Source organism: Ciconia boyciana, chromosome 16 (assembly GCF_034638445.1).
Source record: "Ciconia boyciana chromosome 16, ASM3463844v1, whole genome shotgun sequence".
Taxonomy (NCBI): Eukaryota; Metazoa; Chordata; class Aves; order Ciconiiformes; family Ciconiidae; genus Ciconia; species Ciconia boyciana.
Window position 1 is genome coordinate 3,428,580 of NC_132949.1, and position 252,394 is coordinate 3,680,973.

Sequence of the window (252,394 nt, forward strand, 5' to 3'; positions counted from 1 at the left end):
GGAAACAAGAGCTTTGGAAAAGGCACAAACCTTTTGCTCCAAGCTCTGCCAGGCTGCCGCAACCATCTGCAAATACTTTGAAGGGGTGGAGAGTTTGTGCTGGACTCCTTGCTGTTCATATTTTAGGGCTGGATGAGACCTTGAGGGGTCGGCTGGGCTCCCTCGCAGGGACGACGCTGAGGCTGCAGCGCGTCTCCGGGAAGCAGCTCTGCAAGCGGGGGGAAAGGGAAGAGCTGAGGCGGGAGCATCCCGGCCATGCATCCCGTTTATCCTTTGACTTTTGAAGGATTTTGTGGGAATGAGAGCTCGCTTTGAGCCGGCACAGCAGAAGGTGAGAAGAAGGGGAAGGCGAGGAGAGCTGCCACACGGGTGGGAGCGGGGAGCTGGGAGTGCTGCGACTGCAGATGAGGAGGCAGCGCTGGCGACGTGCATTCGGAATGACGAGGCGGTTGTTTCAAAGCAGGATGAACTGTAGGGTTCAGAGATGTTCCAGACTCCTGCAGGGCCCAAGACAAATGTTGAAAGCCAGAATTCCCAGAGGGTCTTTCTGTTTTCTTTTTCAAAAATAATAATAATAAAAAAGATCTACCTGTCAAATCTTATCAAGTGAAGCGCTGAATTAAGGCAGGCAAGACTTAATGGGCTTTCTTCCCTAAAAATAGATCTTCTCATGAAAGAGATGAAGGGCATTGCCCAGGGAGGTCAGCCAAAATTGTCTGAAATTATGCTATCACCTAGATCTGATGTCCAAAATTAGCCTCCTCTCTCGCTATGTGGGTTCGATGCTCCCTGAAGATTAAACGCATCACAACACTCATTTAATTTAAAAGAGAGGCTAAAACATATGGTTTAAATGTTAGAAAAATTCAGCTTGGGACTCTTCATTATGATTAGTAATATGCTAATGAAGGCAAGGGGGAAAGGAGTGTGTGTGCAAGGCTGGGCAAGGCTGCGGGCAGGAATCAGGGATGTTGCTGGGAAGAATGGAAAGAACCTGAATCAGAGCTGCTTTCACCATCCAGAACTATTCTGATCTTTTTTCAGAAGGGGAAGGAAGATGATTTGCCTTAAATAATTCTCCAGCCTCCTCTGTGTGGGTGTTTTCTGGGCTCTGTGATTAAGAGAGAGCATTTGAAAGCAATGGGATAGGAACCTCGTTTAAAGACCAAGTGTTCCTTTCTTTTTTCCTTTTTAATTAATCTGAGGTTGCTACTGGAGTGGAGTAGTTGGATGAAGGTGTTTGAGGAATATGAGGTTAATGGAAGGTGAAAGAGGAAGGGAATAAAATTGCCGATGTGAGCCAAGCAGAGTGTGAACCAGCAGATGCTCCAGCCCAGCCGGCGCACGACTGACTCATGGGTTTAGAGGGAATAAACTCCTTAGGCGGAGGGGAGAAAACAACCTCAGGGAGACCTGGGAAAGGCTGGGGGGAACCGGCAGCACTGCTGATCCCAGCACCGGGGAAAAGGAGGGCGTTTTCATGGGACTTCACCAACGCAAAGCACCCTCCCCCGTACTGGCACCATTAAAAATAACACATAGTCTATAGTCTATGTTTATGAAGGGAGGGGGGATTTTGTCACTGTTTTGGGGTCTTTGTTTTACTGTCTGAGAAATGGGTTTGCAGAAGAGCACTGGAAGGGTATGGACAGAGTTGACGCGCCTTGGGATGCTATAAATGGTGTGTTGTGAAGGATGGGAGCCTCCCGTCCGCTCTGATGGTGCAGAGGGGCTGCGGGATGGTGGCAGGCCACCTAGTCTGTGCATTGGTTTCCTGGAGAAAGGATCCCCAAATTATTGCTGCCTGGCCTCTGTACCCACTGCCTGTCCCCAGTGCTGCGGGAGGCGGACAGCATCCCTCCTCCACCCCTCGCTTCCAGCGGGACTGCCAGGAATTTTGGAGGTTTGAGTTGGTTTTACCAACCGAGACCACCGTTGGATGTAGGCTCACGTACCAGGGACGTGTGTCCGCCCTGCCGTGGGGCTGGGGCAGCTCTTCCCAAGGCACAAACCTCTTCCAGGTGCCCCACGAGCACATGCCGGCGCGTGCAAGTCAGTGCCCTCAGTCACCAGCACTGACACCGCAATTGCCTCCTGCTCCCGCACCAAACGCCGGGAACTGAAAAATCAGAGGTGGAAATCATGACTTGAGGGGGCTGGTAATATTATTTCAGTTTTATTCTAAGCTTATGATTTTGGCGGCAGCCTCATGCATTTTTTGGACGCTGACTCAGACGTTTTGCACCCTTTGAACCAGGCAATGCCAAACAAGCAGGGTAGAGAGAGAACAAAATATGTCACTTGTATCCGCTGTGACCTACCCGCCAGCGCAGGGCCGGTGGAGAGGCCTGTGACCAAGGGCTGGGATGCTTTTTGCATCTAAATGCACCCTATTTTTTGCTGAGGGAAGCAAAATGTATGTTTCCAGGGTCCTTGTCCCCACTCATCCCAGGGAGGAGAACTGACCCCATGGCTGCTCCCTCCCCAGCACAGCCCAGCCCCACTCCCCACCGCTTTCAAGCCTTTATTTGGGACCGACCAAGACCATTGCTCATTGCCACATGCCCCCAACAAATCCCAGCTGTGAAACACTTGGGAAAGTGAGTTTTACCCCCCCCCCCCCAAAAAGCCTCTCAGCGATGTATGTCCACGATTCCTGGCCCGCTGCTCCCTCTGGGCTCCGTGGCCCAAACGCTCCCGAGGACCGTTAAAGGTCCATCAACGCGTTTTAATTGTGCCGTAACCAGGGCCGGTGTTTTTGTTGGACCGTGACCCAGCCTGCAGAGCAGACACACAGCTTTGAAGCTCGCCCGGCCACCGCTTGCCCCGTCCACGCCGCCAATTATCCACCGCGCAACCGTCTAACGCGGGCGGGTTTACCTACCTCTGTGGGTGTTGTGGGGCTTAATGAATGTTTCCAGCATGCTTTGAAGATGAAAAATGCTCTAAGTGTTAAGTATTAGTGTGATTTAAGCATGTGGAGCGGTTAGGTCTTGCTCATGCCGTCCTTCCTGCAGCACTCGAGCCCTGCTCGGGTTTGCTTTTGCAGAGCTGCCCTTCTACTGATGTCCCTCCTCTGGAAGGACCCAAACCGGGACATTTTGGGTCCCTCCTCTGGAAGGACCCAAACCGGGACATTTCGGCAGGCACCATAACGCTGCAAGTGACTCTGTGGGCGCTTTTCTTTTCCAGCATGAGTTTACATAGCTTTCAGTAAACCTGATAAACTTAAGCTAAACTAAAAAAAAACCAAAACACTTGGGTCAAAATAAGGTTCTTGCTCCCTCCCCATCTTCTGTACCATTTAAAAAAAAAAATTGGTTGGATGTTACACTTTTTAAGCTGTAACAGTAGAACTTTCCCACGCTGCCTCTCCATTTAGCAGCTGACAAGCCAGACCTGTAATCACAATCTTTATCCTGAGACAAGCTAAAAAACAAAATGTTTCTGCAACGCTGAAGGTAGGTGAACATTTTCAGTGTCACATATTAAGGTGGTGTCTAACGAGCTCCATGTCCCACTTATAATTGAAACAGAAGAGAGTATTCACTTTTCATTCATTTTTAAAAGACTATTCAAATACCCTTTCATCTCCGCTAAACAGCCTGCCATGTATTTGAAGCCATTTTATATTTTGTTTCTACAGACATCCAAAAAACAGAGGTGAGTATTTTGGAACATTGATAGAAAGATGCAAAGGCTTGTGAGGCACTGAATGGCTTCAAGCTGCCTCAAACACATTCATCTTCCCAAGAAGAATTAGGCACAGTGTGATTCATTTTAATAGCAGAAGAAAAATAATACTACGATGTAGTGCTAAGTTCCCAACCTTTGATGGTAGACTAAAAAAAGAGAGAGAGGGGGAAAAAAAAAAACCTTTCTTCCCTTATGTTGTTGAAGTCTCCCTACACCCATCCGTTATGTCCAGCTTATCAATTAAGATGAACCCCATGAACTTCAGATGGTTTTTTTTAAAACAAGGCACTATCCATTTAAATGTGTAAAACTGCCTGCAGCTCCCTTGAACTGCAGGATTCAGTCCTGAGCTCTGTGTACTCGGTGTGAAGTTGAGCCCTTTGATAGAAGTTTTACTGATGTTTTAAATGAAGTCTTCTCATACACACAAAATAACCCAGATAATTTAAAACCTCATAGAAAAAATAGGGTGGAGAGAGGGAAAAAAAAAAAATAGTCGGTGCCATTGGTCTAGCAAAAGAAAAGAGGCTGGCTTTGGTTACCAACAGGACAGACCAAAAGCATTTCCACAATTGCTTTCCCAGGGTTACTTGCTTGAGCCGGAGAAGGTCTGGACGACAGCTGGGAGACAAATCCATCCCTGGTACGGGCAGCTTCCCTCAGGAACAAATTAAGCTTGTTCAGCTATAAAATAGGTTTTGTACCATAAATACCGGTGAGAGGGAAGGTGCGCAGGTAGGAGCTCCCCGGTGTTTGTCCTGCTCAGCCGCTTCCATCAAATCTCTCCCCAGTTCATCTTGGCCAAGGCAGCCACATTAGCCAGGACTTTACAAAGCTGGGTTTTGCTCGGGCAGGTGATGCAGGTGAGCAGTCCCAGCAAAATCGCACCTGGGTAAGACTGTGACCACCCTCCATTGCCTAAGGATGAAGCCCTCTGATGTGCCATGGCCCTGCAGAAGAGCTCCAGCACCGGGACCGCCACGTCCCTTTGAACATCACACCCTGGCTTCGTTATCCCACTTACGGAGCAAGAGAAAGTCCCCGCTCCTCTATCAGCCCGGCCTCCCCCCATCAGGTGGGCTTGGCGGTGCAGTCAGACTACGCTAAGTTTGGAGCTGTTACCTGAACGAGCAGTAAATGATTTAATCCTTGCACTGAAGTGCAGCCCCAGCCTTTGCCTTGCCTACTTGAGCTACAACCGCTTCCCGGCAGGAATAGCTCCTGCCAAGGCTCAGCTACTGTTTCCAGCTACCACCATAGATGAGAAGAAACCTTTCAAGGCATTAAGGGTGAAAAAAAAGTCAGACAATATTAATTTGAAAAATATAAAATTTTAATAAAGGCTACATCTCTTAATTACAATAATTATTGTACCAAGTAATTTTTTTTTAAATGAAACTCTTTATAATGCATAATTTACAGTATAAGTAGAACAAAATGCCATGGCAAAAGTCATGAGTACAGGACTTGTAATAAAAGGCATAAAATATATTTATACATAAACCCCTTAAACAAACAAGGGAAAGCTTGAACCCTGAATATAGGGCGACGCATGGTCTCGTAACACCATGCAGGCACAGGTACTGTACTGATTAAATTTTAAAAACACTAGAGATAGTGTATTAATATTTTCACCATACATTTTCTACAATATATACAGACTTACACAAAGTAGCAATGGCAAACAGAATGCACAGATTAACTTAATCAACACAAAACCCAACTGTAGAAATGCAAGGTCTTTCTCAGGAAAGGGTCGCTCTGTCCCAACACCCACGCACACGCACACACGAAGCTCTGCCAAGGGTTGCAGAGAGCCTTCGCCCACATCTCCCACGGGCTCACATGGGTGTTGTGAAGGTAAGGCCAAAAAAAACCCCACAAACCCCAACCAAAAACCACGACACAACAAATCACGCGCTCCACACCAATCTGAAAACATGCCCCATCATAGTTACATGTCGTTGAAATACAAGTTGTGCTAACACGGAAGTAGAATGGCTAAAAAAATTAGCTAGCTACATGGAATACATATGGGTTTTTTAATCTGGCTTTTGCAACGTGTCCTTTTGGTGTGCTAAGTATGGAAACGGGAACTGGATGGCTGCTTCTACAGCTCTCCCAGGCTCAGGGTTTTGCTTTACCTTGCCTTAACCGAGAGGGGCACTGGGCACCGCATGGTACCCTCACCGCTGACAGCAGCAAAGCAAAAACCTCACACCGCAGAAATCCATGGACAAAATAACAAGTTGCTGTTGTTATATTGCATCTAACATACTTAACGCTTAAGACCTTTATTTCAAATTAGAGCAGCATAGATTAAAATGCACCAGTCTCTAGATGAATGGTAGGACAGTATTTTTATTTTGGTTATTATTATTATTTCTTTAGAAAAGTTTTATCTTCACTTGGAGAAATACTGGGCACAACATCACTCCTCCCCCTTCAAAAAAAAAAAAAAATCATGAATGTGCTCATAGCCAAACTCCTAAATTTTAGATAGTGGGAATAATATAAAAAAATAAAATAATCCTTCCTCCCATCACCCCAGTTCCCAGCCCCTCTCTTCTCCATTGTTAAAGCAGCATATCCAAAAACTGGACTTAAGGGAAAACAGACTGTTCAATAAATATCAATAAGGATTACTGTTAAGGTAAGCTATACACAGTTTCTCTTAGTCCATAGATTTCAGATCCCCAGGAAATCATATATTATGTATGGAAGTCTCTCAAACATGGTCTGCATCTCCAATAGCCAACAGTGGTCATGTTTTTAATAAATAGTTCAGGGTTTTTATCATCTCAGTACCCAACTCATGAATAATAAATGCCATTTTTTTCCTCTAAGGCTAATTCAGCAAAGTCTTCATAGACTTCACTTTTTTTCTTCATTGGTTCAAAACTTTCCTTCAGAGTTTTTTTTTCCTCCTTGTCATCACTACTGTTGTGTGTCCAAAGACTTTTCTAGCTTAACTTTTCTTAAGAAACACAGATGCCATCAATCGATCCTTTCTACTTTCCCAAGAATCCTTCCTTCGTACATCGGCAGGATGGTTTCATCTTCCCAAATCTCTTCAAACACCGCACCGCAGTCAAACTCATCGCTTGCTTTTTTGAAGTAGTATCTGTGGTAAGGAGAATTAAAACACAGTTAAAAATCAAAAGGTAAAGCAAAGGATGCTTTGGCAGTTCTTTTAACCACAACATTTCCAATCTCTCCCTCCTAGGATGCTCCTCCAGCGCCCAGCGTGGCCAGGAAAACCTCAGGGCTGCTCAGGTCCAGCAACATGAAAGCATCCCCGGGGCTGCAGGGATGGCGATGGGACAGAGAGAGCAGGGCTGTGCACGCTCCTCAGTGGTGACAACAGCTTCTACAGTGAGTAAATTATACGCGTTGGCAGTGGATATCCTCAGCCATAAAGAAAATTAGAAAGCGCGGTGATTTCTGGTCAAGTATCTTATTTAAAAAATAAATAAATAGAATTTCAAAGCAAAGCGTTCTGAAGGCTCCCCTCTCTCCCCACCTTCTTTCTTTCATGTGTTTTCTTGTTTCAAAGCTGAAGCCCAACATTAAAATTAGCAACTGTTATTAAAAGGAGAGGCTTTTTAGGCATACGGATGTATTAAAAGAAAACCATCCCAGCTTCCTGCAACGCAAAAGCTGAAACTCTGCGGTACTCCTCCTGAAAAAAAAACCCGGGAGCCTCACGTTCGAGACAACCAAATGCCTAATTCACATATCCATTTTAAGTGACAGAAACTCCTGTATTTGTTTCCCGACGCTCCCTCGCAGTCAGAGGCGCAGAGCAGCCCTGGTCCAGCCTGCGGGACGTGACACGGGGAGGTCAAGTAGCAGTGTCCTGCATTCCTGCTCTTTTGCTCCGGGTCGTTAGATCATGAAGCCAACGCTCCCAGAGACAAAAAGCACCCCCACCCCTCCTGTGTCAAACAGTAAGGACCCCTCTATTATCCTGAATTAGACCGTTCAGCTTCTTGATTAAAGGTTCCTTTTATCCCGTTTGGAGCTTTCTTCCTTCTAAGGCTGCTTAATTGCATATGCACAAATGAAGGGCTTCCATTCAGAGGGATAGCATTTAGGGAGCCTGTCCGTCTGCCGCCGCACACCTCCTCGGACATGCCTGCTCCCTTGGAAAAGTGCTTTGCCATCTGATCATCAGGGATGGAAAAACCTTCATCAGATGGATTACAAAGAAAAATATAAAAAAAATTAACCCCTCCCACACCCCTCCCCTGCAGTTGCCAGACAACTGGGGTTGGCAGATGTTTGTTAGGGGAAAGGGTTTTGCAATTATTTTTTTTTTTTTTTTAGTGTGGGAAAGGAGATGAAATTAAGCTCACTTTTACTATTAAAACTGAAAGAGCCACAGCAGGGTCTTAGAATTTGAGGTTTTTTATAGTGACTGTTCTATTACCCATTTCTAAAATACTTAGTGACAGCGGCCTGCAAATCTATTTATTTTTAGGGTACGTTAAAATTATTTTGGTAGGGGGATAAAAGCTGGCTTTTTAGTCAAAGAGATGAAACCAGCTCTATTTAGTCAAGGTATGGTTAGGATTTATTTTTGTAAAGTCATTCCAAGCTGATTTGACACATGTTGCGTCTTTAATGGCTCAGCAAGGAAAAACATCTTATTTGAGTCCTTCGGAGCCTGCACTCATTGAAGTCAATGGCCCAACTCCCACCAACTTTCATGCTGCAGGTCAAGGCCACAATTCCCCAGGCCAGCAGCCTTGAAACAAAACCAAAAAAACCCAAGGAAAGTTTGAATGAATTACAAAGAACTTTCTCTTCCCTTTCCCCTTCTCCGCCCCTCTCCAGATAACAGCCACTCTTCCCAATAACTTCCTCCACAAGCCCAAGCGCTGGCTGTGTTTACAAAATTTTTATTTGAGAAAACACGCTATGACCTTTTACATAATTATAACCTTATTTCACAGAGAAAAGGGGAAAAAAAAGAAAAAGAGGAGGCAAAGCAAAAAAATCCTCCCCCACAACATCTTCAAACAAGTCACTCTGCTCTTATTTGCTCAGAAATGGGCTTTCCATTGAAACATATTTTATGTGGCAAGCTTTGCTCTTTTTTTTTTTTTATTTTTTGGGACATCTGGCACCAATCGAGGCGAGCAGGCCTGGCGTTACAGCTCTGTTTTGAACCGCTGCCATCTTCAGATTACCCGACACCACCCAGTTTTTTTGTGCATGTATGTTTGTTTTTTGTTAACGCCATCAGTATTAAATCACTGCTTAATTCCTTCTTTTTTTGGGAGGGGGGAGGAAAGCAAAGCGGCGATTTCCCGGCGGCTGCCCCACGGCAGGGCCGGCTGCGCGGCTCTGGCATCGCGGGAGCCCGAGGTACCCGCCTCGCAAACTGATCCAATCAATAAAGAATTTGGAGAGCGGAGCATTTCTGCATGTCTTTGTGCATTAAATGAAAGGCAAGGGCTTCAAAGACATGCTTATTAAATGTGCCTTAAAAAGAAATCAATGCCAGATGTGACCAAAGCAGCCTAGTTAGTGCCTCCCCGTAACACACACGCTACTCCGGGCACTGCAGACCTCTTCCCTGAAGGTCACCCGCAGTTTCACTCAAAGTCCAGCCAAAAGTCAAAGCTTAGATCAAAATGATTCCCTGGAGGTACACACATTTGTGTAATTAGTTTCACCTTGTGTCTGTGCAAGATAAAATACTGGGCACGTACCCAAGTTCCTTTTATAAATTTCTGTATTGTCTTTACCCAGGTGTAAAGGGGTGAGATCTAAGCAAAACGCTGTTTCATCCTTGTCAGTCACTTAAAAACATTTTCTAAAGTAATTACAGTCTGACAAGGCACAAATAATTGCACCTGGAGGGGCTTTTGGGCCACAGAGGTTTTAGTAGCCTATTCCTGCACTCGGGCATCACACAAAAACTGTCATAGAAAACAAACAAATAGGATTTTGGGTTGGTTTTTTTTTTTTTGGGGGGGGGGGTGGAGGGGGTGGGACTACACAGCCACTGGAGCAGTGGCAGAGCAGTGGTGAGGCCAGGGAAACTGGTCTGCAACTGGGGCACACGGCTGCGTCAGCCGGAGGAGGAGCGCAGCCGGCCGGGAGAGGCTTTAGGGGCTGGAAAATGGCGCAACGGTGCAAGAAGCCCAGGGACCTCTCCTGGAGGTTGTCCAGGTTGGGTGTACTTGCAGGTTGCTGCCATCTGATGGCAGCTGGGCGGGCTGCAAAGATGGTTTTGGGGAAGGATTGGCAGTATTTCAGCCCCAGCCCTGCTGTGCAACAACCACAGACAGACCCCAGCTCGGCATCCCCCAGCCCGAATGCGCCCTTAGGTGACCTACTCCTGATCTGCACAGGTGGACGTTCCAAAGCTAGAGACAGGCCCGTGATGGAGCACCAGCTGGAAAGTCCACGTACCAAACCCAAACGACCATCTGGAGGTTAAATCAGAGGCTGGCAGTTACAGGGCAAGCCTTCCGTCTCTTTGAAGCACCACCAAATTCAGTGCAAATTCAAAACTTAAAACTGGAACTTCCCTCTCCTGCTCACCCTGCAGGAGAAGTGGCCACCAGATGATCCCACTAGTGCCCAGATCCACTGGGAAAGTACAGCAAAAATAGCCAATGTGCAGCTACTGCCATGGGAACTAGAAGAGCAGGGGAAGCAGCAAACTGGTTAAACTGGGAGCTGGGCCCTGGAAACCAGACAGGCAGGGTTTGTTGGAGTTTCTGAGGAAGAATTTGGTATCGCTGTCAGAGCTTTCCCTGCAGGGCAGAGGTTTTTTCCCTAATAAAGGGAAAAGTGAACTGGCTGCGTCTCAGCTACACGTCCACTCAGATGCAACATCCCAACCTTTCACTGACCGCATTTACGGCCACACCGTTGCAAAAAAACAATTAAAAGTGAAAAAATTAAATGAGTAGGCAAAGCAGGAGGCCAGCACCAAGATGAATGTTGACCCCAGTTTGGAAACCTAACCCCACTGCTCCATGCCTTCGCCACAAGGCCATGCCAGCTTTTCCTGGTACTCAAGCTTTTTGGACAAGGGTTGGAGCACGAAGCCTGCCAGCCTGCATCTTTATGCAGCTCGGGGAGGAGGCTGGGGAGGGAGATGGAGAGGAGGTGGCCTCGCAGCCCAGCCGCAGCTCAGGGCCCCTTTCTCCATCTCCAAGTTGTTCTGGGTTTGAGTAGGAAGAGAATAAGAAGATCTACAGGCTCTGAAAAGCAAGGTAAATGTGTCACTGCGGGTAGACCTGCAAAATATCTGCTGATTCTTTTGACTTACTAGAATATACTAAAGAGCAAACAAATGACAGATTCTTACCTGTAATTTCCCTTTTTGCTCAGCTGTTCTTTAAAGTGCCCAAGTGTGAGGCTCTGGGCCTTTAACATCCTCCTGTAGGGAATTTCTTCTCCGCAAAAAAAATAGGTGACAACCAACTCACTCGACTGAGAGGTGTGAACAACTGACAGTTTCTTTGGCTCTTTGTGACTGAAAAAGAGAAAACACACACAAACCCCTCTATTTTTCCATTTGAGAACAAGCCGTTTCACTGCACTCAATCCAGTAGTGTTTCTGCCACACATAACGCTGGTCAGAAATACCCTGGGTGTGACCCGAAAAGTCAGATATTCCTGTACTCAATGTGAATTTGTCATGCCGCATTGCCCTTTGCTGGGCTCCCGCAACAGCTCCTGCTCACTGTGATGGTGGGAATCGCAGCATCACAAAGCACCCAGCCGTGGGCAGCAGAGACCTCATACCATTTTATGGATGGGAGAACTGAGGGATGGAGGTTAGATGATTGCTGGAAGCATCAGAGCAGGACTGCGGGCCAGGTGAGCGTGCGTAGGGCTCACCATGGGCTAACCTCTATCTAGCGAGCCCCAGTATTGAACACCCTTGACTTTAAAAGGCTCATTTCATCTGCTTTCATACAAAGCATCTGCCAAGCTTTCTTCTCATGCACAAAACCACCTGCAACCACCAACAGCTAACAAAGCAAAACCACTGCCAGATTCTTCACCTGAAGTACACAGGTAATCTTATTTTTCCCGGTGAGGATAAAATTAACTGGATCTTGTCATTTGCACTAAGAAACCCTTCTTAAAGAATAATTAAAACAATATTACCCAGCAAAATGGCAACGCTCTAGTGAATACCATGCAGCCAAACCTACAACTGCTTCTGAGGCAATGTACACTTGGCATGTCAAAAGGTCACAAAGTGTTAGTCCGCAGTAATTTAGTCTTCCTAATTTGTTCTAAGTCTTTGTAGAGTGGCTTCAGAAAAAAAGCTGCTAGCAAAGACAGCTGGTGGACTTAAGGTCAACCAATTAAAAATGAAAGGCTCTAGTCAGGTGGCTCAGTCTGGACTTCAAACATTACTCATTGCTTAAGATGAAGAGGGTAAGAAAGAAAACTTTAATTATTTAGGCCATTTTAGACCTCTCTGTAGCAGATTTCTTGTTAAAAGAACCATCCTGTAATTAGACTAATCCAATCTTTGTCCACTTTGCAGGAATGCAAGTTAAAAAGAGCCAGAGACAAGATTTGAAAATGTTTTGTTCTTTCTTTAAGAAGAATGTTTGAAAGACGAAATATCAGATATAAGAATTTCCTCTCTTTTCAAAGCGCAATCCATTTAATGAAAATATAATTATTATATATACATATTTCCCAATCCTTTTATGTGCGTGCAATACTCACTCTTCTGTCGTTAGACTTGCATTGCAGAAAGGGGTGTTTCCCCCCTGAACGGCAGCGGAGTGGTTTCGATCCCTCTGCTGATTTGAGGTTGAACATCTGAAGTGCAGAGGGGGAGGGCAAGTGGGGAAGAAGAAGGAGAAAAAAAAAAAAGACTTTTAAAAAAAATTGTTGAAATACAATCTTCTTAATTGAAGTCTCCTGTGGGTCGTTAAGTTCGCTCTTTGTATCAACCATCACATGTTGTAAACAATCAAAGGAAGAATTAAAAATGCTGTGGGCTAATTTATCCTTCCATACCCAAATGAACGATAACCAGTCCAATTCTCCACTTGGTATGTAGCTGGAGTCCGTCCCAGAGGAAAAATGGGCAAATTACAGCCATCAAAAGAGTGGAAGTAATAGTCTAGGATTCAAACTATTTGCACCAGGGTAGGGTGGGGTTGGAATAAGGAGGCTCATCCTTGGGGCTCGGCCAAGCTGCGCTGTCACGCGTCCCCACGGTCCCAGCCCCATGGCTGACCCTCTACCTAGACGGGAAAGACACCATCCACGTTCCCCGCACCGCCTTGCCCGCCACCAGCCCGAGCGCTGGCTGAAGATGAGCACAACCAGCACCCAGCAAACCTCTCCTACCCCTGCTGCTCCCCAAGCCCCACCGCAGGACCAGGACCATCCCTCCCACAGCCATTACCGTTGCTTCTGCGGCTTGGAGACCTCGGCGAGCCGGCGGCACGCTTCCTCCAGCTGCGCCAGGGTGTTGGGTGGGGTGAGCGGGGGCATGGCAGGGTCCTGGACGAAGGGGTGGGCGGGCTGTGCCCCGCGCGGGTGGCTGCCGGTCCCCCACGGGTGGTGGCGGCCGGGGGCCCCCTTGGCGAAGTCGGAGCTGTAGGCCTTCTTTGTGCTTTGTGTGCTTGGGGAGGGGAAGAAGTAGGGTTAGAAAAGCTGGAAAATATGACTTTAATAGCAGCTCCTATTCTGCTCGCTCCCTCTCAAAAGTCTGTCATAACATGAAAGGAGGTTTATTGCCAAAAACATGACATTTTTGTGGTTTTTCTGGTTCTGCGGAACAGCTTTTATATTAAACCGGAGGAGCAAAGAGTCTCATTTGTTTTTAGCGATTGTAAAAATAGACAGCCCATGTAATATATAAATATTTACCAGGAGCGATATTGCTGTAGACAGCTGCGTATTTACCTATGGGGCTTGTGCTTATTTTGTCTCTCGCTCTCCAGCATCCACTGCCAGACGTTCTGTGCCCGGTCCGCCTCGCCCCCCGGTAGCTGCACCCCACCGGGGCCGGGCATGCCCCCGTCCCCGGCCGGCAGGGCAACGCTCTCCACTCCTCTGCCCGGCCTCTTCGGCAGCGTCCCCGTCCTGCTGATGGCGAGAAGGGGACACGAGCCTGCCGTTAGCCCCCTGCGCTGCTGTGGGGCTGTCCCGATCAGCCCCATCGCAGGGGGATGATGGGGTGATGGTTTGGGGTGGGTGCAATGGAGAGAGACGCTTGTGACTTACCCGAAGGGCTCCAGCGGAGGGAGAGGGGGGTCTGTGCTTTTCAGGTGGCCCTTGCACTTGGGGTAGCAGTAGTAGTCGCTGCCCGCCGGGCAGCAGCACTGCACCCGCTGAGCTGCCTCCGCTTCAATCTGCTCCTTCGTCTTGGGCACGGTGTGGTGGTGGATGTAGTGGTGGTGGACGTGCTTGGTGGTCTGCTTGGTGATGAACCCCTTACCCACCAAGGCGCACGCCGCCGGTGAGGCCGTGCCGGGCTGCAGCTTGCCCATCAGCAGGCGGTCGGGGGAGCGGGCGCGGGGGCTGTGCCGGCCCATGCCAGGCGACTGGCATCCAGGGGTCTTCAGCACACGGGAGAGATGCTCGTCCAGGATGGCCTGGGGGTCCTCCTCGTAGCTGCCGGAGGGCAGGAGCGAGAGCGGGTGCTGCGGATGCTGGGGGTTCGCCATCTCCCGACTGCTCTGCAGGCTGGTGGGGAGCTCCGAGCCCTCCTTCTCCTCGTCCTGCCGGCCAAGCGATGGCGAGGAATAAATGCAAGAGGACAGGGAGCCGGCGAGGCGCGCACCAGGATGTCCCCCCCGTGGGCTCGCAAACTGCAGTGCGATCGAAACGTGTTCCTCCCCGTGGGCAGGATACGGCCCCCTCCCACCCCCCCGCAAGCTGGGCAGCACCCGGTGAGCTCTGCCTGGCCCTGGGAGGGTTAATCCTCCTACCTCCTTGATTTGCTGCAGCCTCTCCTCCAGACTGTCCATGGTTTCCTGCTCCTGCTTCAGCTTCTCCAGCCGGGAAATGAGCTCCGCGGCGAAGGCAGCCGGCTCCACCGGGGTCATCTCCTTGGGAAGACGGTGGGTCCTCTACAAGGAGCGGGGACAGAAGGCACAAGGCATGTTTAGCGGGCGGTGCGGGGCGCGGGCGCTTAGCCGGAGCAGCATCGCCGGCCCCGCTATGCTTGTTGTGTCTCCATGTTTGGATGAAAAGACGACCGCAACTAGGCATGGTCTGCTCTGGATTTTTATGAGCTAGTGCTGTGGCCTCATGGAGTGACATCCTCCCCACCAGCGTTTGCCTTCGGCAGGAGCAGTTGGTCGCACTCTGAGGAACCCCGCTTGTTCTCTCTGTAGTACAACCAGCCCATCAGTAGCTACTCTGAAGTAGAAAATCTTCAAAGACTGTTGTCAAACATCAAAAAAAAAAAAAAAAAAAAAAACCTCTGAGGTGGGAGGGAGAGACTTTAACTCAAGGAATAAAGTGAGTATAAACAGAAAGGAGTTGGAAATTAAAAAAAAAAAATGGGGGAGAAAAAGGGAAAGGAGGAAAAAAAAAGGAAGAAAAAAAAAAAAAGAAGTCAAACGGTTGCAGATCAGAGAAGTGCTGGTAATTTATTTCCTGGCTACACACTGGGCACCTTTGAGGTAGTGTTGTCTCAACAGTGTCCTAGATCTCTTCCCCCCCGCTCCATCTCTTTGTACAGAAAATGAAGAAAGCTGCTGCAGGCTAGCGGTGCTACACTGCTGAGCTTGGCTGCCTCAAGCAGATCTATCAAGGGAAAAAGGGAACATCTCCAAATCAAGTGCAGAATATAAAAAGGCAAAACGCGAATTTCTGCCAAAAGAAGCAAACATGGCAGGAAAAGGGGAGGGAAAAAAAAAAAGAGGAAAAAGAAACCACCCACCCGACTCTGCCCTCCCTCCTGCCACCCCCACGCACCCCACTCCTCGCCCCCACTCTCCTCCTCTCTCCCTCTTTTTTTTTCCCCTGAAAGCAGAAAGCTGAACTGCCAACTCTTTCACATACTACCCACCAGATGAGGTGGGGCCTCTCTCCGGCAACCACTTAGCTCCAGAAATGATGTGAGGGTAGAAAAAGGCCACTCTGCTGGAAATTGTCACTCTTACACAAGCTGGCTCTATTCAGTCCCTGATCAAAGCACTGCCTTACAGAGAAAGTCGATTTGCACGCCCTGGGACAAAATAATCTAATTTACAAGCTCAGGCTATAGAACTTTCTTTAGGGAGGAAGGGGGAAAAAAGAATACCAAAAAGAAAAACCACATAAACCACCCCCCCTCCACCAGAAATATCATCTATGACTTCTTGCTGCTTAAGACAGCAGAAAGAGGAATTTTAGCATATTAATCTCAGGACAAGATAAGTTTATACTTGTCTGTGTAAACAGTTTATTCACTGCAGGAATCGGGAGTCTGCAAGTCAACTGAATTAGCAAGTCAGCGAGTTAATTTTCGAGAGCACGGCAACGCCACGAATCAGATCCCCTCAAAGCAAGGCACGTATCTGCTGCAAATGTCTCTCTTTTGGGAGACCCTGCTTCCCGCCAGCTTACAGAAGGTGTGCTTCCGAAGGCCGCCGGCAACGCGTGTGAGGCCAAGCCTCGGTCTGCTCGGCACCAGCGGAGGTGTCAGGGTGGTGGCCAGAGCCAAGACTCTCACTAGACCCAACCGGGGCATCTCTGCTCAGATTCAGAGCAGCAGGACAAATTCAGTGCCACTGAAAAGCCTTAATTAGCACCTGGTTTTCAGGAAGGACCAAAACGTGACTGTACACAAGCGGGTTTTTGCAAGGATGCTGAGAGCACGTGGCTCCTGCCCAACACCAAGCAACATCTCTTCTCTGGCATCACGTAGGGATGGCAACGCTCTCCTCCCCTGCTCCCTGCCCTCCACGTGTGCCCATTCCCAGTCCCGGCATTTCCCGTGGCCAACCCAGACCCTGCAGCTCCCACCTGAACTTACCGGAAAATGAGGTAGAGAAACTTGACCGTTGGCCTTGACGCTCCGATGCATTTCCCGCTGGAGCTGCTTCTTGCTCCCAATTCTGTACGGGGGGATCCCATCTCTGCACACCGAAGAGAGGTCACTGTCAGTCGGGGCTCTCCCTGTGCTCTAACCAAGACGCTTCTCCACCACCTCTGAAACCACCCAGGCACGCCACAGGCCCACGACCCCAGAGGTGCTGAGCCCTCTAGACATCACCTGAAGCCTCGAACATCTGGCGGCTTGGGAACTGCCTGTGTCACCATCCACACGGATGTGCAGTAATTAAGCAAACACTGAAAAGCAAGCCGAAGGCAACTCCACGCAGGAAGACGCCCAAAGATCCCATCAGCTTCACTTCTGAGGCATCTTACAGAAAGGCCCTTCCAACACTAGGTTTCTGCTTCTGCCCTTTATTTTTGTTGCTTTTTCAGCACCCAATTACACTCTCTAAGACCACAACTTTCCTCAAGCTCTGAAACACCCCATGGAGTGTTGGCACAGTGGAAACAAGAAGGAAGAGGCTGAAGATGGATGGCCACCAAAAGGCTGCTCCCCATCTCTAGCCCTACTTAAGATCCAGGATGTTTCTCCTGCCGTGAGGCTGGCCAGCACAGGCAGGCCACCGCGAGGCACGAGCAAAGCCGGGCCGTACCCTCCGGGCACGACATTGCTCCCCTTGGCCACGCCAGCTCATGGCCAGGAAGCCGTGAGAAGAGACCAGGTGAGGAGCACCGGTGGGAACGGCCCCCTGCACAGCCCGCTCGAGGCAACGCGGGGTGTTTTCATCCGGCCACACAAAAAATTACCTCAGTTAGGATTAAAGGGCCTTCTACAGACAGTGGGGACAGCCGGAAGAGCATGCCTGGAGATCCTGAATGTCTAATTCCACCCCTTCCCTCAGACTGGATGAATAACCTTGATCTCCGGTCCTGTCCCTTTCATCCACCTGCCCCCACACCTGACTCATCTCCTGAGCGGAGAAAATAGCTCCTGCCCAAGGAGGAGCGGCAGCGGCCGAGCAGACAGCGGCGGCCCCGCGCTGCTGCCGGAGGAGCCGACACAGCACGGCGTCCCTGCATGCCACCTCCCACGGCCATGGCAGCGGTGGGCACACACCGACATGTTTTGGACATGCAGCTGGAGACAAGGTGCAAGGGAATGCCTTCCTGGAGACGCCAGGTCCCTTCTCTTGAGGAGGATGATGCCATCGCTCCACGCCTCAAGGTTCGAAGCACGCTATCGCAGGCCTTTGCAAAGATCTTGGCCAAAGCGTTCAGTTGACATTAAATTGTTTCAATGAGCAAGATTAAGCTGCAAAGCCCGCAGTGAAAGACCAGAACAATTTCACTTTAAAAAAATTGGAAAAATCCTTATAATAAAAAGAGAACGCACTAGGACCGCAGAGAAAGCCCTTGATGCCACAAGATGAACATCAGCCTCCTCTAGACACGGTCCCTGAACACACATTACGTTACAAGTCAAAGGAACTAATTGCTTTAATGTCCCCTTTGCACAACACGGGGCTCTGGAGTGCTTTCTGTGGAAGTAGCCTAGCACACACCGGCCATCACAGCCAGCTATGGCCACCGACTGCAGCCGCTGGTGGCCACCAAGCATTTCTGCTCCATGAACCCATGGGGAAACAGGGCTTGGGGCTCATGACATGACTTAGCTTTGGGGGAGGATGGGGGAAAAGCAAATCTAAGGTGAAAACCAAATCACCTGTACCTTCAGGGAAGCATTTGTTAACTGAGGCTTACTGAGATAAGGGTCTCTTAGGAAAGACCTTCAATATAGGCAATAACCAGTACAATAGGCATTTTAAAGGTAAGTAAAAATGCCAGCACGAGCATGTTACATGCATGCATACATACAGGACTAATCCCGTTAATATATTCAATGAAAGCGGAGGTGTCAGTCCAAGAGGCCAGATGAGGAAGAGCGGGGAAGCAGCTGAAGGTCTGCGCGTTCAACACGAGGCACCCAAGGACACAACCAAGGGACAACAGGGAGCCCTGCAGCCCTCATGCGCTCCCCACCTCCCTCCAGGTCTGCAAGCACAAGATGCCGTCCCCAACCCCTCTGCTGCGGCCACCGAGCTGGGAGCACATCTCCTTGCGGGGTGTCCCCATGCTTCCAGCTCCGGGGGACGGTCTCTGCCCAAAGGGACAGTCCTGGGACAGGCTATGGAGCAGGAGCGGGGACTCACGCCACTCCCAGGCAGGGTGGCTCAAAAAGTAGGAGGAAAAGCAATGCTGACCCAACAACGCAGCTCCTCACTTTATTTAAGATTTGCCCTCGTTCAGGTCAGTACGAAGGCTGCTCCTTCCCCCTAAAACTCCTCTGGTTGCACTGGAGAGCCCCACATCAAACCTCCTGCTCCATGCTTCTACAGGCCTGCCTTGTCAGAAGAGTTTTACAACTTGTAACAACACGCAGAATTAAAAAAAGATTTTTTTTTTAAAAAAGAGGTGTTTCACTGGGATGGGAAGGCTGTGGAGCAGCTTGGGAAAGTCAGCCTGGGGAATGGGGCGGAACTTTTACAGCCACTTTGATGAGGGCTGTCTAAACCTAGGCCTTCCATATAAAACAGGGGGAAAATGGACAATGCCAGGGTTGAAGGGGTGACCAACGGGTGAGCCCCGACTGCAGGAGGGACGGACGGATGGAGCTGCAGCCCGGCTCAGTACAGCAAGAGATATGGGGGCTCTGATGCTGAAGCAGATCCCCTAGACCAGGAGAAAGTGCCTTTGAAATGAAAAGGCTGAGCTTGGCCAGAGGCTTTGGGGCAGGACAAGGGTTAACCCCAGCTCCCCAGGTGCCACCTCTCCCCTTGCTTCAGCAGCAAACATTTGCACTCACTTTCTTGGCTACTAAAAGCTGCGGCCTGAAGAGCTGCAGAGTTTAGGCACTAAATAGTAGAGTTTAATTATAAACATTTCAGCTAACCAGGCTGGGACTAAGCCAATCTGTTTCTGGGGGAAACACTAGTTTGAAGTCTTCTACCCAGTCAGCTGCCATTTAGGCTGAGCCAATTATCTTAGCCTTTTGACTCAGATGTGCCTGACCTAACCTGAATGTAGTTTTACTGCTGCTTTGAAATATCAGACTCATGCGCATATGCATTCACTCCCATCTTCATTTGGCAACGGCTCTGAAACAAGCCTCTGATCTTGCCAACATCAAAAGCCTGGTTTGTAAGATAAGGTAATATTTGAAGTTTGCTCAGCAGCATTCCCCTGTGTCCAAAGTAAATCCATAAATAAGATATAAGCAAATAAAAAAAAATCCCCTTTCCTCTCCCCCCCAATCAAGAAATGGAAATATAAATTTGCATGATGCTTTGTGGCTATTACAAAATATATACGGACAGACTGATCCCTGCAATCTATAATTAAAAAAAAAAAGGCAGATTGTGCATTATTGTGGAGACCTCTCCTAATTCCAGTACAGTTCAGATTTAGATTTATTTTAAAAAAAAAACAACTCACTTTACTGCTATGTCTGACAGACTTTTCCAGAACAAGTTTTTCCTCTTCAGTTTATACCAATATAAGCCAAAAGAACCAGTTTGCATTCGCACTGACGAAACAGAATAAACCCGGGTCCTCTGTTAAAGAGGGGTAAAACCTCGCAGGCAGAGGAGCACCTGGGCTCAGCCTGTGAAAGCACGGCAGGTTTGCGCCCCAAACACCCCTACAGCATCTTCAGCCACCAGCTCAGCCAGGTGCCAGGAGAGGCTGCGAATCCCACGTTTTACTGCAACCCTGGCAGCAGCCCGTCACTTCTGCAAAGGAAGTTTTACATCAGCCTTAACTTTAAGCCCAGCCTCCAAAACTGCCAATTTACCTCTCCCACTCCCAAAAACACCCAACATCCCAGCGTGTGTGCCTGCTCCCGGCTCCGCGGATGGAGCGTGGCTCTGGGGATGCCCGGGGGACTGGGTCTGCAGCAGGAAATATTCCTCCAACCTCCGCCGTCCCGCTCCCCCCCAGCCCTCCCCGCCGCCCCCCAACCTGGAGCTGCGGGCAGTTTAATCAGCCAAGCTTCCCCAAACTCTCACAGCCTGCGCGGGCTATTGTTACGGCAGGAAAAAACAGGCAGGCTCCTTTCACGCGCTGCTTTATGGGGAGCTCCTATTCACTTGTTCAAGCAAATTTCAAAGCGGGCTGCTGCCCTCTCATCCCCGCTAAGCTCCCCTGGACTAACAATGGGCTGAAAGCGATTCAGTTAAGCCTTTCATCCACCATGCACTTTATTTCTCACTCAGTGCTCTCATCTGTATAAGGCCTACAATTGGCATTGCTGTGAAGAGAGGGTATAATCCTAGCCCTGTGAATCCCAAGTGACCCTACACTGGTCCAGAAATGACTAACCCAATGAATGCTCTGTTGACACATGATCACATACAACCAGAGCCAGTAAGAAGAAATAAAGAAGTCACCCTATGATTCAGCTCTTTTATTTAATGCCAATATTGTTCAATAAGGGAATCTAGTGGGACAACAAACTATTTTTTTCCATAATATCAGTTCAAAATACACATGTGCATTAAGAAAAAAGAAAGCTTTTGTTTACGCATCAAGGATTTTTGGTAAATCCTGTTTTCTGTCATGCACCATCACACAGCACTGTTGACTTTAAAAACCCAGCATGCAAACCTCTCCAAGGAGTACACAGTAATCACTGGACACATCTCACAGAGACACTGGAGAAGTTTCACTTATGAGGTGCAGACCAAGAACGCAGCACTCTGTTTACAGGTGGGCTCTTCTAGAGCACTCGTACTGAAGTGAAGATCATGAAACACAAACGGCAACATCTGCCTTCTGCCCAGTTGAAGAAAACAGTCCTTAGGAGCACTGAGTCTTACTGTCTCCTCTACCCCCAGACACAAAAGCACCATTTCTCTCCTGCTGGGGCAAGTAAACTGAGGAAAAACAGTCAAATGCCTTGCTCCCAGTTGCACACTTCTTAGCAGAGTCAGGAGGAAAAGACAGGTCCTGCAATTCCTGGGCTCAGCCACAGCATCATCTCTCATCCCTACGCTCCTGAAACACCCAGACCTGACCCATGCAGCTCCATTCAAATGGGTCTTTGAAGACTGCCCCAGCCACACTAGATGAGCAGCTATTTGCCCCTTCAGGTCACTGGCCCTATTAATGTACATTCTGACATTAATGACGAACCTTAATTACAGAAAGTACTTCCTACAGGAAGTAATCTCCTCTTTGATGACTGATAACTAGTTAAGGAAGCCTGGCCTTAAGACAAAGGCTCAGGGAGATACGCTCCTTGGGTTAGTCAGGCAGCACCATTAGCATAGGGGAAAACATGTTTGCTCAGCTGCAGTTGCAAAATGGCAATAGAGGGATTCATTATTTTACTCCATCCGATACCTCCGGCGACTGTGTGAAGAGCAAGGCTACCAGGCCCTGCTACACCTCTCGGTTTGGGTGCAGGCCTCAGTTTCGGCAGCCCCTAGTCAACGGCGAGCAGAAGCAGGGTGACGACCCTGGACCCATCGCCCCCGTAAGCCCCCATGGTGCATCGGCGCAGCGGATTCACAGATGCATCCCAAAAGGACCCGGCCAACACGAGATACTTACACGCTGCTGTCCGTCATTGACATGGAGTCGTCCGTCAGGGCATCACTAGATATTTCACTATCATTCGCGCTGGTTGCTGGGGCAAAAACATAGCCAGAATTCACATGGTATGGGTTAACGGGATCGTTCCTCTTGAAGGACCTAGGGACAAGCAAAACAGGAACCTAGTTACCAGCCAGTCTTGGGCTAGAGAAAAGCAGACAAGTTTCATGGTAGCACTCTCCTTATGGGAACCACACACACTGGCTGCTCAACCTCTTTAGAAGCAACTAACCATCCGTTGCTCAGACCAGCAGCAACCAGGACACGCTGTCTAAACACACCCAAAGTCCAATTTTAAAGATGTTGCTTTTAGCATTGGAAGCGCGCTTTAGAAAATCCCAGGAAGCACCTCTACATACTTTGATATCTTCAAAAACTTGGTCCTTAAAGCTTGATGCTGCACTGCTGAGGTCAGCAGGAGTTTTGCTGTTGGCATCAGCAGGCAAAACATCAAGAAGTTCATAGCTCAAGTCCCACTGAAAGCCACTGAGGCACCAGCTAATAAATGCTTAAGTCTACTCTGAAGACAGGAGTTAGGGTCCCTTTGGGAATACACGTTACGGTATCTGTGTGCCTGAAACAAGAGAACTGCCTGAAACTACTGGAGCAGGACCACCATGAAGAGGAGGAGGGAAGAGGAGGATGGGGGATGTGAGGCCCGGAGCATCAGGTTGTATTAATGGGCATGCAGGCTGCCGACACCAACACCTTTGGCTTCCCTCGGAGAAGCAAACCCAAAGCCCAGCCTGGATGTTTGAGTTGAGTACCCAAGAGCGGTCGCATGAAAAATCCATGGGCAGTGACATGGGCTGTGAAGGAGCGTGGCAGGGTCACCATGGCAGGGTCACCGCACGAGGGGGGGGTAGGGGAGGACCTGGGTGTCCCCCTGCCCGATACCTCCCATTACTCCAACTTCCCAGCCGGGATCAATATACATATCTTCGGCAGGCGATAAGGGGATTATGCAGGGAGGTTTGAAAGCCGCATGTTAAGGTGCACATTTTGTTCCTCTTCCAGGGAAAGATGGGGTTGTTAAGCTTCTGCCTTTGTATATCAAAGCAAAAGGCCTTGTCATCTGATAAGGACTGCTGATTTTAATAATTAGGGCCACTTACCCAGGACTTGGGGGCCTAAGGAATGTGCCAGCAGGCTCGGCAGGTTTTTTTAATGGGCTTTCCACCTCCCTGCCCCCACGGGGGCTGGAGGGGACCAGCTGGGTTTAAGTGAGCAGCAATGTCCTCCCACCGCCCGCTCTCCATCCCTCCCAAACAACCAGGCACCCCACGCCCCCACCGCTGCGCATTCCTGCTCCGCCAGCACTGAAAACAGGAGCCTCCACAAAGGCTTAAGTTTAAAAAAAAAAAAGGGAAAAGAAAAAAAAAAGGAGGGGGAAGCATGGTGGGGAAGATAGGCCTCTCTGGTATGAGAGGCGCGGGGCTGGCTGCAGGCAGGTATTCAGCCCAGCCGGGGCTGCATTCCTTTCCGAAGGAGGCCAAGGCATTTCTGATGGGGAGATCAAGATGTTAAAAAATATATATCTGGGAAGAAGAAGAAAAAAAAAACCCAAGATAGTAAGGAATGCCACAGGAAAGAAGTTAAATCTTCAAAGATAAATTAATTCCACATGTGGGTGAAAGCTAAGTTATCCTACTACTACTACAAAAAAAGTTCCTCTAAAAACCATGTAGTCTTCTACTCTGATTCAGGGGGATGTGCAGTCCAAGCGACCCCTCCTAGGTCCTTGGTGGGCCTTTGGGTCGACTGTGTAAGGGATGCAGCTCTTATAACTATTCAATTTGAAACCATCCCAGGTCTTGAGAGCACATCCGAGGACCGCGAGGCTCCGGGGTGCAGGATGCTCCGCGAGGCTCCGGGGTGCAGGATGCTCCCCAGCACAGATCCACCACCTCGCCGGGAGGTGCCTGTGTCATCCCTGGTTGCATCCAGGAGGGTCACTGGCCATGTTCTTCCAGCAGAGGTGATTGCTGGAGAGGCTGGGGTGGGGGCGGAGGCAGTGGGTCCGTATGAATACGGCACAGGGAGAGGAGGTGTGTCCAAACACAGCATTTGGAAAGATATAATTAGAGAAAGTGGCCAGAACTAACTCATCTTCCCATCAGTACTGGACTGCAGCACAGATTCATCTACCAACACCTCATGGACAAAAAAAATCCCCAAACTTTACGTCTTTTTAAAGCCAGCTCCCACACTCCACCTCCACCACACTGCCCCACAGAAATCCCCACATCCTTTAAGAAAACCAATGGGGGCTGTTTTGCTATGCTTAATTTTTTTTTTTTTTTTTTTAATTTGACCACCTTACTACAGTAATTGCACCCAGATGCATCAAGTTGCCTGCGAGGGTTTTAAATTCCAGTGGAAAGCGGTGGTCTCCTGCCGCAGATGCTGCACACACAAACACACACCCCAGCTCCAAACTCAATATGCAAAGTGTTTTCAGCTGTCAGGTAGCAGTTGCTCTGGAGCTTCAAGGAGAATGTCTGATGTTTCTCAGCCTATTCTTATCTTGATGCGATGACACACAGCATGTAACTCTCTATATGCTGTGTTAGGCAATGGGCATATCGGAGGTATTATGACGCCATGAAAATTTCAGGGGCTCTTGGTTGTATCCCCTGTTATGAGGGTGCAATTTCAGAGTGTGGGGGGTTTTTTTATTGTCAAACTCTGCTTCTTAGAAATAAAAGCACTCTGGCAGTTCAAACCACAGACTTAGAGAGAGAAGAAAATCTACAAGGCTCATTTTGAGGCAAAACTGAATGTCATTAAGTATTTTCTTGGGACAAACATCACTGGGCAATCATGGGTTTAAAGACAAAAAAGGAAAAAAAACAACGCATGCACAAACCTGGGGGGAAAAAAAAAAGTGTATTTTAACAAAACTATGTTAATCACAGCTTCCATGCTCTAATTGTAGAACACTGCTTCGAGCATAGCTTTACAATGGCATCATTTACTTTGATAATTGAAGCCAAACTTGGTTCCAATAACTTCACACACAAGGAGCTCCACCGGCGGGTCCTTTCAAAGGCCAGGAAGCACTGGGAGCCGGCAGAAGGCCATCTGCAAGCCCCAGCCTTCTCAAAGCAAGGCCAGTCCCACTGATGTTAGACCTTAATGGGAGGCAGATGAGTCCACCTTGGACTGAACAAAACCACGTTACACGGCGGCACTGCAAAGGAAGAAGCACTCTCTATGTACACAAACTCGTGCGTGATAAATTTAGAAGCGCGTATAAATAATAGCTGGAATTCCTGGAGCATGGGGCCAGGTCCAGCGCAGCGTGGGGAGGCCGGTTTTAACCACACCACAACCTACAGGGGAGGGGAGTCACTTTGAAGGACAAGGGGGAGGTTCTACATTCAAAATATTCCCTGTATTAGGGCTCCAAATATACAGCCAGCAGTTTGCATGCATACGCCTGTTTTGCAGCCAGGCGCAAACACTGTGTTTTCACTTGACTTCTCCTGTTCCTGTCCATCACTGATGCCGGGGCCAAACAAAGTCCTTCAACTTGTACGGTTTCTGTGGTCTCCCGTTGGCCGTGTTTTTGGCCGTGACTCCGTGCCCTGGGATTTCCAGGTGGTCTCCCATGCAAATACAGGGCTGGCCCGAGATTGCTCTGCTCCCACCATCAGGTGTGCTCAGCCCAGCACACCTGGCTTTCGCTGGTATAATCACATTGAAACCCACCAAAGCGAATGGCAAGAGCCTGCACGGCGCTTCAAAACCATAACGCGCTGAGCAGAAATTCTTTAATTCCATCACACACACGAGGAGGGAGGTGTGGTTTGGCCGCTCACCAGGAAAGACTTTGTGCGAGCTTCAGCTCCAATCCTAAACGCCATCCTAAATGCTGAGTGATGAGAGATAACCCATCCATATGCTCATCAGCTTCTAGCACATGCACGCGCAAGTGGCTTCACAAATGGATAGCTCAGGGAGGAACCGAGGAGCATCTCAGCTTGACCTCCCTCTCTTTGCATTGAGATCTCTTGGCCCCATGGAGAGCAAAAGCTCCTGGAAATTCAACAGAAGGTGATCAAAGGAAAATGCACTACCTAATGTCCTAGGAGGGTAGATCTGACACGTGAGGAGCAAGCTGCATTAATCTCTGGACAAAAAAAGAAAAGGAAAAAAAAAACCACAAAGAAAAGGAAAAAAAAAACCCAGCACTAATCAGGCAAGCAGCCACCATTCTGCGAGAGCTCTCCTGGACAAGGCACATGTGGGTTTTTAGCAGGGCCTGCAGCTCTGGTAGAACATTACAGCCAAGCCCTTCCAGCACTGAATACCAACAAAGGCTGAGAGATAAAAGCATCAAACATCCCCCTCCTGGAAAGCAAGCGAAGGGCAGCAGTTCAAACCAAGTTCTGGAGAACAGCAGATGCTCAGACAGTAACACTCAGGCACGAGATGAGGATCCCAAAGCCCAAGTCCTCCACAGAGCAGCTGCCAGCGAGTGCCCCCCACCCCGCACCCCCAGCAGGAGAGGTCCAGGGGCCACGCCGGGACCGGGCGAAGCGCATCCCTCCTGTCGGCACCCACGCCCATCACCCCTCCATCACCCCTCCGCTGGCAGGGAGGGCCTCCAGGAGAGGGAGAGGACCAAAGAGGCCTCCGGCCCCGCAGCACCCTCCCGGGCAAGGGGACCCTCCCAGCGGCTCAGCCCCGGGAAGCCCGGCACAGCTGGAAGCTCTCCGCAGGGCAGGAGAGGAGGGCGCGCTCCAGCAAAGCCTCCCCAGGAGAAGCCTGATGCCCTCTGATGTCCATGAATCACAGACACACTCTCCAAATTCCTGTAAACGAGATGTCAAACACTCACCATACCAAACCCCAACCTCCTGGGCCAGCAGAGGAGAGCGCACATCTGCCAGCAGAGCCCTCTCCTCTCAGCCCTGATTCAACAATCCACATTTATGGCAAGGGTGGGGAGAGGAAAGAATACATTTTCAGAGGATTATACAACTCATCATTTGCTCATCAGAGTCTCCTTCCCATCCCCCCCCGTCACTTTGAGACGGTTCTTACTTTCCTCACACCGCTGTGCCACCAACATTTCCAACAAAAGGGAAGGGTTCGGCAAGGCAGACGCAGCCCAAGACAAGGGCACAAGAAGACCCTGCCACACCACACACCACTCCCCGCACCCTCGTGAGCTGCCATTAGACACAACCACGTTTTAATGAGTTTAACTTTGAGCACACGGCCACCAGGAGAGCACCAAAGATCTACAGGAGAGCACCAAAGATCTACTATTAGTTTATACCTGGAATGTCTCTGTCACCTTAAGTACTCAATTTTAAGTATCCTCCTGTATGCATTGGCTCAAAGCCACCCTAAATGGCTTTGACACGATACCAACACCCAACGCCATGGGAGAGGCTATAGATCACACACGGTCAAAATAAAAGCAGATTTTGTGCAAGTTGCAGAGTTTGATGTAATAAGCGCATACATTTCCTCCTCCAAGACCGCACAATTGCTTCCCACATAACCAACATAGTTAAACACTGGTTGATGGTGGAGTTGGGGAACTAGTAGGTTACATTATTCATGCGTCTATACGACCCACTCTACTACTGCTCTTAATAGGTTTGAAAGTTGAACCAATAATTAACGTATGTCCGGAGGACATAGTTGCTATGAAGTTTTTGATCTATAAGAGAACTGAAAGAGCCAATAGGGCTTAAGAGGCTCTGAAGTATCTTGTTTTCCTCTGTACAGAGGGGAAAAAAACCCAAACCCAGCCAACGCTCCCCAAATTCCAGTGTTTGGAGATGCAGGGAAGCACCCGTGCTCCCAGCCCCACGGGAAGCCTAGCCTCCCTGCTAGCTCCCCAGCATGCCACCCCAACAGCCTTCCAAAAGCACCCTCAAAGTCCTTAAAGTTAAAACAAAGCACAATTTCCAGAGGTTCCCTTACCTGTATCCGTTCTCGATCGTTTCCGTAGCTCTGACGTTTGCTGTAACCCTCAACGTCTTGCTGGATAGTCCAACTACCGAAGGCAAGATTTTGTTTTTAAAGTCTGCACAGCTCCATTCCTCTTCTTCATTCAAGGTCGGGAGATAGCCACAGACAACTTTTAAGCTCCCCAGTCCATTGCTGTTCATGTAAGCAGGATTCTCTCCTCCACTCCTTACATATTCGAGGTATATATCAGAAGTTAAAAACATCTGGTAAGCATTTTCCTCCATCACAGTCTGAATCTCAGTCTGTGCCTGATCAAACATGATAGAATCTATCTGCTGCTTCTTGATGCTATCCCTTATGTAGGTCTTGGTAGCAGGCTTGAGCTGCTTGGAGACGATGCTGTTGTTCTCGATGTACCTTTTGTATATAGCTTTGGCTACTCTTAAAGTTTTGGTATCCTTAAGGTCCATCTGCCTGAAGCCATTGCAGGCAAACCAGAAGTCTAAGGTATCCACACATTTTTCCCTTTCCAGGAAGGTCCGAAAAAGATAGGCACCATCTTGATCTCCCAACAAGGAATGCAAGGATTTGGTCCATCTGGCCAGAGGGGAGTCTGGAGATGCGCTGCCTTCCGGCTCCCCGAGTCCGTTCTCATTCCTCCGCGGGGCAGGAGGCACCGGCATGGCCTTGAAGCTTTGGCTTTTGGGGAGAAACGAGCTGGCGAGTTGCGGGCATGGTGCTTCTCCTTCCTCCCCCGGGACAGGGGGTCGGGGGGCGTCTTCCCTGAAGCTGCTGCTGGGGTCTGGGAGGTGGGCGAGGACCACGGCACTGCTCATGGCTGCGGAGCCCGATGGGGAGAGGGGCTCCCAGTTCCTCCAGGAGCTGCCTGCGCCTCTGCCTTCCTCTGCCTGGAGTCAGCAGGGGATCCTCTGAGCCTCCTCTCTGCGAAGGGAAGGGGGGGGGGGGAGAAAAAAAGGAGTATTGATCTAATCAAAACCAGATCCTCCCAACATCAAAGACAAAAAGTAAACAGGCTTTTCAACTCTTCACATTCAAAAAAAAAAAAAAAAAGAAAGGGAGAGAGAGAAAGGCAGGGCAGAGGGAGCGCGGCTCTATCGCCAGCCCGATCGCGACTATCAGATCCGCTCCGCTGAACTCCCGGCGCACTTTTAGCGGGGCCGGGGGGGGGGGGGGGGCAGCGCGGCCCCCCCGCCAGCTCACGGCAGCACGGGGCGTCCCTGCCCCGGCATCTGGTTTCCATTTCGCACCCCCCACAGCCCCTTTGCCCTCGCCCTCCTCCAGCGCGCACGTTGCGCGCCCCAGCAGCACCGCGCGGCCGGGGGCGGCCGGTCCGTGTGCCCCCCCCCCCCCCCCCGACGGGGCGCACCCGCTCGGGAGAAGGGCTTTTTGGGGCGCTTCTCTGCGGAAACCACATGCTGCAGCAGGGACACCCCCCAAAAAAATATATATCCGGGGGGCGGGGGGGTTAAGGCGCAGCCGGGCGCGGCGGCCGTACCTGGGCGCAGCGGGGCATCCCGGGCCGGGCGGGCGGCCCCGCGGCCCCCGCCGCCCCCCGGAGCCGGCAGCCATCAAACCCGGCTGCGGGAAGAGAGAATAAATAGAAAGGAGCACCGGGGGGGGCCGGGGGGACAGCCCCCAGGCGGCGCCGACCCCAGACGGCCGGGCTTCCCGGCGCTGGACCGGCGTGCAAAATAATAATAATAATAATAATAATAATAATAATAAAAACCTGCTCCAGAAATGGCGACGGGCTGGGAGGAGAGAGGTCGGAGCCGGAGCTGGGGGAGAGGAAGGGGAGGGGGGGAAAAGTCCGGAGCGACTTGGATCCTCCGAGCCCTGAGCAACAGCCGACCCCGGCCGGGCCGGGCCGGCCGCGCCCGCGGAGGCACCGCGCCCGCGCAGCGCGGGCACCGCAAGGCGCGCACACCAAAAAAAATTAAAAAAAAAAATCCGTATTAAAAAAAAAAAATAAGCCGCCGGGAGCGCGGCCCCGCTGCCCCCGAAGTTGCCACTCACCGCGGAGCCGGAGCTCGCTGCGCGCCCGCGGCCCCGCCGCTCTCCGCCGCCGGCAGCGCGCAGGCTGGCCCCGCTCCCCCCGCGCCCCTCGCTGTCCTTCCTCCTCCTCCTCCTCCTCCTCTCCTCCCCGGCGGTGCAACCGCATCGGAGAGCATCGGGAATGGGGGGGGTGAGGGAGGGGGGCTGCGAGGGAAGGAGCCCACTGCGATCCGCGCCTCCCTCCTCTCCCTCCCCTGGTTATTTATTTTATTTATTTTAAATACAAAAGCGCTGGTCCCTCCCCCGCCTCCTCCCCTCCCTCCTCCCGCCCCTCCGCCCCTCCCCGCCCCCCCGCCCCCGGGCTCTCCCCGCCAGCGCTGCGCGCATCAAAGCGGAGGCCGGCGGAGCGGTCCTGCAAGGGCGGTAGCGCGGTTCCGCGCCGCCCGCCACGCTCGAGCACAAAAAAAGAGGAAAAAACAGGCTCCAAAAAATTAAAAAAATTTAAAAATACAGAAGAAGAGGCGGGGGAGCACCCCTTGCCCCGCCCGGTGCTCCCGCCCCTGGGCATCCCCGCTGCGAGGCGTGAGCGGGGGGAAGCTTCTGCCCGGGGAGGTGGGGGGGGGTGGTTCGCCATTCGTGAGGAAAATAAAATAAGTATATTTTGGGGGCAGTATTTATTTTATTTTTTGCCCCCTTCTCTCGGCATCCCAGAGCGGCTACGGAGTTGCCAGGACCTTATCAAAGGGAAGCGATCGGCAGCCGCCGCTCCGCCGCCCCCCGCGCCGCCGCCGCCTTAAAGGCGCAGGCGCACCCTGCCGCGCCGCTCCGCGCCCGTCCGCGCAGCCTTCCGCGGGCCGCGGCAGCACCGCCCTGCCCCTTCCCCCGGCCAGCCGGAGTACTGCAGGGCGGGAGGTTACTGCCAGGCATAAAAACTTCGCGAAAAGTTTTCATCTCGGGGAGAAAATGGGGCGGTTCCCCATATTTTTTTGGTTAATAAATAATCCGAAGGCATGTTTTTGCTCTGCATACTAATTAAACAATATCTGATTGCACTGTAACTGGCACATCAGCAAAACTCCGTCTGCAGTTGTGTTCGCATCTCCCCCCCCCCCATCTGTTAAATATTAAACAGACACGGAATGGAGTTTTTTTAACTTCATACAAAAGGTTTTAATTAGGGGTTGGCCCCCAAACCTGTCCTCCAGATCCAAGGCGCCTCCTGCCCTCCTCCCCGGCCTGCTCCGAGGCTGGGCGCGGGGCTCGGCCGGTGGGAGCCCACCTTGGCCCCACAGCAGAGCTGTGATGGGCCCTGCCGTCCCACAGCCGGCCCCACAGCAGAGCTGTGATGGGCCCTGCCTTCCGCCCTGCCATCCCACACCCGGCCCCGCAGCTCCATTTCCCTCTTCCTGGCGTGCCGCAAACGCGCCCAAGCTTAGCGTGCTGGCACAGAGCTCCCGACTGGGTGGCAGAGCAGGATGGAGGGTAACGCCACAGCTGGGCGAGCTTCTGAAGTCAACCTCTGCTTTATTTTTATCATTATTATCATTATTAATTCCTAGATTGCAAGTCCTTCTAGAGGCCCCGAATGGACTCTCTCTACCGCATGCCTGAGCAAAGACTTTGGGCTCAAGCCCCACTCTTGAGAGCACTTCTGCACGTAAGCAGAAGACCCCATGTGCCAGCCCCCCCACTCCTCAAGCCCCTAAGCAGGGACTACCTAAAGGAGACCCACCTCTCCCTGCACCCAGGCTTGCAGCTGGGCTCAGCACCCCATGATCCCCCTTTTCCTGGGAAAAAGCTTTGGAAAACGAGCCCGCTTCCCCCCGATTGCTGGGCCTGCCGCATGCGTGCGTATGGGGCCAGGAAGGTGATGGCAGCTGGGCAGGGCTGGGCAGTGCGGGCAGGGGAGTGCAGGCAGCACACATGGCAATGCCTCTGGCAAAAAGAACGGCACCTTCCATTTTGGGTGTGCCTGAACATCGTTTATGGCATCTCCTGGAAATGCAACAGCCAAGTGCAGCCCGTCATCGGACCAGCCCTTCTCCCCGTGCCCACACCCCGCGGGGGCACACAGGCTGCCTGTCCCCCCAGCCCACCTCTGGCACAGAGTCCAGAGCTGCCCACGCCAGCCAGCAAAAACACCCACAGCCCCAGGAAACGGAGCCGAGACAGACCCTGCTCCCACCACCGAGGTTCGTCCCCATCAGCCTCACCCAGCTCCCTCCTGCCCTGCCAACCCCCCGCATCTCCGCAGCGAGGGGGGACCCCGCCGTGAAACCCCAAGGGAACGACGAGCCGCACGTGACCCCAGCAGCGGGCACACCGGGGGAACCCCAGCTCTGCTCCCAGGGGCTTAACCTGATCCTAAATGGGAGGACAGACACCAGAGTCATGGCTGTAGACCCCTGCGTCCCCCTTCCCACGCAAGCTGCCTTCTCTTTACGCGCCATTGAAAAAGCAACTGGTTTGCAACATTGCTAAACACGGTGCTTGGCCTCGCCCCGCGCTCCAGAGCTCCCCATTTCTTCCTCTCCTCTAGGCCCTGCTCAAACCACGTCTCCACCAAGATGGCAAGCAAAACGCCGAAGAGGCCATGTGTCGCGGTGGCCCTGGACATCCTTTGAAGCTGCAATTTCATCAGCTCTGGGATGGCTGAATCCATCCGAGAGCCACGCACAGCAGCGAGGAGATAACCATGCATATCACTAGGTGCCTGGACTGGACAACCTGGGCTAATAATATGAAATAACGTGGGTGAATTTGTTGTTGCTGCCCAATTACACATTGTTCAGGCCTGGGAATGGCTACCATTGGGCACAGAAAGCAAACTTTCTGCCAAACCCACGAGCCGAGCAGTAAAAGCCATTTCTAGGCACAACAAGCAGTTACAAATTATTAGAATACTAATATTTTTGCTGCTGATGATGCCAAGTATTGACTTGCCACTATGCCAGATGCTACTGAGCCATACAGAATGACCCTTTCCTGGGAGAATGACCCGCCTGTGTCCCCTGGGCCCCTTGCAGTGGTGGCAGTGAGACCTCCAGCCCAGGACCTCCAGCCACCAGAAGCTGATTGATCACCTCCTGCTACTTACATCTTGAACTTGCTTTGAAACGATGTTGGTGTAAAAAGCTCTCCGAGTTCTGTTTACTACTATAGCACAGAAAATTAAGCCATTATAATGGACGCTGAAAACCTTGGACTTTTCCACTTTGGAAGAAAATCTCATTAAGTATCATTCATTATATTTCATAAAAATGTCATTTAGCCAACTCGTTTTCTCCAGGTCCCGTTGTGCAATAATACTGCCCTGCACCGATGCCCTGGGAGCGCACCAAGCAATCGAGTAACTCGGCCAGGTGCTTAATTTACTGCATTATTTGGGATCGCACGTGCATAAGAGCAGCCCACCCGAAGACCTGTCTAGCCCACCATCGTCTTTGTGACAGTCATCAGAAAGGGATGCTTTGGGAACAAAATTAGAGGAGGGCAAGCCCCTGGGGACGTGGCTTTGTGTGGAAGTGCCCGTGGAGCAGTTTGCCCTCCCCAAAGCTGCGGTGGCCCCGTTCATTTTCTGCATGTCCAGTCAGGGAGTCTATTTTCTCCTCCTGCCAACGGGGAAGAGTCACGTAGAGCCTGGGATTTGAAAGTAATCCGATGAACTAGGCAGGCGGTGGCAGGTACAAGAAGGTCTTCCAGAGTTTTCTTCATCTTTATCAGTTTCTGGAAGTCCTTGTTCGTAGATCTACAGGGAATCTCTGTGTTCAGGTAGCAGCTGCAGTCATCAAGAAAGCAGAGTATCTTTGAATTTCCTTCTGATTTTCCAGTTTAAACTTGAATCCGAATTCCCAGGCTGAACAGAAGGAAAATTAACTATTTATATTTTATTTGTTAGCTCTTCTGCATTTTAGATAAAAATTCAGTAAATGTGTGAGAAAATGACTGCAAAAAGCTGTATAAAGTAGCGTGACACAGCCGTGCTAATGCCCTCATGGTGCCGCTGCAAAGGCCAGACGCATCCTCCCCTTGCTGGCTGCTGCTATATATCACGTTCACAAGCAGTGCAAAGAAGCTTGAAGTCAGATTGTGGCACCAAAAAGGAATAATTTTAGATGAAAAGAGTCAGTTCACAGTGAAGCTACATAATAAAGAGAAATGACTTTTTTTTTTTTTTTTTCCTGAGAGCTTTTTTAGAGCAGGTAGTAAAAAAAAAGTAGGAAAGAAAAAAGCAGTGGGAGCCATTAAGGACTCGAGTGCTGGTCTAACAGCATCGCTGACAGATGTGCCAGTCCACGCTCACTGGGCTCATAACGCAACACCCCGTCTTGTCCTAACTGCGCCCAGCTAACGTGGCTCCATCACTGCCTTCTCTGCCCACAAGGCAGATATTTTGCTGGTGTCTTGCTCCTAAAGAGATGTCTCCAGGTTGTTGTCTTCCCGCAGAAAACTAGGACAAACGCCAGGAATGTTAAGGCTCGGAGGACTACACCGGGGCTGTTCTGTTCATCCCTATATGCAGCTTTGTGGAGATGACAGCAGTACGAGGAGCATAATCAAATCTAACGGCCTCAGCAAATAATAAGAGTAGTAATGCCTAAATTTTAGATTGCGCTTTTCATGAACTACAACTCCTGTACCGAGGTCAAAGTCAGCGTCCTTCACTGTGTACAGGGAGACACCGAGAACCGGGGAAGCACCTTCCTTACGGACAACACCAACGCCGTGACGAAGCCAAGAGATGCCACCCCAACCCCGGGCAGCCCCCGCCGCTCAGGCCAGAGTACGCTGCTGCTGCCTGACGCTGATTTTACTAATGCAACTCAAAAGTGCTTCCTCTGCTAAAACTACAGTAAGATCACAAAGACGTAGATGGAAAATATGGAGGAAAGACGAAATGAGCGTGCTGAGCTCCCTCCTCTCCATGCACACCTCTCACCGGCCCCTACTTGGGGCCAAATCCCCCCCAAGACCCTCCAACCTCTCCCCTCCCTGCTCCATCCCTTTGCCTCCCCTTTCCTGGCCGAGCAAGAGGAGGGCGAGCAGCACTATTTGCTCTTCCCACCTTGGCGAAATGCATCGCCATGGTGGGCTGAGGTCTCGGGATAGAAATCATTTTCCGGGCAGGAAGACTCCTCTGCGATAAGCACAGCCCAAAGAGGACCTGCGCGACACTACGATCTAAACCCAAAAGCGGTGTTAGTCAGACATGGTGACTGACGTCATCTGCTCTGTCATACGCTCAGCAAGCGGCGGTGCTCTCACTGGTGGTCATGTTGATAACAAGATCAAAGGCTTGCGAGTATTTCAACAGAAGTGCTGGGAACAGTCTTGATCAAAATAAGAGGAAGGCCCTGTATACAGAAGACATGAGAGGTTTGCAACCCACATGTGAACCTTTGAAGTTATTCTTCCTTTTTTTTTTTTTTTTTATAAACTAGTTTAACATCATTAGTTTAAGAGGTATAAAACCGATCGGCTGTATAATCTCTCTCTACACTGCAAGCACAGAGCATTATCCACATGCAGACATGCTTTTGCAGTGGGGGAAAAAAGCGCTGCCAGAGATACTCAAAAATAAGACAAGAAAACACACAATTAGTTTTATGGGATTTGAAGTTCATTTCATAAACCGACATACTTTTGTTACCGAGTATTGCCAGATAAGTCTGATACATTTTCTCTTCTTATAATCCTTTTAACATTTCCATTCCCCCCTACAGACCCTTTTCCTTGATGTTTTGTTCAGCGCACTCCCTGCTATCTGCACACGCTTGGCCAGATTTTTTAGACTTAAAAGGGGCACCATATCAGCATTAACCGTTCTATGAGAGCTGATAAAACACACATAAGCACTTTGCTATCTATTAACATTTCTGAACTGCTTCCTTCACCTGCACAGAATAGTAATTGAAAAGAGGGTGGGGGCAAAAGAGGCAAATGAAGATATTTATGACCAACTTCCCATGACTTATTTTTTCCACAACCCCTTCCTCACTGTGCACGAATGCGACATCGGTTTCTCTGGTAGCTTCTTGTTTAAGTAACCGGTAGAAGAGCAGGTCTACAAGACCTCTGATGGGCAACTGCTTGCCTGGATGCATGCCACTGGGATGGGAGTAAGGGGTGCAAACACCACGGCTAGGGTATGCAGCCGTGCGATGTACGTAGAGCTGAGCTCTTCACAGGCAACACGGAGCCCAAATTTCGCCCTTGAAGGTAACATTTAAGTCCTACTGAAATTTTTTAGTCAAATATGGATTTTTTGATGGCAAATCAAGCACTGCTGTGGCTGCTGGGGACATATCTGTGATGCCATGGCGGAGGCGCCGAGTGTGGTCCTCTTGTCAGGACCAGGTGATAACTCCTTAGAGAGTCCTGTTCAGGGCCACATTCCTCTTTGCTCCATCTCTGCTCGCCGCTTCTCCTAGGCATAATATTGATTCTGGGTTTGCTTCATATATAGTATACACGTGCCGAGGAGAATCTGAATCTGAAGTGGTTTAAAGCCGGGTTTTCATTGGGATTCTCCATGCAGTAATCCCGTGAGTGCTTATGAAGTGACTTTTAGACACTCCACCATGCAAGCAGTCAAGCTTTACACAACAACTGCTTGTAGGTGTCCGTCACCCTGAGAGGGCTAAATCCCCCCTGCTCCTTGCAGAGTTTGTGGCAGTTTGCTAAAAGCATCAACAGATAACGTGCCTCTGGCAGCTTGGATCTTTGTCTGCCAAATGGGTTCAGATTTAAGGACTTCCCTTCAAATTTGAGATGGTTCAGATCCACCTACATGTGCACTCATCCTGCCTGCTCTGCGCTCCCACTTCGCCCTCGCCCAGAGAGCACTTGGCAGCAAGAACCTGGCACGTGAGGTTCAGCAGGAGGACGTAGGAGAAACCTGGGGAGGTGATGGGAGCATCAGTGCTAGCAAGGCCTGAAGTAGATTCCATCCCATTTTTTCATGGAAACAGGAACATTTTTTCCATGCATGCTCAGGGAAGTCCTTCTTCTGCATGCACAGAGCAAGCGGGGTGTGCTGGCTCTCGTTCTGCAAAGGCTGGACGCTCCTGGAAGAGAACATGGCCAGCTTGGTAACGAGTCAGGTCTGATGGTATCTTGGCACGACTGCGGAGGAAGTGAAATATATGATGTGTCAGTAGCCTGAACTGATGTGATTTGATTCTGCAATATAATCCTTTTTGTTTTCTGGCTGGCTTCTATAGCTGTGTAAAAATGGTTACTTAAAAACTCAACTAAGTATGAAGTGTACTCACTGCAAATCTCAGCGAGGAAAGGAAATCCAAATGTTTTGAGTTTAACTATTAAACATAGTTTCCAGCTAGTGTGCTCAGAATTTGAAATTAAACAAATGAAAGAAACATGTTTCAATGGTTTTATGTAGGCAATAATGTCATTAACAGGAAATAAAGAAATTGGGCTTTGCAGCTGCAGCATGAAATTTAACCCTTCCTATGCAGCAGGGTGCTTGCTCGGCTGGCACAGCGCGTTTTGGCCCACTTGCTACTGGGCATCCCGCACATAGAGCAGGACCCTGAATATCCTGATACACACAGCCTTTAAAGGATGATGCTAATGGAAAAAGCAGGACGAGAGACAACGGTTACGAGTGAATAGGCTTTCCTGACTAGTGGAAAACTTTTAGATCACAAAGTCAAATAAAACTCTTCACTTCCAGGGGAAAAAAACCCAAACCCTTTATGCACAGTTATTTTTAGGCGCACTGTCAAAGTTGAGTACCCTAAAATTATACCTGTTTTGGTTTGTTTCTGCCTGTCGATTCAATTCTCAGTATCAAGGAGGATAGTGAAGGGTATGAGACTCCAGCCCTCGTGCTGCTGTCAGGAGCTGGATGATGCCTCCACCCTGCCTCTCACAAGCTGGACCAGTACTGGGGCCGCAAAAGAAACTTTTTTTTTTTTTTAAGGATGCCTGCATTTCCAGGTGTGAAATACAGGCTGGAGAGAGGAGACTTTGCATGGAGAAAGCCTCATCTCCACGTCGCCCACGGGGTCCTCAGATGCAGACCTGGCCCCCAAAGTCACTGGAGTTTCCTGTACACAAAGAGTTGCACAACCGAATCCTGTATGTGAGCCCCTTCGATGCTGGAAACAGCACTGGCAAGAATATCCCCAGTATCTATCAGGCAGAGGGGACAATAACCGGAGAGGAAGCAGAAGGCAGATTTTTTTAGTTAAAAGAGGAAACAGTGGATAGCTAATTCTGGGGGAAAAAAAAAAAAAAAAAGAACCTATGCCTGGCATGGGACTTCCCATCACGTAGGGAAAATCAGCACAGTGCCCCAAAAGACAACAAATGCCCTTTGGTTGGATTTCTCCTTCACAAAAGCCACCGCTGGCAGGTTGATGGAGACAGGCTGAGTACTAAGCTCTACCTCGTTGCCTTGAACCGAAGGAAAAGCCCTAAATGTTGCCTCTCATGTACACCTTTGTTCAAACCAGCAACGCAGTGGCCATCTGGATTTGTGCTGTAGGACCTGACCCTCCACATCAGGAGCATTTACGCAATTCTTGACATAATTTTCTAGAACTAGAAAAATTTCTTTGTGCTTTTGGGGCACAGCATAGACCCAGCTGCCAGCCCATGTCCTCTAGAGGGGCAGCAACACCCAGAAACGTATTTATTACTGTGGGGCCATCCTGCTCTCAAGCAAATACCTGGATGGTGCTTGGGAGAGTTTTGCCTGGGCGTCGTGGCACCGGGTCTGTCGAGCCTTTTCTGCCCAAGGAGCACAAAGTCCAAATTTTTGCTACCATTTCATCTGGTATCAGATTGCACTGCTCCCCCTTCTCACAATTTATCTAAACTTTTTTTGAGTAGTTCATAACCTTCCTCTGCCAAAGCCCTGTTGATTGTATGGAAAGGTGTTTTCTTCCCCTGGGGGAACCTCCACTGTAATCTTTTCAAGAAAGGTTAAACAATTAATATTGGCATCTTTGTTTCCCCTTTTCATGAAATGTAGGGGAAGCTCAGCAAGCGTGAGGTCAATCTCTCTCCAGACTAGACCCAAAAAATGACTGTTTGGACATATGTTTCATTAAGAGTCATTAATGATTTTTTTCTTTTTAGTAGAAATCATCATGCTGTGGGAGAGATCATCAAAATATTGTTTTAATCTTTTCTTCTTTTGCTAGTTATGCTTTCTAATCTTTAGTAGGCGTGGAGGTGTTGGGTTGACGGTTGGACTAGATGATCCTAGAGGTCTTTTCCAACCTTAATGATTCTATGATTCTAATCCTTTCGTAGAAGCCTGAAAATCGCTTACCCAGTATCCTTTCTCCCCATAAGAAACTGGGGAGACTGGGAACCTCGTTGTATCACTGAAAATCAGGAGAAACTGAAGTGCTATTAGACCACATCCCTGCTTCTGCAGTCCCCAGCTATAGTCACTGAAACCAGGTCCTGGGCTTCTCCCCCTCTTCCCAATGTCGCTGAAATTAAGACAGCTTTTTTTTTTCCTTTGAAAACAAATCTAACTTGAGTCTCCTGTTATCTTGAGAGCATATTCCTGGCCTTTTCACATCACCACTGACAACTCCCCCCTCCTTTTTTGTAGCATTTGCATTTGTCAGGATGACCGTTCCCCATGGTCCTGCTGTTCCTCCAAGAGCCCTTCCAGTTCATGGCATTGTACAAGACGTAACCCATCCCCATGAGGGTCCTCTGGGGACTGAAGCAGTTCCTAGCTTGCTATTGCTACACTGGAAAAGGCCAGTACGCTCCCTCCCCCATGTCCCGTGTCCCCCTCTAAGGTCTTCTAATAAAACATGCAGATCAGCTCATTAGTGATGATGCAATGGGAGCCCCTGATAGGGGATGGTGGCCATGGCAGGAAGCACGGAGGGGAGCAGGAGGTTGCTGTCACCTCCTAAGTCCCAGCTGCTTCTTCCTGAGATGAGTTTGTTTTGTAGTGGGAACATTTCCACCTGGGGGAAGTTCTAAAAAGTCCTAGAAAGCAGTAAAAGCTGAAATCCTCCTGTGGCTAATGCAGAGCCAGGTTGTGAGGGCTACAGGACAACTACGCTGCTGCAGTATTTCAAGTCTATAAAAAATACTGATTCTGAGGATTTTGTTAGTGATATATTTATGGGGCTATTTACCTCTGTGCACGTAACTCCCATTAATGTAAATGAGAGCTTCCTTCCACACAAGCCCTTTGCAAGCTGAAAGGAGAGCACTCCTATCATCTTAATCATGCATGAAGGGTTTTGCTTGGAAATGGCATTATGGAAAAGAGCTTTGCAACAGTGGAGATGACTGTGATCCCCACTCGCATGCCTGGTTGGTTAAATTAAACGAGAGCACTGCCATGATTTGTCTCTCCCACTGAAGTGAGTTGGAGGTGATGGTCAGCTCTCAGGAAAATGGGGCACCTCCTGCCCCACGCTCCTGCCGGGCGTGGAGGCCGTACCGGTGGGATGCCCATCCCCGGGATGGCGTGGCATGGGCGGCAGCTCCAGCGGGCAGAGGCAGAAGCCAACTGGCAACAGAGGCAGCGATTTCTGAGCACGTTTTGTACAGATCCAGGTCTGCAAGTCAGGGCTTGCCTTGGGCATTGGTAACATATGTTTTAGCACTGGGTCCCATTTATCCACCCTGTCTGTGCAACTGATAATAGACTCATTAAAAGCACAACAGAAATGCTGAAATAACTGCTTATTATTCTAGCCATAACTTTAGACAATAACATAAATTCCATAGGTTTAACCAATATACCATTGTCCTTTCATTACACAGGCACGTACCTAAATGAGAACAGAGAGAACAGCTTATATTAAATTGATTTCAGTTCATAAAGAATGTAATATCAGTGCAGGCTAAAAACCCAAGTTATTGAATACATTTAAAAGTATGCAGTTTCCACAAGCTTATACACGTTCGCATCTGCTATTGAAGTGAGCACAGATAATGAGACTCTTATGCGATACACCTGACAGCAGACAACACTGGAAATGTTGATCTGTCATGCATGGCTGCAAGTAAAACAACAAAAACCTGTGGGCCAGATACCCGGGGTTAATCAGCATCGAGCCCTTGACTTCAACAGTTTTAATAAAGCCCCCGTGCTTCAGAGCCGCTGACGGTTCGGCTCTGCATTTCCAAGCCGGAGCGGTCGGAGGGTTTTGAGCAAGGGTGGGCTGTGGTGGGAGGACCACTGGAACAGCCCCGTTCAGCAGCTGAGCCACTGTTAAATATCCTGGCCTCAAACCCAGCCCTTTGTCCTGGACTGCACTAAAACAATAAGCTGCCGAACACTTCTCTCTGCTATTACACTGATGCAAATCAGGAGGAAAGGATTACGCCGGTGTAAAACCTGCTGTACACCACTGTAAACCAGTAAGGAAAAAAAAAATCCAAGCAATTTTTCTTCTCTTGATGAGTTTGCGGAGGCTGAAGCAGCTGGGGAGGTTCTCCCTGACTACTTGAAGTTGCATGGAGCCTTGACGCCAGCCTGAAGTGGCAGCAGCCTTTCTGCAGAGGGGAGCCGGGATGTATTTTTTGGCAGCAGCGACAGCCCGTTTCCTTGGGCCACCCCCTTCATTGTGAATGCTTCGTGCATTAGCTCAGGGAACTCACCCAGTTAAAAATAACCCTCCCCCGCACAAAAAATAGACAAAGAAAAAGGCTATTTATACCCTGGATCAATTCCTCGGGCTGATTCACCGTGCGGCCCCAGGAAGGGTTGCAGGGGCCAGGCACGAGGAGCCGCACGGCTGCGTGGGCCCGGCAAACCCAGCCCGGGGTGGCCACGGGCACAGCCCCCTGACATGGGGGACGACACCCATGTAGCTGTAAACCAGCTTGACATCTACAGACTACTTTTTTTCCTATAACTATCAGGGGTTGGAGATGGGAGGACTCTTGTGTGCTTTCATAATTTTGATTTTTGTTCATGTGCTTTCAGTTTATAAATGTATTTTTTACATTTACCTCGTGTGGCTCCCCTCCCAGCTGAGTCAGGGCTGTTCCTTTATGTGCTGTTTCCAAAGTCTGGGGCTTAAATGCCTCATACACGACAGCAAAAGGGCCAGCTCCAAATGCCCAAAGAGAAACAGATGATTAGCCAAATAGTTTGATAAAACTCAAGGAGAATTATCCATCCACCTCAGCAGACAAGTTTAAATACGGATAAAGATAGTTGGAATAATATAGATACGTTTTTTTTCCCATGTTGTTTTCTGTTTTGACTTCTTTGGGATCATTCAAAGGGAGGTTCAGGCTTTGATCTTCTCTATTGGCAATATTTTTTTCATCTAGGTTTTTATAGTTTGAGAAGAGATGTTACATGCTTGCAACAGAGACTATCAATATGATGTGGGTCTGAACAAAAAACCTGGTGTCAGGTTCTCCATTTGGAGTGTTACCTCAAGCTTTGAAGTTTGTAATGATTCAAAAGCATCTAGACCTGCTACAAATGTTAATAAAATTAAAGCCATCTGAAAGTGAGGCTTGCATGTGCCTTTGAAAGTAGGTCTGTGATCAGTTATTACCCTCAATTACCTTGTTGTCCACTCTTTTAGCTCGAGGTTAAACTCTTAACACTTTGCTTTGAAGTGGTTATCCTTTTATCTATGACCGGACTGAGGAATTTAAGGGCAATAATCAATGAGAGCTTCATAAGAATAAAGGGGAGACAAGGCAAGGAAAATAGGTGTGAATGTTCCCTTAACGGCTGGCTGGGGTTTGGAGGGGCTGGGAGGGACACCGAGCTCTGACATGATCCTTAAGAAGAAAAAAGAAAAAGACAAAAAGAAGGAAAGAAAGAGGGGAAGAAAGGGGGGAACGAAAGAAAGGGAAAAGCAGCCCCAGCAATTTCCAAATCACTGCTAAAAATAAAGCAAAAGCCCTAATTCATGGTGGGGCTGGGAGTGGGGAGAGCACGGGGAGGCGAAGCCCTCATCAAAGGCGCGGAGATACGATTAAAGTATTGGCTTAATCACGGCTTTGATGTCTGCCATGGCACCTCACCCTGCCGAGCCCCAGCAGGGTCGCAGACGGGACGGGTCCCCCACACCGGGGTCCCGCTGCCCTCCCCGGCCCCCAGCAACGACCCCCTGCCCCAAAGCGAGTGGTCCCTGGCCGAGCCGCGGCACCAGGAGATGTCCAGCAGGACACGGGTGATTCCTTCCCAGCGTGGGATGCCCCAGCAAGGGGGTCTCTGCCCTTGCCCGGGAGCAGCAGCATCTCTGCCACCTGCACCCCACTGGCCCCCAGAAGGTCCTCGGCCACCCCCCCGGTTGCCAAAACCCACCACAAAGCCACTGCGGGACGCGGGAGTCCCTTCTTGGAGGAAGGCGGGCCCGGGGAAGGGGGCTCAGAGAATTGACCTGGCCGCTGTCTTGGTCTTGCCCGCTCGCTGTCAGCAAGGATGCTGGTGACATCCCTTGTCACACCCCGTGAAGACTCCAGTGTGCGACCCAGCACTTTCCCCGTGGAAAGGCAGCCAACCTCCGCTTTCACTCCGTCAGGGGAAAATTGGCGTAATACTCCCAGCCAATTTTTTTTTGTTGTTTTTTTTTAATCCGAGGTGCCTAAAGCAAGGTGTTGAAACGCATGTTGAGCACGCCGAGTTTGGCAGGGGATCAAGTCCAAATGGCCTGGTTTTCTGAAGTCCTGAGCACAACCTACAACACCATCAAGCGAGAGCTGCGTGTGCTCAGCATCTCCGAAAATCGCACCGCTTCGCTTTGATCTGGTGCCAACGTTTGGATCTGCGTGTCTAATTTAAGGTGCTTGGGTTGGAAAATGTTGACAATTATTGTTACTCTAAAATTAAATCAGTGCTTAATTATCGAAATTGATGGTAACTTAGAATGGCATTTTCAAAAGAGCCTAAGGGAGTCAGAAGGAGATTTTCAAAGGCGGTTTAATGTCTCAGGGCCACATCTACCTCCTCGTACCTGCAGTTTCTTACTGACTGCTCCTGCTTCGGCACCTTTTTAAGGCCATCTGAGAGGTGCTGAGGTCTCTTTACTGAGAAAAGGTACAAAGGTGGACCTGAAACCATGAGCGCAGACCCAAGTCTCCAGCCCTCCAAATGCACTTGGCTAATTCACAGTGAAAAATCAATTGGCTTTGGGTGCCTAATTCTCCTATAATCCTTTAGATAATCCCAGCTTTAGGCTTTCAGATACTGATAAAAAAACCCCCACACCAAACAATACAAGAAATGTGTGCAAATAGAATAGAAAACAAACATATGTCATAGAACTTTCAGATACTCCGAACTTAATATGAAATAGGTTGAGGACAATAGCAATAAAATATTGCTCAAGAGAGAGTAAAGGCACCGAGAGACTGTGAAGCCTGAGGCTGAGAACACTGTTTCGTAATTAAGGTAGCCTCCAGACAACGATTGTCATACGCAGGCATTGCTCAAGGACCCAACCATTATTGCTTTCATTATAATTTTTCAGGAGAGGATCTTTCTCTGGCTTGGCTCCACCTTCATTCAAAGCTCCCACTGGCCCCAGTCACTAACGAGAAAGCGTTGATTGAGAAACGCTAATGACAGCCTCCATGGGATGCAAAGGAACGCGTCCGCAGGAGCCTTGCCCTGCAAGGGGCGGCCGTGGGGCGGGCTCGTGGCACCACGGGTCCAGACCAGGAGGTCTGGTGAAAGAGGTGACACCAGCCGGAGACATCAACTGCCACGTCTGGGATGAGGAAACCTCCGAGAGCAGCGCGGCGAGATGTGGATCGCTGAGCCTTGGGGAGCCAGGGATGGCACGGCTGGCTGCCGACGCATCCCGGGAGGATGCTCGTGCTGCCTCAGCCCGGACCAGGTCGTCATTTGCGGGTTAAATGGGGTCCTGCTGGTCTTTGTGCATTGCACCAGTTGAAAAAGGACTGGCAGGAAGGATTTTCCAAAGAAAACTGAGCTGACTTTTAAAAAGTCCTGATAAACCCTATATTGCAACCAAATAGCTTACTTTTTTTTAATTGCCATACAACATGGGAGCTGTAGTTTCTACGTCTCATGCTCTACGCTTTTCCACAGACTAGACTGCATCTCCCACAAAAGGCTGGGCTTTGTGCTTGGACAAGGAGAGCGTGGGGGAGCAGGGGAGCACACGTGTGGCTGGGAAATGGCAGTGTCAGGCATCCCACACAACGATGTCTGATATGGATCGCTGCTGCATTTCAGAATTTACACATTCTGGTTTTTGGCTGAAATTGGCCCTGGAGTTTCAGCTTTGCCATGGAGGGGGAAAAGAGCATGAATTAGAAACTCCTCTGTTTGTAGAAAATTTGATTTCTCATCAAAATCCCAATTTGACTAAAAAATTTCAGTTGGTCGTAATTACGCCATCTGGTCCTGAGTGAATCTTACTGGAATCGCAGGATTAACTCCCATCACCTGACGTTACGCTGAGCATGATCGTGCGTGTCTACACTTAACTGCTGACCTATCTTAATCATCCTAGTAATTAATATGCTGAAGCAAAGTCATGTTCCAACACGGTCTAATTTTCTAGTGAAGACAAGTGCCAAGAAGGATTAGAAACAAATGGGAACACCCCGAGATGGCTTCCTCGTACACCAAGCCACCGTGGGTCATTGCTCCTCTACCTCCGGAGCCCTTCATGCATGAACCCAGGAGGACCAGGAGGACTCCCATCCCAGCTAATTCCTGGCTAAGCAGAAATCCCAAATTGTGGCGGCGAGGCCAGGGCTGAGCCACTCGCTCCTGCTGCAGCTGCTCTGATGTTTGGCCAATTATCAGCACCTGGATGCTCAGGCAAGAGGGAGGTAATGCAAGAAGGTAATGAAGGAAGAAAAAAACACTTTCAAGTTCTTGTTGCTTCTGTAATAATGCTTCTGCTAGACAGCCTGCCTGGAGATGGTCGGGGCACAGCCCAGCTCCTGGGGATCCTCCTCGGCCGCTGGAAATCCCAGCCGGCTGTGTCGTGGGGAAGCACGGGCTCATCCCATGGAGGGCTGAGCCCCATCCCATAGGATGGGGCTGGCTGCAGCGACATACCCTCTCGCACTATGATTGTTACTTAATTTTTGTTTTTTTCAGCTCATTATGTCGAAGAACAGAGTCAAATACCATAGAGAAGATCGCTTTGCTCTAAAATGTCCCAATCTCTGCAAAGCAGTGGAGGTGGCTGAGCAGGCACCGCTGTGCTGCTCTGCTCCCTGCACCGAGCCCCTGATAAATGCATGGGGCTTTTTTCCTCCCAGGGGGCTGGGACTGACCCGGGCAAAGGCTGCACCGGTGCCTGCACCCCTGGGAGCTGCTGCTGCGCTCGCCGGTGGACAAGCCCTGTCTCGGCTCCTCCCTCAGACCAGGCAACCCTTGCAGGGAGGGGACCGGCTTCCTTAAGCCTTGAGAGGGGGAAAAAACAGTGCTACCAAAAGACCTCAGAAGAGTAGTGCCTGGAGCTGCAGGTCCCCTCACCATCGCAGCCCCAACACACCTCCATGAAGCCGGGGCTCAGTGTAGCAGCAGTTTCCCACAGCCAGACAGGAGTCACAGGCTAATGAAGTTCAATCAGGTTCTTTTAAGGCTTTAATTCATTTTCTCCCCCAGCCAAGCTAAATGGTCCTCTCCTGGGTCTCCTCCTGATGGTTCCCCCACCCGCTCCTCCTCCAGCACCTTCCACTACAGGAGATCGTCCCTTTTTGTCCCTCCGTTGGGTTTAAGAGAGAAGGCAGATAACAAGAGACACCAACTCCTCTCCCCATGTTTTACCCATTCCTCTAGTGTATTGCCCCAAAAGCCCCCGGGATGCTGTGCCGTGTGCGTACTGGGGCAGACTGGTCCTACCGCAACTTCTCCTTACTCTGATGCATGACCCACCACCACCGCTTAAACCGAATCTCCCATCTCAGGCGTCCCTTGCCTTTAAAAGAGCAGGGAGTGATCCCAGGCTCCTGCAAAACATCCTCCTCTCCGGGAGGGGAGCTGGGGCTGGGTGAAACCTCGCTGGGTCCCCCCTGAAATGGCAGGGGGGGAGGAGAGGCGCAGCCGCCCTTTGCAAGGCCGCGGCAAGGTTTTGTGACTCCGAAGAGTTGGCAAATCCCCGGATAAAAGGGAAAAATATGTTCATAATAAATAACACTGAAGTAACACGTTGCGAAATATTTACTCCCTCGGAAAGGCGGCTGTTTGCTTTCAGTGGAGCTGCTATCTGATCCTCTGCCAAACAGCGCTGAACGGCTGTAAAAGATACTTTTTTGTGGTTGGCGAGAGAAAACCAGGTGCCCAGAAGTGCAACGACTGCGTGTGCATGGGCATGCGCGTGTGAGGGGAGATGTGCACAGAGTCGCAGGGGGCTCCAGCTCTTGCGAGCCCTGCTAATGCTTCTGCAGAGCAGAGACACCATGTAGCTGAAACTTTAATTTTAATACAACTAATCATAAGTCAGTGCAGAGACTGGGGGAAAGAGAATAGAGGGGGGAAAAAAGAAAGAGGTGTTGATAAAATACTTGTTGGAAAGAAAGTTGGATTAGCAGTGCCATTCTGGCCATGAAGTTCTTTGAGCTAGAGAAAAGAAAATAATAATCTTGTTCCTTTTTCCCCCCTCTCTCTGCAGCCCACAGAAGGCCTCACAGCCAAAACATCAGTCCTTCTAATCTTATTTTCTTTCTTCTAGCATGTATTTTATTAACCCCTTTTCTCATTTAACTACTATGAATAGCTCAGTGGGTAACATCCTTCTTAGAAAGCGAAAACCTCCTTGGAGATGCGGTGCAAGAAGAGAAATGCAGACAAACTTCCAGCTCCTGCACTCAGAAGAAAAGCCCCCTCTGTAATCCTGTCTGGTGAATCCCGACATTGTACCCCAAGGTAGCCGCGAGGTCCAGGTCCCCTCTTCGGAGCAGGGACAATTGGGGAATTTATCTGCCGACACGCCAGGAGATTGTTCCCGGCTCTATAAGCTCCATGGACATGGAGTGGAGATCAGAAAATAAATAAACGCCCATGCTTCTTGTTGGGAAAGTATATATATGTATATAGCACTGCAAGATGAAGTCGGGCACTCTGAAGTACCTTTCTTTTACAGCTTCCCTTGCCAGCTATTGGTCACGTACGACGAAATCCCCCAGCGCGGGCGGGGATGCTCGCAGTGGCGAGCCCAGCACCCCTGTGCCGGGGCTGGGGCGCTCTGGGCCAGGCACGGGGCTGCTGGTGGCACAGGGGCTTTGAGCGGTTTTATCCCTACCAGCCCAAAGTGATACCTGACTTGTCCTCCTACACCCGTGGCAGGATTTTGCATCCCAAGTAAGACATGGTCAAACTGGGATCTCAGAAAGCCCAAGGGCCAGTCTTCCCTCTGCACAACAGTGATATCAATGTGGCCAAAAGAAAAAAAAACCACAGTTAAAACATCAAATCCAATGGAGATAGTCCTGCCTTGCGCTGCTGTAAGTGAGAACAGAGACTTGGCCTCGCCATAAAGCAAATACCAGCCCCAGCGAGCTTGGCTGCTGCCTCCTTCCCTGCGAGCAGCAAATCTTCCTGGGAGAGGGGTGGGAGCGGGATCCAGCCCCGTGCGATATTTGTGTGTTATTTTCCTTGACAGCTGTGGTGCATAGTGGTAAGTGCATGTTTAATTCATTCACAATTTATGGTGTAATGAGAACAATGAATGTGTCTGAGGGAATAATTGCTTCACGGCGGGGATGCTGGAGAGTTCAAGTTGGTTGGCACCTGGACTTTGAATCGGGGCTGGCGGGGATTGGCTCCGACGGCCCCACAATAGCACCGATAACAAAGCTGCCGGGGACGGGGAGGGGGTTCAAAGTCACCCCGCACCCCCGCGCCCGGGTGAGCTGCAAGAGCCTTTCGCTGGGACGGCAGTGGCCGGGCCCGAGCCCCGTGCAACCCGTCTGGCCCCATTTACCGGGCACCCAGCGAGGACTGCAAATGTGGTCGCTGGCTTTTTTCAACCTGCATTTGCAAGCGAATTTTGCTGTGCTGCAAATCCATGCCCCTTGAAAACCAGTGCTTTCGCCCCTCCCCGTCTCCCTCTAAGACCCCTTCACTGCTTGGTCCTGGCCACGTCTACCAAACCCATCCTTTTGTTGGGGGTGTAGAGAGGGGGTTGACCCTTTCCAGCGTCCTCAGCAGCCACATGGAGTTTCGGAGGCCTCAGAGGTCAAGAGCATCCATATGGAGGGCCCGGGAGCTCCATGCGTCTCCCAGCTGTCCCCACGGCAGCTGTGCTTGCAGCCCCCGAACAAAGCTCGTTAGGGGGCTCGTTAGGACGCTTGGGGGTTGCTCTGCGCTGTCCTGGAGGAGCCCTGAAATCAAACCACCTCAAGAAGGCTGCAGCCAGAAGGAGGCATCACGCTTGTCTCCATGTACGAACAGCTAATTATTCATCAGGCTGAGAGCAGATAGATCGTGTTATCTATCGCAGGCTCTTTCCTGCAGCGGCTGAGCGGGGCCAGATTTAGAGTTGACAATAAAGAGATGCCAACAAAGCATTGCTCAAGCCTTGGCCCACGCAGTGCGAGATCTGCAGCAGCCTTCTCAACAGCTCCTGCCTCTTGGCACCTAGCGGAAACGCAGATCTGATTTCTCAAACAGACGTGTCAAAGCACGAGCAACAAATCTTCCATGCCACAAATCCACCCCGAGGAGATCATCTATCAAGATGGGGCTCTTGGACCCAGCATCAGATGTTTGAGGGAAACAGGCTTGTAAAGTGCTGTGAGACTCTCAGATGGAAGGTGCATATAACCACAGAGGCTGTTGTTAATTATTACACCGTTATACTGGGGAGCTGCACTATAGACCGTCAGCGCTCGAGCTTTTCCATACATGGACCGCACGGGATGGAGCTGGGTCCCCGTTCTCCTCCATATGGGAAAGCCGTGGGCTGGGGATGGGCTTGCCTTGGACATCTTTCAGAGATGCTGAGCCGAGAGCCCTGTCACACATTAACCCCCGCGCAGGGGTCTACAAAACGTTTTGAACGTGTACGTAACACTTGGTAGCAAACGGAGTCTGCTTTTAGCTGGGGCAACATCTGGGTACGAGCAGATGCGGGCCAAGCTGATCAGCAAACCACTGCAAGGGCTTTCCTTTAGGGCCTGGAAGGCACTTTTAAAAAGCGTTTCAATGGTTTAGGTGCATAAATTCAAAGCTGTCACTTGAGTTAGGAGCTTAATTCAGATTAAAAGGATCAAGATTTTAGGCTCCTGTGTCCCCTTGAAAATATTCCACCTGTCTACACGATGGAAAGAGCCACAGTTCAGACTGGAAGATAGAGGTTAGGTGCAGACAGAAACATGAATTTGTAGTCCTGACAGAGAACCATGTTTTATCCCATCTAGTCTGAGGTTAAACACCATGTTCTGTCAAGCCACATACGGAGGAAAACATGGTTTGGCAGCGGCGTCTTGCATAACCACGGTTAAACATGGCATACCTCCGTGGGGCCGCCGCTGCAGCGGCACACGATTTGCATCGCGTGGAGCGGCTGCCAGTTTTACTTTCATCTGCGTCTTAGGAACATCGAGGAAGCAGCGTCGCTGTAAATACATCAGCCGTTCCGTCCTCCCTGTAATGCTCTGTCTCGTCAGCGCTTTCTCTGGAGCTACAGCTGCTCACCGTAAACCCTGATACCTCTCTGCCTGGGGAGGAAAAATAACAGACAGCGAGTGCTTGAAGAGACTCCCCGCCAGGACGCAGTCTTCATCCCTCCACGGGCAAGAAAAGGTTAAAACCAAACGTGACCGCAGATGTGAAATGTGAATTTGGCTGGGGCTCGACACCTTCTCCCCCTGCTCCATCCCCTCCCGAAGCTCAGCTGTAGCCTGAGCCCCCCTCAGGTCCCATCCCCGGAGGATGATCCAGACCCACCCCCGAGCCCATCTCCTCTCTAGTCTTCCAACAGGATAAATGCAGCCCAGATGACAGGTCGGGATACAAATAAAGCCATCCATAATTGCACATCGTTAATTACTGAGGGTGTTTGGGTTTCTTGGAGAACATTAGGTTGTGAAGAGTCTCAATCAAAGAGCCCTGAGGGCATTCAAATCAAGGCAAGCATCAAAACCCATAGCTGTTTTGAAAACACAGCTTCAAATGCGTGCTGTGGAGGGGAAAGGCTTGAACCCGCCTGCCCAGTAAATAACACGCCCTGGAAGGGCTCCCTGCTGCAAAGCCGGCTGCGGGCAAGGGCAAAGGCTGCGACCTCGGGGTACAAACATCTGCAGGAGCCTCCAGGGAGCCCCAGGACCCAATGGAGGGAGATTTCAGCAAGGCTTTAACCACAGCCTTCACCCAAACACCGGCAGTAGCCATCATGCCACAGGCGAGCAAGGGAGGTGTTTCCTCTACTGTATTTTCTCTGGTGTTCTCCCGAGCCTAATCCTTTGTGCCCGTGCAACGTAGCTCTGAGGCTGCGCTTGCGAGAGATGCATTTTACAGCACTGCTCTTCACCGGGGAAACAATTAGAAGAAAAGTCAACTTACGAAGAAACTTTAGTCAAAAAATTGTGACTGATAATTGCAACCCCTGAAAATATTTTTAGCTAGACCAAACCAATGTCTAATATATAATTATGTTTTGATAATGACGGAACAGTATTGCAGGCAAGTAAAGGGTGCAAAGAGGGAGTGAAAGCAGCAAAAAGTAAAATTTAAAAAAATCACAAATTAAAAAGACAAGGTAATTAATATACACCAAATCCAGGGAAGAAATTACAAGTCAAGAAAAAGGACGTGGTAAAATCTCTAACTAGCAGAACTGCAGAGAGTTCAAAGGACAGTTATTTTTGAGAAAATGTTACAGTGAAAGATGATTTGCATGATATGTGTCCACTATTAGATCAAAATGAAAGACTAATGGCGAAAAGTCAAAAGTGTTCTGTATTTGGAAAAAAGCCAGATAAGCTATTAGAATGGAGATGAAACCTTTCTATTGCAGAAGATAACGTAAGACTACATTACACATCTTACAGTAAAACATGACTATCAGCAAAGCTGCCCAAGACTTTTCCAAAAGCTGGTCTTGCAGCTTGGCAGGCCACTGCCGCGCTCTCTAAAATGTCCTGCTCGGAGGGGAAGGTCTGGGGGACCACAGAAGACAGCTACGTTGGGTCAATATTTAAAGACATGTGGGATGTTCCACATTATTATTGACCTAAGCCCTGAGTTTAATTCCAAATGGGGTAAAAGACTGATGCTCAATGAATAAAGATTTAAAAGAATGCATTATAATTAATGCCAGCCTATTTAAGAATGTCCTGTGGAATTAACTTGGTATTATTCTTCATGGGATTTTAGAGAAGAAACATGATGATAACTAAAGGATAGGAAATTACAACCTGTTGTAAGATTGAGGGAACTTGCTCTGTTCTGCTTAAAAAGGTTTAGTCAGAGAGGATCTGATCACAGTCAGTAAGAATATAGAAGAGGATTTCGATAATATTTGGGTAGTAGTTCTTTTTCTAATAGAGATGTTCTATTTCAGCCAAACCCACTGGATTTGAAGCAGAACATTAATTCAGGGAAGTTTTAGGAATGGTGTCCCTAGGCCGTTCCTGAGTCCCTTTTGGTCTTTAGATCTCTAAATACAAGTTTCTAAGCACCCATGCAGCTATTTCACAGCTCAGCATTCATATGAGTATATGTACATTTACCTGGAAATAGCTGTCATATGAAAAAAAGAGAAATAAAGGTCTGTAGATCCAGAGAGATCTGCACATATCAATTAGAAAGTTTCTAGTAGTCACATGAATTTCAAAATACTATTTCAGTTTAAGCTTGGCAGTTCTCACCCTCTTCCTTACAACGACTATGTACCTGGCAATGACTACCTGGCCAAAACCCAGCATCTTCTGTAGCAGCAGCACTTGGAGGGGAAGGGCCATCAGTTCCTCCTCCACCAAGCTCTTCCCATCCTGTAATTTAATGTAACAGCAGCCATCACTTTCAAAAAGACATGTGCACGTTGCAGACGCTCAACCCGAGCAAAGTACTCCTCTTCCTCTGCAAAGGAGCCTCTGCAAAGAGAAAAGCGAGGCAGAGCGACGCGCTGGGGAGGGCTCACCCGCACCGCGGCGGGGGCTTTCCCCGCAGGGGGAGCCGGGGCAGCCCAGCCCCCCGTGCTCACACGCAGCTCTGGATGCTCGGGCCCATCTGCCGAGGTGGCATCACGCCAAGTCACGAGCGGGCTGGATCCTGCGCGAGGCTCAGCGTCGCCGGCCAACTTAGTACTGCTTGTCACAACCGTGCGGGCTCAGTCCTGAGAACAAAGCTCTTGCATCTATCCCAAAATACGGTTTAGCATTGCCTGGAGAGAAATGATCAACCCCCACCAGAAATACATGAAAGAAAATAGTCCACAGCCCTTATTAGATCCATCAGAAAGGTTAAATAATTCGATTCCACCAATGTATCACAAAGTACTACTGATGCACAAACCCACTCCACACGGGAAGCTGCTTCTACCAGTATGAAACCCCACCAGCTTACTGGGGGGTAAGACCTTCAGTTGTCCCTTGCAGACAAGATGTTCACATGAGCCTTCTACAGCCACCCAACAGCAAAGCTGGAGCTGCTGACACAGAGCGCTGTGCACGCAGCTCGCGGGGTGCCAAGGGATTTTTTGGGCAGAAAGAAGGTAGAGCTATGTACAGTACTGCTGTTTAGAGGGCTGCCTCAGCTTTGAGGAAGACATTTGGGGGCATAAACCAGCTCAGGTATAATCTGCACTGAAGGCAGAGGCTAACCACCAAAGCTGGCTGTAGGTCTGAAGCCCCCAGAAGGTCCCTATTCATCAGCTCATCCAAGCATAGGGATGGACCTGGACTTAAGCGCAGGCTTAAGTGTTTGCACATGCGCTTTATTGAAGGAGGGCCAAAGGTTCAGGTGGGAAGTGGTTCAGGTGGGAAGTGGCTGGTTTGTCCTGCTACTTTTTGTCCATGATCTGCAGGCGCTCCGGCCATGCTGGTGTTGGGGCAGGGTGTGGGGTGGCAGCTGGACCCTCTTGCTGTAACTGGGGCTTGTCTGCAGGTGCCTGGTTACTTTTTTACTACACCTAGTATTTATATTTCAAGCTGTAGCATAGCAGCCCAGTGGTTTATGGCACCCATAGAGCTGGCAGGAGGAACCGTGGCAAAGGTCTGACAAAAGGCACTGAAATATCACTGGGGCCACCATCTGAGGACAGGGTTGGCAGGAGATGCTCCTCTGCTTGGCTGCTCTGTGCATGTGTTGCTGCAGAAAGGGGGATCCATGTGTTCGCTGTCTTCTTGTTTAACTTCTTCTGCCTTTACAGCGAGGAAGCTGGACCTCACCCAAACCCCGTAAGCTCTAAGAGAAACTTGCAGGAGATTGAAGCTGGCTCTAGGTGAGAAGTTGTGGGTCTCGCTGCTCCTCGCTCAGGAGTGAGCTGCAATACATGAAGCCCCACGTGCCCCATCTCAGTGCTCGTGGGAGGCTCAAATCCCCTTTCTCTATGCTCAATGCTCCAGCAACAGGAAGGTGAGCTTGGATCGGTTGTGTGACGCAAACGCCAGGAGCTGGACCAACCGGCCAGACGTGCAGATGACAACCCAGAGGGCCCGTTTTTCACTGTTTCATGGTAGGTCTTATTGCTTGGCACTTGTTCAGATGCAGCCACAAACGGGTGTCCTTCCAGCCGTGCCCAGGGCAGCAAAATGGGTACATGCATTTCTGTGTCTGCCTCCAGCAGAAGGACGTGTCCACCTCAGATGTGTGGCAGCCACATCTTATAAAACCGCTCGATGCTCGTGTGCCAAGAGAGGAGAAACCAAGAGAGCAACTCCAAGCCTCCAAAACCACACCAGCTCAATCCTGCAGCTCCCAGGATTTCCCGAGCGGAGCAGCAGAGAACTGCCCCGCTCGCTGTACCCTCCGCAGGAGATGTCCCGTAACGCTGGTGGTCCTCCAGAGTGAACCTACAGGGCTTGGTCCAGAGCCAGCTGCAGTCTCGTGGAAGTTTCTCTTTGAGTTTAAAGGGTTTGGATTAGGCCCAGCTTCATGACTGTAAAGGCAGGAAAGGTTTAAACATGAGGATAGCAAATACTGCGACAAAATTGGGTCTCTGTCATGAAGTCAGGGGAGAAAATGGAGACTGCCACTTACGGTGTGTTACTCAAAACCTTCAGAAAGAGGCAACGTAGGTGGTTGGACCGTGGCTAGCCTTGCGACCTGCCTGTCGCCTCTACCTAACCCTGCCTGCTCTGCAGCTTCTCTGTCACTTTGGCTATGAGACGCCTGCCTTAAAAACACCTTTGCATTCCTTTTCTCTGCAAATCGACCTATCCCGTGGGTTACTTCGGAAAAAATGGTTGAAGCACTTGGTTTCTCCAGGTGTTTTGCTACAGTCAGTGAGGAAAGGCTGAAATTGCAGAATAATTTTAGAGGGAGTTCAGAAGACTTCTGGCAGCAGAGCCAGGCTCCTTTCCCTCTTGCAGGAGCTCCATGGTGGCGACCCGCCTGGCACCGTCACTTTGATAAACAGCCTTTAAAGAAAGGGAATTACCTGAGGAGGAGCCAGTGTCTCTCTTTGGGAGCTGAATCCCCGTTACTGATGGTTTTATCACCTCATTACATTGAAACCTGTTCATTTTATATTTTGGCAGCTTCAGCTTCCCACTAAACCATTAGGACTCTCTGTCTCCTTATGGGTGGCAGATTTTCTTCACTCCTGATTTACGAAGAATTACAGGACCTGGTGAGGGATATTGCTTGGTCAGAGCACATTGCCTTTACTGATCTAACATCTAATAAAATGGAATATCTTTCTCCAATTATTTCAAGGGTGAAGCACTTGATTTTGTGTTATTTCCACTTGCATTTGAAATAGATATGGAGTGTGGATAAATTCACACAACCTAACTTTAGGACTTTTAGAAATTTTTCCATACCCACCTTGAACTGGAGTGCCCATGCTGGTCTATAAACAGGGAAAAAACAACAAAACACAATCCCCTCAGCACAGGTCACTGACAATTTCAGCTGTAATATTCAGCTCTATTAGGAGCAGTAATTAACGGTAGATGAAGCTGTTGAATGTTTGCTCTGCTCCAGATCTCTGCCTGGATGAGGCCTGGATGCCCAGTGGCGAAATCGTCTCCTAAACAGGTTCTTAGTGCTGTAAATGCGCTATGGGCTCCCTAAACAAGCGCTCGGGAGACTCGCCCTATCTGGTGCTCAGAGCACCCGCACATAGGCATTTTGCTGAAATACTCGGCCTCAGACTTTGGAGAGGTATTTAAATTTCATACAGTGCTAGCCTGGAATTTATGAAAACACTATGTTTCAGGTATCTGAATGCCTGAGGAGCTTTATGTTACACCCAGTGTTACCAGATTTGTGGCAGGACAGCAAACTGCGTGCCGATTCCCCTAAGTCCAAGGCTGGCACCCTGACCGATACATAAATCTTACACAAGAAGGCTAAAAATCTGGGTTAAGCAGAGGACTGAAGAAATACAACTCAAGTTTCCTCACTCCATTTTGCCAAAGCATCTTCACACAGATCCAGCTGCCGTTCTGAGCTGCTCTTTGAGCTCTGAATTTCTCTCAAAGGAAGCAAACGGGGAAAAGGAATAGGGGAAGTGTTTTTTCCTCCCCTGCCTGCAAACCTCCGCACAGCGGTTTTGATGCAAATAAATACATTTATTGCCAATACGAACAGGACGCTGAGCTCGTTCAGGCAGTATGAGCCGTGGGCCGGGTGGTTTTGGTGGAGGACTCGCTGGCACTCGAGTGCCGTCAGTGCTCACTGCCAGTGCCGTGGTGCATCCGCACTTTCCTGGAGGTGCGGCTGACTGGGGAAAGGAAAACACAGGCTTCGTGGGCTGGAGGTGTTCTCGGGCTGCTGGTGATGTCAAATGGAAATACTACATAAAGCATTCCAGATATCCTGTATGGTCTGTGAGCATCAATTACATATGCAGCTGAGTTGGCACTTGGAGGTTTCATCCAACTGAGCTTTACAAACGTGAGCTTCAGCACCTCTTTGAAGAAGAGGTTGTGAGCACCTTCTGTTAGTGGGCTACCCAGCGTACCCTGCCACAGCCACAGTGGGCAGCACAGCCAGGAGCAGCCCCTGTCTCCCAGTGCCAGGTCCCCATGCCTTCACTGCCCCACTGCGCTGTCCTCCAGCAGGAACCTGGGACAAGCGACATTTCATCTACTGCAGCCCAGGGAAGATGAGGGAGAGGGGAGGAAGAGCTGATTAAAATCAGAGTTTTCGTTCAGAGTTTTCATTCTAGATTCTAATCTATACTGAAATTAGTCAGCCAATGACCTCATCCAACAGCGATGAACAAACAAGATGACAAGCAAGTGTCGATAAGTCTCAGAAGACGTAACATCATTCCTGAGCACAATTAAACACAGCCTTACAAACATCCCGGCTCTGACAGTTCATGAAATCCATATGGAGTCATTAGCCTTCTTAGGTCTGTTTTTCCACCACCCTTAGATGCAGAATGAGAGCCTGACTGTATAAAAACTTACTGAGGTTTAGGTAGGCTCTGAATTTAAAGAGCAAGAGCCATTTCTGAGGAATCCCTTTCTAAAAATGCTTGCTCTGGAAGAAGAGCGGTCAACTGTGAATCCACAGGCCATTGAAGACAAACTCCCTAGATTGACCAGCCACATCTTCAGTGCCACGTTAAACGGCTGAGCCTGTGCTACAGCTAATGGTGGAGTTCAGCAGGAGGGGAGCCAGCTGGTCGACGACGGCATCAGTATTGTGTGTTACAGGGTAGGTGTTACCTCTCGGGTCATACAGACTGTCAACTAAATCTCATTGAACATGTCCTGCCCCCTCCAGGAGTTCTCAGCACTATTGCATTGGTCCTCGGTGAAGAGACAAGGGTGGTATTATAGTCCTCGATTTCAGCTCAGGATCACTTTGACTGATAGATTTCTTATGGATTCTAGGTCCAGAATTTTAATAAATTCCTTGAAGTCTTTCTTTGGGCAAAACTGGACAAAGTTAACTTCAGCGTTAGTTTGACTGGGATAAGACAACCGCAGAATTAGGGCCCACAACCTTCTTTTGAAATGGTGGCCAAATCTGCCTGTTATTAAACTTTGATATCAGGCTTCAAATGGGAGAAGAACAAGATTCCTAAAGTATAAATCTGGTGAATAGATGTTATGAAGTTGGAAGTATTGTGTGATAACTTAACTGTCCAGCTGAGATAAAGGTATTCCTTTACTTTGCTCATTTTACAAACACACATTTCCTGTTTTCAGTCCTAAGTACTGAGACTAGGTCTGTTACATGTGCTGACATATATAATGCACATCTCCCTTTCCACTAAGCTATATGTTTATGCAGCCTGCGAGACAAAACAGGCTGTTGGGACCCAGCTGTGCAGATAAAATTGTTTTAGAGAGCTGCTCAAAGGAGGTCGCAGCTCTAAATCCTCCTTGTGTGAAGGTAAGCTGAGTGCCCAGCTTCCCAAGGCTCTTCCAAAAATACTACCTTGACTATTGGATATATCTGGGTTAAAACAAAAATTAAGTTCACCGTTGCTAGCAACAGCATGAGGAGAACCATCAGGAAAGAAAATGTCTCTTCTCCCAAGGAGGCCTTGAAGCAAGGACAGCACTAAACGGCCAGTAACCGATGGTCAGGTTCATGGGATAAAGGCTGGATCAGCAGAGATCAGGATCAGGGACTGCAAAGCAAGGGCACGACACAAGGTCTGCTCTCTTTTCTGTTACCATGTTTGTCTGTCAGTGAAGGAGAGATCATCTCGTGGTAGCAAATGGTAAATAAATGATATTTTGTCCAGGGGCTTGACTGATTTACATTAGTACAAATGCCAGGTAACAGGAAAGAGAGCTGCATAATTGCTATGTAAAAGTGCTACAAACTGCTCCCAAATGCAGCATGCACACACAGACACACGCTTTTTCTCTCACATTTTTGCAGGATCAGATCCTTATTCAGTTCTTTCAATGCTTTTTCACAAAAAATAATTTCTAATTTAGGGAGGAAAAGTTTTATTTAATTATCTTCATTCTTTTTGGTTTGAATTGACCAACTGCATATCTTCCACTGGCTTTATCAAAGAAGCCACCAGTACCAGAGCACATCTAATTTTAAGTGGGCTTTAGTTGGCAGACTTTAAATTGATCATGCATTTTAGTATCAGTAACTTGCAATTTCTGCACTCTTTGATAGCGCACTTTAAAGAACAAGTCGTCTTTAATGACAAAGGCTTAAAAGAAATGACCTTTCGGAACAAAATATCAAAGCTCAGAAAAGATAGTTCCTTGGAAAAAAAAGTCTGAATTAAAATGACCTTGTGTTCTGAAACTTTTTCCTACAATATCTGGCGTCTTACTTTTCCTTTGTACCCTCAGAATGAGACCAAGTATAATTTAGTAGTGTGGTGCCTCCAGTACATTTTGTGATTTGGGAAGGACTTGCAGTGCATTAAGACAATTAAAAAAATAGATCAGATCCCATACACACTCTCTGTCAAGACTGCTCGTCGTTAGAATCAAAGCTGTGCATGTTTTTCAGAAAATTCAACAAAACACTGTAAGGTACTCTAGTGATCGCAAATATTTTCTTCTAGTCACACCAAAATCTTTTTCTCAGTTTTGCAGCAAAATCATTTCTCGGTTTGAAACCACAGTCGGGAGAGATTTGGGCAAGTAACAGGAGTATCTGCTGTCACCAGTACAATTAAAGCACTGTTGCAGAAGAAAGCAGAGGGCTGGGAGAAGGAGGGAGGTTGCATCCCTTTTCTTCCAACTGCACCAGAAGTGAGCATATTTGTTACGTGTAACACAAGAACTGTGAGTGGCACTGGAAGTGTCACCTTGATAAGGGTCACCTCCCTTGTCACTAGTGAAAAATGTTACGATGCCTTTTTCTTGTGGGGTTTTATATAGAGTGAAATGATCTTCTCTCCCACAGCAAAAATCAGTAAAATTAAATACATAAAAAGTACAAATAAAGCTCTAACCATACCCAAGCTGGTTCCACCAGAGCTTGTTTTATGGGCAAAGAAGCCAACTACTGGCAGCTGGCGATGCCTTATCTAGCGGGTGAAAGACAGAGGGCAAGTAATAAGTACGAGAACTCTTACTTCTTACAAAAATGATCAAAGAAATGTTAACAACAACTACAAGAGAACTCCAACCAACCTTGAATTTAATTTCTAATCAGGTTTATAAGCACTTTCAAAATGGTCCTCACACTGTATTTGATGCAGAGAGAGTCTCCCAGAGTTTTAAAACTCCCAGACTGACCAAGATCTACTTTTCCCAAGCTGCTTTTTGATCATCAATGACATCAGCAACCCAATTCCATCAAAAAGAAGGAAAGTGAGGCCTGAATTCAATTAGCTAGAAGAGGGTCCATGTGTTTCTTTATGGATGTACCCCCCATTACCGCTTTCAAAAGCACTATAACCAACCAGATATCATGCAAAAAAGCAAGCAGAACAGCAGAATCAAAAATGCCTCGTTTCCTTCATGCATGAGAAAAGAGATTTCACTATCCCAACGTCTGCCGCTTGGACACAGGGCAATATCCGACGGGTAAATCCCAGCGCGCGCAGCCGGCAGCTGTGTGAGCTCTCGGTGCTTCTCCCGAAGAGCCCAACCATCGCTGCCGTGCACCTCTCTGAGTAAATACATTTCATTTTACTGCCCACAATTAACTAAATGCATCCTAACAAACTCCTCCTACTAAAACTCACCGTTGCCTCAGGCGAGGCTTTGTGGCACCTGCCACAGCACCTCCTTGCTTATCAGAGCCATGACAACCCCTTATCTGTAATTAGAAGAATCACTTGTTGATTCAAGAAAGGTGGAAAACCTGCCCAGGCCCAGACCAGACTGACAATCAGCAAAGCGCCCAGCAAAGTTGGAGCCTGTATTTGGCAAGCAGCTCCCTGCCAGCGCTGCCAGGAGGTGGGGGTGGATGGAGCCCAGCCTGCCAAAGCCTCTCCTCATTGATCTCCATGCCAGGAGGAGATAAGACCGCAGCTGGCGAGCTGGGACTCGGCGGGACAGCCGCATCCGGCCGCGGGCACTCAAGCGGTCAGGACCCTCCGAATTCTGCCCGGACTGCGGCACGTTGAGCGCTGGTGCCACCGGGGCAAGGGAGAAGTGGCCGTCCCCGTCAGCAGCGATACGGAGGGTCTCGCTGCTGCTGCCAGTGCCACAGCTGGACTTGACAGGAATTTCTGCCCCCCTCTCAAGCACTCAGACCATTAACTGTGCCTTGATATGAACGCTGCCAGCAGGATGGTGCCTAGGAAAAAAAAAAGCTATTCTTGTATTCGCCGTATCTAAATTTACAGATTACAAATGCACTAATGTACACTCTGGCTCAGGGATAGCCAAGAGATAAGGAAGGCTTCCTATGCCTGGGAGGCAAAGCCAGCTAGGAGGAGGACTCCCTGTCCGGGTCCTTCAGCTTTCTACCACTGCTCAAACCTCATCCCTGCAAACCCTCAGGAGTCTGCTGAGATTTACCAGGATCATCCAAGAAAGCCTCTGTACACTCATGCAGAATCAAGGCCGTATTGGTTACAACTCTTTATCAATGATCTGGACGAGGGGATCGAGTGCACCCTCAGTCAGTTTGCAGACAACACCAAGTTGGGCAGGAGCGTTGATCTGCTTGAGGGTAGGAAGGCTCTACAGAGGGACCTGGACAGGCTGGATCCATGGGCCAAGGCCAGCAGCATGAGGTTCAACAAGGCTCAGGGCCAGGTCCTGCACTTGGGCCACAGCAACCCCATGCAACGCTACAGGCTTGGGGAAGAGTGGCTGGAGAGCTGCCTGGCAGAAAAGGACCTGGGGGTGTTGGTCAACAGCCGCCTGAATATGAGCCAGCAGGGTGCCCAGGTGGCCACGAGGGCCAATGGCATCCTGGCTTGTATCAGAAACAGCATGGCCAGCAGGACTAGGGCAGGGATCGTGCCCCTGCACTCGGCACTGGTGAGGCCGCACCTCGAATGCTGTGTTCAGTGTTGGGCCCCTCACTCCAAGAGAGACATGGAGGGGCTGGAGCGTGTCCAGAGAAGGGCAACGGAGCTGGGGAAGGGTCTGGAGCACAAGGCTGATGGGGAGCGGCTGAGGGACCTGGGGTTGTTCAGCCTGGAGAAGCAGAGGCTGAGGGGAGACCTCATCGCTCCCTACAACTGCCTGACAGGAGGCTGGAGAGAGGTGGGGTCGGTCTCTTCTCCCAGGTAACAAGTGACAGGACGAGAGGAAATGGCCTCACGTTGCACCAGGGGAGGTTTAGACTGGATATTAGGAAAAAATTCTTCACCGAAAGGGTTGTCAGACATTGGAACAGGCTGCCCAGGGAAGTGGTTGAGTCACCATCCCTGGAGGTATTTAAAAGACGTGTAGATGTGGTGCTGAGGGACATGGTGTAGTGGGGGACTTGGCAGTGCTAGGTTAACCGTTGGACTCAATGATCTTCAAGGTCTTTTCCAACCTAAACAATTCTATGATTCTTTTTCAACAACGCCCCATAACTGTGTTATCAGTAAATGACGAAGGACTTTCCTGTGACCGGCCTATGCAACCCCAATGATCGATTTATATGCTATTAAATGGCAACGGTGGCTGCATTTGTCATCATGGTGTTTTCATTCTTGCTACAAGACTTTTCCCTTGAAACACAGCATGAAATATTTTCCCAGTTAACAAAGCCATACAAAACTCCCATACGCACTATGGCTACTTAGGTGAGTGAGATGCCCAAGCAGGACAATAATGTCAAAACAAAATAGTACAAAATAATAATATTTTAATATTATGTAAACACATGGACACAAAACAATGTCAAAATATGTTAAAATATCTTGGACAATAATAATAGGAAATGGAATTTTCTTCATGTATAAAAGTGAAAAGAATGGTACTGGGAAGTAATAACAAAAATAGTAGAGAGGAAACTACTCGCTCGGTAAGCAAGCTCAGCATGGAGTCAAACACAGTATATCGAAAGCATAAGTCTGTAATAAGATAATGATAAAAAAAAATGGAAGGAAGATACAACTAAAAACATGCTGGCACGAGCAATGGATGTGCTTTCATGAACTTCATTACATTTTATGTGCTAACAAAACAGCCACTGATCTTTGCATTTTAATTTACAAGAGCCAAATCTTCAAACCTATTCAAAGCAGTCCATTTGGCAATCGAAGAAATCCAACAGCTCCAGCAGCTACCTGAAAATGAAGAGATTCTCATTAGTTATATCTTATTATTCTTACTATAAAAACATAACAGGCTGAAGCCAGGGCTGCGTCTGGTCGGCAGCGGGCCTGGATACGGCCGTGACCGCTGCTGTGTCGGGTGGTCAGGAGCACGCAGGGGAGCGTGCCACGGAGGAGGTACATCACATCTGCAGCCACGGGCACGCGTCTGCGTTAAAGCAGCGAAAAGCAGTATTTCAGTGAGTGAGGGTCAGGTAAACGCTAACGCAAAATTTAGTGTGAATGTAGTCTTGGAAAAAGATCTGGTCAGGAAGAAAATTTCCCTGAACAGAAGCAGCACAAAAGCTTCCCCAAGTCTACGAACAAACGCCGCGGCAGCCCCACCGGGGAAGAGCTGCTATGTGCCGCGCTGGCTCTGCCCCTGCCCTTCCTCTCCGTCAGGACATGGCCGAGGCTCCTTCCACCCCCAGCATTTCAGTCATTTGTGGTCTGGCCTGACCTAATGGTACGTGATTATTCATCTTTTTACATAGCTATTTTCCTAACTGTGAAGACACTAATTCAGAATAAGTTTGAGACAAAATGCATCCCTTGGTAATACTACTGCTGCTGTTGGAGAGAGTCTAGAGACTACATTACAGCTTTATATTTAGCTAACAAAGTTACCTACGCCGCACGTATTACCAAGAATCTATGACATTTTCAGTTTCCAATTAGCTTTAGCTAATTCTCGCTAACAAATACTTTAGGATTAATATTTTCAGACAGCTTTCACACCGTTAACATTTTTACAAATGTTTAAATATCTGACAAATTTTTACACTATTTTTACAAGCACACATTCTTATTTGCAGAAATCCTCATGTGAGATATGCAAGTTTCATCAGAGTCTATAAATGTAAAAAAAGATGGAGTGCCTTTCCTAGGAAGTTTCCTTTTACTCACCTCTCCATGTGAATCACTTACTCTAAAGGCACAGCAAGGCTTTTTATTGCTGCAGCACTTGCCATAATTTATATTGGAGGGTGTAAACGTCTGAAAAAAGCTCAGGCTCATGAAGATCCGGTACTTTGAAGATGTGATCTGTAATATTACGCATTGCATCATTGTTTTCTATCTGGAGGAGGTGGCATCACCGCAGAGCTGCAGCTGTGCACCGAGCCACTGTCTCATCATGAATGTCGAGGCAAAGCCCAGACTTGTAATGCACCTGCAAGTTCTCTAATCTTGCTCTAATAGTACTGACTAAGCACTGGGAAAATTCTCAGACGCTTGTTTACTGAAAATAAGGATCTTTTAAAACTGCAACCATATTTGAGTGTTTTAATTAAGCCGTAAAACTTCAATAACTGGGATCCACAGGTGTGAAATGGTACAAATTGATCAAAGATAATCACGTACCTTCTGGCGTGGTAGGCATTCAGCTCTTCCTGGAGGACAGAGACTCTTTTCTGCAGAATATTTACCTGTAAAATACATCCCACATGAAATTGGTGTACAAAATTCTAATTAATACATTTGTGCTCATTTCATAAAGGGTGTTTTTCTGGTCTATCCTGCCTAAATAAAATGCAATAACACTTTAGCTGCATACTAGAATAATACTTGATAGAAGATGGCTAGCATGGCTTCCCTGGCCCTGCTCCAGCTGCACTCTATCTACTCCTTTAGGAACACAGTCAAAACAGTTTTAAAACTCAGCTGGTGGTACCATAGGGGTTGCGCAAGGGTTTGGGAGCTCCAGTTCTACTCTCAGCTCCCATACGACGCCTGTGCTCTGATCCCTGCACTTTTGCTCTTGTGATGAAGGTACTCACCTGTTCTTGAAGTGTATGAAAATTAATATTTATTAATACACTGGGGCCACTTTTGGACAACTCACCAAGAGCAGACAATTGGGCGGCATTCTTTACATTTAGCGACATTTTTAGAAAACTTTGCCCAAGCCTTAAATATTTTCTTTTTTTTTTGTTTATTTTTATCACTGCTCGGTTCTTTTACCCAGCCTATCCTCTTCATCTTCCTCCAACAATAAATAATCCTGACAGGTGCAGAGATTCCTCTGCCCTTCTTGTCTGATGTTTTCAAACAGGAATTTCAACAATTTTCAAAGGCCAGGACACCTGTGCTTCAGAAAGAGCCCTGCTTACTGAGTGGTCTGCGATGACAGCGTACCGCTGGAAATACAGCCGGCAGCTATGTATTTCTGGGATAGCACCCAGGTTTTAGTGTGTGTAGTTACTTTTACCCTTTTGAAATGCTGCTGCTGCTTACAGAAGCCCTGCAGGTGGATATCAGATTCTACTGGTTTTTAACTCATTAAAAGGTGTGGTATTCGTATATTAGCTCCAGAGTAACGCTTCCTACCAGACAGTCCTAATAGACAACCACACTTTAAAAATAGCTTTTTACTATCAACTGGAAATAGATTTCCCCAGTAGATCCTTAACTCTTCATTTCCCACAACTATTTATATGAGAAAGAGCATCACTTCCATAAGGAATCCTTTGACATGTAAGCAGAGTGTTCACAACCATAGTTTTGAAGTCTTGTCACTACTAGCATATAGGAATATGAAAGTTTCCCCCTATGAAAATTCCCTTCTTCTATTAAAGGCACACTTTGCCAGGGAAAGTGTCTCATGCATAGCAAAATATACTACAGAATAACCCTTACACATTGTAAAGAGAAAAAAAAGGGGGGAAAAACCCCAAATACATTAAATTACCAACCATCTCCATAGAGAGATATTGCATAAGAAAGAGAAATGGAGAGTTTGTAGATCTCTAATTGCTTGAAAAATGGTCCTGAAATTTGGTATAAGGTGTGTGCTGGTATCAAGCCTAAACTTGTATGCCGTGTCCTCAGGGCTTTTGCTCTTCCCAGAGCTCACGGGCAGCTCTGAGTCACCAGCATTGCCCTGTCTGCCTCTCATTTCTTCCCTTCAGCCCAGGACAGATCCCCATCCTTCCCCACACGTTTAAATGCGCAGTCCTGCACTGGGCCATATGCGAACACTGACAGTGTTTCCTTTGGATTACCATTATTCCACATCTATGATCGCTCCTCTTTACAGCTATTTATCCTTCCTCATGTGAGTTCAGGCAATGATGGCATTTTGTTTTCTTCCAGCTCCTAATATACCGAATAGGACAGCATCGAATAACTTCTGTGGAAACCACGTGCAAGAAACACACCCCATTCATTAGTAATTCCCTATCTACAATGACATTTTGATATTCCTATTAGCCAGTTTTATAGTCGATTTGATATAAGTAATATCAATTCTGTATTATTCTAGATGAGCTAGTGTTTTGCAATATTAAAAACAAAGCAGTTACAGAAGTCTATTGGAGCCTCTTTATATTGGAAAATGTAGAAATAACACAATGATCATTTGGACTACTATCTTAAAAGAAATATCCCATTTGCTTTATTATATAGGCTGAAAGAAAACAAAATGATTTCTCATTCTCTTCTGCACCCTTTACATGTATCCTTTAAATGATTCCTTCAGGAGAAACAGGGTAAGGAAGATGAGAGATAACTGTGTGCTATATTTGAAAGGTTGACAAAAACCCCCCTAATACTGAATACAGCATAATTTGTATTTCAATTGCCAACTGAAGCAAAATCCGGGATCAAAAGATACAATATGGTAGCTCTCAAGGTGAGGAGACTGGAGGACAAAAGCCTTGTGAGAAGCACGCAAGTGCTGCCATAATTTGGTTTTGAGACTTACTCGGTATTTTTGGCCAAATTTTACATGGCCATAATTTCTTGTCTCGAAGAGATAGTTTTTATCGAGTCCAACAAGTTGAGGACGAATAGTAAAAATTTACCTGAGATTTTAAAGATACAATGGTGTCTTCAAGTTCCTGTCTCAAAGATGCTGGCATCAGACCTTTGAGTGTGGTTTCATATTCTTGTCGTATATGGGTCATCTGTAACGGAACAAAAAGGAATTTATGTATAGATGGCTCCTCTTGGAAGCCAGAGAGTAACTTTTTTGCTTCTTTTGCCCAATTTGGAGTTCAAGTAAACTCAGAACTGGGATATCAAGGGAAAGGGAAGGAGAGAGAAGAAAGATCAGCAAAGACCTGTAAAGAGCAAAAGAGGTAAAAAAGAGGAGGAAAGGAAAAAGAAAACAGAAGAATAAAAAAATATACAGAGAGGAGGAAAAGGTAATGAAAAGGAAACAGTAAGGCTTTGTTGGGACTTGGTCTGAAGAAGCAACAATCATTCCTAAATCTATCTCGACAGAGCATATATACAGACATACACTTTGCAAACTGATAGAAGTTTTCTTTTTGTCTTTGGTGGGATCCGAACCAGGTCAGTAGAGTGACATTTGCCGCTTACTCCCTTAGACAAGGTGAATTACTGTTTCCAAGATTTTTTTACAAAATTTCTCCACTTCTAGGTGCTTTTAAAGGCCTTTTTTAATTTATTGTGCAACTATTTTTCATTGCACTTTGTGTCTTCCTCAACTTCATTGATGCTATGGGACTCTCAACAAATAGGTTCGAGTATCTTAGACGTTATGAGATCAGATGTTCACACCAAAATGATTACTTCTAAAGGAGGACATCTTAGTCCATAACCTTATTCAACAGATGCTGAGTAAACAGTACAGTTACAAAGCAACGTTACATGAAGACAGATCAGCTGGAAGCATTGTGCTTCGTATCTCTCTGGCGGGGTTGTATTTGCTGAATCTTCACCCAGGAAAAGTATGGAGCGTCTGGTTCCGCTCTGTCCATCAAGTCGCACAGGGCTGCTCGCACACTTTATTACTTGGCTGAATCAGGGCCTCACATCTGTACTTAACTTCCAATAGGATTAACTGCTTAATTCAAATTAAGCAAGTACTTAGGTGTTTTTCTGGATTAGCAGCTGAATATGTAAATAAAGGATAAAAGGGATTCAATATCAGATTAACTTATAAAATATCTTTAAACTTTCAAATGGAATCTTTTTTCCAATCATTTACACACCAACGCCATTTTGTGCTAATTTTGTTTTAGTTACAAAATTGCTTAAATCTACCATTGCAACCACAAATCAAAACCTCAGTCTTACACCTGAAGAAGCCGTGAGTTATAACTTCCAGCTCCCAGCTTGCAAGGAGCGCACACGCTTAAACACGTGAGAACCGAACACAAAGTTCACTGCAAGATGTGCCAATTACCATCTTTTGGAAAAAGCAGGTCATGCCAAAATATGCATTATGCATAATACAATTATCAATACAAAAGGAATAAAACAATCTGATGAAACTTTAGGAAAATTCTGTCTATGAGTCATTCCAACATGCAGAAGAAATCTCCAAATCTCTATGCAAATGGGCAATTAGAGGCTTTCCTTGTGAGCTGCAAGTAAGTGATGCCACTACGCAAATCTAAAGGAAAAAAAATGGGGAGGCAGGAAACCTTGTTTGAACTCTGCTTGTATATAAGCCAGTGATCAAAATTTATGTTTTTGAAAGTTACTCCGATAAATTTATGCTACTACTTCTATAAAGGCGTACAAAGCTATGCATAGGTGCTTTGCCAGGACAAACATTTTCTGAGCCAACAGCTCATTTGGGTGGGGACCTTGATAGAGCAGAAACATATATTTCAGTCCATTCAACATGCTACATTTGTTCTTGGTGAAACGGGAGCAGAAACAGGCAGCTAGAACAGCAAAATGCTTTTATTTCCTAAATTTTGCATAATAAAGATCTGTTTCACGATTAAGAGGATCCGGATGATCGATCACCTTGACAATATGTTGGGGTGACCCCACCAGCACAGAAGCTCCATCGCAGGGGCCTGACTCGCACTCAAGCTCTCCATTTAGGGGGGATGCAGATGTCTCTGATATAACTGCCTACACCACGATCTAGCCATGCCTATAGAGCACCTAGGGCTCACACCACTTCCTCAGGTGCCAGGCACACAGCAAGAGCCCCTTATTATAATTTTTCCTAGAGGAAAGTCAAGAAAGTTTCATTGTAAGTAGATGCAACAAAAATTTTAATGCAGCTCTGTGACTGAAACAATAATGTTCTAATTGTGCAACAGTCTTCTTTCAACCAGGTCACTGGCTTTAATAGTTTAATCTGCAAGCGTCCTCTAAATGCATGCTTTCACAACGCTGTTAACGTTTGCTGTTAACTCTGCAAAGGAGCAAGGGGATTGTGCCTTTTGACGAAGGTGTTTCTTGGAAAGTCAGGAAGAAATACATACAGTGCTTCAAAGTAAGGATATATATTACTGGGTCGGCTCAAAATGGAGAAAGAAAATGCGAAACAAGCCCTGGTAGCTGAAGTATTGCTTGGGGCTGATTTCTTACTCTGTTTCAGAGAGAAGACACACACTTTTTTGCAGTGAAAACCGTTCTTTGGGATACAACTCCAATTTGTTTGTTTGCTAAGACAAAATATGTTACTTTCAACTGTGCTCACTAATAATTGCATCACGATAAGATGAAAATAAGATCCCAGCTGTTTCCTGTCATATTATGATAAACAACATGCTGATATTTTTGGCTGAAGTTACTATCAAGGTTTATTGACCCAAGAGATTAAAATAGTGCATGGCAAAAATCTGAATCACTTCTTATAACTGAAAAATAACATATAGTGGGCTAATGTATACTAATTTTAATGGGGGAAGGTTTTTATTTTTTAACACTTATTTTTGACCAATGAAAGCTATGTCTGCAGGGATCTTTTTTTAATTTTTTTTTTTTGGTGTGCCTTAAAGGCTTTTTTGTTCTTTTATAGCCTCAAGCTGCCTCCCTAGGATCCACAAATACTGTGTCTCCTCTTGCACTCTTGAGAGATGTTTAAAATTGCAATTCTTTAGCCCTCAGGAGGGCTTTAGTCTGCTGGATGAGGATAGCTCTATTTCATTTACTGTTGTGTTCGTTTTTCTTCAGTCCTGAGAAAGTGTTTTTTGAAAATTCATTTTGGTGAGTTGATTTAATCCGTGAACCCCCAGGAAGGTTTTATAGCTTTTAATATTAAGCTGCCACACTGGTCTTTGTTTATTCAGGTTGGTGGCTAACATATGAGGTTTAAAGTTTTACCATCAATCATCTTTGGTGTCAGTAGAAACAACTGAAAGCTGAAGTTGCCACACATAGCTCATGTATGCTTAGTCACACGATAAATTAGAAAAAAAAGAAGAAACAAATATTTGCACAGTTATACAAAGTGATGCAAAAAGCAGGGAAGTTGTAATTTCACAGGCTACCATGAGATCTTGTCATAGTTGGGCATTGACTGTTCTCAAAAGAGATAAAAGTTGGTTTTGATGCCCAGAAGAGACGTATCCAAACCGGAGCTTTCCAAACTAAGCAGTCAGGCCTGGCCCAATGCTTTTCAGTAGCACAAGACAAGTTTCAATTTACTACTTCAAGGAGTCTTCAGGTGGGACAGTTCAGTTTTGCAGCTACTCATTATTTCTAAAAGCTTCCAAAGGGTGTTTGTGGGGCTGGGTTAGAAGCAGACGGGAGCACAGGACTGACCAGCAGCAAGTCCCACTGGCACCTAGCTGCACTGTACTCACTCTCCTTCCTTTTTGAAAGAAACAACTTAAGCACATCCAGGAGAAATACAGTATTTTCAAGATGACCAGATGCATTTTAGTCCATGTGCTAAGAACAGCCCGCAAAGCAGAGGATATTCTGCTTCTCTTCTATGCTTTGCTATACAGGGACAACTACGCCATATCGTATTCAGGTTCCTGATAGCCAGCTCTCCCCTTCTTACTTCCGAGAGGTCTGTAATGCTGAGTTTATCATCCAGAACACACTGGCCCTGGTGCAAAATCCCCGTCTCATTAAAAAAAAAAAAAAATTAAAAAAATCCAAAACCACTTGCAATCTTCTCCAGACCTCCCAATTGTAAATTACTTGATTTGAACCAGAGGAGCATAAGGAAAATGCCAATGAAACACTGAAGTATACATTGCGAAAGCAAATGAAGGGCCCGCAGAAGAGTTGTTCAAGTTCCTTTAAAAAAAATAAATCTTGTCTCGAAGGGCATGAAGTTAACATTTTGTTTATGTCAGATAAGAATCAAAAGGCGGTTCACTTAACTAAGGTGTTGCGGTTTTTTTAGTATCTTAATTTCTGCCTGTTTATAATATTTGTGAAGGATAATAATTCCACGTGTGCCAGGAAATACTAAGATAGTGACCAAAAGGCATAATTAGGATCATTTAATGATTATCAAATTTTCTCCATGTTTCAGGGGGAATAAGATGAGAAAAGTAATTTCCTGTCTCTCTCAAATCCTTTCCTGTATTATTTAAACAATGATATGTTACAATGCTGTTTAAAAGAGAAATCTCTTTAAAAAGGTTATGCATCTGTTCTGCAATTCACATCTCTGAAAGTCGTGAAAGATCTGCTGTAATAAATCTGAAGACAGGTTAGGGTACCAAAAAGGTAAAAATAACTCCTTCAGCCTTAGGCAAATCATTTAATCTCAGACTAAAGTCTCATCCTTCTAAATGAGGATAATAATAATAATTAATAATATTGCATAGGTCAACTTCATTCAGGTGAAGTGAAGATTGCTGAAGTAATTTTCTGAAAGCACTTTGAAAAGGGCAAGCGAAGGACAAATTGCTACGATGCCATCCCAATTAAAAAAAACCCCAATCAACAAAAAACCAAACAACAACCCAAAGAATGTCAAAGTAATGATTAATCACTGCTTGTTTGTGTTCTCCCTAATTGCAGTGACTCCTCCTCTGCTTCTCAGCACTCCTAAACCCTAAGCGAGCATAGCTCTACTCCCACAAAACTGCCACGAGGCTGTATGGGCCCCTTCCTCCATCAGCTGGCCTGGGGGACGTGAGCAACGTCTATAACCGAGGAACCAAATCTACCAAAATCTGAACTTTCCTTAAACTTCAGATCTCTCAGTGTTCTGTCATAAGAGAATATTTAATTGGAGCTTGAAATCTTCTCCAACAATTTTCCCTAATGAAGAGTCAAATGACGTATCCCTTTTTTCGATGAAGAACAAGGCCTGAACATTTGTCTTTTCACAACATAATCATCCAACATGAATATCTGCTGCTTTTTAGTCCACATCCTCTCTTATTTCAGGCAGTGGGAATTTCTCTTCTTACTGTGAAACGTACGTTGAAATATGGTTCTTCCAGATATAGAGAAATAGAATGCAATTTGATACAAATGTTCTCAAGTTCTTAAGAAAAGTAATGAACGCTATAAATTGCATGAATTTGGCTCAGCTGAAAACAGTAACCAAGCAAGATCAGCTGAGCAAGTTATTTTGTCAAGTGTACACCATGTTGTGCTCCACTGAGAAAATACCGCTGGAGAACCGCCTCTGTTCTGACAGTTTCAATAAAACATAAATTGGTGGCATAGCTGTCCTCTTTGTTTTTCTGTCTTTAGCTAGTAAACCATCTGAGCGTCCAAAACATTTTTGCCTTGTGTTTTACTAACCCGCGGGGACCTCCAGTTACACCGAGCTGCTCCCTGCACACTGAGCTTTCTGCTCTAAGTCGGTTTTTTTTTCCAACCTGCATCCAAGAAGCCTTATTACTTCAGTGGCTTGTATTTCGATATCTTTCTTTTCTTAACCAAGGTCTCCCACCTGGAAAATCCTGTTTGTAGTTAAGCAATACGAGTCTATATAATTCATAGCTGCAAAGGAAGGGAAGGCAGGCAAAACTTTTTTAAAAAAAACCACCACTGGGCTGCATATGGCAAGAACAGCATTCTTGGGATTACGCGAGTTGGAGAGGAATAAAAGCTTTCACTGTCAACACCATAGAACAACCAGGAATGTTGTGGCTAGAAAATTCACGCTGTTCTCTCAACCTCCCCCTCTCCAGGGCTCCGCTATTGTTCCAGCTGCGATTCGGAGGATCCCCGACTTCTTTTCCCCTCCTTCCAAATGACTCATCGCAGATGCCATCTTTGTCCCCACGCACTATTTCCTTCAGCTCTTGTGAACGCCGTCCCTCCATCGGCCGGAGAGGTCATCATCGCGCCAGGAGCGGTCCTCCGCTCCGCGGGGCGAAGGGGACCCAGACACAGCTCACACCCCCTGACCTGGAGGAACAAAACCTAAACCAGCCCAGCCACTAACCAGCGCTGCCGGGCCAAAGCTGAATGAATACACGTGGTGTTCATTTCTGGCTCTGTTGATTCCTAATACGCTATCAAGATAACTAAGCCTGAAATAAAGCTCTAAGCATCTTTGACACCACCACTGGAATGTATTTATGTATTTCAGTTTTACATTCCAGCATGTGTTACCTTCTATATAATCCTTTCCATCCTGGGGTGGTTCAGCAAGGCACGGTTTCAGTGTCTGATACGCAGAGGTGCTGAGTGCTCGCTAACGTCAGGGAGAGCTGACAAAGCTCAGCAGCATGCAGGATTAGGCTCAGTATTTTCACACTGACTGTGTGAACAGGCAAATCTTTGTAGATAATAATCAGAAGCTACTTTTACTATCACCATTTCCCCTCTTTCAAGAACAAAAATCTAATCAGCATCTCAACTGGAAAACAAGCTGCCAGGTTTACAAAGCATCATGGTTGGTGAGAGTCTGCCCAGCTGTGGGCAGCCGTGCGGATGGGCGGCGCAGGAGACAGCCACTGCTGCGCTCCCCCGGTGGACGTCCGATCGATGGCGTGTTGTGCCGATTAAACTGCAAACAAAAGAATACTTTAGAATTTAAATTATGTTGAAGATCAGCATGAAGCTGGCCTTTTTCAGTCCTTTTTAGCTCCATCCAGGCACCTCATCACCTAGAAAAAATGAGTGGGACAGTTCACAAATTGAGCACACATCGCTGAGAGCCCGCACTGGAGATGAGGTGTCTCTGCTCTTCTCTTCTGTCATCTGACTGGCTCCTCCATGCATTGACATTTCTTCTTTTTTCCTAATTCCCTGCATTAAATACCAGCATCATGGGCCTTGTAGTCCTACTTTAAAGGCTTCTGAAAGAACAAAACTCCCTTAATTGATAATATGCAAGCAAACCACAGACGCTCTAAAATGATGTACTGCTCTCTTAAAAGAAAGATCTCATTCTCATTCACTACTATTTAAGACGAAGAGCTAGAAAACTGACATTTTAAAATACTCTCTAATTCCTGCATGCCGGCATATGCTTCTGTTCTTTTTAGGTAAAAATTCTCTTCTTCCTTTTAACTATTTGTTCTGTAGTTTCTGTTTTACTGTCTTTCTCCAGCTGGCCACTTCGTTCCCATAATTCATTCTGTTCTATGAAGTAGGTATATATTTGTGTATTTTCCAGTTGTGTCTGATTACCAAAGCTAACATTTGATCGTTGACTTCCACACGTACATCATCATCATCTACCTCCTTTCCCTTTGACAGTTGCACAGTTGGTGAGAGCCTTCTCTCCCACAGTTCCTGCCATATGGAGCTCCTGGGAACTTTCAACTCCATTGATTTCCAGCTCCTTTCAAATCCCACCTGCAAATCTGTTTTTCTGTGCTTGAATCTCAGCTTCTGTCTCCTTCTGCTAATCTGAAACTTCATGCTATACAGCATAACTTACTATATTCTGTTTAATTCTGCATTTCTTTCATAGTAGGCCGTTAAAGAAAATGCTATACAAAATATAAAATATATCAAATGCAAAGTTATGATTTATTCTAACAATCTCAGTCTTAATTAAAAATTGGGGGGTGCTTTTGTATCAAAGTGATTAATTAATATATCAATGGAATTGCGTGTCTGATAGACACTAACCAAAGTAAAAGTGGTAGAATTGGGCTCCCAATAATGTCAGCAGTCATTTTATGGTACCTTCATCAACGTTGCCATACACCTATCAGGGCACCTATATCCACAAAAGGTGCCTTACAGAGATATAACCAGAATCAGTCTGATTCTTCCCCAGCAGCCCCTCCTGGGAAGTCTGAAAAGAGAACAACAAGCTAAGAAATGGATGTCTCGGTCTGTGTACGCCAAACAGCCTGACCAGCGTGCTCTCGCTTACATCAGATTCTTCACTGCTTGTATGTGGCACTCCAACATCTTCTTTTCAATAAAAATGCTTTAAACTTGAAATTTGTTCACCATAAGGAGTTAGAAAAGAAATCTTCTACTGTGCTGTCTGCAGACATTGAACCAGCAGATTTTCAGGTGCCAGCCTCTGGGGAGCTATGCCCCTCTCGCTGTTTGTCTCCTCCATTTTCCACAATATATATACATATATGAAATGCTTTACGGAGGAAAACAGCAGAAGTACGCAGTACCCTCCTGACCCCAGTGCTTGGCAGAGCAATGGATGGAGAGAAGCGAATGGGCAGGGAGGGAAGGACCCTTCCTCAGCCTCGCAGAACTGCAGAAAAACAAGCGCTCTTCAGATACAGCCTCTCCGATCCGTGCTGGTCGCGTACAGAAACTGCAGGAACTGTTTTAACGGGACGATATTTGGTGTCGCCGTTCTTGAAAACTTCTTGTGGCAACTTCTTTCCGATTCTCACTTTCTTCCCCATCGCACCAGAGGCTGCTGAGCCCTGGGGCCAGCGCTGCCTGCCCAAGGGGTTAATCGCCTGGTCCGCAGGCAGTGACAGTGCAAGGGCTGCTCTCTGTGAATCACTTCTGTGGTTAAGATCATTCAAACCTAGACTAAGCTTCCCATTTCTGTGGGAGCAGAAATGGGTCTCTGGGGGAAAATTCTGGAAGCGTTTCAGTGACGTGGGTTGAAGCAACCGGAGCAAATGGCAGAATTTCATCACTACCTCCAGTGCGTGCTGTTTGTTTCTCAGTTTCCAAAGTGCTCGTCGGCTCTGCGAAACAAAGGCTGCCCAAATCCTCCTCACCTGCAGCTGGCCACAAAGCAAACTTTTATTTTTGAATACCTAACCTAGAGCTTATTAGCCTGATTTCAGATGACTCTAACACGTTCTGAGAAAGACAGCCCTTGGAGAAAGTCTGGAAATTCAAGGCCGGGGCCCCAGAAGCACTGCCTGGCTTTTGCAATTATCTGGGGCACCTGAGCTAGAAGTCCTGTAGCAGGAGAGAGGCTGGGTTTGCACCAAGCTTCCTGCAGTCGCTCACCCGCCTCCAGAGGGAGGAAACTCCACTGCTTCCATGTGATTTTTCCAGACCACGTATAGCAGGGCAGGACCATATAAGTGAGGGCAAAGATTTTCTGTGAATGTATCTGACTGCAATTAAAACTCTGTGATATCTTTAAAAATGAATCTGAAAAGAAATACGGACCAAAAGCCCTGAACTACAGGGTTATGAATATTACTCAAGTCTTCCAGCCATCGTTGTATTAAGAACTATTTGGGACCCATACCTTGGACTTCGGCATACATTGCTCATCTCTGTCTTACTGTTTACTCACAGCTCCACGCATCTGCAGGCAGTAGCACTATTCCCATCAAGGAGAAGGTGTGGCAAATGTTAGAAGTTCTCTGTGCTACACAGCAACTAAAATTTCAGAACGATGCATCACAGCATTCATCTGAGAACAAATATATTTAGTTGGCATGGAAACAGTAAGTTAGGCTGAATGTGGTAAATATCCAGCAGTCACAAAAAATTGAGCAAGTCAGAATAATAAACATTAAAAATGAAAACTCGCTGAATGCTTTTGAATCATGGCTCTTTTACAATTATCACTCCTGTTTTCATCTGAACATGAGCGAAATCCACTTAACAAACTAAGCTGTTCCATTTTATTCCAAATACTTCTACAACATCCTTATTCAGATAACTCCTTTCTCCCTTTTTTATAATATACTTGAGAAAAAAGAAATTAAAGGGCTGGAAGCCTACATTGGTATTCTCCTTTATTTCCTCAGTAATATTCATGAATTGAACACAATTGATTTTCTGTCTTCAGAGAATCTCTCTCCGTTAAGTCTCTATTTGTGACGTGACTGCTTGGAGGAGTATTCCTATGGTTTGAGTATCTACAGTGATGCCACTTCAGTTGTTTGTGAACATGAGGAACTTTTTTCCCCTCTATTATCCCCAATTAGAAATTTTACATCATACTCAATCCACCCCTATAGTTAAAAACATTAGAACAAGGAATGAAAAGAATAGGGGTTTTTTTCTGAAAAAATTCTTGCGTGTAATTCTCAAAAGAGAGATCCTCGGAGCTTTTTAGTACACTGAGTTGGGGTGATTACCCTTACAAAAAGGAATTTGAAGTGAAATGAGGTATTCTAAAGAAATCTAGGTAATAAAGCAAGAAGATCACTACCATTAATTTTTATACAGGCCCCAATTCAGCAAAATTTGTTGCACATGCCTAAATTCCTGGATTCATTAAGGCGCACGCTTAAGCTCTCAGTGATGTGCATAATTTTTAATTACACATTCACAGGATGTGAAGTGTGCTGTATGAACAATTTAGATTTTTAAACTATGACTGACGACTGCACAAAGCCATATGACTCAAGGAAGAGAAACATTTTTGGTAGAATGAAAGACCTTTCTATCAGAAATATTGTCTTACATTAGATCTAGGCACGTATCAGAGACAACCAAGTGATACACCACAAGAGTGCACGATACAGGAACACACCTAAATGGGGTTAGTTGATGAGAAGCCCGTTCCCACAGTTACATATTACTGAGATATAAGCAATTTCGGCATTGCTTTGCAAGGAAGAGGTTTGGACACACCCAAATTTCCTAGGAACCTTCCCAGACTGCTTTCACTGTCTTGGGACTATATATCAAGAAACCTATATATAATATATAAAAACCTATATATTAAGTGTGAGTTACACTTTATTTACTGCTATTTTGCCACTTTCCATGAATACAATTACATATGTCTCGAGAAGTTGGACAGCTGATTTTTGAAGGAAACATCCAGCATTGCGAGATGAAGTTCTGAGACTCCAATCTAGAAGTAATATTGCTGCACGCATGGACCATTGTCCTAGAAAACCATGCTTAGCAGAGACAGGCCAACCTTTATGGAAGGGATAAAATTATTCAGGTTAGTCAAAATGGGAGAAGTTCCCAGGCACTTTTGACAAATGTACGTTCATCTGCATTGGAACGCGTCATTCAGATAACGTTGCCATACCACACCACTGATGAAACAACACAGATATAACGTGATTGCATCTACTCCCGCTGTAAAGTGGATCACAAAAGTAAACAGGAGTAAACACAAGTTCATACAAGAACGTGAAGTATTGGAATGGAAAGGCTCCATAAAAACAACGGCTCCTCTCCAACTGCAGTGCCATGCTCGTCTCTAGACAGCTGAGGGCTTGCCATCAGAGTCCTTCTAACATATTTCCCCCTCCCCTTATTTATAGGATAGTTTGTCTCTCTGGATAATTATAAGAAAGAAAGGTTAACTCTGTGTGATCACCAGAGGGTTATTGTAACAAAGAGTAAGCTTCGTGGATCTGTCAGTCACTCGTAGAGACTGAAGAGTTATAAGGACATTGCACTGAAAAAAAGACAAACATGGAGCACTAAGATACCACCCAACAAGCCATAACGAGAAACAGCTTTTTATTTTTAATTAAAAGCACAACAAAATGTTTTTTCATGTCTCATTCATTTGTTTGTTGTTGTTATAGAATCAAAACACAAGATTTTTGCTTTTAATGAAAAACAGAAGCTGTTTAACCCTCTCTCCTCCTTATTTATAGACATATAAAAGCTCAGAAAAGTGGCCTTTGTAATAGTGCCAGCGCAAATGTTGATGTTTTATGCAATTCCGATTCAGACAATATTTGGTAAAAGCAGAAATCAAGTTCTAAGTTACTGTCTTAAACATTTCAACTCCCTGATCGGCTGCTGAGTCGTTAGCTACTGTTGATACTTGATGAACATGTTTGCAGGTAGCCTGGCCAAGACATAATAACTGGAAATATGTCAGAGCTGTCATTTTTGCATTTTTCTTCTGGAGAGATAAGCATAACTAATGGATTAACCAGTCACAGAGAAGACACACTAACAACTTTCAAAAAGTTTGTCTGCAAAATAGACCAAAGCCACCTAAACAAAAACATCCTCAATGACTCCAGCTTCTTCAGAAAGTCCCAGTGGATGAATGGCAGAGGCAAGACCGCTGACGGACTCAGATACGAGCGTTACCATAAGTCTGCTAACATATTACCACCTTGCAGGAAAAGCTCTAAGCTGGATGGTGCAGTGTCATTTAAATAACATTTCTGTTCCATTTATACTGGGGAATGGGGCGTTACCAGCTGAGCTAGTCCTTCATTAATCTAGTGTGGACAGCATAGTCCTGTAGGTCGGTTTGGACCAGGTGCTCACGTACGAGAAAACCTTGAAGGCAGAAAGGGGGGACCATCCTGTGAATCTGCATGTCTAGCCTTCTACCTCTGTATTTCACAAGTCATTTTTTGTTTCTTTTTCTGGATCCTCTCTCAAAATGGGTCAGAAAAAAAGCAAAATGGCAGTGACAAGGATTAAAGAAAAAAAACAACAAAAAAAAGAGATTTGGAAGAGGACTCTCAGAGCGTGCAGGCCAGTGCTGTTCCCTGGGAGGGACAACCATGCACCAAATAGCTAATTTTCCTTCTTCTTTTCCAGGAGACTCTTTGAAGCCAAAATGCAATGCTTGTAGGCCAACTCACTCATTACACCAAATTCCTCTGATGCTGCAAGCATTGCAGCTAAGGGTGAACCTGGCCCCACATCAAGATTCGGGAGGCAGAGGGGGAAGAGAGCAGAGCAGCTCATCACCGACTGATCACCTTCTCCCGAGAGGAAATACATGAATGTAAACAGCAAGGGTGAACGAGGGCTCCCATGGGCAAGTAGGATGACAACAACTGGGGAAAAAATATATGAAATTAATGATTATTACTCTTCTACAACAACCCCAACTTACTATTCCTGCAGGTATAGATTTAGAAATGCTTTATATAGGATATATGTTATGGATACTGTTTACTCAGCACCAAATAAAGTTCTCAAATGCTGCAAAACCTGATTTGTATTAGAAATCTGTACATTTGTATGTGTTTCAGATATCCACCACCTGTATATTTTCCTGAATACTTCAATTTAATCTGGTTTGAATGCAGATCATTGACTTTCTATTTCAATACTAGTCTGTAAACTACATACACTATTTTGCTTGAAGCACACCAAATCTCTAATTTCACTGAAAGTGTCCAGAATAATTTTAGCACTATTAATCACATGGAACGGTTTACAGACAACATGGTAGGACAATGAATGCATAAGATCAGGAATAAAGATTGTTTTGAGCTCAGTTATTGTCCAATTATAATTCTCTTCATACAAGCCATTAAACAACAGGTTAGAATAGTCTCAGAAACCTCTATTAAAACAGTATAGTCAGTTCAAAATAAACGCATCATTTAACAGCTAGAATAGTTGAAATACCAACTTGAAATAGAGAGTGTGAGATAAGTATTTGCCTGTAGGGTTCAGACAGTTTAATTCTCTTTTATTACCAAAAAAACCAGAAAAGAAAGCTAGCTGAAAATTTTGCAGGAAAATATGTGCTTTTGCTTTGAAGCAAGATATTATTTTTAAACATCGAACCTCCTTGCCCAAGGGAAGAGGCCTGGGGGGAACAGCACCCGGTACCTGCTCGTGGGTCTCCAGCTCCCTGCGTTGCAGCTTCTTCTCTGCAGCCCGTGCCTGAACGCGGTAACTTTCTACTTCATCTTGTAAGACCTGAAACAATACCAACGGGTGCAAAGCAGACGTGAGAAACACAGGATGGCAGAAAAACTTATAGGTAATGTCAGAAAACAGTGCAGTATCAGTACAGCTCTTTGGCTACAGTTGCTTCCAGCCGTACATGATAGCTGCTAAGACGTGACAGACCCAGTCTGGCCCCCCTTATTGGGTAAAGTTATTCTGCACAGGTCGGACCATTGGTTGAACAGGAGTAGTTAAACCTTAGTAGTTCTATCTTATTATAGGCTACAAGTATTCATACCAAAAATGTAACAAATATCCTCAAAGATTGAAAGGGAAAAGGAAATAGTGCAATTGCAACAATTGCATTTGCATTTGCAATTGCAAATGTCTCACATTTTTGTTACCATCTTATTTGTACAACCTGTGCTTCCTAGGAACGCTTTTGCAGTGTACCAATAACTTTTCCTTTAAGCCAGAAGAATAATCCTCTCTCTGGAAAACCATGTCTGGAATTTGCAGTGAAAATGTATTCCATATTATTGAAACGGGATGCTCGCTGAGATGAGGGGCTCCCCTCCCGCCCCATAGTAAAGTCTAGCATGTGATCTACCAATGAAGTATAAATGGCAATAAATAAAAGGAATATTATGATCATGTCACTTTACCACAACTATCCAGTCTTTATTTAGTTCAGAAATAATCACTTCTAAACCAAGCTCATAAAATGCATTGACAAATTTATTTTGTCATTATTGTTCTTCTTATGTATTTATTTTTATTACGGCAGTCCCTCAGAGCCTTGATCTTTTTGTTATATGCTTAACAAAAGAACAGTCATGCCCCAAGGAACTGATAGTCTATGTTATTTCTAACAGATACACACCAAACAAACAATACAATGTTTCAAAGATTTTTTTTTAAAGTTTCCTAGTCATTGTTGAATGTTTGAATACACACTTAACATTTACTTACACATTTACTAAAAGCTTAGTTATGTTGTCAGCTTGAATAAAGGCATTGTTAGCTGCAAGCGCTGACTTGAAGCAAAGTGCACAATGTGGATGTTAGATTGACATCAACGCAGAGGTGGCTGCGGCAGCAGAAAGGGAATATTTTGAGTTATCTTTTGTATGCCAGGAAACCAGGGCATGGCTACCCATCGGCTGAAAAGCGCGGCGCGGAGTCAGGACTGGACCTGGGAAGGGACTCGCAGCGGAGATGCGCTAGAAGGGGCACTGCAGGTGCCTCCAGTGTTGCTTTTCAAGGAGCTGAGCTGCAGAGAGCTTCTGCAGAGAGCCCTGGAGAGGAGAGACCAACAAGTCCACGGACTCCCGTGCACTTTGCAGAACATGCGATACGGTTCACAGTTGCTTCCCCCAAGTAGAATACCCGTACATAAACCAGGATCATTAAAAGTACTCGCAGCGCAAAGATTTAACAGAAAAAAACCCTTGCTCTTTTCCACAGCACTGAAATACTGTACTCTCAAATCATTTACAGGATAAAATGGCTATTGAGATAAGATAAGAGGACTACTTATGATAGATCTTGCACATTGTTTTGAAGTGATGCCAGGCATTAACTTTAAAGTCTTATAGCTATAAGACTATTACATGTTCTGATGCCAAAAAATTTAACCAGACCCAAGCATGAACTTCGAATCCGCCCAGGGACTTTTATGCTATCGCTGCTTCTGAGAAATGTTGAAATCCAGGCTTTGAATATAAAACCGGTCTTCAATACTCAACAAGTCTTGCAGTACCAGGAATTTGCATTAATATAACGAAATATATGTGTGAATTGTAGGCTTTTTGTACACCTAATTTTGTAAGGTAAAATACAAACGAGCATACTTTGATTTAAAAACGAAAATGATCAGGTCATGCAATGTAGAAATGTCATAAGGAGCAGGGCCGTTCCATGTATCAGAAAGATCACCAAAGACCCAGTTCATTTGGCAAAAGTCCTGCCGTAGCTCCCAAGTGTCCAGACATAACCAGCACAGGACGACTCCCAGGAACACAGAACACGTTTTGAATAAACTACGAAGTATGACCCGTCTTCTGCTATTTCCACGTGATCAGCTTATACAGTCCAAACAGTCCAAGCATGGTGAAAAATGAGGAGGGAGGCAACCTCGCTACACATCACTTGTCCTACCCAGACTCCCTCCTTGTGCTCAAGAGCAAGTTTCACTCTTTCACAGGACTTCAAAGATGGTCAAGAGATAGTATGTATACATGCGAATGTGTATGTATATATAGGTACGTATTCGCCTCAGAGAACAGACTTCTATCACACTCCATCACACAAATCTGCAAGTACTGAATACAAAACAGGATCTCAAATTGTTCCTGGTAAAGACAGCAACCACATGGTGGCAAAGAAGAGAATTGGTACGCTGCTGTTTCCTTCCTTAATTTCTCCTTTTTTACTTTTCTTATTTACAACAGCCAAATTTTGCAGAGCATAAAATGAGAGGTTCCTTTAAATCTGAGGGTTTGCAATGCATCTTAAAGTAATTTAATTTGTGAAATTCAGATAATACAGTCTTTGTTAGGTCCACCTACTCTAGATAGTGTTTGCCAGCGTGGAGTGCATGTATTTTGTTTCATTATGAGAGCAGACAACGTCTTAAACAAGTACAATTTAGAAATAAGGTATTTTTACTATAGCATATAAGCGTAGCAAACTATCAGGTCTTGTATTATCCATTCACCAATTGTCCAAACCGGAATAAACCGTATGAGTTTACAGACTTTCCCAACTGCATCATAACTGGCTGTTGGTACGTTTTGTATTGGGATAGCAGAAAAAAAGACTAACTCCTCTGACCAGTCATGAACACCTCTAACTTGAGCATTTTTGGACTACTGCTGTGTTGCATCCCGGCTCTCCTACCGGTCACTTTGTAGAATCTAGTTTTGTGTATAAAGGATGTTCCATGAGTAATTAATGTTCATTCAGGTATTTCGGCTTCCCTATCAGCACAAGGACAAAAAAGTAAACCCAGAAGATCAGTATTTGATCAAAGCCATGCCAAAAAAAAAAAAAAAAGTAACATCAAAATCTCATGGTTGCTGTAGATTCCTGCATATGATTAGCTCTGAAAATAGTAATTAGAAGTAAGCAAGTTTGTTGCCCATGATTTTAATTTTCTAGGAGGAATCATGATGGATGTCATGAATAACGTGCCCTTTTGAAGATCACACTGAAAATTCTCTCTATTGTCAAAAAGCTTCATATCCAGTGGCCAGAGCCTGAATGCTGATAGCTGTTTCTGAAGCTACCCAGTACCCTCAAATCTTTTTCTGGATCTGACAGAGCAGCTTTTGTCACGTGGAATACTCTTAAAAACAGCAGACGACTTACCCCAGGTACACCACAGAACATCTCTTTTGTAAAAATTAAACAATGGGTTTTGTTTTGTTTAGAAATGCAGTTTTTATTCTACAGCTTCAAAGTGTCAGATTTCGCCCAAAGAATAACAGAGCTTATGTTTAATAACTGCTGAGATGAAGAAAAAGGGATAAAAAAAATAAAAAACCAGGCCAATTTTTAAGTGTCAGAGGCTTTTTTCCCTGAACGGAAAACAAAGCCTAACTTATTTAGTTAAATTTTTCCAGGTACAGAATTAATCCCCGTCCCTCAGCTTTGCTAAGTTGACTTACATCACTGTTATAAAGTCAGTATTTTTTTTTCAGTTAAAATAGCTTTCAAATGCCAAGTAAACATGTTTGCTGTTGAAAGTCTACACCATACCTGACCTTGGAAGTGCTTTGTGTTGGCCTGAGAACAAAGAAATGAAATGTTTTGCTTTCCAGCCCAGATATCCTACACTTTGAAAAGCACTTAAAAATGTAAATGAGATAATAAGCTCTACTGCAACAATGTGGGTGAATTACAGCTGTATAAAAGGAACAGTCATTTGATTTATTTATAAAAATGGAAAGGATCCTAAAATAAAATCATATTGGAAATGTTTTGGTCGCATACAACATTGAGAGAGACAGGAAGGATGGAAGGGAAAAGTAATGGCTTTGAGACTACGCCACTGAAATATTACGGTCAGGTTTTGGGTCCTCAGGTGGAGCTGGTGGACGAGTCCATCATTGTCACTGTGATACATGAAACATTTGGGTACTGGCTGACCGGAAAGGAGAAAGGAACATCTGAACGGCATTTCTGGGTAGGCACTTTTTTTTTCCTGTTATTCTATTGTGGCTTGATTATCACCAGCAAAAAGTTTAATGAAGTTTATTTCAAACCCCGCTCTGCTCACGGTAACTTGGAGGGCTTTGGAGACAGCAGAGCAGCACAGGGGGAGTTAGCGCGGCGGCTGGCCCGTGCGGCTCGCAGAGATGTTGGGACGGTGCATGAGCCCGGAGGAATTCAGCCTGACTTCTGGGTGCCAGACTGAGGCTGCAAAAAAGGTTTTGTTTTTTTTAAAAAAACCCAACTTGTAAAGCGTATAGTTTTGACAAGGAGCCATAGAGAGACAAAAAGGTACGATGCCAGCGTTACAAAATCCCTTTTCAAGGCAGTAATAAATTTTTGGCATTAGTTACAGGGCTTAATCTAAATCAACTAAAAGCTGGTGAGAGAAAGAGTTCTATGAATCACAGGAACAAGTATGAAATGGGAATATATGAAGGATTTAGTCTTTAATATATGAAAACTGATTTGATTATCCTTTAACCACAGGATATTTTAAAAAAGAAGTGTTGGATTTCCTGGAAGAAAATTCAGTTCTGGAAGAATTACATAAACAGAAATCATTATTAATTTTAATTACTTGGTATTGATTATTACCGTGAAGATACTGTATTTACAAAGGTGTGATGTTTTGCTTCTTCAACCTGAAATAATTTTGTACTTTTGGAAATCAGTGTGTTCCTGAGAGTAGGCAGGGCTTGATTCCTGCTCCCATCACATCAATGGCAAGGCTGGGATCACAACGATTTCTCTCTCTGGTACGGAGGGTTGAATAAATGACACTTCCAAGGAAAGGTAAAATCTTCTAAAGAAATGTTAAATACCAATATATTTTCACCTTGAAACAAAAATTGTCAGCAGGAAAGTGACTGCTCATCCTGTTCAGATTATGCCAGATAATGGCAGAGTCTTTTTTTGATATACATATATAATTCTTATTGGCTGTACCAGCAACTCTGCACACATGGATGTGCATCTGTATCAAGAAAAGACCTCAATATTTATGACCGGTGCAGAGTAATACAACTAAAGGTAGTAATAGTTAGCACTTTTAATCTTCAAAGAATTTTTCAAACATTACCAAATTAATATAATTAGTTAATGAAAGATGCAGTAATAAAAGCTACCATAATTACCTACTGTAGTTTTAATTATCTCCTTACTAATGCCCACAGAAGGCGGCTTCCACTTCACATCCTCAAAACATGTGCCAACAATAATTCTGAATACAGGCCCCTCTTTAACTGCCTTCTAAATTCAAATTACATCCATTGATGCGTTTTCTCTCCCCATTCATGAGAAGAAAACCTAGCTCTGGAACTTTAAAGAAAATCCATGCGAACGTTAACAAAAATTAAAGCAAATTTTGTTCCAGAAATATATATGGAGATGCTTTAAAGTTTTATCATTAAAATGTTCAATCATCTGGAGTACCTGTATCTCTCCACGAAGCTGGCAGTATGGGCTGGCTGGGCAAAAACTTCTCCTTTATACTAGGTGGGGTCTCACAACTTAGAGTCAAATGCAACTCTATCCAAAGAAAGCAGGCCAAGTATCCCATCAAAATTAATCTCAGAATTTTTACATAATCATTATTTTTGCTAAAATATTTTATGGAGATAAGTAAATTTGTCTGGGTTTATTACTACTATAAATAAATCGGGAAAATATTTCTATGAAGATCACTGATGTAATGCCATGAGTCAGAGCAAAATGAGTGTATTTTTTTGAAAAGTGAAATACTGATGTTTGAGCCAAATTGGTGGTGCATCCTCAATGCTTTTTGGGTTTTGATAGAGCTTTTGTCCACTGACACTGCTCCAAACCTCGGACAATGCTCGTTCTCCATGCTGCATTCCAGCACACGACTGTTCGAAAACCTCTATACTTAAGTTCTCTCTTGGTTTTGGTGTAAAGCAAAGGAAATCTTATGGTTTTAACCTAATGCATATGTTTGCTGTTCACATATGGCAAAATTCCTTTCTGGTGGGAACTTTTTTGCTGTTGTTGCAACACACTATATAGCCAAGAAGTCTCCTTTGATGTTGAACTATTGCTCCACTACTCATTATGCTACTGATTCAATATGAAAGGCAAAATTTCTGTGGTTTTTGTTAAAACAATAGCTTTGTTTTTGCAAACAAAGTTTTCCACAACCTATATGTAGGGGCCAACATAACTGCAACAGAAAAGAAAATCTATTATTTTATACTGACAATAGTTACGGTGTTTAATAACACAAATTATTCTTCCATCCTATAGGTAACATTACAATTACTATTATGACTGTACAGAAAATTTATGCTTTATTGCTCCTCAGGAACAGAAATTAAAACACCTTAAGCAATATTTTACATCTCTCGAACGCTTTCCTTCCACTGTCCTCCTAGCCTTTTACCATCAGTTCCACTTCATTGCCTAGGTAAAGTCGCTAACAACTACGTATGGGTGGGGGAAAAGAGAAGTCCTGCAAAGACCAATCTGCACACTACGCGATGACAGAATGGCAAATCTGGGAATCTTCATGCCTAACATATGATTTTAACCACTAAACACTATTTCATGAATAGTGTACGTGAATTACAACGTGGAATGAAAATGCAAATGGTAATACCTTTTTAAATGTGTCCCTAAAAGAGCTGGTTGCCCATTTTCTGCTATCATTATGAAAAGAAGGTTTCTTCAGTCAGGAATCAGAGAAAAGGGGTGATTTTGAAAGGTTCAGAATTAATCAACTCCCACTTGAAATAACGTGAACTCCCCTGTACTGGGCACATTTGGAAGTCTGGCCCACTTTGCTAACATTTCAAAATGGGAGTGGAGATCTTGCAAAACCACCCAAGCTGTGGGCTTTGCCCATTCAAGCAAGTCAAGCAGCTCCGTTTTGCGCCAGCCTATATTGCTTCTGAGATTTGCCAGCAGGAGATGCCGTTGTGAAGTACAAGAATTTCTTCCCTTGAGGGAGTGTGGGAAGAAAGAAAGGGGTTCAGGAAGGAAGGGAATACTTTGACTGTAGAAACAAAATTAAGTTTCTCTAGTAGTAGTGAAAAATTTTAAAAGTAGGTCACTTAATGTAAAAGAAACGTAGATGCAAACATTTTTCCAGTGTGGTAGGTTCTAATGCTATACTATTTTCATTTTTCGCAATTCATAGGCAAGAGACTGATTGGCAGTATATTATATGCTTTAGCTCTTGAGTGGATCATCAGCATTAGTTCCTGAGCAGTCCTTTCAGATTATTTCACATCAGACTTCATCTGGATTGGTGTCTTTTGGAGATTCCCTGAGCACTGTTAGGATTGTCAACATGCATATTTTTTTCCTGCTTTCCTCCTATAAAATATTGGTGTGTTTTCAGCATTTTCTGTAAATATCTAGTTGAGCTGACCAAAGTTTTAGGACTATTTTTCTGCAAAGTCTTTAGCCATATATCCCTAAAACACCTTCATAGCACCAGCAGAGCTATTAGTAGGCTTAAAATTAGGCAAGGGCCTAAGCATTTTGCTGAGTCAGGGCTTCACTGCATGGAGCTGTAAACTCAATTCTTTTGAAACACAAAGGATGCCATAAGTCAGAGCAAGTCCTGCAAAGATAAAAATTCAAAGAAAACAGCAGTATAAATTGTAAAGTTAGGCATTTTTTTCAGGGGGAGCCAAGGAAGGAATTGGTTTTGCTTTGTTTTTAGTGGCTCAGGTGATAGGAGAGGGGGAGGGAGGCAAGGTTCAAAGAGCAGTAATAAACTTGCTTTCATCTGCTTTTCTCAATGAACCACAAAAGCCAACAAGCAGCTGCCATGCGCAAGCATTGCTTTGTCTATTACCAGGCCCTTTTAGGGTTGTCGCGATGAAGTCAGTCGGAAAGCTTGTCAGCTTGGAAGATTTACTATAATATTTACCTGGAATATTTTGTTAGTATGCTTTAAAACTGGCTTTTCCTTTTTTCCAGCCTCCACGAGTTTCATGGTCGAGAGCAGGGGCAGAGGGTGCCAAAAGGAGAAAACTGCTGAACTTTTTCCCCTTTCACTCTCAGAGGTGTAGACAGAAACACCGATGATTCACACACACCAGATAAAATGAATCTTTTAAACCCAAAGATACCATGACATCTTAAGCATACACTTATGAAAGAAAAGTTCAAAACTCCATTTTAAACCACTTATGAGAGGATTTACCCAGATTCTGCCTAATGTTCAGCTGACGCATTGTCAAAAACATTTATCACGAACCTTTTGAAGTTTCTTAGCTCCCCCCTAGTTATTAAAACTTGAACTGCAGAGTTTGTTATCAGCCTCAAAGCACACACAAAATACATCAGGTATTTTTTAAGTCAACCTTTCAGTCTGATTTTGAGACTATTATACAAAATAAAACGTTCCCAATCAGGTTAATGTCTGACAGATAATGCTGAACAGGCGTAACTGCCGTGCCTGATTGATCCATGAGACAATTTTCATTTCCTAATTTGCTTTTTATTAAACACTTTGCAATCAAAGGGAACGGCAAGGAGTCTGCCATTCTCGAAGCAGGTTTCCTGTGAAGACCTGATGTCGGCTTCAACGTTTTCAGACAACTTCTTGAATTTTTGATGCTATGCCGTAAGAATGTCTAAAATGTCGCGTCAATGGATATGCTGTGCTAGTGAAAAACTGCTATTGTGAATACAAATTAACTAGTACGACATCTGGTTTTGGTGCTTGCTGTATTCTTACCTACAGCTCCGCAAAAACAAACATCAGGGGTTCGGGCAGAATTTTCTGCAACGATTTAGAGAACATCTGACTCATGATAAAGCATATTTATCAATCACTTGCTGAACAAGCCAATCTTCTCACTGCCGGGGGCTTCACTCCCAACTAAGTTTATCACCAAACTGCCACTTTAAGTGGGTGTTCGGAAACTTTACACCTGGAGACAGACCAGCGGTTCCAGTAGACCCCTGGTGCTCTGCAAATGTCTCCTTAAAATGCATTCCTTGTCACAGATGCAGAAGACCTGGAAATAAACACATTTCTAACAGGCTTTACAAAACATCTTATTTTGCTATGCTCTTCTAAAAAGTAAATATGAAAGGCTCAGATATTTCTAATCAATAGGCTAATCTGATTCCCAGTAAGAAAAGAAAAGCTATTAATTTTGTGCAATGAACTAGCAGACTGCCCAATATTGCTGGAATTCTCCCCATTATACAAAATAACACACATTCTCTTACACACACACACAAAGCAAGCTAATAATGTCTTTATACCTTTCAAAGTAACCTTAATCAACAATATTAACTTGCAAGGCAAACCACTGCTTTTTGAACTGAACAAGAGTGAGCTTGACTCAACAGTGCCTGCACACTCAATACATGCAAGATGTGAGAGGCAGCAAAGAAATATCTTCTAAAATTATGTCTGTAAGCCAGAAATGGGATGATTCTTGACGGGGAGGATACACACTTGGAAACTTGGAAATTCTTTTATTCAGAGTCTTTAATGACCTCCAACCCAATTACATTTGCAACAAGACATGATAATGCAATTGCTCCCATTTAAAAGTATGTGTGAAAACTGAGCATTTTTGAAGCTTGATTCTTTTTTTTTTTTAATCATGTTGAGATGAAGCTCATTTACTTAAAAAGAAAAAATGAAAAGGAACGTCCTCTGCAGCTGGTCAAACAGATTATGAAACTCTAATCTCACTAGCCTGAGGAAAACGAAAACTGTTTTTCAAGTATCTATTTTATAGAGCATTGGCTTTATACTTTTTAAAAGACGCATTAACATAACTGATCAGAACATCCCAGAATGTTTCTGATCTAGTTAATCATATGACGTTATGACAGAGATACTTGTCATAATGCCAATGTTTCTAAACATTTCTAAAATCCTTTAAGTTCATATATTTTTCAAAATTAGACATGGGTAGGATCTATTTTAGCTTCTTTAGAAGTTTTTCCTTCCATTTTAGAGCTCTAGAATACTAGGAGAGAATATTTTAGATAGGCAGACATATATATACGTAGCAAAGGACAATGTCAGGCTCCACAGCCTATTTAAATGTTTCTGATAGCTTTTTATTCAAAACATTTTACTCTAGTTCCTGCATAACCCATTTCTGGGAGTACCCACCACCCTATTTCTTTAGCTCTAAAGTAATCTTTTTTGCCGAACTGGAATCATCAATAAAAAAATTAAGCATTTGTCTAGCTTAAATTTATTGGCCATGCTTCCCTTAAAGCCACCCTTGTTGCATAGCTGAGTACCGATGCATGTTGGACGATTTTGGTCTGCAAACTTCCAGCAGGTCTGTGCCCCTCCAAGCCAGCCCTGGTAACATCAGACTGAGGATTCCCCAGTAGAGACCCCTGGTACGAGCTTCACTGCAACAGGCAACAACAAGCACCCTACGTTTGACCTTTTGAGGCTGAAAATTTCACCGATGCAGGTAACAAATTAGGTGTAATTTATATACAGGCAAACTAGGGAGAGGATGAGAAGGGGAAAAACACTCGCCAAAGCTATTGCTGTCTCTCAGATATAGTTTTCATAGAATGTCAAGAGCTCTTACCATACTTGTGACAAAGCAGATGTGATTTCAATGGAGTTTTGATTTTTTTTTAAGTCTTTTTTGACCCAGTTTGGAGCTGAATGATGGCTGAAAGACTGTGCTAGTTCAGTTAGTGGATCTTTCTGCTGTGGCAGGAAAGTCTTAGGTGGAAATGCAGGAGAGGAGACAGGAGAGGAGAGGAGCAGACAGGAGAGGACCTCAGTGCCACACAGTGGAAGTTTTTGTTGAGTTACTTGTGAACCTAACCAGCCATCCCCAAGCTATCCCTCTGCTTTTTCTTCCAAGGAACTCCCACAGGGTCATGCCAAGGCAGTTAAAATACTCCCAACAGGTACACCAAGCCCAGAAACTCTACAGTGGGAGATGTTTTGCCTCAGACTATCATGAGTGATGAAAGTATATTGAGGAAATGCTCCTAAATCTTCAGCCTGTTCTTATACTCTTTCATGGGCATCTGTTATCAGATACCATGTCCCAGAAAATGAAGACAGATGGACTCCAGTTTGACCCAGCGCAGCCACTTCTATTTTCCTTGAGCCAAAACAATCTTTGCAGTTTACCTTCTACAGGACTTTCAGGCTTTTGAATGACAAGTGTCAAATCTCGATATCCACAGTACACTTCAGTCACCATCCAAAATGCTCTGCACAAGAAAAAGAACCCAGCTGGTGTCTTCTGGTTTCAGAAATGCTTGGTGAGAGTGTTTCTGTGCAGGTAGAAAATGCTACAAGAGTTTGACCGCCTGAGCAACGCTTGATCAGTGCTGAGCGAATGACTGCCAAACCTGTTTGGCACATCTAAAAGCAAAGCAGGCTTTTTTCATTTTCTCTTAGTTTTTTTTATATGTAAGTAGTTCCAAATATTCTTATATGGATGACATTTTTAAAATGCAAAAGCATTAAAAATAACAGAAAACAGATCAAGTTCTAAAGCGCCACCGGTTTCTCATTTGTGCAGCTACATACTAACGTATCTCATTAGACCTGCGCAGCACAAAGAGCAGAGCTTTCCAGCTACTTTATGCACACTCAGAAACTTTTCCTTATCACAAATGAGACATAAACTGCAGGAGAAACAATACATGGTGCAGTGTGAAAGAACTAAGAATTCCAGTGTTGTTAAAGTTGCATAAATCTTGATCTAGTTTCGGGATCTGATAAGGAAGCACAAATAGGCTCGTCCTCTGCAGAGGCAGGTTTCGCAAACAGCAAGTTAAAGGGGGAGAAGGGACATCAGCCTTCTCACATACACCAGCAAGGCTGGGTTATTAGAGACAGGTGCTAGCAAATGAGTCCACAGCAATGCCAAACTTGACTTGCAAATGCACATTTCCATACGATTCAGGACGGAGGGGAGACCTGGTAGAGGACAGTAGAAAAGAAAAAGCAGCAAGTAAACGCTTAAGGCAAGTATAAACGTTAACAGTGACGACAAAGACCTCTCTATATTCTTTGCCCATCAATCACATTTTCCTGTGTCCTTCTTTCTTTTCGGATTTACACAAATGTAAGTAGAAGTGATATGTTATTCTGGTAGAAGGAAGAAAACAATACATCAGGTACGAGCTGCTCCTTGGAGCTTAGAGCACAGTTGTGGTCAAAGGTGTTTCCAGGTATGCAGACAATTAAAATCCACTGATACGAGTCAAATTGTTACATAGCCTTCAGTAATTGCTGTTTTACGTTGCCGAATTACAAGTGCAAAACCGTTAAAGGATATGAATGATATTAATATTAGGAACAAAAATGTAAGGAATTTAAATATAGCCATATCAAGAAAAGCAATGCTTTTTTCTGAAGCCAGAGAGAGCCAATACAAGTCTTGGATTTCTCCTTCAAGCTGCCTGCAGAGTTCTGGTTTGGTCCAATTGTGCAGGTGTTCCTGCAGGTATCTAACGTTTGGGAGCCTGAATTTTTATTTATACAGTTTCATTCTGCCACTCCCAAGCTTCTCAGTAAGCAAACAAACTCACTTTTCATGTTTAGTTTTCTCTCGTTTGTACTTTCACCCTCTCTTACATAACTAACTTGGAAGAGAGCAGCAGCACGGAGAGCGCCCAGGGCTCCTGGCGTGCGCGCAACGGATCGGACGCTCGCCTGCAGGCATCATCCCTCCCTGAATAAGCACATCCTCTTCCCATGTCTCCTCCAGTTTAGATCCTGGTGGTGGAAAGGTGGATGCTGGGTGAGAAGGGAGTCACACCAGCAACAGGAGTAAGAGGGCCAAGCTGGACCATGGTACCACATATGGGCACCCATGGCAGTCCCTGAGCAGTCACATAGAAAATACAAAGGAAAACGTTACAGCACTTCAGGCTTTCACATCTTTTCCACAGTTCTAATACAGAGAGCTAGTACGACCTTCTGTTGAAATCAAACTGTTGCACCCCAGAGACGGTGACTCTCAGGAGCCTGGATGAATTCTGGACTAGCACTGCTGCCCATTTGGCAAGAGGGCAAATGCTGTGCTTTTAGGAAAGCACAGTATATCTGCATGAAGCGTTGGTGCTGACATGCCCTAACTAATTATTTCCCAGGAAAAGGGACTGTTTCGTTTTCTCCTGATCTGGTTCTAGAAGAACTTGCATTCATTCATTTTTGTTTCACAAATGATCTGATTTGTTTTCAGGACCTTGTCGAGCGATGTTCTCCTTCCTCCCCACACAGCAAGCGTTATTCCTTTGCGATGGTCTAAACTGTAAGACAGCAAGCCCCAGTGCAAAACTGAGCTGTGACTTTACGGCAGATCTCCATAAGGAAGTGAACGGTGCATTGTATGTTTTGTCTTCTAAGGCCAACACAGACACGTTTGAAGCCCATGATCTCATGCCACGCTGGGCCAGGAAAATGGCATATTCAGGGCATAGGTTTCCAGCATACAAATACTCATGAGGTGATCTGATGTACCTCTATTCACCTGCCAACAGCCCTGGCAGAAAAATAAACAGGTTCTGGAGATGAGCTGCTGCTGGAGGCAAAGCAGGAACCATTAGAAGAGCTGCCCTGACCTGCGAGGAACGGGCCTTTTTGCTTTGAACTTCAGATCTTAATGAATTCTTCATAACTGGCAATCTGGGGTTTTCACTGAGGATATATTTCTCTTGAGGTGCCAAATGCAGGAGACATATTCAACATTAGAAACACAAATTTTGTGTCTCCTGGTTGGTTGGCTGAGCTGGTGAAGGCAGTTCCAACAGGTATCTTCACCGCTACTGCAGATAACTGTGTTGTATCAGGGATTAGATTCATACATGAACATGCATGAGTGCTGAAGGATTTGCTTTCATAATTATTAACATATTGACTTAATTGAAGTTATTGACTTCAGTGCCGTGAAAGCTTGAACTAAAAATAAACAGAGACAGTTTTAGTAACAGAAGAAGTTAAAAAGTGGTTTTGTGTCAGAGGAGCAAGTCTTTTGTCGTGCTTGACTAATCTCTGCTTTACTGCTCTTCCAGTCCTCTTATCTGGCAGTTGCAAAGGGAACGTTGCCAAGAAGCTCATTTAGAGCCCTAAATTTTATCCTGTAGGCAACACTTATTTCAGTTTCCTAAGAATAAATTTAATAGGCAGACCCCTGAAGAAGAAAACAGGTGAACTCTTTGCTCCATAAAATAGTCTTCTCGCTGGAGGACCTCAGGCTCTCTGAAGAAGCCAAAGATACAAAACTATTGATGCCTGCACAGAAAAGCTTAAGAAAAAGCTTCAGTCTTGAGGTTCCCAGTCTTCCCAATGAGCTTCAGCCTCAAGTCCCCAGTCTTCTTCATGTATGTTTTCAAGGGTCAACAAATAAAGTATTTACTATATCAAACCCTGTTCATCAATAAGAGAATCAACACAGTGTAGATGGTGCATGAATCAGCCACAATAAACCATTCCTGGGGAAGGCATCCCAAACTCCAATGCAAGATGGACTACGCACATGGAGCGCAGAAGTCACGTGCAAAAGGCTCAAAGAATAATGGATATTTTCAATAAAACTTAGTTTTTCATCTTCTTGTATACGCATGTACTATATGTGCACATAGAGACAGTTTCCTTGAACTGCAAGGCAACAAGGTGAACTGGGCCTAACTGAAAATATTTACAATACAAATTTTAACGGGAAAAGGAGCAAAGTACGATATACAGGAATAGAATTTTATTCTGTTTCTGGACTCTAGTGCTATTTTGGCTGCCAATAGTGCACAAAATTTCCACTGAAGGGCAAGTCAAACCAATTTCCCTTAGGATGGAGGCATCCAAAAACTTACTGAGGTTATTATATTAGTGCCTACGCATTCTTTAAGCAGATGAACTGCTTCATTTTGAATCTATGTCAAACCACAAGAACTAGCTGATAATAACATTCAATTAAAATGATCTCGTTCTTCTAGAAAAAAATTTGGCTAACAGCTACATCTCACATTTTCTCACTGGGCACAATAAGGCGATTGATGCTAGAAGGAAACAGGATAGGTTTATATCAAGGATCTGAGGGGTCAGGTTTGGTGACAGTGTTTGTAGGTTTAACCTCTTCCAAAAATCTGTTAGATGAAAAAGCCACTTCTGCTGAACACGAAACTGAGAGAAAGTCAGAGCTAGAACTCGCAAATATATAAGTTGTGCTAATTAGACAGATGTTTTGAAAACCCCAAACTTTACACTCGATGCATATTTGTATCTTTTGATGTTGTACTTGGTGCTGCTTCACACCACTCAGGGCTTACTGAGAAAAGCAGAAGCTGCTCCCCCGCTAGGCTGTCTGGGTGAGTTTCCCATCTGATCCACTGAATACACAGATAAAAGTTGCCCGATACTTTTTTCCTTTTCAAGAACAGTACCGTAACTTGGAAAGTTCCTTTATTCTCAACTCCACTGATGCAAGAAAGTGGCAGAAATACAGCAGCTTTGGCTGCTTTCCTGTAGTAGTTCTTTGTAACCAATCCTTTAATGCTAAGGAAACAATAGGTATTTTCATTTTGTATGGAAAAAAACACTCTAGTTATAGAAAATAAAGGCCATGCCTTCCAAAAATTGTAAGAGTGCTACTGACCACTTGATTCTACTGCTACCCTGCCTTTAAATATTGGTAAATAGTTAGCCGGTGCAGGTATCAGATTCACCAGGTGTCTCTTGTTACGCTTAAGAAAAGCCCAACTATTACGAAAAAACTTGGTACGTTTAACAAAGATATTTCTATTTCACTGTGATCTGCCATTCAAACGTGTTCGCCAGTCATTTTTCAAAAAACACTCTGATATTTGATCTGCTTGAGTTTTAGTTACATGGAGAGCTGGAGAGCCAGCAGAAAATTCTAAATAGAATCTGAAGATTTCTAAAGTCAACACAAATTTTGGCAAGAGCATTTTAATGTATAAAGCTGAAATCCTCGGTGACTCTCTCCTGCTGATATCCCTGGAGCAGCCCGCACCGTGATTAGTACAAAACCAAAAGCAACCTATATTAGAAGATACAGTTTTGCAAAAAATGTTTACACAAACACTGGCAATTGTGTAGGCATGCTGGAATCAGCCAATGCAATCCGGTGCTATTTCGGCTCGCTCCTGGGATCAGCCCCTCCATAAGAAAGGTATCTAAGGGAAATATATGTTGATAAGTAGACCAAGTCCACATCCCCAAATCTCTATTTGCCAAACCCTGCAACTTGTGTTACTGTGCCAGGCTTTAAAAATCTTTACTACAGAGTAATAAATGTTTGTGGACTACGGAAGGTTTGCTTTGAAGATGTCATTTTCTCCAGCAATCTTTTGTTGGTTGAATATATAGTTCACACATATTGTGTTTCCACCTACACGGCTGGAGAAGCCCTGCAGTCAAGGCTGTTCCAGGAGCAGGGAAGGAGGCTGCGTTCCAGGAACTCGCTGGAAATGGAACAAAGAACAGCCCTTGGAAAGTCTACACAGTCCTATGCACAGACTGTTTTACAGATGCCCTGTGTTTGGAGGACATTAGACACTTGTTTTTATCTTTATCTTTTTTTTTTTTTTTCCCTCTCCAGTAAAGTCCCAGACTTTTGAGCCCAGGCTCTTCCTCCCAGGCAGCCTGCCTCGTAACTCCTGGGTATCTCCCCAGCTCTTTCTTTCTAAGCGCCACCTTCTCCTCCACATAAAAGTCCCTGTGCTCTCTGGAGAATAAAAGATCTTTGAAATGCAACAGTAAACTGTAACCATCACAGCAGCCTTAAAAAGCTAATTTTCATTTTCTTATATCATAAACATTGTCTACTTTGAGCTGCATAGGCTTATGTCAGTATTACTTAACACGTACTAATAAAAGTGTTTTCTCCGTACCTTTCTAATCGCCTAGGACCCCACTCAGTGTTATTACTCCTGTCTTGTCAGTTAAAAGCAGTGAATTTAATGGCTTGTTTTGAATTCCTTTTCACCATTTTCCCAGTGCAAAATTAGTGTAGTCCACCTCATCAAAAGAAATCAACAGCTTAGCTATATAAGACTTTATATTTTGTTATGCATTTATGGAATCTTTAAATCCATAATTTGGAGACTGGCAGATGTAAGGGGGCATCCCCTCTAGGGCTAAAAAAAAAGAACAAAAAGGACTTCATGCAGCAAAGTGCCTTCTGGAGGGAAAGCAAAACACCAAGGACAACAACGATAATGTAGGAAAAAGTAAAAATACAAACTTTTAAACCTGCCGAATAAAACTGGACTGCAGTTCAGAGGACTAGGCAAGCACTAGTTCTAGTCTTTTATAAAACTTGTAAGTATGAATTTGCTGTTGGCCACGGTAAGTTCTTCAATGTGTTGAGACATGAAAAGCCAAGAAAAATGCCAGAGTGCAAAGCTTGCTGCAGGAAAAAAAGATGACTCAATTCTTTGTCTCACAAAGCATGTCAAAGATATTATAAAGTACTTACAGATGCTCAGCCACTCAGATTGCCTGATTGGCCAAACATCTGAAACCCTGTAATTTTGAAGAGAAGGTACTATGCTTCAGACAATGAAATAATTTCTGTGGCAACAGAAAAAGAGATATGATTTTGAAAAAGAGAGAGGACTTGTTAAAATCAGCATTTCAGTTGTGATTAACAACTCTTTAACCTTAACACAAATATAGGCCTATTTCTACTACCATTTATAATGAATGTGCCAATACAGCCTTTCAAAGATAACCATGTAATGGAATCAAGAGACAGAGCATGAGCAACAGTTGATAAGCTCGGGGCTAAACTCTCATTTCTCTAACAGACTGAATCTGGGTGAAACTAGTATTCATATAAACAAAGGCTGTGAAAAACAGGTGCCTCAGAGTTTGGACCCCATGTAAAAGGGAAAGCAAAACCATAAAAGCGCCGCCGATTTCATTTATCTATTCTTTTGGAAGACACAATTTCCTCTGCTCATCAAACAGAATATAGGAGATTATGAGCAAGATAATGTTATTTGCCTGGTAAATTTTAATGACTGCTTTACAATGCTAAGGTACAAATGTTGGTGCCTTGTAATTCCCCACTAATAAAAGACACTGCAGAGTTATTAGTATTATTATAGACTAAAGTCAGCGACAAACAAAGAGAGATCCATGAAAAATGACTCCGTGTATTTAACATCAAGACGGTCCCTTAAAACTCTTTATCTCACCATGCCAAATAGTTTATCATGCTAATGCTTAGCCACAAAACCAATTAGATGGATTTGACATCCCTCTGGAGAACTTTGTGACACACGCATCTCTGAAGATCTTCAATGACTGACAGAATTTGGCATGTCTGTGGCCATCGAACCATCACAAACAGTAACGCATGTTCCGACCAGATGTCTTATAAGACATGAGTCAGTGTCAGCTTCAACAGTGAAATGCTGACCTCCTTTTCACAGGCACTGTTAGCTAAAAAAAAACCAAACACCTTCAGCCAAGTTTCAATTAAAAATACAATAAAATATTAAAAAAGCTTATAAATAATGTGGATCTTATTAGCAAAAGTTTATTACACAGCTATTCAACAGTAGTCTAGATTATAACAGCTAACCCTACTGCGTCAATGTATGCTGGAGAGGAGAGCAAGTCAAGACTCACTTAACAAAAAGTCCTTGAAATAATATACGTCTTCACTTTACCCTAAGTTCTAGGTTTTTGTTTTTAGTTTACACTAAGTTTACAGGTTCTTTTTCCTAATTAATGTCCTCAGTACTATCAGTTACACATGCTCATAGCCTTCTGAACAACCAGCCATTACAGTCTTTCTGCTGTAAATACAAACAAAATGCTGAACATGTAAATTGTTCCCCCTTTATTTGCCACAGCTTGGAAACTTGTCAGCAGCCTTAACAAAAAGGTAAAGAACTGAACTGGCCCGGCTTTCTCAAAAGGGTCTGACGAGACTGCAATGCACTTGTTAGATGTGGCTTTAACACTGGGTGATCTCATTTCCAAAATCACTCTACGGTTTTGTTACTGTTTGGATCCCGAAACTGTTCTCGCAGAAGGGCTGATGTACAGACTGACGCACGGATCCGGAGCTCAGGAGTTAATTTCCATCTCTGCCACAAACCTTGGACAAAGTCAAGGCTCTACCCTCCAGTGTCTCCTTTGTAATATAGGACCAAAAATGCTTCTTCTCTGTACTCTAGATCAGGTCAATTTAGGTTGTATGCTCTCTGATGTCTCTCCTCCCTTAATAAGCACTAACAAGGACATCTAAAATACTGAGAGTTAGCTTTACTCGGGACTTTTAAGCCAACAAATTAGAATTATTTATTTCTTACTAAACCCAACACTGGGTATTGCAGAGGACGATGGTGGTATTCCAAAAGGTATTTTGAGGACAACAGACTATACTTCTGCAGGACTACAGTCACTCAGTTCATGTTCCCACAGCTCTGACGTGCTTTTTCTTTTAATACAAAATATTATTTGTAATTACAAATGGAATTTGCTAATAAACATGGTTGATAATGAAATATAACTACACGCAAAATTAGCTTGTTCACAAAATTTTTAAAAACACAGTTCTTCTGATACCCTGCATTTTAGAGATGTTTGTAAATACCGCCAGTATATTTTGACAACTACTTTCTGGAAACAAAGATATCAGGTGCCCTTAAAGAAACGTTCTGAATGCTTTAAAACATCCCAAGGTTTAAAATAATTTGTTTTACTTTTAGCAGGAACCAAACATGAAAGGGAGGGGGGATTATGCAAATCAAACAAGAAGGGCATGCGGCCAGGCATGCGGCCCCGGCGCAGCAGGACACAGGCAGTGCGGCGGGGTGGGCTGGGCGGCAGACGGGTGCTCCGAGCACCGAGCCCAAGTGACCACGCACCCTCTTTATGGGGCAATTTGCTGGCACGACATGCCAAAATAGAGTGATATCCATGTAAACCCAGCCCCTGTGGAGACAGTATTCCAGAATAAAAGGAAATAGAGTACCCCACACAAGGACTGACTCAAGCATAACTATAGCAGAGTAAGTATCCTCTTATAGTTGCATGGAGAAATTTCACTGTGTTGATGAAACCCTCAGTCCAACCTTTGCATAGGGGAAATTATCTTTTTGCTCCAAGATACGACAGCATCTAACAAATATATGATGATGGTGAGAGTACTCAATGCCCACATAGGTCCAGACAATTTAAAAGCGGAAGTTTTCTCCTTTGTTCTGCTATGCCTATAAAATACACTTTTGGGGTTTTTGCCCCCCTCTCAACATTTTTAAACATAACAAAGAAAAACAACTGTTTCAAAAATTTTCACATGAAGGGGAACATTATTATATGACATTTTTTCCTAAAAATCTTTTAAGTCTTATTTATTAACAGAATTAATCTGATCATAAGCTGGCTGACACACAAAGTGTTGAAATATGTCCTCTTCAAACCATGTTTTGCTAATGAAGTGTTGGTGTTAATTCAGGGGATATAACAGAATCCTAGAATCTGTAATATGAGCCAAACAACAAATGTGGTTCCTCTGGCAAAAAAGCATCATTTTCTCCCTTTTCTGTTGTGGGTTTGTCACTGCATGCTCTCCATCATCCATTTCTTTCCAGAATCTACTTTTTGATGTGGAGTCCCCACTTGGCCATCAATTTCGTCATTAAAATGCTCTGAACATGTTTTGCAGTTCCAGTCCCAGGAACTGTTTTGCACTTTCAATCCCAGGATTCAAAAGGATTTAACAAAAAAAAACTAAGGCTGGGATTTCATAAATAACCTCAAGGTATCTCTACAATACAGTCAACTTTATGCTAGTGCTGAGTCCAGCCAGTAACCACTGCCAAAAGCAGCAGCAAAGTTAGGTAAAGGCTCTGACCATTTGGCTGTATTGAGCTCCGGGTTGTTGTGGCTAGATTGCTATCGGGATGCAAGAAAAATAGTTTAAATTTAGCCTTAATAAGTTTACACTACACTTCAATGACCAACGTAGCTCCTGCATAGACATTCTCAAGAGTTCAGCACCCAAACCCTTACTGGAGGGTGCCTTCCGAAATCCCAGTCTAAAGCATCACAAATGGGTTAACAGACATGGCAATTTAAGCAGCTTTTCCAAGCATCTGCAGGGCATTAATATAATTGTGCTCTCAACTAATCCTATGGTCTAAACCAATGGTTCCCGATCTTTGAAGTGTAAGCACATTGCAGGAGAGGCATGGCACAGAGACCAGGTGAGCTTTGCCGGATTTGCCCCATGCCAGGCCAATTGCAGTGTCCTTGTACTCTGCTCCAAAGAATGCAAGCCCTGGTAAGTTCAAAGCAAAGATATCTACAGCACTAAACAGCAAGCTGTGCTTTTGGGATCGCTCTCTGTGCCAACGCTGTCGTAATCCCAACAGGCTCAAACTCAACAGCAGCGAAAAGGCAGCGACGGGAGTCACTCAGTTGTTCAATGCCTTGTCAGACCGTTGCTTCTTAGGTCTTTGCTATTAGACATTGCAACTCGACGGCATCCAAACTGGTTACTTTATAAGCCACAAGAAAGGAATGTGATGAGCCAAAATGTTATCCCGATTTTATGACCCTGACAGCACAAACTTTGACTTGCCCTTAGGCCAGACAAATCACGGTGTAATACAGAATGCCAAGTACTTTAAGCATTTGTCTCAAACTGACCCAAACTGAGGCCATCTGAAGCCAAAAAGGGTTGCTCAGATTGGGTTTTTAGGTTGTCAAAAGAAGCAAAATGTCCTTAAAAGTCTCATTTATTCTTTTTCACTAATGTTTAAGATACTATTTAAAAAAAAAGATTAAGAAGATAGATACAATTGTGGAATAACAATTTAGAAATCTTTAACTAGCAAAGAGAGTCAGGAATTTGAATTAACATCAAAATCATGTATTATGGCATCCACATCTGGATATCACTTTACTGACTAAATCCAAAACTTCTCTGAAAGCCAGTTGGTTTCTGTAAAAATGTATTTCTCCCTTTGAAAGGAAATAATAATTGGAAGGTCTTACAGGAAGTCAACCCAATACCATATAAAGGAAATTGCAATCTGTTCCTCAATGTTAGTTTAAATCAATGTTATATTTAGCAAATGCCCGCTTTTAACGATAGTCTTTTCAATAGCTTATATTGTATTAAGTTTTCTCAAAGGCTTATGCTATATTAAGAATTGCTTTGTCTTTAGAATGTTTCTTTAATCCTCCCTCAAGGTCTTCAGCTTGCTCTAGGTTAGATGTTGTTCCCCATCTCTAGGACATCTAGGATTCCACTTTCACGAAAACCATTTTTTTTTTCTCCAGACTAATAAAAAGCAAAGTATTTCTGCATATGCTCATCTAGAAGTATGTGTGGTTTTTAAAAATACTAAGTGATCAAGTATTAAAAACACCTCTTTCTGCTTCCAGAAGCATACACAGCAGTTTACCTTCCTAAGAATTTTCTGTTTGGGTATCTGGCTTTCAGTAAATTTCCATTAAATCAGTGGTTTCAAAGGAAGATTTTTTTTAAAAGTACAATATTAAGGATACTAAACAAAGTTCAGGAACTCCAAGCATAACAGCTGTTGCAATTTCTTCCCCAAATTGACCAAATCTTACAAAATATACTCATAGCACCAGTGCTAAAATGTCTTTGGGACACTGCTCAGAAACCCTGTGCAGAATTCCACTTTGGTTTTTATGTATTTCATTACATTCTGACGTAACAATGTCAAAATTAAGTTTATAAGAGCTGAACACAGATTTTCATGGAGAAGGATTTCATAAAACCTATCATCATTAGTGTTCAAAAACTGTTGTTACCAACAGCTGAATTATTTCCACTGAATGTAATTTAGTTTAGGTGAATCCATAAATTCAACAGTAGCACTTGCATCAGGTGCTAAGAAAAAAGCTGGTAAATGGTCTAAAATACCTATTTCAAATATCTAACTCAAGAAGGTATAGCGCATGATAACTGTTGAATTACAGCATGTTTCTGACTACATGGAAAACTGTTCCACTGTCACAGGGTTTCTGTATATTTAGAAGGCCACTGGAAAAGTGGACAACTACAAATAGCACATTTTCCTAATCAGCAAAAATCCACCTGTACCACAAAATAATGTGATTTAACTATTTGCAGATCCTTGTGATAATACAAGCTACCTCTAGTGATTCAGTTTGGATAACAGGTTATAGCCAACATCTATATGGGTATACATTTGACAGAAGAGACTAAAGATCGATCAGAAAGAAAATTCTGTTCCTCAACACACACACAAATACAGACAGACATTTTCCTTGAGGGGGGAAAAAAAATAAATCATTAAACAAAAAGAACACTCTACAGATGATGAGATAGTAATGTCAACCAAATTTCCTTTCGCGAATCATTCAGACGTTGAGGACAGCGTTAACTGTGCCGTAATTGAACATCAGATGGGTCCAACATGTAAAAACTCCCATGGTTTCTTTTCAGCACAAACAGTTAGAAAAACTGTAGGAGTTAATTTTTTCATGAGTTTCTAGGCTTAACAACAGAATTGTTTGTTTGGTACTAGCAAATATCTTTATAAAGACAAAGAGGAATTTCCTTCTTCTGTACAACTTTTAATGAAGTGTTTTGGTTGTCAACCCTAGCAGATTACATAGTTTCAAAAATCTTCCATTGCTCTTTACTACTCTGAAAGGAAAAATGTCTAAAAAATAATTCTGCTTGCTTCTGCAGGTGGGATTCTCTGCAGCTGCTTTGAATCAGGGTGTCAAAGCAGCAAGGAACAGTGTGAATATTCAGAACCTGTAGTCTCTTAAAGCTTCTTTTTCAAAAGACCTGAGAATGCAACTCTGATGCAAAATATGTATAGAAATCTAATGAACAAAAGTTACAAATAACAAGTATTTTATTCCATTCATATTTAGCAGAGACTTTGTTTTCAGTGGAACCTGAGGACACGCTTTCCTTCACTGCAGCCTTAAGCATGAAAGGCGAGATCGCCTTGTGAAAACCAAGCTAAAGCCCGTGCCGTACTGCTGGCTCTCAGGTGGTGCAACTCGGCTCTCCTATTCGTCACCTTTTTTTTTCCAAGTACTGCAAGCACTGTATACAGGTGCTGAAAATATGTTAAAATATCTGAGTCAATATTAAAAGAAAGAGAACAGGGAAGTTTCAAGTATTTGACTGAAGTGGATGGATTTGACTCGCCAAAACCAAACGTTTTATGCGGCATATGATCAGCTAGAGGAAAGAGAGCCTGAGTCATCAGCTACATCAAAGTCAAGGTCCAGTGAATGGAATTAGTGAGCGCCCTGTGAACAGGACCGATACCTGCATTCATTTGCCCACTGCAGAACTTTTAATTACACTCAAACAGCCAGTAGCATCAGTGACTAAAATCCTCAGATTACCTTGATTGCTCTGTCATTATCTGTAATCAGCTGCTGCTTCTTATCTTCAAACTTTTGTACAACTTCCTGGAGCCGCTGCTCTGCGGCAAGCTGCTGCCGGCTGCTCTCCTCCGTCAGAGAGGAAATGGTTGTCTTAAGTTCAGCTATGATCTAAAAAGAAAACAGCATGCTAAATCTCTCGTCAGTGAAAGGCACGTATTTTACATGTTTTTATGCTCAGTGCAAGCATGGCATTGGCATACTCTGCTGTGCAAGCTAAATATTTTAAATTAACGTATTACACAGTAGCAAGCATGAAATTCCACGCAGAGAAAAAGGAATAGAGTAAGGTTGCGAATGACAAAAATTGCTGAACACAAAATATTTGGAAGGGTTTTCCACTATGACATTCCAAAATATTTAATCATGAGAACAAAGCACATCTGTGATCTTCAAAATAGAGCATGTTTCCAGTCTTCCACTGCACTGAAACCAGTACTGCAAATTTACATAGTGATGGTGGTGGTCATTTTCTAGAAGGATACTTTATAGCTTGATACTGCAGAGAAAACCCCAAATTTACATACTGGACTGAAATTTAAACTTGATAGTGAAATTTCTGAGCTGCTGAAAGGAGCATATTCTGCTTAGCAATACAGTGAGGACCTGATTCAATGTCCAGGACCCTTAAGCTAGACCTTTTACATGATTCTGTCATGATTAGTTGAAATGTACTTGTTTCACCTTTTTTATCACTGTGGAAAATCATAACTAAAGCTGATCCTTCAGGCATATTTACAGAATTTTATGCTGACATGTAAGTCATCACCCAGCAAAGCACTTAAACATATGGGAGAGTCACTGACTTTAATGTATATGTATTCAAGCTTAAGGTTAAGCTGCTGTAACAGCATAATATAGTCTAATTCTAAAAACACTTCAGCACACAGGCAGTTCAGGGAGAGACTACCAGAGTGCTCAGACCTGTGTGTTTGCAAGGCCTCCTCATTGGTAGAGAAACATTTAACTATACTAAGGCCACAGTTATTTAGGAAAAAATGTTTGGTTTTTTTTTTTTTTTGAACTACTAACAGGATATAGGACTAACATAATAAGAAGTACTCTACAAATGAAAGTACTAGAATCTCTGGGGAAGGGAAAAAGGACCGATTAAAACTCTACTGGAAATTTATTTATCTGTTTTACTACCTGAAAACCCCAGAGAGTAACAAAGATTATGAGTAAAACCTACATGGATATGTCTGTATTTCTTTTCTAAAAACAAATACATATTAAAGAAGATAATATACCAATCAAAAGGAAGGCTATTTGCTCTTAATGAGATCAATGGGCCAAAGTATAGAGATTATCTGGATAGGTGTAACTCTTTAGGCAGAATTAAGCAATATCACTGGGTTTGCAATTTAGATCAGCATTTAGATGACACACAATTTGCACAAACGTGGCTTTGCTAGGCGTGTAACACATGCAGTGAGAAAGCAGGAGAAAGCGACGGATCATATAAACTATTAAGATAACAACTTTAAGCCATGCAAACCTATACCACTTTGTGTATGTTCCATTTTGTCACTTTTAAAAAAGAAAACAAAATACCAAACCCTTTAACATAACGCAAGTGTGAAATTTAAAGCTCTTACTGGGTTAAGACCCTGGCCTAGCATAAGAGTTCTGAAATGCATGCAAGGAAGTTTCAGCATGAATTGATGGAGAAAGATCTGCTTTGTGCAGTACTTTTCAGAGAAAAAAATCTGTTTACTTTGTATAAACTTCAGAGGAAATTTCTTGAAATATCTTCTCTGTGTGGGTGTTAAAAGTGAATGTTCCAAGAGGCCACAGAGAGTAAGATTAGACAGATGTTGTCAGCAACACGACCACAAGAAAAGTTGCAATTGACCTATTATTAATACTGAGCTACAAAAAAGACTATGTTCAAGTGACTTTAGGGATTTGATTCAAACCCACAAAAGTAAAGAAATTCAGACATCAGGGTGAAACTCCTCTATTGTGCCAGATAGCCCTGACGCATGATGTATGTGTTGTGTCTGCCACAGAAAGCGCAGAGGAACGCCAGTTCTGGTCATTGGGTCCATCTCTCCCCAGTAAAGAGAACAGTGTATTACCTACAGCAATGCCTAGCTTAAAAAAACCCATGTGTCAAAATTTTTCCATTTTGAGACTATTCTACAGGCCAATAAATTTCAGTCTGACAAAATTTATGATGACATTTAGGTTAAGTAGTTGTTACCTTGCACTACACTACCTAGGTGTTCCCACTGTAACAATTAAAGCAATTTCCCTCACCCCTTGTTTAAAAATTGAGAGATACTTAAATTATTCCATCTCTCTTTAATGAATGGACCAAGACCCATTTTTGTTGTGACAGTAAACTATGTCTGGCATAGAGAGGCTGACTTTTGATTACGCTCGCTAGGCATGGCAATAGCAGAAAAATGACAATGCCAAAAGGTAACAGGCAATGAAAAGGATCTCTTCCTTAAGCTCTGGCATGCATCAAATGTTCCTTTTTGAGCTTTATCAATTTTCTGCTATTCAGGTTCAGCTGACAAGATAAAAAAATAGGGGTTTTTTTGTTGTTGTTTCTTTCTTTCTTTCTAAATAAGGCTCTCAACAAATTACTAAAAAGGCATTTAGGAGACCATTCTCTCTGATTTATCACAGAATTGTGGAATTGGTGAGGGTGCTTCGAAGGGAGCAGGTCAAAGCAGAGTCACCCAGAGCTGGTTGCTCAGGATCATGTCCAGTCAGGTTTTGAGTATCTCCAAGGATGGAGACCCCACAACCTCTCTGTATGCAAATAAATTTGCAGAAAATACACACTAGGTTCTAGAAATATAGTGTAAAAACATATTTGCCAATGATTCTGATAAATGCAGTCTCAAAAAATGTCGTGTGAAAAAGTGATAGTCCAATAAATTTCACTGAAGCAACTAACGCCAAAATTTTGGACAAGTGTTACAGAGAATGAGACTCAAAGGTAGCTGAAAAGCTGAAATCAGGACTTTTAAAATCTTTTAAAGTGTTTGTAAAACAGTAAAGTTTGTAGTTTGTCATTCACTCACTGATCACCTCTGCCTAGTTTGAGGCTTCTAAACCATTCTTTGTAGTGTTTTTATTGATTTTAAAGGAGTATTATTAGACTATTATTACTATTGCTGAAAACACACTTTGCAAGTAAAAGGCAGGCATTCTGCGGTGGTTAGGAGGAATGAGAAGAATGACACCTCCACATAAATCCTCGTGGCAATTTTCTTATTATTAAAAGCTTAACTTCTGGTTGCAACTCCATCATTTTTTTTTTTACACTTCAGTACTACCTGTCAATCAAACTGAAAGCTGAAATATTTAAAAATCATCCTGTCTTATCATTTTTAAGCATATATGTAAATTCAGCATACATTTTCATCTTCCGTGTTCAAAAGACTACTCCGAAGAACAGAAACTCAAGTCAAAACCAGTTTGCTTTCAGGACACTGACATTCTTCAAAGCGTTATTTTGGGCAAAAACGCTGAACTGGCTAGGAGCAACGACAAACATCAAGAAGGCACAGCTGGGACTGCCGCCCTGCCATCGGCCGTGCGGGCAAACACCACCTTGTGACACGAAATGCAAGTCCTGGTTGTGCAACTGTTCCCGATTTTACGAGATGTGCTCATTGAGGGGACACCTCGCCTTCCTTCCCACCGACTGACGGAGGACTCAGCCCTCTTGGGTCCTCAGGAGAGGAAAAAGTAAACATAGAAGCATAGAATGGTTTGGGTTGGAAGGGACCTTTAAAGATCATCTATTTCCAACCCCCCTGCCATGGGCAGGGACATAAGTAGATGAAAAAGGTGAAATTTAGAACTCAAAAAAAACCCCACCCGTTTTTTCTGGTCAGCTTAATGCTCTGTGTTTTTTGAAAGGTTAAAGTCTGCAAGAAAGACATTGGATGTTTGATTCGGGAAATGGCTATGGCTTCTCTTGATCATCAAGAGCAGAAGTAATTACACTTTTCATCAAGTTTCCAAATCAAATGGATTCACATGAGGTTCCTGCCTTCTTGCTACCTACCTGCGAGGATTTAGCCAGCTTCTGACTGTACTCCTTCTCAGTCTGCTTCAGCCGGCTGTTTGCCTGAAATACACACAAAAGGCAACCAGATTAGCTCAGATGAAGAACGTGTACAGACACTTTGCCACCGACCCCTCTGCTTGGCACCTCATCCACATGCCTATCGCTGAGCGGCTGGGACCCGCGCCAACTCCAACGCCCTTTTGTGGCAGCCAAAAAACCGCAAGGGCTTGCCTTTGATCTCGGGCCAACTATTCATCACTTAAAAGAGGGGAGAAATTGTACCTCTGCTGCCAATTATTAGAAAAACATAAAGACTTCTGCGGATTTAAAAAAAAAAAAAAAAGAGAGAGCGAGAGTGTGTGTGTGTGGCAGGGGGAGGGAGGCAACACACACACGAGTTTATCGGGGTGACCTCGTTTCTGAACGGAGGGAAAGGGAAAGGGGAAAGTCCCAAGCACAGGCTGCAAGGGTACAGCACGACGTGGAGGACACGGCTTCGTGTCTCAGCTTGGTGTCTGCAACTGCCTTCTGTCCCATTGCACGTCCCTTCTTTTTTAAAGGTGGCAGTTACACTGAAAATTGACCCAACATGCAGCTGATCCAACTGGGAGCTCTTGGACATACAGCTCTTTCCTTCTCCTAGCATTTTTTTCCACAACTCAAAGATAAAGAATAAAACGAACTGAAAACAAGGCTGCTTTGTCATATTGGAATCCAATAAGCAACTATTTCTAGAATTCTGGGGAAAAATAGCTCTTAAGGTTTTTTCCTCAATTAATTTAATTTCAGAAATGATTTGATAATAACTAAAAAATAAATTAAATTTCATTTCAGGACACAATTCTGATTTGTATTTTTCTTGCCAAGTGCCACAGTATTATATCGATAGACCGTCCTCAAAACACTGTCCTCAAATGAACCGCTAAGCGCTCTCATGTTCTTGGCTCTAAAATTTGAGGACAGGTGTCTAAGATAAATATTTTCTTAGGGGGACAGAATATCACGAAGCTGAGTTCTGAAGCAAATTTAAGCTGATTAAGTTTTCAAAATCTATCTGACCTCGTGTTCAAATCTTTGATCTGTCGTCCTTAGTTTTACGGCACAGCATCCAGCGCACAAACACAGGCTCCTTCAGCTGCCTGTGTGCCAGCGCCTGTTTTGGGGGACCACAGAAGCCGCGGGGGCCCCCTGAAGCCTCTGAACCCTGCTTGGATCCAGTTGCAAGACTGAAACTCCAGTCCTGCAAACCCCAGGGATTTCAGTCAAGCAAATAGCCTTATTGATTTTACTGGACTATACATTTAGGAGCTTAAAGTTGCAGACAGTGTTTGCGAATCACTGCAAAGCATGATAGGGCTCGAATCATCTTGTACAATCCAGGCAGTTATGTATGGTGCAGCTTAATATAAGTATATTACAGCCAGTTAAAAATAATCTTAAAGTTTACATGATACTGCAATTTAAGATCTGGAACCCCTTCAGATTCCAAAATACATGGAGGTCTCTATATTTCATCTGTTTGTTGGTACTAAGAAATCTACTAGAAAAGTTAATCAAAACCAATTATCAAAAAGGAGCATGATTTTTGAGAACACATGCTTTGGTTGTTTTTTGTTCTAAATAGAGATAGTGGCACTACATATTGGTTTAAAACAGCATATACAAGAATTCTGGAGCACCAGACAAATTAAATTCCACTTCTTCTACATTTATCATGTAAAGTGTGCCACAAACACTGTACGGGCTTATTGTGGGGCTGCATAAATAAAAAGAGAGCAGTAACACAGAAGCAGTTATGCCAGACAGCTCTATGCATGCTACGTTTCTCTTTGCACGCAGGCCGACCCATGTTAACACTCTTTCCGCTGTATTGTCATCTAGTTTCAGATTACGTTTTACCACCACTGCATATCATAAAGGGATTGAAACTGCCCGTTTATCTTTAGGGAAAAAAGTAAAAAATAAATTAGAGTAATAGTATAAATTACTCTTACTCCCAGAAAAGGGAGAGAGACTAGTCAGCAAGGCACTGCAAAGAAGATCACATTACAGCTGCTCTCACTCAGCTTGCCTGGGGTAAAAGTCTTCATCTTTCATAGAAGCAGCTTTATAACCTCCTGAACCCACAGAAGAAATCCCAATAAATAATAAAAAAACACCCATAACTTTCATAAACAAATTAGAACTTGTTTGTTCACACTGAGTAGAACCAGGATGACCTCTGATAGACATGACAGAGGCGATCCAAAAGAAAGATATGCTGAATTTCAGTCTTTTATTCCTAACTGAAGGCAAAGAAAGTATATCCTACCAGTTTATTTAAAGGCAATTACAACATTTTATTTCATAATGGCTTTAAAAAATTCCAATTAGCAAAATATTTATAAGTTGTCTCCCAGTCATCAACAAACCACAGATTCTTGCATTTACTTGCAGTCCCAAACATCCTTATTTGAGGGGTCTGATTTTCAGCAGTACTGAGCTACCAAAACTTCCACTGGAGATGGCAAAAACACATTTAGACCAGCTCTAGCTGTCTCAAACTGGCTATCTAGACCCTGTGGCACTAAAAACTGTGGACACCTGCTGACTCCAGCTTTTCCCTCTAGATCTGTAACACCGTACAGGTCTTGCATCATCACAAACTGCACAGGTAGCACCAGCCAAGCTCTGCAGAAGGCAGTTTCTACAAGTTATATCACACTGGCCAGCTGAAAAGATCTAATTCATGGTGACGGAACCATGGATAGGAACACTCTTTTCCCTTATCTTCTTTTACTGCAGAAATATAAAAATTTTCCCTTTTTAAAACCTGCGACTCAACTAATTTAATACCCCTTGACTATAGGCTCTTGCTTCGCAGCCTAGGGAGGCATAAACCTACTCCCCTGGGGCCCATGTAGCACCGCTACACAAAACCCCTGCCTTTTTCCTTTTTTTTTCCGTAAGAAATGGCTTACTGCAAAGTAAATACACATAGCTGCGTACAGTGAACGTTGCAGAAGATTTATATTACATTTATCGTGACAAATGAGAAGGTTAAAAATGGCACGGTGTACGCAAGCAGCATTTTCCTGGGCTGCTGCTTCTATAACGGGCTGCTCGGCTCATGCGTTGTATGAAGCATCAGCTGCTTCTGTATTATTTTAAGGGCATTCCCTCGCTTTCAGGTTACATGCTATTTCAGAAACATAATGAATAAGAATCCAACTGGAAGGTGAACATTTGGAGGGTCAGCCAGCATTCATTAAAGTCTAACTCTTTTTATAGCAATGGGCAGCACTGCAAATATAGTTAATGGTCTTAAACTAGTTTTCCGTGTGCGAGAGGTAGCTGTTGAAATTCACGCTTGGCAAAAACTTGTCAGAAATATCAATTGTAATATCCATTTTTATAATAAAAAGGTTTAAATTGGATAAGCCATAGAGGAATCCCGCTGATTCAAAAATTAACTTCTGTTTAGTTTCACACAGTTAATACATATTTTAGCTAAAATTATCTGATTATGACAATTTTACATGCAGTTATTTTATATTACAGAGTGAGGACTTCTGCATTAAAAAGATTATGTCCTTGTTACAGTTAATTGGTTTTAAAAACCAACTATAATTCTATAACAAGCCTTAAAGCATCATATTGTGGTTGCTGAGCAAAACTGCACCGACTTCAACAAAACATTTCACGTAAAAATTAAAAACGGTATTAGCGCTACAGATGTGGTATCTGACTTAATGGATGCTATTCTAAGAGAGTCTGATTTTCATTTTTTCCTTTCATGAAACAGAACAGCACTACTAAGAATAAAAGAGCAAAGGAGGTATGATGGGACCACACTGCAAAAGCATACCATGCCCTACCCTAATTACAAAGTTTTTATATGCTATTTTTAAGGTATAAGATGCATTAGAGGGGACTTTTAGTTCTAGTTCCACTCGATGGAACACATGCACTAAACAGCCCCGGGGCTGCTCAGCGGTACGGCCGCCTCCAGTGTCGACAGTAGCTCTAGCTGCACTATGGCGTTGGCAGGTACATGGACAACTTCAACTTCCACCAACATCCATGAAGGCGTTCAGGACGTCCTGAATGTTTATCAAAAAAGCAGCCGTTAAGAATTTTTTGGAACAGTACAAATCTGTGCACAGGGCCATGGTTTAGCGGTGGCCTTGGCAGTGTTAGGCTTACGGTTGGACTCGATGATCTTAAAGGTCTTTTCCAACCTAAATGATTCTATGACTCTGTATCTTCCAGCTTTGGAATGGAGATTTTCAGATGGAAAGTAAGATTTCAATTATGCTACAAAAGTAATATGAAAACTAACTCCTGCAACCCAAACATGGACAGATCTGTAAGAGTTAAGGATGCATAGTGACATTTTGTTCATCTATATATGGATTACAGTTTTGTGATTGATTCAGTAGTGTTTCAATTTGACTTCAATCTTGCCAAAACATAAACAAACAAAGCCCCCACAAATATAACTCTCAAACTAGAGGGTTATATATACACACCCATATTCACTAATCGAAAAGCAGATTTAAGAAATCTGTTTAGGGTACTAGCTATGAAATAACCATTTTTCAAAATGCCTGCAACTAGCTAAATGATGGCCATACATAAGCTGATCCTCCATAATTAGTTAGATAAAAGTGTAAGCAAACTAAAAAAAAAAAAAAAAAAAAAAAAGGAAGGAAAAAAATCAAAGGGTGGGGGAAGGAGAAGAAAGGAAACTTGCTCCAGGGAAGAAGCAACTGTTCTCTGATGTGCAGCAAAGAATTTAACATCAAAGAACTAATGTAAATGGGGCCCATTTACCTTAAAAAACAACACACCACTCCACATTCTGGAATATTTCTATTTAAGTTTGACAGCATTATGCTTTGTACCAAAATTCAAGATTGTGTAATTTGACAGATGTCAAAAGAAAATGACCTTCAGAATGGCTAACTGTAGCAATTTTTGTTTTTAAGTATGTTAAAACACTCTGTACAGTATCTGTTTAAACTTCAGAGATTAGCAGATCACCTTTTAAGTTCATGGGATTGTACATAAAAAATTTCATTTCGACCTCAAAGCCTGGAACGTCTATTTTCCTTCTGTGCCTCTAACACCGACAGTGGGTGACTCCCTGTGCCAATACTCGTTCTTTCTCCTGCTCTCCCCACCAATCAGATAACAAATGGAAAGCCGAATCTCTGTGTAACAGTGAAAATAGCATACCAGTTCAAATATGTAATTTGAGCCACCCAGAAGACCATTAAAAATAGTTCAATGTCCAAAATGATGTTAACAGAATAATTAGGCAAGTATCAAATGACTTCAAGGGTTTGAAAATGAGTGATAGAAATCCCAATCTGTCATACCCACAAATCCTATTAATATTCTATTTTACATTCCACTTTTGTAGGTCTATAAATCTTTTTCTTTTTTTTTTTCTTTAAACATACATCTTTAGGAGAAAAACCCCCTCTCATTCATGTACTAAGTACTTTTCATTGGGAAAAAACCAAGAATGAATAGAAATGAATTTGACACTCTACCTGTACAGAGAATTGCCTTTCTGCAGTATATTGCAATTCTGTGCTTAATAGGGGCCTACTGAAAAACTGCTTGTGCCACTTGTGCCTGAGGAAAACTCTGATTTCCAGTCTTTTCATTAAAACCAACAGGGTATTTCTAATCATTCTGAAGTTATGTAGAGAAATTAAACACAGACGTTTAACTCTTCCAAAAATTCTTCTACGAGACTCCATCTGCACGGTGTCTGATGCCAAAGCTATACCATCCTCACACCAGTACGCAATTACTAGCTTCACCTAAATGGATTTACTGAGCATCTAAATATTTCCAGCGTCACTAACACTGATTTCTATTTAACATTGCAGTGAGCCAGGCACCTGATTTAAAACCAACTGCATGATTTGGCCTAAAATACAAGCCTCGTATACCATACAAGGTTTTAAAACCATATTAATAGTCTAGGTTTGCCACATGAAATTGTTCAATACCTGAAATATACTTTATACAAGATAGTACTGATATCTGCATCAGGCATTTAAAAGGACAGGCAGCGAATTATAGTTCCCTCTGAAGACGTACTGTGACGTTTTGCCAAAGCAGTTCGGAGGCAGGTGGCTTTTACATTATGGCACGATCCCTTCTTTTGCTCAACATTCAAAGAAGATGAACTGAGTAAACCTAGTGAAGATGTTGAGACTGCAACACTCCCCACATTAGGGCCCCGAAGCCTAGTTTTCCCACAGCAACATGCCTAAATCTGGTACAGCACAAATACATTCCTGGATTATGATTTTTAATATTTCCTGGTTTTCTTCTGTTCTGTCCAAGTAAATTAAGATGGTTATTTAAAGTGGGTTTAAGACATTATATCAAAAGTGGTGGCATTTTCTTTTTCAGAGCCTTAACAAATAAAACATGCACCCAACGGGAACTATTTGAGCTTTTACAAGCTGCCTTTATTCACCAGAAATACTGGGCACCTCTGCTACACAGGCACCGCACTTGCTCACGTGCACTCTGTCTCTCTCTCCCACTCCAATATAAAGAAGTTTACAGAATAGCTTGTATCACTCAGGCCCAGATGGTTTTGGTACCCAAGCAGCTGACACCCAGTAAAATCACGAAGGGATAGGCTGCTAAACATCTTTGAAGATGCAAGTCAAAGCTAGTGTTTCCTCCACAAATAGAAGGCAACGGTACCAAGATGTGACACTGATCCATGATTTCACTCAGTTAAAGGCTACTTAATATGAGCTTTACAAGACACGATTCTTTCAGAAATCGGAGCTTTCTGAGACCCCTGCACTTTATCCTTATATATCAGCTAAGTTTACCCACCTTGATTTTTGCCAAGCAGAGACTGTAAGGCTCCTGAAAAGACTATAAAGGGATAAGAATGTGATTTTTATTTTTTTAGATTCTTCATTGCTGTTTTAAGTTGAATTTTGTGGCAATAACAAGCAAGTGTTAAGAAGATAATGACTAGGAAAAAATCCTACGTATGTATCATTTTGAGAGCAAATCTTTTTTATTAAATAGAAGGAAAAGTGGAAACAAAAGGATGGACTCGGTCTCACTAAGTTAACTCAATATTACTAAGTTACATCATTAGATGAGAGCCCAACAAATGTTAAGCTCCTACAGTTGGAAAGACAAACATTCAAAATACGACAAAATCCCCTAACAAATCTATGATCTGAAGCAATCAGTGTTCCTTAGCAAGATTATGCTGGATTACTTTTTGTAGTTTTAAATACAACAAAGCTTCCCAAAAAGAACTCCTCCTCCATGGAGCCAGAAAGCATTACTGTACCGATGACTAACTATACACAAGTCCAGCAAAGTCCCAATTAAAAAGAGAATGGAATATATTGCTCAATCATGAAAGCAATTAAAAACATAAATAAGACACTGCGAGACTCTTAACATTCCCAATGTTTAATTATTTATCCATTCTCCGTCCTGCAGCTGTAGGTCAGAATTAACTCCTCTGAACTAAATACAGAAGAACTCTTTTGGGGATTTGTACCATATTCATTTTCAAGCAGACACCCAAATTCATTTCAAATTCACACAAGAACTGCAACAGTTTCACCTAAATCAGATTTTCTACAAGTTAAACACCCCTCCTACACTCAGATGTGATTGTGAAACTACTTTGATCTCTGTTCCCAAATTTATTGCTCCGTGTAATCCATGACAAAATATAATGTGATTTACTGTATCTCTATATGACAGCCCAGCAGCTGACAGAACTTAATAATTTAGCATAAGAAAAAAACCTTCTGGCACCAAAATATACAAATCATAATTGAGGCACTTTAGTATCACATTACAATGAAGCATATGCAGACTGATCATAAGAACTTCAAAACAATTACAATCCTTTCTCACTCATTTAATGAAGGTGGGTTTTACTCCATGACATGTTCTGCAGCTGTAAGCAAGTCGTCTTGGAACACTTTTTGTTTCTTCACATTAAAGACTCTGAAGGACTAATAACATCATTTTACCCCTTCCCTATTTCCCAAACACTCCTTCCCCTCCAAAAAGAAAAAAAAAAAAGCCACCTGCAGCTTTTCTCTATTATAAAGATATGAAGAAAGAGCAAATTAGTATAAATAATGTCTTCAAATTGTGCCAGAATTTAAATATGCAATAAAGATGTTTTATATTAGTTTTGTCTTGATAACCAAGCATTTTTTCTAAAATAAAGCTATAGTGAAAAATTTAAATATCCAAATACCGACCTAAGCAGGATGCAACGGACGCGTTCTGTGGAGCAGCTTTTGTTTCGGCTTGCGCCGACTCTCAGGTTTGGGGAATGTGAGAAAGTCGTTGTGTAAAGGATGCATTACCCCAGAAACTTTCAAGAAAAGTAAGAATGTGGAGCACATGGCATGGGATGCAGGAGAAATTTCCACTTAGTATTTACTAATTCCAGGTAACAAGCACCAGTTACCCTTGTTTGCCTAAACAAAACCATGAACAAGCCCCAGTGAAATCAGCAATGATCGCTGCAGGTAGCGGGATCCCGTAACAGGACGTCGGTTGTGGGATCTGCCCTCTCACCCCTGTCTAGGCACCCAGACCAGATGGTATTCATTCAATAATTCTGAAATAAACTAAGAATGAATTGGCCAAGTTGTTTAAAAAAAAAAAAGATAATCTCACATTACAATCAGCCACCATACTGGAGAATAGCCAATGTTTTTCCTAATGTTATAATGTACCCTGGGACGTAAAGATGAGTAAAATTGGTAAATTAGAGAAAACTGTACCTACATGCAATCAGCCTTCTCCAAGACACACAGAGGAGAGAATGAGGTAATGATTCAATTGGGCTTTAAAAAATATTTAATAAAGTTAAAATAATAAGCAATTGTGTATTACAAGATAAAGTTGGTGTGTTACGGTTTGTTTGGATAGTGAAGAAAGGCTCAGGAAACTATTGAAAAAATAATTAGAACAGTCATTCTGCCCCTGGAAAAGCCTCCTGCACTTTGTAAGCAGGAAAGTTAAGACTGAAACATCAGGTGTACTAAAAACATCAGGTATGTGCTCCAGAGTCAGGCTCACGGGCCACCGAGCCCGATGTCCTCTCCAGAGGCACGGGAGATGCTGCTTGCAGAGACCGCAGAAACCTGGCCCCCTTCTGCACTTCGTACCCCTCGTATTCCCCCAACTGCTAATTAGGGAAGTTAGAAGTTAAATCCCTACTTATTCCCATTAGTGACTCGTTACGAACGTGCTGCTCATAAAACTGTTCAATCCTGTTCTGAACCTGCTGATAATACCTGCCTTCACAGCCTCCATGGAAATCTATTTAAGAAGCTCACTATCTGTTGTTCGGAGAAGTACCTTCTTTCACCAGTCTTAAATCAATCTCCTATTAGTTTCCAGCAACTACGCCCAAGTTCTTGGGCAGTAAATAACAATTCAGCATTCACCTTATCCACCGTCTTCATGATTTTGTGAGTCTTGATCTCATGAATATACACCAAAGGCTACACCCTGGAAGTTACAGAACTGGGAAAAAGCAGAGCGCGCCCTGGTGAGGCAGAACTAGAAGTGGTGTTTGGACGCAGACTTGAAAAGAAATAGGAGACAGAGAAGACAAAAAACCCCACCTGGGAATACTTCTGAGATAGATAATTTAGATTAATACCAGTTGGTTAAAAAACCCAAACTTCTCGAACAACTAACCAACTATAATTGATATGACAGGGAGTGAATAAATTGTGCTGAAAGACAGGCCATATGATAGAGGTCTAATTTTAATTATATCAGTCTTTGCCCTGTTGAAAGCTAGCTTTTTAATTCCATGTTGTGTCATAATTTATCATTTAGCTCAATTATGCGTCTTCTTGTCTGGTTCTCATTTCTTAACAGTATTGCATCAGTGACTTTAATTTTTAACCCTATGGTGTTATTTGTGAATGCAAATAACGTGGTGCTTGATGTCCTCTCCAAACATTAATGAAGGTGTTAGAAAGTAAGCCTAATGCTCATGGGTGCATATTTTTTCCCACAGTGGCAGTTACACCAACTACTCTTGGTTACCTCTGGAACCAGGTTTATAAATACAATTGATGGGCAGAAATCTTACCTGTTTTCCGTTTTGGTTTTCTGAGGGTTTTTTTGTGGTGTGGTTTGGGGTTTGTTGGGTTTTTTTTGGTTGTTGTTTTTTTGTTTGTTTGTTTTAAAGGAGGTAGAAGCAGAGCAACTCTCTGAATAACTTAGACTATTGCTTTGAAATATCTCGTGTATGGAGAGAGCCATAAATTCTGTTTAATCTCATTGGAGTGAAATATCCCTGAGACTATTCTACCATATTTTTCTTCATGTTTGGCTCTGTTGATTGAAGACTCTTCCAAATGGCTCCCCTAAGGGATGATGCAATTCCTGTGACCATGTTCCTGGTCCACTATTATCTATCTTTCTTTTTCTTTGGAGGAATAAGAAGGAGCAGTGCAAAAGGGGACACACTAGAGAGGAAATTGGTTTTCTCCCCTCATCTGTGAGCAAAATTTTATTGCAAGAGTTGCTGTAAAGGTACTATAAAGACAGATTAAATAATCTGCACTTCTTGTGCTAACATACACTAACTTTGCTACACAAATCTTTTCCCTTTTTGAAATACATTTCTTTTTTCTTGATCTTCTAGGCTTTTGGCAGATTTTCTCCAACAAAGCCGAAGTACTATGCTCATTTTAAATAATACTAGTTGGTGAATCACTAACACAGTGTCAGAAATGTTCAAGAACCAAATGTAAGTAAATGTACACAGATTCAACACAAAACCAACAAAAATATTACTCCTCTGAAATAGATAATATCATAGACAATAGTTCTCAGATTATAATGATAAACATTAAGACTCGGGGAATATCCAACTCTTCTTGGTAAGAATCAGAAATTAGAAGCTCTTTAGATCATTCATAGCTAAGGCCTAAACAAAAGAATCTATGTAATAGATTCAAACAAACATTTAAAAATTTTAGTCTAAAAAAATGGCACATATACACAAACTTGTGGAGATCCTTAATGCATTCAGCAAGGACAAACACATACATCTACATTATAATTAGATACCAATTTAATGATATCATTATACTCGGGAAGAATACACGTCCACATTTTATGGTTGACCTATTTGCCCCCATGTAAATAACCAGGGTATCGCTGCAACGAGTGTGAAAATAGTTCCTCTGGATGCTCACATAAACGAAGCTATCTATGCCATGGCTACTAGCGTTCAAGTTAATGAAGTGAAAGGTGTCACTCACATCAAAGACTCCATTATGCTAAGAAGTCTACGCAGGAACGTGCAGAATTGCTGCAGAGATGGTCCAGTTCCCAGAAGGTCTTAGATACAAAGATGGAACTGTTTTTGGTAGTTAATGAAATGTAGAGTTGGCAGAGAAGAACAACTGCTAGAGAGACAGTATTCAACAACGTGAGCTAATGGAAAGCATGCAATGCTTATTCTTTATGAGAAGTAACTTAACTGCTTAGGGGAAACTCAATACTTTTAATGAGTATCTCTTGGAGTATCTCTTTAATCTCTGAAGACGTCATAGTCTTTCTCTTCATCTTCTATTTCTTCGCCAGTGCTGAACAGTATGACATCATCTGTATGAGTACTGACAATAGGGCCAGAACAGATATTGTCAATTAAAGATATTCCTACATAGGCAGTATGAAAGTATGCCCGACGAGTACGTCCAACTGGACTGCATCCTAGGGCTGTACTCGCTAGTCAATTAATCCAGCATCACAAAGCTTGATGATAAAGGACGGGCTGAAATGCTCTCTAGGGCACATTATCAGCACCTTATTTGCAAACTGTATGGAAGTAGAAGTTGTTCAAAAATTAAGCATCCAATTGTAGGACACTGTCTGCAGATTTTTGAAAAAGGCCCTGTTGCAAAAACATTATATTACAACATAACAATTCTATAAAATAGTTATTCTTAATTAGGGAGGCGGTCACTTACACCAAGTACAATACTTTTAACTAATTTACATTTTTAAAATTTTAACCTTAACTTTGAATTTCCTGGGCATTTTAGTTTTATGTGGACTTCCCACTAGACATAGGTGGAGTGATTGTAACACGTACAGACTAGCAAACATTGTAAATGTCAATTTTTATTTAAAATAACAGAAATCTCAGAGTACCATGAAGTGCTACATCATTAAAAGCTGCAAGCACGAGTTGCACAGCTCTGGCCAGGTTGTGTGCCACCTTGGAGTCCCATCTCTCCAGAGTGAATGGTTTCACAACTGTACTGAAATTAGAAGAATTGCAGTCCAGAAACTAAACTGTTTGACTCTCCTTTTTTTTTTTTGACTACAGCTTCATCCTGTAATCAACTATCATGTGCGTTCAGCACAGTCAATACACAAAAATGTAAATTACTTCTCCACAAGAAAAGCAGTACTGAAAAAGAATCAGTGTTCCTGGAACCTGCATAAAGATTTAACAGGATGAGTCAAAATAGCTATTTAAATATAGAAGAGAGTCAATAAAAAGCTAAATGTTGAAAATTATTTAGAGAGGGGAAAAAAAACCACAACCTTTTTCTCCCACTCCAGTTTACTCATGTGTGCTGCTCAGAGAGGTTTTTTATGAGATATTTTCAGTTCCAAGGTTGCTTCCTTTGAGCATTGTTAGCACGTCTACTGATCTGCTCGGGTCATGCTTTCTGAATGCTTATTTTCTTTGCCAAGAAAATACCACAAATGAATGTTACAAACAGTTGCGTTAGCCAAGCTTCACATCTGCACGCACTTAGAAATGCAGTTTGTCTCTCGCTTTTAGTAATTTCTGGCAAATCTGAAAACACTCGTAAGCTTTGTACAGTCCGTTACACCTGGCTGACTAGTGTTCATGCCCTCAGTGCTGCTGATGCAACCTACAACACACCTGCCTCCCTGCTGGAATTAGTCATTAGTGGGGCCAAACTGCACTCCTATGTATCTCTAATATGTTTATTTCTTAAACAGTTTATTCATTTCATCATAATGAGGTATGACTTCAAATAAAAAAAAAATAAAACTACCATCACATCAGAAATTGCTATAATCACTTGCTATAATGAAATGCAAGCAAATTAAATCTATACTTTAAAAGTAAATCAAAATCATTATGACTGAATACAAGTGTTCTTCTGAAACGATATTGAAGATTCCTTAACTAATAGACGAGAAATAATTTGGAGATATTCTCAAGTCATTTTTATGTTAGAGACAGGTAACAGATATTAGGAAAGTACTGAAGTCCTAAGAACATGATAAGTACTGTTTCAAATTCTCCATGCTATCATCTTGAATTTTGGTCTGATTTACGTCCAGCATGGCTTAGCTGACCTTAAGGACACTAAAATTTGTTATCCTTATCTGATAAGGTGGTTGTGTGTTCTAATATAACTACCGTGTTACCTTTTAAAGGTGAGCAATAAGGTGATTATGTGTGATGGGGCTGTGGCACCTGATCTAGCAAAAAGCAAGGCTAAAGATGAATCTCTGCGCTGCTCCAGCAAGAACGGCTACCTCTGCATCGCATTAGCCCAGCACACGCCGAGCTGCTCCTGTATCACCTCAGCTCTCCTTCTACATACCAGGCTGGCGAGAAGGACCTCGCTTACAGAAGTCTTCTGACTGCAGTTCAGGTAGAGCCCTCGTCACCTTTTCCAGTGCTCCTGCAGCTCACCGGGCAGCACTCCGCACAAAGTCTCAGAGGTGCCCAACTTGCCCACAACAGGTTCGACACTACTCATAATGTGCATATTTAGGTCAGCTACAGCTCACTTTGTAAGAAAGTGGTGTTTAATTGAAAATAAGACCTGCAACAGGGAAGGTCACCGGAAAATTATGGATTTTTCCCTTTATTATATTTCTACAACAACAGATGCCATGGTTATTTTTCATATAGCGAAGGTTACACAGTGCCATTTGGCAACCTGTTAAATATTTTCCCACTTACCATCCCCTAGTGACTGGGAGATGCAATAACTGTCAACAGATATTTGCTTTTAGAATCACAAGTTCAAAACCATTACCGTACTACATTTATTGAGCAACTTTCTGGCATTGTATGTTGTAATCACAAAATGAATCAAATAAAATATTACAATAAACAAAGTACTATCTTTAAAGTTGAGATTTTTAAGCAACAGAAAATTCAAGACCTCAGTAAATTATGTGTCCCTAAATATTGAAAAGCTGTCTACAAATACCAACAAATATTTAAATGTCCAGTGCGCTTGCAATGAAAACTGTTCCTCTCTCTCTGCCCCTGACTTTCCTCCTTCCCATCCCCACTGCGGCAGGGCTACGGGGAGGGCAATACCATATGAATCCTCTATCTCCTCCTACTCATTTTTACTTCAATTTTTCTTTTCACTTAAGTGTTAGCCATTTCTTTTGTATTTCATCATGTTCACGTGAACAACAGTCCACAATTACACAAAGCAATCCACACAGAAATCGGTATTACTCACAAAACAGACCACGGAGGAATGAGATCCTTCGCTTGGGAACAGACTGACCTTCAGAAAATCTGGACAGTCAGATGTTCCAAGCCTAAACAGTGAAATTCAGCTTCCCCTTGGATTTTTAAGCAATCTTTACAGAATTGGCAGAAAAAAGTAAATTTAGAGGACGAATTTTTCTCCCATATGGTCCTAAATTTCAAGGAAACAAGATTTGCTAGAAAAATAAAAAGACTTTTAAAAACAACTTTCAAGACCCATGCTGCAATTAAGATTCCCCCCCCTCCCCCCGGATGAAATCTCCTTCATCAAATTTCTGTGGACTTTAATAGGATCAAGATTTGAACTAAGTTAGCTGAAACTGTAACTTTTGAGCTTTAAATGGAGTTTGCCCTCTAAGCTACTTTGACTTTTGGACTTTGTGGCCAATTTCCACAGCTCTACATTTGGAAGACAGAAACCAAGCAGAATGGTAAAGGCAGATTTGAAGGTAATGCAAGGTATTTTCACATGTCTCTGAAAGACTTTCCAACAGAAAGACCTTTTTTTTTCCCCTCCTCTCTTTTACTCAACATGTGCTCTTCTGATTAGAGGTAAAAATAGGGAAGTAGGTTAAATAATTAAAAAAAATTCAATAGCAGTTATTATAGCTTAAAATTAGCAATTTTTTTTGAAAAATAGAAAAAATTCAACAAATTTTAAAAAATAGTATTTCTGACAGAAATGACAATTCAAGACTATTAAAAATATTGCTCTATGAAGGATTATTTGTAACTTTAATTTGAGGATGTAAAGAAGTTAACTTTTCTTTTGCTATACTACACATGTAAAAAAAGATCAAAGAAAGAAAAGAATTGAGATTCAAATTCCATTTTTAAGCAAAAATGACAATGTCTTCCTGAGTTAAAATTAATCCTTTAACGATGAATTTCAAAGGTTTAAATACTTTCTGTGACCTTGGCTTTAAATAATTATGCCAAGCGGAGCTTTTCTTACATTCAGAAAAGATTCTGAATTGTTGATCACAGCCATTTTAATGGCTTCAGGCTGGCTGATTTCCAACATAATCCTCCGAATGCTGTTTAAAATTACAGACCAAGAACCTGACGCAGGTAAATGAAATGTCACTTTCACAAAGGCTGTTCAAACAGTATATGCAGATTGTTAATTTGTGCCACGGTACATCACTTTGCAATAAAATGTATGATTTATTACATTAACGCATATAAAAGATACTTCAACAACTATCTGCTTACATATACACAGCGTCTACCCTAAATATTAAGTAGGGGGTTTTTTTTAGTTTAGCTTTTGAAATAAAACTCACACATTTCAGCTCCTATCATCCCTAATGTGGTGAAATACTTGAATTCAAGACACTGGTACAAGGGGATGCTCAGCAAGCACTGATGCGCAGCCAGTGACCCCACTGAACAGAACAGGGAGGGAAGCCTTGATGTATCTGAAACATTAATTTCTATTTTCAAGCCTTTCACACAGTACTTGCTCACCTGATGCACACAGGCAAAAGTAGACCAGCCATTGTTAGCAACTAGAGCCAATTTCCTTGCAGTTTTAGCCTGAACTTTTTCCTCCTTAAGAACTTTCCCTCTTTTTAAGGGAGAAAAAGCTTGGTTAGACAGAACCGCCCTTTCTACTCTCTCTATTCCAACAAAGGAAAAGTGATTAGCCTAGTCCTTGGCTGGCTTTGCCTTTGAAATCATCTGGATCGTTAAAGTCCCACCGGCTCCTGAGCACCATGCGGTCGTCCCCATTCCACGCTCACCGCGGCTGGAAGGTGCTGCCCCAGCACCGCTCTCAGGGAAAACAGCTACAGCAGCGACCACTGCCGCTGCACGTTCGAAGAGAAGTAGTCTTTCATTATAGAACCACAAAACTTTCCATACTCGTGCCGCAATTGCGGCATCCAATGTCAGATCTACAGCATACGTCTGTTTTTTCAACTCAAGTGACCCCTAAACATTTTTCCTGAGTGAAACTTTGCTTATCTGACTTCTGCGTTGATTGCTCTCCTTTTGCCATGCCACAAGAAGCAGCCCTATGCGAATCGCTTACCTTGTCCAAGGCCTTCTCTGTTTCTGCCACATGTATCTTTTTCAGGTCTAATGTCATTTTTTCTGCCTCCACTTTCAGTTTATTCACCGCTGTCTCATGGTCTCGAGCTGCCCTCTGCCTCTCCTCTTCCCACTGATGGCTGAGCTCCAGCAGCTGTTGCTTCCGCTGAGCCTTTACCTGAATAAGCTCTTCCCTCAGGTTGTGGATTTGGTTCTCCATATCACAGATAAGCTGAAATAAAGAACAAACAAAGTAAAAAACCCCACAAAACACTTGATTGTCTCAGACAGGCTGTGAGCTGAGGTAGGAAGGAGACTCAAAGGATTCTCTGTCCCTTTTCTCGGCCTCTCCTATTGCTCTTCCCCCTCTCTTCATATATGTAGATGGATATGGCTCCCCCTGCCCAAAGCATGGAGGGAGCAAGATTTACCTTTTTGGAGGGGGTGCCCCCATAGATGAAGAAATGTAGTTTGTGGCATACAATCACTGCGTACAATATCCATGCCTTCTTTTTTTTTTCCTTAAGAAATGACCTGCTGCCTTCAAATGAGATATCAGTGCGTCATCAATCATTTATCAATCACTGCTACAGATTATAGACTGTATTTCATCATAATGTGCTAATGTGCACCAGGAATGTATCAAAGAACATCCTCCTCCAGGTGAGGGAACTAGAGCACGCCGAGAGAGGATGACACGGGCCAATGCAGAGAACCCTTAAGACTCTGCAAACAGTACAGATAAGACACATGACCTTCAAAATGCAAGACAGACACTTCAGAATCCACAACTCTCTCATGCGATCACAGATTACCCTTCAGTCCTCAGGAGCGAACTATGTTGTGCAAGGCAACAGTGGCATCAGAAGAGGGGGGCTACGGTGCGGCAGCAGAACAGCAGGGAGTTGGCTCACTGCCTGCCTTCGATGGGGGAACTTGAAAGGGTAAGGAATTAAGGTTATATGTGGTAAATCTGTGTCACTCCTAAAGTATACAGCATATACATTGCTACTTTACAGTAGCAGTAGACCATACATTTATGACTTTAGAATTACACTTGCATATAACTCTCATTAGTTACTTTTCTAACCGATTTCTTCTGCAGCTTCTTAAATGAAGAATAGGAGCATTGTATCTGTGACATAAAACCGTTGTCCTTACAGCTAATTGCAATGTATGATGTTGCAAGCACGTATGTTTTCATTTGTAAATACAATTCTGAAAATTAGCATTTTCACTAAAAACATTGCACAGTATTTCCCCCTTTTTCCTCCCTGCTTCACAAGTAACTGTGCAGTTCCCTGGAATTCTTTCACAGAGGATATGATAATATTGAGATGAGAAATTGATGTTCTACCAAACAGATGTAGGTGACTCAGCTCAAGCTTATTAAAGGTTTTGTAAGAAAATCTAATGAAAATTACTGTATATTTAAAGATCCCATTGCCCTGGAACGCCACTTACTGCTTCTAGAGCTCTGGAGTGATCTCTCTCTCCAACTACTGTTTTTCTTTAGACATTTTTAATATACTGTCTGTACTCAGCTAAACCATCTATTTGCAGTCTCTGAGAACCACATTACTACAAATCTTTGAAAAAGAAACATTCATTTCTGACCAAAGTTGGTAAATGAATGACTATCAGAAACATTGCCTTTTACGTTAATATCCCGAGACAGATTGTTATAAATACTGTGATCTGAGAGGGAAAAATCGAGGCTTGAAAGCTTGCCTATTTTTTCAAACTATTTGAACTATATGTTGTAATAAAAGACATGTCATCTCCCCTCAACCTTCAGTTGTGTCCTTCGACTATCACAGCTGTAACTGTATTAAATAATATTAACCATCTTGGAAATTTATCACAAGACTGACTTTTGCTTCCATGCTTTCTTAATTACTCATTGGCATTATTCCCTACTATGTCAAAGGTAAAATTTTGTGTGTGTACGCGTAGAGATGGAATGAGCACATCATTTGTATACAGAAGTATAACACAGGCCACATACTTCAGCTATATCAGCATTATCTCAAACATATGTTTCATATAGTGTAATCTGCACTAGATCCTTTCCTTCCTTTCCTGATCTTTTCCTCTACACATGTTTAATTTTTTCTTAAATCTGTATACAGACTAAAAATGTAAAGTACATTTTACTATATAATTATACAGACTAAAATGTAAAGTACATTTTAATATGTAATTATAATCTACAATATACTTCTGTAATTCTTTCGGAAAATAATTTAACCTCAAGATCATAACAAAATGTTAGCCTAACTGGCTTTTACTTAACCAAAGAAATGCTACAGAGCTACAATTTCTACAGGATGATATGGTCCGAGTTCTAAACTGACATACGTAGCATTTGGGTTTTTTAATAGCCGTTCCAATGCAAATCCCGCCTGGAATAGTAACAATTTTCTTTTTATCTGTGAGAGCTCTTTTTGAGAGCTCATTCTCCCTCCACTCCACTTTCCTTTTTTTTTTCCCTTCCTTCTTTTTTAAAACAAAAAACTTCCTTAAACTTTTTTCCACCCCCCGTATAAGTGAAACTAAGATATTACATTGCTCAGAAGTTTCCCCAAAAAGTTCGATCAGGTACTTAGGATAAGGAGCCAAGGCTAAACTTCTTATAATACAGGAACAATTCATTCATAAATCATATTAAAAGCCAAAACAGAGACTGGGTGAATTCCTGACTCAACTGTTACTTCTTTCTGCTTTACTTCGTTCTATATTCAATAATTCTTATACAAAGCCATTAGAAAATCAAATAGCAAAATATAGTGTTTTCTACTGCCCCATGGAAAAAGTAACAGCTCCAAGCCTTCAGATTCAAAACTGGGGAGCCAAAAGATAGTGGGCTGAATGTTATAGGTAAAGTAGCAGTAATTAATATGCAAAGGAGCATTAATGTTGGACCTAATAGATGGCAAAAGCAGATTTGGTTCTATTAGGAAAGAAGAAAGAATCTGAAGACGGGGTGATAGCAGCGAAACTAATATGATTAAAGAAGTCCTTTTGGAGCAACTTCACTGCTAGTAAGATGATGTTAAGAGACATCTAATCTCTCCAAAGTGACTGGAAAAAGCTTATATTGGGGATCACAGACACAGTTCTTGTCAATTACTTGAAAATAAGTCTAGTTCTCACAGCCAGATTATTTTTTCCCATAAACAAAGTCACTGGCAGAAGCAGCTTATAACCGAACAACTTGCTGCCTAAGACAACTTTGTATGACACAGATATCTTCAAACTGCTAAAGGAAACGAATCCCAAACTTCCCATCCCTAAGATTCTGCTATTCCACATGCCAGGCTTAATAAATTATTACTAGACTTAAATGTAGGCAAATTAGTACTACTAGGGAAAAAAAAAACAAGATGACATAATTCTCAGCTGTGAAAAATCCATGAAATATAAAACTTAAGAGCAACTGTCTTTTCTTAACAATTCTGTGGAAAAACAAAAGATGCAATTCCAACATCTCACTTCTCATGCCTGAGATCTGAAGGCATGACGCTTGCTTGGTTTGTTTGTAGAACTGAATCCTCTCTCTCAGTATTGGTTTCTTAAATTCTTTTTCTAGCTGCTCAAATCTATGTTTGTGAACCATGGCTACCGAATTGTTTGCACGGTCCAAACAGTAACTTGGGTACAAGAGCTACTGTGAGAAATACCCATTGTAAACACTCCACCAGAGCAAATTATTCTTGTGCTAAACATAAGGCTTAACCATAAGAAACAAAGGCTTCACAGTATATAATAGGTCCAAAATTTTATTGCTACTTGCTACCTCTTTTTTTTGGATCAAAATGTTACAGTCTTTATTTTGGTTGTATGGGTACAAGTAAGTGAAATAAAAGAGATCTGTGTCTTTTTTACAACGAATGCAGAAGTTCATAGCAATTCCACAGGATGGCCATGCCTTAGCAGCATGCCCCAAACAAGAAAGCATTTTGTAAAGTGACTATTAATCCTCAAAGAAAAACAAATAGAAAGGAACCACTAGCTTACAGAGTATCCCAAATGGAACAAAAATACAAATATGTAAACTGTGTGACAGGGTAGAGTTTCATATGAATTTATATGGCATACTTGTATGTATGTATATGCACATGTGACAATCCCATAGCTGAAGAAACTGCTAGCTGAGTTGGTGATTTCTATTTCTGTTTCAAAGGAATAACTTAGAATTCTAACTAAGAATATCTGTGCTGAAATAGTGTCATAAAAAGGGTGGGTCATAAGCCCACAGCAATTTGCCTGTAGGGAAAAAATAGACTTGAAAGAAAAAAAGAAGGTTGCTCACTCACTTTGGCCTATTTAAAATGCCAATAAATGTTCTGCATGTTATTTGGAAGGAAAACATGTGCTCTTAATTTTAAAAAGTAAATTGCATAAGAATATATAAAGCTGGCAAAAAGTTTAAATTAAAATCTGTTGCTGATGTCTGAAACTCTGCTACAGTTACATGTAAGAGATGAGAAATGGACCAAATGACTACAGTCTAATTAAAAAATATATATATATATTTTTTTTTCCCTTTATTTTTCAGGAGCTCCTACTTCAACCCCATGAAGCGTGTACTTGGATCCGTTTCTAAGGAAGAGGCTGGAGCATGACCGCATCTTTTATACTCATAGTGATGGAACACACGGACTTCGCTGTCTCCCTCTCAATGTCTTACGCACCAAACCACATCCACCCCACCACCATATTTAGCTTCAAAGAGTGTTGAGGGCATTTTAAACTCACAAAAACAAGGCAATGCAGAGTTAAGATCAAATCCACTCTTAACTTATTCCCTGAGGCTCAGATCTAGAGTCATTTAGGTGTTGCTTCAGCAGTTTTTACAGTAAGTGACTAACATCTCCCAGCAGATGAAGTTGCAAAAACCCTTCGTTGCTCTTCATTGCTGAGTGTACTCAGGCTGATGAAAAAAAGTATCACTTTTAAAGACCACTGCATTTCTCAAGTGGATCATGACAACTCTTCAAACTGAGTTTCAAAAGTTTTCCACGTTGGGCTAACTTGGTTTCAGTTGCAGATGACTGCATAGGTCTCAATCTGCTGTGTTTAATTTTGCTTGCATGTCACATTTTAAAAAACAACAACCCCCCCCACCCCCCCACCCCCCAAACCTCTGAGTTGGGACTTCCGTGGACTTAGCTCAGACATGAACTGTTAGGTTACATGACCACAATGATCCTTTCCAGGATAAGAACCTAAAACATTAGCCCATAAGTAACAGCCCTATTTGAACCACTGACATGCAGCTTCTGCCTCTGTGTGCACCAACACTTTCTCAGCATTTTCTCACCTGGAAGAACATTAAATTTAGTGCATGCATTTGAACAGTGCTCTCTGTGAAACCATCCACTGAACCCTTCTGAAAGGGAGATTTGTTGCTTTGTGTCTTGTTACGCTGGCGTGATGTGACAGAGATGGATGAGGTATACATAACTTTTGTTATTGGGTAGTGGATTATTTTTGAAAGGAGATCAATCCAGTCAAGGGAAAGGAAGTCTGTAGTAAAAACAAATCTCACTTTGATGATGCAGAAGAATTAAAAGGAAAATAAGGAACAAAGTAGAAACACCCAGCGATTCAGTGGTGACAATGACTCCCTTTTTACCCTCGATCAGTGCAATGTCCCAGAAGAGGTGGATGAAGAATCCCACCCCAGTCATGCAGCAACTGGTGACATATTTAGTGTAAAATACCTTGGAAGGGATTATCTGTTGAAAGTGGGAATCTGAACTACTTTAGCTTTCTTATTAATAAACAAAGCTTTATAAAGTGCTGAGAAACAGATAAGACAAGTTTCTCTACCATTACAAAAATAAGCAATGCATCTAACATAAAAGAATGCTTAAAAAGTAAACAAATATTATTTGTTTCCAGCTCTAAGCTTAGAAAAAATATAGCTGTAAGGACTTCAAAGATGTGTAATGTTGGTTTGTGTTTAAAACAAAATTGGCTTATATTAACGAGTCGTACTACTGCAGTTTCAGCAAGTCACAACAATGGGTCTTACACTTGTTCTCATTCTGGTTTTAGGGAACTATCCCCATGATTGTTACCCCTAAGAGATAAAAGAGTTAGGCAACCAAGTGCAGTACCAAGGGCCAGGCACAGTCCTAATGGCTCTGATCTTTTTGTCCACAAAGCATCCTACTGAGTCGGACTCACTGGTCCCAGTATACCTCTGCTTTTCCCCATGCCAAATGAATTTCAGCTGGCCGGTTCAGCCAGCTGGCAGCTATATTTGTGGCTCCTTTGTAACGTGACAGCGATACAAAGGGTACACAGCAGTGCTGAAAAAAGCCATCTTTTTGTTTAAGCTACAATCTAAATCTGAAGAGATATCAAATCTAAACCGACACTTTAAAAGAATTTAACTAGCAAGAGTCATTAAAATCTAGTAACTCAAGTTTTTAATGCCATCTTCTAAATAAAGCTTTGTAATTAACTCAATTACCTCCATTTTAACCAACTATATTGCAAATATTTTCTATACCATAGCAATTTCAATTAAAATGTGTTCAGAAGTTATTATCCAATTTTTCTTGTGCCTGGTAAAATCAGCAATTTGTCAATATTATGAATCCTTAAAAAGATAAGAGTCGATTTGCAAAGAAAACTACTTCCGCAAATGTCACGCACATTATCACATGGGTAATGATGTGGCAGAGCGCAAATTAACAGGGATAAGTAATAAACAGCTATTTAGCTTTCACAGCACAATCTATTACACTGTCAAGTTTAAATGCCTTTTGGGTAAGAACACATAGGCCCATAATATGGTAATTAAGGGAGCAGATAAATGAAACGGTGTGAAATGAAGTGAAAATGAACAACAGTTCAATGACCAACAGGTTGGTCTCACCTCCTAAGAGCGCTGATCGAATTTTCCAAAAAGCATGGGGCTGTGCAAGCTCTTCCGGAGGAAATCACAGAAGCACAGGAGCTCTGCTAGCACTACCATAATTAGAAGTAGTCCTGATCAGCAGTCTAATACTTCCTGGAAACACTAAAATATCAGCAAAGCTAAAACTTCAGTACTCAAAGAGATGCATTTTATTACATGCTTATATAGTATTTTGTGCATACTTAAGTGTCCTCGTTCTTGAGGGAAAAAATTCTGTCCATAATGTTGGTGCTATTGCACAACTTGTTAACTGCAAGACATCTTTATCCTACGTTTGACTACATTGCAGTGATGGGGCGAAGTTATTAATACGTTCATTAATCAAATGTTCACAGTTTATAAGTCAGGCTGTGTAATATCAAGTTTAGGTATTCTCTTGTAGGAAAACTGTTACACAAGCCAAAGTTGTACTCGCTAACCTGCACCGCATATGAAGAGCGGCAGTTCTCTAGACTCAAACAGATGGCTGTTCAGTGTCAAAAAAACTTACGTAAAAGCAGCGCAGATGGCAACCATAGTACTAACGGTACAACATTTGCTGTTCAGCAGTGTAAAATCGGAATCCCTGTATTACAGGGCTTATGCAAAGGTATATCAACTCCATCTCAACACAATCCCAGCTTTTCTCACCTTTGCGAATATACCTCTGACACCTCTCTCGGAAATATCCACTAGAACTTGTAAAGTGAGGTGTTGAGCTGCTAACTTATATATTTATTCTATTAATTTTAGCAGCATCAAGCTGCTTTTAAATGTCAAACCTCCTTTGTAAGATTCTTTACTTGGACTGTTTCAGCACTGTGTATGCTCTGAAAAACACCCCCAACATTCATGAATCTGATAAAAGTATATTCCTACCAACCTTGCTTATTTTGTATCTACTAGGGTCTTAGGGGTGGGAGCAGGTTTAACACCACCCTACCTGTACAGTGCTGCTGGAGGCTAAACATCACTCTCCTTCATATTCAAACCACGGTCAACTTCATTTTCTTCCCCTGCACTTAACATAGTCCCCCAAAAAGTCCAGCACCCTTTAAATTCTATTTCTTAGTAATGCATTTGCTGTATCTTGTCTACTCTTGTTCTACAGCTTAAGCAGTTTCCTGAAACATGATGGAAGCATTGCCTCATGAAGAACAATACAGATAAGTTACCTTCTGCTGAGCTCCATTTTCGATAAAATTAATGAAAAAAGAGTCCATCCATGTCATTCCTATAGGGAAATATGCTTTGGCAATATTTCCATAGGTAATCTAAACCCCAAACTGTTCCCTAACTTTGCCATATATTTCTGAAGGCTGAAAAGAAATATGCAAGACACAGGTATCGAAATGCCAGTAGGAAAAGTTACACTGAAAATATCGGCACCATTCTTGTTTCTACATCTGTGACTACATGTGAGAAAGGGGTAGCAAATTCTCAAGATCTGCTGTGACATGGTATTAAACAAAACACAAATTTTATTCTTTTTTTCCAAAAGGAGTGCACTGAAAGAGATCTAGACTTTTAAAGAAGTCAGTTAGCTGCCTAAATCCCAGTTAATGTAAATGGCACTTAAGCTACAAACTACTGGGCTTTAAAAAAAAAAAAAAAAAAAAAAGAAGGATGGGGGCACAGAAAAGAAGAAAGAAAATCAGACATCCATTTGAACAGCTCCACAAAGAGCTTAAAATTAACGGAGCTTATTTTGATTTCTTAATTTACATAAGTACATTTGATTCTAATTTAGTTAACAGCAGCTAGAAAGCAGAACTTCATACAGGTTGGTTATTGTCACTGCCTTCCTAATAAAATGATTTTTAGTCAAATGGAAGAACCTCAAGCCTACACGTGAAACTAAACAATACAGTGCACTGGTGAGTGAAAGGATTACTTACTAAGTTGAAATGGAGATAAACGTAAATAAATTTTCCATTTAACAGTTCTAAGACCTGGAAAAGACTTGGCCCTCTTGCCTGGAAGACAGATCCGGAACAGTTTCTTATTACCTGATTTACTGTATTTGCTTTGAAATAGATTAGTGAGTCAAAAATTAAAACATCCAGCCTTTGTTCTCCTCTCTTTTTATCTGATGAAAGAAATGTTTACATTTGTTTTTTTCTTTGTACAAACAAAATTATTTGAATAAGACTACTAAGAGACCTACCTGGAAAGGACTAGTTGGAGGACTCATTTCCTTGTGTCTTCCTACTAAGAAATTTAATGGACACACTCACCTGGGCACCTAGTCATATACATAACTGCATTAATGTAACTTAAATATGATGGAGATGGAAAAAAAAATCAGCCATAAATACCTGCTTAATGTGGTGATCCCCTCAAATGACTTGTGAGAGCAGAATATAGATAAGATACAGAGAAGCTAATAAAATAAATAAAAATCTGTATCTACTACCAGGTTTGATGCATCATACAAACCATTACAACCTATCCCTAAACAATGATTGATGAAGATTACACCAAACACATGTGTTTAGTCTTCCCTGTTTTCCTTTGTGAAAAAATATAAAGTTTTATTTTCTGTATTTCAGGATGTGAAAGGAAAATATTCCTTTCGGATGAATGTTAAAGATATATTCAGTTCTGAAATACCATTGGAGCAAAGGTTGTTCTGAAAGGCAAGAAAAGCTACTGATATTTAAGGAAGGATAGGACTTTCCTGCAATGGAATAGCCTCCATTTCTGTGCAGCGGACTGGGAAGTACTAGCCGTCAATCTGATAGAGTATCCCTGTGTCCAGCATCCCCTAAATCAAAGCTTTTAAAAACATTTGCATTCAAATTTTCCACGTATTAAATTTAACAGCATTAGCATTTCCTGAACAACATGTAATTCTGATTTAAATGCAGACATGATGTATTACAGATTTAAGGATTACTACAGACATTCATCTCCACGAGGCAGCAAAATTAAATGTATTATAATTCCTAATTTGTCCCCAGAAGAGGTACAGGCTGTATTGTCTATGAGAAATGTCTTTGCCCTGTCAACTAATGAAAATACTTCACTGTAAGTAAAACAACCAAAACAATCCCATCCCTCCCAAAAAAGACACCCAGAAAAGCATCACACACTTCTCTCTTGGATGCTTTTGTTTAAATTACTGCTCAGAACACACACGTCGTTTGAGTTTTCCAGAAATTTTACCCCACGCATCCTGTAAGGGTTTTATGGTGACTGTAATGGAAATGGCATCGGTTGCAAAACTTGACAGGACAAACATAAGACAAGATGCAGATACAAAGCCCAATTAATAAGCTGTTCATGCATAAGGTATCTCCCATCTTCAACTTCTGAAGTTAATACCTGTAGAAATGCAAACTTCGGACACTAACTCCCATTCAGGTCATCTGCCATGACTCTCTCCTCAACAGGCAGTTGAGGGACTTGAGGAAGACTTGAAGTTCATGCTACTGTCCAAGCTCTGCCCTGACTGCTAATTAAGGTGAAAAAGATAAGTTTTTCAAAACTCCAGCATAATTACAGGAAACCAGCTAAGGAACCTAACACTGTTATGCTCTGGGCCGATGACTAAAGATGACTTAAATGCATTAGCCTGTGTGTACTATTCGGCTCTACTAAAGAACCTAATACACCAGGAAACTCTCTCATTACTGATGTCATGCTGCTATATTGAAGATGACAGTCTTTAACCAAGCATGAAGTCCTCATTCTCGGTCTCATGAATGGCAGTATGTGTGGGCAGAAATCCTGAAATCCAGCAGCTTCAGAAATAAAAATTGTGTCACTTACAGGTTTAGACTTTAAAGAAATAATCAGCTTCTAACTTTCAAAAAGCCCCTCATTTCTGCAAGGCAGTAACAATGGTTGCAGTATTTCTGTTAATCAACGAGTTGTGGTAAATTCTTATCTGTACGTTAGCTGCTTACACAAATAAGATGCAGAATTATATACACGCACAGCTTTTGACTTTCTCCTTTTTGAAATCAACTCCTAATTGGAAGAAGCATAGTCTAGTTGACTAGTGTCAATCCTTATATCAAACAGATAAATTTGTCACCTCCATCAAAGGACGAAAGTCCTAGAGAAGGGAGCCTTTACTGCAACCTAGGGGTTAGGCTGGAGTCAAAAGGCATCAGCTGTTGGTACCTATTGTGTACTTTGTGCACACGCATACAGCTGACACCATTTCTGGGCTCCCTCTCTGCACCTTCATCCTCAAGTGCTGGTTGCACTATTCCCATCATCTCGATAGTGGCTCCTCTGAGTTCAGAGACCTTTTGGAAGCATCATGCTCCACAGCTACCAGTTCAGAAAGAAGAGATCAATCACAGGATGATCTGTACAAAATAAATGAAAAGAAACGTTATGCAGACAGTTTTCTTGGAATTGAGAGTATTTTTGGCTCAGTATCTTCCTCTGGCACCTTTACATTGATCTCTGTCCTTTTCATCCTTGTCAGTTTGTCCTTGAATTCAGTTGATGCCACTTCGTTTTCTGAATGACTAACAGGCCACTGCATCCTGGGGCAGGAATGTCTTCAGATTTATTTATGCAACTGTCTTGAATCTACTGTACTTTGAATAAATATTAATATATAGTTTAAGTGTAAAATCTAAATAAATACTAAACATGCAAATTCTATGAAATACCAGTAAAATAAAATAATCCATTAAATATATCCATTTATACAGGTTCATGTTTATATTTACTACCCACCCCCCAGGAAAAAAAAAACACAGAATAACTCAAAATTGCATTAAGAGATCAGGAACAATGTATTACTCCTCAACTGAATGCTCTGGCAGGGAACAACAGTTGTGGGAAGGGATTGAAGGAGAAACTGTTGACTGGAGGCAGAGCACCAAATGGAGCAGTCTCCTTTCTGTACAACAATGAAGCACAGTCTTTTAAGAGGACATAATTTGCAGACTTTTGAAATCTACTGCCTTTACTTTTCTGGAAAGCGTCACTGTTTTGAAGGACACAATCTTATTATGTGAAAGTAAGAAATCATGACGATGTACCACATTTCTACAAACATGAAGCACAAAGATCAGGGAACTATTAGAGAGATGATTTCTTGAATACCATGAGGTGGTATTTTTGACAAATGCCATCTGATGCATTTATTGGGACAGAGATGTCAGTTTTCTCCATATGCATGCCTAATTACCACATTAATGAAGGCTATTGCTATAAAGGAATAGCAAGGCTGTCTCTGCTAAACCTCCTTGAAACTCAGGCACAGAAAAACAAACATTGCCTTCCATATAAATGACTACATTAAAAGCCATTACTGATTAATGCCGCGTATTTTCTCTCAGCCTCTGATGCAAAAGATGCCAAAGAAATGTTATCACAAGGGTTTGTTTGCACAGCTTTAGAAATGATAGTAATCCACTAAGTATCCGACACAATACTCAGGTAGAGCAGGTAAGAATTAATTGGTACCTGCCCCCCGCCCCCCCCCGAATTTCAGATGCTGAAACTGTTTTCCCCTTTATTGAACCAGCTCGGCCTAGACTAGCTTGTCCCGCAGTGACATGTATATTGAATACAAATCAGACAGCATAGCTTTAAATCTGTGTTGCAGCTCTCATTTCCAATTCGAGAACTGTACTATAATCATAAGCTTCTGGTGGATGAAAGGAAATCAGCTCTCTGAATATTAGCTAATGCCACATTTGCAAGTCCTGAAGAGATCTGTGCTGTTTAAAAAAAAAAAAAAAAAAAAGATCATTTCTCGTGAACCTATATATATGAATCGCTTTGTACTGCTCGACTGATAGAAGCGATGCCTGTGCTGGGATTAAACCCTTTTCATCATAAAACCTCATCTGGTTCGGAGTCCAAGTCCATCAAACCTTTTCCCTTTAAAGTCCCGCCTTTGATTCTACATCAATTTATTCAAACCGCAGCTGGGTGGCTGAAAACGAAAGGACAGCATCATTTAAACCAACCATGTTCCTAACTTGAAAGAAGGGCTATAATTAAAAAAATGGGCATAAAAGAATGGAAATGGGATAATATTTTTTAATGGTAGTTCAAAGGCCGACAGATGTCAGAGCCTTTGAAGATGTCAGTACACTGAGCAAGAAGTTGCCATTAAATAGTTTGCCTGAGAGGTGAAGCAGCTTTTTAATGACTGAAAAAGCCCTTGCAGACACATCCTTGTGTTTTTAATTTGTCAGAGTTTCTGCAGTATTTTCTGATTAATGACACATGATTATAACTGCATAGCATACATATTTTTATACTTTGTTAAATGAATACTTTATTTCACATTCTTTCAGTGCCAGATAAGAACGGGAAAGCTTTACTACAGAGTCCAAAACTATTCAGATTGCTCAAATATTTATGGTAATTTGAGGGGATTGGCCAGCTACAGAGCTACTATGTGTTGCTACCTTTTGTTCTTTAATGGTGCTATTACTACTGCCATCACAATGTGCATGCATTAAGTGAGCATGTGACGCAGTAATGTATTGTACCCTTCTTGTGCACTCAACAATCAGAGCTTTCATAATTCACCGATGAACAAAGTCATCAAATCAAAATAACATTTAGAAAAATTCCTCAATTGATCCTAAACAATACAAACAATGGCTGCCAGTGTATTGTAAGTGGAAAATAACTTCTCAGAAAAAAACCCATATTGCTGGGAAACATCATGTTCAGAAGAAAAACACCAATATTTATAAATGCAGATAAAGTCCCCATCTTGGGCTGAGAAGATGCTCCTGCAATACCCTTCATCTCTCTGTTAACATATGCAAATTTTTTTTCTATTTTCACCATGAATGGAAAATGGAGTAGCCCCAAACCCAGGGACAATTTCTTTTGCTCCCAGGAGCAAGCTCTCAGATCACTCCAACAGTCTTTTGTGGATGTGCGCCTGCCAAGCTGAGCAGGAGAGCCCAGGGAAGCACCCCAGCCCTGGGGAGGGACAGGAAAAGCCAGTACTGCGTGCCTCGCGTTGTATCACACCTTAGAGAAGTCATTCATATGAAAACACAGTCATTACAGAGGAATTTGATTAATGTACTGTTCTTTCTGCTCTTCCAACCTAGATTCAGCTTGTTAATTGGATCATAAACAGAAATATGACGGACTCAGCTAAAACTTCACGTACAGAGATTGGAGACACCTTAGAGCTTTGTGAAATCAGGTGCTGGTCTTCCCAGAACATTCAGATGATTTCATAATTATGAATATTCGGCTTGTTGCAATCCATATCCATCAGGAACCTCTTTGTAATAACCATGCTGCCTACCACCAGCATCATGCACCTCCTCGAGGGGAGGAAGATGACTGTTGAACACTCACTGCTACTCTGAAATCGCATGCATCCGCAACTGGAGATGAAGAAAGCTGTTAGCAACAAGTGTTCTGCTATGTGTTCAAAACACTGTATAGTTATATCCAACTGCAAAAGCAAGTGCTGGAAATTTTGAAAAGGAAAAGTCTATGGCTGCAGAGAGAAGAAATGTAATTCTGAAATTTAATTCTCCCAAAGGTATTTATTGAATGAAAACAGAGTCCTGCTACGAAAAAATATGACTATGTTAGGACTCCACTATAAAGAACATGTAGAAATGGACTCCTTTCAGTACAAACAATTGTAAATCCAATTTCCAACTAACCTGCAGCCTTCTTTCTCATGTTATTCTAAGGTTACCTTCAAAGATAGTTTTATTTAAAAAGCAAAACAAACCCTAATTTCCTGTGCATCACTAGAATACTTGACTTTATCATGAATCTCACCAAGATTTGAAACCTCAATCTACGAACATTACATTACACACTTTCACCACTTTTCCTAGAAAACAAACTACACGAGCGAGCAGGCAGGAAGCTGCTCAGCAGGACGGGGTGGAAGTGGCCACAGGGAACACCCGCTACAGCCAGGGTGTCCACCAGAGAAGTGAGGTGAAGATCTCACTCCCTCTTCCACCCACATCTCAGGAGCTTGGCAGACCCTGGTTACGTGGGGCTCTCAGCAGCAGCATCACGAGACAGGGGCGCGCTCTGGATGTGATAAAGCAAGGGGGGTGAGCTCTACTCACCTACTTCTCTCCAGAGGCCATTGACGTTGCCTTGTACAGAGATGTGGTACTTTCCATTCATATTGAGTTATTATTTTAGCATTATGGTAAAAATAGGAAAAGAAAATGGCGAATTTTAAGCACTTATAATTTAGCTGAAATAAAACTTCAGAGAACAAAAAGGCACTTCTCTAAACTGGGATTTTCTACTGAATTTCAGTTTAATTTTACAAACTAAAGGAACGTTACCCACAAAAGATGTATCAGACTTATGAATAAACATTACCAGATTCTTCTAAAATGGGAACTATCAGACACCCTGAAAATAACATTTGCTACAGAAACCCATATAAGCATGCAAAGCTGAGCCATTCAGATTCTATCCATTAGAGGGCAATAATACACACACACACTCATACATATATACATACACACACACACACACTCTCTCACACACCCCCAACTGACTTTAGCAGGAAAACTAGTATTTTCTCTCTAATATTGCCAGTGATATACTGACAGCTTGCGTCCTGTTCCATTCTCTCCCCCTCCACTCCTCAACAACAGCATCCAACAGATCAAAAGTTACAATAACAAATTATACTTTAAATTTGCTTTCCTACAAGGAAATCAATACAATACATAGTTTTAGAAGGCTTACAGTTAGTTGTTATTAAATGTAGCTTGAATAGATTGAACAACTAGCATTTATATGAGCATGTAAGTCATTATAAGGGTTCCCAAACTTTGAACAGACAAAAATGTTCTTCATGTGTTCATCTCCCAGCTACAAACACTTTTCCTTTTCTATTCAGACACATAAGAAACCCTTGATAACAGCAGCAACTGCAGACATGGCAAGTATCCAGTATACTTTAGATGTCTCTTAATGCTACAGACAAATCATGGAAAGGCATTTTTACTATGTCATTAGTAGAGGCACTTGAGGGAAGCAGCTCACGTGCTGTGCCTTCTGCTTTCTTGCTCAAGCCATGTCAACCTACTGATAAACTTCATTGTTTATCGTGGGCCCTCAACCTTCTGCTTGCTGCACCTGCTTCTAACATCCTATAAGCACATGTATGTTAGGAGCTTACTGGGACAGGAATTGTCCGTTGTTATATGTTTTCGCTAATACAACGTAGACTCGGACTCCTGAGAGGATTCCAACAATACACATAATTACCATCAGCCCCTAAACTACTGCTTGTCAACATCTTATTAGTCAGAGGATTGCTGGATTTACAGTAACACATGGGCAGCTGTATCAGTCACAAAATGCATATAATGACCAGTAATTCCTATGAGCATCCAGACTACATTGATTTGTGTTTGGGTTTGGGGATTTTTTGTTTGTTTGTTTGCTTGCTTTTTAAAATACCTTACTTTGCAATGATCAACCTGTATTTCATCAGAAACAGTAATTCAGGTAATGATTTCAACTAACAGCTAGTTGTTTCCATGGACTGTTGAATAAATACTAATTTTATGTTATACTAGAGGTTTAATTGAAGATCTGAAATCAACTTCACAGGGTCCAAGATGAAGATGTAGAATAACACACTGGTCATGTGTGCTATCGCAGACAGCACGCATGCGCTCCCTGAAAGCGGCAGGCACCTTGAACACGGAAATCCCCAATGATACCAAATACAGCAGGAGAACATGCAGCTATTCTCAAATACTCCAGCGTACTCTGTGTTTGCAGTGGCTGCCTTGCCAAAAAATCACTTTCCTCACTATTTCTCTTTTCTAAATTCATTTTACAGATGCCAATACAGCAGAAAGCACAGACTACAAAAGAATTCAAGCTGTCAGAGACAACTTTAGAAGAATTGTATCACCCGAGCGAAAGACGGAGTGCACTCTTCGTGGGATTTTCAGATCTGTTTCAAGTAAAAACACTGTGTCAGGTTTTTTTGTCCTTTTTTTTTAAAAAAAAAAAAAACCCTACATCAGTGTTGTTTTTATGAACTCTGAAGAACCACTTTAAAACCTGAAAATGGAATATTCACAATCAGGCCAATATTTTAGAGGCCCAAAATAAAGTTTTCTTATTTGCAGTATTTCAGGAGGACTTTCATACACATGGATACAAGTTACTATGAGATATGTAATTGCAGTTTGAAATACATTGTTTTCTCCATTAATCAGAAATCTACAGCATCCTTGACATCGATTTCTGTCATTTTGTCATGATAAACACTCAGGTATTAAGTACCTTCCACATCATGCACCCAGGCATGATTCCAATTAGTGCTGAATAGAAGACAAAATGTCAGCCTAATAAGCTTTAATTTGCAAAGTCTTTGAACATCTGATGATATCATCACTTTGCCAATCATTTCTTGTACTTTGGCTTCTTTTTTTCCACATCACCTTCCCTGTCAAAAGAAAGTCTTTCAAATCTGCAGAAACAGAAGACATGAACAACGTCAGTCATTGGTCTGACTGAGCTAAGAGATCCAAAAATGACTCCCCAATACATCAGAGAACTGTGATGTGCACAATATTCCCTCAAAGCTAATTTGCTGCCAACATGTAGGGTAATTGGGGGAAAAAAGTCTACTTTAAAGTCATACTGTGAAAAATATTTTTTCGCATGAAATCAACGCTAAAGACCTTAAATCACTGTCAAGAGTCTGTGCCACTCTTTCAAAATGAAGAAACAGTATTTGCTAAAGATGGCAATCATTTCTTCAGAGGTGACTGGACCAAAGAACAGCTCTGCTGTCTGACTTCATACTGAAAAATAATGTATTTTCTTTCTAATTTCTTTCTAAAACAAAGGAAAAAAAAAAGGAAAAAAAAAAGGGGGTAGGTTTCCAAGAAGAAAAAAAGACAACTTGCAAAAAAGGTATATACAGTTCTGTAATCTTGAATATACATGCCTAGCACACGTCCAAAGCCTATAGCTGAGGACACATGAAGCTTTCTGCATCTGGAATTTCCCCAAATGCAGAACCTAAAATCCCTGCTCTTATCTGGGCTTGAAGGAAAACAGAAAACAAAATGGCAGCAGAAAAGACAAGGAGATAATGAATCAGAATGGGAAATGTGCAGCAATACAAAAGACTACGTGGGCCCTCCAAGACTCTGCCAGGGCAGCTGGTCCTGCCCCAGGACCAAACGCAGGGTCCCAGTTCAGAACAGGAGGCAGGCAATGGTCTCTTCTGAGCTCACTCCCTGGAGATGGGTCACAGTGGGGCTGACCAGAGCACACGACCAGTGACCAACAGGCTCCACCACCCAGGTCCAACACCATTCCCTGCACTGCGCCGAGCTGCCCCATTTCTTTGGTTCGCACATCCCATGGAGTCCAGTCAGGAGACCTTCACTGGCACGTATTTGTACTCGCTGCTCAGAACTGGCAGGACACAAAACCGAGCCTACACTGCACGTGGCGTGGCGTGCCAAGTTGGTGCTTTGGTAGAAAGAGAGATCGAGCAGCTTGGAAGGGGTGGATCAGAAACTGCCTCCTGGAGCTGAAACGAGGGGAGGGAGTTGGGAGCACACGCTGAATGCGGCACTGGCGTGAGGAGCAGTGCTGAAAGAGTGCAGAGCACTTGGCTACCCCTCCAGCTGATGGGTTAGCAAATTCCTAACATCTGAGGCAGAAATGGAGACTTTGAAGAGTTGCTACAGACACTGGGGTTGGGCCAGTGGGCAAACAGCTGCAGAGATGTTTAACAGTGAAGTACTCAGCCTGGGGTCTGTGCCAGTAACATCATCTTCACATCCGCAGATAACCCGTCATGGGGTTTGGGTTTTTTTTTTTCCCCCTCATAGCTCCTGTCTATGAAATAGAGGACAACCAGAGAAGTCTTCCGTTTTTCTTCCCCACTAAAGCAATATACGGAGGAATAAGCAGAGCAGTGGTGGGGCGCCCAGGACAGTGCAGTATGCCATAAGCATCTCAGCTGCAATTTGTTACTGGTTTTCCACTTGAAGGTTTCTCCATAATACTTTAATGTGGGAGCGTGCGGAGCTTTATGGATGGTCTCATATTTCTCAACTGACATATCTTCAGCCAAAGTATGTCAGCTACAGGAGAGGGCAAAGCTTTTCACTGGCTTTGTGATTTCTTCTTCCCCCATCATAAACCACATAAAAGAAAAATACAAATAATCAGCTCTCCAAAATTGCTATTTATTACCTCATCATGAAACCATCTACTGGACCCTGCAGTGGTATTGAGTAATATCATTACTTAAACCATAAAGAGGTTGTATTTATTACTCAAAATTGGGAAAATTAGCATCCATATGGATCCTATTGTTTTAAGACCAGTAATACTGCCAAAACAAGTGGTGTTAACATTCCAAACTACAGATTGTCATAATTTCTCTTCTAGTGTTTCATTCTTTCATTTGGTATTTATAATACCTTTGAATTGAGGAACTGAATGGATCATAAAATCTCTCCTATCAGATAAATCATTTAACAGCTAGACTACTGTTCAAAACTTGATTTATAGTGGCAGTGAGTGAATGGAATTAACATCTGCTGGCCTAAGGAAGAGAGACTAAATTGATTTTGGATAGTCTTTCTCTAGAAGCAGAGACAAGAGAAAAAGTACAGTCTAAAAAAATTAACTACTGAATTTGTAATACATAGCACCTTAGTAGGCAGTCACAGACAGGACACCCTAACCTCCATCCCTGGAAAAATTATGGAGTAAAACTCCATGAAACTAACTTCCAGGCATATAAGGAATAAAAGGGTCACTGGGAAGAGCCAACCTGGATATACCATGGGCAAATCATGACCAAACTGATTGTCTTCTACAATGAAATGACGGACTCTGTGGAAAGGGGAGAACTGTCAGTGTCTTTTATCTTGACTTTAGCAAGGATTTTGATACAGCCTTTTATAGCATCTGTATAGTCAAACTGAAGAGACGTAGACTGGATGGGTGGACTACAATGTAAGGGGAGAACTCACTGCACCCCTGGGTTTGAAGAGTAGGAGTCAACAGGCAACCAGCTGTAAGTGGCATTTCTCAAAGGTCAAATGGGGCTGATACAGCCTAACAGCTCCATCAGTGACCTAGATGATAGGACACAATGAACCCTGCTCAATAGTGTGGATGGCATCTCTTGGGGGGGAAGTGGTCAGTATGTTGGAGAGCAGGGTTGCCATTCACAGGGACCTCAAACTCTGCAAGCTGGAGGAATGGGCCACTAGGACCTTCAGGAAGTTCAACAAACTAGGTTTGTTCAGCCTGGAGAACAGAAGACTAAAGAGGAATCTAATTGCTGTCTTCAACTGAGTGTAAAGAGGAATTGTAGAGAAGATAGGCAGGCTCTTGAAGGTGGCAGTGAAAGGACAAGAAGCTAGAGAGCCAAATTGTAACAACAGACATTCCAACTGGATGTAAAGGAAAAGAAATTTCGCAACAGATTAGTAAATCACTGGAGTAGGCTGCTCAGGGAGATTGCGAAATCTCTGTCATTGCAGACTTTCAAAACTCAGTAGGACTTGGCCCTAAGCAACATGATGTAATTTTGAAGTTAGACCTGCTTTGAGCAGGAGGTTGGACGTGATGACCTCCAGAGGTCCTTCCAAACCAAATTATTCTATGATGCTGTGAAAGACTTCAGTATGACTCCTGATCTCCCATTAGAGCATGTCCCTTCAGCCATTCAGTGGAATGTTTAATGTGGATACCGCTGCTGTTTTCCAAATTGCTGTACTTGTTCTACGGATTAACAGAAGTTAAATTCCTTCTATTCAACAACTCACTCAAGCAAATTATAAGATAACTCTAAAAAGCAATTTTCAAAAGAACTAAAAAACATTTAAAAAGAATGTTGTGAGTAAGCACCCCCTTCTCTGTACAGCAGACATTTACCAAACAAGTTTAGTAGTAATATTTGGAACAATCTAATATCACAGACACTACATTCAAAAGAGAAGATTTCAACTCTTACACTTGGAAATAATATCAATAAGCAACTTTAGAGCCTGGCTTTGCCATACACTGAACTTCAAAGAGAAAGTGCGTGCTCCTTTTATTTCAAAATCAAGAGCTTATATTGTAAGTTGACCATTTCTGCAGAAGAGTATATGCAGTATTTTTGCCTCTCTGCTTAGAAATTATGTTACAGTATCTCAAATGCTACAGTTACTATCACCTGTTTTGTGTTTCCTAATGTATTTGATCTTCAAATTTTTGATTTATTACTTCAGTATTCCTTTATATAACTTTAATTTTAAAAACAATTTCACACTATGTATAGCTTATTGTCTATTAGTGTTAATCATTCATTGTAACCATCACACGCAAACCCTATATGCAAAGCCACACCTAGTGTATGTGTTAAAAACTGGCATAAAGATCCTTTACCCTGCAGATGAGCAAGACTGATCTCATTTTTTCTCAGAGAAATTATTCTATATTTATTAATGTCTGTGCAGGAAATCATCATTTTTTCCTAAACAAGGAGTACTGGTATAAAACAAAATTACTCCCATATGATATACACCCTGCCCCTACACAAGTGAAACGACATACTCCACCTTTTCAGCTGCCAATATTTAAAATTAAAACAAAAAATTAATATAAATTGTTGATTACAGTGTAATAACTACCACAGATATTCAATTTCATATTGTATAAACAGAAAGTCTGTTTTGCTGAGAACTCCATCTCAGAATCAGAGTTCATATTATGTGATGAGCTAGTTTCTATGGCAACTGCTTTCTCTTTTACATACACTGTAGCCAGCTCAAAATGTCAGTTCTCTCCTAAGCTAACTTAACATTTTTAATCAGCAAATGATAATTTATGCACCATTATGTATGGCTTCCAAAAATGTCTTTAGTAAATATTTCAAATGCTGAACAGCCTGAAGTATAAAAGGCCAGAGGAGCAAGTCAAGTCGCACCTCCTGCACCGAACTCCTCACTATCTAATTTCAGTCATAGCGTAAAAAGTGAGAGTCAAGGAAAAAATGTGGAAGAGATCATAGATGATCACCTACTACAGCACGAGAACACTTTGATGCTTCCATTAAGCGAGGAAGCGGCAGATGTTTATAGCTTGTTCAACAGTCTTTTGAAAGGCATCTCAAACAGAAGCAGCAGCTTAGAAGCGGGGACCAGAAGCAGAGCGCCTGACGCAAAACAACAAACGTGGCAAGGTGGCTTCATCTGGGCGGGGAGGATGGCGAGGAGGCCCAGACCCTCGCCTTGATGGGGGTGCTTGATGGAGGGAACCCTGAGCCTGAACTGTGTCCTTCAGTTTTAGAGCAAAGGCTCATTTTTTCCTCTAAGCTCAAAGATTATGTCTACGCTGCAGCCCAAATTCTTCTCACAGCTCCTCTGCATTTACTCAAGTGGAGCTGAAACTAGCTGTGTTGATCACCAGAGCCCAATATGGGACAGCATTTGAGTATTTCCCCAGGAAACTGGTGTGTTTGGCCGTTTCATTGAACTCTCAACTTCACAGCAATACTACTAGTTAAAGCCCAGTTTGAATGTCTCTACAGGACCCATCATCAGATCCTTGATTTTAGGAGATATTCCCCATCAATGGGATCCATGCCAACCCTGAGTCAGCAAACCATGAATAACAACCAAGGAAAACCACGCAAGTGCTGCAACAGATATTTGGTACTTTAAATATTTTACATCAACAGTCATGTTCATTATCCTGGGTTGACTGGTGGTAAATTAAACATGCTGCAATATAGCCAAAAGCTTATGTTTAGGAAAGGCTAAAAGGGAACGGCTGTCTGTCCACAGAAGTCTGACTGTCAGCCCAATAGCTACTCGCCAAGTAAAATATAACAAACAAATATTTAGATTGCAACTCCATCATTTAGACTGTCTGCAGAGAAAGCCTGCATAGCAAACAATGCATTTCTTCTCATGCCAAAGACATCTTCTATGGAGAAAAGAAAAAGAAGTCAAAGAAAAAATGAGTCACAGAATTTATTTACTCAAAATTGTATACAGAAGTGACTTCAGTAGCACCATCAACATCTGCATGTTTCACAGGCTGTACCCTCCAGACGCGATCAAGCAAACTGCTTCCACGGATACTAGAAGAATATCTCTATGGAAACTGGTGTTTGCAGATAGTAGAACAACTACATGAAGTAGAAGAGTTGATCAGTGATTTATCTGTACGGTAACAATAGGGTCTTTCAGATCAAAGTTTAAGAAAGTCTCCGATTGTGAAACAAATGCTCCCAAATTCCTTCTGTGTTAGTATAGCACTGAAAAGTTACTGCTACGGCAATATTTACACACAGAGAGAAACTGTACATGTGTTCGGGTATTTAGTTATCATTAAACAAGTATATAATATTTCTTTTTTTTTTTTTAATGTATTTTGTCTTGTCAATAGTTGATAAAGCTCTCCATCAGACAAACATATCAGCACAGTACCACTTCAGACTGACCACATATGTGGAGGGAAGATAAATCTCTTCTGTTCCCCCCACTTTGTCGATACAGTAACTATCTATACAGAACCATAAACATATACCAAGGGTTTGCTGGAATGAAAATAACGATCATTGCTGGAATTAAAATAATGATCATTACTGGGGGGGTTTTTTTGTTAACTTGACAGGCTCAAACAGCTCGGAATTAATTCAGACAAAACCAGGTGCAAAGCAACAGTTGCAGAAAGATCACTGTTTACAAGTGCAAAGAAGCAAATTTTCAAAGAGAAGCCAGAAGAGCAGTGAAAGGATGCGCTATACACTGGGCCCCAGGGAAGGAGCCGCCAGTTTCCGAGAAGGTAAAGCAAACTGGGATGGTAAAGGCCAAGGGGGTTACGGGAAGTGCAAAAAGCAAGAGAGGATAAAGGAAACATACTTCGGCCACAGGAAAATACCTTATTAACTCTCCTCGCCACCTCCAGCCTGCTTTTTTTTAATAACAACTTCCATTCCCAATGTGCGTGTTTGCATGACTTCAGAACTGCTCGAGGTTTTCCTTTCCCAACCAGTAATGTTTTACCGAGAGCCCTAAGACACCCCCAAACACCAGTGATCTTCTCTTAAAGCAGCCTCTTTTTTGAGAGCATAAACAGTAGATGTTAAAATTAAATACCGTGACATCAGTGACAAATACTGGCAAAACATGCCTCAGCGTTCAAGCTGCTCTTGACTCAGTTACGAATGGATGAAAACAGGGGACTTGCCAATTATCTCATTACAGAACCTGGAAAGAGAATTCAGTTTCCTCACAGAAACTATTTTTCCTCTCGCTTTAGTGTAAAGTGCTGGATTTGAAGTTACAGGGGTACATTTTTTTCTTCTTCTTGCCCGAAGGTCAACGGTCAAAGAACAAGCACGAAAACGATCCAACTTTGTACAGCAGCTGGAACAAGAAAATCTTTGAGCTGGTTGAGGGCACGTGTCAGAAGCTGGGGTGAGACTGACATTCGCGGGATAAAGGGAAAATATAAGGGTACAACTGGCACCACAGCCGCCACAGCCCATCGGGCATCGGTTATTCAAAACTTCCTAACCTTGCTATCTTATTTCGCAGAAGCAAACTAGATGTATTCTTCTCTGTAATCAGAAGTCTTTCTTCAGAAAATCGCCAATTCAGTAGCAAGGCTGTTTTTATTAAAACAAAAGGAAGATCTCTATCTTCTAAGGAGCTTCCCTGTTTTGTGAACTAATGTATGCACTAAAATTATTTAGGGAGGTGGGGAACGAATGACCAATGAAACTATAGCTTAAAAATGCTCGTAAAAAAAATAATCCAGACAATAGCAAAAAAATCTAAATTAAATAGAAGTAGTGATTCAAAAGTACCTTTTATCTTAAAAACAATTCCTGTATTATTAGCTACTATTTAAAGAATAACAATATTATGGCAGTTCGTAGAAAACGTATAGGATTTAAAAGACTACAAGAACACAGCATGGTATAAAAGCCTTTGTACTGCTTTGACTTTTATTGACCTACATGTCAATTTACTCCTCCCCAAGCATTACAACCCTAGGTGGGGAAAAAAAAAAAAAAAAAAAAAAAAATCAAAGCAGGCCTCCTAGAAATGGATAAATCCAAGAGCTAAAGTGGAATGCAATTGTTATCCAGAAATTCATCAGCAATACAAAAGGTGATCCACTTAAATCAAGTTCCTTTTCTGAAAATTAAACTTACATTTCAAAGAAGCAGTAGCATTATTTTATATTTAATTAAAATCTGGCAATGCACTGAAATCTTAATTTTTATACTTTAGTTCTGAGCAAAGCATTAATAAATGTATTCATATTTGAATAAAATCTAACCATGTTGTATACTATCTTTTATAGTAGCCGAAGACCTACGTGAAAGTAGAGACCTTGGATATGCAATAAAAAAGAAATTAATCTTTTCAGTAACACTATAATAAATTGTTCTGCAGTACTCAATCATAGCTGTCTTTAGTAATATAGTAAGAAACACATATTTTAAACATTTGCTACTCTTTCATATGGAAAAGGATTTAAGAAAGAATAACAGTGAATACCTTTAATAACAGTGCTTTCACATCATTCACCAAACATTGAACAGATAGGTCCTTCAAACCAAGCTACTCATATGTGATTAACACTAATTATTATTTAAATTTTTTTAAATACCCAGCAAATCTACTTTTCATCTAGCGAAGCAAAATGGCCTCTTCTCCTGTCTCATAGCACCTTCACTGTAATATAAAGCAGTCCTAAAAATTACTGCTGTCAAACATGGTACAATTTTAACAGGTTTTTAAAAAGCTATCTCTACACAGAGTCGCTAAACCACTGTAATATCTTTAAGAGACCGCCAATGTTTCATAAAGGACATTGGCCATTAGTCATGTTAGATGTCCAAAACATGTATTTTAGTAAACACATGCAAAGATTAAAAATTTTTGCTAAAAATATGGGCCATAATTCCATAAGAAACACCAGTATTGTCTATTGAGCTCACTGCAAAGACAAAAGTGAATTCTAATACAAAGACCAGAGGAAAGAACAAAGAACGATTTATTTTCCAAAATGGAAAAAATATGCATCCTTGAAAGCAGATAGATTCTTACTAGAATTTAAATAAACAACAGCTCTTCTAGTCAAAGGCAACCGCATTTTCTTCCCTGATTTACATGTCATTCTCATGGCAGCGATGTTCAAATGACTGTACAGGGATATTCAAACTACAAAGAAAAGCCCTGTAAAAAGGCCAAAGTTTTTGCTATTCAGACTGTTCAGATTCTCCTAATAGCTGTGATATTTCCAGTTTTTTTACATAGCACCTGTAGTAGCATTATCTATCCCCTTGCAAATACAAAGCACAACCAAACTCTGAGCTCCAATCTTTGCCAGAAATGACCCACAACAGAACTAAATAGAGATACACACTTACAAGACACCTCCCAGATTCTCTGAATTTGCTTAAGATAGTGCCTTTACCTTTGTATGCAGCGTTATACAGAGCAATACAATAATTGTAATGAACGCTGGCGTGTAGAGAGAATAATTCGATATATAATTCTAAACCTGTTTTTTAACCTGAGTGCTACAGCTCTGCTTTTGTACACAAGCACAACATCAGGAATGCAGGCGAGAGGATGATACAACTTTGAAAAGGCACTCGCAAATAGTTATATAGTTGAGATGCATCTATCTTGGGCCAAAGAAAAAAATGCAAAGATAAAAACCAATCCCTTTAACAATTTAAGTCTTTGTTCACTCTTACAATAAAATGGAGAATAAAGGGCAAGGTTCAATTTTTCAGAAGCCACCTGAATATCCCCTTCCCAAGCATTCTCACTAAAGTATGTCTCATTTTCCTTGGAAAACCATAATGGTGGAAATGGAGAAATAAGTCCTGGCTCTGCAATATATCCCTCATCCTTCCCCAACAAGCCGTTTGTTTTCCAATAGACTTACTTAAGCCAGATTTTGATAGAGTCTGAGTCGTCCAAAGGGAACAGAAAAAAAATTAATTTAAAAATTAAATATTCAATTTCACTTAGCTACATTATGGTTGCCAGTAAAAGACAGCCCACTAGTCTCAATGTCAGAGTCTTACATCTCATAGGGAAGGCGGTGGTGCGCGGAAAACATATGTCGTTAAGGATGCCTTACCAAAATGTCCAGTTTTGGTATAAAATAATCCATGCATGATAAGTAATTCTAATGCTTATTAGTAAAGATTATTTTCTGAATACTCTTTAAACTACAAAAATCACCTTAGATTTTTAAATACTGCCATTGCAGGCCTTTTTAATATAGGCTTTTAGGAAAATACACCATGCCATCCTTACAAAATATATTGAAAAAATGCAATAAGATGTTTTTTGAACGGAAAACTCATAAAGATCATTTTCCATGCTGACAGTGCGCATTTCATCCAGAAGTTTGAAGAGTCAAATGCTACCCCAGCTGGGGGTTATTCTGCCAAATGGCTTCCAACAGTGACCACAGAGATGGAGATGGGAGGGGTGCGTGTGTGTGTAGGAAAATAAACGTGATGGTAAGCCACCCCAAACCCACATCATCTTATCAAATATCCGACATACGTAGCCAAACACACAATGCAAATCTAGAATACAAAACTGAAACAAAAAGACATGAACAAAATGAAATCAAGCCATTTGTGAGTTACCTGCAGAGATTTAAAACAAAAAAAAGCATACGAATGAAGCAGATATAATTCATATGGATTTGCCCAGGAAGGAGAAAAGGAGGGGTGAGTGTGAGGGCTGGGGGGGAGAAGAACAGATACCTTTTTTTCTTAAACAAATCCATCATGAAAGAAAATGAGACAAGATTATAAATAGGCCGAGTTATAGCGCACCATGGGATTTTTAATCTGGCTACCTGTGGTTTTTGCAGTTAAAGCCCTATTCAGCAGTGGGGAGGGAGGGGGGAAAGCGGGAAAAAAAAAAGAAAAAAGAAAAACAAAATCACGTTTATGTGCCAGTTTCGCAAATGCTCACACAGCGTGCATCACCAACAATGCTGGCAAACAGGAAACACTAATTATTAGCATTTTCTAATAAGCGTACGCCTTTCAAACATTATTGATCATTACCTGTCCGTCTCGCTTCCTGCATTCTTGAGTCTTACTCTCGTGCTCTGCCATGGCAGCGCGAAGCTGTTTTTCCAGTTTCTCGATTTCCCGTTCATGGTCTCGGACCAGGCAGTCCTTCTCTGCGTTGTGCTGCTGGAATAGGTGCGTCTTCTCCTGTTCATGCTCCAGCTTCAGCTCCACTATCTGATTGGACAGTGAGGAGTACAGTTCATCAATAGAACATCCTTGTCGTCATGACAACTCGTCTACAGCTTAATTTTCCCCTTAATTTCATCAAGTTGGCAATTTTATTTTTACGTCACTATTACCTCACCTTTTAAAAAGCCACCGTTAGCATGACAGAATTCCTCCAGACAATTCCAACAATGGAGACAACCGAGCAAATCCAGCGCATCCTTAACCAATTTGTTGGTACAAATGTCAGGGCGTTAAAAAAAAAAAAAAAAATTGCATTGTCTCATTCTGTGTACGGTCCCCCCGTATCCTGCTGCTGCTCATCAGCAGGGCTGAGGATCTGAAATGGTTAATAGGCAGCCTGCTCTCCCCTTCGCTTAAGTATACACACACAACCCCCCACCCCAGCAATTAAATCTTTTAAACATTTCTTTATGATTTCCAAAGCGAAAGCTCTTCCTTCAATATTCCTCAACGCTGTCGTATATACAGTTGTCTTTTTTTTTTAATAAAAAAAAGAAAGAAAATTATAAAAAACAAAGCTCTATTATCCCGTTGTCAGCTACGCTATCCCAACATAAACAGATGTATGTGTTCCAGAAGGGCACCTGCTGTGCTGCAAGCTTGCACCATGATTTCATAAGAAGCCCTCTATTCTCAGGATCCTTTCCCAGTCCGCACCACACTGGATGCTGTGACCTTGGCCAGTCTTAGCCTCTCCCCGCTAGACTGAATGGCAGCCCGAGACCAAGGGCCTGGTTGCCGCAGCTTTGATACTAATCCTCCCCGCCTGCGCACAATGGCACCCTACCTGGCCTGCACACTGGAGCAGCCAGGCTGCCTTTGAAGCAGGTGATGAATAGGGACGGCAGGAAGCCGCTTCCCCACTGAACTCCGGGCCACACAGCTGCTAAGAACAGTCACTTGGATTTTTCTTCAGTTTTGGTGGATTTCGGAGGGGGGGGGGGAGGGAAAAAAAAAAAAAAAATGCTCTTATCGTGAATATGGTGGGTTATTTTCAGCGTGAGAAAAAAAGCGAACGGGAGGAGCCGGCTGCGTGTGCGCCGAGAGCGCCCTGGCACCTTATCTTAAAGCTGTAGCATTCAATTCTGGAATAATATTAGCTGTTTGCGGGGCTTTCAGGTTTAAAATTTGAAGCGAAGTAAAAAAGAATGCATTTTCTTAAGCTACGGATCAGCATCTTCTGGGTTTAAAAGTAAAATATGTCATCCGTGCTGCGGCCAGGAGCATCCATCCAAAAACAGAGCAAGTAGAACAGATGCAATAGTCTACGGTTTAACGTATCTACATTATTTAATAATACTAAAGAGCTCATTAACAGACGTCTGAAGTCCCTGAAGGAGTTAACCCCCCAGGAGGCACACATTATCTGTACTGGGCCTGGGATCCTTACACAAAGTTAAGTCAGGTTTTCGCCCAAGGTTTAAGGTTTGTGTACAATCCTGGTTTCTTTTCAGATGCTATCGGTGTCCTTAGTGAGCCTAAATGAAAGAATTCTTGCTCCCTAAAGTAATTACAAAGGCCTTGCCTGAGTTATGGGAAAAAATGTTCAGTGGTTTTTCATAAATCAGTCCTGATTAAAAAGAAATCATGTCAACAAGAGAGGTCTTTTTATTCAAACATTTTCTTTCCTTAATTACTGCATTTTCAGCTGGTTGTGCCACGTAAGATCTGGGGTAAGACAGTCTGTTGTGGGGAACTTCAATTATTTAGGTTTTCACTTTTTAAACTGAAGACAAGAAAGGGCAGCAGGCAGGGAATGTGTGCTGGAAAGGGGCAAGGGACAGACCCTGCTTCTTCAACCAGTTACATGATACACGTCTATGTCACCAGTTTACCCAACCAAAGTAATTGCAGTTTTATTTAGTAATCTCTTCACCTACAGCATTTATATTATAGACGCAACGTTTTTGAATTTAAGAGGTGGAAAGAGCTAAAAGGGACTGGTCCTTCTGCATGCAGGAGGGGTGTCCCCCCAGTCTGCTACGTGGGAGGAGAAAGGACGGCAGCGTGAGGGGAGGTGTTTTATAAAAGGCAAATTTGTTGAAGAAAAAAACCTCACCACTTAAAGTATTCCCCATGATGTTTTTGTTTTGCTTTTTAGAGATTTCTGGCAGGGAACAGAGGTGGAGAGACAGGAAAGGAGAGAAAGGATGGGGACGAGAGCATTTTCTTCCCTCAAGTTCAAAGACCCAGAAACCCCATCTTCCCTAATGAATATTAACAAGTACCCCACATTTGTAACCAACAAAACGTGCTTTCCTGTACAAATAATGTGAAGTGACTGAGTAGCTATTTGACTGCACTGGTGAACACTCACTGAACCTCCTGCTCTCCTCAGAACTGCTGCCAAGCACTACGGTTTCTCTTCCACTCCTCCCTCTCTCATTCTTGTATTGTTGTTGGGGGTTTTTAAAGGAAAAAAAAAAAAAAGTAATGTATACCAACAAAAGGAAAAAAAACCCATGCTGTTTTTCAGCAGCACCAGGACTTCAGCACAGGAAGCTGCATGAGAACTATATTAATTCTTCATAAATCAGTATGGATTCTGTCTCCTCTTTGAGGCAGAGAGCGCCTTTCTGAATGATATAACAAAACCACCTCCTTTAAAAATTGTATCGTGTTAAGATCTTTCTGCATCTACCCCTAGATGCTTAGCACTTCATCAGATTACATTAAAATGTCCACTCAAATCCAGCATATAAATGTCTAGAAGACAGACAGTTTTAGGTGCTATACATTTCAGACAGACAAGCAACACGATATTCACAATGGGAATTAGGGGCGACGCTGAAAAGAAACATTCATTAAATAATAGTGTGCGCCCTATTACCATAATCAGATCGTATTCATTGTGGCTTAGATGTTTCCTCATTTTGCCCTCCCAAAGATGAAAATCTCTTATTCTCTTCTCTGCGCATCTGTTCCTACCTCCAGCCATGGCCTGAAGACCAAAACAAGCAGGACTGTCTGACCCAATATAGCTGTTCTTACCGTGAAGCACTGTTATTACCAAATAACACAAGTATTTTAAAATTATGATCTCCTCTTACATGAATTCTTCATTTTTTAATTCTTTCTGACAGAACCATATTCAAGGCAACAGCCAACAGCTGATTTACTAGGCCATCACTAGGATTACACCATCTATTTTTGAATTTCTGCTTTTAACTGAACTTTAACAATATTTACTTACTCTTGCAGAGAAGAGAAGAGAAAAGAGAAGACAAAATTCTTAAGAAAAAGCTAAAGACAGATTAATCCAAGAACTGTGACCATCTTTTGCTATTCACTAGCATAAATACACACATACACGCAGACTGCCAAACAAATCTGGCAGCGTAGATCATGCCCATCCTATGCAGGACACCGACAACCGCAGCTGCTGCTGAACGATGGCCTTTAACGCAGGCAGACTTAACTGCACCTAAACGTGGAGGTGCTTTGGAACAACCTGCTAAAATGAGAGACAATCTAATAAAGACTTAAAGAGAAATCATGCTGCTGTTAGCACTGGTTCAGTTTGTACATCTGAAGAACAAAGATCTACAGTAAATAGCCTGCTGATGGCAGAAGATATTTTCAGAAGCCAAATACTTGTAATATCATCAACGTCAGCAAATACCTTTTTAAAGTCCCTAATATAGACAAGACCTTCTACTATCCAGTTTTTGCTTTTACATCACACACTAAGTTTAGGCTTTTCAATTTTAGAACAATTTTGACTTGTTCTCAAGAACAAGTATGCCTTTGAACTTCTTTTTATAGTCCCCAAAGGAGGGAAAGGAAATTAGTTAGCTCACTACCTCTTTGAAAAATGTAGCTGCTACAATAAATATTTGACACCAAAGTATGAAAATTCATGTAAATTTATGTCCACAATTCCAGAAATATTGTAAGTAACACCTATATAAAATATAGTTTTGCATGTCAGGATGATTTTATTAGCACTGTTTTGGCATGACTGAACTTCTGAGGACTGGAGAAGCCACCAATAAGTTACACACGTCATGGCAAAGAGCTGAACTAAACTCACTCGTACAGCATGCATATAGCACGTCTGTTTTGCAGCAATTCTATGTTATAAGCATTTAAGAGTGTTTGTAAATTGGGCATCTTCATTATCATTACTCTGCTCAAAACCAGCCCTAACCTCTGCCCAGCACAGCATACAGCACGTGATCTATCCCCAAATAACAACTCCGGTAAAATCTAGCGTTTTCTGTCTCCTAAGCCTATAAATAAATGTGCGTGTTTCATGAGGATATGGGGATTACCCATCTCCGCAAATACACTGCTTCTAAAAGTAATCTGATATAACAGGCTGGAGGATCGAGTATTAATCATGCTGGGCTCTGGCTTAGCATAACTTTGGGCAGAAAAGAGGAATCTTCACTGCAAGGCAAGGGAGCATACCAGAACTACTTTGCAGCAGATAAATTAAATGGATTTTAAAAACACATTTTTTTGAGATTTTGCTATAATTTGGAACACAAAGTACTCCCAAGATAAAAAGGCTGTAATGAGCCAAGGGCAAATGGGACAGTGAAAAATACATCAGTGCAGAACCTCATATTACCACCGAAGTAGCAGATACATATAGGGTAATGTACATGCATAACGAATGCATTTTACTTTCTATTTCATTGCAGGCTGCAATAATTTAATTGGCATAACTGTGTTTCCTGTTATACTTCACCTTATAATCAACCACTAATAACTGTATTTCAACTGCAAACTAAGAAATGCAATAAATTCTCTAAAAGAGACAAGCTGGTCTATTAGCCAAACTGCAGTTTGATTTATCCTCCCCGCTACAACAATACACCTGAGTGGTCTCACTGTGTATATAAAGAGATATACCTGATCTGTAAATTTTTTACTTAGAAAGGCCTTCCAGAATTTTAATATTTTTAAAGTTTGGGCAGCACAAACCTCACCTCAATCCTCCTATCTTCCCAATCCTCTTGCCATGAGTAAATTTGTTTTCAAATCACCAGCATACTGGAAATGAAGTTGCGTCCCTGTGATTAAACCACACTTCGCACCGTGAGGAACTTCAGGAGGTCCCACTCCTCTCCCCAGCCCACCTGCTCCAGTAAAGCCAATGCAGTCTGCAAACAGAAATGTTTCTTTCAAACCAATATACCTCAAGTCACTGCAAATGCCTGTTCGTAGCAGGCTCTGGTACAGAATTTACTGTACGTAGTCTTTGTTTAGGGATTCAGAGTTTATCCAAGGACCTTCTTTGAACGCCGAGAACCGACTTCACAGGCATTCGCAGCCTGACTTGCTATTTACTGCAGGCACCAATTTATGTTCCTGGAATCATCTCCCCTCTCCCTCCTCCCCCCAAAGTTGATTCTGTTGACTATACAGGGAGCTCAGGCTTTTAACTCTGAATCACACACAAGTTAGATGCCTGAAGGAGACAGTGTAAATACCCATCTGCCTGGTTAACAATTCTGTAAACAGCAATGGTACAGCAAGAAGATTTCCACCCACTCTTTACTTGGAGGTTAAATTCATATCCTTTTCCCATTTGTGAGTTTTAGCTATATCATAAAGTGAAAAGTTGATGTTGATGATTGAAGAAACTATTCCTCAGATATTCTGCGCAAATGGCATTCATCTCTGTGTTAGAATGGTTCAAAGGAAACATTTATGCATCCTAGATTAATTTATTAAATGAAATTTATGCAGCTTGTTGCTGATGACATGAAAAATTTAGAGCCTCTGCTAACGTGCTCATTTGGCCTCCATGCAAAAACAGACTGTATTTCAATTATCTTAGACTATAGACAAAGAGGAGAGGAACAAAGCTTTTTACAAAGCCTGTGTCCTTATAACTAAACCAGCATACTAAAAATGGATCGTGAATCTTTGAATATAACTGGACTGTTTAAAGTACAGCTAAGAAATGCCTGGAACTTTGGTCTGTCTGAGGAATACCATATTTCAAGCACGTCTTTGCAAATGTTTTCTTCACTCGAGTGGGTAACAGAGCGGTCAAAAAGAAGCTAGAAGAAACAGAAAAGGAAGAATGAGGCCAGAAGAAAAGCTGGGACATAAGTGCAGTGGCAGGAACTCTTAATGGCGAAAAGGTACGGGGACAAAGCAAGCCGAATGTTAAGCTTGTTATCTCTATTAGTGTGTCCGGCTCAATGTCTCTGAAGGCTTGAGCGTAACACTGGAGTCAGAGTTCAAGGTGCACGTACGGTGACTGTGTCTCGTGATAGGACTGATGATGTTTGTAGCAGTCCTGAAGACAAGACCACCAGCTGGAAGATCAATTGAGATAAAAGCAATATGCCAAATAAACACGATAGCACTGTAAACTCAACACATCCAATGCAGAAGCAGCATGTATCCTCCCTGCTTCCTACCTCCAGAAAGGCAGAGGGGCCACAGTTAAAGCAGGAGGTAATAAGGAACGCTGGCCCCTGGAGACCCAACTCATGCTGAATGGACCCTTCAGCCCATGCCACCCCTCCAGCTGGACTTGCCGCTCCAGTGCTCCTGATCCACAGGACTAAATTACATTTCTCAGCCTAAATAGCTCTAGGCTCTATTGCACGGGCTTTTCACAGTCGCTCACAAATTCTTTTCACAGACAGTACTTATTTTCCCTGAGGAGCTTCCTTCCCAAGTCCCATCCCCAAGTCACAGCAGTTTCTTGGTTTAATGCTTAATCCCCACTTTTTACTCTATTCCTTACCTACGCTGTATTTTCCCCTCTCTCTCATGAGGTCACAGCCTTTACACCACCCTTTCATACACAAACTGTTCTGGCTCTGTTTCCCGGAGAGGACATGGAAATTCCAGTGAGACCCTTCAGAACATTTAGCTGCTGAACTCCTGAACATCTGAATTAAGCCACGTTTATTACCTAAATACACTTGAATAGGTCTTCCAAGAGAAAAATAAAAAACACACCCAGGTCAAACATACCCTACCTTCAGATGAAAAACAGACCCAGGTCAAAAATACCCTACCTCCAGCATTTCAAGGAATTATCACTACAATTTTAAGCAAAAGCAAAAGAACATCATCGCAGCCTTGATAATCCAAACACTGGTGAAATCTCTTGGCAAAAAGTTAAACGGTCAAAAATTATCAGGGGAGATGCCCAACCATTCAATGTTAATCTAAATAACACTTTAGAATATTTTTAAGGAACTGAGCATGAGATTGTGTTTGGAACCTTAACATTAGGCTAGCACTAAGATGTTTGTTTTTAAATATATACACTTTTATACAAAAACAATGGTTGTGATTACAAAATTCATATTTTACCCCAGCTAACCTCATTCTTTTCTTTAACCTCATTCTTTTCTTTAACCTCACTAGAAAGTTATAAAAGAAAAGACATATAGAAAGATCTAAAGAATATTCTTCCTCTTCTCCTAAGAATATTTTCCTCTGCTCCACCACACTGCTAAAATACGAACAATTTCCCATCACTACCTTGGATACTTGTCCTTGCTGCTGGCAGGTAAGATTACAGCCAGGCTTTTTTCACTTTTAACCAGCTGATTCTGCACTTCTTTACGTCTCTTTCTTTAATATAAAAAGGCATATTTAAGCTCAACCACATCTTTGTCTTGCTCCCAACTTAAAAGTGTAGACTATTTCTCTCATCTTTAACATGATTTCAAAGTGATTTTGTTAAATACCCAGTAAAATATTTCTGAAGGTGTCCTGTTTCTTTCCTATTTGGCTAAATAGGACAAGAAGACAACTCTAATTATTCCTTCACAAGTTTTACAGAAGTCAGAACCCAACAATAAATGTCGCAAGAAAGGATTTCCTGAGATACAGGGAGATTCTTCAGCTATCACGTAATAGCTTTCCACTCCGCTATGGAAGCATGAATAATTGTTATTTTAAAATGGAATAAACACTATTAAAGAAAAGACGAACCAAAACAAAAGGCTTATTTATACATTCAGGTTGGCATCTAATCTCAGAAAGTATGTCCATAATTCAGCAAGTAACACCATCTTGCTACCACAATAATTCATCAGCTTTTTCATAGTGGGTTCTCCCTGCTAGGAAAATGAAATTTCATAGACTTTGGCTCTCTTACTAATCTTGCATCTCAGTTTTTTCACACTCACTCAGTCCTAGCACTTCAGCAACTATTATAGCAAAAAATGGGTGTAACAACGATCATAGTGATCTGTTATTGTTTTGGGTTTTTTTTAAGAAAAAAGGACAAGCTAATGCCATTTAAACATTAAGATCTCCAAAAGTTCACTGAAAGTGTTCCATTCATGACAATTTATGAAAATCTGCTTGAAACAAAGGTGAATACATACTGGACTCTGCCGCAAAACGTCCCTGCGTGAAGCCCTGCTCCACCACGAGTGCTCTGCCGTGGTACCACGGCTCACCCTGAGACACGTGCTCTCAGAAAGTGCCCAACCGATGTGGATATGGGAAAAAAGCAAATTCATTAACTTTTCTGTCAAATGTGCCTGCCTAAAATTCGCTACCTCAAAGTTTGGGCACATGCTCTTTCAAACATTTGGGCTTGTGGAAAATGATTCCAGCAGAAACACTTCCCAGGTATTTTGAGCTAAACGGAGGATGTAATTAGAAGGGGGGGGGGGGGGGGGGGGGAGAAAAAAGGGAGGGGGTGCAAAAAACCAAACAACCTTTTTTCCTGTGCTGACGGTGCCATAAAGCCTGACTATAGATACTGCAACCATTTCAAAGGCAGGAAAGGCTGAGGCCTTCGCTGTGGTGTCCACTGGCTTTGAAGTGCCGAAAGCAGCTGCTCCCAGCAGATAGGAACTGTGGTGCTGCTGGCGTTATTTTTTTCTTCAAAATATACTTTCACATCTAACAGCTGCAAGTAGAACAAAGTTGAGCTAAAGTATATTTAAAGAAAAAAAAGTCACCAGTTTCTCTCTAAGGGTGTTCTCAGTGGATACTTCAAAAGAAAGTGGCATTGAATCAGATGAAGCTGGAACCAGGAGTGACACGTGACAGCTGAAACCAAATACTGCAAGATCCAAAATTTCTTCTTTGCTTTATTAATGGATTAAATGCATTTGAAAAGTTAACAAAATACTAACTGCCACGGTTTTGTGCGGTTTTTTCCTAATTATTTTTCAAGGAAAAAAAAAGTATCAATATATATCAGGTTATTTATTGATATAAATATCAGATAAATATCAATATATAATATATCAGTATATCTAATCTGTAGGCAGAGCAATCTTTCAGCCCCACAACCAACAGTCCATGTTCACACCAGGAATCTCTTTGAAATCAAAATTCAAGGAGAGTCCTGTGAAGCACAGGCAACCATTCATATAAAGCAGAGATGTAAAACCACAGCTCAAGTTCCTACACTTCCAAGATGTTTCTCAGGTTGGAGAACCGGATAGCACATCAGTTCATTTGGTTCTTCATTACCAACTTGATTAAATTTATGGGCAACTGAACTGACCAGTATGCTGCCAGTCACTGCCACTCACCATGCCAACCTACGCAAAATATATCTGAAGGTCAGTTTTCTCTCTCTTTGTGTATAAATTCCATTTGACAATTAGATTCACACACTTGAGGCAGAACATCTCAAAGCAATTACTACATTTCTCAGGTAACTACAGTATCCAATTTTTGGTTGGGTGTCTACTTCCCGACTGGCAGTCTGCTAGAGCCCTGCTGATACGCACCACCAATTCTGATTTACGGCTCTATTTAAACAGTTTAAATCAGTGTATTCGTCCCCAAGTAACCACCAAAGAAATATGCAGTAAAACAAGGCAAGGAAAAGTCTGCTTTAAAAATGGTTTAGAGGTTCTGAAGCATAAACAGAGAGTAACACAGAGAAACAGAAGTTGGAAATACTGAAAGGAAATTTTAAGAGTGGAAGAACTGAGCTCATACTGCTCTGTGGCTGGGCTGCAGGAGCTCTGTACTGCACAAATGACAATACAAAAAGAACGTCGTTTCCAATGATAAACCATTGAAATCTGCAGGAAGGGTCACATATTTTTCATGTTCTCAAGCTTTCAAAGAACATTCCAAATGAAGTATGAAGAGAAATAAGTTTTTAAAAAGGGCATAAACAGGATTCCTCTGAAAATTCTTCTGAGGCTTTCACTGTTTAGTGCTGAAACCCTTTTCTTGGGTTTCAGTGATGTTTCAAAGTCTAGCTGTTCTTCCTTACAGTAAAAAGTAGTCATCCTAAATAAAATAAAAGTGAAGAAGTAAACATCTCCTCTTAGTAGAAAATGCTTTCACTGATGTTTACCACGATATCAACATTGTTACAGAATACCAACGTAAAAAGATTCAGCAAAAAAGTTTTAGGTATCACATTCATTTCTTGGTTTTCGGGGTTTTTTTTTTGATTCAGTCTCCAGAAGGTCTGAATAGAATAGGCATGATGATACAAGAAAACATAAAAAATAAACCGTGACACTACTAGGCATTATCATTTTCCTTTAGTGTGCAAAACCAGCAGATTATTTGGCAGAAGACTGTATCTATGGCTTGGTAGCTCTTGCCACATATACTGAAAGTAAAAAAATTACTTTGTAGGTAGGAACAAGATTGTCATAACATCGGATGAACTGCAGATTAGTACTTATCTCCATAGATCATGTTCCTAAACCTGGGATCAAAATCTTTGAATAAATGCTTACTTTGGACTTCAAAGATGCACCACAAATTATGAGAACTGTAAACAAAAGAGAGAACCAACAATATCACTAAAATGACGTGAATATAAGATTCCATAAAAAAATTCACCTTAAGGCAGACGCCCAACTAACCCCAACACTTCCCATCGTCCTCCCTTCAGTACGTCCTTTAACTGACACGTCAAGTTTCCTCACCTTTAATGCAAGCAATTATTGCAATGGCTTTCACATGAATAAATAATTTGAAGAAAATCTATTGCTATGATTACATAGTAGTAACTGCATTTGTGATTTCTAGCCTTTATTCCAGAGATTATACTAACTCAGGACAGAGAGGTACAATTCTTACTGTTCTTTTGGCAAATGAGGTCATGTGCAAGACAACACCTACAAAACAAAACCCCCCAATATCTCTGCAACCTGGACTATTCCTGAATCCTTAAATAGAAGAATCATAAATAATATCACCAAGTAAAACAAAACGCCCATGGAGATACATCTGTTACATGGGACAGCTTCTCACCCTTTGTCAGGTGACACCACAATTAGTAATGTTGACAATTCTGAGTGAGGATAAGGAAAATACTTTGATCCGAACCAACAACTCCCTTTGATTCAAATCTAAGTTGAGCGCCATGCACAAAACACACTATTGTTCCTCCCAAGGACAGGCGAGGGTCTCTCTCAACACCTACCAAAGTGATCCCGTTCCTTAATGAGTTGAAAAAGCCCCTTCCAGACGGACCAGAGCAGGTCTCGTACCACAAGCCAACTGCGGTATTTCATCCTCTTATCAGCACAGAAGATAAACAGAAATGAAACCACATTTCCCTGGTGGAAATTTAAAGTTATATCCATGCAAAAACATTGATAAGAGAGAACTTCAAGCTTATGGACTAACTGTATCATTGCTAAAAAAATTTTTTCAGTCCTTTAACAGGTGTTACCAAACCGACACCGCTTCAGTTTCATGACAAAGTACCACCTCACACAAGTGTTTGATGGGCTGTTTCAGCTGCGTAGCTCTCAAGCCTGTATCGTGCAATAATTTGTCTGCTTCTATTTCTGTTTTTTTCCTTTACACTTTGCAACACTGCTGAACAACTTTCTTGTCTCCACCCAAATGTTTCCTGAATATTTCCCAACCCTGAAATTACATTACAATAAAGAAAATCACTATCAGTGGGCCAAAACAAGCATTCATATGAACACTCCCCGTGTTAAAAATGATAAAAAAGAAAAAAAAGCTCTTTCTTGACAAGAAGAAAAACAGATAACACATTAAATAATTTCATCTGGCCATTATGAAAATAGGTGTTGCCACCTGTAAGCCTGGGAAACAATTTGAAAGAGTCAGAGGTACAAAGGATTGCAAAGAGGAAACAAAAATATTTTCTATGTGGACTCTTCCCCCTCCATCCCCCATCGCATAAACTCTGCATACCTATAAATTTTGTCTTTGTATAAAGAACAGCAACACACAGTGAGAACAGGATTAAGCCTGCCACAGGAACTGACCTACATCTGCATGAAAAGATGTCCCTCCTCCCCTCCACCCGAAGGAGCAAACCGACTGACCTGTTGCTCGTATCTTTTCTTGAGCTCTTCCAATTGCCAGGAGAATTCTTTAGATTGCTTTTCCCGGAGCGATTTTGATCTGCTTAGATCTGCTTCAACCTTTTCCATCTACATGGTAAAAGAAAGGGAATATTTCATTGTTTTTAAGAAGGCATAGCTTGAAACTTCCTTACGTTTCTACAGTTGTTTGCAAGCCATCACAGACACGAATATAACTTGCTGAGAATGATAATACTACTATTTGTATGGAGTGGAAATTAATATTCAGTGAATACCAGATTATTAGTTACTTAAGGATATAGTGATCACCTACACCATGCCACTCCCTGATTACAAAGTACTGGCTCAGTTTTTCGCTTGACAGTGGTGAACATCCCATCAAAATTAAGTGAATATTTTTTCTAGACATACTTAAGACTCAAATATATTTCACTTCAAAATATAATGCCTGTGGAAATTCAAGGGAAATCACGTGTGAGTCAGTGCACAAACTACACATTTAAAGTGAGTTTACATTAAATCAGTAAAATAACTTAAAAGAGAATTATTTGGCTGCAAGTAAAGTTCTCTGAAGATAGTCATCGCTTATGAATAATGAGTCCCACAGATTCCAGCACACAGCATCAAGGAAGCAATTTCATAACCCTATTAACAAAGGCTTTTGTATCAAAAGCACAACTGTTAGCTGTACATCAGGCACATTTCCAGGGGAATATATACACACACACACACAGAGTATATGCTGCAATGCATACTCATCGATTACTTTTAGATCTAGGTCCCAACACAAGCAGCAAATAAAACGTCTCCCTGAAGACGAGAGAAAAGGGGTGTAGCTGTCAGGAGGACCAGTGCTGCCACAAGTCCATCTGCTGTACCAAAAGAAGAAACGCATGAATTCCTGAACCACAAGCCAAAATCCTGTTTGGCCTAAGGGAGTGCTCCGTCTTCAACAGATGTCTTTGCCAATCGGCCTGGACATCACTTCTAAGCCAGGGAAAGAGGAGAAAAGGCAGTACTCAGAGTGGGAAAAGCATTTTATTGGAAAATAAGTGCAGCAAGAGAGGAAGAGATGGGACTAGATATAGTTGGCCAGAGAGAAAGTGGAAAAATAGAATCGAAAGGAACAAGTTATCCTTCCAGTAGCTCTTGAACCTCACTGCTACTATCTGCTATGAAGAAAAGGGACTCCAATGAATATTTTATGAATAATTTCTTCCACCTCCAAACTTACTCAAATTGCATGTCCATGGCCATATTTTACTCAGCTCAATAAAACCCAGAAAAATAAAAGATCTCGTTACTTTATTAAAGGATTTTTATTTTTAAGAGAATGAAAACATTCTAAATAGTGAAATAGTAAAAACATATGCAAAGATGCTTTAACTCTACTGGCTTTTGTGCTTTACTCATTAGGTCACATTCATATATTTCCTACAAGTGCAATGAGGGCTCTTGATAATTATTTGCCAAAGCCAGGAAACACTGGATCTAAAGTACCATGACACCGTCTATGTATGGTTTCTCTTTTTGCTACTTACTATTAGAAAAAAAATGCAGATCTTGCAGTTAAAAATGTACCACTCGCCCATCAACGGGCATCAGGTGACCCTTAATAATCACAAGCTTGACAAAATAGGAAGCAGATGGCAAAAAAATGTCACAAAGCCAAACTAATGAATCAAATATTGATCACAAGAACTGAAAATGCCAGACCCCATCATACTTATCTCCATAATTAACTTTACCACACACCAAAAAAATGGTTTTAGAAGCCCAATATTTCTAGTGTAGTTAAAAGTACAGTGTTGCTATAGCTACTACACTTTTTGTTTTATAAGTAGTATATTCCACCTAACCACAAAAAATAGAATTTTCCAATATGTTACAATCTAACAGGTGATTTATCTAAAGAGTATGTGCGAAAGGACAAAGCTATGAAGACAGCTTCAGTAGTGTTTCTTTGATGTATTTCCTTGAACCTTGGTTCCTGTAGAACAGTACTGCTCAATCGTACATTATCATTTACTATTTCTATATTTTAGCATGCAAGTAGGGACAGAATAAACCCACAGCTGATTCTTGGAGTACAGCAAACTTTATTTTCAAAATTTCCCAGAACACAGCAATATTCTAAAAGACATTTGCAGTCATTTTAAATGACAATTGACCTTAAGTTTTCCAAATTCTTTTGCACATTTTTTTGTTTTGGATTGGTTTTGTTTGCTGGGTCTTTTTAAGTGAATGAAACTATTATTAGTCTTTCTAGAATTAGACTATATCCCTTTTGGAGCAGAAATAAGATGAAATTTTAAGTCATCGTGAAGAAGTTGGAGGAGAGTCTCACAGCACGGAAAATGTCGGATTAAAATTGTAGGATTTGTCGTATTGCCCTCATGGGTCTAGTTTGCAGGACAAATCTTGCTTTTATAAGTTTGTTCTTGCCTTTTTTATGTCCAAATTCTATTATTTGCTGTCTGCATGGGTCATAAAAACATCAGCAATGCCTTACTTAATTTCTCACTTTTGTTGAACGTTTTCAGAAAAAAAACTTCACGAGAACAACAGAAAGAGAATTTGTTAAATTATCAGCCAACATCCTTCGAAATCAATTACAATATCAGATTGCAGCATCCTACTGTCAACAGCAAGGTTTGGTTATGATAGGTGAGCTTGGACAAGTGAGTATACGGTCAGGTAGAATTACAAGCTTGAAATATGCAGAGAGATTTCAACCACATGAGCGAGTTAAGGCAATACTCCCTTCTCTCCCCTTCTTTTTGATCGCCTGTCACTCGTTCCTTATTTCACTCTTGTGCTGCATTTGTAAAATCCCAGGGCCAAGGGTTTAACTATTGTTTGCTCCATAAGGAATTTAAGACACTAAAATCTTTTTACATAAATTCCTGCTACTAATTTTCAGGGACAGAAAATTTTCAGGGCTTTTTCTGTCCTCTGCACATGACTGCCAGCAGCCACAATGGCTCTGCCCCTGTTTAGGCTCAAACTGATTAGAAGACCTCATTAACGGAAGACAGAGTCCTTCCGAAAAGAGTAGGAAGAGCCACACATTTAAGTGGAAAATGACAAACGTTGTTCCATAGGGGTGTATAAACTAACACTTTATACTCTCACTCCTGAAAAATCCCTAATCAGTATCATAACCGCAGATATCTTTATAACAATGACAATTCTGGCTTTGTTAGAGAGATGAAACAACTGCTAACATCCCTTTTTGACTTGCTAGCAAAGACACTACATTCTGAAAGATTTTGATGTAGCACTCTCAAGTGAAGCATGTTTCTGGCATTATAAGATCAGAATATGCTATCCTACTGAGACAGAGTTTCAGAAAGGCTGGCATTGTGACCTTCTCACCTGCTGTTTCATTTCAGCATAGACTTTTTCTGAGTTCAGCTCCACCTGCCGCTTAAACTCCTCCAGGGCAGCATCTGCCTGCTGGGCCTGCAGCCTCTGTACCTCTGTCACCCGAGTCAGCTGCTCCTCCTTCTCCCTAGAAAGTCACAGAAAATTTTCAGAGTTCAAGTATCAAATAAAAGAACAAGTGTGCTAGTGTAAAAGAGAGGCCTTTAACCCTATCAGTTTAAAATAGTATTCAGATTTCAATTTCCTGTCCCAGCTTCTGCCAAACTTCCCTTAGCAATACCTTGAAGAGGGAATAGAAGGCTAGAGTTATTTTCACTTTCTCTTGGTGAATTTTGCACGCCTAAACATGGCGTTCATAGCTTACGACAATACCTCCATCTCCAAAGTCTGCATTGACTTGAATGGTTTACTACCTGCTGTATAACCCCCTTTTTTTAATCTCACCTTTAAAAGTATATTGCCCCCCAATATTTAAATGAATTCCTTTCAGCACGATCATCTTCTCCCATTAAAAACAAACAAAAAAAAATATCCCAGTGCCATCTTTGCTCAGAGAGGATGCAGGATTATTCACTGCTTGACATGTATCAAAATGCAAAGCAGGGTAATGCGTGACATATGGTACCTTCTTAATCTATTAGAAACCCATAATGCTGTAATATCTATTCAGCCTTTAAAGTAATGCCAGATGTTAAATCTTTATGCAAAGATATTTCGTATTAACAGCCTATACTACTTGACATAGTAATGTCAATACATATATAGAAATCGGTTTGGGTTTCTTGAGACATCGTAGTATATCAATAGCAATGCATGCATATCATTTTATGTGCATGCACATATGTACACACATCTAAAAAATAGACACATCCACCATATTGACACATCACAGAAAAATTCTGATTACTTGTAAATATCTAAGAATTTTTGATGTGATTCCTCACATAGAACACAGTCAGGCAGTGTTATGAACTCTCTGTTACACATTTCTGATATCGCAGGTCAGTGGAGTTGCCTGACTTTGTGTTAAGGCGCAGGGGAACACAACGCTGGTATCAATGGAGAAAGCTGGCTCCACCAGTGGTTTGTAACAGAAGACGCATTCAAACAGACCCGTGGTTGACATTTTCATTTTACAGGCAGAGGAAGTACCTCATGATAAATTTCCCATTTTGACAGAAATTATTTCCACATAACACACATAAGAGACAGAAAAGACCAGCTAATTCATCTAGTCTGTCACCTTGCCAGCGCTGAACTAGCTATTACAGCACTGAGCAAGCCTTTTATAAAGGTCAGGAAGCTGCCAATCCCAAAGTTACAGTATTCACATCCTCTTCTGTGGTTTTCATACCAGACTTTGACAATGGGACAAAGAACATAATCCTACATCTTCACAAAGTGTCCGTTTGCAGTGTAGGAGAGCAGGGTAATTCCATTAGCAAAGAGATCAAAGAAATGCCACAAGCCCTGAGTAAGTATATTACTGTTTGCTTTTATTTTTTTTTCATTATGTATATTTAAAAAAAAATATTTGATTTTGGTACCTTACTCACAGCTGATGGAATAATTGAGACATAAGGAGACTGCTATTTTCCTCACAGAAAAAGGAAAATACTTTTCCTACCCAGCAGAGACTGGAGCAAAACAGAACAAAACCCTGTATCACATTGTTGGTGATAATTGTTTAGCGGTTTTGGTTTTGTGTTCATAGAAGTGCGTGTGCAAATTTTCTTCAAATTCACTAGAGAGCTTCCATCACTCCTACACAGATATCCTTTATTTCTACTGTCACAGCAATTCCATTTTCTAAACTCCTTTGAGGGGGAAGCATATCTGTATGTTAATCTAAGTTACCATATTCTCCATTCATTTAGAAGACAATAAAAATTACACAGCAAAAAAACCCCAACACCAAAATCAACATTTTTTTCCCTGTCTAAATTCAGCTGGCAAAAAGAGCATTTACAATTTAAATTTCTGCTACAGAGGATCCGAAAGATCAAAATTGCAAGCACAAAAATCCTCAGACATTTCTCGGAATGGGCACACCAATGATGCCTCCAGAGCTAAAAGTGATATGAACTGTCTGATGAGTTAGTCAGGCATGGGCTCTAGCTGCAAAGGCATTTGGCTCAATTATCCCCTTGAAACCCATGTACTAGGGAGCTGCTAAATATAGACGTGTTTAAGTTAATGGCTGTTTGATACTCAATTACAGCGAGCGTGTTGTTCCCCTCTCCCACAACGCAATCTACCAGCAGTTCCCAGGAAAGAGTATGTAAGATGAACTATCTTCCCAGACCTACGTACGGCCCAGCACCCTGAAAGCGAAGAGGGGAGCCGGGCAGCAGCACGGTTCGCCAGCGGAGCACCATCCACACGGGCTCCCTTGGAGGAAACACTGACAGGGGAAACGCTCAACTTCTCCGCCCAAAGATCCTGAATTCAGTTATGGGCACTGGGTCACAAATCTCCGTCCCCACAAAATACATCTAATACTTCCAATCCACACTGGAAACAAAACCAAAAACCAAAGCTTATTCAAACATATACACGCTGGTAAGTGTCAGGAGACATTGGAACAACATTTTTGGTCCAGTCAGATGGAAATGCAACAAATCTAAGCGCAAAAGGACAAGATGCCAGTCCTTGTGCTGTTAGTGAGCCTCCAAATTTATACATCTTCTTCCCGAGGAATATATTTTTATTTTGAAATATTATGATGTAAACTTTTAGGAACCTAGTTTTATGCACCTCCCATTCTTTTAAGGACTTAATCCCATGAATAGATGCAACATCTCATTATAACCAGGAATAAAACTTCATTTTTTAAGGATGCGGGAGCTAGCGCTCTCTACTTTTTGTGCAGTTAAGATTTGTACAGAAGCTTAGAAAACATGTGCAACAATGGACCACAGTTCACAAATATAAGAAAAGCTTTACTTTTTTTTTCCCAAGACACTGAGCAATGTGCCTTGCATGAAGCACTGAAATAGTCACTTTGAAGATTATTTTTTTCAGTTGGACTAGTTGTGGAGCTGAATACAATACAATTACATCACTTAAATCCCCTAAAGCTGAGCCGGCTTGAATATAAAAATAGGGTGAATTTACTCTTTGGCCCCAATTTAAAAAGCAGCAAATTCCTCTTGTTTCAGCATGTAAAGGATATGGCAAAAGAATTAGCAATCTTACACAGCACAAACCATCTCAGTGAAAGTTGACTATGAAGTCCAGAATTGCAATTTCAGAAAGCAGCACTCTGAAGTGTACTGATAAATGGAAAATATAAACATCTTACATACTTCTTCTTCATGCTTAATCATAAATATTTTCCTTGCTTCGTAAAATGTCTTCCAAGAGGTAACAACTAAACACAGTAAGATATTACAGCATTGCAAGTGAAGTTAATGAAACACAGGGCAATCCCGTGATTTACACGGGAGGTTAAATAAAGTCAAGATGTCCCAGCAAACATGGTATGAGCCAGCACTGTCACTCGCAAGGTGCTCATCGTTCCCTGTACGAAAGCAAGGGCTGACCAACTGCAAACAAGAACAGGAGATGCACCTGTCTCGGTCACAGCCTCTTCAACAAATTAAAACATTTCAGACTGCATATAAACATACAGATGTACAAAATGTGTACCTCCATGAGCTACATGTGGACAACTTCTGTGGACAGCAAGTTTCACATCCCATTAGCAAACCCACACACAAGCACCCTGTGCGTGGTTTAGAGAGCTTTTCAATGATATGAAAAATAACTAGATTGTGAAAATCCTGATGTCTTGCTAGAGAAATTATACCAGGCTTTAATTCATGAATATGCAAATTCTTTGCCAGGTTTTCAGATACTGCTGGCAGCAGTGAAAACCCCCTCGTGTCCAAGCAGACCATTGTTTCCTGAGTTTAGTGGAGCACAAAAGCAGAGCAAGGAATTTCTATGGTAAAGATACCTTTTGCCACTGAATAAACTTCTGAAACTTAGATTCTGATGGACCCCACAAGAGGGAGAGGCTCCATCTCTTGTCTATCACAGGTTAGTATGACTCTGGGTTTATGCCTGTAGATAAAAATGAATCTTGCTCTGTAAGGCTGAGGCATGGAAAAGCAGAGTAATGGCTGAGCCTTCAGTCCCACTGATGAAGCTGAGATCTTCACACGGTGATCTGCTCGGAAAGGCCAGGCTGTCCTGCCGATTACCCTGATGATCCCTTGTTACATATACGCACTGACCCTATGTATTTAGATTTGCTGTACTTGCACAAGTCTTTGCCCACTCCTTCCTCTCCTCCCCAAATATTAACACTTCTGAGGGAAGATTGCTTCACTACCCACCAAACGGCAAACTGTTCACTTGCTGGAAGGCAGCTGAAGAAGCATATTGCTGGGTTTGTTTCTAAACAGCTTTCCTTTTTATTTGTTGACACAAGAAATAAAAAATTGACTCCTTTACTAATCTGTGTGGAAACAAAATCCGTTATCACCATTTATATAGTCCATTTAGATTTTAAAAAGAACCTATATAAACACACGTTCCCAAAGGAGAACACAACTTGCTAGACAACGTAATACACAGCATACTGAGTAGCTAAAAACATAATCGTCATCAAAACAGGCATGATCTGCCCATGCAAAAGCAAAATTCAGGAAATATACCTTAGTATCTTTTGTGTATAAGATACATACACGAGTACCCATCCAGTATACCGACACATATATTTCCATATACAAAATCTTATATACGTGACCCCATGATCCTGCTCCTGACCTCAGAGAGACGCTCACACGGAGGTGCCCCGATACTGGCAGGGCTCCCCGGGGACGCAGCAGTTTATTGGTTTATAGCCAAACGCAAGCTCCACGACACCACTTTGTAGCTGGGTGCGATAACCATTAAAAAACACTCCATGCAACAGCCCCCCTAATTCAATTTCCAGAATGCAGACTATTTCAACTAGATTAAGAATGTATTAAAGCCTAAAGGACCGTATATTTCTAGAAAGAAGGGGTTACTGGTTGAGTATATTGTTACGGAAACATGCTTCAGTAGTAATAACAATTCTCTGAAATACACAAAAACCAATTTTCCTTCTCCTGCTCCACTGTTTTTAACAAGCAGTGACAGTTAAGTAACAGCTTTCTGTGTAAATTACACATTGGGCCTAAATGCACCCATCTTCGCTGTGGTGAGGGTACCTCGCTGTAGAGGCAGTTATTACCAGCGAACAATGAGGAACAACGAGGGCTCTCCTACAACGCGAGCGCCCAAACATATGGAATATGTGCAGAACACTTCTTTTTGGTGTGGAGAGGAAGAAAGACAGTGTGAAGTCATTCAAGCGGAATGATAACTAAACCAAAGCCAGATCAAAGGAAGGAAGAAGAAAGACTGAAATGTGAAGCTGAAATATTTATTGCCTTCAAAACATCATCCCTATCCTGTCCCTGGGCACTTTAATATTTCGAAGTTGTTAGAAAGCATTCTAACTTGTTTCATCATTTCAAAGAAATAAAGTGAAAATATAAAGTAGAGAACAATTTTGTCTTTCGTTCCCTGATCTTTAGTATAAGATGAGCTTGTCTTTATGAGAAAAAGCACGAATCCACTTATAAATTGTTTACAGTTCACATAATTTGAGATGTTAACATCAAAAAGCTGGTCTGCATTCTTCAAGTAAGCTATAACAATGAATGATATTTACAATACAATTACTATTTTAACCTATATACTTATGTTTTAAATAAATCATGAGATAACATTAACAAATGAAACCACTACTTAAACCCGTTAATGAATTTAGAGTAAATAATATTCCATGTGTGTATATCACACTTCTGTGAAATAAGAAGAATAATGCATTACATTCAAAATTAATGGCTCACAAATTAACTAGACATTGGTTAAATACACTAATAATTATTATAACTATTTCTCATTATTATAATGACAGGGTACCGTTGTGCTAGGTACTATGCAAACAGAATAAAAACAGCAACTGCAAAATGATGAATGAGATGTGGGTTAAGGCTGGGCAAGCGTTGTAAGTGTGGCTGGAAAGGAAAACGTTACAATTTTGCTCAACACTGCAGAAACTGTCTACAAGATTTAGATACACCACATATATGAAAGGCTGCAGAGGCTCGGTTATCAAGAGAGGAGGATTAGAACAGAAATTAATAGTCATGGCTTTTACATGCTGAGATGACAGCTAAACCTCAACAAGGAGAACATGGAGGGGAGAATCAGAGAGACAGGTGTAGATAATGGCCTTGATAAAAGGAGAGAGGACTGTAATTAAAAGGTGGACCAGAAAGTCAGCAGCACAGATAGTAAATAGATTCATGAGATACCCAGAGAAGAGGTGCAAAGAAGGAAAAGATAGGGATCAGAGAACAGTGCTGTGGCACAGAAAGCTGGAGGGCGAATAAGATAAACCATCTGAAGGACAAACTATGGGAGAGATCACCGAGCAGAGAAGGAGAGCCAGGCAAGAAGAATCACTTAACACTAACAAAGAACAGCCCAAGATGTGTTATGAGTGACAGAGCCAGCAGTGGTTGGCAAATCAAAGACGACGAGGATGAAATAACAGTATTAAGTCTGTCTCCAATTTTTCCAATACAGAATTCTAAATGAAACATCTAACTAATTACTTCAGCTTAAAGCATGCCAGGTTTATTATTTCAAAGAGGTGCTGATAAAAACACCCTGGGTCAAAAAGCCTTTAATAAAATAAATTATTTCCCACTAATCCTGTTTCTCTTCTACCCTTAGACAATCATGACTACACCACCAAATACCAGTTTTGAATAAGCAAGTAAAGAATCCAAAAAGCAAGCATCTCACTCGCCTATACAAGGAACTACAAGGATACAGTATTCATTCTGTCATTCAGCGTATTTAAGGTAACTATTTTTATAGCTAAAGTAATTGTACTATTATAGTTTAGGATTCAGAATAATAATATCCATGTTGTAATGGACAATATAGTAACTCAATCCTGAGGAATGATGAGTATCTACTCAGCTCATCAATTTCTTCTTTCTAAGAGGCTGGGTATGGTGGACACGGATTTTCACCTTTTTTTTTTTTTCCAGTAAAAGTACTGTTTGAAATATTAATTCCTCAATGAAGGTTGGTTGTGTTGTTGATGAAGCTGGAGGAAAGTTGTAAAAAGTAGAAGTAAGCTTGAGATTACCAAGTGTCATTGAAGTCTAGCAATCATGATCATCTAGCACAACAACAAAAGGAACAAAGTCATTCCCTGTAATGTTTTTGTAGGTAGTTTTTAACTGACCCAAAAAAGGTGACAGCCTGAAAAGTTTCATGCTTATTAAAAATCAGTAATTGAATTCAATCATCTGTAAGACTTTCTTTAGCCAACTGAAGGCTCTTGTCATTTCATCAACGTTTTGGGCACTATACAGTCTTGAGATATACTGCACTGAGTCTAAAAAGATATGCTACTGTGAAAGGGATGCCTTTTGGAATAACAAAGGAACAATTCTGACATTTGTGTTAACTACTTCTATATTCATTCAGTGAGGTGAAAATCTATAGCCCTTAACTACATTAATTATTAGAATAGCAATTTACAGCAGTTTAGCATGATACACTGATGCTGTTCATCTCACAAGGCAATACTTTTCATTTCATACAGCTATGTATTATATTGAAGCATTTTCATAGTTGATATCATTGAAAAGATGTCATATGATATCTCTATAACCATCTGAGGGACATAACGGTCCCATAGACAAGGATTAAAAATCAACTGTTACTTTTTTTGGTACAACCGAAACTTTCCTTTAAGTACATATTTCATTATTGCCAGTAGGTCTCCAGAGAAAATGGTGAAAGAAAATGAAAGGCTGTAAATAGTTAATAGAACACTTTATTTTTTTTCTTTTAAGTGAGACTATTAAATAAAGCTACCACATTTTTCGGTCCTCTGTTCATACTTTACATCGTGCCCCCCAGCGTGCGGGTTATGTCAGCATGGTCACTAGGGCTGCAGGAATGTTTACAATATGCTGGAAACTTTGACTGGCTTTGCTCTAAAAGGTTGCAGATGCTCAAACAGAGCACCAAGTGGAGAACAGCTGGCTGTTTTTCCACTGATTCTTAGAGGAGAAAAAAAAAAACCCACAGCAAAAAACACACAGCCCTGTTTTACAGAGTAAAATTATATCCAAACTCTTGAGCCACTTAACATTACCACTGGTTTTGAATCACAAAGTTCACTTTTTGCATCATACTGCAACTGTTGCGGCAAGACAACACTAAACATTTTAATAAAAGAGAATGATGAACACAACGAACATGAGTATAAACTCTTAACAATGTTCTTTATTGCAACATTTGGAATTAAAGACAATGCCTTCTCATATTTCTTTAATTATTTCCGGCTTTAAATAGTAATAGCTTTTCCATTCCTACAAGAATTCCTCCACACACAAATACTTCATTTTCAAGGAAAAATGGAATTAACTACAGGAAAACAGCTACTCTTAGGCAATTATCCTAAAAATATTAACAACAACAAGTAATTATTCAGAATCTGGATTCAACTTTGAGGAGCAAGAAAGGAAAAAAAAAAATCAACTTGCAATTAAAGCTATCACTCCATTTATTTATTTATCATTGTATTGATGATTATCATGCAGTTGTATTTTTCTGTGTGCAATGGCATTTATGACATCCACCACTACAGGAAGTCCACACAATACAATCCATACAATCGTATTCTGAAGAAGCTGTTTAAAAATAAGTTCTCAAACCATTTGGTATCATTAAGTTCTCAAAATCCACTGTAACTCACAGGTTTTTAAAAATACAATTCCTGTATATTTTGAAAGTCCAAATTTAACTTTTTTAAAATACTGGGATCCAACATAAAAGTAAATGCAAAATTATGCAACTGTAACCTGCAAAACAAAATTAAATTATATTCACTGCTATTTATTCTTTCTCCTTCTGCCATCTATTTTCGCATTTTTATTTATCCTTACCTTCATCTGTTTCCCTCTTTATTAGCTCAGAAGCATTATATATACCATTTATTTCTCTCAGATTTACATCCCCTCATTTCTTTTACATGTCCCTTTTGCGATAATACAGAGAAAAGAAAAATTATATAAACACCATAGGAATTTTGCAAGAGATTACTAATCTCAAAGACTAAAAGACCCTCACATAAAACTTCTGGTGCTAAAATACATTTTTATGTATTCTGAACAAAGCAAAAAGAGCCTTTCAGTCCAAACAAATCTGGGCCTTCTCTTTGTATATCAAAGAAAACTATACAATGAAAAATGAGTCATTACACAGCCATTGCTGTAGGAAAGAGTAGAACAGAGATTCTGCAAGGCACCATCTTGCTCTGTTCCCAATTTTTGTGTTGTCCCCATTTCACCAACCCAGGGGAACTGTAGGAAACGCCACACAGAATGCCTGCTGGAGGAGGACAAGGAGTCTCAGAACAAAACAAAAACAAAAACAAAAACCAACAACAAACCCCCACACACACTCAGGGCAGCATGGTAACAGGATCACGTAAACTCAAATCATTCCACTGCACCATAGTCCAAACCAGACAGAAGCCCTGTGGATGTAGAAACGAGAGGAGATGGGAACGTCCCGAACCTCCGTGTGGCTGCAATCCAGGCATCCCTTTTGTCAGGGATTCAGGCTGAAGTTGCAGAACAATTATAATTAGATTTCTTCTTGCAGGATGCACTGACGCTAGCTTCTGCTTTTTAGTCAGTGTGATAGAAAAGCCATTCTCCTAAGGCTTTACAAGTATCAGTACTAAGCCTAAAACCTCAAGACAAGCCTGAGGAGAGTTCCAGCTCCATTGCTCCATATGTCTTGTGACAATGTCAGGCAGGGCACAAATGATTCAGAAAGGAAGAACCAAATGACTGGCAAACCATACTAGGAGATGACAAGTAGAAGCCCTTTGAACAAAGAAATTACTAAGATTTCAAGAAGAGTAACTGGTATGAAAAAATTGTTATTTCTTTCCCAAAACAGCATTTTTCCAACTTGGTTTAGTAAATACAAGTGCAAATGCATTTTTATCAGATACTTTCTATGAAACAAAACCTTGTAGTAGTAATAAGTGTACTACACACAAAAACTTGTGTGAAATTTAAAATATATATTCGTATCACTGAACTACACTTGATAAAGTCCCTAGAAATAGTAGAGTGGCAGTACAAAGGACTGACACAGCTATCATATTGGGAATAATGAAAAGCAGTGAAATAAGTCTTTTTAAGTCTGCAGTGAGGAAACTCCATGGCACCATCCCCAAAGAGAAATCAACTTCTTTTCCTTGATTCTCATGTCAAGGATTCCCAGAGAAAATACATGCATGTACACAAGTCCTTTTATTTCTGTATTTTATTGAACATCTACATGCATCACCCTCATACCATGCCTTTGGTTGAAAAGGCTTTGAAACATCTTGGTCTGCTGTCCAAACCAAATCGCAAAATACTGTGAAAACTGTACGTGCATGCTTTAGAAACTGTTGTAAAAATACAAATCTGCCAATAGGTAGGAGTGGCTTTGCTGGTTTCTGGAAAGTTTAGCCCCTCTTCCCTCCCCAGAAGAGTTTTAAACAAGTTCAAATGAGGGGTAGAGAAGCAATGGAGAAAAGAGGTGTTGCTAGTTTCTTATGTAAACAAACAATTTTATTAAGTGACTTTCAATAAACCAGCTGCTAAACATTTGCTCTGTATCATCACCACTTGCAAAGTGCTGAGATTTGGCTCCATATGAAGGTTTAAAAGAAGGCAAAGATTGAGAGGAAGAATGTTACGAAGCATTTAACTGTAGATAGTGTGCATGCATTCCTTGACACTTCAATGTTCAGTTAAAACGTCTGCACCTGTAGAGGTAACAGTTAATTTCATTTCTCCTAACGTGACTTTTAAAAAATTGTTTCCTTCAATCGCACTACAGAATAGAAGAGTAAGAACTCAGAAAAGCTATATTTCAGTAGCATAATGAAATATTAACTTGTGTATGAGATGCAAACAAAAAAGCATTAAATCAGATCCCATACTTATTTCCAGTATGGGAGAACCATCACAACCATTATCCTGAGAAAGCAGCAGCAGCAAGGTGGTCTGCGCTTCCACGCAGGTGACGGATGATAACAGCCTCGACTCTTATGTATGTTTATAGTTTAGTCCAAAATCTCCATCTCAAGACAGACAAACTTTATGCGTCTATGCAGTCATAAAGCTATTATGGACTCCAGAATGGAAGTGGCAAAACCCAAACCACCTGACAACTGAGGTGGTCTAAACAAATGCTGTATTCACCACTTCAAAAAAACTGTAACTACGACTATTTACTTATACAACCAAATCCTCCCTTCTTTACTGTGTCATCTTTAGTTTTTTATATATTATTACTAACAAGATATTTTACGGTTTACAGTTGGACTCGATCTTAAGGGTCTTTTCCAACCTAAATGATTCTGTGATTCTAATAACATAAGCGAGCTTCAAACTAAATGCTGTAAAACAAACGTTTCCTCCTGTACACCCGATATCCTCCTTGATGTCGGCCAAGCTGGCAGTTATACCTCGTACACTGATGGAGTATATAAATACTAATAATGCACACGGCTATTCTGCTCTTTCTTTGGATCATAAAAGAGATTTTTACCTCTGATCTTAAGTGACGATGTTCTAAGTTTCTCTGTTTATCAGCAAATAAATGAGGCCAGCCTCAAAGTACATGCACTTCTGCTGGCTGCAAATAACGCCTGGCACAGAACTGTGATAGTTCCATGGGAAGCCTTCGGGATCATTGCTATGACTACCCTGCTAACATCAAATCCTTAATATTTACATTGTGAACGTAATATACACTTCTCATCTCCAAGGTCCTTATTGAACATGCACTCTCACTGGTGTTTCATGAAATCACTCCTATAATTATTTCTGAAATTTTTGCAATGACTAGAAAGATTGTTGTCATAGTTTACAATGCTATTTTGGAACCAAAAGAAGCAGTAAAAAAAGGACTTTTTTTCTTCAAATAGTACCTTCAATAGGTCTTCAAACAATTCTGCAGGGAGAGGGCCAGAGTTCATCTTGTTCTTTGAGGGCTAATATCAACAGAGGTCATTATTTAGTACACCTTCTGTTGAAAAGAAATATAATTTAGTATTTGTGATCGACACATCAAACCGACTAAAGCATGAACAGCTCCAAATGCTTGCGTCATTTTATGAAAACAAGTTAGATACAACTTTAGAGCTTTTGTTCAGTAATTGGGACAGATATTTACTAAAAACTGCTACTTATAGACACAGCAAGAGTCTTCAGAGCCAGAGAATGTGCAGAACAGGTCCAAGATGAAGGAAGCTTAAATACTTAACCATATTTAAAACACAGTTATTTGTTGTGGAAAAGAGTTCTGTAGACCTCTGTGTTAGGTCTTTAGAAAAGTGCATAAATCCTCCACCTGCAATACTACTGTTGGGAACATTATTCAAGTGCAGATCAGATAAGTAAAGTTGCTTCAAAAATGATCACTGAAATAGAAATAAGAGTAAAAACAGTCAAAGAGGCGTTAACACACACACCCCAGCCTCATTTTTAAACAACGTGAAGGCTATGCCTGTTTCCAGTTCCCTAAATTGCCACAAGTATCTAAACGTCTATATTTCAATTCTTCAATTAAATGGGAAATACTTCCTTACAGCCTAGTAAATTAAAATTATGAAATAACTGGATATTAAAATATTAGCAGAGGCAAAATAAATATTTTTAATAAATAGGTGTCCAAATTTCACAGAGCAAGACACAACAGATCATGTTGAAAGCTACTCTGGATACTGTTGTATAAAGTCAGCAAGACCTTTTCTTTCTCTTCCATGTAATTTCTTCAGCAACAAATGGATACAGATTTTTTCTTAATTTTTTTCTGTTGTATTCAACTCAGTGTGTGGTGTGACAAATTGTAATATAACTTATATCTCTTTATTTTCTATTCCTCTACTTAAAATAAGAGAGAGAAGAACCACAGAGATTTAGCCTATTTGTAACCCCCTCTCATGACATATTTTATGCAAGCAAACTAAAGGGATTAGAGAAACAACCTTTCCCCCCAAGTAATTACACAGAAGCTTTTCAAGAACACTTTGTTATTATATAAATGCAGTTTAAATAACATTCTAGAAAAATCCTTGGAGCACTTCCTATAGTCACTTTTGCTATTAGGCAATGCCTATGACATGCATTGCTAAACTAAATATAAAATTTATATCTACAAGTCACCACCAATAGTCATGAGTATCAGAGCAATTGTTTTGCAAAAGATTTGTTTTGACAGAGATTTCTACCATGAACTTCAGAAGAATAAAAAAACTTTCCAGAAGTTATGTAAACCCATATTCAGTATTAAAACTCTGGCAACACTATTTATTTGAAGTGAAAGATACTTTTAGAAATGTGGACTTTACTATTCCACACAGTGTCTCAAATCACTTTCATTATGCATCTGTGTGGATATGTTTGAAACTGCAATAGCACTGTCTGCTGTCACACCACTGGAAAAATAATAATAATAATAATAATAATAATAATAATAATAATAATAATAATAATAATAATAATAATAAACTCCACTAAAATGCCTGCCACTTCCCTTTCCATGTGTTTGCAGCTGACTAGCTACTCAAGATATAATCCTGTGGCCATTTCAGAATCAAAGTGCATTCAGATCAAAGTAGTTTATGAGAAATCACTGATGCACCTACTGGGTTCTGAGCTGCAATTCCACAAGGCATCATTTCTGTTGAAGATGGTGAACTATATTTCACCCTCTCAAGGAAGGTAAGGTTGTGTTCTAAAGGTTTACAGTGTCTGCTTTAGCTTGTAATTACTTCATTTGATTCCGCAAATAGTCAAAGAAATACAGAAAAATAAAGCATTTTCACATAAAACATTAGATCTTGTGGATTCACATTAATAGCAAGAGACTTAAAAGCACTAATTTTTGCAGCAATGGGAAAAAAAGCCATAAGGAAGCCATCCATTTCTGACACAAAAATATTACTGCTTCTTATGTATTACTTACATACATATCATATACAAACACATACATGTAAAAGCTTAATATTGTCCAGAAATGTTGGTACTAAATTAATGGCTTCATTTCCAGCCTTGCAGGATTAGCAGTTCCTCGATACTGGGCATGTGAATTTGCTCTTAACACTCACATGCACTGACACATCCGTGATCAGAAACGCACAGATGCAAGAGGCAGAGGTTTTGCACCGGAGTTGAAATCCGAAAGAGCCGGCCAGCAGAATATATGCTGGGCTTAGACTAGGGCACTATATTTCTGCAAATACAATATTTTTAATCTTTAGGAGCACAAGTCCACCCTGATGATTCTGCCAACTTCTGTCTCCATCCAGACAAAAACAAGGATGAAAGCTAATTTTTATTTCTATTCAATTACAAAATAATTACTTATTAGCATTATTAATTCCATTATTAATTTTAAAATTAACCCCAAATCACTGGTATGAAACAACCAAAAGAACAGTCATATAGATTCATTATAAAGAGTAAGCTATCTCCAAAATTAAAATATTTTCCATTTTAAATTAGGAGAGTGATGTATCATTTAATATTAGAAATCACTACATTATTTTCAACATGCTGAATCAAAAAAATAAAATAAAAAAACCCATAACAGAAACAGAGTGCCATAGGACATGGAAATGACCCAGAAAAAGTACTCTACAGTATGAATGGAAGTAGCTTATATTAGAAGACACTTTGAAAGCCGGGAATAGGTATTAATCACTCGCTGTAGGGGAATCAGCCTAGACATACTTTTAACCTGTCATGCAGCCTCCAGAGGCTGACCCATCCTCAGTGTTGGCCAAAGGACCCACTCACACAAAGCACAAGGTTGGGACTGGCCTCTGCCAACATCATCTTAATTTGTGAGCCCTGAAGCACCCAGCAGTCATTTGGGCTCTTGAAACGTTAGTCTTTCAAATCCTTACTCTAACTCAAACATTAAACCTGAGCTTGATTACAGCTAGGGAATATCTGAAATAAATGAGGACCTCCTCAGCTATCTACAGAGCTTCTCTGCACAGTGCTGTTAATTAAAAGTAAGTTCAAAATCCACAGCACGCTAACCCACTTTACAAATACTTGCCTGAAGTAGAGCACTACCATGTTTACTGAGAGCACCCACATGGGGAATGAATTCTGAGCAGCCAGTGGACTGCAAAGGCAGACTTATTTTATTAACATAAGTAAGTGCAAACTGACATGCTATTTGAAAGCCATGGAAGATAATTAATGCAACCACATTATCAATGAATCAGATGTTAAAATACTAAAAGATTAAGCTTAGTTGATAACTATTCAATCTCCCTAAAATTATAAATAATAGTCAGTGTAAAGAATTTAAAGATTAAAAGCTAGAGTTTTTATTAATGTCTGTAGTGATTTAAGATAGTCTCTATTTATGCCAAATACCTAAGAGATTATAGAAATAAAGGAATACAGACTTCAGCCCTGTGACTTTTATTGAATAAAAGTATCTTCACAATGCCTCTATCAGCCTAGATAAGATACATTGTAACATTTAGCTGAGTAGTTTCAGCAAATAACTCCTGGTTTGTTTCAGAATAACCTGTTTTCCCTAGAAATTATTTCCATAACTTTGAATTTAAACTGGATAAACATATGGAAATAATATTTTACATAATCAAAAATGGAAGCAGCATAACAAGAGTCGATCTTGTCATACGCGCATCTGCTGTATGTAAACCACTCCTCCGCTCAGAAAACAAACTTGTTGCATCCTAATTAGTTTTTTAATGTACAAGGTCAGCAAAAAAGCTGTTCCAAGTTCATTAATGAAAAATGTCTTCTGTTTGCTGCAGACCATTTCTAAGAGCCTTAGCTACATTTGAAAATGAAGTATTCACACAAAAAAGAGTGGTATCAAAGAGGAAAAATCCACATTAAAGTTGTACTTTATGGATATTTAAAAAAACCCTCACAAACATCATAAAGTAAATCAAGTTAAAATAGAATTTAAATAAATACATATTTCAAATTTATCCCTTCCTCTAAAGTAGTCCAAAGCAACTAGTCTTTAGTTTGGATTATTTGCCTACTACATATCCATTCTAAATTGAAGCCGGTTTCATTTATTTGACAGGGCAAGACCAGCTGACATCACTACTTCAATTCTGTTTTATTCCTACCACTTGAAAGTCAACAAATTTGGGTGGCTTGGTTCTTGCTTTACTTTTTTAATTTTTATGGCTAACTAGAACCCTGAAGATGCAGCTTTACAATGGGAAGATAACCCAGAAAAATTATGGGAAGGCAGCGAGATAAGAAAAAGCATAAGTTTATTAAATAAATTTGTCTAAAAAATTGGGGATGGTTCAACAATTATTCCATATTCACTTACTTCAAAGTCTCTTCCAGTTTGCGTATTTTCTTTTGAGCATCCCCTCTTTCTTTATCAAGATCATTCCGGATGCCATGAATCTACCATTTGAAGGAAAATAAATACCATATTTTAGCTAAAACAAAGTCTGATTAAAAAAAGAAAATGTTATTTTAAATTATAAAAACTATTTATTTTTCATATTTCTTTTGCACTGATGTAGACGACCATCTATATATTTCTAAAATTATATAAAATGCAAGAATAAGGATTAACAGAGAGATGAAGTATGAGAATATAGCCAATAGAGCTATTTTTCTTCTTAAAATGAATATTATTCTCTAGAATAAAGAAATATCAGTAATTACATAAAAAGGAACTAGATTTTCTTTAGATAAATACAGGAAAGCATATAGAAATCTGCCTAAAATAATGACATGTATTCTCTATGGTGCAGAGTTCCTACTTACCAATTTGTGAATACCCAAAGCGAACTACTTTTTAATCAATTCTTACAGCAAGAAAAATATCATTATATCATTACCAAACGTAAATATCATTATTTACAAAAAATATCATTACCAAATACCCATTACCAAACGTAATGATAGTAAACAACATTAGATACATACTCAGTACATAATCAAACATTAACTAGCTGAGGGTAGATACTCCTAAGAAAAGTAAAACTTTTCCTCAAAGTGGTTTACTACTAATGAACTCCTCACCCAGTGAAATCAAACCAGAGTGCTTGAATCATTATATAAAACTTTTCATTTTGCATCCAGACATTAAAAACACCATCTGGAAATGTGAGGGTATGGCACTCTTGTATAAGTGTACAACTAACAAACCCACAAAAAGCACACAGACTCCTCTAAAATAATGGAGCATCTTAGCTAACAATTATTATTCCATAGTAAACTGTGACCACGTGCTGCTTATAATACAGTGTGAACCCAGAAGAATAAGCCATCTGTCACTCCAATGGATGTGGCAAGAAATCAATCCTAGTGCAACCCAAAAGCCTCTGCATCCTCGCACGAGAGAAAAAAAGCTGTCCCCGTCATCTTCCTATCTCTTCCCCATCACCTCTTACCTAGATCAGCATTAGTATACCTGTTCACTTTGAATAATCTTGCAGTATAAAAATCTTTCACATCACTAAACTTGACCTCAGTGCACAGCAGAGGATCACTACTGTCTAACATCATGGGGTCCCACACCTCTCTCCATTTTCCTTCGCTCGGCCACGCTGCTTATCCCTCTTCCTTTCCATTCCCCCAAGCAAACTGTGCATTTCCAAGTAATTCTCCTCCATGCAACTGCCATTACACCGGGCAGTATCTATACACACATATTTTTAAAAGATATTTGCACACAAAAGTGAGACAAACAGACGTCTTACAGAAATATCCTAAAAATACTCCATTACAAAAAACTTTGAGGCCCTTTAATTCTCCTCTAAATGTTTGTATTTTTCCCAGTATATTTTAGTTACCATTTAAATTTGAAATACTGTTTTAATTCCTATTAGTATTTAATCAATGCAGAATAAAAATGGCAACTTTCAAGACCTCACAAGGAACATACCCTAGCAGTCTGAGAAATTGCTTCTCTCCCCATAAAGCAATATAGTCGCAAAAAACATTGAACAAAATCTGACTCCCACTTCCTAAATTCACTAACGAGGAATAGACGTTTTTAGGAAGAATTCTTTTCTCTGGTACTTCTGGATCAAGACAGAAAAGCAGCTTCAGAATTTGCCAACCTCCCAGGCATGGTCCAAACCATGGGTTTTCATAATACTTTTTGCCAAAGGCAGATTAAGTACAAGAGTTTGTTTGGCTTTTAGGATTGCTCAAGTAACAACGTGGCGATGTGACGTACTAAGCATGTTTTTCTCTACCAGATGGGGAGCACAGGAAATCCTTTACTCCCCTGCAATCATTTGCAATGTTACATGCTATTAAGTCACTACAATAAAGAAAAAACATGTTTTAATAAGCGTATTGTCAGAAGCGTAAGAGTATAGTCCAATGAAAAAACAAATTTAGATATGCTCTACTGTAAGCAGTTCCATGTAGGTGTTTACTACATGCAAGTCTGAATACTTAGTTGGTTTGAAAGAGCCTCCAAACCGATGGCTGTCTATCAGAGAGTAAAGAAGGTATTGCCAAACCTGGTAAAATTATATATATTTAACAGCTGGCTCGAGAATGGCTCTCAGGAATAATCTGTCACTGTTCTTACGCTTAGCTAAATGTTTGGAAAACAAGCGGTAGATTATTTATAAAAAGCAGGTGTTTCCTTTGCCTGTAAAACCATTTAGCCTAACTGGTTCCTGATTCAGCAGATAAGCACATTTAATCAAACAGTGACATTTAGGGTTACTACCTATTATTTGTTTGATGTTTAAATATCCTAGCAGGCAATAGCCACTGTAGACTAATAAAGATTATTAGATAATGGGTAGGTTCTTGAGTGAACAGATTGCACCAGAGACTTCATGATTCCTTCACTTGAAGGCAAGCTTGGTTTAGTATTTTATGGGCCAATCTATACTATTTTATGGATTTATATCCATATATTCACATGTTCACATGTATTTTTCCTCTTCCTTTCTCAAAGATCTGATTTTAAAAATATAGTTACATCAAAATTTATGAATAGGCAAACTGCTGCAAAGTTATCTATTAAAAATAAAGGGTCTACTTTCTTGTTTACTGATACAGAGTTACAACTTCAATATCTGTGCTTACTGGTGTAAGCAGTGATTGTTGACATGCTCTGAGCCCATGCTAAGCAGCATTCTCCCAAATGATCCTCAAACCTCATTCAAGATTCACACAGGACAGGCACCACTGCAGAAACGCAATACGGCTGCATCCACCTTACTGTCCAGAATTGTAAAGTTTAGTAGTGTAGATGTGAGCATTTGATGGCATTTGGACTTGGTGCCTGGAAACGTTACCAGCCACATTTAACCTCTACTTCTCTGCAGAGGAAGTGATGTATTGCAATAAACCAATGTCCACCATACTTCAATAGCTAGAAGATATCCAAATTATGCTAATATATTTTTATTTTGACCTGCAATATTATTCCAATCCTAGGCTTTTCTTGAGGCCAACATCATAAAAACCACAATTTGTCTAAACAGACAAACGTAGGCTAGGATTAGACCAAAACATATCTTGGAACGAAAAAGTATTTGACTTCAAGTCAGCAGAAGGCACTAACTCAAACCAAAACCTCACTACAATTCATGTTGCAAATGCTATTACCAAGTGACAAGTAGCTATGATCACAATTCATTATTTTATGTTATAAATTTGCCACATTTGGAAATGACATTTGAATAACACATCCTTTCAATTAAATAGGCATCTAACGCACCCTCTTACTAAACACTGCACGAGTTGAACATACAACGTCACTAAACTTGAAGTTTTATTTGAAACCTATTGATGTTTAAAGTCTAAAAGAGTAGACAGTATTCGCAAAGTGCTTTAAGATGAAGCATACCCAGAATCAGAGATGATATCTCTGTACTTAAATAGCTGTACTTAAAATCTTCCTTGAATTTGTCCGATTATTCTTCCAACCCATGTGAAATGCTGGGTTTCCAATATTTACTACTTTGGGGATTTCAGAATTTAAACCTTTAGCTTCTGTATACAACAAAATTGGAAATGGGCATAAGATGGTATATCTTCCTGAAAACATTACCTGTTTTTCATATACACGCTCCAAGTGAAGTTTGTCCTGTTGAAGCTTGTATTCTTGATCCTGCAAAGGAAGAGATGTGTATTCTAAATAGACAAATCACATTTTTCTTTCATTTCAAAGCAGTCATTAAACACACACATTTGCTATTATCTAGAACAGTCCATAAAAATTTAAAAATCCACTTTACATCATCATTAAAAAAAAAAAAATTATTCGACATACAAAAAAATTCAACCAACAGCAAAAATATCCACACATAACAAAACTCTCTCAAAAGTCATGATTCGTGTTTCTAAAGAGAAAAAGCAACTTGTTCTCCTGAGCTATTAAAATGCCATTCTGTACCACATCAACTGTGAAATGAAAGTCATAGGAGGAAAAATAGATGCCAAAACTCAAACAGGATTGATAGGTGATACAGATGTGGAACTCATTATCCTGAGATAGGAGGATTAATTTAAATGTCTATGGGAAGACGGAATTTGAACCGAACTGTTAAATAGCAACAAAAATAAAAACAATTTTGAAACTTACTTAAAAATGTTTGCAGTTTAGGAAAAGAAAGATATTCGTAACTCTTTGACGTGCCTCTCTACAGTCCACTGATACACGTTTATACTGTTTCAACATGTGACTTACAACAAACAGTGAAAAAGTTCCTGTGAAAATTCTTACCCATAAAGTGATCTCTCTCAGTCATACTTTTAAAATCAACCTTTAAGCATAAGGTGACACTATATATTTCTATGAATAAAATATATATAACATGCATCTTTGTATGTAAGTGCATTTTAGTATGGCTATCTAAACATTCAAATCACCAGAAAAAGTAAAAAGGGCTGGTCATTCTTGAGTAAGAAATTTGGGGCTCACCCTCAACTGTTGCTGTCTCTGATGTTCTGAATCTTGTAACTCTTGTTTTAATAGAGACACACTATGCTGTAATTCTTCAATTGCATCAGATGCCTGTAGGGATTTAACAGAAAAAGGAATTTTTGTGTTGCATTCCTCATTAGCTCTACACATACATCTTTTGCAGTTTTAAATTTATTTCTCAAAGGTGCCTGGAAATCGGAAAAAAATATCAACTTGGGGAAAAAAACCTGTATGAGTTTACAACTCCAGATACGTCACTTCTGTCCATCTGGCAAACTTAGAAATGTAAACAAAACCACAAAAAGATAACTAATAATAAAAAAAACCTTGGCACTAACAATTGAAAAAAGAAAAATACCTTGTAAATTAAATGGAGTAAAGTATCATCAAAGCTCCCAGAATTCCAGTAAATAAATGCAAAAGACTCCATTTGTCCTATGGCTCTAAGGATTAGCAGATGGTATTTAAAACATGAGCCTTTTCTACAATTATTTAACTTGAAAATTAGATTAAATATATACTATATATCTACCTATGCATATTGGTAGATATCAACTTAATAAATGTTTTTACAGAAACAAACCAGAATTATTACATTTTGGGTGGAATGTACACTTGCAGAATTTAAAAATAATTTCTTAAACACATAATATGGAACATTATGTTAAAAATTTAAGAAGCCTGCAAGACAGTCTATTTCTGGAAAAAACATTTTCCCTCATTGAAGAGGCCTTACGAAAACATTAAGTCTTTAAGCGTGCTGAGGTCCTCTGGTATCCAGAATTCTTACAGAAGCACAAACAAAATCAGCATATTAATTGTACCTTATCTGAATCAGCTATGGAAATACCACCTGTACGTACACATACACACACCCCCCAGAATTATCAGTCAACTTCAGATGATTTTTCAGTCAAACTTGGGAATGAAAAATTAAATCACAATTTTTTTTTAAACATATGCACATAAATAACTTGGGGAACTGAGCATTTCTCTGGATTTATTCGTAAGCATTATATTTATATTGAGCAGACCACTTAAAAAATAAACAACATTTTAATGCCTATTATACGTGGAAGCATACCTTAGCTGCAGAGAGAGCGTGTTCCTGCTTTATAAAATTTGTATCAACATCATATTTACTTTGTAGTTGCTGAATGTTCTCCTCATATTCCTGTATAATATGGTCCTTGTCTTTCTGAAGTGAGCTGTGCCTACAAGTAGTAAGCAAACAGAATATGGAAATCGCTTTCATATTTTGGCATCTTACCTGCTCAGTATCAATTCTACAGAGTATGCAAGTCTGCCTGTACCACGTGCTCACTGTAACAGAATGAAATGCTTATAAATAATGGAAAGATAACATACTCCTTACGATGGTCATTTGGGTCAGTTCCAAAATGAATTTTACATCAGTTAATACATTTTCATGACAACTTTCTAATGCCAATTACCATTCACTGAGTTCTTGAAATAAAATTAATAATGTTTGCTTTTAGAAATTCCATATTCTTCAGCATTAAAAACAGCCACCGCTATTTAATTACCTTGCTTTCATTTCCTGAAGTTCAGCGCATACCGCCTGGTAACGTTGTTCTGCATCAGTCTTTTCTTGAGATAATTTTTGTCGCTGTAAATTACTATTTTCAGCTTCAACAGTCAACTGCTGGACACGAGCCTCCAGTTTTTTGACCGTCTGGTTCTAAAAGAATAGGTCATTGTTGAGAAAACACCAGAATAAATTAGGCTATACCCCTGTTGTTATTCAGTAGCCTAGAGCAGCAAGGTTCTTTGGTGGTCCAGAGACACCAGAGTTACAATAGCAAAGCTGTCAATCAATCATGACAGTAAATTCTATGTTGTATATAAAAAAATAAATAAATCTTCAAAATATGGATGTCTAATACACCCACCCCACCCGCCAAAGTAACGTGACTTCTCCCCTAAGCAAAACAATATGTGCAACTGATTTCTAAACTACAAATCTTTTAAAATGGGAGAGAAGACAGATATTTCTGTGAAAAATTGTAATGGATGACAATATACGTAAAGCATTTTTAGACCTTCCATTAACCAACAAGTGCGTTATCACTAGCAATATGTACAACTTCATGCAGGAAAGAGTATTTGGGGGGGGAATATATATATATATAAAAAAAAGATTTTACTGATCATTATGGTGAGAAGCAGCTATAAAAGTCAGCTAGAAAACATATTAAACTATATAGCATCCAATGAAATGTGTAGCTTTCTCATGCTGAAATATTCTTCCAAGTACTTTTATGACCATCATATGTTGACATAAAAATATATACATATCTTTCAACTTTCTAAACTAAAGCAAGAAGCGACACACTTAGGTTGCTAAAGAATTATAGATTTTAAACAACTGCCTTTTATGTGCACATTTTGGCAAAACCACATCCAAGGTTGTAAACAATCAGATACAGTAATATCTGCTATGGATTTGGAGGATATAAGAGGAACCATTATAATACAAGTGCTACATTAACTGCGAATGCTATCTAGTGGTGTTTCAAATAAATTAACAAATATTAACTAAATAATTCACCAATCATAAGGTAAGTATACCATCTCTATTTTATTACTGGAAAATGGAGGCACGCAAAGAAGGAGTATTGTGCACAGGAATATAGCAAATCCGTATCAGGACTGAGAATGTATTCCTCAAGTCTCTGCTGGTATACCTTTCCCTAATCCACTTCTCCATATCATTTGCTTAATTACAGTGATTTCTTTTCAAGAAGTTAAAGATCTATCAAAAGTTAAATCATTTTCCAACAACTTCAACCCCTAATATAAACAATTTTTAAAATGAGCAGAATGAGAACAGGCAGGTAGCACAAGACTACTCTACTACTTCCCATTCTTCCCTAAATTTATGTTCATATGCACGGAAATGAGAGAAGAATTCCTCAGGAGGCTGGAGTCAAAAAATAAGACACAGCTGTCCTTCCAGGATGTACGTATCCTAGTTATTTTTATATTAACAAAGGTCTGAAGATGAGGGAAGTGCAAGAGTATTTTCACCCCCGTTAAAGTAAAATAAAAACTCAAACATCTGCCATCTCAAGCCAGTGCCCCAACTGTCACAGAATTGTTAAATGAGCCTGGAGTAATGCAAGAACCTCACAGAGCCAGAACGGTCACCTGAACTTTGTCAAGTGGCTTAAGATACTCCATGAACACAGGACAGCATAGAACATGAACTTTTCCTTCAACACAAAGCCATCTGCACAGTATGGGCTGGGGGGGAGGGGTTGGTTGGTTTGTTTTAAAAAAAAGACCACCACCACAACAAAAAAAATTCGAACTTAACATATTGTCAAATATCATCATTCTTCCCTGGCCCCCCACCCCTCAAGGAAGTTAATACTTGTTCAATGCACAAAACCCTACTTATCAGCTCTATGGTATTAGTTAAATCGTTCAGCCAATTTCACTTGCTAACAGCAATGGCATTCTTGACAATGTGAAACTCTGAACAAGGAAACTCTGAAATACCAACAAAAAAAGCCCACAAAAATCAGAAGAGAGAAAGAAAGAGAGAGAGAAAAAAAAAACTAATTTCCAGTGACAGTCTAGTCTTTCATCTTAAGCCCTGCCTTGAACTCTACCTTGTTTAATTATTAAATCAGAAGCTGCTCAGCAAGATCTGTCTAGTTTTGACGGTTCTTAAATTCAATCTTGCTGACAGACTGTGTCCATTTTTCTCTGTATTTACTGTTACCTATGACATGATCTGAATGCTAATTTTTAAATTCAACATTCATTAATAAAGGAATAAATTTTGTTTGACATTGTCTTTTCACTCATTCAATTTTCTTCATACCTCATCCTGATAAAAAGTACAGGATGCTTTCTTGAGGATACTTGTTAATTTTTTGCTTTTTACTGCATTTATATAGCAGGCACAAAATCCAGATTACACCTGCTTACATGTTTCTAGTTATTCTAGGAAAGAAATGGAATAAATTAGAATAATACAATAATTATTTTTAAATCCTTTTTATCTAACCTTTAATCTAACAGAAGCATTTGATCATTTGAAGGGGAGGTGGGTAAGAAAGAAGTCACATGTATGAAAATAGATGTAGCATATAAATCCTTTTTTATAGTCTACAAACCTACAGAAACAAAACTTCTGCTAACTTGAATCAAAACCAGTAAGAAATGCTAGAAACTGTCCTTCAATACAAACATATATCTGCGTAGTATATACTGAAGGGCTGTACTTCAATGAATTTTATCCTGGGGAAAAATCCTTTGTTGGACTGGCTGCCAGGACACTGTTCTCTCCCCAGACAGAACTGCACTGCACTCTCAAAAATATTTCTCAGCCCAACAGTATTCATGTATACTTTTGCACAGATGCATGAAATTTGAATACTGCAAGAGACATTTGCTGTCATGAGATGTTATTAAAAAAAAAAACCAACACTTACAGTTGACTTTATCTGTTCCAAATAATCTTCCTCCATTTTGCTAAGACGAGCATTGGTGTCCTCAAGCAGGTCCTGCATATCTTCTGTGTGCTTCTTCCGAATATTAAACTTCTCCTTCTCCATCTCAGCCACAGTATTGTGAAGCTGCATCACAAAAATAATACCAAATAATAAATGGCATATAAAACTAGCGTTTACAAGCATGGTATTTTTATAGCATATAAACAGAATAACTGAGCAGCACAGGCCACTTTTCTGTCCTCTGTAACAACACTAGATCATTGTCTCACTAAATAGGTCTACTATGACTCTATAAAGCAGTAAATTAGAAGTCATTTAAAAATGTATAGAGAATGTAACTTATCCGTACAGAATACTAAAACACATATTTTTGCCATTCTCTGCTGTCCTATTTGTTTACATATTTAAACTGAACACCAATGACTGTTGCACAAAGTTAATGAATTTCTGTTACAGAAACGCTAATACTCTCTCCAGATACTAACACTGCCAGTTTATCTGCCTCGCAATTTGTAAGAAGCTGGAGAGCCTTGACTATCTACTTGTCTAATAAAAGGATTATTTATGTCATTACTAACCCTTGTTTTATATTCTAAACACCAGTAGCCTCCCTTTCTAGTCAAGCAGCCTCAAATCTAAATTTTCTATCAATACAATAGTAAAGAACACTGTCATGTCAAATTAGCATACAAAACTTGTATGGTGTATTGGTTGTATAACAGCTGTTATGTCTTTCTCAAGTTCCTAACAAATCCATTTCACAGCTGAAGGAGAAAGCTGCAATATACGAAATAAAAGCATCATTCTAAACACACTGCTAAACTCAGGGTAATTTGCACAAGTATAGATTTTTCTCTCCAACATCTAGACTAGCAAAATCACGGAGGTGTCTGTGAATCTGGACCGTTATTTAACAGACTTCAACAGCGTGCAGTATCTTAACATAAAATTTTTCATCCAAAAGATAAGGATGCTAACAAATTATAAGTATCATGTATATACTGTGGTGTTCAGAAGATTTGCTGAATTTGAGATCCTTTTAAAAATAATCTGGGAAAATAAATAAATGATTATTTAATCTCTAAGCGCATAAGATATAAATAAAACCAAAAATTCTGGGAATGTCTCTACGTCCTGTACAACAGACTATAGTAATATTTGCGTTATTGTCAGCAACGTCTATTCAAATAACCTGCATCTATTCAAAGGAAAAAATACACAGAAGGAAGCAGTATATAAAGTTATAAAAATATTGTACTGTTAACTTTCACTATATTTCCGCCATGCTTCCCACTATCCACATTTTTCCATAAAATACATGCTCCAATTTCACGTCTATTAAGTTAAAATTAATATTAGTATTTTAATTTGCCTTCTTGTTTGCACACTGGCATCACTGATGACAGTTACAGCTGTAGAAACAGCACTTGCTAGGTAACTGCAAAGAGTGGGATGACCTCGGGCTGAAAATAATGCTTCTCTAAAACAAAACGCCCACCTCGCATTGAAGCCTCAAGGTCTTAAGAACAAAGGACAAGATTTATGATTTATCTCTTACAAGACAAGAATTAAAACCAACATCACTTCCAGATGCAGGGCTGCAAAAAAATTAAATTAAACAGCATACTTCATCGATGAAGGGAGGTGGTTTTGCCCTTTTTGTGACCCTCCCGCTCCTGAGAGGGGTAAGCTAGACAAACACTGACAATAATCTGGGCAAAGGTGAAGCTGTCTTGCAATAAACATGCTTTTCTCTCTGCTTTGCTGCTGTCTTGAGTCCAACAATAAATAAAAATACATTGAAGAATTCATGACCCAATGCAAAAATAATAGTTCAAAGGAATCCCCGTGGCAGCAGGTAGCAGCAGGTTTGCCGAGATTAAAATTCCATGTCAGGTCAACCAGAAATAAGGACCCCCCTAATACACCCAGGGACTTGCCAAGAGGACCAGATGAGCCCCAGGAACAGAGTGACCAGCTGGGCAGGGCGGCTGGGGTGGGTGTACGGGCGGGGGGGTGTGCAAGCATCAGCAAAAAGCGTCTTGCAAGATTACTCCAGAAAAAAAGAAAGTCAGCACAAGAAAATACCACTAAAAAGTAACATATTCCTTATATATATATTTTTTTTTTAAGTGACAAAATGTATTATCCCAGATATAGACTGTAGGAGTCTTTCAAAGAAAGCAAGTATTATTCATTACCCTCTTCTCCCACTCGTTGTTCAAAGAATCATTGCTTTGCTCACACATCTTCTTTAACTCCACAATCTGCTTCTCTTTTGCTTCTCTGATGACTTGTGACTCACGAACAAGGGTCTGAACTGTCAAAAAAGGGAAAACAAACAACCATTCAAGAGATACCTTTGGGATTTTTCAGTGTTGGCAACAGATGCAATCAGATTACATCAGTTTTCCAATTAACCTGGCTTTCTGATGGTTTTTTGGCTCTTAAAAATACTTAACGCATGTGCTTCTTTAAAATTTAGCACTTAGCTTCTGTGTCACTAAAATATTACAAGGTGTTCTCTCTTCTCTACTTTATTTACAAAATATTTCATAGGGAGTTTTGCTTACTGAAGCAGTAAATATACATCAACAAAATTCTGTAGCCTAAAGAAAGCAGGCATTTTTAACCTGATTTTATGTGCATCCATAGGAGAAAAGGTTCTTGTGAAGGTTGAATGCCCAAGATATACAAGGAAATTAAGTTCCCCAACTTAAATGGCAAGTGATTGCATCATGAATTCACAGTCTGACAAATTTTGTGGGAAACAAAGCAGGTACATATTCACTTTTCAAAAGTGACTGATGATTTTACACAAGAGTGTAGGTGACTCAAACACAACCCATTACAGGTGAGCGCAACCACCAGCCCACCAAGAGAAGCCCCAGATCCCTTGCTGGACAATTTACTTTGCCAAGGAGCAGGAAACAATGGAACTCTCTCCTTTTTTGTATGTAGGTTACCAAACTTGTGTATTATTTTACATTGTGGTTTAGTCCACAGTGTAAATGGACTCCAAGGAATTCTAAAAGACACTAACATTCAAAAACTGCTGACAAGCCACACTCAGGCCAAGTTTTGTACTTATGACATATTCAAGACTACTACTGATGGTTGAAATCTCTTGCCGCAATAGTCCTAAATAAATAATATGTTGTGGCTTCATTAAAATGTACTGAATGTAAAAATAAATTAACCTTGAGGCAGAGATTCCAAAAAGTTTGAAATAAGTGGTCAAAATATTTCGGTATCATCAAAGAAATTTTTTTTGGTGACTCTCATAAAATCTGTAAGTATTAAATATGACAAGATTGCACTGTCTCTTGGAAAATTTGGTTTGGAAAATGGACAGCAAAGACAACCAGACAAGCCTCTCAAAATCTAAAGGAAAAATTAGGTCAAGACCTGCAAGTGAAGAGGAAAGGGACATCTGCACCTAGAAGGAACATGTAAGCCCACAGCCACAAGAAGGATGCAGTACAATACCACCACACAAAAACCAACAACTCTGAATATAAAAATCACCTTTTTTCTCCAGTTTTCTAATCATCTCCTCAGCTTCATTTTGTTTGTTTTTGTAGAGGGACTTCAATACCTCTATTTCATCATTCTTTCTATCCAAAATCTGTAGGGAAAATCCAAAATACTTTAACAAGAGTCCAAAAACCCAAAACTGCACAAAATAATATACACCGACCTCTGTCAAAGGAGCTACCTTCAAGAAGTACTTAGGTTGTGCAGGACTAAGTGATTAAATCTAAGTAATTAAGTCTAAGTAATTTTCACAGCTAAGGCTGCCAAGTCATAAACAAAGGGCTGATTTAGATAAACGTAGGCAGCAGAGTAGATTAAAAAGGAGTTTCATGTTTTAGGAGGGTCTTTTTGTTTTCTTTTAAACTTGGGCAAATCCAATGTTGCCTTTGTCGAGTTTGGAAGTTTCACGGTGCTACTACTGCAGATAGAAAGGATTTGTTTCCCTTTTCATATTTATGTCGCCTAACACTATTTAAAAACATCTAAAATTCTCAACAGGTTTAAGAAATCCTTACATCATTGGTGAACTTCATTACACTCTTGTACTTCACCAATTGCAATTCTTTGCATGTATTCCAAGAAACAATGGGTTGGAATAGAGCAAGTATGAGGTGTGACTACATTTACATTTCTGTACACACTGATTTTGGAAAAAAAATGCTTGAATATTTGCACACTTTGAGATAGTAGTTTAAATTAAACTTTGTGTTTAAGATAAACATTAAAGTCACAGAAATTTTACAACAGTGCCCCAAATCTCTCATCAAACAGAAGCTTTCATCTTAAAACAATATTACTCCATCTGCATTAAATGTTTTGTGTCTTTAAAGATTAACACGACACTATTTAACCTTTTCTAAAATATCCAACGTTATTAAACAACTTCAAAAGACGGAATTCTAACAGTTAGAAAAGGATGACAATTCAAGGGATGAGAAAGCATTTAAACTATTTCTTATTCTCACAAAGCTGTTTCCTTTAGACTCTCAGCTTCGCTAGCTAGTTATGCTTGCAGACTTTGAGAACAGATGAGCCAAATATGCACCTGACCAAATATTAACATCCTCTCAGGAGGCTTTGATGTGCCATAGTGTTGTGTCAACTAACTTCCTCCAAGTCCCTGACTCAGTCTTAAGAAACAAAACAGAGGTACTCAGTAGCGCAAAGCTTACGGTAGGATAAGTCATCACGATCACGACACCGAGCATTTAACTCTCATTACGTTCCTGGGATCTGAGTGCTTCAGAAGGCACTTGGGACCTTGCAGAATTTGACCCCGCATGTTTAAAACATGGTAGTAAGAGTAACAGTATGGTCTTTGATAGTCTTTTTGTAATCTTCCTAAAAGTGGTGTTATGCAACACAATAAAGACAAACCCAAGTTAACCCAAAGGAAGTATATCTGGTGTCATTTTATTGCTGTGAAGAATTAAAAGCCACATATAGCTTTAACAGTGCAATAACATAAATAACGAACTGTTTATTGACCAGCCTATGCTTTAAGACACAGTGTCAAAACACAGACATGAGAACAAGCCCTATTGCTGTATTAGTAGGAATATATGTGATATACTTGCAGATTTTCCTACTGTTATTTTCTGCATTTTGTCCATAAAAATTTAATTAAGTGATTTTGTTCACATTTTTCTATAATGCAAGTGCTTTCCCACTAAAAGAAAAATCATGAGTTTATGATTTCATCAGCATATGAATCCACAGAAGCTGTTAGGCTGGTAGAATAGGTTGTCTTGTTCAAACAAACAGATCACCTTGTATTTTCATCTGCTTTCTGCAACCGTTTTTCCCTTCCTAAGTTTATGTTATCACAGAATACTCTGCATTCCTATCAGCTTATGCAAACTGTTACCTACAATCTTACTTTAAAGGAACATTAATTGCAATTGTGAAGAAGTTAAAGTACAACTGCAAATTGTTATAATCAGATTCTCTATTATTTTGTTTTATATACGGTCTTTGGAAAAAAATACAAACACTTCTTACCTTTTGAACATCAGTATCATGCTTCTGCTGTAATTTAAGTTTTTCTTCATGAAATTTACCTTCTGCTATTTTCATTTTCATGTCCAGCTTTAAAAGCAAAATAGAACAGATATAGAACTTAATTAAAATAAAGAATAAATTACACTAATGACCTTTGCATAACTTTTAAATTATTCATTTATGTCTTTGAGAAGGCAATGGGAAGTCACTAACAAATAATTGCTATGAAAAAAAATCTATATTCAGTTTCTCAGGATTTTCATATTTGTTTGAGAAAACTGTGACAAAAGATCTCAACCTAAAATATTTATTTAGAAAATTAATTTGCAAGATGTTTTAGTTGGCAATAAAAACAACTGCTACTGCCCAGAAAAAGCTATCATCCTTTATTTAAATAAACACTTAAGAACCAAACTTTTAATATGTCTGTTAATATACCAAGTAGGGTAAACTTGCTTTTATTCTTTAGGCAGGTGTTACATTTATACAAAGAATGTCCTTTAGCCCAGATGCATGTTTATTTTTGTTTGTTTTCTATTATTCATAGATTTCACATTATAAACACATTTCCTTTTAAAGGTTACTTATAATGGGATTAAGGATATTACTGCTGAATTTGATTGCTAAAATACATTTCCTGTTTCTGCTTGTGTTTGTTCAAAGCAGTGTATTTGAACCCCTCCGACACAATAACACATTGCCACTCCTCACTTATAGTCTAAGTTTTCATCTTTAAAGTATTTTTAAATCTCTTGCATGTTTTCACTATGCCATTAAAGATTGTCTTCAAGACTGTGCAAATATGATAGGTATTTTGCATTTCTCAGAGTTTTCTAAAAAACAAAAATGACACCTCAAGTTCAGATTCAGGCTATTCCACTTCTACATTTAATAATTTCTACTGTTTGGAAAGCAAAGTGGACAGAAACACCTTCCCCAGAGTGACAGATCCCAGCGACTCCCCTTGCTTTAGAAAGGGCAGACCAAAATCATTGGAGTGTGAGGACCAACATCTGTCTATCTCGAAGACATCTGTAAGCAGACTGTTGCCAACAGAAAAATTTGTATTTGCCTTTTGGATATTCTAAGAGCCCGTGGTGCTGAGGTCCACCCGCCTTGGAGCTGGACACTGGACTCCCATCACCATACAGCTATTTTCGGTTCTCAAATTTTTGCTTCGCTCAGCTAAGAACCTGACTTCTAATACTCTCCACTGACAAACTCTAAAGGAACCAAGCAGCATTATTCATTCTGCCTTTATTTTTATTCCTTTGACTTATCAAAAGTAGCTATTCAAGTATTAATCTTTATCTAACATATACAAACAATAAACACACTGCAAATTATTCATTTCTTTTATATGATTACTTTGTGTAATATATTTGTTTATTGTGACTTGAAAACGTGAGCTACAAAAATCCAAGTCAACTCCAAAATGCAAAATGCTGTGCAGTAAATATAGAAGACTCCTCAAGAACTGAAAACAGAAGAAGCAAAAGCAGCAAATTCTTTTGATTTCTGGACTCCACATCCACTGATACCCAAAGTATACGCCTGCTTATTACACTGCATATAAAGAGGCTACCTATCTCCCAAGACTAAATAGGTACATAGTCTTATGCAAATTACCAGGGGAAAAAAGTTAGATTGACAATTAATCCAAAGAAAACAGATAGTATTCTCAGCTGTCAGCCATGTCTTTTATCATCCAAAAATAAGCATCAGGATAAAAATGCATGTGCTAGTCATGAAAGATACGCATATGTATATATAAAAAGAAATATATGCATATATCCCTCCAACAAAGTGACATTATAGAAGAAAATCTTAGTACCAGGTGATAAATAAGTGTTGATTTCAAAAAAAGAGCACAGTAATCCGCTTCCAGATAGACAGTTTGTGAACATTCCATAAATAAATATGAAGGTCTTGTAAAAACACAAATACTAGAAACTAAACATGAAAGAGATTCCGATCTACTTGAATTACATTAAAAGCTTATGAATTACTGATGTATAGCTATTGCACTCACATAGCTATTAAATCCACACAAACACATTACATTTAAAACTCATTAATAAAGTGAGAATGTCTTGGCTGATGTAAATGAATCCTTGGCGGTTTGCATCAGCTGAGATCTGGTCCATGTTTTATTATTCTCTAGGTTGAAAGAACATAAAAATAAATCAAACTCTAAAATTTGTCTTGTATTAACTATGGACATATATATTTTCAAGTGATGGCGATTGTTCTCAGCCACATGGCTCTTTTCCCACAGGTTGACGGCAGAGATCCCTGTACTTGAAGTTGGCTCCCACTTCTTGTCATTAATCTTCCACTTAACACCATTCTTGCACTTGCACTAGTTCGCATCAGTTTTAGTTCATTAATTCATTGCACTACTTCCAGTAGAACAGATGTCCTTAAAATTTCACAGATTTTGGGACTACTTTCCAAAAAGGATTGGCAGCTTCATCTCAGGAGAGCTAGTTGCAACCAAACAACAAATATTTGAAAAATGTGTCTGTCCAAGATACAGAAGTCAGCTCTTAATGAAGGCAAGCACTGTAGTAACAAAATAAATTAGTTTTCTTTGAATACTAAAAAAAAAAAACAAAAAAACACCAAAAAAACCTCTTACTTAAAAAATCCCAAAGACCAACAACTCCTCATCAGTTGAGGACTGAAAAGGTGATACCCTCAAAAGCACTCAAGGTCCTCAACTTCTATAAACGTAATGAAATTCTGAAGTTTCAGCACCCCAGACATTTTCCTGCCTTGTCTGCTTCGTCCACAACTTACATGATTTTGTCCCTTCAGGACCTACTACATAAATAAATGTGAGGAGCCCCATATTAAAGTGTTTGCAATTCAATAGTTGATGGGCACATGGAGTTTTCAGCTAGTCTTAAGAGGAAAGCTGTATTTGTAATGAGTAACTGGTAAAAAATAAACTAAACTAAAAAATCTCCAACAACATTTAAATTTTATAATGCTCCATAGTTCCAAGACACACATGTATCTTCCTCACAACTTCTGGAAGTGTTAATTTGAGAATTTGCTGTAAAAATAAAAATATATTGCTTTAAAAATCCTACACTTACAATTTCTTCTGTGGAAAACTGCTGGAACAGCCAGAAAGCATAAGGACAACAAAACAGTGTCTTCTAGCAAAGCTTGGAGTACTGGTTTCATTTATAACTCGGCTTTTTGACCCACCCTTTGTGTAAGGCAGGCTTCCAATCTCACTGCATATGTAGATAAAAAAAAATTGAGTCATGTAAACACATTTTAAAAAGTGATCTCATTAAGGCTTGGGTTGAAGCAAATGGGCTCATCACTTCACAACTGGGAGTGAAACTTCTCTCCTTCCATTTCAAAGTTTAAATATGTTATTAAATACTAATTTCAATAAAGGAATATCTTTCAAATTAAAACCATACCAAACTGAGTCAACCGTATACCTGTAGTTAGCACACGTCAAACCTCATTTGCTAAGTTAGTTTCAACTTCCTGTGGAATAACGCTTTACTTTATCTATTAAACACATATGGAGAAACAAAATAACCTACAACAGTATCGAAGACCTTCATAAGTTTTAGAGAAAACAGATAAAAACAACTTAGAAGAGTCATTCACCTTGTTAGGAGCAATTAACTGCGCTCATGCTCATCAGTTTTAATACCTTTTATTACCAGTTAAGAGGCAATAGAGAACACAAAATTTATGGCATGTTAGCATTCAGACAAAAAAAAAAAAAAAAGCAAGTGTAGATATTGAGCTATAGTTGAAAAGTTTGCAACTATGTATGAAATGCAGCCACTGCTGTTGCCTGAACATCATTCCTTTGGATTTCTGTCATTGTTTATTCTCCTTACAAAGAGTATGAGGCAATTAAACCCTAAGGCCATGTAAACATCACTGATGTCAAACATCTGTGCTGTCCCTGTTATTTAAAGCCATGGAGGGTGGTATCAACAGAACTGCTTTTATGTGCCTAGTCACACTTTCTTCCTAATTTAAAAAAAAAAAAAAAAAAAAAAACACACACACAAAAAAATCACCACCAAACCCAGCAAATAGTCACCTGAAAATGGGGTTTCGTCATATCACTGTCCTATATTTTCATAGCACAGGTTAGGTGCTATGAAAATTTAAATAACAACTGTCAAACTTAAACCGATAGTCTAATCTGCAACTGTCAAAGCTTTGGCAAAAAAAAAAGGTGGTATCTCAGTTTTTCCATGATAGAAGACAAACATCCATCTTATCACCATTTACAAAAATTTGTAGAAATATTTAAATACCTGATTTGAAAGTAAATCAATAAGTAGACTAACAATAATAATCAGAGATAGCTTTGAACTACTGATCACTGTTCACTTGTCTTCATTACAGGGATCACCCTCAGGCCAGAGGTGGCATCGTGAAGGTTTAACATCCATCAGAGATTTTTTTTTTTTTTGGATATTTGACAAAACAGTACTTGTTTGCTTGCCAGATTTTTTTCCAAGTCTATGAATATATGGGGGAGGGAGGGAGGAAGTGAGGAAGGGGGAGAAGGATGTAAACAATAAATGAGAACTTCAAAGTAAGGACTAACAATGTAGAACAATGACTTGTATATCTTACAATATACGACAAAACTTTTTTGTCTTGGTGTTATGCAGCTGCTAAAAGAAATCGGTGCACAATACAAAGCTTTGATATTTTCATAGAAGAAAAAGGTTTCTTAAGAAAAAAAACATACAAAAACCCCAAACCTACAAAAACAACAAACAGCTAGAACTTTCTACCGAATCATGTTTACTCAATTTTCACATCCAGGGTTAAGAAAATAAATTTTGATAATTTATACAGTGTTTTAAACTATATAGGCAGGCAATACTGTACTTGCAAAACATTCAAAATTTATTACACATAAAGACATGCTGACTTCAGACAAAAGTAATTTGGAATAGTGTATCTCACATCATAATTAACAAGCTATCTTTTTTCATTGTGTTATTTCTGTATCTTCTATTGTACCGTCAAACATTTTTAAGATTAGCTTTGAGGTATATTAATACCTTTAACATTTAGAGCTATTTAAGAGTCAGAATAACCACCTAAATATCCAAAAGAAAAATCACTGGCGTGAAAAAAGGAAACAAATTCATACTGTATAACAATTTATTTGAACAGAAATTTCTACAATAAATATAAAATGTAATCATATTGGAACTAATCTTCCATTTTCAAAACTGAACTGCTGAAAAACTTGTGCAGAGTTTACAGTATGTGGAAAAAATACTGTTCACTTCCAACTTCATTGCATTCAGATGTCTGTGACCAGCACACTTGTCACAATATATGACTTAATATTGCACCTTACATTCAATGAACAGCTTCTACCCACTTGCTCAAACAATTCTGAAGATCAATATCTATTCTTGAAGTGCTTTTAGCTGAAGAGAGAAATGCATTATAGTATGAAAAGGCGGCAGGAAAGGTAAAATGTGTAAGATGCATACAGAAATACACTTCATCTTTCACACACTGATGAATGTGGTGATCATATTCCCTTCTCATGGCAACCAAGAGCTGGAAAATCTTCACAATTAAAACAAGAAAAGTACATTAGGAGAGAAGACTCACTGATGTTCTGGGTCTATAGCAAAGTGAAATGTGCGTATCATGATCAAAGTATCAAATATGACCACAGGTCTAAAAGCACAAACAGATTTGATTTCAATGCAAGTGCAGATGAAATTCGAGGAGCACATTGTACAGGAGAGTTTAATGATCTTTACTCAAAGTCTAAAAGACAGGCAAGAGGAAAAGTTATTTTCCAGAAGAGTTAAATAAGACCCTCAAGCCTGTGTTGTTTGCTTAAACTACTTAAAATAAACCTTTCTGAGCGATAACAGGTGAAAAAGTCTCAAGATTTGAACAAAACACAAGACGGACCTGATGTGGATGACCTCATGTGTAACAGTTCACCATAAAATTCCAGGAAGGCTAAAACCAGGAGAACGTTTAAGCTGTGCCAAGGTAAAGCAAAGTAGGTCTACAGACAAGCTTGCAGCCCTACCAAGATTCCTTACAAACAAATAAGCAAGCTATATGGATGAAGGTTTTGTTGAGAAAAAAATAAAATACATTGTTGAGAAGTTTGCTTTTCTTCACAGGTTAAGATTTCAAGAGGAGTTCCAGTACAGAAGCAGTACCTGCTGCATCTCCCTGAGGTTCAGCTTGGTTCCCTTGATAAATGGGATTCTATACAATAAAGGAGGACTACTTTGAGTCTTTGACATAAAGAATTTTTCTGATATGCAACAGAGATTCTTTTAAGTATCACGGGTCATTGTTTCTCACTGTTTCAGATGCAGACGTTTCCCAAAAATGTCCCGGGAGGGGCAGAGGGAATGGTGGTGTGTAGTTTTGCCACCTAGCTGGTTTTACTTGATTGAAATTTCCAAGGCTGTATCAGACTTTAAGAACAAATCCTATAAATTAAAGGAAGTCATAAATAATATTTTTTCTAGTGGAACATGACACACAATAAAAGCAGGTTTTCCATCTGGGATTCACATTAACATTGGGCTTTTTTCCTGATGTTTGTGCTCATCCTCTGAGCGTAACACAGAAATCTTCCAAATTAAAAAAAAAATTATAACTACATTTTGAAACATTAGATCATTAACCACTCCAAATTCTGTATTGTATATCCTCAATACTTTTATCTGATGCAATGCCTAAAGTGAAATAAATGTCTTGTAAAGTCTCTGTTGCAAAGAGCTTACAGTCTGGACAAACCAGAGACAGACTGAAAGAAAAGCAGTATCGAACAAGTGAAACATGCAAGCCAGAAGTTAGAATGTAAAAAGATCCTTTCTAAACATGGCATTTTGCCCAGATTCAAAGGTCCCTCCACAAAAGTCTGTGGTTATGATCTGGACTATATTATTTGACCTAACAAACATTTATACTTCTCTCCACATATCTAACCTTCTTTGTGTCTTTACTCTTTAAAAACACTACAACTGCTACTTCCAGTTATAATATTTTTACAGATTACTCTTTGAAGAGAAACTAGATATTCACTTAAGTAAAAAATTAATATGGCATCGCCCCATTTTTATAGCCAGTAAAAATGAAAGGCTTTGTCCTAAATCAAATCATACCAGCTTTCCCCTGTCAAGAAAAGTCTGACTTTTTAAATGACACTGAACATTAATACTGTTTGCTGTAAAACATTTGCTGTATACAGAAAAAATAATCGGACAATTGTTCTTATTCATATGTAAATGTCATTAGTCTCTTTCAAGAGAGAACAAAGTATTTTTCATAGATTTCCAAGTTGGGGGTGGTGGGAATAGGGAGAAAAGCGTACAGCTTTGTATCCCAACAACTGTAATAACTTGAAATGGTATTTTTACTCTAAAGCATGTTTTATATAGCTAAAAAACATAACATGCATATTAGCACTACAGCACATCGTATTACTTAACAGCTTTATTTGGTGTGGCAAGTGTCCCACTTCCATACATAACAAATATGTCTGCCACTAGCGGTAGAGACTCTGACATCAGTAAGTACCAAAAAAGTTCAAAATATGGTTAGAAATTGTGAAAGCTTATACATGGTAATAACTTATTAGATGCAATTTCCTAAAAGACAGCTCGAAAATGCAACAAAGTGTATCTTCAACGGCCAGCACTGAAAATTGAACCCAGTGGAATCTTGTGAACATGCAGAAATCATACTGATTTCAAAGGGAGTTAGTAAAATCTAAGTATAACAACATACTAGATACTACTTGAAAACTCCATATAATTCTGCATAGTGCCGAGTCCAGTGAAGTAAATGAGACACCGAGTAAAAGTAGACACCGAGTCAACAACACGTACTTTTTCTCCCCAGTGTTATTCCTTTTTTTTTTAATGTTGTATCTCAGCAGCTACTGAACTTTTCACACTCATTTCAAGATCTCCTAAAACAGTCATTAAAACTGTACTCCTACCTTCATTTCACAAATGCAACATGTAGCAATAAGTGTATAGTACCTACTTTTTCTAGTCAACGTCTTTTCTCCCTTAAAAACCAGGATCCATACATGTTAAAAAAAAAAAAAAATCAAACTTTCTTCTTCTGTTTGTTTTGTTTTTTTAAAAGACACACACACTTTGAGGCAGAGATTAATCATGCAGCAAAAGATTAATTCCCAGCTGCTTGGCTACCATCTGGACATTCTACTGGTTAAAACACTAGTTTGAATTGCTAACCTACCACTTTGATCTCTCTCAATGACTCCAGCACATATGTGCAATAATTAAAGACATAGTTCACAAACTATTGCAAAATAAATAAATAAATAACTGTACATGTACATATATATCTCCATGACCAGACCAATTAGGATCAGGAATTATAAATCACAAGTGAGTTTATGAAAACATGTCTCATCCTGACATACACTGTATGTCTCACACCAGTCTAGCAATAAAATAAGGTTTGGGGTTTATTACATTACATTCTGAAGTTATCAAAGCAAGACAGGATGCGATTTCCTCACACGGAAGACAATGGACAACTTGCATATGTTTTTAGGAACAGGACATTAATCAGCCAGGAATCATGTTAACAGAAGTCAAGATTGCTGCATTTTTAAACATGAACTAAGAGATTACTATTCAGAATGATAACTTGGGGGTGAGAATCAGTTTACAACTGAATTCTCAATATAAATCAGACACTGCATTCGAAATAAGCATCAGGTTTGTGGATAAAGGAGAAAATTCAAATGAACCAGAGAATATTCAAAGTCACAATACACACCACTTGGAATAATTTTAAGGGGAATAAAACAGTATTTTCAGAACCAAGTTGTCACAACAAAAAAGTTACGGAAAAGTGAAAATCAAGATGAAAGCAATAATTATGTCTTATCTGCCTTTTTTGCATTTTCTTGCCCCTTCTTAATGGGCCACACTTGCATGAACAAAATTCAACATGCATTCCTACATTTTAACAAGAATATTCACCAGAATTAAAAACCCTAAACAATGTTTACCCCTTGGAAAACAGCAAGAAGTTTATGAGCAGAAGGATGACTTGGACAGTTCTGGATGAAGAGGACAACAGAAGAAGGGGAACAGTAAAGGAAGAGACGTGGATGTAAAGAACAGAGGGATCACAAGAAAAAAAAATTCCAACACACAAAGCTCCAGTTATTGTAAGATTCAAATTTTGGGCCCACCTACAGATGTCTTTGCATCTCAAATCCTTTCAGAAAGTCCATCAAAAAACACCCTCCTATTATCAGTAAATACCTCTGAGCTTAAAAAGCGTAAACAGGATCACCAGTCCCATGACATGCCTAAGTAGGCTCCTTTAGCTGTATTCAGCTCTCCCAATTCCATACACATAGGTATCTATATCCATCTATCAAGTACATTTAAACTCGAGACATACATACACATGAGCACACAAACACTTTTATTTCATTATAATACACAAGACAACAATACTGATATATTTTGTTACCATTCTTGGAAGATATGAACAAAATATCTGTTTTCAATGAGGAAAAGATATCAAATCCATGATGTAGCTAAAAGCACAACAATGTTAATTTGAGATTGGTAAAAGCTTATTTTAATTACAAGAGTCCTTCTTTTAGAATACTGTCTCCATATCAGTTTTATTTATTGCTTTTAATTTGGCATGCATTAAATGTTTAATTCATGTATTTAAATACTTTGCCAGAGAACAGAGCAATTAAGAGGAAGAAATCAAAACCAAAAGGATAACGCTCACTGATCACCATCTCCTAACTGCAGGGACACATATTTTTATCTTCAAGTGGGGTTTTGGGTTGTTTTTTTTCCTAAAACCCCACCTCTTTTCTATGGTAGCACCAGCAAGTGTTATTCACTCTCCCTCCCAAGTTCTACAACTTCCTTTCCTTCCTGCGTTCTCTTTCCTGTACATCCTACATATGTTCCCTTTTGGGGAAAATCTACATCACAGCCCTTACGCAACTCTCTCCATTTCAAGTTATAATCTCTTGCCAGATAAGCAAGAAGCACAGTAAATCTGCTGCTTTCAACACCTTAAATTCAGAACACTTTTAGCCAGACCAAGACTTAACTATAACATCATCACTGCAGCATGCTGATTTTATCTTAATGTAAATACATCACTAGAGCCCAGCACTTTTGGTGCAGTAAAACTATATACATGGCTTGATGATCTTTATAAACAAAATTTGTGTCATGCAACAAACAGGAGTGCTCATTCATTAAAAAAAAAGAGAAAAATATAAATTAAGATTACAAAGATAAAGGTTCTAAATAGCTTTTTAAAAAAGGCTGCATCTTAAAGATGTAATTCTTGAATACATTAAAAAAAACCCTCTCTTCCTTTTCATCTTACTTCCAGTCCTCAAACCATGAAAATGCATTTTCAGGGGAAAAAAAAGATGTCTTTTCCCCATTCTCTAAGTTAACTCTAAGTTATCTTTCACTATCCAGCTCATCTCCCCTTTTCCCTGGGCACCTACTCTCTCTTCCTCAGTCCTCATTCCACATGACAAATTGGTGGAAATTCTCTTGCAGGTATTCTGTATCCTCTTGAAAATTCACCCATTGCCTTCGCCAGAACTACTCCTCCCTCCAGTTACACTGCACTACTAGTCCAGCTGATTGTAGGAAAGACAACCATTTCTGCCGGACTGCTTTAGTATACAAGAAGCTGGAAAAGCACCCGTGCTCCAGTGTCCAAAGACTTTATCACTGGATTTCCAAAAATCAAAACAGAAAAGTGACAGGAGCACAGTGATAAAGTCAACAAAAACATTGAAAACACTCGATGTTCTCAGTTAACCCAGATAGATGAAGCTTCATAATACAGTTATTGCACAAAGTATCGAGCTTGTCAGTTTACCTAAAAAAAAAAAATATTTAAGAGTTGGTATATAGCTCAGTATAAATTAACTCCTGATGTTAATTTAAAAAGAATAAAAAGATAAAATTATTTCCAATATTCTTGCCTCAAATTTGTTTAGGTTTCATTTGCTGAGTCTAGATAAATAAATATCTTTGCTTACACAAATAAAACAGAAGAAAATTGAGAAAAATGCTTAGAAAACCTAAGACTGACAAAATGAAAAATTAGGAAACAGAACTTCTTTAAAGAAACATTAGAACTTCTTTAAAGGATACATCAGATAAACTAGTTGTTTGAGAAAGGTTAACAAAGCATCACATTTTATTAACATAGCTAAATTTGTTTTTTAATTCCAGAAGAATTTCAAACCCATATCTTAGCAGTGGTATTGGTTCTGTTTTTCTGAAAAAATCACAAATAAGAACTTTTTCTTTCCCCGCCTCCTCTGCTCCCTGGAGTATTGGGTGGCACTCAGGATGACCAAAGGTGAAGTTCAAAGGGAGGCTTTTTCCTATTTATCAAGATGACCCAGTCATACCATCTGTTCTGGTTTGCTGTACTGCTGAAAACTGATATATTCCTGTTTCGTTGCATCTTCCTCGTTTGAACCCCTGATTTTTCAGTAATGACAGTTTCCCAAATGGTTTAATCCATGTCAGAAGTATTTGGGGAAAATATGACTAAAAACCACTGCCTGATGATATTCACATTTTCACAAATCTGTGATGTGGTTATCATTGCAAATGGCCATGTGTTTAGCATTACAGAGTCAAAACAGGTGCAGGAATGGTTTATGAACAAAGGTCTAAAGGTTAAAAGCAAAAAACCACAGTCATCCTATTTTATGTTCTCCCATTCTACTACAAAGAGGTTGAAAACAGTTAAAGGTTTACCAAAACTCTTTCGTACAGCACTATTTTTCTGTTAATATGTTTACATTCTATAAATGAAAAGGCTTTATTCTTAATTGAGCTTCACAAACAAAATAACATGAAAACACATTTAAGTTTTCTACTTAATAGCACACACATGGTGATTGTGAAATACTGCCTATAACCTTCCCAGTTTAAACTAGCCCACAGTCGAGTACCATTAGCAAAAAGCACTGGATTTCTACTGTGTGGTTTAGAGGACTTTTCCACTGAACTAGCAAAGTATTCGTTGAGTATTTTATGTAGCTACTTGGCATGCATTCCCATTTACATAATTTGAAAATATTATTTAAATGACAACATTGTGCTTTCAATTTATTTATTTTTTGGTCTATTTTCACATCTTATGAAACCTTGCCTTGCCTCATCCTGAGGCAATGGTGGTTTGAATATTGTCAATACAAAAGAACAGTCCATATTAGACCAGAGCAGAGAAAGTGAAAGGCACATGTATTGTGCAACTGCCATATCAGGCTGCTTGTTTAAGCATCAAATTTGACTGCCAGCTATCAACATAAAGCAGACTTTCATATCCATTACTTTATTAACAATAGAAGTATCTGCAAACCAAATTTACCTTCCCCTGTATCTCAGTTAAAGATGTCTTCTGAAGCGTCCTTGAAAGGACAGTTCTAATTCGTAAGTGTCCTTACAACACACCATGTAAAAGGAAGGATGATTTCATGGTTTGCAGATGATGCCCCTTCCTTTCCAACTCCTACATATTTGGAGTCCTGCGTAGGTTTAAGTACTTGTGGATAGCTAGGGAACTGTGTACATATGCCTCAATTTTCCAAGAGGATATGGCTCAAAACAGAAATTTAAAGGGCAAAAGGGAAAGGAGTATTGGGGGTTGGTTTTTTTGTTTGTTTGTTTGGGTTCCCCCTTCCTCCCCGTAATCATCTTCCTAATATATGTTGAATTTCCTTTCCTGAAGTCTGGTCCACCAGACCACTGATTCACTGACTTTCAAAAAAAAAAAAGTGTACGTGGTTTCAGAAGAATCTGAAATATCTGTGTGCTAAACATAGTATATTTGAGTTTTATCTCATGACTGATGTTTTAAACTGAATAGTTTATGACAAAAATATCATAGGCAGACAACTTCCTTAAACTATGAAAAGGTAAAAATGTCCACAAAACTTTACTTTTGTACACGTTCAAAACAAAATAACATGCTATGAGAGAATTAGATAGGCAAGCTTTAACAGTAATCTCACCAATTAACAATGTTCAAAAGAAATAATACAAAACCCCATATGGATAAAAGAGGATTGGAGCTAGATGAGGCAAACATAGAAATACTGTAGGTCCTAATAGAAATAAGGTCTAGATCTGCAGATTTTTAAAAGGTATATAGAAAGTAAACAAAAATCCTCACTAAATCAAGGGTTCCATTGCTTCTGTTGAAAGGTAGTTTGGAAAATTCCTAGAATTCAAACTCTTCTACACTAAAAATTCCTTCAAAGGAACAGTAAATGTGTTCAGAAAGTCTTTTTTATTCCCCAAGTAATTGGAAAATACATTAAGTATTTAATGAAAAGCCCTGTCACTTCAGCAAAAATTCTCTTACATGAGATTTTCTGCTATAACAAACCGCTTTGTGAATACCCAATTTCCAAAGAAAATGCCCTAACTTGCTAATTTGGGTGCAATTTTCTTTTTCTAAAAAGACTAAAAAGAATCTTACCTCTTTTTCATGCATTCGAAATAGTGTCTGTTCATCACAAAAAGTGCTACTTTTTCCTAGGCCAATTTTGGGTGTCATCTATTGAGTGAGAAAAAGTTCAAAACAACTTATTAAGTTCAAAGCAGTAACCCCAAGTAAAATCAATCCTAATCAGAGATGAAAAATATTAAGCATGTTTGTTCACCCTTATAAAATACCGAGGGAATATAAATACCTACCAAAGACACTGGCATCGGTTTTTCCCGCAAATATCTGGGATTTTCTAACTGAAAAAGAACAAGTTCGAGAAAAAGTAATAATGTCAGCAATGTCTTATTATTTCTTACAAACAGTAAGACATATCTCCAAATATTCAAAAAGAGTTTGCAGTGATGACTTTGGGTGCATACTTTGAGAGGTAATCTGCATCAGTGAGGGTATACTTAACACAGTAACTATATCACTCAAAAGAACAATAGAACATTTGAAGATTTAAGCGTGCCTTCAGACGTACACACCAGTTCAAGAACTGCTTTCCACTAGAAAATTTGATTATCTATTAAAACATAGTTAATCTGAAATCATCAAAACAGCACCGTCTCTAGATACACAACTGTAACCTAGAAGTAACACACAAAATTAATTTTTCTGTGCATAATTCTTTCTCCTTTACAACATTTCAATGATTCTTGAGAAAAGCACTCAGCAGAATGCAAAGGTCTAATAATATACTGCCATCTTTTACAAGTTATAGAAATAGAAAGTCTTCCTAAGAGATTATTTTGTTGGACATGACCTACTCAGCAAGTTTTAAAATTTTAGTGTTTCCTAATGCAAATGGATCAGAAATTGCACTTTTTTTCCAAACCCCTATGGTTATATAAATTCCATCAATGCATGTTTTAAAAGAATTTGGCAGCTAAATACATAGCTTATATAAAAGATTTCCAACTTTATTGGATAAACTTTCGTTTAAATCAGTGTAAAGCTAGAATAAATTTACAGATTACAATGATTTTAATCTAGTGTTTTTGAAAAACTACAGTTGAGTGCATTGAAACTATATCCACATATGTAAGTCATAGAGACAAAATATAAGGAAATAATTCATTAGCAGTCCTGTATAATTAAAGCAGCTCTTTCAATCATTATTTTTAAGAACTGAACACAAAACATTGTTCACAACCCACTTCCTCTATCAGACAGCTATATCTTTTTAATTTTCTCAGACGACGAGGCTCAAACATCACATCACAGAGAATGCATAACGCCCAAGAAAAGCTTTCAAGGGTATAATCTTGTAAAACGTGGCAGTGAGATTTGGAATACAAATGTGATTGCAATACACATCTTACAACATTTAGACTTCCCCCCCCCGAAAAGATTAAATTGATCTATGAGGCACGGCAAATATATCAAATGCTTGCACTTTCTCCAGTATTATTAAATAAATTTGTGTGTAGAATTTATCAGTGAAAGAGAGGCTTAATCCCTCTGAAATTTCAATTTGATACAGTATTATTCATTTCCTATCCTAAAAAGTTATGTAGGATTTCTATACGCTGTTGAAGAGTCATCATATTTCACCCAGAAGTAGTTGTAGATATTAGCAGGTTTAAAGCATACATTCAATTTCAATGAACAGTATTACCTGATATTTTAATACCATAGCTGAAAGTATATAAAAACAATCATTTAACAATTAACCTATTTCTCTTTATTCTCAATGAGTTTACTAAAACAGATACATTAAGCTTTCTTTCATATATAGCATCCTGGGTTGTTTTTATTTTGAGATTTTTTTGGTGTGTTTTTTTTTTTTTTAATGCCATAATGATTGGCATGCAAAAAACATGGGTAGACATTAGTGAATAAAGGAATCCCGTATGCACCTACTGCAAAAAAAAAATTATTAATTTTGGACACAGAAGAGGAGTTGGTGAGGAGAGGAATACGGGAGTGAGAACATCACATGGGGCATTAACCACAGAAGACAGATAAGAGGGAGGCGGGAATCAAGACAGAGTCAGAAATAAAAGGTACAGAAATTCTAAACCAGGAAAATGTAGGAGAATTTTCTTTGTCCTACACGTTTGTACCTGGCAATAGTATTTTCTATCTAAAATGCTCTAATTTTACGAGTATTATACTCTTCCTTGTAGTCCATTTCGCCTACTTCCCCACCCGTCCCACACGCCTCATCATCACCCGCACAGATTCCCAGGACTGGAGGCGGCTTGCCAAACGGTCAAGGCCGACCCCTGATCTGGCTCCCCGGAAAACTGAGCAGCAGACAACACTGAAAGCCTTCACCAATACCTGGTGGAATCTGGAGAAGGCCAAGGCTGCAGAACCTAATTTCAAAGGCTTAATTATTTTCAAAAGCTCGCGCTCTCGCGCAAAATGAATACAATCACCCTTTACTTTTGCTTTTTCAAAGCTAAAAATTGTAAATATTTACAATTAATTCAAATACTTTATCTGACCATGAAATTAAGCTGTTTACAGTCTTCATTTCAAAACCAATCTAAAAAGCTAAGGTATATCCTACTTGTTCATGAGAAAGAAGGAAAAATGTGTCTCTAATACTTTGTATGGCCTCAGTCTTGCATTTTTTGATTTTGTAACAGCAGCCATATGTGCTTTGAAGTTAAATGTTCCCACTTTGTTACTTGTTGTGGGTTATATCCACTTAAACTGATCTGTAAACATTTAATGTCTCAACATTCGTTCTTTTCATGCTGGTCTTCTGCAAAACTTCTTGTTCTCAAAATTACACCACATTAAAGAGGGAATATCACAATAAAGAATGCCCAAAAAAGAAAAAAGCTTGTATTTATGAGAAACATGCAAATTTAAAAATAATAAGCAAAAGGTCAAAGACAAACCAAAATGCATATGTATGAAACTGAAGGACTGTCATGAGAAGAACAGTAAATCACATGCTTTTTTAAGAGTATGAACCAAATAAACGTCATCATGAAAGACATCTTTATTTGAACTAGAATTGAACTCTAATTTGTAAATACCACTTCTTAACAAAAATGGCATTTTGAATTTCTTTGTAGAAAAGATTTTGGATTCTACCATTCTCTTAGGCAGTCAAACAGACAACAAACCATGTTTCAATTTGTGAGGACTGACATGGTCACCTTCTAGTACTTCAGTCTTCATAAACCAGAGTTGGGAAGGCTTTGGATTATCAGATCCCCATTAAGAGATTCCCATTACTTAACAGAAATAATCTACTTTATGAAAATGTACTTATTCTCCTAAATTGAAAACTGTATGGCAGAAATCTGCATAAAAGACACAGATTCCAAAACTGAATTTGAGGCAAATTAGCCATTATTTTTAACTTTAGTATTTTCAATGTCTATATAAAGTGGTCAAAACTAAACATTTTTGAAGTACACAATTTTAAAGCTACCAATGCAAGCCACGAGTGAAGCATTAATAGGAGAAGTAAACCGAGCTGAAATGGTTTCCCCCAAAAGCAAGGACGGCGCAGAAAAAAGCACAACTTTGAGCACTAAGTACTTCCACAAGACTCATCCTCAGGACATCAACTCCATTTCACTCCTCAGGCTGAAAACAGCGTACAGGCTCTGTATCTGTCATAGTCCCGAAACCAAAGCTTCTACTCTTTCCGCACAGTAAATACCACCACGACGACAACGTTAATGTTATGCTTTCATTCTACCCCTTCCAAAGTCACATTTCGTTCTTTGGAAGATATTTATCAAGGTATACTGATCATCAATAACACAAAACTGTAGCTTCTTACAGTTCAGTAACGGAGTCAGAAGGTATGTTGTATATATTAAGATTCAGAAAAAAACCCCAAACAAACCACATTTGTTGCACATTCCCCCTTAAGCTTCTTCAAAGACAAAATGTGACTGTTTTCAAAACAAGGATGGAAAAAACACACATGAAAGAGTTAAGAACACTTCAGATTTTGAAACGGTAAACAACTAAACTGAACCTTGCCCTAAGTTCTTACTTTAATCTAACAAACGCAGCCAGCCAGCATGTTCCCTACAGAAATAACTGCTGAGTAGCTTCAGGAAATTTGAGTAAGGACATTCTTATCTAACATCATAATTTGTAGGGAAGTTCACTTTAATGCTGCTTCTGCAGTCTTAGTGGAAGGACATTAAAGCACATGAAGATTGTTTGTCAGCATGGAAGTTGAATTTATTTTTTGAAGTCACAACACCACTTGGAGTTCACTGTGGGAAAGTTTTTACAGTGTTGCTGCCCTCCAACACCACAACATATACAGTAGGTATGTTTATAGTAAGCAGACAGACTAAGAAACCAAACAAAAGATAATCAAATGGTTTGTACAGAAACAGTTGAGCTTAACTAGACTGGAAAGACACAGGCAGATGTGAGCCAAGTACACAAAACAGGCATAACATACACTGTTGCTGTAGCCACCCAAGAATTCTCTACGCTTGCATCTACTTTAACCCTGTGTTATACATAATTTCTCCAAGAAAGGAGAGCATAATGCAAGCCACTGACCACAGAATTTCTTTGGTCTAAGTCCTCTTAAACCTTTATTAGGCAATAACATTTCCCATGATAAATACTGGGCAAGACCTGAGTGTCCAGGTTCTTTGTACTGAAGATCTCACATCACTTCTGCTAAAAGCTAAAGAGTTAATTCTTGTCCTGGCTGAATTCCAATGATGAAAAATTATGTTCTCCCTGATTAAAAAACCCTTTGCTATTTCCCCAGGGTACAATCTCTTTGTATGCTTTCTACCTAAAACGAAGTGCTGAATTTCCTGGGGTGTTTAAAAGAGTTGCTTTGTCCCACCTAAAATTGGCTACAATTCAGTGACAAATGAAACTGTATCAGAAGCATCATGAAAAGCATATATAGATAGGCAGGTCAGGTAAGAATATGCAGTGGTTTAATTCATTGTTGTTCCTTTACAGAAATTTTACATCAAAAAATTGTGTTTGTCTACAATCTAGAAAGCTTAGCAACTACAAGAGGAATAAAGAAAAAAAAAAAGAGTAAGTTTAATTCTGTTATCCAGCAAGTTTCTTTTCCTGATGCCACATATATTTCACAATATTTAATTATTTTTTGAGACATAACTAAAGGGAAGGTGAGGATGTTCCATCTATGAAGTGTACTAAGTTAGCAACAACATGTAGAAGTTTATTGACAGTTGTTAATAAAATAAATAAGATAGCTGAGGGATTTTTATCATCAGAAAGTTCAAAGTAACAGCATGACCAAAGATTACTTGCATTTGCCTAAATTCCTGGCTCTGAAATTTTTCCCTTCAAACAGCAATACAAAAGGAATTCTTCTTTTCTACATTGCAAATGCAACTTCAAGGCATGAACACTTAATAAAGGATAGTCCCCACATCAGTTTAGATAAGAGTCGATAAGGGCTAAGAAAAACACATTCTTATAATGTATTTAAAATTAGCTTATATTAGCATTCCATGTATGAAAGGCAAATTTATCACCATCAAAACTCAACTTCCTTTTAAACATTTACCCATGCATGACTAGAATCTAAAGAACTTGAACAATAAAACAATTGAGAGACAATCAGGAATGCTGCAAGGCAAATGGAAACATTCTTTTATTACTCATGAGAAGCAACAATATTAGCAAAGTAATGCAAGTGTCTTACGTCTTGTGTAGAAAATGTTATTACTACTAACAACAAATATATCTGAAGCCTCCATATTACAGTCTATTAAGCTTTGACCTCTCTGCTTAGTAGAGAAATAATAAAATTATTTCCCAAAACTTTTCACAACATTTTTAATCATAATTAAAAAAATCTCAGCCACAGATGTAAGCATATAATAAAAAGTGAAAACACATTCAATATGTGACCTTAAAAATACATGACCATTGAAGAAGAAGAAATTTAGAATATATCAAAGAAGTAGAAGCCCAAAGGATAAGGGTAAAAATAAATTAACAGTTTATAACTGGTCATCATAATCCAGACAAGCCTATACTGGAACAGTGAAGGCTTAGCAGCAACTCGCAGCTGGAAGATGCTAAGCTTTTCTCACCTTTATGCAGAGCACCTATCTAGATATTTGCAGATTCTTGAATAAAAGCATATTCTCCATATGTACTTGCTTGAAATAAGAATAGCTTCCTAAAATTTCAAGGATTCTTACTGAGAAAAATCCTTGTATAAGGACTTGTCCAAAATTCCCAGGATCAGCTCTGCCCCCATCACTGCAAGAAAAGTGTACAGAAGCAGACATTCTTTGCCAGACCAGCAACCCTGATTCACCACTTCTTCCTTGACACACAAGTAAAACTCAAAAAAAACCCAAGGAAATTTTGAAAAGCTTTTTAAAAACAACTGTTCTTTATATTAGGCAGTTCAAAGTGAAAGCCATTCTGTATTTCCTTTCCTAACTTTCCCCCACTACTGAAGTATTCTTTTGGGTCAAGGGTCTTCTGTATCTGAGGTGGGATTGCTTGTAAACTAAGTTTCTCAAATGGTCTGCAAACGTGGCTAGCAATTAAAAGATAGCTAGATGCTCCTATGGCAATGTAAATGCTTACAATTAATAGCACTAACATCTCACACTCAAACCTTACAGATTCTGAAGTGCTGCCATCATTTAGTAAACATTTTTTTTCCATTTTTAATAATTACATATTCTTTAAGTATGAAACTCTACCTAAAACTTCCTGACCCTTTAAGAACCCATTGGAGGTCGCAGTCCATAGCAGGGAAACACTGTTCGACAGCAATCACTTACAGACCTCTCTTTTACAACCTCAAATCCTCTTTGTCAGGTAACTCCCAACAAGTCTTATCAGGCAATCAAAGTCTCTCACTAGCAACTTGTTTAATTACCATCCCTGGAGAGGAGACCTGAAAAACCGATTTGTGTGTCACAGTAGCCAATTTGTTATCCCAGAGAGCTTCCATATCACTGGAGGATCATCATAGTTTAATAACCCTCCATTATCAACACAACATGATTGCAAACTGGAATTTCAATTAGAAAAAGAAGTAAAAAACAAATAAAATTAAAGAGATAAGCAAGCAGGCAGATCAACACTGATATAAAAATGCTGGATAAAGAGATTCTTTGTCAGCATCAATTGGAACAATTTGTAAAATGGCCATGAGCAAGTTTCCCCCTTAAAGCAGCTTTAAAAGCTCAAGGTATTACAACTATCCATTCATATAATCCAGGTATTTATACAGCCCAAATATCCAAAATCTGCAAGTGACTGCTTGCACATTTGTCTCAAACACCTGCATAGTGCTTTCGCAAATTGGAGTTGACTGCTATTGAAAAGCTTTCTGGAGATCCACTCTGCCCACTTTACAAAACTACAATTCCTGAAAAATATATTCGTCCAAATCTGGAAGAGCTAGAAATTGATCTTGTATTACTCTACAAAGACAAGGAGCTCCAAGGAGCAATACCGTGCACCCAGACTAACATTTTCACTAATCTCCACCTTCAGTTTGGAGAAAGCAGTTGGGCAGCTCCTGGATTGTCTCAAGGTCAAGACTTCCTTCTCTCTCAGAAGAAAAGCAAGCAAGCAATTTGCATTTAGAATGCTAACAGGCACCAAAACAGCAAGAGAAACACCAAGGAGGATGCAAAAAGGTTAACATTCTCTCCTATCATTTATGTTTTTACTGAAGAGAACTTAGCCATCAATGCAAAACATTGAGTGTAATAGGCAAGATTTTTAAATGCTGTCCTATCCCTCTGGACTGACAATAGTGTAGGAAGAATAAGGATTATTTGGTAACTGATTAAAATGACAATGTGAAAATACATTACTACTTTTTAAAAAAAAAGAAAAGCTGAAGTTTCATTAGAAGCTGCTCTCATCCCTAACTTCAGCTGCCCTCTCTCCCAAACACAACTGAGTGAGCTTTCAACCTGTGAGAATAAGCAGAAAATGAGAAAGACAAAAAAAGAAAAAAACCCCAAAATTTATTTATTAAAATAAAAGTGATCTTAAAATTAAATTGTTATGAAGATATTAATCCTAATCAAATAGGTTAAAGATTTGGTGGTACAGGGGAAAGGGTTAGAAAAAGACAAGACAACACAACAGAAAAAATACAGCAGCATATAGCTACAGAGAGAAGGACCTTCATTATGACATTAGAATTGTCATGGACTAATACCACAGAAAATACAACCAAGGGAATGAAGTCTTATCATAACAGTAGCCTTAAATTAAAACAAAATTTAAATTCATCTACTATGTCTAGGTCCAAAATATTTGATTAACTGCTCAGAAACAACACATAGATCAAGCCCCACATATTAAATTTGTACATGCGAACATCAAAGAAGATTAACACAGATTCACATCGACCTTAGCTAGCAATTTTTCATCTCTCCTTATAAAAATATATTTACTGCCTCACTGTATTTACCTCTTGCACTACACCAGCCCAGAAATATAGAGGATGCGTTCAAATCCTAAGAAAAGAGGATAGCTTGAAAATAGATTTGATTTTACAGAAGTGTTTACAAATGTGGTTTAGAGTCTAAAGAAAATTTTTAATATAGATTAAAATCCTCCTAGCTGTAAACATGGAAAGCGTTGTGGAGATATATTCTACATTTTTGCTGAGATCCAATAAATACTAGTTGTGAAGCTGTCGAGCTGTCCAAGAAGGAACTCCTCCTTACTCCATCCCCACAGTAGATTCTCCTTCAGATACTTTAGTTTTGATATATCAAAGTCAGGACAAATCTCAGCATTGTAGCAAAAGCACCGTATTCACAAACGCATTCTAAAGCCAAGGCCACACAAGAACATAGGCCAAAGTACTGCAGAAGCTTCCACAAAGGTAGATTCTTTCCTCAGCAAAGCAAATTTGCAAAGACATGCTATTCTTTCCATGAGTAAGAGCCACCAAGCTGGTCTAAAGATTCTAATTATTAAAAGGGAAGGAAAGAGGTTAACACACTGAAAAGCCTCTAACACTTCCAAAAGGATGCAAACTCCGGAGAAAAAAAAAAAAAAAAAAGTTGAATTAATGGCTTGCAAACTGTATTCCTTAAAAAAAAAATATAGAAAGCCAAACTCTTCTTTCCTTTATACAAGCATAAATACAAAATACTGTTATTGAGTTAAAGAAACAGCCTAAATTTCTACCAGAGTAAGACACGTGGTTTTGACCAGCAGGTATTATTATTTTGCTTGATTTATCAGTAACTATATTAAATACAGTAAGATTATTATTGCTTAAAAATGAGGCATTTTTAACGTTTTCTTCTCAAGATTACATGTATTCATAATTAAACTTTCCAAGCTTTATCAATTCATTTCTAAAAGACTGATTCCTACATAAAGTTTTGTTGACTAAATTCAGAGATGCAGACTACGTTACTAAGGAGTTTTCATTTCAAGTCAATAAGTAAGCAATGTACTCTGTTTATTTTACCCCAAGATTCCAACTATTGAGACGTGCTTCAAGGTCACTGTCATCCAAAGAAATGGGTTTTTTATGACGATGGTCCTGGAACATAAAAAGTCAAACAAAATATCAGAAGAGCTGGCAGATACATAGTCTAAAAAAAAAAAAAAAGCTTCTCATTGACTTGGCCATGCCTACACTGCGCTTCCTAATAGTGTCGTGATACCTCTGACAGCTTTAATCTAAACAGCTCAGTTACAGGAAGATACTGTGCTAAGAAAGGAATTCAGAGGATAAATTAGCCTGCCTCCTCACTTTAATGTTTTTCTTTATTTTACTTATTTCCAAAGCAACGGCCTCCTTTACAAAGGGTGAGTTTACTAAACAAAAATCAAAGTAATCCATTCTTCAGGCAACAGACATTCTAGAAATGATCCATCTCCACAGTACCTTTTGTGGGGCTAATCCAGAATTCAGAGATCACCTGATCAGCCTCCAAATGAAAAAAAAAAAAAAAAAGGAAACCCCAGCAAGGCAGGGATATAGGGGGCAGAGCTGCAAAAGCAGAGGACAGAGTAGCTGCTGCCCAGCTCAAGGCCGGGGTCCTCTCTGCAGAAACAATTTCCAGCATTCAGTAAGGACTGTAGTTATTGTTGCTCAAGGCTATGTCTTTGAGAAGAAAGTTTTTCTGGTAGGATAACAGTAACTACTGATTGTATTTAATGTATCAAATAGGGGAGCTGGTACAGAAAATTTTCCTTAACTGAGATATAACACTATTTAGAAAAACAGAACATTGAAGCGTGAATTACTTTGTCTCATTAAGTTTCGTTAGCAAGAGGTTTGTGTATTGGCATGTAAGCACCTCTTTTTTAAATCTGCTCATTCATTATGAACATACAGTGAATGGAGCTTTGACTTCAGTTAATCAACACTTAGTTGAGGCAGTTCTTAATGTTTCTTAAAAGACTCCCTGTTCCTCTACCTGGGCCTGAATTATGCCAGAACATCTGTGCGTCACTGACAACAGAACAAGATACTATTTGTTCCAGCCAGCCAAACGTTCATCAAACTGTTTGGCAAAGCAAGAGAGGATTATTTCACTTAAAGGCCCTTTTAAAGCTGTAATCACAGTAGAATTCAGTATACGGAGCTGAAGAACAATGAAGTGCAGTGATTTGTCTAACATTGCCCTGGAAGCCTGTGGCAGAGCCAGGAACAAAAACAACAACAACAAAAAAAACCACCAACCCCAAAACAAAACAACAAAAAAACCCAAAAAACTTTAAAGCCCCAAATCCAGGTTTCAACTGAAGGAAACCTGAAATCCTTTTCTTTACAATAACTGTTCCATAAGAAATATTTCTTTAAGTCAAGTAAAACAAACAGGAAACCAATAAGGAGAAATTTAGTAAATCCAACATCTGTTTTTATTTTTTATTTTTAATTATGGCATTTTTTAAAATTACATTTGTATATATACAATCAACACACACATTACAAGTACATTCATACCAACCAGAGCCTAGAGCAGAGACATTCAATTTTTGCCCATAGCCCATTTGTAGCCTGCCACGATAAAGCATCCCCTTGCTAGTTGTCTATTCCAAATGGACAGCAGAACACAAATTTCCTCAGAAAGATAAACCTCAGAAGCAAGCTTCCAGGTTATCCCGCTTGCACTTCATGTCCTCCTAAGTTCTTGATTGCGCCCAGTAAAGGGTAAGAACAGTCTATATGAATTGCTCAGGTGTCAACAGCCCACTTCCAACTGTAATCTTTCTAAACCGTTCCTCCGACACAATCAAAAAGTAAGTGTGGGCAGACCTACAACATACGTACAGCAACGTCAGTGTTTCATGGAGGAACAAGAACTATTATAGATGCACTGGCTACGGTGAAGGACCCACAGGAGACAGACCTCTCCAGTAATGAAGACTAGATGCTACAAGGCTATAGAACACATTCACGAAGGAAAGCAGCATACTTGTTGATAACATATTTTTGTCAGGATTAATTTTCAGTTTAAATGCTTGCAATTATACATATAATATCATTAAATATTTTGGACTAAAAGTGTTTTACATGAAGTCTGTTTAGTGTCCTTCCATCAGCCATAATGCTAGTTGTGGAAAGTTTGATAAAACAAACTGTCCAAAATTCACTCTTTCAGAGGTCAACCATCATTAAACAGAGCCAAAGACATCTATGCAGCTTTCTTTAATCTACTACTGCAAAATACGAGATGATGTCAATACAGTCAGTTTACCAAGCCTAGGGAAAACAATGCAGCAGACATTAAACACTACACTAAACAGAGGTCAACCATTAGGATGAATTGAGAGCATCCTACAAGAAATTCTTTTCCCCTTCACTTGCAGAGGGCAGATTTTGATGAGCTTTAGTCTTTCCTATCACTCCTTCCCAAATGTCTGCACTCGTACACAGGGATCATGACTCATGCAATTAGAAATAACAGCTTCACGGGGATATATAAAAACAATTCATTGAAACTAGAACAAATTTTACGACAAAAAGGAGAAGCATCTTACAGACAGTGGTGTGGCTAGGTTATCTTCATCTGTCCGGTGAGGAGGACTCATAGAATGTGATCTTAATGCTGGCTTCTCATTGTACTTGAATCTTTCCCTGTTATTAACAAAAAGAGTAAGCAGAAAGAGAATAATTCATTTTCAACAATTGTGGCACACAAAGGATGTTAATCTTAAAATAAAATATTTTAAAATACACAAGAGAAAATAATTGTCAAGATGTAAAGATCAAAAATAGTAGAATAAAAAAGGAAATTTTTCTTAATAAAGGCATGTTAAAGGCAAACAAAAGCCTTAAGCATTCCATTAAAAAAAACAACGGCCAAAAAAACCCACACCAACAAAACCACCAGAAATACCATGTACATCACCGTACATTAAAAGGTGTTCTTTGCATTTCTCAGTTACTATGTGACCCAATATCTCCCAACAGATTTTAGAATAAATCCAAGTTAACTGAGAAGGCTGATCTAAGAGAATGTTTTTGAAACAAAATTGCTAAACATATGAGACAGCATAGGATAAAGTCCAGCAACTCAGAGAAGAAAGAGGAATGAAGGTGATGGTTGGCTGCGCCATAGGGGAGAAGACTTTGGGAAGACCAAAAAAATACGAGGTTAGAGCAAGGTATATCTTCCTATAATATACAAACCAGAAGACAAGGGCAAGAACTATACATACAGCTCAAGAGAAAAGCAATGACTCGAAAGGCCAGGGTGGAGAGTAACATGTCAAAGAAACAAGTCATAAAGACTGCATTAGTTGCATTTCATTTCATCTCTATTTTATGGACTAAAGTGGTATATATGGGGGGATGGTAAAGAAAGGCCCACAAGACAAGATACAAGTACAGCATGAACAAGTACTCTGTCCAGCAGAGGAAAAAAAGCAGACAGGGAATTTTTTGGAAAAGCTTTTGTCATAAATAAAACATTTGAACAAAAGGAAATTAAGAATAGCAGATCGGTCTGTTGACCAGGTGCATCAGTGAAGGTTATCTTCACCTTTGTCAACTATACAACAGTGAAAGAAAAGAACAGCCTGGAACAAAATAAAATAAAAATTATAAGAGTTTATTAGATAGGTTTATATAGCAAAAGATCCAAAACAGTAGCAAAACACCCTTCAGTATATAGTCCAATGTCAAATCCACATGTATTAAAGTAATTAAAAACTCCTGTTAGTCCACTCACCTTCCTATGACTAGCTATATTGTTTTAAAATCAAGTCAGACCATTAAAATACCTTTCATTCTTTCCATACGGCAGCAAATTAGACAGTAAGTTATGCCAAAAAGACACTGAGACAAATTAAGTGTTTATGAACAGAAAGACAACTGTTGGATGTACAATGTAAACTAGTCACTTCTAGGAAGACAAACACAGACAAACTGTTCATGAAGCACACCGCCCCAGCTTTCATCAAAACAGCAGGGAACAGTGAAATATAACAACTGGGAGCATACCTTCCCTTCCAGCACCAATAAATACCAACAACGTACATGGATGCAAAATAACAATTACAAAGCAGTAAATAGTTTAGATAAGCAAAGTCTTAGAGGTCAGAAAGATCAAAAGAAATATAATAATACAATTACTGTCTCTAGCATTCCAAACCATGCATTTCTTACCAAGATTTCATTTGACTCAAAATTATCTTTCATTAAAAGGAGACAAATCTTTGCCTGTCAGTAAATCTGCACTTTTATCAGACTTCTTTTCTGAACAATATCCAGGTTACCCAACAATTAAAGTTCCAATTGTTTAAAATGAGAGAAAACAGAATTCATGCCTCTATTATTAAGAGATTAAGGAATATCAATAAATATTCAAACCAACCCAAGTTACCTGTAATATTTTTAAATGGACAAAATGGGAAAAAAAGTCTAGATATATTCTTCATTCTATATTTGCTATTTTGAAGAGGAACTGAAAAGGAAGTTGCTTTACTTGATTCTATAAACGGAATTTGAAAAGACCGTTAAGGATGGACTGCAATTTTGCTCATATCAAGCATATACTACCCGTTCACTCCCTTTTCCAGCCTTCTGTTAATATAAATCAGGCTCCAGAAGTCACAAGATTATTTCTTTTTCCTCCCATGGCAGGTGAGTGGAGAATGGTCAGAGTCTTGACACCAGCCCTGTGACCTCCTGCTTCAGCCAAAACAGTGAGCTAGCATGGGAGAAGGAAGTAATTTGCTGCTGATAAAGGAGATGAGTAAATAATTTCCTACTAGGAACAAAGTAAGGGAAACTCACTGGTTCTTCCTGGTACAGCACAGCTACACACTAACCTTTAACAATGTTTTTCAGGCATAATCTATAAATATAGAGTAGAATTTTCCTATGGGGTCAGAAAGACCAGGTTTCTGGTCAAACCGAATTACACATTCATAAAACCAATTCTCTCATGTTCCAAAATACAGATGCACCTTTCTAGCACCAGCTGGCTTGGTCTTATTCATATACACCCTAGTTTGCAAGTCAGGTTTGTCTACCTACTTTTTATTTAGCCAGATAAACAACTTCTTATAGAAAAGCCCAAACCTTCATACATAGAAGTATGTGTATTGCAAGATGAAAATAACTATGAAAAGAACTTCTCCGTTTGTTTGGTTCCCTTAAAGGAGGGACTCTTGAGATAAATAAACATCAAAAAACTACTCAAACATTTCTCACGGACATTATCTATTTTGCCCTGAGAAAATGTTGTAGTCTATCTGTAAGAACTGAGTCATGGTTGGAATGCAAAATTTTCATCCAACTACGCATATTCCATGCCTATGGATACAGTTTTCCTAATACACATCCCACGTAGAGGGACAAGTACAATGTATTATACAATATCACCATCTGCTGGCTCTCTCTACAAACTACAGATTCCAGAAATACTTAATACTTTACATCTTTACTTGTACTGATAGCTCATTCAAAACTGTAAATACAAAGAAAGACAGGATCTATATATTGAGTATAGCTAACATCTTAATATAGACACATGTAAATAAGTATTAAATAAGCCATTTCTACAAAACATAACAGCTGAACATTTACCTTCAGTATTTTTTCCTGCAGAACTCAGGCATTCAACATAAGTTTCGCATTGCTATGAAGATTAATTTATGTAGTCTACAGAGCTATCAAAATTTCTAATTGCCAACACATAAATTCAGATTTCCTTAGACAGAGCTCCATTCTTGGTATGAGTATCCATTAGCAGAGCCATGCCTCTACAGCTAAGTTTCACTTCCAGATTTCTTTAAACCAGGAACTTACTCCATCACACTTACTTGCTTCTCCTGGCATGAAATAATATGCAATACAGGTCTCCAGGGAACTCACCAGAGCCCTGGGAACCATCTGTCGATCACTAATACAGGTATTGCTACAGTCCCACAGGACAAAAAAGAAAAAGTAAATTAAATAAAGCTTCACTACCCCACCCACATCTCAGGGAACTTTGTGAGACCAAGCTGACCCTTAGGTTCAGATACTGAATGAGAAAAGGGGTCAGAGTTCCAATATTCTACTATAATCCAAATAGCAAAGAGAAAAAAATATGGCAAAGAATACAAGGGAGGGAGTAGGCAGAACTGTGCCTCAGTCTTCCTCGAACAGGGACAAGCTGGATGCAGAGGGAGGAGTATGCTGCCTCGTCCCACACAGATAATGCCCCAGCTGATGGTACAAGTAAGGAATTCAGAGGAATTAGGTGTATTGTTATGCCGCAAATATGGCTTTGTAGCGATATCAATATGCTAGATCAGGCCTAATAGTGGAGAGTTGTGCTGATATTGCTTTATTGCTTCTAATACCCAGAGTGATACTTTATCATGATGGTGCTACTCCAAGCAACCGAGACAATCTGATCAGATCTGTGCCAAGTATCTTGATGTGGCATAACGTCATCTAACACAGATTTAGCTGAGGTCTCAAAAAGCATTTCTAAAGCATAATACATTCCTTGTTTTCATAAGGTCAAACCTATTTTTTTTAATTGAGAGTATTTGGACAGGCTGGATCGATGGGCCGAGGTCAATTGTATGAGGTTTAACAAGGCCAAGTGTCGGGTCCTGCACTTGGGTCACAACAACCCCATACAACGCTACAGACTTGGGGAAGACGGGCTGGAAAGCTGCCCGGCAGAAAAGGACCTGGGGGTATTGGTCGACATCCAGCTGAACATGAGCCGGCAGTGAGCCCAGGAGGCCAAGAAGGCCAATATCATCCTGCCTGGTAAAAGAAATAGCGTGGCCAGCTGGACTAGGGAAGCGATCATGCCCCTGTACTTGGCACTGGTGAGGCCGCACCTCAAATACTGTGTTCAGTTTTGGGCCCCTCACTACAAGAACAACATTGAGGTGCTGGAGCGTGTCCAGAGAAGGGCAACGAAGCTGGGGAAGGGTCTGGAGCACAAGTCTTATGAGGAGTGGCTGAGGGACCTGGGGTTGTTTAGCCTGGAGAAGCAGAGGCTGAGGGGAGACCTTATCGCTCTCCACAACGACCTGAAAGGAGGTTGTAGTGAGGTGGGGGTCGGTCTCTTCTCCCAAGTAAGTAGCGATAGGACAAGAGGAAATGGCCTCAAGTTGCATCAGGAGAGGCTTAGATTGGATATTAGGAAAAATTTCTTTACTGAAAGGGTGGTCAAGTATTGGAACAGGCTGCCTAGAGAGGTGGTGGAGTCACCATCCCTGGAGGAGTTCAAAGAACATGTAGATGTGGCACTTCAGGACACGGTTCGGTAAGCATGGAGGTGTTGGGTTGATGGTTGGACTAGATCATCTTAGAGGTCTTTTCCAACCTTAATGATTCTATGATTCTATTTGGACAGCTCTACCCAACGGTTCTCTGTATCACCAAGCCTAAAGCAGTAATACGGTAACACTGCTGGCAATCTCTCCATTCTCCACCTGTTTCTTAAACCACAAGTCTGCTATCAAAACCACAGGTTCATATCAGAGCATTTGAGTGTAAGCGACTGGAAGACCCCTTAGTATTAACATGGTAGGACTCAGAAAGAGGAGATGCATCAGTCCTAAGAGCAACTTTTTAAATGACTGTTAGAATTACACATAGTTAATGGATACATGAGGAAAAGTTTCAAGATGCTCAATATCAATATGATGTAACTTGCAAGAAAGCTTATCTGTCATCTATCCCAATCACAGCTGAAAAATTAAAAAATGCAAGACTCAGCACTGTGATATATAGCATGAACATCAGTGTGTCTAAAAAAAATTAACAGGTCATGAGAACCACTTATGGAAAATAAGTGAACACATTAAAAAAGCATTAGACTTCTGAAACAAAACCTGAGAGCATATTTATAATGCAATGAAACCAAAGAAGAAGTTTCATATAGAAGCAGAGCAAACACTTACTTCCTCTTGTACAGACCTTACTGAGTTTTGAATAATATGCACGCCCTGCCTCTACAAGTGCTTTTTTCACCAAGGATTTCAGAGAGTTTAAACATTAACTAAAGTTCAAAATGAGCAAACAAGAGGCAATTCCATCCATGACTGAAATGCAGCCACATAAAAAAAAGGAACATAGATCTTGATAATCAGTGCAAAGTTGCACTGCATAAGAAAAACTAGAAAGAAAGTAAATATTTAAGAACAGAATGTAGATTAAAATAAAATTTACCTAAGATACCCCAAAAATAGGACACAGAAAAAGCCTATGATTTTCAACAGTGTCCAACTGACCAGCTTGGCGCACCTTCAATACCACAGCGACATTTTTCTAAGCCAACAGGAAAACAAGCCTTAATAAGCAGATACATTTCATCCCTTTACCTGCTCTGTAAACAGCTCGATACCCAACTGATTGGAACTAAGGATACAGCGTAAGCTTACTGGCTCCTGCAAACCCACAAAAAGAGACTGGCCAAAAGATTGCCATAACGAGACACCGCTGCAGATACTCAGGATTCAGTATTGCTTATTTGCAGCTGTACAGCAGAAATTTTTGTGTTCTCCTAATGACAAACATACAGGATCTAGGCATAGGGGGTGCTAGTCACCAACAAAGCATGTATTTGTAGTAGACAGCATGATATAAATCAAAACATTTTAAATCAAACTTGGAGAGAGATTGTTCAGACAAGGATGAAGTCATCGCAAACAATCCTCCCCACACAGGAGAACAAAACAACACGGCAGAGTATCCCACAGGCAGCAGCTCTGATTTTTAGCCTCATAAGTTTTAACAAGTATAGCTGGTCCAGTCTGACCTTCTGTAATCCAAGATTCATGAAGCTTATGGGAAATAAAGAAATCTTTCTATTTCATAAAGAAGCCATGATGAAACGCAAGACAAACAGGTAAGTGTTTAATAAGAACTATCATGCTTGCAAAAAGATGGATCAAATCCTCTTTCTTTGTACGCATCTAACTTCTCGTCCTTTGTCACAGAACAGCAAAACTTGCTTATCTGCAGGGAGCCGCTATTCTGTTTCCTCTAAAAGACCTGCGAGCAACAATGATAGAACATCCTTTAAATGTACCATCTGTATGCTTGTTTATATTTCTAGTCTCTACAGAAAAAAGCCATTAAAAACTATTTGATATAAAAGCTCCTTTCAGCATTATGATCTTAGACTACAACTTTTTAATATTATACATTTACTCTCCCCACATTTTTGTCACTTGCTTACTGTATGTTCCTTTTATTGTGAACTGTATAGAAATAGTGAAGATTAATCCACCTCAGCCTCATTAGTTAATATCACTTTCCAGTTTCCATACATCAGCTTGCAGAAAACAGGACTGTACAAGAACTCCAAGGGGACAGCAACTGTTTTGATCTATTTTAAGAAAAATCTGGCCTGAAAGTCTTCTGCATCTATACAGTATTTTACCACATCACTTCTTCCTTACTGCCTGTCCACATTTGTCTGTGCTTCCCTCTCCCAGTTAAGTAATTTTGTATGAATTCTGTCTCTTGCCTTGTGACCACTGTGCTTTGCCACCGTAATATCTGAGGTCTGAAAAACATAACCAGAGTACCAGCTTATTTGACAGATACTTAGAATGTCAGAACAACAGCTATTACCTACTTTTGAAGTCTATAGAGTATGTTACCAAGTCTACAAAGAGTATTAACATGAAGAGAGGTAATGGTGCAAAAAAGTGGACCGTGATTACTTCTATGTTAGCAAACAGGCTCTTTGTGCAAGTCATGAGTACCTCACGGTAACCACCAGTCCAAATCACTATAAAGCCCTCTCTTCCGTTGATGCTAAATTTCTCAAACTATTAGTCTGGCCTATTGATTTTCCATGCTAAGTGTCTGTAACTTAAAGGGGAAGGAGAACAAGAGGAAGGGAAAGAGGATAGAGCTATGGGACATGGAAGAAGACTTAACAGAAGCCAGAGAAGACGACATAATGGAGGAATGTGATAACAGAAAAGTATAAAAGTTATCACTAAGTTAGAAGCTATTACCAGAGTTTCTGTATATAAAGTAGAAATACTATATTCAAGATGAGCCCATGAGGAAGTATAATAAATTCACACATATAAATTCAAACATACAGAGCTCATCAAATCAAACATCTATTAAATATGAATCAAATACTGAATAAAGCAAATATAGAAATCTTACCCATATGTAAGCGGTGTTGCTAAAGATGACTCCTCTTTAGAAGATATCTTCCATGATTCCTCATGCTTAGATTCACTGTTTCCTAGTTCTCCCATTACCCAGTCAGGTAAGCAGTCTGGGCTACTACTCCGAACTCTTGTTGAATTTGGTTCATCAAAATAAATTGACTATAATTAAAATAAATGCAAAATCAACACTAGAATATTTACACAAATATATTCTTTACACTGTTAATGTCATTTCTTGCAGGAATAGCTGCAGTATAAAAATTATTTTTCCAATGAGGTCAAGGAGGTGTGCAAATATTACCTTCCCAACCCACGGAAATTAGTACAACAGGCAATGGCGAAAATGTTTTCCAATACTTTACTTCTTTCAGTATGGGTAATTTTAACATAAATTAGGACCGTTATCTCACTAAAGCTGATGCCAATGATTGACACAGTATATTCAGGTCTTCAGAAAACAAACTGCAAGCTTAACAGTATCTACGTGAAATACTGTTATCTTTTCTTTCATAGAGTTTAAATCACTGGAGTGCGTAGCAAAAGCCAGAATGGCAGACTAGTAAAGTCACCTCATTGAAGCACATTTTTCCTTTTAAAAGAACTATCTGCTGATTAAGACAAAATATAGCCTCAACAGTCCTTTGCTATATCCTTTCAAAGAATTAGACAAAAATTATCTTTCTGTTCCTTCAGTACACCTATTTTTATAAGCCTTCTTAGAACCTGAATTTTGAAGAAAACACAGGTCTCATAAAAGGTTTTGCACATTGAAAGATTTTTCCGACACCAATTACAAGATACGCAACATAAACACCGGTATTTTCCACATGCAATTCCACTCAATTCATTCAGAATTGGTTTTCAAATTTATGACAAATCAAAGACTTAAAAGTATTTTCAGAATATATTTAAGCAAGTTTGTCTTATAAAGAAGTTACACCCACCATGTATGAAGGTAAAGTTTTCAGTATTCCTGGTTCTGGTTTGTGTGTAAAAGGACCTTCCAGCACACCTCGCTTTAGCATGTGGAGCAAAAGTTTTGCATATAGGTTCCGATTCTTCCTTCCCACTATTCCTGTGCCTGCTCCTGAGGGTTCGCATAATTTTTTAATCCACAGTGCACATCTTTGTCGTTCTAAAAATATAGATACACATAATCACTATACATTTTCAGAGCAAATCAAACACGTAGAAATAACAGAAGCCATTCCTGATCACCAGTTTTGTAGATGTTTCCCTTCTATCCAAAAGTTTAAAGCAAAACAAACGAAAAACCCAAATGACCGAACCAAGTGAAAAAAATGGTTAAATACCGAGATTAGACATAGGCCTTTGACAATAGTTCAAATTGATGTCATCCAAAACTATTTTCTATAACTTCATGTTCATGAGAAGTTTACATGACTTCTAGAAATAGCATGTTCGGAATCAATCTCTAATAAGTATAGAACACTTAAGCCACCAGGAATTCTGAACTCACTGCAAGAGCTGCCTTTAACTACAACCTACAGCTTGCATGAGCATCAATATTTTAAATAGACAATAAATCTTCATTTGTTTTAAAAACCTATAGCGGTTACACAAGCTTTGCTACCAGATGATTAAACTATTCATTTGATTAAACGTTTACAAAGCAAGGCCTTAATCTATAAGGTTCATGCTTTTAATAATAACCAGGTTGTTCCAATCATCAGATTTATAAAATCTCATTTATTAATTGATGTTTATATTGTTACACATTCCTAAGCCAAATTTTAAAAACCTTATCTCCAAAAAAAATTTGCAATTTTTTAAGTGCAATCTCAAAACCAACGCCTTTTAGAAGCTTTTAGTTTCTACTGAATGAACTTTTTAAAAATAGAGAAGGTAATGCATTTATGCAAAAGCACATTTACATCACCAAGACACATAAGCTCAAACAATAGCAACAGGTACCTAAAAAAAAAAAATCTAACTTTTCAAGTGGTAGAAAACCCTTCAAAATAGTGCCTTGTAACATCAGACATTAAGCATCTGGTTAAAGAAACCAATATAAGTACACATAATAATTACCAGTAACCTAGAATTTTGTTATTAGCGTTTCTCTAGATGCACGTTTTACCATATTTACCTGACCTATGCTGTAGTTTTAGAACATGAGGCTTCATATCCACCACGCAGTGATCAAATTCTGCATCTAGTTTCTCCCATATTTCCTCTTCACCATTCATTTTGAAAGAACACAAAGTAACCTGCAAAATTATTCACACTGAAGTAGAAAAGATCAAATACCACTAAACACTAGTCTCTGTTCATTTTAGGCTATGCAAAGACATGCTTTGGAACAATACAGAAAATAAAACTAAATATATTATTGTGTTCAAATAAACACAAAAATAAGAGTGATTCTTTGCAAACAACAGATATTCAATGTAATCTACAAGAATGTGCTTGTTTAGATTTGAAAATAAACAGTCAGCCACACAAAAAGGTATTTAATTACACACAATGTGTATAAAACACTTAAATGAATATCATAGCCGCATTCATAAGTTTTTCTTCCTTAGAATTGTGGGGGGGGGAGGTAAAGAGGGAAAAAAGGAGGAAAAACAGCAAATAGACCTATGAGTTAAAGGTAACAGAACCAACAAATGTCAGAACTGTTTTTTAACGAAGGAGTATTGAAAAGACAGCCAAACAAGAACTCTTTATCCAACGTCATCTGCCAGCGACTTCCCAGCTGGAGTATGCATCTTTCTGGTACATTTGAACTTGCAATTAGCACGTTTCTTTGCCAACTTAAGCTGAACACAACAGACAGCCTGCTGCAGCCCTTGGGACCTTCCCCTGCAGACAAACCCCGTTAGACCCCCAAGGCCGGTCCCACGCCGCGGCCCGGCCGCACCAGCCCCCGCCCCACCCGCAGCATCTCTCCCCGAGCAGCGGGGCCCTCACCGCCCGGCTCCGAGCTTCAGCCGCCTTCCCCGCAGGGCGACAATGAGCGCTTTCATACTTCCTTTCCTTCAGGTGCTTTAGCAAGCCGCTTGCTAGGAGCCCCGCATCTGCTCGGAGCCGATTTGCAGCGATTTACCGCAGCGATTTACCACAGCGAAAGACCCCAACCTCGTTCCCGCCCGCTGCCGTGACGAAGTTCGCGGGATTTGATGCCACAAACCGACCCCAGGCCCCGCACCCCGGCGGGGCACCCCCCAGCGAGCTTCACCCGGCACCCCAGCCCCTCTCCCGCAGGGGAGGCCGCCCCGCTCCCCTCACTGCCCCCGGGACACGCCGCCCTCTTTACCTCGCTCTCCGCAGCTCCCAGGCCCAGCTCCGAGGGGGGGGGGGGGGGCCCGAGCCAGGCCGGCGGGTCCCGGCCCCCCTCAGCGGGGGAAAGGCCGCCCCGCGCAGAGCCGGCCCGGCCGAGCGGCCAACGGTTCAAACCGACCCCACCCCCGCTCCCGGCGGCCCCCGCCGGCTGCCGGCCCCGCGCGTTTCCGTTTCCGCGGGCCGCCCGCGGGTTGCCGGGCGACGCGGCTGGGGACGGCCAGGCCCGGCCCGGCCCGGCCCTGGTGGCGGCCTCGGGGCGGGAAGCCTGAGGCGGGGGGGAGGGGTCGCAGTGGCGCCGCTCATGAGGAGAGCTCTGAGGGGTGTGGGGCGAGCGGCTGAGTCTGGGGAGTTGCTCGTGCCCAGAAGCCGCTACGGAAAAAACTTTGGGCTTGAGAGAGTAAAGCTGTGCACTGGAGGTGGTCCTGTTGTACCGCAGAAACACAGTCGCTGCCTGTCATCGTTAATCACCGTCCGAAGGGATTAACGGCACCTCGCACACCGCCGGCAGCGGCTGTCCCAGCCGGGCCCGCTACCCTGAGCCGTGCAATCGTCGCTATGCCCAACGCTCTTCCCCCCAAAATACGTATGTGTACGTAGATAACTATGTATTTATACACTCAGTCATGCATGCACATTAAGAGCCAAGAGGGCCCAGCAGAGCCTGAGGGAGCACCGAGGGAGAAGTGGGAGATGGCAGACATGTCGAGAGGTTGGCTCAGCTCCTCCTTACGCCGGGGACAGACCCGGTGCTTCGGCCCCGCAGGAGAGCCGGGACAAGACAAGTGAAGGTGCAGAAGCAGTGGGAGAGAACTCTGCGTTGTTTGGGATGTGTTTCTTTGTGTCAGTTGCTGCTAGTTGGATATTGGCTATATCTCTTTATATCTTCATTATGATCAGTATTTGGGGGAAAAAAATGCTTCCACTCAAAGCTTAGTGAAAAATATTTGCCACTGTGAAATTAAAGGTCGATAATCAGAAGTAGCCTTTGAGTGTGAGCAATGTTTTTGTAGCTTCATAGTGGGTGTCAGAAACATGAGCGGATAAAAAGAGACTGAAATTGCAGGTGCAGGCTGAATAATTGCAGAGCCAATTTTAGCCACAGTTTCTGAGTATTTTTAAGTAAAATTTCTTCAAGAATATCCTTGTAGATAATAGAGTGATTTTGAGTTCACTTTAAAACATTTAATATGCTCAGTGTTGCTCATGTTTCATGGGTTGCTTATGTCCTATCCCAAGGGGAGAAAATAGGAGGTGGTGTTGTGGAATAGAAAAATTTAAAAGTGCACGCCTGACATTTCTACACAAAAGACATAGGTTGCACTTGTTGTTTTGTAGCCATGTCAAGAAAACCATCGATTAATCCAGAAGAAATAGAGAAATCTCCCAGTCCTTTCAGCTCTTCAGCCTCTTCCTGAGTCAATGAAATCATAGTGTGTATGTATGATCCCAAATAAAACGTCTGACCTCTTTGATTCAGTTAATTATTTCTCTTTCCCCAAAATCTGTCATTGACCTTACTGAGTGTATAGCATCTAAAGTGTTTTTATCGCAAACAAGTAAAGTGTTCAACTCTTCTAAGCTTGATTCACATGCACATATGCATCAAACAAGAATTTCTTAAATGTACGGCAGAAAATTGGCTGTTTTCTTTGATTTCTCAGCTGATCTAGAGCAGAAATGATTCTGCGTTAGGGCTCATTTGGTGATAGCTGTGATAGCTACACTGCTTGCCTACTCAAGTTGCACATAGCTCCTTAAACCAACATTTGCATAGAAGCAGTGCAAAAATCAGTGATGGAGTATTTAATCCATGGTAGAATCTCGAGTAGATTATAAAGATTATTTATTATCTTCAAATTCCAAATTTAAAATAATTGTCATTTAATATGTTTTTGAAGATATGACTACTTTTAATCTGTTTTAAAATAGTGGAAGCTTCTTGCAACACAGTAAGACTCCTGGATGGCTGACTTGCTCAAAGAGCTGTACCTGCCAAACTTTTCACCTCTGAATCACCATTTCAGATACCCAGATTTGTTACAGGAATTTTGTAATCATTATGAAACCAATTTGTCCAAGTCAGTCCAAATCACAGGAGACAGACAACAGTTTTGTTAGTCGGTAGAATATGGAAGGCTGAATGCACTTAAGAACATGACTCTTTCCAGGCAGGTTTTTCAAGGGCAGCATGTCAGCATGTTGGACAGGTGATACGGTGAGGTTTGCATTTCTGTCTAGCTTTGCAAATCTGCTTTTTGGCAGTCGAAACGGGTTGGAATTTCTAAGCCAACTTTTTTATATGTTGTTGTGCATTGATTCGTACCTGCACACTGTACCTTCAGATTTGAATATATCTCTTTTGTGCTCATCACAAAATGCTTTGAAAAACTGAATTTGCTGGTATATGGTGAAAAAGAACAGGAGGCAGAGCAGAAACAATGAAATTGGAACCAGTACTCCAGGACAAATTTCCTGAGAGAACAGAGCCGGTTTCTGGGTCTGCTCACCAATGCAGAGCAGGGTGGCCAGGGAGGTTGAAGCCTACCTGCATTGGTTTGACAATTGCATAACTTCTGTCCAAAAAGAAAGAAAAACTAGAGATTCAAGAAGTGACCAAGGTCTTGTCTCCAGCCAAAGCTGCAGCCTGGACATGATGTGTACTGATGTGCACTGACCCTCCAGAGGAAATCACTATAGATACACGATTGTAGAACACATAAATATCCCAACGAGAATACAGAACAAACTCCCAATTTGAATTGTTAAAATGTCTTCATTTAAGTAAAACACATTCAGTACTTTTTTTTCCCATCTCATTTTACCATGTTCTCTTATCTCTGTAACCGTCTCAGCAGGTTGCCACACGTAACATGAGCACAGCTTAAGGCATTCTTTCAAACATCTTTAAAAAAAAAAAGGCAGGTTTCACTCACTCATACCAGCCTTTGGAACACCTCTAGTTGCAATACATTATTTTTCAGACCTTTTAAGCAAACCTTTCATGTCTGAAAAGTTGTGATTCACAAACTCCTCACCACTTCCAACTCTTACCAGGTCACAGATTTTTTCTCCCTCTTCTTGCTTCAGGAGACTAGATAATAAATTCAGCATTTGAACTGATGCACCATATGAACATTGGCTCCTAAGGGTGATTCTTTAAAATACTCAAATACTGCATATCCAGCTAGGAGGCAGGGCCAGCTGACATGATCAGCTGTTATCCTGCTGCATGGGTAAGTAGAACTGGGAAAATTTGCTTAGAAAAATCTGAATGCTCCTGGGGCAACTGTTTTTTGCAAAATACAAATCATTTCAGGGAAAAGTAGCGTTTCTGTGGCAGTCAATGCTTTACTTACACCAACTTCACAGTGTTTTGCTATGAAAGACAAGTTAATATTAAACCATGTTTGGTATCTCAGCTATCGTCCTGAACATCCCGATCCCAGAGATGTATCCACACCACATTTAGACTAGATTTCCAAACAGATAGGGTCCTGCCAGCTGATCTATGTGTGTGTTAAAAGTAGTTATGAATACCTTGGCCTGTAAGTCAAACGTCATTCAAAGATCCCAGTTAGGCATGTTAGGAATCAAGACACAGTGCACACTGTACCAACGAAATACCCTCTTCGGTTGCAAGCGTGAATTTGTCTGTCTATCTCTACATTAGAGAATTAAATTGCTGATGAGTACAAAGTATTAAATACTTAATAATAGCTGCCTCAATCTCTCCTTAAAAATAGGAAGTATAAGAACAAATTATATCAGTCATACTATTAAAATATTCATGTGCAGCCTTCAAAAAAAAAAAGATAATTAGAGTATGTTCAGAGTTTTTTAATGGTAGCTGCAGCATCTTACAAGTAGTTTGATCTTAATGTTAAACAGTCCTTTTAAAGAGGTCTACAGTAGCTTGCTTACTGTGTAACTTACTTCTGCTTTTAATCACAGAGAAAGCTTTTATACTTCAGAGGGAACCACATATGACTCATGACAATTTATTATAAGTGTACAACAAATATTACTCTATCACTTCCTAGTATGTTGAAGTTATACTTATTTTTTCTCAATGGAAATACAGACATAAGCTCAAAACTTGCCAGACTGGATCATACCAGTGAACTACCTGTATCATAATCAAATTTAAAGTACAGGTTACTTCAAAGCTACTTAATGACCAGAAATCATTACTATTGCTCAATGGTGTACAATTCTCTTTTTCTTTAAAAAGGAATCAGTTACATTGCATAATAGTGAAACAGTGGTAAAAATTAACAGTTGTTTAAAACAACAGTTTCAGGTGAAGTTAGAATCTCAAAAAGATGAATAGTCTTACTTTAGCAAATTTTTTTTAAAGTGTAAAAGAACCCTTTATCTATTGATATTGCTATTGACATTGTGCTGGTTTTGGCTGGGATAGAGTTAATTTTCTTTATAGTAGCTAGTATGGGGCTATGTTTTGGATTTGTGCTGGAAACAGGGTTGATAACACAGAGCTGTTTTGGTTGTTGCTAAGTGGTGTTTACACTGATCAAGGACTTTTCAGCTTCCCATGCTCTGCCAGGTGCAGAAGAAGCTGGGAGGGAGCACAGCCGGGACAGCTGACCCCAGCTGCCCAAAGGGCTATTCCATACCATATGGCGTCATGCTCAGTATATAAAGCTGGGGAAGAAGAAGGAAGGGGGGGGGATGTTTGGAGTGATGTTGAAGAGTTCCCAAGTCACTGTTATGCCTGATGGAGCCCTGCTTTCCTGGAGATGGCTGAACACCTGCCTGCCCACAGGAAGGAGTGAATGAACTCCTTGCTTTGCTTTGCTTGCATGCGCAGCTTTTGCTTTACTTATTAACCTGTCTTTACCTCAACCCATGAGTTTTCTCACTTTTACTCTTCTGATTCTCTCCCCCATCCCACCATGGGGGAGTGAGCAAGTGGCTGTGTGGTGCTTAGTTGCCAGCTGGGGTTAAATCACGACAGACATTTAAACCATGGTTGGGCACTTGGCTTCTAAACTCATTTGGAAATCTCAGTCTTTCTCCTTACGTAAATTTTGGAAAATCCTTGTCTGATGACCCTCTGTCTATCTATAATTAAAGGTCCACTTCCTATCACAGGGGAACAGTAATGGAATCAGAATGCAGCTAATGATGAAGGCCTTTCTGTATAAATCAGTTAAGAGCTAAAGGGTTAGATTGATGATTAGGTAATATTAAATAAGAAGACACTATTGGCTGAAAATTACTTTATTGTAAAGGGACTGCTATTGAGAAAGTCATTTACAATTGCATAAATGTTGGAAATACGGAAAGAGAAGCAGTATTGCAGGGATTTTGAAGAAGGCAGAGAAAAGAGAATGGAAGTTAATGGCTGAAATAATGTGTCGTAGCTTGTGAAAGAGGCTGGTAGGGATGGTGTTTGGGAAAACAGCTGAGACTGTGTTCACAGATAGTCTGGAGTTAGCCTGGAAATTTACACTCACAGAACCTGAGTTTTCCTCTCACATATAATGTTTTGTCTCAGTAAGGCAGAGATTTAGTACTGTATGACTTCTCTGATTCATGCTTCATCTTCACATGGTTTCATGTCTGATGGATCCTTCTTTACAAGAGCTGAAAAAAAGCCACGTTCTGTTGAAAACAAGTAAAGAGCTTGGGTTAAATTCCTGAAACGTGTGATAGCTGAAAACAATATATCTCATGGACCCTGCTAGGTGAGCAATCAATCTTTGCATCATAGTAAAACCGCTAGAGGAAATACACTATTTCAACTTCTGTTTTAATGAAAGCTAAGCTACATCACCAGAAGCCAAGTCAAATGTGAGGAAAGATGTTTTCATCATGCATAGGTTGTGCTTTTTCCTTCACTTACAAATGAAAATAAAACTTACAAGGAATATTCTATGCACGGGATATTGATAAAACAAATGCAAAGCATTTCCTCTCGCTAACAAACTTCAGTATTTAGTCTGTTTATTTATTCTAAAAACCTGTGTGCCTGTGAACGAGTTCCTCCAGCATCAATTCCTCACGACAGCTGTCAGCTGCTTTTTAACACTCTTGGTCCAAAGTCAGAACCAGTGTGTTACCAAGTGGCATACCACGGGAGTAATTCACCAGAATGGGAGTGAATAGGCCAGGTTCTCAAGGCTGCAGCAGTGTTCAGGCTCTTTTCCCTGTAGCAGATGTTGATCCAAGGATTCATGAAATCCCGGAATCTTTACGTGTGGCCTTTTGTTTGGGCTAGGCCACCTCTAAATAACACCTTCTCAGAACATAACAGGGATTAAAGCAGGGCTCTGACATATCCAAAAGAAAAGTCTTGCTGTGCATTCTCTCCTTCTCTTAGGCCATTTCTTCCTAAATACCCATAAGTTTAGTACAAGACAGATGAATTGCCAGTCAAATAGGGCTCAAAGATGAATTATGACATTGCCCCCACAATAAAGTACTTGTTGTTCCACCAGCAGAAGGTGTTTTATGATCAGCCTAGCTCATACCTTTGAAACAGGCGGGGAGAGTAAGGTTGCCATCCACACATGGAACAGGTACAGTATAGGCACAGGATTTTTCTTTATTCTTGCAGAAGAAGGATATGGTTTCACCATGCTGAATGCCTTCTTTAAGGTCGTTCTGAACTCTTTTCTTCTCACCGTTGTATAATACTACAGCTTTCTTAACTGGTATTTTACATGGTCCTGTAAAACAATCCAGTTATAAGCAACATGTAAGGATAATTAGAACTCTGTTTTGAAAGGTGGGTAGATTAGATCCCATCAGAAATCTGTACAGGTGACATTGGGGAATGAAAAATAATGTGTCCCACACATACATAGTACTTCTGCTGGTATTACAATGCTGAAGATATTCAGACCCCTAAGTATAGGGTCAAAAGTTTCCACTGAAAATCCAGCCTCAGTAAATTTTCTAATTATATTGAATAAGAAGATGAGAGGAAATACTCAGACAAATAAAGTTACTGGCTGATTATTGAAGTCAATTCAGATACATCATGTCATACAACGTTCAGTGTTGGGAGTGGTCTTAGATTATCAGGGCCTTGAATTACTATTTTGGTTTTCATTTGAGGACAGCTCTTGCCCAAAGGTGTAATAGCTCATTAACAGTCAGAGCGGTGGTCTTTTAGGAAAATTCAATTTGATATGTGGTTTCTAACAGATAGTGTATGTATACCTTTACAGGTTGGCTTTGTGGACCAATTTCCAGTATTTTCACATCGGGAGTACTTAGGTCCGTCCAGCACATAGCTGGGCTGGCAGCCGAAGCTGACGCTTTCATTATAGTGGTATGTTCTACGAACAGCAAACTCTATGAATCCATTTTCTATTCCCGTCGGAGTGGGACATACAACAACTGCGGTACAAAAACAAAAGCAAAGATGTATCAATGTTATGGTTCTAAAAGACACGCTATATACTTCAAAAAATGCATAAAGCCTTCATGGTGGTTCATTTGAGCCTCTTGCAGAGGAAGACATAGCCAGAGGAAAGATAGTTTAAAAATAAATAAATAAATATCACTTGTTTTAAATACACATCTATTGCAATCTGTGGTTATATCCAAAAACTAGTTAAATGTGGCATAGTTTCACTGAAACCAGTGAAGTTCTTAGCACTAAGGGTAAGGTTGTCTATTTCTTAGATTAATCCTAGCACTTAGTAGAATAAAATCTTCGCTGTGCTCTGGAGGCCAGGCTCTGATTCCCCACTGTGAACTATGTTCAGCAGGTTTTGTTTATATAACCTTTATACCTGCCGCAAATATTTTGTCAATCCCATGTTGGATGCAATCTTGTTAGCAATCACCTTGCATTCATGAGTCTGACTTTCAGAATAATTCTACTGTATGTTTGCAATAACAATTGTAGAAAAAATTATTAAGGTTGTTCATATAGTTTTATATCTACAATTCTAGGGAATGTTTTTAGGTGTCGATAAAAGAAAGTTACTTACCCTTGCACTCTGGAATGCTGCTCCACTTGCCATTGGCCATGCAGGTAGCTGTCTCGTTCCCGATAAGTGCAAGAGGAGGTACACATTCAAAAGTAATTGTGTCCAGGACATTAAAAATATTTCCAGGTTTCGAGTGACGGTAAGAAAGGACTCCAAATTCAGGAAGCGAGGGAGGTGCGCAAGTCACCGCTAGAAAAGCACAGCATTCATAGAAATTAAAGCTTAAAGATCAAATTATTACTAGAATCACAGGAGCAACATGCTTATAACCAAATGAACCCATACCACCGTTTACGGAAGCGTAGCTAACAAAACAAAAAGTTCAGATTAAAATTCTCAGGAGCCTTAGACAATGTAATTCATTATTTTTGCTATATTTTTCAGGCAATATTATGCAGTATATTGCTTTTTCAGTAAAGCGTTTATGCAGGACAGGTTATAGCAAAAACACATGTAATGGTTGCAAAGGCATGACAATACCCTCTTTTTATACACAGGGAGAATGAATTTGAGTGGATAAGCGTCTTACCTTCAGCTGTAAATAGCATCCCTGATCCTGGCCTTTTGTACAGACCTTTAAACTCCATTTCTCTAAAACTAGAATCCACACATCTAAAACCAAACATACAGGGTTCTTGATTTTTCCTAACCATTTTTTGCACAGCACTATAGGAGGCCTCTGAATAAGAGTATATGTAATTCTGAGCAATGTAAGGGAATTTTTCTGTAATAAGAATAAGGATAGAGTAGTTCTTCAGTATTTAAACACGTACGTTGACACTGTGGAAAAGCTCCACTCCACTTTCCATCTGCCATGCATTGGCTTGTTCTTGTCCCAACAAGGTTGTAACTGAAAAGAAAAAGACCTGGTTATCAGAAAGCTTAACAAACAGGGAGAAAAATAAAGTTGTGCTTTGCAAGAAAGATTACCATTTCTCATAAACAGACTTAACAGTCTAGTTCTGAAATCCTTCTCTAGTTCTAGCACATACTGACCTCGAAGAAAGTTTAGATTCAAATATGAAAAATTGTTAGTATTCAGGTATTGCAAGCATCCAGACAAAAGGCTTGATACAAGATGTTTTGCTGTTTCAACTGTATATTCTATCTTATATATTAATTTCTACAAGGGATTAATACTGTGGTTATATGTAAGTAGTGAGCATTGATCTGTGATTGCTAATGTAAATGTTAGGATTTATTGGGAGGAGTTCTGAGCTAATTATGGCAATTAGGATCAAACTATTGCAAAGAACTCAGCAGTCCTTAGAACTAAAGTCACTGAGGTGCACTATTTTATTTTAATGCAAGATAGCCCAATTTAATTTCCACATGCACTCTAAATGCTTCTCTCCCATCCTCTGTACTGATATTGTTAGCACTTACTCTGAGTTTTAAAGAAATGTTCATTGTGTATCTACCATTTCAATATCACACAGCTGAAAACCAGTAAATTATGATTAGCAAAATTAAATCAAGTCCCATTGCTACATTTGGTGTCATAGATGAATTTATTTATTCCTTATCTTGCTCCTGTCTTGCAGAAGAAGGAGGTAGCTGAGGTTGTTGACACTCTTGAGTGAGCTCTAGGCTATTTCTCACCTATGACTTTCCCAGGTAAGCCCTGTTTATTAATTAATTGCCTAAGTAAAATGAACTGTATGCTGCTATCAAATATTTCCCTGCATTTACCATAACTATTTTTCTTTAAATGTATCCCCATTTCTAAAACTGGCAAGTAGCCTTGAGTAAAAGTGCATTTGCTCCAGGGACCAAATTAGGATTAACCTCATCTTTTCATTTACTGAGCTTGGAAAGGCATAGAAACAAAATTTTCAGTCTCCAGAGCCTAACAGCATAACAACTTAGATGGAGGTTATCTTCTCTCTGCTGTAGGATTTCATCTCATAATGTAATAAGAGGATTTAAAAAGCAGGGGAAAGCAGTCCAGAATAAATCTTTGCATAAAATCTCTGCTGTTTTGATGGTTTCCACATCTGTAAGACATTCCTTTGGAGTAGCAAAGCTTCAGGATGTTATAGCCAAGACTGAACAGAGGAAGATCACCAGATATGCAATTTCTTTTTAGTTTCTGAAGTGGAGGTGGGCTTTTATGTGCAGTTTTCTAAGTTCCCTGGCTCGCAATACTGCAGCAGGTGATACTAGAATGTAATATTGTGGTTTAGGTTATTTATTTAACAGCATGAGGAAGGGAACACTTACCCAGGTTCACAGGAAAAACTTACAGAACTCTGATAGTGGAGGTCTGTAAATTCAATTGTTCCATGTTGCAAGGGTCCAGGACTGGGACATCTCTTTGCTGTTAATTAAAGATATAAAAAGGATAATATTATTTCATGAGGCATGAAGCTAGGATAATGGAAACGAGTTGATCTTAAAGAGGTGCTGGTGTCTTTCACTTTTCTCCACTCCTGTGTACTACATTTCATAAGTCTAGCTAGTCTACATTTCTATCAAAATGTAGTAGTTTCAAAGTTTTTGTGATTCAATAACTCTTAACACTTGATTTTCTGAGGGAAATAACTTTTATGCAATGAGATGATAAAAAGGAACAAAGAGGGATACAATAAATGCAGGTGTTATCAAGCAGTATTTGTGATTAGAGTATAAGCACTGCTGGGCTGAGTTAGTTTAAGGTTCACCTTGTCCAGGTCCAATCTCCATCACCATCCGGGAGCAGAGGCTTAAGGGGAAGCGTGGGACATGCATGGGAAGATCCTTCCCCTGTTACTTCCCCCTTTCCTCCCCCACACCCAGTTATCTTCCGACAAGTAAGGAAAGGACAATCGGAAAACAGAAGTATATCCGTTTAAGTATATCAGATGAATCACGTGGACTACAAAATATCCTTTTCAGGTCAGTGCATGGCATGTCAGCCAGATGGCGTAAAATCTAGGAACAGGATTTACTTGGTTTTACTTACGTAGGCATAGCAGCGTATTGAGCGGCCACTTGCCCGTCGGGAGGCAGGTGTACTTCCTTTGCCCGTTATTGGGGACGAACCCAGGCCTACAGGTATATTCTATTTCCTCACCCACGTCATACACGCTTTTGTTTACATCAATTGTGGCAAATAGCACTTCTGGTGGCCTGGGACAGACTGGAGGAAAGGAGACACTTTACAAGAAATGGGGCAGAAAGTTGGAGCTGTTTTTATTTCTCAGCTGGAAGCACAGATTTCTGTATTATCATCAACTATAGAATGTTCCTGTACAGAGCTAAACGGTCCCTCTGTAATCTATAGGTACGTAACTTACTGAGGCAGCTGATGGCTGCTATAACTATTAGCTAGAAAAAAAATGTGTTCTTCCTCTTCTCCTCGGCAGATCTATCAGTGGCCCCAGTTAGATTTTGTGTCACTTTTTTAAAACTACAATTTACTTTTGCTTTAAAATGTATTTATGAAGGTATTCTGCAAAGTGAGTCAATGATGGTAAATTATCTTGGACAAAAGAGGGTGAGAGGGACTTAGAAGCAAACTAATGCATTTCATTTTTAATCTAAATTAGTTTGGTGGGGTCAGCCTGAAATGAGATTATTTTTTTAATTAAATTTATTTTTCTCTGGTTTCCCCAATTTTTCTGTTCAGTGGGGCAAACACTCTGTTACATTAGACAGTTCTGATTCCAAAACAGCTTTAACATGTTGACAGCGTGAGCAACTCATCACCCAGAGAGTGAGAACAGGAAGGGAACAGCGAGGGAGGAATGGAGGGTGCAGACTGCACTCCTGCAAAGGACATGGGGAGAGGCTCCTGCTGAGATTGTGGGGAGAGAACAGAGGAACACAAAGCTTGTGCTGTAGAAATGCGTAGTGAACAGAGGGAGAGAGTACAGGAAACAGTGCTCAGAGCCCCTGGCATGGGGGAAAGGAGGAGAAAAGCAAGGTGGGAGCCGTGCCAGGCAGCCTGTGCAGCAGAGGGGAAAGAGAAGTGAGCAGGGAGCTGTGCAGAGGGACGGAGCGAGGTTAACTCCTGGCATATGCAATGCCCCCAGCATGCAGACAACCTGGTTTCCACAACTTCTGTCAATATTTCTTCTGTTTACTTCAATTTTATACTTTTGTATACAGCAATTCACCTCACCAAAGGAAGAGGGGGAGGAAGGAAGGAATGGAAGGGAAAAGAGAGGAGACAGCTTTCAGAGAAAATTCCCCTTCAAAACACTTGACCAGAGTTGTCCGAAAGCTTTAAAATCCTGTCGCTTTCTGCAGCTGCCCTCATTCACACTTCAGGATAGTACTGGCTGTTAGAAAGTGGAAGATGCTTACCTTTTGCTGCAAGAGCACAGTGGCTCAGAGCAACTACGCACGCAACCAGTGCCAGGGAGTACATTGCTGCCAGTCCACAAGCCCCAATGACCCTCAGTCCAGTGTTTCTTCTCTTAAAAATAAAGACAACCACGAAAGGACGGTTACATATTAACTCTTTGTATTTATTCCCATCCTAGTAAACAGAAGATAAAAGGTTCCTTGTGTTGGGTGTAATAAAGGATGAAACAACCATCACATGTTGCATTTGTACATAATGCAGGAATTCAAATAGCGATCTCTGCTGAAAACATCTCCTCTCTGGTTGTTTCTGCAGAGCATCTCCTGCTGGGACCGATGTTTTTTCAAAAACGATATTATCTTCTCAGCATCTTTAGAGGATGAGGATGTTTGGAATATGATACTGGATCAAATAATACAACTGTCACTAAGAAGCTTTTGTTTATCACTCAAGCATGTACACTTCTATGTACCAAAGAGTCCCAAGAGTTATAACAAAATCTTTTTAAGGCAAAATGATTAGTGTGGGAGTGACATTGGTGTTGTCATATGCCTGCAGTGATGACACCAACTTCATGCCAGTTTACACCAGATGATGATCTGGCCTGAAATTCAGGCTTCAGGGGCCTGTTTGAGCAGATTCAGGTCATCAATAAGCATCTTTCAATTAACATATAACTAAAAGCAGCAGAGACAGGGCCCACAATGCCAGCGCTGCAGGAAAAGTGAAATAACGATTCTGGACTGTGCTAATTTGTGACAGGGGGGTTAAACTTAAATCATATTTTTGGGTGGTATAAAAACTTGCTTTGGTGCTGTGATTTGGGGTCATCAAGTCAAAACTCCACAGATATCAGCTGAGGTTCTGATCACTGCAGTTCTCCTAATTTAGCAGATTTTGACTGCAGGAGCATCTGAAGTGCAACCAAAATAACATTTGTGTAATCATTGTTCCACAGTTTGGTGTTTCTAATCTAAGTATCCTCCTTCCCTGCTGACTCACAGCCTGTGAGGGGGAGTGAGGGACATTTGAAGCTCTAACGAGAAGCTAGGTTATGTCAAACTCTTACTGCTGTCATCTGAAATAGTTTGTTTATTTTTGTTTTATAAAGTTTCTCTGTTTGCATTTAAAACACAAAATTTAGCCACAACATTAAACAAGTAGGAACATGCTATTCTTCTCAGAAAGAAAATGCTGTGAATGTCCCGCTCAAAATATTTACCAAATACACAGTGCCAAAGGACAAAGTACCACTGCTAAATCAACAGAAAAAAATTGACTTCATTTTCTGTATTTACATCTGATTATTTTTCCATTTGTCAGAGCCTGCTTCTTCCTCTTCTCTTTCTCTACAAAATTTCACAAATATCTTTTCCCTTCCCAACACACTGCAATGCTGTAATGAACTGTCTTGCCTCTGGTTTAAATCCTTCCTTAGATCTGCCTGCTATTTTGATTACATTATTTTCTGTGTTTAAAATAGCACAGGAATAGATGGGCACAATTTTATCCATTTCAACGTTGGCCATATGAGCATTTCTCAGTGTGCTCAGCAGATGGCAGAATGTACTCTACCATATACCATACAGGTACAAACTTGAACTGAAAAGTTTTCTATGCTACTTTAAGAAGAGGAAAAAAAATTGTCTTAAATTATGTGCACATTAATTTTTCCATAGATTTTGTGTGTGATAACTTTACTGCTTTTAAAATTGAAGATAAAACAATAATTGCATGTGAAACTGGAAGAGGAATGAATATTTAAGTATGTTTCACACAACTGCATAGTAACTGCCAATATTGTGATTCTTTTGAAACTGTGTTTCTCTGCAATAAGAAGCATTAGAATGTATGTTGCAATGTATGTTACAAATAACTGTGTCTTTTCCGGTAACTGGAGAAGACGATTATTATTGTATGGATTCACCTTGGCAGAGCATGAGCAAACCAACCTGGTTCTTTCTGTATTTGGTGATAGTACGCAGTTATATATATCATCAGATTTTCCATCAAATGCAACCCACTCCTTTAGCACGTGTGCTATTTATTATTGTAGCTCCTATAAACCCAGTCATGAAGCAGAACTTTGTGTCATTAGTGACCATATAAATACAGAGCAGACTGATGGTCTCTACCACAAGTAGTGTTATATTCTAAGGAAAGAAATGGTAGCTGCAAGTGGAGAAAGCAGTGCAAGAACACCCTGAAATGATATGGGCTAGCATGATATGCAGAGTATCAGTATCACAGCAGTCTAATTGTTACCTGGTTTTGTGCTAGCATAACCTAAAAGGAGAATATGCAGGAGGGATGTGAACGAACTGGCTTTGCAGAAGCGGTGTTGCTCAGATAAAAATATGAAGGGCAGCATAGCAGAGATCAAGTGCATGGTTGAAAAGATAGCAATTAAATGATGGAGACTGGCA

The 252,394-nt window shown here is 40.9% G+C and overlaps 3 protein-coding genes across 9 annotated transcripts; all 3 read right to left on the reverse strand.

The window, feature by feature from the left end:
- Nucleotides 1-5,074: 5,074 nt before the first annotated feature.
- On the reverse strand, nt 5,075-30,537 carry AXIN2 (axin 2). 3 transcript variants are annotated; one of them, XM_072881367.1, is made up of 11 exons: nt 30,319-30,537; nt 28,294-29,223; nt 22,306-22,446; nt 16,673-16,775; nt 14,637-14,777; nt 13,930-14,426; nt 13,609-13,788; nt 13,106-13,324; nt 12,415-12,510; nt 11,030-11,197; nt 5,075-6,820 (listed from the first exon to the last, which is right to left on the reverse strand). In XM_072881367.1, the coding sequence occupies exons 2-11, from the start codon at nt 29,115-29,117 to the stop codon at nt 6,694-6,696; spliced, it is 2,496 nt and encodes an 831-aa protein (XP_072737468.1). In that variant the 5' UTR covers nt 29,118-29,223; nt 30,319-30,537; the 3' UTR covers nt 5,075-6,693. The 3 variants fall into 3 exon arrangements, with proteins under 3 accessions (XP_072737468.1, XP_072737466.1, XP_072737467.1); XM_072881365.1 differs by having other exon boundaries at nt 13,609-13,791; XM_072881366.1 differs by lacking the exon at nt 30,319-30,537 and adding an exon at nt 30,032-30,161 and having other exon boundaries at nt 13,609-13,791.
- Nucleotides 30,538-63,108: 32,571 nt separating this feature from the next.
- CEP112 (centrosomal protein 112) lies at nt 63,109-237,935 on the reverse strand. Of its 5 annotated transcripts, none has more exons than XM_072880867.1 (28): nt 237,685-237,935; nt 236,515-236,635; nt 235,349-235,539; nt 234,397-234,563; nt 233,738-233,776; nt 226,785-226,881; nt 224,260-224,334; nt 215,054-215,101; nt 214,836-214,913; nt 201,282-201,368; nt 199,272-199,371; nt 197,945-198,063; nt 195,723-195,866; nt 192,804-192,958; nt 192,341-192,470; nt 191,254-191,346; nt 190,381-190,440; nt 186,670-186,749; nt 170,170-170,305; nt 166,792-166,899; nt 154,358-154,540; nt 126,382-126,612; nt 109,784-109,846; nt 105,712-105,861; nt 81,093-81,182; nt 67,337-67,438; nt 64,896-64,960; nt 63,109-63,506 (listed from the first exon to the last, which is right to left on the reverse strand). In XM_072880867.1, exons 2-28 carry the CDS (start codon nt 236,612-236,614, stop codon nt 63,503-63,505), a joined length of 2,895 nt encoding a protein of 964 aa, XP_072736968.1. In that variant the 5' UTR covers nt 236,615-236,635; nt 237,685-237,935; the 3' UTR covers nt 63,109-63,502. The 5 variants fall into 5 exon arrangements, with proteins under 5 accessions (XP_072736968.1, XP_072736969.1, XP_072736970.1 ...); XM_072880868.1 differs by having other exon boundaries at nt 236,515-236,652; XM_072880869.1 differs by lacking the exon at nt 233,738-233,776 and having other exon boundaries at nt 237,685-237,931.
- Nucleotides 237,936-243,264: 5,329 nt separating this feature from the next.
- On the reverse strand, nt 243,265-250,031 carry APOH (apolipoprotein H). The gene is made up of 8 exons (XM_072881566.1): nt 249,968-250,031; nt 248,622-248,798; nt 247,901-247,997; nt 246,451-246,527; nt 245,678-245,866; nt 244,899-245,078; nt 244,205-244,402; nt 243,265-243,335 (listed from the first exon to the last, which is right to left on the reverse strand). The coding sequence occupies exons 1-8, from the start codon at nt 250,029-250,031 to the stop codon at nt 243,265-243,267; spliced, it is 1,053 nt and encodes a 350-aa protein (XP_072737667.1).
- Nucleotides 250,032-252,394: the final 2,363 nt, after the last annotated feature.

Excerpts from the sequence above, each read along its gene's own strand:
- CEP112 (XM_072880867.1), bottom strand. The coding sequence starts at position 236,614 with ATGAATGGTGAAGAGGAAATATGGGAGAAACTAGATGCAGAATTTGAT. Across the intron at positions 235,540-236,514 it reads AAAACTACAGCATAGGTCAG|AACGACAAAGATGTGCACTG; the intron begins GTAAATATGGTA and ends CTATATTTTTAG. Across the intron at positions 234,564-235,348 it reads AAACTTTACCTTCATACATG|TCAATTTATTTTGATGAACC; the intron begins GTGGGTGTAACT and ends TTTTAATTATAG.
- AXIN2 (XM_072881365.1), bottom strand. The coding sequence starts at position 29,117 with ATGAGCAGTGCCGTGGTCCTCGCCCACCTCCCAGACCCCAGCAGCAGC. Across the intron at positions 22,447-28,293 it reads ACGATCGAGAACGGATACAG|GTCCTTCAAGAGGAACGATC; the intron begins GTAAGGGAACCT and ends GCTTGTCCCTAG. Across the intron at positions 6,821-11,029 it reads AGCAAAAAGGGAAATTACAG|ATACTACTTCAAAAAAGCAA; the intron begins GTAAGAATCTGT and ends TCCTTACCACAG.
- APOH (XM_072881566.1), bottom strand. The coding sequence starts at position 250,031 with ATGTACTCCCTGGCACTGGTTGCGTGCGTAGTTGCTCTGAGCCACTGT. Across the intron at positions 244,403-244,898 it reads CACAAAGCCAACCTGTAAAG|GACCATGTAAAATACCAGTT; the intron begins GTATACATACAC and ends ATTGTTTTACAG. Across the intron at positions 243,336-244,204 it reads TCTCCCCGCCTGTTTCAAAG|AACGTGGCTTTTTTTCAGCT; the intron begins GTATGAGCTAGG and ends TGTTTTCAACAG.